At 35.4% G+C, this 288358-nt stretch overlaps 1 long non-coding RNA gene and 2 pseudogenes across 2 annotated transcripts; 2 read left to right on the top strand and 1 right to left on the bottom strand.

Moving 5' to 3' along the window:
• Positions 1-64483: 64483 nt before the first annotated feature.
• Positions 64484-218110, bottom strand: LOC137223095 (uncharacterized). Of its 2 annotated transcripts, none has more exons than XR_010942716.1 (7): positions 217885-218110; positions 85814-85942; positions 77141-77237; positions 76069-76184; positions 74903-75022; positions 73486-73618; positions 64484-65499 (listed from the first exon to the last, which is right to left on the bottom strand). It is a non-coding gene; the product is annotated as an uncharacterized lncRNA (long non-coding RNA). The 2 variants fall into 2 exon arrangements; XR_010942717.1 differs by lacking the exon at positions 217885-218110 and adding an exon at positions 140139-140201.
• Positions 105593-108512, top strand: LOC137224116 (hepatitis A virus cellular receptor 1 homolog; annotated as a pseudogene).
• On the top strand, positions 145649-146947 carry LOC137224115 (cofilin-2 pseudogene; annotated as a pseudogene).
• Positions 218111-288358: the final 70248 nt, after the last annotated feature.

Below are 288358 nucleotides of genomic sequence, written 5' to 3'. Positions count from 1 at the left end.
TATAAATGTTTAAAGAAGAATTAACACAAACCTCTCACAAAACTTTCCAAAAAGTAGAATAGGAAGAAACATTTTTCAGTGAATTCTGTGAAGCCAGTATTATATTATGCTGATACCAAAACCAAAGACACCACAAGAAAAAAATGTATGTCTGTGTGTGTGTGTGTGTGTGTGTAGAGAGCATCCATCAACAAGGTGATGAATACTTCATAAATGTTTTGTTCCTACAAGAATCTTACCTACTCCAGTCTATCTATCTGTTAGCATTTATTTCACCTACCTTATAACCCTTTGATACTGTTTATGTATTTATTATTTTATGCTATTTTCCCAGCCTTTCCTGAAGTTGGAGTACAGTAGAAGCTTTCAAGAAATAAAACATATTTAAATTCAGATACCACTAAGTTTATCCTAGTGATTTCTTCTAATTTCAGTGTCTGTTTATCATACAATTTAGATATCAATTTCTGAATATCTATACACAGTGATAACATTTATAGTAGCTTTCATTTACTGAATTTGGTTGCTGTAGTCAGCTTAAGACCTGAGGAATCAAAGTAAAATGTTAGGGTATTTAGATGAGAAATTATTATTATCTCCTTTGAAGTCAGACAGACCTGAGTTGTATCCTGGCTTTATTCCTTAATATTTATGTGACTTTGGCTAATTATTTAATACTTTTACACCACAGTTTCTACACTTGGAGCATAGGTATGAGAATATCTACATCATATGCTTGTTTTGAGCAGTAAAATAAATGAGATTGAGAGACATCTGCATACAATGCATGTCAAAGGTGGATACTTACTAAGCAGTAGATGGTATATCAACATAAAAATATTCATTAGTAAGTGCTCTATTTTAAGAATTACTTTAAGAAGCACTTATTCAATCAACTTCTGGGCTTGATTCCTTGGGCTTTGATTTCTAAAATTCTGATTCATATGGGAAGGAGTAGAATAGGATTTTGTGTTTTGAACAAATATCTTTGAGACTATTTTATATTTATGGTAACCCAGTTCTTATCATTTCTTTAAGACTAAAAAAGATAGACATAGAAAAAAATGTTATTTCAAAGTGTTTCATTTTTCTGTTATATGGGAAAGGATCACTGGTATGTTTTCTTATACTATCTAATATATTCACTTAGGTGATTCTATTATCAATGAATTCCTTTAGAATTACGGTTCACAAATCCTGGAGCTCCTAGCTTTTATTAGCAATACAACATTACCACCATGATTCTTTGGCCATCTGAATGTTTTTTTTTTTTAAGAAATACAGTTATTTATTTATTTATTTTTGTCTGCGCGTTGGGTCTTCGTTGCTGCACACGGGCCTTCTCTAGTTGCGGTAAGCAGGGGACCACTTCGTTGCGGTGCGCTGGCGTCTCATTGCTGTGGCTTCTCCTCCTGCGGCACGGGTTCTAGGTGCACAGGCTTCAGTAGTTGTGGCTCGCAGGCTCTAGAGCACAGGCTCAGTAGCTGTGGCACACGGATTTAGTTGCTCTGTGGCATGTGGGATCTTCCCGGACCAGGGCTCGAACACATGTCCTCTGCATTGGCAGGTGGATTCTTAACCACTGCGCCACCAGGGAATTCCCGCCATCTGAATTTTAATAAATTGCCCACTGATTTTTTTAACCCATCAATATTTACAAACAACATGCTTAGGTATGACACCACCTAGGCAATATTTATAAATGTGGTCGTATTCACCTCCTACAATTATAGGGTATCTATACTTGAATAGATATCTATATTTGAATAGAATCTAAACATTCTACCAAACTTATTCTTCACAAATTAAACAAAAGAATTAGCAAATTTTCAAATCAAGAATAATCAGATTAAAGTTATTTTGTTGCCAAGAAATTGATGAACACAGAACCTGGCATTGATATTTTAAGGTCCTAAGATAGAAAAGATATTATCTGTTTAGAAGTAGTATAAGAAACTCAGCAATATATTACCGTTCTTTATAAGCAATTTCAAGGAGATTACTATCAAAATTCAATTTTAAAATGATTCTGTTAACATATTAATGAAAGGATTTCAACTTATTTCCCCTAACTGGGTCAGAAACTGACTCACCCAACATGTAGTGTTGAGAGACGGGTTACTTACACTGGACACGTCTTTTCCCATAAGAGCAGCTGCTCCTTAGCATTCTGAAATCCAGCTCTCTGGTGACAGAGAATGTACCTTCATTATACCTAGATTTTGCGCCCTGGAAGTGGCTCCTCTGTCATTCTTCCTCTGATACTCTCTGGGAATTCCTCCCCCATTCAACGTTCTTTGAGTCTCTTGGCTCTGCCCTCCGATTTATTTACTCTTTTTCCCAAGACTTCCTTTATTTTTCTTAAGAAATGGTTCATGTTTGCAGCTTAATAGTTCTGCCCATGTGCTTTCTGTTTGTAGACAGTTGGGGGCCCAGAGGCCCCTTCACAGTTTAAGTAACTCATACCCCTTTAGTCCAAGTTGTTGGTCCTTTTGCTAGTTTGAATTTCATTCAAATCAGTGAATCAGTACTGCCTGTTCCTTTTTTTAAATTTTTATTTTATATTGGAGTACAGTTGATTAACAATGTTGTGTTAGTTTCAGGTGTACAGCAAAGTGATTCAGTTATACATATACATGTATCTATTCTTTTTCAAATTCTTTTCCCATTTAGGTTATTACAGAGTATTGAGCAGAGTTCCCTGTGCTATACAGTAGGTCCTTCTTGGTTATCTATTTTAAATACAGCAGTGTGTACATGTCAATCCCAAACTCCCAATTGTTCAGCAGTCCTTCAGTTTTGGGTGTCAAAAGTTTTTTAATGTTACCTTTCCTCTGTGCTAAACCACTACAAAACTAAGTGTTTTAAAACAAAACCCATCAATCCCATCACAAACTGCTAGCCTGTACCACGGTTGGGCTCAGCTGAGTGAGTCTCCTGCTCATCTCAGCTGGGCTCACTCCCGTGTCTTTAATCTGTTAACCAGTTGGCTACTGTTTGGTTGGTTCAGTGGAGCCTCCGCTAGAATAGCTCATCTATTCTCTGCATGTTATCTCTTCTTCTAGCAGACTAATCCAGGCTTCTTTACATGGTGATGGAGTTCTGTCTCAGGACGGATTTTTCAGGATCAAATTTGGAGATGGACTGTGGGATGCATGATGTTTATTTGTGACCAACATCTATAAAAAGAAACAAAAACAAGCATATTTAGGGAGAGAGAGAAGTCAAACTGTGCAATAGCTCCAGTGAATCCTCACTCCAGCCCATCTGGGAGCTCTAGATTGAGTAGTGACTGTCAGAAAGGCTTCACCTCCAGCAACATGAATCTTTGAGGTAGACTCTGAGGGAGCTGATAACTGTAGGTAGTCTGCTAACCGCACTCCCTGAAGCTGGAAAATACATCCTCCCATAAAGGAGGATCTGAGAGATGCTTCTCCAAGTCCATTACATTTCCTGAAGGAACCAGTAAACAAGCCCCACTATGTCAAATTCGCTAATATCCCATTGGTCAAAGGAAATCGTATGGCAAAGTGATGCACTAACAAAGGATATGGGCACAAAGAAAGGATGGATTTGTGGCAAATTTTGCAATCTACCATATTATGATTCCAATATAGTGATGACTCTGCAAGTTGCAACGTAAGTACAAAACAACAAACAAGCAAGCATATATTTCTACCTCTTCATGATGACAATTAACTTTATCCTCCCTTCAACATCAATTTAAAAGAAGTCTAGAAATAAGGAAACCAGGTGAAAAAAGTAGAAGAGTAAACCGTAAAGAACAAAAAAACAGCCAGGTTACTCATAACACTGCTTTGGCAAAGCAGGAAAGTAATATACTTTCTCACAGACTTTACAGAGCTCAGAATATGCCTCACTAATATATAATTTAGATATTCAAATATTTTGGATTAGAAATTACAATTTCTTATGATGTTAAGACCATTTGGAGTTGACTATGACCTAAATGTTATTTTCTTGGTAAGGATTGACATTTTCAATTTGGCTTCGATTTAATTTTGTCTTTCCAACAAGAGAGCTTCTAAATTCTTGACAGAAGGCTCTGAAGACAGAAGCAGCTTAGACTCCCGTCTGTTTATGGAACTTTTTGAAAAATATATTCATGAGTTGGCAGAGACAGAGCCCACACAGCCTGGCATAGCTTATTATCATGTCATAGCACATGAAGAGAGCTCTAAAGCATTAGGAATTCTCGAACATTAGTAGTGGTTTTCCCACAAGGTAGTTATATAAGCTGACAGTTTGGCAAAGGTAACACAGCTTGCTTATCCTTCCACTGATTGACTGAAATCTCATTACAAGCACAAAGTATTCTCACTTCCTCACTGTTAGAGTTAAAGTTACAGGCTTTCACTTTATATATAAAAATATAAATAATTTGAATTGATGATAACATGTTTTTCATTACACCTCACATCACAAAATTGTGTTCTTTGGTTTCTAGTTGTGAAAATATTGTGAAATGTGTGATTTTATTTCTTGAAACTATCAGCTATTCCAATGACTGTAATTTCACTTGTAAGCACATCCTGTAACTAACACAAAGGACATTTTAACATTCATCGGTTTTATAAGACAGTTACTCCAAATTGTCTACAACCTCGTAGTGTAGTGACTGCAGATATTTTTGAGTGATTGTATTTGTGATTTTCACAGAAAATGAAACCATTGCATGAGAATGACTATGATGACTGATAGAGGAACTGGGATTTGAGTAGTAGTCAGTGTAGGGAAACTCCATTACAGGGTTTTGGTGACATATCCTCTTTCAGTTATTTGACTCAGAAGCATTTTAGACAGACCTAATATTCTTACAAATTGTCTCAGACATGTGAACATATCCCAACACATTTATCCATCATGTTTTTTTTATAAGTTCAAACTTTTTTACAATGGCTTTGGACATACAAACCACAGACATATTGATCAAATCATTCCCAGAGTAGGTTGGGTAGGTTGGATAACAGAATCGTTTCAAATCAATGTCTCTTGGTTAGGATAAAGACTGGTACAGGGGCTTCCCTGGTGGCGCAGTGGTTGAGATTCCGCCTGCTGATGCAGGGGACACGGGTTCATGCCCCAGTCTGGGAAGATCCCACATGCTGCGGAGCGGCTGGGCCCGTGAGCCATGGCCGCTGAGCCTGCGCGTCCGGAGCCTGTGCTCCGCAACGGGAGAGGCCACAACAGTGAGAGGCCCGCGTACCGCAAAAAAAAAAAAAAAAAAAAAAAGACTGGCACAAAACATAATATACCTGTGTACAAGATGGGAGAAGCAGTGCATATGATAGCAGATATAAAATAGGTACACTTGGTGTATTGAAATAGTCTATGTATTAACTGAAATGTAGAAGAAAACAATAAGGTGGAAACAAGAAAACTTTCTTTGCTTTCATTTTCCATTTAAATTATTCCTGTAGATCCTTTAATCCTAGGTGAAAACATAAGAAATTTCCTTAGGATTCTATCCAGGTAATATGGTGTCCACATATGCCACCCTGACTCTCCTGTGGAATGCAACAATGAGATCTAGACAGAACGCGTGGGGAAAGTATTTGAGGATTGAAAAGTAAACAGAAACTGCCTGACCAGATTCAAAGCACCATTGAACCTACGTGATCTTACTTTTTATTTTCCTCTCTGATGCCTCTAGCCCCCTCATGTGAACTTAGCTTAGCTGGAAACCTGGGTAGAATGTGATGGTGCAGACAGAGAGCTCCAGGAGAAGCTTTCTACTTCTGGCTTAAGGAGCAGGAAACTCAACTTCTAAAGCTCAGAGTGAGTCAAGAAAAACCCCTGTAACTTTTTTTTCTTCTACCTTTTTCTGTTTCCTCATGCCCCGGATCATAGACAGTGCCATGGCATTGGTAACTGCCCTGGCAGCAGAGAGAGAAACAAAGTATTACCTTTAGGGTAACGATAATTCAGATAATTAGACATTTCTCATCAGAAACCGTGGAGTTGCACAACATATTTAAAGTATTGAGAGAAAAGAACTGTCAATGCTAAATTCTATAGCCAGTGAAAATACATTCTCAGATGATGAAAAACTAAAAAATTCATAGCCAGCAAATAAGCTCTAAAATTGTTACTAAAGAAAGTTCTTCAGAAAGAAAGGAAATGATACCAGAAGGAAACCTAGAAGACTGGAATATCAGGAAGGAAGGATGAGCAGCAGAAATGATAAATATTTAAGTCAGTATTTGCAAATGTTTGGCAATTGCATAATATATATATACACACACATATATGTATGTTATTTATATACATACACACGCTTCAATTGCTAAACATGCTTTAAGAACTCTAGAGGAGAATATATTCATAGTATATATGTATAGTTTATATATATGTGTGTGTGTGTATATATATATGTATATAATTTCACTTGAAGTAGAAAAATGTTGATTTTAAATCGTCTGTATGCATTTGAAGCCCTAGGATAACAACTAAAAAAATTATACAAAGAGATATGCGCAGAATTACAAATGATAAATTAAGCTGGAACATAATATTCAAATAACCCAAAATAAAACAGAAAAGGGGAAACAAAGGAACAGAAAAGAAAGAACATCAATAACAAAAAATAGTAGTCCAGGGACTTCCCTGGCAGTCCAGTGGTTAAAATTGCATGCTTCCAATGCAGGGAGTGCGGTTTCAACCCCTGGTTGGGGAACTAGGATCCCACGTAGCGTGTGGTGCAGCCAAAAAAAAAAAAAAAAAAAAAGTCCAAATCAATCAATAATTACATTTGTGTAAATTATTTTAAAACATCTATTAAAAGACATAGATTGTCAAAGCGTATTAAGAAAATATGACCCAACTATATGCTGTCTATAAGAAACTCACTTCAAAAATAATGATATAGATAGTTTAAGGTCAAACAGATAGAAAAAAATTATACTCTGCAAAAGCTAATCAAGGAAGGCTTGAGTAGCTATATTACTATCAGAAGTAAATCTCAAAGCAGAGAAAATTACCAGGGAAAAAAGAAGATATTATATATTGATAAAAGGGTCTGTTCACCAAGGAGAAATAACAATCTTAAATGTTTATACACTAAAAATAGAACCTCAAATTAGCCAAAGCAGAAACTGAAAGAACTGAAAGTACCCTGGAAGCCCATCCATTCTTAATTGCATCTGCCACCTCTCTCTCTTGCAGTGTCACATCTTGCTTTAAAATTTCACTTTCTACTGGATCATTCCCATTGTTACCCACATATGCTATATTATCCCCATCTCAATTAAAACAATATTTTCTTGACCTCACATCACTGTAGAAACTATGGGGTTTTTTTTCGTTTACACTAAAAACCTGGAAAGGATTGTCTATGTTCCCTCTCTTCATTTGCACTCCTCTAATTGCACATTGAACGCACTTTAATCAGGCTAATATACCCATAATTCCACAAAAAAAGGCCGTTCTCAAGGTCATCAAAGCCTTTATATTGCCTAATCCAATATTCACTCTTTCTTCCTCATCTTCCTGAACTTTTGGCAGCATTTGACAGCGTTGATCATTCCCTCCTTGAAATATTTTCTAACTCCATCCTCCAGCCTCACTGGATGTTTCTTTTTCCCCTTTTCTGTATTTTCTCCATTTTATTTTCAAGATTTTGGATCATCTTTATGATTATTCTGAATTCTTTTTCAGGTAGACTGCCTGTTTCCTCTTCATTTGTTAGGTCTGGTGGGTTTTTATCTTGCTCCTTCATCTGCTGTGTGTTTCTCTGTCTTCTCATTTTGCTTAACTTACTGTGTTTGGGGTCTCCTTTTCTCAGGCTGCAGGTTCGTAGTTCCCATTGTTTTTGGTGTCTGTCTGTCTCCAGTGGCTAAGGTTGGTTCAGTGGGTTGTGTAGGCTTCCTGGTGGAGGGGACAAGTGCCTGTGTTCTAGTGGATGAGGCTAGATCTTGTCTTTCTGGTGGGCAGGTCCACGTCTGGTGGTGTGTTTTGGGGTGTCTGTGGCCTTATTATGATTTTAGGCAGCCTCTCTGCTAATGGGTGGGGTTGTGTTCCTGTCTTGCTAGTTGTTTGGCGTAGGGTGTCCTGTACCGTAGCTTGCTGGTTGTTGAGTGGAGCTGGGTCTTGGCGTTGAGATGGAGATCTCTAGGAGATTTTCACTGTTTGATATTACGTGGAGCTGGGAGGTCTCTTGTGGACCAATGTCCTGAACTTGGCTCTCCCACCTCAGAGGCACAGCCCTGACGCCTGGCTGGAGCACCAAGAGCCTGCCGCAGGCCCAGCGCGGGCAGAGACAAGGGGCGCCAGCCCTTTTTCCCCTTTTCTGGATCCACCTTAGTTAACTGACCTGTGAACAGGGCAAGACTCCACCCCCCAGTAGCTGCTTTTTCTAAAATTGGTCAGTTTGCTGCATCTTCTAATTGCTTAAGCTAAAAACAAGCAACAACAAAAAATGCACAGTTCCATCCTGGATGCCTCTATTTCATCTTTCACATGAAATTCTTTAGCAAATCTAGTTTGAAATACATTCTGAATCAGATAACTTTTGAATAACTCCACTGTTTAGCCTGTGTTCAGGGCACCATCACCTTTACTTAGATTTTTGCATTGGCCTCCAAAAAGTCTCCCTCTTTTTATCCTTGTTTCCATATCCACCCGCTGTATTTCCACATTACCCTGAGAGTGATCTTTCCAAAACTGAAGTTAGATCGTGTCATATTTCTGTGGTTCTACTCTCACAATGAAAGCCAAAGAACTTTCATATCAAACAAGGCTCTACATAATCTTACCCTCCTGATAAACTATCCTCAATTCCTTCTCCTTGCTCACTCACCTATACCGTTCCAGCCACATTGGTCACATTCTTCTTTCAATGCACAGAAAATATTCCTGCTTCAGGTCCTTTGTAAATGCTCCTCTTTCTTCCTACTGTTCTGTTCCTCAGTTATAGCTATGGCTTTTACTAGCAACCCTATTGTAAATACTGCATCTCTCATCACTTTATGACCCTTAACCTTAACCTGTTTATTTTTTCCTCATTCTTAGTACTTTCTACCACTGCCATATTATGTATTTATTTGTGTTTTATTTCCTGTTTTCCTCTGAAAATAATTAAGCATTATAAAAACAGGGATTTTTCCATTTAAAAAAGTTTCTAATTGAGATATAATTGACATAATGTTATATTAGTCTCAGGTGTACAACATAATGATTCATTATTTGTATATATTATGAAATGATCAGCACAGTCTAGCTACATTCATTACCATACATAGTTACAATTGTTTGCTTCATTGTGATGAGAACTTTTAAGATCTACTCTCATAGCAACTTTCAAATACACAATATGCTATTGTTAACTATAGTCACAGGCTGTACATTACATCCTCATGACTTATTTATTTATAGCCAGAAGTTTGTACCTTTTGACGACCTCCCATTTTTTATCAGCAGTGTTCCTGTCAGTGAAGGTAAAGACTGGCACATAATAGTTGTTCAATAAATATTTGACAAAAGAATCATAGAATGTAAAGGTGACCATTGTGCCTGACAGAGAATGATGATCAGGAAGAAGAATGGATGACATAAGAAAGGAAAGCAAGAACAGTGAGCAGCCACTCCATGGCTTGAAGAAGAGAAGTGACAGTACCTGCATTAGCATGGTAAGTGATCACTGTGTCTGCTGTGGGAAGAATGGATTTTCAGGGGAACAAGACTCAAGAAAAGTTAGGAGCCTAGTGAATATTATAGCTAAGAGAGAATTTTGGCCTAGACATGCATATTAGTAATGCATTCCAGCATTTGCAACAGAGTGGGTAGTGGTGGTGTGATGCACTTAAAACTGGGATGTTTTCAGGCATCCAGGAAGGCAGTTTAACATAAACATCTAAAGATCAGTGCTGAAGGTATGTCTGTGGGAAGGCACAGCATGGTAAGTGTAAACAAAGGACCAGATGAGATTATTTAGATAAGTATAGATGAGTCCATGAGGCACTCCAACAAATACATTTAGGTATTTGAACAAGGCCCAGAGAACAACAGCAAAAAAATGAAAAAGAGAAGCCAGTAGCATAAGAGGTTAAGCCAACAGTATAAAGGTATAAGCTAGGAGAGAGCGGTAAGCCAAAAGAAGCCAATAGTATAAAATGTTTCAAAATGGAAAGAACAGTTAATGATGCCAAGTGTTCCAGAGAGAGAGTATGTAGCTTAAGGATATATAGGCAGCTCTTAGATAAGCAACCTGTCATTTCATAATGTCCATAGAATTCATTCATTCAATAACAGCAACAAGGACACAATGCAAAACAGTGTTATTACACTTTGGAGTGGCACTAAATTTTATCAGAGACAGAGTTACAGAGCTAATATTCTAGTGGTTGTCACAGACATTAAGTAATTAATAGCAAAGAAATCACTTTAAAACTATATTTTTCAAAGATGCCATTCTACAGTCATTTTCCCTGGTAATTTTCATTCAAGTAGTTGATTCTACAGATATATTTGCACATACAAAAAATAATATATGCAGGGTTATTTATTGCACTATTGCTGATTGCACCATTATATCTGATGGCAAAATAATGTTGAAACAAGATGCTCATCCATTTATTGCTGGGTAAATAAGTTATGTCAGTCAAGTTTCTTTGTAGCTGAAATGTGAATGAGGAATGGGTATATGCACTGGTATGAATTGACCACTAAGAACACAGACATAAATATATAAATAGATGTAAATATAAGAAAGTGAATTACTGAATATTGTTAATACTGTAATGCCATTAGTGTAAAAAATGCAGCAAAACAGAATATATGTGTTGTTTTGAATATGCATACAGTATTTTCAGAATTTTTTTCAAGACACTATTTTTTTTTATCTGCGTTTAGATTCAGGACTACTTATTTGGGGCACAAGGATGGAGACTAGACTTTTACAGTGTATTGTTTTGAGAATTTTAAGTTTGGAAACAAGAAATGTATTACTATTTATTACTATACAAAATAAACATTTAAAAAATACACTTTTGAGAAGGGGTTCAGAGTGCTCGGCTTTCACTTCTTTTTGTTGTTGTTGATTTTGTTTTTATTTGTTTTATCAGTGTTCTAAAACGTTGGTGACAGTATATGGCAGGACACCCTAGTGGGAGGTGGAAGAGAACCCCTTGTCATGAATCCTTCTAATTATATCCTTTTCCCCTGCCTCATCATTACAGATTATTTATAGTGAATCTCTGGTCACTGATATTGATGCAAGTGCATCATACCCTTAGGAGAAAAAACAATTGCAATAGATAGGCTCAGAAACATCTTTAGAATAAAATACAGATCACTTCATAAAGAGAGGTCAGTATCAGTAATTGTTTCATAAATTGTATATTCTGGAGATCATTACTTTTGTATTGAACTCTATCCATGGGCAACATAAGTATTAGATTTTGTTTCTCCTGTGAGTAATACCTAACATCACTCAGTTCTTATTAAATATGAGATAATAAATTCAAATGTATTTAGTGAAGCACAAACCTAGTAGCAATACACATTTAGCAAATCTTAAATGTCATTGGCAGAATTCAGTAAAACATGTCTTATATTTAAAGCATGTAATTTTCTGCATGAGTATCAGATTTTCTCTTTGATATATTGGGATTAATAGTTGATCAACTGTCTTCACAGAGTGGTTGGGAGAAACATAAGATTAAGTTTTGAACTGCTGGGTGTCGAAGTGGTCAGTTAGGACAAGGAGCCAAACTGAAAATGAGAATCAAGCCTTTATTCATTTACCGCAACAGAGTAGGCAGGAAGCCAAAAAGAGAGGCAGGAATGTTCTATTTTTCCCCTGGACTGGTATTGGGAAGTGTCAGTCTGATGACACATAGCACAAGCGGGGGTAATACTCTCACTGCTGAGAAGACTTGAATAAAAGACTCCTGACATTTTGTGGACCCAGGGAACTTGGGGGTGGGAGAGAGGGAAGGGCTAGGAGTAGAAAAGTACTGAGTTAGAGTGGAGAAGTATCTTAGTCAAGGCTCCCCTACCCCAAAAGGAGGTCTAAGCAGGAGCTCCTGAACAGTGCTTCAGCCTAAACTTCCATCCCCTCCACCAGGAGGCCTCTGAATGAAGGCACCTGGGCTAAGAATAGAAACAGCCTTCAGAGCATGGCTGGCCAGGGAGGGACTCGGAGGAGGCCAGTGGATCTGGGTTTACATCTCTCTCCAGAAAACTGTAATGCCTTAGATGTGCACTCAGTCTGGTGCACAGAGGGCTACTTTCCCCTTTGAGACTTGCCAGATGAAGCCTTGTGATGGCCTACAGTCAGAATTGAAAGATCACACGTAGGATCTGGGCCTGGAGCTAGACTTTTTAATATATTCCTTGGCAGTCCAGTGGTTAAGATTCCACACTTCCACTGCATCGGGCGCGGGTTTGATCCCTGGTCAGGGAACTTAAGATCCTGCATGCCCTGTGGAAAAACCAAAAAAAAAAAAGTTATGTAAACATGTTTCTAAAACTATAAAGCATTATTTATGTTTAAGTCATACATATTATTAATGCAAATAAAAGCATGAGTATACAAGCAATATTTCCTTATACAGAGAAAATGATTCTATATAATATTTAAATTTAAGAAAAATGTCATGTTACTTTACCCTTGCTTTAACCTCCTGTTATAGATGACTATTGGGAAGATGTTAATATTAACCAGAAAAGAAACTGTTAGTATGATAATGTAAAATAGTTTGAGAAGTAACAATCATACTGATTAAAATGCAAAGGAAACTTTTCTTCGTTGGGAACAATGGGTATTGGATTATGAAAGTATGATTTAATGTCCAAATATCCTATGAAATTTAAAGTGACTTCATGCACATAATGATATTGTATGAATGTATTACCATTTTAAATATTTCTAATAGAATTTGGTTTTATCTTTGATTTTATCTTTCCTGTATTATGAATTTCTGAGTCTAGTTGGAGAAAGTATTTGGCCTCCTTATACAACAACAGATGCACTATTTGCATAAGTAGGATGTTATATGGGCGCTTGTATTTTTGGCTAGATTTATGACACCAAATTATGTTTTATGCATATGGAAGAAAACCTGATGATGTAATGGATGTCAATATAAAGAAAAGTTAATTTAGTTCCTTTTACAAATAGTAAATGTTTTTACAGTACTCTGGTATAATTTTGGATATATGAATTAATTGCTTCATTCATGGATCTATACATTTTACATAGAAAATTTTTGAAGTAAAAAAATATCTTTCATATTTAGAAATCAGCTTCTTTATTTCTAATTGTATTCAATTTTAATAATATGTTTGAACTCGTTCACTAAGATTATGGATATTATCTGCCAACTCCATAATTGTATATCAGTTTAAATAATTTAAATTAAGCATAATGACATATTTAATAATTTTTGGAATGTATAATAATTATGTATTTTGGGTATTAAAATACTTTCAGAGGAAAAAAAATTGAAAAACAAATTTCTTGTTTAAAATATGATACTGAGCCATTTATCTTATGATGATTCACTTCATTTAATTCTGATACATCAATTAGAAACATGTAGCATTGTGAAATAAGCACTAGCTTATTTAGCTCAGGTATTCTTGGGTTCAAATCTATCCTCTCTATTATATAGCTAAACAGAGACAGTGTGGCCTCAGTGGCATTTAAATGGGTAATAGAACCACCACACATTAATATTGAAACATTTTAAATTATATATTCATGTAGATATGTTTATACATTTATGTGCAGTTATATATACACATACATATGTGCATATATGTTTATAATATTGTATATATGTACATATGTATGTGAATATATTTGTATATTGTTATTTGTATATTTAATAACTGGTATATATATAAATTATCTACCCTTCGGAGATAGTGACAAGTATATAGAAATGTAGGGTATTACAGAGAACAGATGAGAGGCAATCTGAGCTGAGTGAAGGATGTATTTGGAAAAAAAATACACGGATTGGATATGGCTAGGCTTTTTAGAAACAGGTGAGAACTTAAGAAAAAAATGAAAAATAAAAACTGTGGTAGAAAGGAATATGGTCATTCATGTAGGAAGCATAAAGAAAGACACAGAAGAGTGAAATTAGATTGTGTAAATGAGAAAGCACTTTTTCTTTATTGTTGATGATGATTAAGCAAGAAGGGAACAGGTTAGTTGAGGGTGTTAAATGAGTGGCAGATTTTGTGTGTTATGGAAGAGACTTCGGACTTTATCTATTGGGACAATGTATTTATCAAATAATTAAACTATTCTTTAAAAGATACTTGTTATAGATAGGTAGATAATGGATTTGCTGAGTTATGTTTAGAAATAGGAAGATGAATTAGGTGATTATTGCCGTTTTTTACCACATATGGTGGAATTCTGAACAAAATATATAATATAGATAGAAAAAATAGAAAGCATAAGAAATATTTATAAATTATCTTAAAATTTTAGAAAATGCATCTCTTAGTACATTTTAAAATCTCACATTCTTTTAATTTTATTAGATATTTCAAAGTAGATAGGACCGAACAAATTGAAACAATGCTAATTTTAGAAGTGTGACATGCAGATAGGTAGGTAGGTGGGAAGATAGATAGATATAGATGCACATGCACACATGAAGCATTCATTTGTATTATAGATGTGGGTATCAATTTCCATCTGGACTAGATTGAATGTGCATGCTAGAATAAAAATTTACTTTCAAAGTTGAGCCTGAAGTGCAGAAAAATAATGAAAATGGGGAAATTTACATCAGAGTTACTCAGATGTTTGATGTTAAAGAGACATTTTATTCAAAGTTATCGTTGGAGCATAAGTATAGCTTCAGGTTTTAATTTATGTTTTGAAAAGTTCCAAGGCACCTTTAATTCTAAGCTGCATAAGCTGCTTTCAGGAGAAAACAGACAGAGCTACTGTTACATAAGATAGAAAGCACATTAACATTTTGATCTTGGTGTAGGGAGCAAAGCTTTAGCTCTAGGTGAAAAACGCATGCAGTTAATCGTGACTTCAGAGACATTTGAACAATAAGTACAATTTATGAGCTGGCACTCTCCCCATAGTAACTATGTTTCCCTGACTCCTGTGACCATTTAAAAATATTTGTCATTCCATGATGTCTATATAAACTTAAAGGTGTGTAATTCTGAAGCATAAAAATTTTCTGTATTTAAAACATTTTAGTGGAGAAAAAGTCCTTACATCGTTTGATTGAATGACAGAAAAATTCAGCAGAAATGTTTATGATTTATGATAGAGAGCTAAGCCAAATATACATTTTTATTCATCTAATAATTTATTATAAAACATTTCAAAGACACACAAGGAAAAATATTAAGGGAATTCTATGGTGGTACAGTGGTTAGGACTCTGTGTTTCCACCGTAGGGGGGGATGGGTTTGATCCCTGGTCGGAACTAAGATCCTGCATGCCGCGCCACATGGCCAAAAAACCCAAAAAACAAAAAAAATATATATTAAAAAAATAAAAATAAAAAAACATTTAAAAACTATTAAAAAGGGCATCTATAAATCCACTCCTTAGATATAGCCAGTTTCAATACTACATCATATTTGCTTCATGTATTTTAATTACTAAAAAAAACCATAAACAGAGAAATAAGTGACAGAGATTAAGAGGTACAAACTTCCAGTTACAAAATAAATGAGTCATGGGTATGAAATGTACAGTGTGGGGAATATAATCAAAATAATGTAATATCTTTGTATGGTGACAGATGGTAACTAGATTTATCCTGTTGATCATTTTATAATATATAAAATATTAAATCACTTTGTTGTGCACCAGGAACTAACATAGTGTTTTAGGTCAATTATACATCAAAAACAAACAGATTCATAGAGAGCAGATTTGTGGCTATCAGAGGCTGGGGGTGGAGGGAGAGAGAATAAGGTACAGAAGGTACTTTATTCTTTGTACCTTCTGTGGTCAGAAGGTACAAACTTACAGTTATAAGGCAAATAAGTACGAGGGATGCAATGTACAACCTGATAAAGATAACTAACACTGCTCTACATTATCTATGCACATTGTTAAGAGAGTAAATCCTGAGAGTTCTCATCACAAGGAAGAGTTTTTCCTTAATTTTGCATCTACATGAGATGATGAATATTCACTGAACCTATTGTTCATTGTGGTAATCATTCCGTGATGTAAGTAAGTCAAACCATTATGCTGTACACCTTAAACTTATACAGTGCTGTATGTCAATCATATCTCAAGAAAACTGGAAGGAAAAAATAAATGTTAAAAAAAAACACCACATACACAGAGAAAGTGGAAGCACTCTTGTCCCTGTTTACTATTTCCTTGCTATTTTCTATTTTCTTCAGGCTTATTTTGTTATTACTTTTTTTTTCACTTCTTGATTTGAAAACAATATGTTTTTGCAATATTGTTTTCTTTTTAATTACTCAAAGCTATAAGATTTCATCTCAGCACTCAGAGGCCTTGACACAGCTTTTTACTGTTGTTATTAATACTTTTCATGTTTCACTTAAAGCCCTGTATAGAGTATAATAATGGAGTTGTATATTTATTAACAGCCAGTAGACATTTGTATTATCTTTTAAGCAAAGTTTTATCAGTATATTAGTGTACCAGGAGAAAATTTTAAAAAACAAAATTATGCATCTCAATTTTTATATACTAAATAAACCCATAAAACCAGCACACAGATAAAGAGATAGAACTTAAGCACACCCTCAAAGGCCCCGTTTGTTTCTCCTTCTGGTTGCTGTTCACTCCAGTATAACTACTATCCTGATTCTTAATAATTTTCCTTGTTATTTAATTTTTGATAAAAGGAATTATATAATCTATACTCTTTTATGACTGGCTTCTTGTAATGCTGTGTTTTTCATACCTATCCACTTTGTTGTGTATTGATATAATTTGCTCATTTTAATTGCTGTATAAAGTATGAATATATCTCAGTTACATTTATTGAAATACTTATCAATGGACACGTGATTTTACTTCTACATTTTTTGGCTATTAGGATTAGTGCTACTATGAATAGCTTCAACATGTGTTTTAGTGTGCTCATGAATATATTGCCACCTTAAGGTGGAGATACTGTACCATTTTGTTTGCAGATGTTTGGTCTGGGTTAATTATTGCTAAATGGTTTTGTAAAGGATGTATGTCAAGTTACCCTTCCATCAGCTGTGTATAAGAATTCTATTTTTACCATATTCTATCAACGTGTAATATTGTCTGTATTTCTCACTTTAACCACTCAAATGGGCTGTAGTGATGCTGAATTGAGGTTTTAATTTATATTTCCATAATTATTAGTGAATTTAAACACATCTTCACATATTTACCTGCTATTTGGGGATATTTCAGGTAGAGCCTACCCAATTCTTACTTTTTTTTTTTTTTTAAGAAGATGTTGGGGGTAGGAGTTTATTAATTTATTTATTTATTTTCGCTGTGTTGGGTCTTCGTTTCTGTGCGAGGGCTTTCTCTAGTTGTGGCAAGCAGGGGCCACTCTTCATCGTGGTGCGCGGGCCTCTCACTATCGTGGCCTCTCTTACTGCGGAACACAGGCTCCAGACGCACAGGCTCAGTAGTTGTGGCTCACGGGCCCAGTTGCTCCGCGGCATGTGGGATCCTCCCAGACCAGGGCTCGAACCCGTGTCCCCTGCATTGGCAGGTGGATTCTCAACCACTGCACCACCAGGGAAGCCCCTTACTTGTTTTCTTACTTTTAATTTTAAAAGTATACAGGCCTTTTTTTGATATATATTATAATATTGTCTCTCACTCTATCGTTTGCCTTTTCATTCTCTTATAGTTTCTTTTTGAATAAAAAACTTGTAATCTTGTCAAATTTATCAATATATTTTCTTTATGATTAGCACTTTTGTGTCCTGTTTAAAAAATCTTTGCTTACAAGTTAATAGAAATATTTTATTATTTTTAAGTAATTTGTTAACTTTCATAGTTTAATATACAGTTCATTAAGAATTAATATTTGTGTGTCAGGTAAAATAATATTTAATTTTTCCATATTCACAATTAGTTAACCCAACAGAATTTATTGCAGAGACCATCTTCTCCTCGCTACACTGAAATGTTATCAGTTAACTGTACATGTAGGTTGGTTTTGAGACTGTCTATTCTGTTCCAATCTGCTACCCTAGCATCTATACCACCCTCTCTTGGTTTCTGTAGATTTTTTGACGGCTTTTCTTTTAGTAGCTCTTCATAACTGGTAGATGAAATCATGCATCTTTATGCTCTTTCAAAGTTGATTTTGCTATTTTAATCAGAGCGAGTGCGCACTATTGGTATTTTGGCAGAGAATGTGTTAACAGGATTGACATCTTTAAAATGTGAAATGTTCCAAACAAAGAATATCCCTCCACTTATTTAGTTTTCTGTTAACTGTTCTCAAAAATGTTTTGTAGTTTTGGTGTGTTGGTTTTGTATGTGACCCTTAGTTTTATCCTGGGTATTTCTTACAGCAGGGTCTAATTTAGTCTGACATAAGAATATTGATTCAATCTGACTAGAATTAACTCATATCAGTCCTTAGTATACTGTAGGATAAATTCTGCTATCTTACTTTTCAGTGCTTTATCAAATAACACTTCAGTAAGCTGGTGGGCAATAGGTACCATAGCTTTCCTTTATTTCATTCTTAAAAGTCATCTAGTATTTCCAGCGTTTTTTGTGTGGGGGGGCGGTGGTAACTTCTATGTTATTTTTTGACACATGGGGCTTATTTATTTTGTTGAGATTTCCACTTTTGTTTTTGGCCAATGGCTACTAAAGTTAAGTTGAGTTTGGAAAATATTTTTTTTTAAGTAAAATTTGCCAACACGAGCTAGAAAATATTTATATAAGTTTACAAATCCATTTTGTTAGTTAACACTTCAAGACAATAACATGCTAATTCATCCTTAGTACATACAGATCACAAAAGTACACATAGATACATAATTTATATTTAGTCAATTTTATTATTTTATGGAAACATTTGAGATTATACATTATAAAATAATCGACAGGTTATATTGTAACTCTTTCATTGTCTAATTCTACATTCAAGCATATCATATAAAGGGAAATACAAGATAGTTATTATTGCAAAATGTAGCATTTTTTTCCAAATGTACACCTTCACATGCATAAAAAACTTCAATTCTACTTAAGTTTGCTAGGTTCTGAAACACAGTATATCTTCATAACAACTTGATATAGTTTTATCACAGGAAGACTGTTTTAATTTCAAGGAAGAATAATGAAGCTAGTCAAAGTTGCATTTTTGCTGTATAAACGAAATAGTTTGCTTCTAAGTAATACATGACATACCAATGAAATATGAATTTTTAAACTTTCAGAAAGGAAATGAAAAGAATGTTAACCCTTATTTTATTATAGACTACCTTTAAGCCACACTGCATAATCATGTTACTTCAGTCCATGAAATGCCAATTATAATATCCAAATAAACTTATAGATTTTAAGCTGCAGTCACATTTGCTGTTGGGATTTTCACATTCCATTGGTGGCAAGTTTACAACTGTTAAAATTACTTCAGTTTCAATATAATATTATGCACTTAAATATTCATACTTTTTTAAATTAATTAATTAATTAATTTATTTATTTATTTATTTATTTTGCGGTACATGGGCCTCGCACTACTGTGGCCTCTCCCGTTGCGGAGCACAGGCTCCAGATGCGCAGGCTCAGCGGCCATGGCTCACGGGGCCCAGCCGCTCCACGGCGTGCGGGATCCTCCTGGACCGGGGCACGAACCCGTGTCCCCTGCATCGGCAGGTGGACTCTCAACCACTGCACCACCAGGGAAGCCCTTCATACATTTTTAATCAAACATGAATACTTGCTTTCATAAAATGGCTTGAGACCTACTTGAAATACCTGCATATAAAAGATCTGAAGTTTTGAGAAAATAATTGAAACATCCCAGGCAAATGACATTTATTTTCAAAGCATGAATATTTAAAGTCTTTATAGTCTACAACTAAATGACTTTATATTCAAGAATAAACATAATTGTATATAATCAATAGAAAATTTAAATTTTGATACATTTATGTGTTCTGTTTTGAAGATTTTTCTCTGATTCAGTAGACACTTGGACTGGAATTGTAAGGGACTATTGAATCTCCACTTCTGTCTTCTGCATTAAGTACTTCTTAGCTAGTACTAGTCTTTTTCATGCGTGATTCAAAGTCAGAAATTGATTGTATACCTTTTAGGTTGCCTGATGGAGAGACCAAAATAATCAGTCACTCATAACCCAATTAACCCTGGATAATCACCCAATATGGCTGTAGAAGCTAAAAATATTAACAAAGCGCACCTATTTTTTAAAAAAATTGGAAAGTAGTTTCAGGATTAAAGGAATAAACCTTTCAAAGCAAAAGAATCAAATTTATCTCATGTTCCTTTAGTGTGATACACTGATGCTGATGTATTTTAAAACTCTCAGCATGACTGTGAGGCCAGTACCAGTGACAACTTTTGTTTGTAGTGTAACCTCTATTTCTCCTACAATTTTGGAGTTTTAATACCTATAATATTACTCCTGACTCTATCCATCTAGTGGTAAATTAAATGACAAATGAAAGAAATTTAATAACATCACCAAATATTCTCAGTAGTGAACTGTTTGCTTTCCTAAAACATGACATTCTGCATTCAAATAAAATGTAAGTTACATAGTTGTTTTTACTAAATTAAAAGTTGAAATGATAAATATTATGAAATACTATTAAAACATTCTCATGCGTCTGAGAAAAATTTTTAGGAGTTTTAAAATTTACTGTATCCCTTCCAAACACAAGATGCAAGTGGTAAATTTTCAGAGTAGAACATTTACTCTAACCATCTACAGTTAGTAAACTAGAATGTCTGAAAAGACAAGAAAGTGTATTCTAAATACAGCATTACCATATTCACATACGATACCTAATCAGAGTAAGAAACCATAGTTTCTGTTTCAACTTTGATATGGCTTAATAATTCAAGTCTCAAGTTTCATGCTGAGCATGGGACAGGGTTATATTATCTGCATCTGGAAGAGAAGTTGATAGTTATTGAAGCCTACCTCAGCAAACAAACAAAAATCTCAAAAATCTCATCTTACACATAAAGAAACTAGAAAAGAAAACAAAGCTCATGGTTAGTAGAAGCAAGGAAATAACAAAGATCATAGTGCAAGTAAATGAAATACAGACTAAAAAAGCAATAGAAAAGATCAGTGAAACTGGGAGCTGGTTCTTTGAAAAGATAAACAAAATTGATAAACCTTAGCCAGACTCATGAAGAAAAAGAGAGAGTACCCAACTCAATAAAAACAGAAATGAAAGAGGAAAAGTTACAACTGACGCCACAGAAATACAAAGGATCATATGAGATTACTACAAACTATTATATGCAAACAAATTGCACAACCTAGAGGAAATAGATAAATTCCTAGAAACATAATTTTCCAACACTGAATCAGGAAGAGATAGCAAATCTGACCAGACTGGTCATTAGTAATGAAATTGAATCAGTAATCAAAATTCTCCCAACAGACAAAAGCCCAGGACAAGACAGCTTTATAGGGAAGTTTTGTCCTTTTCTTCAGGACAAAACGGACCACTAACTGTAAACATGTATTGTCAGAAGTTACACCTGCATTTATCTCAGACCTAGACTTTGCAAGGAATATAATTTCTTGAGGCCTTTTTGAAAGTTTTAATGGACTTTAGTAGGAATGGTAAAGAATAAATATTTCTTGCTAGGATACAAACAGTCTGCCTGGGTTTGAATGAAATATAAACATAGAAGCTGAGTCTTACTACTTAAAAAAATTCACTCAAAAACTATAACCCTAAATTAAGTTATTAATCTATACATTGGGTATTAAGCTGTACCCAACTACTGTATGGCTGAAGGTCTGTAACAGTGACCCATGATGGGCCCATATGTGACGAGCATTTCCACAGTCTCCATTAGCTCAGAGGGATACGTTGCAAAGCCTGCCTGCATTTGGCCCACTTTTTTAGCAGTAACTTGATTTTTTGTTGGAAAAGTGCATCTCCATATGTACCATCTCCTCCCTCTCAGGAAGAAGATGGCATCGTTTTTAGATAAGTACATGGTTATGGATATTGGTGATTGAAGGGAAGAAGGAAGCAATGATGATCACCCATGATGTTAAGGTAGGTATCTATTACCTCAAAATTTCAAATTTTATTTTATTTTCTGCCTCAGATAAAAGAAGTATATTATATACTTCTCTCTGAATTATGAAAAATGAAGGCAGTACCAAAGCATACAGTCATTAACATTTTTCTCTATGTGGATTCACAATTACAAATTGACACCATGTTTTAAAATGCCTTTGAAGAAACTATCTTCTATTAAAGCATGTTACTCATCTACTCAGCTTAGCTATGAAATCAAGATATCAACATATCTTAATAACTTAAATCAATTTTTATCAAGTAAAATTCATATATATGGCAATTCAGATATTTTTGGAAAGCCAAGTATGCTATTTATTTTTGTTACATTATTTTAGAACTCTGAAAATCAGCTTAAGTAAGGAGAGATAGGCACACAAAAACATTTGTACAACTATAAACATGAAGGTTTAAATTGACTTTCCAAATTTATGAAACACTCTCCATGTACCCATATGAAGACCATTGTACTGTGTTTAAATTACACTGTATTTCTCATCATGTAAAACTACTGCATGTAAATACACGAAGACAATTATTTGAAGATTTTTAATTTTTGAATTGATTGCATAATGACTCATAGTTTATTATTAGTAAATATAAATAAAAGTGACCTACAATTATTTTACTTTTAAATCAAATTCCCGGATGATCTTATCTCTTTTACATTATATACTGATTACTCTCAAATGAAAACAGATATTTGATTCCTAATCTTTATTGTGTATAGCTTTGTCAGTTTTGAAGAATATCTAGGATCAAACTGTAGAGCAAAATTATATCTTGCTAAAGATGCATATTTTTGCTCTAGGTAATATCTCCCAAATATTAGTGATATGAATTCTCTTGTCAAATAAGTTAAGAATACATTAAATACTATGAATTTCATGTACAAAGACTGAAAAAGAAAAACCACTCCATGTACTCTGCAATACTTTAGTCTCTCCCCTTTAACATAATAGAAAATAATTAATGAAGTTATATTCAAGTTTCTGTTTAGTTACTTTTGAAATCCATTATTACATATGCAGGTAAGTTAAAGGTGCAGATGCATTACATGTTGGGAAAAACTGAATATACATAATTATTCTGTCTAATATTTCCATTTCAAAATGTTATGTTGAAAACTTAAAAAATTTTTATTCAAATGCTATTATTTGCTGAAATTTTAGAATATGGTATTTTGGTCATTAATGAGTTTTTATCCAAATGCAGTTTTATTCAAAGTAGGCAGTGCTTTTGTGATCTTGAAGTGAAGCCCTTTCCTAAGAGCGTGCAGTGGGAAAAGCCACCAAACACATTAAGGAGAAATTGAAGAAGTGTAACTTACTTTATCACCTGCTCATCATTAGCTAGAAATATATTTTCTAAATTACATAAAGACTGAAAATGTGTTTTGAATTATTTGAGCTTTGATCTCATTCTTAATTAAAATAATTCTAATTATTTAATGTAATTCTAAATCTCAGATTGTATCAAAGAAATGTAATTCCATGGATAGGGAGCCTTCAATGATGATTGGGTCTGTGGTCCTGAGCCCCAAATGTTCACATGTTCAGCAGTTGTTATTATCATTCCCTCTGCCAGACACAGAGGTGATTAACATGATACAGTAACTAGTAGACATGGCTCCCATTTAAAGAACTTATTGAAGGAGGTAGATTGATGGATGACAGATAAAAGATAGAAGAAAAATAAACAAATAGATCAATCAAATTGCATGTACAATGGTAAAGATGTCCTTTAGTTTTGTTTAAGGACAAAAGGTTTTTGGAGGAGGTAATGCTTTGGGGAAAAAGGTATAATTCTTGCTGTATTCTAGAAACTCTATGTGTGAAGGATAGAATTTGAATACAAAATTACAGTAATCTGATGAGTCAGAAATATATCACATATATTTGGAAAAGAGGATAACTTAAAACTAAAATAAGATAGTAAGAGAGGAAAGAAAACTTTAAGAAAAATTTGTGTAGTAACATTGGAAGAACATGTTGGTGATTATGTGGATGAGGTTTGTAATAAAGCGTTAAACTCTATTTTGATACTTGACTGCAAATAGCTTTTAAGCCTCACACTGCCTCTTCCTGTGCCTCTCACCTGGGCACTAGGATAAGGAAGCCCAGGTGTTCCTCCTTTAGCACGTGTAGGAGATTCAAACCGCCCAATCCCTGCCTTCTGTTGGGAATCCCCACCCAGGCCCGCCCCTTGACCACAATAAAAGCCTCAACTCAGTCTGCTTTCCTTCTTCTCTCATGCCGTTTTGGATTTCCTCGTTACAGCTCTGCTTGTCCTGGAGAGCTCAGTTATGTAAGTCATAAATCTTTTCATACCTTGTTGGTGTATGTGTGTCATCATCTGTCGCCACATTCAAACCAAGTTTTGGGTGGAGTTTCCTCCTGTTTTTACAAAGTGGCCTGGGTACAACAATGTTGAAAGGAGTTTAATGGAGAAGGACTTCCAGATTTTTACTGTAGGTAGGTTACTAGGCATTGATTCTTTTTTTTTTTTTATTCTCCAAAAAACCCCACAAAAAATCAAAAACCAGAAGGGCTGGGTCATAATGAAGTTCATTAGGGGTCATGATTTTTCACTTTTATGTTTATTGAATTTAAGGTGCCTGTTGAGATGTTTAGTTGTCTAGCACATTTTTGGCTTAGGAAATCAAAAGAGAATATAGAAATCAGAGTCATTTTAATATAAGGAATAGTTGAAAGCATGCGAAATGAAAATGCAATTTAGTGATAGTTTAAAAGAAATTGTAGGGGAGACGCAAGGGGGAAGAGATATGGGAACATATGTATATGTATAACTGATTCACTTTGTTATAAAGCAGAAACTAACACACCATTGTAAAGCAATTATACTCCAATAAAGATGTAAAAAAAAGAAATTGTAGCAACAGATGAATTCTCTCATATATATAGCACTTTTCATGCCTTTTAAGTTTTAAGACTTCAGAACTAAATTAGCAGCTTCTAGTAGTTTCAGAAGCTGACTTCTACCACATATGTGCTAATTATAAGTACTCTTTTTCATTTAAAATGTCTTAATAGCATGGATTTATGCACAGCTAGATATTAGTTTCCTCACAAATTCGTGTAAAGATGCACCCATTGTTGACATACACTAAGAAAAAAAGAAAAATCATTGGGGACTGTTTCCTGATTCATGCCTTCTGGGCTCTTATTTCACCAAACCATATTAAATGGTAGAAAAAACACAAAATCTTAAAAATCTCAGGTAAAACTTTTTTTCCAGACATTGCTTTGCTGTGTAAGACTAAATACATTTAGAATAGATAGCCTTCCTCAATGTTTAGTAAACCTCTGCTCAGCTGATTTGATTCTCCTTTAATTCTGTTGGTCACTGATTTCAGTTACCATTATTTCAGCTGTTCTATATCAGCACATCATCCTTTAGACATTATTATAGTCTATCTGAGTAACCCAAAATTCTGTGCTCTAAGTAAGTTATTCAGATGGATAGGTAATTAAATTTCTTTGGGCAATAAGGTCATTTCTGTCAACCAGTGAAGCACAACCAGCAATCAAAAGTTAACTTTTAATTTTGTTACTTAGTATGAATGTTTCTAAAGAGCACAAAAGTGTAAAATTAGTTTTCTCTGGGGGAGAAACATAAAACTTTTTAAACTTAATTCCTGTCAATTATCATAAAACATTTAGATTTATTAAACTTCTTTTATGATTAAATGACTGTCACTTTTCCTGTACTTAACATGTTAACATTAATATTTCTCTACTTCTTGTATGAAATTGTCTTGAAGTTCAGAAATTATACTCCCTATTCTTTCTTGCTCCTTAAACTCACTTTCTTAATTTTTATAAACCCACCACCACTATTTTTTTTAATCTGAAATATTTAGGATCAAAGTTTTACAAATTGTGTATAAAAGTTAAGCCAGCTGACAAGAACACAATCCTTCACTATTTTTCACCTGGAGTTGCATAATCTCTGTGACACAAAAACAGTCCATACTTTAGCCATTACTCACTTTGGTATATGAAATTAAAGGTACTTGAGTTCAGTTACTAAGACCATGTTATCTGTTAACTCAGAAGAAATGAACAGAGTTAGTGTATCGGTTGCTGTCCCAGGGAAGCTGGCACATGTATTCTGTCTGAATTGGATTTTAAAAAACAACAACTTTAGGAAACGTATAATATTTTAACTAAAATCATCTGCCAATATATTCAGGAAAAAACATCATAATAAAAACATAGCTTAAATATATTTGCTTTCTTCTAGTTAATTAGATTCTCCTCAATTCAGACTTGCTGAGAGTGTTGTTCTCCTGTATTTCAAAAGGGTTCCTTTCCCCCTCTCCCTGCTGGAGGCATGAGGTGATTTTAATCTAACATTTACTGTGAGAACATGGTGGCAGGCACTCCTGGAGATAAACCTCAGAAACTAGTGCAGGCTCCCCTGTGACTGGGTGCCCTTGGGGTTTTAAACTGAATTGTCCACACTGAGCTACCAGCAGTTTGTCAGTTATAGTTCAGGTTTTCCTACCCTGGCACTGGTTACCTCCATGAGCACCACCAGGCTCTCAGGAAATAACAGAAAATAACCCCTCATGCTTCCAGCAGGGGGTGAAAAAAGAAACCCTTTTGGAAATATACCAGAACACTCTGTTCTCTTTAACAAGGCCTGACCTCAGGAGAAACTAACCAGAGCTTAACTTTTTGAGTTTTATCAGAGTCTAATGGAACTGGGGGAAGGAATATCCGTAACCCCAGCCCACTCTAGCTATGTCATCCCACCTGAGGGAGGAGGGAAAAAAATGAGAAACACTTGTGGAGCTTTCAGACCAGAGGCATAGACTTGCTGACAGACTGAGACCTAGTCATAGAACTATAGTGTGCTTCCCCTCCCCCAACACCTCACCACCCCATTACTAAAGACCTATTTACCTCAGTTCCTTTTACCTAGTAGATCATGTCTGGCTATCAAGAAGTAATTATAAGGCATACTGAAAGCCAAAAAAAAAAATACCCCCCCCAAAACAAAGTTTGAAAAAGTTTGAAGAGATAGGGCATCAGAACCAGACCTGGCAGGGATGTTAAGATTATCAATATAGGGCATTTAAAACTACTATCATTAATTTGCTCTATGATAGAGGGCTCTAATGGATAAAGTACATAGCATGCAAAAACAAAAGGGCAGTATAAACAGAGATGGAAATCCTTAAAAAAAATTACTAGAAGCAAAACACAGTAACAGCAATGAAGAATTACTTTGGTTTTAATAACACACTAGACATAACTGATGAAAGAAGCTCTGAATTTGAAGATACATCATTAGAGACCTCCTATACTGAGAAGCAAAGAAAACAAATCCCAAAAATAAGGAACAGAATATCCCAGGACTATGGGTAAATTGTAACATGTATGTAATGGAAATACCAGAAGGAAAAGAGAAACAGAAGAAATATTTGAAACAATAACTGAGAATTTTCCCTAATTTAATGTCAGATACCAAACTACAGGTCCAGGAGGATCAAAGAAAACCAAGCCATATAAATGCCAACAAATCTACACCTAGGCATATCACTTTTTAACTACTGAAAATGAAAAATAAAATACTGGAGAACATAAAAAGCCAGGATTTGGTGTGGGGGGAATACTTTACCTATACAGAAACAGATGAGAATTAAAGTCTGACTTCTCTTTGGAAACCATAAAAGCAAGAGAGTGGAGTGAACTATTTTAAATGGTCAAAGACCATCAACCTATCTGTACCCTGGAAATTATCCTTCAAAAATGAGGGGAAGGAGAGTCTTTCAGACAAACAAAAATTGAGGGAATTTGTCGTCAATAGACCTGCCTTGCAAGAAATGTTAAAAGCAGTCCTTTAAAGAGAAGGGAAATAATATAGGTCAGAAACTTAGATCTCTATAGTAAGGGAAGAACATCAGAGAAGGAATAAGTGAAAGTAAAATGCACTTATTTTTCTTATTGATCAAACACGTAAGTTCAAAATAATAGCAATGTACTTGATTATGTATGCTTACGTATACATCTTATATGTGTATATATGCTTGGGTATGAATATGTAAGTGAATTGAATGACAGCAATGCTACAAGGGATGGGAGGAAGGAATTAAGGGGTTTTTTTGGTGGTGTTACTTTAAGGTACTCCTCACTACTCCTGAAGTAGTGTAGTGTTTTCTGAAAGTGGACTAGGATTGGCTGTAAATGTGTACTTTCAAACTCTAGGGCAACCATTTAAAAAGTAAATATATGTGTATGTGTGCATATGTGTGTGTATGTATATACAATATACTTAAAAAAGAATATGGGATCATATATATCCCTTTAAAAAACACTAAAGGTAGGGGCTTCCCTGGTGTTGCAGTGGTTGAGAGTCTGCCTGCCAATGCAGGGGACACAGGTTCGTGCCCCGGTCCAGGAAGATCCCACGTGCCGCGGAGCGGCTGGGCCCGTGAGCTATGGCCGCTGAGCCTGCGCGTCCGGAGCCTGTGCTCCACAATGGGAGAGGCCCGCGTACCGCAAAAAAAAAAACAAAAAACACTAAAGGTAAAAAGAGTGGAAGAAAAAAATAGAAACAAAGATAGAAAACAGTAATGGATATGTGACATAGTATTCTAGCTGTACCAATAATGATTTTGAACATCAGTGTTCTAAATGTACCAATTAAAAGCAGGGATTGTCAGAGTGAGTAAGCAAGACCAAAGTATATGCTGCTTACAAGAAACCCATTTTATACACACACAGGATGCAGAGACAGACACACGCAGAGAGACAGAGACACGCAGAGACACAGAGACAGACACATGCAGAGACACTGACAGACACGCAGAGACAGTCACAGAGAGATAGATACAGACAGAGACGCACACAGACAGAGACAGACACAGAAACACAAAGAGACAGAGACACAGAGACAGAGAGAGACACGCAGAGACACAGAGACACACACAGAGGCATGCACGCACACAGGCACACCCCCACACCCCCAGGGACATGCCCAGGGACACAGAGGCACCCCCCCAGACACCCCCAGAGACACACATCTTCCCAGACACCCCCAGAGACACATTCCCTCCCAGACATCCCCACAGACACCCCCAGTGACACAGACACACTCTCCCAGGCACCCCCAGGGGCTCAGAGACACACACCCCCAGGTACCCCCCAGAGGCACTGAGGCACACCCACAGACACCCACACAGATTACAGTTAAATGGATTGTGACATATACCATGCTAAGTGTAATTATAAATTGCAAGAGTAGCTATATTAATTTCAGACAGAGCCAATTTACAATAAGGAAACTTGTCAGCAATAAAGAAGGGTGTTACATAATGATTAATGGGCCAGTTCTCCAAGAAGACATCACAATCCTTAATATGTATGCACCAAATAACAGTGTCAAACTATGTGAGGGAAAAACTAATAGAGCTGCAAGAAGAAATAGATGAATCCACTATCCTTTTGGATATTTCAACACCTTCTATCCAAAATGAACATACCTGGCAGGCAGAAAGTCAGTGGGACTTGACTTTTATTATCCAAAATATACAAAGAACTCTTAACAGCAATAGGAAAACAAGCAACCTAACAAAAAAATAGGCCAAAGACTTCACTAAAGAGACATACAGATGTACCACTGTGGTGTGGGATGTTGATAATGAGGGAGGCTCTGTTTGTGTGGGGTTAGGGTCTATATGGAAAAATCTCTGTACCTTCCTCTCCACTTTGCTGTGAACATAAAACTGGCCTAAAAAGTCTTAATATTTAGAAGAAAGATTTTTTTAATGCCTACTCGTATTTTAAACCAACTTAATTTTTTGTGGAATCAAAGTAAACACACCAAAGTAGGATATGCCACTCAAGAAATAGCTGATAAAATTATGGCTTAGACAAAAACTGCCATTTCAGAGTAGCGAGAATTCTTTTCCCCCAAATATTGTTCCTTGATGTTATTTGAAGAAACTTTGAGACAGGCTGTTCCTATGTTTTGGGGGGGAAAGTCATGAGAATTTATCCCTTTTGTTAAGCATCGTAAGCCTGATACCTTTGATAGTTGGGCTGCCAAGAGCTACATTGCACAGTGGGACAGTGAGAAAGGTCATTCAAGACAGAGAAGCATCTTGCCAGACAATGTCACCATGAAGGGACTGTTTCATTGCTGAGTGGGAACTACTGCTTCCTTGTTGAGTGGTACAAGAGGGGTTAACTTTTTTTCCTCAAGGTATATAAGTTCAGTTTTAGTGCTGCCTTAATAGCACAAACACCAAGATTCAGAGTTGGCAGTGGAAATGTCTTATATTAAATAATATAATATATATCCAGTAGAAGTCTCTACTGGATAAGGGTCAGAAGTAAATACTGATCTTACTCAGGGTATGAAGAAGTTGTTGCAGATACGTGGGCCAACCCAGTGAACTGTGTGGCTGGTGAGCAGCCTTGAACTTTATGAGTAAAGGGAATTAAAAGTTCAGAATCAAACTTACTGAAAGAGAATATTTGAGGGCCAGGAATTTATATTGTGAGACAACCCATATTTTGAGTTAGTAGAGAGAGAATTTTCTTCTGTCTTCTGGAACTTCTATGTGTGGGGGACAAAAGAAAGGCTAACTCTGGTGTGCAGCTGAGTACATAGTTGATTAGAATATTTACTAGGAATTTTACTACATTTGTATATGTATTTAGATAATTGTTGTGCTGTAATCAGACATTTGCATAGGTTTTAATGATCCCTAATCCTATTTTCATACATGTATAATTTTATAGAAACATATATCTATGATTAAAATGCTGACTTGCAAAAAAAGAATTTATTGAACAAATATGGCAACTTTTAAATGGACTTTCTTGTGTAGGAAAGATAATTTGTGTATTAATCTTTAAACCCGATACTTCATTAACATTTGAAGCTGAAAATACGTTTATTTTGCATAAATTAATGGACATATAATAAAGCTAAAATAGGTTTTTAAAAATCACACATTAAGTACAAAAGGGAATTTAGAAAATAAAGTGTTAACTGGATACCTTCTTGCTTTTTTGTAGCAATTGTACAGAGTTAATACATTATGTTCTATACATCAAGGAATGAAATTTTATTCAAGATTTATTTATTTATTTATTTATTTTTGTGGTACGCGGGCCTCTCACTGCTGTGGCCTCTCCCGTTGCGGAGCACAGGCTCCGGACGCGCAGGCTCAGCGGCCATGGCTCACAGGCCCAGCTGCTCCGTGGCATGTGGGATCTTCCCGGACCGGGTCACGAACCCGTGTCCCCTGCATCGGCAGGTGGACTCTCAACCGCTCCGCCACCAGGGAAGCCCCAAGATTTATTTATTTTTAAAAGCTATGTGATTGGGTGATATTTTAAGTCATGAAAGACAGAGTTTTGAAATAATAGGTGAGATGAGAATACAGAACACTGTTGCCATGTCGGTGGAGGCTCATAATCCTAATAGTTCCTCAAATATTAAAAAAAAATGGAGGTGTGGTGAAAACTAACATAGAAGTCATGAGTAGTAAAAGTAAAAGGAGAAAGTCATTGTTTTTCAGTAAAGCTTTAACAAATGAATGTAACAACAAAAGAGAAAATGCTGCGGCTTAGAAAGTAACTTGCCATAGTACCTTTTCATTTCTAGTTGATAATAGGTTTTGTGTCCTTTCTTCTACAGTAATATGTTCATTACACACACAACTTAGAGCAAAGTTAGCCAAAGAGTCTCTTAAAAATATAAAACGGTTATTTTTATATGACCTTTTGAGCTACATAAGCCTGGCATTAGGTTACCTAGAGCTGCGGTCCCCAAACTTTGCAGCACCAGGGACCGGTTTCACAGAAGACAGTTTTTCCACAGACCGGGGTGGGGGGATGGTTTTAGGATGACTCAAGTGCATTACATTTATTGTGCACTTTATTTCTATTATTATTACATTGTAATATATAATAAAATAATTATACAACTCACCATAATGCAGAATCAGTGGGAGCCCTGAGCTTGTTTTCACTTGTCACTCACTGATAGGGTTCTGATATGAGTCTGCAAGCAACTGATTTATTATGGTCTCTGTGCAGTCAAACCTCTCTGCTAATGATAATCTGTATTTGCAGCTGCTCCCCAGCGCTAGCATCACTTCAGCTCCACCTCGGATCATCAGACATTAGATTCTCATAAGGAGCACGCAACTTAGATCCCTCGCATGTGCAGAGCATAGTAGGGTTCACGCTCCTATGAGAATCTAATGCCGCTGCTGATCGGACAGGAGGCAGAGCTCAGGCGATAATGTGAGCGTTGGGGAGTGGCTGTAAATACGGATGAAGCTTCGCTCGCTCACCCGCCGCTCACCTCCTGCTGTGTGGCCTGGTTCCTAACAGGCCATGGACCGGTACCGGTTGGTCCATGGCCCAGGGATTTAGGACCCTGGACCTAGAGGATCATAATTCAATATTAAGATAAAATGTGAGTAAGAATTTTTAGTTCCCTGTTGAAGAAAAATTATTTTACCAACACTCAGTTTATTTCCCAACATTTAAGGAGGGCATGCTTTTTTCTGTGTATATCACTCATTTGTCTAAACTGGAGAGTGATAGTACCACTCCAGCAGATCAGCACTCCGTAAGCCTCATCTCATGTTGGCATACACTCCATCACATACCTGTTCATGAGGAAGCAAGACAAGCCCATCCGTCAATTAATCAACTAATCCATCAAATCTGAAGTATAATTGTAAAAAGTGTTCTTGTAAAATGTGTTCAGAAAAATAATTTTTCCTTTAGCCAAGCAAGGGCTAAATTGGATAACACAGATGTGGTATTTTATTAATTGAAGGACCTTGGTTTAATTAATGATGGTACACATAGGCCTATTTAATATTCATGGCTAGGAAGTAGAAAGCCAGCATGCGTCTTAGTCCTGTGCGTCTGGCTTATAAAGTCTATTTTATTTTTTTTGTCTGTGTCAAAATTCGGATTTGCTTTTCATCAGATTAACAGCGCTTTTTTAGAAGATGTAGACTTTTTAAATCTCTTTATCTACAGCACTTTGCAAATGCAAACTAAGCAGCACAAAGGGCACTGAATATTCATAGGATGAATTAATGGATAAAAGTACAAAATGAACACTCTAATGATAAGTAGATTGGAATGAAGAAGAACAAACAGGATTAAATAATCAAAACTATTTTATTTGGAATGCACATATGTTTATGAGCTTTGGCTGAAAGAGGCAACAAAAATAGTTTTAATTATAACAGGTAAGAATGTAAAATAATGGAGGGATAGCATAAGAATGGGCTCTTTTTTTCCTTTGAACACTTTTTTTGAAATTTAAAATTAACATGTTTTTATTTGAATCATCGATGAAAAAAGTCAACAGTTGCTGCCCTTTCTAATCTCTTTTTCTAACTGCTTTGTATTAAAAATAAGTTTTCCCTACTGCTAGTTTCCATGTGGACAGTTGATCCCTGAGGATGTTCTTAGGCTGTCTTTTTCCTTCGCCCATTTTTTTCCCCCCAGGTGGGGATAAGGGGCTGTGTCTTGCCTGATTGTTAATCTCAGAAGAGATTATTGACTCACACAGGATTGGCTCACACCCTCCTCTGCAGAGCCAGCCTGCCCCACCCCTCCAGGCAGTCATTTGTGCAGAAGCTCTACCCTGTTGGGCTGGGCTTCACTGGTCCAGCCTGGTCTGTACCTTGCTGAGTAGGTCTGCCTGATTCTGGGTTCAAGCAACCCTGAAGGCCTATTCTTTAGTCTGTCCTCTATCAGGGATAAAGTTGAAGGTTTGGATCCATTTGCCCCTGTTTTGACTTAACGTCTCAACTTGTTCAGAATCCAACAGGGATGGAACGTGTATTTGTTTTCATCAAGCTATGTTTTTCCTTTCTATATCCAAGTACTTATCTGAGGCTTATTATCTTCCTTTAATTAATTATGCTGTTACAATGCCAAGACTTCTCTCCTTTTTCTAATCTGAGTTTTAACATGATTACTGAGTTCTAATTCCAATGTAGTAGTTTCTGATTTCTTACGATAAAACCCTACACTTAATTTACTGATGTTTTCTTTCTAGTTGAACAAGTGAAACGTGTTCTCTTTCTTTCTTTTAAATTACATATTTCACACCTCTAACCCTGGGATTCTGAATACAAGTGGCATTAAACACTGAGCCTCTACCAAGGGCCCCACAGATTATCTATAAAAAACAAAGAGTCCAAGTCACATTCCTTTCAGGTAGGATGAGTCCGCATAATTACTAGACAGTAAATATCCACCAGAGGTGCAGCCCAACAAGCCAGTGTTGACTGTCTGTGACATGTGCTCCAAACTACCTGGCTACTGTTTTAACTAATAATCTAGAAGATGCTGTGACCAGTTAAAACCACCCAGTTTTCTATTCCGATTATCTGTGACTCCCCAAAACAGCTCCTCTCTGGTTGTGTATCATCTCCCACACTATCATCACAGAATGGTCTGTCATTACTTTCCTCTCACCCAAAACCCCCTCTTTTATTACCAGATCATTTCACCACGTCCTCTGGAACCTCTGCATATTTTGGAAAACAAATTCTCATCCTAACTTCTCCCTTCAACATTCCCTTTGTTGACTTGTACCGAAACTGGAAACTTTCTCTTACCCTCTTAGGTATATAGTGTTTATTCTTGCATACCCAGGGCCCTCAAAACAAGAAAGTGCGGACAGAAACTTACATGGTATTGTGTGCTGCTGCTTCTACACACACCATCTGCACCTTTTGTAAAATAGCCTTCTTGCACTCAGGTTAAAAACAATAAGCTATAGCACTCTGACTCTCATTTTTCCCCAAGTAAATTTATGTTCATTTTCTGCTGATTTCCTAGATCAAACTCTTCTATCCTTTTGAAGATTTTTGCTGACTTCTGGTTTTATCTGGAATACCCAACAGCAACTAGTCTTAGTTACAGGATACCCTTGTATCTGTTGGACTTCTTGCACTACTTTAAGGATACATTCTTTTAAATAATACTGACTTCCTACATAGTTGAAATCAAGTTCAAATCCCAAATCTTAGGTCAGTTTTTCTTATTCAATTATTCCCACTATATTTCTTCTCTGGCTTGATTGAAAAACCCAATCCTATAATATCTAAGGTTTTTTTTTTTAGATTTTTTAAATCAGCTTTCTTTTTGGCCTGTCAGCTTTCTAGTAAGGCATATTATTTCAACTCAGTTTTGCCAGTGTTCTTTATTTACACTTAACCTGGTAAAACTACAGTCTGAGAAACTCAAATTATAATACTGTTCATTCGCTATGCCAAATCTGAGGCAGCTGAAAATTCGTCTATGAAATCATATAACCTTGAAGGCTTCCCGCTACTAATTTTAGTGTTCACCTCAATTGTGCCTTCTGTGTTGCAGAACAAACTTTTGTTTCTCTCATTTTTCACATCAGCTACTTCAATAATTGTCCAATCTCCTTAAATATTTGACCATCTCTCTCTCAGCATAATTACAATTTCTTCACAGAAAAAATGAAAGTCAACATCTTGCCTTACATTGATGCTTTGAATGTAATTGATATTGTCATGGTAATGATCTGAGTTTTAGAAAAATTGCAAATTTCCAAATGTGCTTAAGATTACTTTCTAACTTAGCAATACATAAGAGAAACACATCACATTAAAGTAAAAGGATTTTGATATGTAAAGTGTTTCAGATAGTTATAAGAGTTTAACTTTGATGCCAGTCCTCCATTTTAAAGAAGTAATAATCTTAATTGCAGATAAAATTACCAAATCATTTATTTCTTTTTCTAATCCTTATTGTTAACAAAGAATTTACTTTGCACATAGAATTCTGCTGACTCCATCAAGATACTTAGATAACCCACACTCTAATCTATATAAACTTAATAGTTAAAGAGAAATTTTAGTTTCAGTAACTGCCTCTGAGTTTAATATTTATTTCTATAGGGGTGGTAGTTATCTTATTTGTATTTTCTGTGTGCATCTAACTAGAATGAGAAGAAAGTACTGGCTTTTAGTTAAATTGGAATATGAAATTACTTTAAATGACCTTGCTTATAGATTTAATGTCTAACTTGATTTTGTGGGAAAATACCACTTTTTTAAAACCTCTAGCTTCACTATTAATATCCTTTTAATTATTTTAAGTTCATGTCTTAAACTTGAAATGACTTTAAGATCTGGTAAAACCTGAAATGATTTGTGTAATTTGTAAGAGCACTTAACAGATCTATTTTAGGAAACATTATAGGCATCTATGACACTCAAGGGGAATTTTTTAAAGACTGTTATTGCTTTACACAGCTGAAAGTGATGAAATACCCTTAAAGTTGTTAGCCAAATCAATCAAAAGACCAATGGATCATTTCCAACTAGGTTGCTCAAGTTAGTGTCTAATTTGCAAGTATGGTTCTCCGTCATTTGATCATGCTGTAAATTTATTGATTGATTGATATTTAACCCAAACATGTGACACAACAGTATAGTTTATTTTAGTGTTTTATGAATGTGTTTTTTTCCTAGAGAATTTATATTCAAAATATTTAAACATACACACTTGGTGTTCCCTTGTAAGTAGTTCAAATCTTTTTGCTCTGGATTTGATCATTGGGCCAGTGATAGAAAAATCATAGGCTTGGTTATTCTTGCTCTATTTGCCCGTTGCCCATTGGACCTGAGGTGGGGGAAAGGTTGGCCCTACACACAGAAGCTCTCCCAGGGAAGTCCAGGAAACTCTTCCCTGTCTTTGGGACACATGATGAGCTACCGGAATTATCACCTTCCTTTAGGTCTATATATATTTGCCACAGATCTCTTAGGTAATGGGCTACAACTTTTCTGTTTAGCTGTGTTCCACATCGCCTGACCTCTACTTCATTTCACTCTTTTAATAAAAAAGGAGAAAGGAATTTTTAACTCGGGAGGAATCATTATTGTGAAGGGAAGGGAATTTATCAAAATACTATGGCCATTTCTGAAGGAGAGAGTCTCTTACCCAGGGCATTTTATTGGATTTTAGTTGACAAAGAGGCTAATATTGACCCTTACAAAGTATTGTTTTAGTTAGGATTTTAGACATTAACTTTCTATAGAATAAAATATCAAAAAGTATGGATTCATAATTTTAAAATTTGAGTTCTGCTAAAGAGATCAGTATGTGATCTGGTTTAGCACAATGGCAGATTTCCTCCTCTTAAAATTCTTTATTTCTGCCTCCAGTATGGTACCATTTTTTAAATAATCAGCCTTGCAGTTGGCTGTTACTTAATAAATATCCATATTATGAAATAAGTACCTTCTTTCTCTAATATTTTTAATTTAGATAGATCTTAGCAAATTATTGCCAACTATACTTTCAGGTATCAACTAACCTTAATGAGCCCCTGTCATTAAGAATATTAAGTTTTGCCTCCTACTGGACTTAATTCATTTATCAAATATATGTTGATCACCAGTTATAACTAGGTATCTACTATGGTATCTACTAGACGTTAAATTTTATAAAATATCCACAGGAGAAAGTGGGAAGGAGTAATTTTCAAGTACATGTCTCCCGCATTTTTTTCCTCCAATTCTTTTTTTTTACATCTTTATTGGAGTATAATTGCTTTACAATGGTGTGTTAGTTTCTGCTTTATAACAAAGTGAATCAGTTATACATATACATATGTTCCCATATCTCTTCCCACTTGCGTCTCCCTCCCTCCCACCCTCCCTATCCCACCCCTCTAGGTGGTCACAAAGCACAGAGCTGATCTCCCTGTGCTATGTGGCTGCTTCCCACTAGCTATCTATTTTACGTTTGGTAGTGCCTCCAATTCTTTTTTAACTTAAAGGAAACTTTTTACTGATAGTTCCTAGTGCATTTAAAGTACAGTTTCATAAGGATACATTCCAAAATGAATTACATTCAATAATTTTAGAATAAGGTACTCATTCAACTAGTTCTAGGTCCAGAGCCTCTTTGCTAGGTATTAGTTAACAATAGTGAAAACATCTCTAAATTGAACCTAATAATTACCTTTTAATCTTAGTACTAATTGAATGATTGTTTACTGACAATGTGATGTGTATGTTTACTATTCTTGCATGCAAGAAATTGAAAACTTTTTCTAGGATGTTTGAGCTTCTCCATGAGTAGTTAAACAGGCATTACAATTTGTAATTGAAATGTTGCTTTCACTGAAAGTGTCATTATTTTTAATCGCCATGTAAAAGAACTATCAAAAAAAGAAAATTGAGAATTCATCATGGCCAATGCCCTCACAGATCTCTCAGTCTTTGGAGAATGGGTGTGTGTACATGCATGTGTGTATTAGTGACCAAGGGTTTATATTCTCTGTACTGAACAATCTCATGTACGTGTATTATTGCCCTACATGTACATGATGAAACATGACAAAACCACTATTGTAATTACTTAATTATGAAGAAAAAGAATGTTTTTCTGTTTGCAGTTTGTACTAGTGGAAGAGGCAAGAAAATAGGAAAATGTGATTTTGTCATCAGAGATTCTTAAGGAATTCGGCTTGGTTCTTTGTTTCCTCATAGAAAATGTTTTTCCATCTCTTGGGAACACAGTGAGCGTGCTTTCTCTAAACACCTTCAGCTGTTCTTCTCACCTCTGGTTCCACCAACTGGTACCAAAAAAAAGATGATCTTCTTTAAAGCCTACACAATCTTGCTGTGGTTGCTGCATCGTTGGATGTAGTTGTAAGGAGAGGAGATGATATTCCACCAGGAAGACGTGTCTATAGGCAGTGAGTGTGTAACATAAACAAGAAATTAAATTGAGAAAGGTACTCCAAGAACCTGAAAAAATATATCATTATGTTAGAAACTAAAGTCATTCTCGAGGACCTAAATGCTCTTCATCTCTTATGTGGGAGTATTAATTTTTTAGTGATATTTTTCCTCAGCATACCTTAGTTGAATCACCTATCAGTCTGTCCTGAGCAGGCCTTTAATTATTCAAAAAATATTTTAACTTCCCAACTGAGTTTCAGAAAGAAAATGAGATTAGGAAAAATTAATGCATGAAAATACCAGAGATGAGCAAAGGAAGGAATATTATCAAAAGTAAAAGAATGCTTCCGAATATTTCATTTATATTGTATAATGAATCTCTCCATTTGTAAAGGTATTTTAAAAAGATAATGGACAAGCATTCTTTTATGTTCATTTTATAGTTTCTGCTTCAAGATGATAGTTTTATATATATATATATATAATCAAAACACCAAATAAACTAAGTGGAGAGTAAATCAAAACTAGTTGTTTGGCATCAATCAACCTATTTTTGTGGCTAAATTTTACACTTCTCAATATTTTATTTGAGTACTAAGTACAAAACTCTCTCTGCTGGATTCACACACATGTTGAATTTTCTTTCCTCTGCAAAAGTCAAACTAGGAACTTCCTTTTCTCCTGAAGTAACATGAAAATGGAGAACTCATCGAGGACCATTAGAGAACTAGGCATCATTATGAAATCTATCCATGCCAAATGAAATTTTAAGGTATAAAAACATTAATATCGCTATCTAATTTGGAAGTCAATTTTCCTTGTATTTTCAAAATTTTCTTAAAAGTCAATTGCAATATATTTAAATGTCTTGTCTGTTGAGTTGGAGTTTATTCCCCACATTCCTTTTTTTTGTGTGGTGGTAAATGTCAATTGTATCTTATACTCTGATTCATACAGGGAAGTACTCCCTTACCAAGTTGACTTAAACCTGTCATAGGAATCTGGTATTTTATGTCACTTGTCCAGACTCAAACTGTGTATCATGGGCTCAAATTCTAAACACCTTGAATAACCAGTGTCCTGCGTTTTCACATCCTGAGTTTCCTCAGGGCTCACCTTGGGGAGTGGCTGCAGTTTGATGGCTGCTAGATGGCAGGTATTCTTTCCTTCTTGAGTTCCCTCAGGGTTCACCAGCTCACCTTGGAGGGCTTCAAGCGCTGATGACTGTGACATCCTTTGTTTACTGATATGGCAGGAAATATTTCGTTTTTCATTATCTAAAGTTCATCCTTCAGAGATAACGTCACTGTTTTACTGTGGGGAAAAAAATATATTGATGAAATAGGAAGAGATGATATCATGCATGTATATTTTTTCAAAAGGGCAAGTTTCCTCCATGCTGCCAAATGAGACCTGAGGAAGGCAAGATCAGAACATTAAACTATATCATCAGATAGAATTTTGAACCTATGTGGCCTAGGCTGTCTTTGAGGGATAATCTGAATAATCAGTTCACCCCAAATATATCTAGCAGGAGAAAGCATTTTTATTTGCATAACAAATAAAAAATCCAGAAGGAATATATTGCCTTGATTCATCTCAATTTGCTTATTACCATAAAGGCAAATGCATTTCATTTCCTGGAAACTGAAAGTGTATATCAGTTACACATACAGTTAAATGAAGAATATCTCTTAAGAAAAATATTTGTGATCCTAATTAAAAAAACAGGTGATTTAGTTGCATCAGCTAAAATACTGTGAGGCAGGGTTTACCTCAAACACTTCTATTGCTATTTTCAGTGTGTTTTCCTCCCTGTTTCTCAGAGGTCATTTTCCCTCTTGGACACCAATGCATATACATATTCCAAGAATACTATCATTTAGGTGCTATATTTTTTAAAGAACACAGCAAAAGAGAACCTAGTAAAAATTCCTAATAATCGATTAAATTTATATAATATCTTGAAAGAAATGCACACAGAATATGGAAATATGGTATATCTTTCTCTTTGTTCAGATCTTGTTTTATATATTTCAGTATCATTTTATACTCTTCATAGGTCCTGATACTTTTCATTTACACACATTTCTAAATATTATTTTTTAGTCTGAAATTCTCATTTTCATTTCTATGTACTATTTGCTCAAGTAGACAAAATCTGTTTTTGTAGCTTGTTTTCATATCTAGCCACTTTACCAAATTTTACAAGTTATCCCAACTTATAAAAAAATCTGTTGGATTTGTCAGGTCTAAAAACAGATGAAGACTTTGTTTATTATGCTAGTTATTTTGTGTGCTTGCATAAATTTGTCAGAAATGTAGGCAATGTTAAATAATGATGGCCATATGTGGTACCTATCCCTTGTAGAATAGTTTTTAACTTTCTGTTGGTCTTTGGTAACCATTTAAATGTCATTATATATGATTATACTTATTTTTTTGAGTGTTTACTAGAGACTTAGAATATTAAAAATGCTGCCAGATATTATATAACTTTTCAGTATATATTGATGTTATTAAAAGTCCCGTAAGTTTTAGAATGCTTTTATTTCACTTAATCCATTGCTAGATATTTTTCAGCTATTAAAACATTTTTGCTTATATTATTATTAGTATTATTCCAATTAAAATTTTCACTGTAATCAGAAGGTTAAGAAAACCTTATGCCCTGAAATAAGGTTGACCTTGTCTTGCCTTCCTAAGTTCTTGATGGTCTGCAGGGTCCAAGTACCTGAACACCTGAGGAGCAGCAGCAGTCTTTTTTTCACACCAGCTATCCTCATCCAGGCCATATGGTGGCCTTTACCATGGATAACTGATTAGCTCTCCATTTTCCTAACTGAAAATTAGGTTCAGTCCTGAATCTCAATCTGCTTCTCTGGGTCCTCAGGACTTTCAGGACTTGACTTTGCCTGTGTCCTCTCCCAGGAGGCTGCAGTGTAAGTCCTCAATCCATCAACTACCACTCTAGATCTGATGATGGATTCAATATAAATTAAGTCTTCAATAAGCCTCTTATCCTACCTCACTAACCTGATGAAAAGACCATTATCTGCTCTGTCTTCATCATGCCTTTCAGATCACATGACTTTTAACTGCCACTTGAACAGCAAATTACCATCTTAGAGTTTCTGCCTACTTGACCCAATTCATCCAAAAAGTCTTTAACTTTTTCAGTAACAATGTTTCTGAGGCTTCCAAATGTTAGATCTATGTTGAAAAGGAGTTTCTATGAAAAGCAAAAATGAAGAATTTCTCAGATTGAAAAAAATGCACAGGTTTGTTTACTTTACCTAAACGGAATGTTAAAGAATTCCATTCCAAACACATAAAAAAAAAAAATCTAATTCATGATTTGCATATGTGAGCTTTTTATTAAGCACCTGCCATGTATTTTGTACTGTTACATCTTAGGCACTGATATTACAGTAGTGAATATCTGCCTTCATGATACTTAAATTTGGGAGTGGAAGACACAGACATGTAAATAGATAAATTGACATGATTTCAGATAGTGAGAGATGCCATGAGGACAGGAAAGTGACAGAGTGATGACGGAGATTACTTAGTTGGTACAATCAAGGTTGATCTCCTCAAAGAAGTGACATAAGAGCTGGTACTTGACTGACAAAACAGAGCCAAACACATGTAAATATTAGAACAAAGAATTCTACCAAGAATATCCAAGTTGAGAAAAAAAATCAATAAGCATAAGCATATTGCATATGAGAAACAAAATGAAGGCCAGGGGCTGGAATTTAGAAGTGGGGGAAAGAGGTAGGCCCACCCCTTTCAGAACACTTAAGTCAGGATAGGGAGTTAGAATGTTTTTGTAAGTCTAACGGGTATTCTTTAGCTGATAGGTATATGAGTCTTTTACTTTTATATCTAAATACTAAACAACTTTAATGGAGGAAATACAATGCAGAGGAATATCACATGAATTTCTCCGTATTATGCTGAAGATGCTATTTTTAAACAAAGAACATTTTTATTATAAACATCAATTGTGTATTAAAAGTAAAATACAGTATTGGGGAAGGAGACTTTTACAGCATTGTTAAATCAAAGTAATATCTCCTGTTGTAACTAGCAGGTTATTGTAAAAAGTCAGAGCAAAATTTGCTACTTAATATGATTTCTAGAACATTTAAAAGTTGACACATCTCAAAAATACTCAGATAGTGTATCATAAATCTATCAGTATACTGTAAAATTAGTCAAAATGCACTCACTATATGGAAATTTGTTCCTTCTTTACATGCCAGCTAGAAAAAGCTGACAAGTCTGTTTTGTGACAAATCTTCTGCCAGAAATGATTTCCTGTTCCCTGTGAATAGGAATGAATCTCCTGTATAATTTAAGTTGGAGAATATACTTCACAATATTAATATCTACTTGGAAATATTTAATGCATTTAGTTTCATCTATATCAACATATATATTTAATCTTTATGATTTTAGACAGTCTGTTGTATACAATGCAACATATCATATCACTGAAACAAGTAGCCATAATATAGATTTGGAAAAAATATGTATACTTACCTGTAATCTTCAAAGACTAAAAAGGACATGTCCCAATAACAATTTATAGGTTAATTTATAATTTGATAACAGGACCTATGATCAATATTCATCCTGAAAAGTTTAGTTTCTTGCACAGATGCGTGATTCATAAGCCATATGTAGCTAGCTATGTGGTTGAAAACTTTCTTGTATTAATAAATTAAAAATAGAGGCAGAGATAGTACTTTTATTATACTAAATATAATATTACAATTAGGGAGTGTATATCAATGAGTTAAAATAATTGTTTTGATTCCAGTTGAGAATTAAAGAATAACCATAAACCTTTAAATGAAGAAGTCTATAATAGCAAGATAATTCATAATTTAAAGCTTATGAAAAGGAAGAATCAATCATTGGGGAAAAAAACTAAGTATCTTTGTAAGGAAAGAGGCTATACACTGTTAATTAATTGTGCAGGTTTCCCTTGCTATCCAAAAGTAGACCGTTCTATGAAATCTTTCATAAGCCAAAATGGAGTAAAGGGAATAAGCAATTATCTTAGGACACATCTTGCTAATGGATGCACAAAATAAACTGGGATAAAGTACAGATGCTCCCAGGAAAAGTTCAGAGCTGTGATGGCCTGATGCTGAGATGCTGAGTGTATTTTCCAGGGAAGGAGCTTGGTGGAGCCACTCTAGCTGTTTGAGATGTGTGCTGCCTCTGTAACCGCTCACTGCAAAGCAAGTGCTGAATGCTATTTTTACTTCTTGGAAAAGTGAAAATCCTCTTTGGATTTTTTTCGGTTAGCAAAAACCTGTGTAAAGTGAACTTTTGAAAAGCAGGGGATACCTGTATAAATACAGAGCTCTTACTCCTTTATTTTTGCTGGGCTGCAGCCTCAGTGGCATGAGTAGAAGGATGATACTCCTTTATTGTGCATGTATGTACCCATCTATATAAGGATGCACGCACACTGAAATGAACATATCTGAATGAATATGTAGGTGGGAATATATGTCCACTCCAAGTTTTCAAGCCTGAACATCAGTATCTGTAAGGTTTACCCAGCTTCTACCACTCCTCATGCCATACATCTAAAGAAGGTAAAGAACACAGCTAAGGGAGGAAATGGAAGAAAATTTTCTTGGATGAGTCTAATCAGGTTCTCCAAACTCTTGTGTTTGTAGCAGGTACTGGAAAATTTAGAAACCATGCCTCTATTTTCAATGACAGGAGAAATAAATAAAAGATTAAGCTTGCAGTTTAAAATGGGATTAACCATCTTCTGATTAAAAACAAATAATTCTACCAACCCCTATTTTTGACATTATAGTGGATGCTGCAGACAGACAAGACAGGCTTTGCCCTCAAGAAACCCGTATTCCCTAATCAGGTTTAAAAACAATGAAGTTTCCTGGAATAATAGTCTACCTTTTTACTTTTAGAAGATGAAGTCTAAAATCTTCGTCAGGAAACTGCTCTTATTATTAGTATCACACATTTCATTTGAGTAAGAATGACCTCCCCCTTTTACATTTCTAAGTATAGCTCTTACTTCCTGAAACAACGAATGTATTGGAGTCACTGAGCCACAGTGGGTGATTAAATGATGCTTGGGTGAACGAAGTTGGTCCAATTTGAGTGAAGAAGATCTTTCATTATAAGGGAGGTATAAATTCCATTTTCCCTTCTGGGCTTGTTGGCATAAGGCTGTGGAATTCAAACTGTCTTGGCTGTGAAAAGAGGGTTTGGACTTCCTGAGAAGTCAGAAGGAAGCCAGCTTCAAGGCTATAGAGCTGATAATGGCTTTGGTTGAAAGTGAGTCCTACTATTGTTTTCTGCTAAAGATATCAACCTTCCCTTGAAGTATTCATTTCTTAAACAAACGAATTTTCAATAGATGTGTTTCTATCATGCATGTCTAAAAGAATACTGACAAAATGTTATCAGCTCTAATAAGACAAGAAGTTAAACATGCATAAATAAGCAATTGAGTCACCCCATAAATATTAAGAGTGGGGACTTGCATCAGTGAGTGAGTAGAAAAATATATGCTATTATATAATAAACTGAAATCTGCACAGCAAACACTCTACAAGTCAATGTCTAATGATAATTTTTAGGTTCCTGATCTAAGAACACCAATATATAACTAGATAGCTAGTGATCACAACAACAAAAGACTTTCTACCACTGGTGCTACAAAAAAAAAAAAAAAAAAGAAGAAAAGAAGTAATAATGGTAGGTTAAAAAAAAAAATAGACCACCTACAAGAAGATCTACTAGAGAGCAAAATACATTATTGCAAGATACTTTAACATCATTGATACAAGAGAAATTCAAAAAAGGTTATAGAATTTCAAATTTGGAAACAAGATTATGGAAAACATTATTGAAATAAGTAACATAGGTAGGAGAGGAAAATAATTTGGCCCTCCAGCCTTCTAGGTTCTGGCTGAGATTCCCCCCTCAATGAAAGACAGATAAACAGGAGAAAAATATAAGTTTAATAACATATGTACCTCCAGTATACATGGGAGATACCCAATAAAACTGAGTAACTCTTCAAATGGCCCAAGCCACCACCTTAAATACCATTTACAACTAAAGACAAAAGAAAGCTGTTGGGGATGGGGCAAAGGCCGGTTAAGGGAGGTTATCAGGAAAAGCATAGTAACAGGAATATGGCTGTTATGCAGATTTAAGTCAGGTGCTTTATCCAGTGATAAGAGTTTCTAGAGTTTTAGTCGTCCTTCTCTGCCTGGTATGGAGAGGGAGAAACCATTAAAAATGGAGATTTTCTTTATAAATATAAATGGCCCTTGAAAGAATAACTTCCATTCTGTTTTCAGAGCTTTTCCTGTGTCTGCTGTTTTGGTTTTTTGTTTTTCTTTTTTGTTTTTTATTGTTAAACCCTCAAATAATTCTTATGCTAAAAAGGTGCTTCAGGGATGGTATATTGTGCTCCCCTTCAATAATGCCTCTGAAACTTCCAAAAAATTCCACAATTCAGAAGTTGAGTTGGCAGATTGCTCCATTATTTCATTTTCATTGAATAAGTCTCTTAGTCCTGAGAATAGGTCATTTCAGTTAAATAGTTGAGTCTCGTTTCAGAAGGTGGTGATGCAGGTTGGATCCCAAAGTTAGGCCTATACGGTGCAGGCAATCAGGTACTTAATAAGAGGTATTTCTTTGGAAACAAAAGAAGAACAAAGTTGAATCATTGGTGCAAATTATAAACCCAGTTTTTAAGTTCTTAGGGCAGGCATATGTCAGGCTCGAAGCATCTTCAGATGGAGTGAGGGGCAATCAGACAGATTTTTTTCTGGTTTGAAATTTGAATGTCTCTGGTGATCTTTCTGAGTGGCCCACGCAGCAACAGGAATAAAGACTGTCCATAAAGCTGTTGTGGTGATTTCTCTGAAGTTCATATGAAGTTGTTCACATTTAGTTTGCAGAACTTCAGGAAAAGGGAAATTTCGTTCTTAATGATTCTAGGTCAGAAGGGTGGAAGTAAATTGGAAACATTAGTGTGGAGAGTTGTAGCAAGATATTGGAGGACACTAGAAGAATTCAGGATCCAGTCCATTTTGCAGGTAGATTAAAAAACTTGAAAGACAATAGGACTAGAATCTGATATCCACAAAGGTGTGCTACTGAAACATAACTTTTTCTCTCTATGATCACTTCCATTTTTACCAAAGATAATTATAGTAAAACTAATTTGTTTGCTTTAAGCTTGGCCTGATTATTTGCATAAGTGCAGCAAGGATAGTGATTGGCCATATAGGCTCTTTTAAGTTTGCTTTGCTAGAACTTTTTATAAACCATCTCAGATTGGATTTTTAAAAGCCTCTTGAGGCTAGGAAGCCGAGCCAAAACACACTATTAGACTTCACTTGCAATACCTATATCTTTGGTTTAATTTTACGTTTCTCAGGATCCCTCAAATATCCTGCCAGAAAGTGATCTTCCTTACCTTGTAAGGCAGTTGGCAACCCTGTGAGCAAGGTACTAGACTGCACTTTTATTTCCCCAAGGGGCTTTATTGGCTCCATAAAGTCAACGTTAGTTTCTTAAAACTGTCTTGTCATATCTGAATCTAGGTACATCATTCTCAAATAAGACATTCCAGTCAAAAATTTGGTAGTATAATCAATATTTCCCATTGTGTCTTGTTACAAGGAGAACAGATTCTTACTGAACTTCAGTAAATAATTACATTGCCATGAAAATGAGAATACTTACTAAATTTCTGAATTCTGGAAGGATGAAGTAGGAAAGAAAAGTAATTGTTTCATCTTTGTTAACAAAAAATATACTTTACCAAGTTGCTATAAGTCATAGATAGCTTAAGAGAAAAGATTTTCTTAAATCTGGAAAAACAAGATATCGAAGAACCAGCAATGTTTTAAACAATGTCATAAAAATTATAATCATCATCATTTCATTCAGTCCCATGTAATCAATTCTTATTAATCTTGATATTTTGTTAGCAGTTTTATGAAGCCATCAGTTTCTCTATTAGAGTTCTGTAAATTCTTACCCAGTTCAGTGATATGATCCAAAAGTTATCAGGAACCTATACTTGTCAGACTCTTTTCTATCAATTTCTTTGAAAATGAAACACTTTTTTTTTTTTTTTTTTTGCGGTACGCGGGCCTCTCACTGTTGTGACCTCTCCCGTTGCGGAGCACAGGCTCCGGATGCGCAGGCCCAGCGGCCATGGCTCACGGGCCCAGTCACTCCGCGGCATGTGGCATCTTCCCGGACCGGGGCACGAACCCGTGTCCCCTGCATCAGCAGGCGGACTCTTAACCACTGCGCCACCAGGGAAGCCGAAAATGAAACACTTTTGCAAAAGCATCAGAGTAAAACAATAACTGTCTGTAAATGATGAAAGACTTAAAAATGGCCATGGTTAAAGATCTGATGAGAGCTCATTATAATGCAATTGAAAAGGTAATTTGGTTCTTTCTGTGACATATATTTTAAGATAACTAGAATTACACCTGAATTTTGTAAAATTTCTGGATTAATAACATATGCATACAAATATAACCTAAAAAAGTTTAGCATCACTTCCTATTTGACAGTGTTTCTCATGTAATTTATCACATGAAATAAACCTAATTTAATGTCTCTTTTTAAGAGAAGAGAGAAGCATTTCTTTTGAGATGTTACAGCAGAGCTCTGAAATATCTCAAAGTTAGTTCTAGGTCAAAAAGGTTTCATGTAGAATTTGTTTTGGGAAAGTTTGTCAAATATCAAAATACTTGGACATGACTAAGTAGTATCACAAATCATTCTGAATAATATCTATTTACTCAAAGTTACAATAAGATTACCAAAGCAAATACAAAAGGTTACATAGTTGTGAGCAAAACTTGGCTTTTTAATATTGAGAACATATGATTTTCTTAAGTGTTAAAAAACAAGACAATAGGCTCAAAATGAAGTTACTTATGCTAAGACCCATGTCAGCAATCCAAGACTCAGTTACAGTTTTGTTTCTCCCTGAAATGGAATATTAAACAATTCAATTAGGAATTTCCTGATCAGCACTAGTTAGGTAATCTGCATGATAGACTCCTGCCATCTCCTACAGGAAAGTAACTTTGAAATAACCAACACACTTTTTTGTCTAGTATAACTTCCTTTTTCCTGCTCCCTTCTGCCTATAAAAGTCTTTTATTTTGTATAGCTCCTTGGAGCTCCTTTCTGTCTTCTATATTGGTTGCTGCCTATTTGAATCAAGTTTTGCTCAAATAAACTCTTAAAATGTTTAATAAACCTCAGCTTATATTTTAACATATGTAATCAAAGATCTAATAAACACAATATGAAGCAGAGGAAATTATTTTTTTAATTAAAAAAATTTTTTTAATTGAAGTATAGTTGATTTACAATGTGTTAGTTTCTGATGTATAGTAAAGTGATTAAGTTATATATATATATATATTCTTTTTCATGTTCTTTTCCATTATGGTTTATCACAAGATATTAAATATAGTTCCCTGTGCTACATAGTAGGACCTTGTTTATCTATTTTATATATAGCAGTTTGTATCTGCTAATCCCAAACTCCTAATTTATCCCTCCCCCACCCCCTTCCCCCTTTAGTAGCCATAAGTTTGTTTTCTATGTCTGTGACATTGTTTCTGTTTTGTAAATAAGTTCATTTGTATCATATTTTAGATTTCACATATAAGTAATATCATATGCTCTTTTTCTTTCTCTGACTTACTTCACTTAGTATAATCATCTCTAGGTCCATCCATGTTGCTGCAAATGGCATTATTTCATTCTTTTTTATGGCTGAGTAGTATTCCATTGTGTGTGTGTGTGTATACATATATATATACACATACATATATATATATACACACACACACACACACACACACACCACATCTTCTTTATCCATTCATCCATTGATGGACATTTAGATTACTTCTATGTCTTGGCTATTGTAAATAGTGCTGCTATGAACATTGGGGTGAATCTGTCTTTTCAAATTATAGTTTTATCCAGATATATGCCCATGATTGGGATTGCTGGGTCATATGGCAACTCTTTTTTTAAATTTTCTATTCATTTTTACTGGAGTACAGTTGCTTTACAATGTTGTATTTCTGTACAGCAATACAGTTTCTTCTGTACAGCAAAGTGAATCAGTTATACATATACATATATCCACTCTCTTAGATTCCCTTCCCATATAGGTCACCACAGAGCACTGAGTAGAGTTCCCTGTTCCACACGGTAGGTTCTTATTAGCTATCCATTTTATATAAGGTAGTATATATATGTCAACCCCAATCTCCCAATTCATCCCACCCCCCCATTCCCCCCTTGGTAACCATAAGTTTGTTTTCTACATCTGTGACTCTATTTCTGCTTTGCAAATATGTTCATCTGTACCATTTTTCTAGATTCTGCATATAGGTGATATTATATGATATTTGTCTTTCTGACTGACTTCACTCTGTATGACAATCTCTAGGTCCATCCATTTCACTGCAAATGGCATTATTTCATTCTTTTTTATGGCTGAGTAATATTCCATTGTATATATATGTACATCTTCTTTATCCATTCATTTGTCATGGACATTTAGGTTGCTTCCATGTCCTGGCTATTGTAAATAGTGCTGCAATGAACACTGGGGTGCATGCATCCGTTTGAATTATGGTTTTTCCTGGATATATGCCCAGGAGTGAGGTTACTGGATCATACAGTAGCTCTATTTTTAGTTTTTTAAGGAACCTCCATACTGCTTTCCATAGTGGGTGTACCAGTCTACATTCCCATCAACAGTGTAGGAGGGTTCCCCTTTCTCCACACCCTTTCCAGCATTTACTGTTTGTAGATTTTTTGATGATGCCCATACTGACTGGTGTGAGGTGATACCTCATCGTAGTTTTGATTTGCATTTCTCTAATAATCAGTGATGTTGAGCATCTTTTCATGTGCTTTTTGTCCATCTGTATGTCTTCTTTGGAGAAATGTCTATTTAGATCTTCTGCCCATTATTTGATTGGGTTTTTTTTAAAATATTGAGCTGCATGAGCTATTTGTATATTTTGTTGATTAATACCTTGTCAGTTGCTTTGTTTGCAAATATTTTCTCCCATTCTGAGGGTTGTCTTTTCATTTTGTTTACGTTTCCTTTGCTGTGCAAAAGCTTTTAAGTTTAATTAGGTCCCATTTTTTTGTTTTTGTTTTTATTTTCATCACTAGGCCGTGGATTGAAAAAGATCTTGCTGCAATTTATGTTAAAGAGTCTTTTTCCTATGTTTTCCCCTAAGAGTTTTATAGTGTCTGGTCTTACATTTAGGTCTTTAATCCATTTTGAGTTTATTTTTGTGTATGGTGTTAGAGAGTGTTCTAATTTCATTCTTTTACGTGTAGCTGTCTAGTTTTCCCAGCAACATGTATTGAAGAGACTGACTTTTCTCCATTATATATTCTTGCTTCCTTTGTCATAGATTAGGTGACCATAGGTGTGTGGGTTTATCTCTGGACTTTCTATCCTGTTCCACTGATCTATATTTCTATTTTTGTGCCAGTACCATACTGTTTTGATTACTGTGCCTTTGTAGTATGATCTGAAGTCAGGGAGCTTTGTGGTGTAGTCTGAAGGCAGGGAGCCTGATTCCTCCAGCTCTGTGTACCTGGACCCACTGTGGGGGCTATGGAGGCAGCTCAGACTCTGGCCTGGCCCCATGCCCATGTTTACGTGCCCACAGAGCCCACAGCTGCTAAAGCCAGACCTGTCTCAGCTGTGGGAGCACTTGTCCATTTGGTTGTTCCACAGGTGTTTTGGCTAGGGCAGTGCTCCAGCTCTCCAGTGCTGCCGGAGTGGGGGTGGGGGGGGTGTTTGTCTTGAGGGGCAGGTGAGCCTGCTCAGGTGGGTGCCCCTCCACATGCCAGTGGAGGCAGGGGCTGGTAGGTAGAGGAAGGGGGCTGCTTGCATGCCACTCAACAATGGCACCTTGCATGCCACTCAACAATGGCACCTTGCTTCTATGGTGACCCTGGCTTCTTCTGCAAACTTTCTGGGTTGTGGAGCTCCTTACTCCTGTCCCTTCAGGCTGTCTTTTTACAGCCAATAGCTGTCCCCTCACTGGGTCTGCACTCCAAACCCCATGTTCCAGCACCCAGACCCCCTCCACACCAGGAGACACATGACCCAGGCTGGGGTGCACAGGGCTGCAGCACAGACCATGTGCATAGGTCTTACTCTGCCCTGTCTTCCACAGACTTTTTGCTGCTCTCCCCTCCAATCCCCTGAAGCTCCTTCTCTGTCCCAGCTGGTCTCCCTGCTGTGAGGGGGCTTTCCTTAGTGTGGGAACCTCTCCTCTTCTTCAGCTCCCCACCCTGGTGTGCTGGTCCCAACCCATTTCCTCTTTTCTTTTTCTTCTCTTTCATCCTACCCAGTTGCATGGGGATTTTTCTTGTCCTTTTAGGTGTCCGAGGTCCTCCACTAGTGTTCAGCAGGTGCTCTGTGTCAATCGTTCCACTTGTAGATGTATTCTTGATGTAGTGGTTTGGCCAAAAATTTTGTTTGGGTTTTTGCGTAACATTGTACAGAAAAGCCCGAACGAACTTTTTGGCCAAACTAGTACTTGTGAAGAGAGGTGAACTCCATGTCCTCCTATTCCACCATCTTGACTCCTCCTCTGGAGACTCTATTTTTAGTTTTTTAAGGAACCTCCATACTGTTTTCCATAGTGGCTGCACCAATTTACAGATAAAATTATTTTGATAAAATGCAAAGTCTTTGTTTTCTGGGAGGATTATTCAAAAGGTAAAGAAAAACCTTTTACAATGTCTTATCAAGAGCAGAAAAACAGTCCAAGCATAATTTGTCCTTTTAGCAGATCTAAGAAAATTAAGTTTTAGTTCATTATTGATGTTAAACTTACTTTAAAAGAGCTTAAATTCATTACATTTTAGCCAGCTTGACTACATAAGTTAAATTTCTCTCTGTCTTGCCCCCAAATTTCTATAGCTATTTAGTTTGTCCTTTATTCTCCTCATTTTCATTCTGAATAAACCAGGACAAAAATTACTCTTTGCTTTACCAAAAATATGTCCAATATATTTTCTTAGCCAAAAACATATCCTACTCTCCTTGCATACAAAGTTGTTTCACTTGTTATTTCTAGTAGTTTTAGTTACATATATTAATTACAATTCTTAACCATTAGAAACCTTACTTTCCAGTGATAACTAAAAAGAAAGCAATTGTGAACCATTAAATCAGCATTCTTTAGGTTGGCAAATACATTTCATAATTTCTAAAAGCATATACTTCTTCATAGTACAATCTTTAAATGTAACATAGAACATGTTTAGTAATAGATCCAAATATCTTTAGTTTCTCTGTAATAAGAATCCAAAAGTAGATAAAACTATGTTCAGCAATTAATGTTTCAGTATTTTATTTGGAAATTATCTAGATATTCAATGAATTTTTATCATTTAACTTAGTAAAACTCTACAGTGGAAATCACCAAAGGGTTTTGGATAACTATTTTAAGTAGCATTGACAAATTCATCAGTCGATCTAAGAATGAATTGGAAAATTTTATTTGAGCCAAATTTGAGGATTATAACAGAGGAAGAGAGTCTCAGAAACCTCTGAGAATTGTCCCGCCCATTAGAAGTCAAGACACAGGTTATATAAGTTTTTTGAGACAGAAGGCTGTACATCAAAACATGTATTATTGACAGTTTACATAATCCAGATCTAAGTGCTATCATGGTGGGATCAAAAAGGAATGCTTGGGCTTCCCTGGTGGCGCAGTGGTTGAGAGTCCGCCTGCCGATGCAGGGGACACGGGTTCATGCCCCGGTCCAGGAAGATCCCACATGCTGCGGAGCGGCTGGGCCCGTGAGCCATGGCCGCTGAGCCAGCGCGTCTGGTGCCTGTGCTCCGCAACGGGAGAGGCCACAGCAGTGAGAGGCCCACGTACCACAAAAAAAAAAAAAAAAAAAAAAAAAGAAAACAATGACCATCTCTGTGAGGAAAGGGATCGATAGAAAACAAGAGTTATCCTGAGAAAATCTTTACCAGAGTTGCTATACCCAAGAAATTAGTTTGCACAAATATTTTCTCCAAGGAACTTCAGTTTAGAAAGGAAGAGACAAGAAATTTTTACCTTCCTCTCTTGACTGGGCACTACGGAGAAAGATCTAGGAGAGCTAACTCTGATAAGAAGTCTTACCCTTTGCTGGCTTCCGCCAGTTTTCCAGTATCCCTTCTGCAGGCCCCAAATTAGTATGGTGCCTCCAGTGGTCCCATTGTGGGTTGCCAAACTGTTGGAGAAGAAAAATAATTTTTACTACCCTTCTAGGTTCTTGTAAGACCCCCTGTAATAAAAAGATAGATCAACAGGAGAAAAATAAATAAAAGTTTAATAAATTCTGTACCTCCTGTATACATGGAAGATACACAGGGAAAGTGTGAATAACCCCCTGAAATGGTCCAAGCCATTACCTAAATACCACCTCAAGCTAAAGACAAGAGAAAGATGTTGAAAAAAACAAAATTCTGTAACTATGTATGGTAATAGATGTTAACTAGACTTCTTGTGGTGGTAATTTTACAATACATACAAATACTGAATCATGTACACCTGAAACTAATGTAATGTTGTATGTCAATTATACCTCAATTTAAAAAAATTTGAGTTTGCTGGGGGAAGGCCAGTTATGAGAGGTACCAGGAAAAGCACAGTAAACAGTATATGGTTGTCATGATGATTTACATCCATGCCTTCTCCATAGATAAGAATGTCTAGAGTTTTTAGTCATTCTTCTCTTTCTGATACAGAGAGGGAGACACCTTTATATTCATAAACGAAATCTACAAATGGTGATTTCCTTTATAAATGTAGATGTTCCTTACACAGAGTAACATCTACTCTCTTTTCAGAGCTCTTCTTGTGTCTACTCTTTCTTAAACATAACCAGCTCAAAATACTTCTTATGCCAAAGAGACATATTTTGGGGTAGCAAATCTTGCTCCCCTTCATATATTTAGAATCTCCAATTGGAATAAAAAGGCATTTAATGATTATATTTAATAAAAGTCCATGTTATATACAGATTTGGGTTGAACATTAAAATGATTATTTACAGCTTTATTTTGAGGTTACTAAATGTAGTTCATGTGTTTATATATAGTTTACATTTTCTTTTTAACAAAAGAGGGACATGATGGACTCTATTCCTTAAAGTATTAAATATGAGAGGTTTTGAGGTGCTTCCCAAGTCTTTAAGTGGAGGATATGGTTATTTGGAGCAACAACTCAAGAGACAGACATAGATTGTGTGTATTTGTGTTTATGGGAGTCATTATCCTTTAGAAGGATGAGATTTTTTTTTTTTTTTTTTTTTTTTTTTTTTTTTTTTTGGTGGTACCCGGGCCTCTCACTGTTGTGGCCTCTCCCGTTGCAGAGCACAGGCTCCGGATGCGCAGGCTCAGCAGCCATGGCTCACGGGCCCAGCCACTCCACGGCATGTGGGATCCTCCCGGACCGGGGCACGAACCTGCGTCCCCTGCATCGGCAGGCAGACTCTCAACCACTGCACCACCAGGGAAGCCCAGAAGGATGAGATTTTAATTGCTCATAGGTAAAATACAGAAAAAATGACAGATGAGGGTAAAATGCCACATCAGAGCACAATAGCACTGAAGAAATGAGTACAGGAAAGACCTGAAAATAAAATGGGAATATCAAAACTTAAAAGGAAATACAGGATTGAATGATGTTTCATGCAGGTGTTGGTTAGTATACATTCTTACTTAATTTTAAAATATGGGAACATTAATAAGTTCAAATAAGTGGCTATCACATATTGTCAATGTGCTGGTTTATGAACTAAGTCAAAATTAAAATACCTTTTCCTGCAACTCTGTAGGCAACTGTATATGCTCTATAGTGAGGATATGGTATATATTTCTGTTGACTGAGATAATAGAAATAATTGTGATAATTCAGATATAAAATCTCTTCTAGCATTTTTAAAAGATAAAACTGAAATTCTGATGGTCAGAAATTTATAAAAATAGTTATATTTGATGAAAAACATCACATGGGCATTGCATGATATGTAATGCAAGTAGTCTGGATTCTGATTATTCCAATAGAATGTTTCTCATTATCAACATTTTCTTCAAGAGTTAGTTGTGTTTCATTTTGAAAAAAATATGGTTTTGTACATATATGGTACTATGAATGCTTGTGGTAAATGAATGAATACTTTAAAAATAATTTGGGGGAGTTAAATACATTATTATTTTGTACTTTACCAATCTTTAACTTTACTACCATCCAGAGGACAAGTTTGATCTGACATTTTTTTTTTTTATTATTGTGGTAAAAATACTTAACATGAGATCATTTGACCATGTACACATGGGTTTATTTCTGAGCTCTTTTCCGTCCCATTGGTCTATATATGTTTTTAAGCAAATAACATACTCTTTTGATTATTGTAGCTATATGATATGTTTTAGAATTAGGAAGTTTGAGACCTTTAACTTTGTTCTTCTTTCTCAAAATTATTTTGGCTACTCAGGGTTTTCTAAGATTCCCTATGAATTTTATAATGGATTTTTCTATTGCTCCAAAAAATAAAAAATGCCTTTGGCATTTGGTAGGGATTTCTTTTATTTTGTAGATCACTTTGCATAGGATAGACACTTTAACATTATGAAGTCTTCCTACCCATGAACATTAGATGTCTTTCCATTTATTTGTGCCTTTTAAAGTCTGTATCAGCAATGTTTTATAGTTTTGAGTATGCATGTTTTTTGCATCCTTGATACAATTTTTCCCAATATTTTGTTATTTTTGATGTTATCGTAAATAGCATTGTTTCCTTAATTCCCTTTCAGATTGTTCATTGTATAGAAATTCAACAGATCTTTTTTGGTGTTTCTTTAATACCTTGCAACTGTGCTAAATTCATTTATTAGGTCTAATATTTTTGTGTGTGTGCAATCTTAAGGGTTTTCTATATAGAATATTATTTTATTTCTTCTTATTGCCTAATTTCTTTAGCTGGGACTTCTTATAATATATTGAATAGAAGTAGCAAGAGTGGTCATCCTTGCCTTGTTCCTGATCATAGAGAAAAAACTTTCAGTTTCTCACCAATGAGTATTGTGTTAGCTGTGAGATATTCATATGTGAGATATTTATTATGTTGAGGTAATTTTCTTCAATCATATTTTGTGATGTTTTTATTCTGAAAGAGTGTTGGGCTCTGTCAAATACGTTTTCTGCATCAGTTGAGATTCTCTTGTGATCTTTGTCTTTTGTTTTGTTAATGTGTTGTGTTACATTTATTGATTTTCACATGTTGAATCACCTTGCGTCCCAGGGATAAATCCTTCTTGTTCATGATGTATAATCCTTTTAATGTGCTGTTGAATTTGGCTTGCTAGTGTTTTACGGAGGATTTTTGCATCAATACTTATTAAGGATATTGGTCTGTAATCTTTTCTTGTGGTGTCTTTGTCTGGTTTTGGTATCAGGGTAATATTGGACTCATAAAAAAATTTGAGAAGTGTTCCCTCATTTACAATTTTTTGGAAGAGTTTGAGAAGGATTGGGTTTATTTTTTCTTTATGTTTCATAGAATTCTTCACTGATGTCATATCTCCGGTGCTGGGCTTTCCTTTATTGGGAGGTTTTCGATTATCGATTACAAGTCTCCCTATTTGTTGTGAGTCTGTTCAGATTTTCTTTATCATTCAATCTTGGTAGGTTGCATGTTTCTGGGAATGTATCCATTTCTTCTGTGTTATCCAATTTGATGGTATATAATTGTTCATAGTAGTCTCATAATTTTATTTCTGTGGCATCCATTGTAATGCCTCCTCTTTTCTGATGTCAGTTGGGTCTTTATTTTTATTAGTCATCAAGCTAAAGTCTGGTTAATTCTGTTTTTTTTTTTTCCTCAAAGAATCAATTCGTAGTTTCAGTGGTACTTTCTTCTCTGTTTTTCTATTCTCTATTTTATTTATATCTGCTCTAATCTGTATTATTTCCTTCCTTCTGCTAAATTCGGATTTAGTTTGTTCTTTTCTTAGTTTTTTGAGGTGTAAATTTTGGTTGTTGATTTGAGATACTTTCTTTTTAAAATGCAGACATTTACCACTATAAATTTCCCTCTTATTACTGCTTTTACTACATGCCATAAATTTTGGTATGCTATGTTTTTATTTTCATGTATCTCAAGATATTTTCTAATTCCCCTTTTGATTTCTCATTTGACCCAATGGTGTGCAGTTTGTGGTGTTTAATTTCCATATATTTTTGGATTTTTGTTTATGATTTGTTTTAATCCATCAGGAAGATAAAATGATGATTGGGGTTGTTTTAACAAACACTTTCCCATGTTCCAGTGGGCAGGAAGAAATAAAGAGCTCAATTTAAGAAAAGATTATAAAGAGAATCCATTTGCCACTGACTCTGAAGATGAAAAATGCAATATTTCAACGAGAGTAATAGGCTTGTTAATTTAGCTTCTAAGATGCTGAAAGTAATCTTCAATGAGAAACTTCTCCATAATTTCTGGATTTACATTCAATTTACATACATACAATTTATGAGTTTTCAAGTATTTGCTAGCATTCTTATGGCATACAATTATAAGTTAGCATATTCTAATTTAACAGAAATAATTATTGAGAAAAAAGTTAATGGTTGTAGAGACTTCCCTATGACTCTTGGGTTTTTTTAAAAATATCATAAACCAGATTTACTTGTCTACTGGAGGACTGCAAACAAATTTATTCCTCCTACTGATATAACAGGTTTTATTTAAAATTGATTTGAATCTTTATTAAATTTCATGAAACTATTAGTCTGTGGGGACATGAATTCCAGTTGAGTGCTCTATGGATGCCAAAAGCTAAGGAAACAATGCATACTTGTAAGCTACATTACCTGAGGATAACAGGGTTCACATTTTTTCATCTTTGCAAAATGGTGACAGTATATTTTTGGCATACAGTACTTTTTTAAATGTTGCTTGAAATAAATCTAACTGAAATGACTAGAAGTTAAATAAGGTAATGAAAGACTGAGGCATTTCTCCACAAGAGTAAATAAAAAAGAATACTTCAGTAAAATATGAATTTCCATAGATAAAAGTTTAGTCTGTGTCATGAAAAGGAAAAGAAGATCTTCAACTGGCTTTAGGGAAAGTTGCTAAATTTAAGTGTCAAACTGAAGCAGATATGGAAAGACAAATGATGGAATTATTTGTTGGAAACATAAGCTCATTTGGGCTAGCCTGAATGATGTTCTCAAAGGCTTATTTTTGTATAGGAAAAATGTCATAGTTGAAAAGTAAACATTTTAATTTTTAAAAATCAAATTCAGGCATTAAAATCCCACATTAAAAGACCTCATTGACAGAGATTCAGGCTCAGGTCAGTAAAGATTGCTGGCAGACAACTTTGGCATGCTCATACCCATGTTTGACCAAGGCATTAAGCCAGCACATACCTTTTGCTGGTGGAATTAGGTAAACTGCCAAGATGTGGATTCCTATCCATGTAGACCACCAGAAGGCACTGATTATACTCTGCATTCTCAGAAGGAATTTTGAGTGAATAATCCAAAAAGTTTATCTAACAATAGTTCATAACAATAAATATTTTCAATGGAGTACTTCAATAAGCAAGGGAATAATTTAGGTATACATCAATTTTTTAATTGAATAAATATGTATTTTATAAATACAATAAAAACATAAAAATATAGCAATATAAATTACTTATAAGATGCAAAAACTAGAAGTTTTAAAATTTCTTAAATTCTAATTCTAAAAGAATGATATGATCACTACAAAGCAAAATGAAATACAAAGGTGGATGAATAAGATGTGTAGTACCCTTGAACTTAAACAACTTGGGATTGAACTGTGTGGATCCATTTATATGTGGATGTTTTTCAGTAAATATGTACTACCGTACTACATGACCCATGGTTGGTTGAATCTGCAAATGTGAATACTGGGGGTCGACTGTAAAGTTATGCACAGATTTTTGACTGTGTGGAAAGTTGGTGTTCCTAGCCCCAGAGCTGTTCAAGGGTCAACTGTAATATCCAGTGATCCTCTATGCAATGTCATTCCACTTACCCCAGCCTACATATCAAACAAATTTTTAAAAAGGCAACCCAAACAAATGAAAAAACTGAGGCAAAAAGAAAAAGGAAATTTACCTAACACCGTGCAATTAGCAGAGCTGGGGTGTGAATCTGAGCAGTCTGTCTCCAGAATTCATGTTCATCATGTAAACCTAACCTGTCTGTTTAGCTGAACAATATTTCTGAGTCTGGTATGTACTTTATATTTTAACAGATGTTAGAAATGTGTAACTCCACCCAAAGCACCCACTTCTCCTCCTCCCTGCATCCCTTGATGTGGTCTATTCAGAATCTCAAACTAGAAGTCTTGTCCTTAATATACAGGATTTGAGCATTTAATTAATTTAATTTAATTGTTAATAAGTTAATTTAAGGCAAGAATTTAAGACAACTCCATAGAAAAACTGACAGAAAAAAGGTTAGGAATGGATAATCCTCTCACACAGAAATCTAAATGGCTGGAGCACATATGAAAAGATATTCTGATGAAAATTGATACCAAGATAGGACTTTCATTCAGTTGATTTAGTAAATATGAAAAGATTTGTTATGTTGTGTCTGGAACTACATACCCATATATCAAGCTGAGTACTTGAAATCTCTTCTAGAATGTGAAACACTTTCAAATGTGTCTAATTCCACACATAGTCCACCTTTCACCTTACTCATCTCAGTCAGGATTCATAATTTTCCAGTTGCACAGGCACCTCAAGCCTCCATGACTGCTCCTTTTCATACCACTCGCCCAATACTTCAGAAATTCCTGTTTTCCCTAACCTCAAAATGTATGAATTACCTAATACCTGTATACTACCTCTTTTGTTATCACCCCAAATGTATTCTGATCAAGGTTTCTGTTACAGCTTCCTAACAGATACTTCTGCTACTACACGTGACCTCTTACAGTATTTTCCTCAAAATGGTAGAGTGATTCTTTTAAAATACCAGTTTGAGTTTGTCACTCCTCTGCTTAAACTCTGTCATGATTCTCCTTTTCACTAAGACTAAAAGCCAACGTCCATACCTTGGCCTGCAGGTTTCATATTGTCCATTTAACCCCAAACTCTCTGACCTGCTCTGGTTTCTCTCCTTCACTCACTCACTGAGTTCCAGCCTCACTCTTACCCTTGCTCTTTTTGAACACTCTAGGCAAGCTCTTATTATTTTTTTCCTACAGTGCTTGTGGCTTTCCAAAAAAATATGTAATTTATCAGTTAATTATATCTCTGAAAGCCCCTGAAAATAAAAAGTATAGCCCCTTCTCTCCTAAGTAACATGTAAGATTTAAGTACTATTAGACTTTCTTAATGTCAGCTAATTTGATATAAGAAAAATAGTTGTTAAATATTGCAGCACTGATGAGACTGAATTGTCTTTTATAAATATATATATATATATATATATATATATATATATATATACACGAGAGAATAAACACCTCATCTCTGAATAGCTAACAACTTTTTTGTCCATCTTGCCAAAGAAATTCTTTTTGTAGGCCTAGTTTCTCTACAATTTTACCCACCTTATCACCCCTCCATACCTCGGCCCCTTTTCCAACTCTCACAAAGTGTCTACTTTGTGTTAGATAAGGATTTGTGGAGTTAAACGCCTTAAACAGGTAAAACCAGGGTGAAGGAGATAAAGGAACAGAATTTCAGAATTGAGAGGAAAGAGGGCTTAGCCCCAGTGCACAAGCAATTATACATTATCATACCAATAGAAAAGAGAAGATACAGTCCTAAAATTGCAGGATGAAAAGAAAATGTTCCTATATTTTGTTTGAGAGAGAGATACGGATGAAAATAATAAGCACAGGCAGAACCACCAAGTGTGTTTAAATGGATGAAAGGTACAATTTTTAAAAAAATGTTATTGACTAAGGATTTGGATCACTTTCAAGGGGTTCTCAAAATACAAGTAAAGGATTATAGTATTTTAGCATAATTTTGGATTGTCACATATTATATTTTAAATTTTCTTGGATTTAGAAAGATTAGCTCATTTCATGCTTAACTAATGAAACTATCATCAGTGGTCAGTATAGGACCCCATTCAAGTTTTATTTATTTACTATTTATTTTAATTATTTGTTTTATTCACAGTGCTGGAAATCCTTCCATTCTATCATATACGTGCTTAAAAGAAGGAACAGATTGTGTTATGTAAGTGTGCATTTGTATGGATACTACATGGCCACAAAGTAGAATGTGGTCGTATAATCTCTCTCTGTATATCATATACATTATACATATACCAATCTAATATATTTGATATGTAGCTTTGAATAGCATTATGAAACATATAGGGATGTTTTGTATATACATTTTAAGTAACGTAAACTATATAGCTTCTCAATCTCTTTAATGACTGTTTCCCCCAATGTAATGTAGACTGATATTTTGCAAGATAAAAAATAATTATTAGAAAAATTAAGGAAGACATAAAAATGCCAGCCTTTTATTATTAGATATTATAGACATGAAAATACATTTTAGTAAATCAATTAAAGCAAATCGTCTTAGCACAAGGAAGAGAGACTTAAGATCGTGCATGCTGTTTATTGAAAGTGAAATTATGACTGAATATTAACTCCCCATATTATATACCTACATAGATACTTTGGGTACCAAGTGTGTGTGTGTGTGTGTGTATATATATATATATATATATATATATATATGTATATATATATATATATATATGTATATATATATATATATATATATGTATATATATATATCACTTTCCTATTTGTTTTCTTCCATATCTATAATAAGTTAAATTCTTGTAATTTAAAAAAAAACTGATATGGGTTTTTTCCTTCAACTTTTTTCCCCTGAGTTTGATCAAAACTAGATCCACTTCTAGTTTGTTCCTTTTTGCACTTAGGTTTAAAATTTATTGTTCTAGACATTTTCATCAACTGAAATAATTTGCATTTCTGTTTTCTTCTTAAGGAGATTAGTCTGTAGTTTGCTTTTTTCTGTTCCTGTGCCTTTTGGAAACAGTCTCATGTTCAGGAGTGCCTTTTTTGGTCTCTATAGTGAAGTACAATTTCTTTATTGAACAGAGTTAGTGGTAGGTGGTGAGAGAATGGCTTAGCCTGTGTTGTTACTGTTTCCTTTTTATTTCTGCAGGATACTTACATTCCCTTCATCCTTCATTGTCATTCCTTTTCTATTTATGTGATTGTACCCCAGAATCAATGTTTCATTCCAGTGCACTTTCAAGTGCATTTCCTGTGCTACCAAGTCATAATATCTTCATTTGACATTTAGTCCTGGATGGTGTCTTTCTGGTGGTAGGTTTTCCTGTCCTTTTGAAATTATTCTTTACTCCAAACCCTCCCTTTTTAAAAAACTGAGCCTCCTCTGGCTCCCCTTCCCCATTTGTCTTACAGTGAGAGTAGGATCACAGATGGAATTTGGATTTATTTCTCCACATACTGTTAATTTGAAGTTTTTGGTATTCTGTCTCCTAGTAATGTTGAAGTCGTAAGTCATGTATGAACTTATATTACTCTCAAATTTAGATATTTTTGAGGTGTGGATGTATAGAGTTTGATTTAAGCAGCTACCATTAACCTCTAGAAATTATTTACAGTACCACGTATGTATTTAAAGATTTTAATGTTAACAAATGAGCTTTCTTCTTACTTGTTAGATTATCCAATCTAGGCTTGGTTGATGGCACCATGACTCAGAGATGATAATATATCTCTTTGTTAGAGATTGAATGTTTGTGTCCCTCCAAAATTCATACTTCCATAGTTTGTGTCCCTCCAAAATTCATACTTCCATACATTGAAGCCCACACCACCAGTGTGTCTGTATTTGGAGATGGGGCCTCTAAGGAAATAATTAAGGTTAAATGAGATTATTAGGGTGGAGGCCTGATCTGATAGGATTAATGTCCTTTTAAGAAGAGATACCAGAGCTTGCACACTCTCAATGTCTCTCTGTGTGCACAGGAACCAAGAAAGGGACATACGAGGGCACAGCAAGAAGGTGGCTACAAGTCAGGAAGCATTCACACCAGAAAGGTAATTGGCCAGAATATTGCTCTCGGACTTCTAGACTCTAGAACTTCAGTTGGTGTATTCTAACCAATGGACTTTTGTTACGAAACTCCTAGCAACTAATATCTAAATTACTTCTCTGTTTGATTTTAATAACACCTTTGAGAAAACATTTTCAAAGAGGCACACTGACATGAAGAAGATTTTAAAGAAAGTTGATCAGGATATTTATTTTAAAATTTATTATCCAAAATAAAACATGATGCCATATTTTCAACAATCATCTGCAATCATTCATTACTTGCTACTTCTAAAGATTTATTTTCTAAAAGTATAGCTAAAAGTAAATGACAATTCAATAAAGTAGATTCCAAATTCTACAATTTTTAATGCAAGAATCATCTTCAGATAGAAATTAAATTTTATTCACATCTATAAGTTGTCACAATACATTTTATAGGTAAGCAATATCATGATTTTCAACCTATCACATTGATAATTGTTGCTAAATTACAGAACATGTTATATTTCTTACAGGCTTTTTTTCCTGCAAAAATTTTCTGCCATTGTAAAACACATATTGCATTTACTTCTTTTCATATAGTGTTAAAAATGATTTCTACTACACTACGGCTGCCCATGTTATTATTCTTTTAAAAAGCTGGGACCAAACTGGTATCATATCTAATAGAAACACCTAAACTGATGTATGATTTATAATGCTGAGAAAAATAAAATCAATTATCTCTTGGCCTGTTAGTTTATAAAGTATAGCTACAACATTTATAAGCAGCCATCATTTGACACTTATAATTCATGCTGACCAATGTAAAGTGAAGGCTATGAAGTTAGGGGCACAGTAAATCAATGCTTAATTATATAATTTCTAAGTCAAATGTAAATTTCAACTATTGCAGGTTATCATTTGAAAAACAAAGTTTAAAATCTTCTACTCTTTACAATTTATGTATTCTTACTTGATGGCGTATACATATGCACCTTTGTACATACATGCTTGTCATTTGCATTTAATCCATTCCATAGCTTATATATTTTCACGTCATCTTTAATTTTATTTGAATTTATTATTTTGAATATGTTTTCAACAGTCAGAAATCCCTTAAAGTAAATAAGACAGGTATTCTTCTCATTTTCATTATTTGAGTAACAATGTTCCCTCCACTTTACTTCTTACTGAACAACTGTGTCACATTCTGAGTTGGATGTACGCATCTTTTTTTGGTCTTTGGAAGTACATTGAAAGAAGCCTATATGAGAAAATATTTGAAATAGTCACAATATTTATACCTGAAAATGAATCAAAAAATTGTTTTTAAAAACCCCAAATTTGTCATAATCAATGCCTTAAAGAAATTTTGTTATAGAAGTAACTGTATTTTAAAAGAAAGCTTTGAAATTAAACTTATTCAGTACTGTATGTCAACTATATTGCAGTCAATCTAGAAGAAGAAAAAAATCTTTGAATAATGACAAAAAAATCTTTGAATAATGACACCAAGGGAAGGTTTAGCTTTTCTACTTTACTATGCAGCTCTTCTCTGTGAGGTCAGCCTATCACAAACATACTAGAAAGCTTTCAATCTCTACATTTTCCTTAAAACATCTTTCCCCTCATATTTGTTTGCCCAAGTGACGTATTTGTGACTAGTTAATATTTCTTTCAACTCACCTTGTATAATTTATTTCTTAGGTAAGGGAATATAAGGTATAAGTAAGATTGAGCATTACTCTTTCAGCTCTTGTCCTCTTCAGAGTTGTTTATTGATCCAATTTCAAAGTCAATTCCCTATTATAATTGAATTTTCTTTTATATATAAGACTGTTTGTTACGTTGCATTGCTTTCTTTACACATTTCAAAATACCCCTCCCCTCATAAAGATCAATAGGAAACCCTGCCTAGAAAAAATACCCAGAAAAAAGTTATCCACTAGTGTGGTTTAATGTGTCAGGAGAAAGGGCTCTCTCTTTTTTTTTTTTTTATTTTGTATGATATTTTTACTAATTCTATGAAAATATAAGAAAACTTAAGTAAAATTAATCCATTATAAATTATTATTATTTTTTTTAACATCTTCATTGGGGTATAATTGCTCTACAATGGTGTGTCAGCCTCTGCCCCATAACAAAGCGAATCAGTCATACATAAACATATGTTCCCATATGTCTTCCCTCTTGCGTCTCCCTCCCTCCCACCCTCCCTATCCCACCCCTCCAGGCTGTCACAAAGCACCGAGCCAATATCCCTGTGCCATGCGGCTGCTTCCCACTAGCTATCTACCTTACTACGTTTGTTAGTGTGTATATGCCATGACTCTCTCTCGCCCTGTCACAGCTCACCCTTCCCCCTCCCCATAACCTCAAGTCTGTTCTCTAGGAGGTCTGCGTCTTTATTCCTGCTTTACCCCTAGGTTCTTCATGACATTTTTTTTCTTAAATTCCATGTATATGTGTTAGCATACGGTATTTGTCTTTTTCTTTCTGACTTACTTCACTCTGTATGACAGACTCTAGGTCTATCCACCTCATTACAAATAGCTCAATTTCGTGAGTAATATTCCATTGTATATATGTGCCACATCTTCTTTATCCATTCATCCGATGATGGGCACTTAGGTTGTTTCCATCTCCGGGCTATTGTAAAGAGCTGCAATGAACATTTTGGTACATGACTCTTTTTGAATTTTGGTTTTCTCAGGGTATATGCCCAGCAGTGGGATTGCTGGGTCATATGGTAGTTCTATTTGTAGTTTTTTAAGGAACCTCCATACTGTCCTCCATAGTGGCTGAACCAATTCACATTCCCACTAGCAGTGCAAGAGTGTTCCCTTTTCTCCACACCCTCTCCAGCATTTATTGTTTCTAGATTTTTTGATGATGGCCATTCTGACTGGTGTGAGATGATATCTCATTGTAGTTTTGATTTGCATTTCTCTAATGATTAATGATGTTGAGCATTCTTTCATGTGTTTGTTGGCAGTCTGTATATCTTCTTTGGAGAAATGTCTATTTAGGTCTTCTGCCCATTTTTGGATTGGGTTGTTTGTTTTCTTGTTATTGAGCTGCATGAGCTGCTTGTAAATTTTGGAGATTAATCCTTTGTCGGTTGCTTCATTTGCAAATATTTTCTCCCATTCTGAGGGTTGTCTTTTGGTCTTGTTTATGGTTTCCTTTGCTGTGCAAAAGCTTTGAAGTTTCATTAGGTCCCATTTGTTTATTTTTGTTTTTATTTCCATTCCTCTAGGAGGTGGGTCAGAAAGGATCTTGCTGTGATTTATGTCATAGAGTGTTCTGCCTATGTTTTCCTCTAAGAGTTTGATAGTTTCTGGCCTTACATTTAGGTCTTTAATCCATTTTGAGCTTATTTTTGTATATGGTGTTAGGGAGTGATCTAATCTCATACTTTTACATGTACCTGTCCAGTTTTCCCAGCACCACTTATTGAAGAGGCTGTCCTTTTTCCACTGTACATTCCTGCCACCTTTATCAAAGATAAGGTGCCCATATGTGCATGGGTTTATCTCTGGGCTTTCTATCCTGTTCCATTGATCTATCTTTCTATTTTTGTGCCAGTACCATACCGTCTTGATAACTGTAGCTTTGTAGTATAGTCTGAAGTCAGGGAGTCTGATTCCTCCAGTTCCTTCTTTCGTTCTCAAGATTGCTTTGGCTATTCGGGGTATTTTGTGTTTCCATACAAATTGCAAAATTTTTTGTTCTAGTTCTGTGAAAAATGCCAGTGGTAGTTTTATAGGGATTGCATTGAATCTATAGATTGCTTTGGGTAGTAGAGTCATTTTCACAATGTTGATTCTTCCAATCCAAGAACATGGTATATCTCTCCATCTATTTGTATCATCTTTAATTTCTTTCATCAGTGTCTTGTAATTTTCTGCATACAGGTCTTTTGTCTCCTTAGGTAGGTTTATTCCTAGATATTTTATTCTTTTTGTTGCAATGGTAAATGGGAGTGTTTTCTTGATTTCACTTTCAGATTTTTCATCATTAGTATATAGGAATGCCAGAGATTTCTGTGCATTAATTTTCTATCCTGCCACTTTACCAAATTCATTGATTAGCTCTAGTAGTTTTCTGGTAGCATCTTTAGGGTTCTCTATGTATAGGATCATGTCATCTGCAAACAGTGACAGCTTTACTTCTTCTTTTCCGATTTGGATTCCTTTTATTTCCTTTTCTTCTCTGATTGCTGTGGCTAAAACTTCCAAAACGATGTTGAATAACAGTGGTGAGAGTGGGAAACCTTGTCTTTTTCCTGATCTTAGTGGAAATGGTTTCAATTTCTCACCATTGAGGATGATGTTGGCTGTGGGTTTGTCATATATGGCCTTTATTATGTTGAGGAAAGTTCCCTCTATGCCTACTTTCTGCAGGGTTTTTATCATAAATGGGTGTTGAATTTTGTCAAAAGCTTTCTCTGCATCTATTGAGATGATCATATGGTTTTTCTCCTTCAATTTGTTAATATGGTTTATCACATTGATAGATTTGCGTATATTGAAGAATCCTTGCATTCCTGGAATAAACCCCACTTGATCATGGTGTATGATCCTTTTAATGTGCTGTTGGATTCTGTTTGCTAGTATTTTGTTGAGGATTTTTGCATCTATGTTCATCAGTGATATTGGCCTGTAGTTTTCTTTCTTTGTGACATCCTTGTCTGGTTTTGGTATCAAGGTGATGGTGGCCTCGTAGAAGGAGTTTGGGAGTGTTTCTCCCTCTGCTATATTTTGGAAGAGTTTGAGAAGGATAGGTGTTAGCTCTTCTCTAAATGTTTGATAGAATTCGCCTGTGAAGCCACCTGGTCCTGGGCTTTTGTTTGTTGGAAGATTTTTAATCACAGTTTCAATTTCAGTGCTTGTGATTGGTCTATTCGTATTTTCTATTTCTTCCTGATTCAGTCTTGGCAGGTTGTGCATTTCTAAGAATTTGTCCATTTCTTCCAGGTTGTCCATTTTATTGGCATAGAGTTGCTTGTAGTAATCTCTCATGATCTCTTTTATTTCTGCAGAGTCAGTTGTTAGCTCTCCTTTTTCATTTCTAATTCTATTGATTTTTCTCCCTTTTTTTCTTGATGAGTCTGGCTAGTGGTTTATCTATTTTGTTTATCTTCTCAAAGAACCAGCTTTTAGTTTTATTGATCTTTGCTATTGTTTCCTTCATTTCTTTTTCATTTATTTCTGATCTGATTTTTATGATTTCTTTCCTTCTGCTAGTTTTGGGGTTTTTTTGTTCTTCTTTCTCTAATTGCCTTAGGTGCAAGGTTAGGTTGTTTATTCGAGATGTTTCCTGCTTCTTAAGGTGGGCTTGTATTGCTATAAACTTCCCCCTTAGAACTGCTTTTGCTGCATCCCACAGGTTTTGGGTCGTTGTGTCTCCATTGTCATTTGTTTCTAGGTATTTTTTGATTTCCTCTTTGATTTCTTCAGTGATCACTTCATTATTAAGTAGTGTATTGTTTAGCCTCCATGTGTTTGTATTTTTTACAGATCTTTTCCTGTAATTGATATCTAGTCTCATAGCGTTGTGGTCAGAAAAGATACTTGATACAATTTCAATTTTCTTAAATTTACCGAGGCTTGATTTGTGACCTAAGATATGATCTATCCTGGAGAATGTTCCATGAGCACGTGAGAAAAATGTGTATTCTGTTGTTTTTGGATGGAGTGTCCTATAAATATCAATTAAGTCCATCTTGTTTAATGTGTCATTTAAAGCTTGTGTTTCCTTATTTCATTTTGGATGATCTGTCCATGGGTGAAAGTGGGGTGTTTAAGTCCCCTACTATGAATATGTTACTGTCGATTTCCCCTTTTATGGCTGTTAGTATTTGCCTTATGTATTGAGGTGCTCCTATGTTGGGTGCATAAATATTTACAATTGTTGTATCTTCTTCTTGGATCGATCCCTTGATCATTATGTAGTGTCCTTCTTTGTCTCTTTTAATAGTCCTTATTTTAAAGTCTATTTTGTCTGATATGAGAATTGCTACTCCAGCTTTCTTTTGGTTTCCATTTGCATGGAATATCTTTTTCCATCCCCTTACTTTCAGTCTGTATGTGTCTCTAGGTCTGAAGTGGGTCTCTTGTAGACAGCATATATAAGGGTCTTGTTTTTGTATCCATTCAGCTAATCTGTGTCTTTTGGTGGGAGCATTTAGTCCATTTACATTTAAGGTAATTATCGATATGTATGTTCCTATTCCCATTTTCTAAATTGTTTTGGGTTCGTTATTATGGGTCTTTTCCTTCTCTTGTGTTTCTTGCCTAGAGAAGATCCTTTAGCATTTGTTGTAAAGCTGGTTTGGTGGTGCTGAACTCTCTCAGCTTTTGCTTGTCTGTAAAGGTTTTAATTTCTCCATCAAATCTGAATGAGATCCTTGCTGGGTAGAGTAGTCTTGGCTGCAGGTTTTTCTCCTTCATCACTTTCAGTATGTCCTGCCACTCCCTTCTGGCTTGTAGGGTTTCTGCTGAGATCAGCTGTTAACCTTATGGGGACTCCCTTATGTGTTATTTGTTGTTTTTCCCTTGCTGCTTTTAATATGCTTTCTTTGTATTTAATTTTTGACAGTTTGATTAATATGTGTCTTGGCGTATTTCTCCTTGTATTTATCCTGTATGGGACTCTCTGTGCTTCCTGGACTTGATTAACTATTTCCTTTCCCATATTAGGGAAGTTTTCAACTATAATCTCTTCAAATATTTTCTCAGTCCCTTTCTTTTTCTCTTCTTCTTCTGGAACCCCTATAATTCGAATGTTGGTGCATTTAATGTTGTCCCAGAGGTCTCTGAGACTGTCCTCAGTTCTTTTCATTCTTTTTTCTTTATTCTGCTCTGCAGTAGTTATTTCCACTATTTTATCTTCCAGGTCACTTATCCGTTCTTCTCCCTCAGTTATTCTGCTATTGATCCCATCTAGAGTACTTTTAATTTCATTTATTGTGTTGTTCATCATTGTTTGTTTCATCTTTAGTTCTTCTAGGTCCTTGTTAACTGATTCTTGCATTTTGTCCATTCTATTGTCCATTCTATCTCCAAGATTTTGGATCATCCTTACTATCATTATTCTGAATTCTTTTTCAGGTAGACTGCCTATTTCCTCTTCATTTGTTAGGTCTGGTGCATTTTTATCTTGCTCCTTTATCTGCTGTGTGCTTTTCTGTCTTCTCATTTTGCTTATCTTACTGTGTTTGGGGTCTCCTTTTTGTAGGCTGCAGGTTCGTAGTTCCTCCTGTTTTTGATGTCTGTCTCCAGTGGCTAAGGTTGGTTCAGTGGGTTGTGTAGGCTTCCTGGTGGAGGGGACTAGTGCCTGTGTTGTGGTGGATGAGGCTGGATCTTGTCTCTCTAGTGGGCAGGTTCACGTCTGGTGGTGTGTTTTGGGGTGTCTGTGGCCTTATTATGATTTTAGGCAGCCTCTCTGCTAATGGGTGGGGTTGTGTTCCTGTTTTGCTAGTTGTTTGGCATAGGTTTTCCAGCACTGTGGCTTGCTGGTCGTTGAGTGAAGCTGGGTGCTGGTGTTAAGATGGAGGTCTCTGGGAGATTTTCGCCGTTTGATATTATGTGGAGCTGGGAGGTCTCTTGTTGACCAGTGTCCTGAAGTTGGCTCTCCTACCTCAGAGGCAGAGCCCTGCCTCCTGGCTGGAGCACCAAGAGCTTTTCATCCACACGGCTGATGCAGATTCCTGTAGTTTCTCTCTCTTCCTCTTCTTTTTCTTACCCCACTGAGACGAGGTGGCTGTAGTTCTCCAACATCACATCTCTGTACAGGGTCCTCTGAGCAGAGTCCATCTGCCACCACTCCTCCTGGGTGAACTCCACAGTCACATCCTTGAATGACACTGATGCCACAATATATAAAACAGATAATAAGGACCCACTGTATAGCACAGGGAGCTATACTCAACATCCTGTAATAACCTGAGGTATGTTCATTTTCTGCTCTTGGGAGAGTAGAGAACTGTGGTTCAGCTGTGAGAGGGCGAAGTGCACTGTTTTCCTGATTCTGTCACAAACAAACTGGGTTTCCCTGGACAAGTCACTGAACTTTTCAGGCCCGATGTCCTTCACTTTCCGAGCCGACTCCCAGCTTCCCAAACCTCTTCCCTGGAGTCAAGGGCTCTCTTTAAATTATTTTTCTCTCTCAGGTAATGTAAAATAAAAGAGACGTGAGACTAAAAATTACCTGATAAAATGGAAGTTCTGATGGATTCCTTAAGGCTTTCATGAGGAAAATGTTCTGAGTTCACTGTATTAAGCTAAACCTTCTCTTGATGTATTAGAGAAAGACAAGAGGTTTATCACTAAGGATGTATTAAAATTTTATATATTAAAATTATATATATATATTGAATATAATATTTGTATTGCTTTTAAAAGGAACATTATTAAGATAAACTTATAAAATAGAGGTGGGAAATTAGTTTTTCCTCTTTCACTGTGTGGGAAAAAATATGAAGCCCTCGCTATTTTAAGGTACAACTTTGGGCTTGATATCTAGTAATAAATTCAGTTCAAATATCATATCCTGAAAATGGCCTTCCTCAAGCCATGAGTTACTTAAAACACTACCTCACTTTAACTCCTCCTCAGTAACTCTCCAAGGCATTACCTTAATTTGGTTTCTTTATAGTCCTTAACAGGAGCACAAATTTCTGTGTTTATCCCTTTGTTAACTGTTTCTGTCTGCTAGATTTTAAGCTACAAATCGTAGCATCTTTGTTTATCTTGATGAAGACTCTCTCCTTAATGAAACTTGAGTGAAGCTTTCCTGAGCCCTCTTTCTGACTCGGCCTCATCTTTGGACTGTGTCTTCACCTCCAGTCGTAGCAAGAATTCAGAGTCGGTTAGCCAGTCCCCCTACCCTTGATATCTCCTCTTAGTAATTTTTCATTCAGTGACTTTCTCACTAGAGCTGGCTATAAATCCCCAACTGCCTTTGCTATATTTGGAGTTGAGCCTGATCTCTTAAATAAGGTCTTTCTTACCACTTTATAATAACTGTCAGAATAACTTTTTGCATTAGCAATCCTGTCCATCACTTTATACTTAGCATCTATAATAGCGCCTGGCATGTAGAAAAACAATGTGCATTTCCTGAAGGAATGAATAAATACCATGATTAATAATGATTAAGTATATAAGAAAGTTAAAGTTTATACATATCTGTGCATATGTAATATTAAGATTTAGTTTAATACATGTAAGATGGTATAACAGACCTCAGGATCTGGGGCCGGACTGCCAGAGTTTGATGACTCCTGTAGAATCTGATTAGTTGTATGACTTCGGGCGAGTTATCAATTCCTTGGAACTTCAGTTTCCTCATTTGTACAATGCAGTTAATAAAAGTACCTGAATTATGTGGTTATTAAGGCAACAATAAATGGGTTAATATATTTGAAGCTTTGAAAAGATCAAATATGCAGTCAATATACAGTAGTTACTCTCATTAATAAGTGTATTAGCATTAGTAATACCACTATGTATGTATTGTGTGCATTAAAGGGACTATTCTATCATACACATTTTAAGAGATTTATCCAGTCTGAAAAATATGCAGTCTATCCATTTGAAATGAAATGTTGGTACACTAATGGTTTCCATCTGCTTTCTTTTACTGTATCTTCTTGCTTACATTATAACCCAAATTTCTAGAAAACAAGCTGGGATGAACACAACAATCCATCCCCTTCTCCCTGCTGATGCTAAAACTAAAAGAAAGTATAAAATATATTCAACTGTTTATTTTGACTCTCACACATAACTATACAAAGGCAGGGATTTGGGTTGTTGTATTCAATTTTATCTCCCCAACGTTTAAGTGCAATCATAGAATTAAGTCATTTAGAAATGGTATTAAAATTATTACCAGATACTATTAATTGGAATGGAAAGTCACTTCATTAGTGATTTAGTTATATAGTATTACAAAATGAAGGACATCTTTTAGAAATGAAAATAGTTGCAGATTTAATTAAAATGTTAAATTACTGTAAAAATAAATCATAAAAAATTTAATTGAAGAAATGGAATCAGACTGTACTCTAATGTATTTTTTCATTTCCAATTTTATAGCACATATTTGATATTTAAAGGAAAAATAGATATCACTTCATTTGTAAACTGCATAAGAATCTTCATTCTAGTTAATGTAGCATTTTTTAGGAGGATTTTTGGGCCAATTCAGGTTCATGGCCAATGTGCTAACATTTTATATTATCAACTGTTCTTTTTATCATTAGTCTAAGATGGTTTTTCAGGATCTTATTAAATTTCTGATCATGTATTCAGCTTATTACAGGGCTATAGTTACTGCATCTTAGACGATGCACAACACTGCTTATTGTTACTGGGAATAGAGTTCTGTGTTAGAATATGCATTTGAGATCTAAGTCCAGGGTCTCTGATGCTACTCCTGTTATACCTCTGGGATAAGGAGGGAAATATAATACAGGGAAAAGAGTGTTTCTTTGGAAAACTCAACTATTCTGTTAGCAGTGTGTTTCTGGAAAGAAATCAGCAAACCTCTCTCAGCTATGATTTTCACATTGATAAAAGTCTAATGGTCTCTATGGATCATAATGAATCATAATATGGATCATAATGGATCATAAATTAGAAGAATTGTGAAAATACCTTTACTTCCTTTGTGTTCTGCCATTGAAGAAAATAATTTTTCCATAACTTTCTGCCATTAATGTATTTAATTTATACAGGAGAAAGTCCTGTATTTGAGACCAGATGCCTAAACATTTCCTAGAGAAAAATTAGGAGTACGTTTGAGAATGCATTGCATTTTAAAACTTAAAGATTTAGAATGGAAATTTTGAATTTGGAATAATAGAATTCATGATAATAGTGATAAAATTACTATATGAAATTTGAAAATTATTGATATATCCATGTCCATTTGGATATATCCACTGAGTGTATCCATTACAATTTTTAAAAATATTTTGACAACTTGTAATTGCTGTAGATACTGAGAGGGCTATTCATCCTAAACTGCTTTCTAAGTATCGTGCTGTGCAATAATTGAACTGCTGGTCCTTTCCTTATAACAAATCTATTTCTAGCTCTAAATATTCTTGAAATTCAAACATCTTCTGAGGACAATATTTTGTGCTGCTGTCTATTTCAGATGATAAATGGTGACTAATCTCAGTCATTAATTATGGAGATCAGAGAGAAAGGTGGGAGAATCTTTTAGTCACTTCAGTTCATTTTTGATGCTAAAACAACAAAAATGTATGTACCATATTCATGAATAGTCCACAGTATTGTCAACATTTTCTTCAATACTTTCCCCATGGAATTATTGTAAATAAGTGTAGTTGAGACATTTAGTTACAAAGCTTACTTACTGATCATAGTTTTCCTTATGCTAAAATAAATGGCATTTTAAATGCTCAATGTATTCCTTTCAAGCAGCATTTTTTGTATTTGTTAAAGAAACTCAGTTTCTGGGTTAATTATGCCTGTTATAGAAAGATCTTTAAATTATAAAGTATCAATCAGTCTCACACTTCACAGAAATAAGTCATGTTAAATAGCATCCTTTAGTACATTTTGAGACAGTAGCTGCTAAAATGGGCTGCACAAATCCCTGAATTGTATGTGACAATGAAAATACATCCCTATTTTACTCATTTGTTTTTTTTCAACTCGTAAGTGCCCAGGAATCCCATACCTTTTCAGAGACAATGCCTTAATTAATACTCATGGAGAATTCTCTCCTGGAGAAAATGCAATACAGGGCCAATTACTTTTTGAAATGCATGATTCTTCTTAACAGATTGTACCTGCATTCACAGTATAATGCTCTAAGACTACCTGGAGGTTACATTTCCTCAGTTCTGCATAGTAGTAATGAGCATTTAAATCACTTTAATTCTTTCATATTTGTATGTATTCAAACCTGGAAGGAGAAACAACACAAAAGGCATTAGAAATGTAAAATTAATGATTTTAATTAAAATTTTGCAATCTATATGTATAAGCATAATCCTAGTCTTATGATACTATTACTTCTACAGATGAATTCTTCCTATCTTTTAAAGAATTGGTACTACTTCAAAAACCACTTTCAAAGACTGGATTATATACCTTCACATTAGAAGAAGATAATGAAAATGTTTAAATAACACATAAAGAAAAAAACAAATAGATGGACATTGCATGTTTAAGGTGATAAAAAATTAGTAAAGCAGAAATACTAGAATATATTCCATATGACAAAGTCCATGAAAACAGTAACTGCCATTTGAATATAAAAACTGAAAGCTGGTGTAGGTTATGTAAGAAGAAAAAAGTCCTTGAAACTTTGGCTGTATGGCACCAGTCTTGACTGATAGCTGTTTAGTTCTACAAACAAAAGGAGTTGTTAACTGACATATGGTTGTGTTCTAAACGTCCAGTTATTTTCCCACAGAAACCACTGGTTGGCTAATAGCAAATTATATACATACATACATATATATATATATATATATATATATATATATATATATATATATATACACACACACACACACAGAAATACTTGTAAAAGAAAATTTGGATTATCTAATATTTGCAGTGCACATTACCTTCAGATCATTTGTTACATTGTATTTATAATTCTTGTCTAAAGCAACCAATCTTACTACTGTTCTCTTTCATTTTCTAAAGCTACGAGGCTTTGAAAAACTGGCTCAGAACATTCAGAAGAATGCAGAAATAAGAATAAGACTTCGTGAGTAACCAACATTATTATTCGCCTGGTTCTTTCAGTAAAGATTTAACTAAATTTGCAATATATGCATATCTTAATATTGTATGACAGTCATTTTTTTTAAATTTTGAAATTATGTTTGGGAGGTTTTACCAACGTACCTCAGTGGACCACCTTCCAAAGTCAATTAAATCATGGCATATTGCCTGAGAGGTGCATCTCATGAGCTGCTTATGCCCAGGTACCTTTTCTTCATTTCTGGAATAAATCTCAAATTAAAAGAGTGTTACTATTACTCAGTCTGCATTTCTAGTTGGCTCTCATTCCCATACCTGTAATGCTCAACCTACGTGTTTCTTCCTTTTCAAATATCACTCATCTGTCATGACTCCCCTAAAAGCTCCCTCCTTTTAAAAGACCTCTATCCCATTCTCTTCAGAAAGTGGAATTTCCTTCCGAGCCACCATGTCACTTTGTACGTCCACTGTTCATTCATCATAATCTTGACTATATCACAATTGGCTTTATATTTAACCATTACTACTCCTCAAATTGTATCTCTTAATAAAGAAGGCTCATTTACATCCCTTTTCACTGGGTAGGCAGGAATAAGGTCTAAGTTAATCTGTATGTACTCGATATACATCTTATTTAAAATGGTAAGAAATTGCAAACAATATAAACCAGTTAGTTTTCAGTTAGGCATAGCGTAATATTCTGAGACTATAAAAACTGTTTGTTACACAATAATATTTACTGTCACTGGTGAATTTATGTCCTATTGCTGCCACAAAGTTGGTGAAATGAAAAAAAATTAAGGAAGTACAAAAAGAGCAGGGTGCCTGAAGCGAGTTAAGCAAGGAGAAGAGATCATTTTAAATTTAAGATGTGTATTATATATGCAAATAAAGGTGTCAGATCAGAATCTGTTATAACAAGTCTGGGATTTGAGGGAGAATCAGAGAGCTGGAGACAGGTTCCAACAAAGGGTTGATAGTACAAGCCCTGAGATTTTGTGTGGAGGAGCCAATGAGGTACAGCAAGAAACAGGAGAGGGTCATGTCTGGAAAGCCAAGTGCAGAAGGGTTTTAAGGAGTGATCAACTGTATTTATATAGGCAATTAACCAAAAGGGATTATAAAATTGATATGAACATACTTTAAACTTAAATATTTATCTATTGGACCACTGTTTGATGAGGTAGATAAGAACCTTTTTCTATTTAGTTCATTAATAGAAGTAAAATGTAAGTGAAGAATAATTCATGATTTTTTAAGGCGCCTTTCTGACATTTACAGTTGTGTTCACACGTAATGCTAGAATGTATATTTTCAGGTAGCTTTTCCAAACCATTTGTCTCAATGCAAAAACTTTTCTTCTTTACAGTCATATTTTAACACTTTATGTAATACTTAATTAGGTACTATAGTCATAAGTATAACTGGCACAAATACGTTTGGAAATAAACATAACTTGGTACTTGATGGAAGCAGATATGTAAGGATAGTAGATATTAAAATATAGCCTAGTAATACTAAGTGCCCCGTGAGTTGTGATTGTCACTTTGTTTCACAGAAAAAATGGAGAGCATCAGTTAACGAAATGAGTACATAGGTGAAGGGTAAAAGGACTTCCAATACATACCAAAATGTTAAATGAATATGTTGGGCATTACAGGATACTTTAAAACAACTACAGCTAAGTCATCACCTAAAACTTGTAAGGTCAATCAAGTTGCAGTTTAAAAATGTGTTCTTAAAAGACAGTCTCTTCAGCAAGTGGTATTGGGAAAACTGGCCAGCCGCATGTAAATCAATGAAGTTAGAATACTCCCTTACACCATACACAAACTCAAAATGGGTTAAAGACAAATATGAGACATGACACCATAAAACTCCTAGAAGAGAACACAGAAAACATTCTCTGACATAAATCTTACCAATGTTTACTTAAGTCAGTCTCCCAAGGCAATTGAAATATCAATAAAAGAAAAAGAAAAAGAAGTGGGACCTAATTAAACTTAAAAGGTTTTGCACAGCAAAGGAAACCATAAGCAAATTGAAAAGACAACCTACAGACTGGGGGACAATATTTGCAAATGATGTGATTGACAAGGGATTATTTCCAAAATATACAAACAGTCCAATCAAAAATGGGCAGAAGAACTAAATAGATGTTTCTATGAAGAAGATGGCCAACTGGCGTATGAAAAGATGCTCAACATTGCTAATTATTAGAGAAATGCAAATCAAAACTACAGTGAGGTACCACCTCACACCGGTCAGAATGGCCATCATTAAAATGTCTACAAGTAACAAATGCTGGAGAGAGTGTTTAGAAAAGGGAATCCTCCTACACTGTTGGTGGGAATGTAAATTGGTGAAGCCACTATGAAAACCAGTGTGGAGACTCCTTAAAAAAGCTAAAAATAGAGTTACCATATGATCCAGTAGTCCTACTCCTGGACATATGTTTGGAGAAAACTCTAATTTGAAAAGATAGATGCACTCCAATGTTCACAGCAGCACTGTTTACAATAGCCAAGACATGGAAGCAACCTAAGTGTCCATCAACAGATGAATAAAGAAGATGTGGTACATATATACAATGGAATATTTCTCAGCCATAAAAAAGAATGAAATAATGCCATTTGAAACAACATGGATGGACCTAGAGATGATTACACTAAGTGAAGTCAGTCAGACAAGTTAAATACCATATATCACTTATATGTGGCATCTAAAATATGACACAAATGAACTTATGAAACAGATTCACAAACATAGAAAACAAACTTGTGGTTATCAAAGGGGAAAAGGGGGTGGGGAAGGAATAAATCAGGTTTGGGATTAGCAGATACAAACTAGTGTATATAAAATAAACAACAAGGTCCTACTGTATAGCACAGGGAACTCTATTCAATATCCTGTAATAAACCATAATGAAAAATAATATGAAAAAGAAATATATATAAACTGAGTCACTTTGCTGTACACCAGAAACTAACACAACACTGTAAATCATCTATATCTCAATAAAAATAAGTAAATAAAAATGTGTTCAATGAAGAATTAAGTAAATTGCCAATGTCAAATTTGGCATAGTAGTGACATAGCCTATATTTGAATACAAAGATGTGGAGCCCAAATTCCAACATTTTCCCTATGAAATATATAAAATACAAGACCTACCTTAACTTGAAACAGTCTTAAAGATAATTTTTATAGTTTGAAGATCTTATTTTGAATCAAGTTTAACAGATAGAAGTTTAACAAAGGAAGTAGAAAAAAGAACAAACAAAACCAAAAGTTAATATAAGGAAAGAAATCATAATGATCTAACTACAAAAGATTAGAAAGATAAACAATCCCATTTACAATAGCATCAAAAAGAGTAAAATACCTAGGAATAAATCTAACCAAGGAGGCAAAAGATCTCCACTCCAAAAACTATGACAATGATGTAAGAAATTGAAGATGACACAAAAAATGGAAAGATATATTGTGCTCACATATTGGAAGAATTAATTAAAATGACCCTACTACCCAAGGGAATCTACAGATTCAATGTAATCCATATCAAAATACCATTGACATTTTTCACAAAACTGAAACAAATAATTCTAAAATTTGTATACAGACACATAAGACCTCAAAGAGCCAAAACAATATAGACAAAGAACTAACTGGAGTATCATGATTCCTGATTTCAAATTATACTACAAAGCTACCGTAATCAAAATGCTATGGTACTGGCACAAAAACAGACACACAGATTAATGGAAGAAAATAAAGAGCATGGAAATGAACACACACTTGTAAGGTCAATCTAGATAAAGAGGCAAGATATACAATGGAGAAAAGATGGCCTCTTTAATAAATGATGTTGGGAAAACTGGACAGCTACATGTAAAATAATCAAACTAGACTACTTTCTCACACCATCTATAAAAATAAACCCAAACTGGATTAAAGAGAGGTAAATCTAAGACCTGAAGCCATAAAACTCCTAGAAATAAATATAGGCAGTATGCCCTTTGACATCAGTCTTAATATTTTTTTGGATAAGTCTCCTCAGGCAAGGGAAACAAAAAGCAAAAATGACCAAATTAGACTACATCATACTAAACAGCTTTTGAAAAGTAAAGGAAACCATCAATGAAATGAAAAAGCTGCCTACTGAAAGAGAGAAGATATGTGCAAATGATCTATCTGATAAGGGGTTAACATCCAAATTATATAAAGAATTCATATAACACAACATCCAAAAAAAATCCAATTAAAAATTGAGCAGAGGACCCAATACATCTTTCCAAAGAAGACATACAGATGGCCAACAGACACACACATGAAAGGAGGTCCAACGTCACTAATTATTAGCTAAACGCAAATCAAAAACCACATGAGATTTTACTTTCCACCTGTCAGAATGGATATTATCAAGAAGACAACAAATGACAAGTGTTGGTGAGGATGTGGAGAAAAGGTTACCCAAGTGCATTGTTGGTGTATGGAGGTTCCTCAAAAAATTACAAAGAACTACCGTATGATTCAGCAACTCCATTTCTGGTTATTTTTCCAAAGAAAACAAAAGCACTAATTCCAAAGATATATGCACCCTATGTTCACTACAGCATATTACTGTGCAGATTTAATGAAATTCCTGTCAAACTATCACTAAGAATTTTTGCATGGGCACAGGGCTTAAATAGCTAAATCCATCTTGACAATAAGAATAGAATGGAAAAAAAAAGTAATCAGGAATATGTGGTATTGGTAAAGAAATAGACAAGGATTAATGAAAAAACAAAAGTAAAACCACACACTATGCTCAACTGATTTTTGATAAAGCTGCACAGGCAATTCAGAAGAAGGATAGCCTTTTTAACTGGAGCAATAAGACATTCATAGGCAAAAAATTAACTTTTATCTAAATCTCAATTTTTGAAAAGTTAACTGAAAATGAATATACTTACATGTAAATAAAAAACTATAAAATGATACAAAAATAGAAAATCTTTTCAATCCCAGCCTATACACAGTGCTCTTAGAGTTGACATTAAAAGCACAGTCCATAGCAAGAAAAACTGATAAATTTGACTTCATTGAAATGAAAATATTTTTCTCTGTGGAAGTCCATATGTAAAGTCTAAAGAGACAACCTTCAGACTGGAGAAAATATATTTCCAAGCGACATATCTATAAAGGGCTAGTATCAAGAATATGTTAAGAGCTCTCAAAACCTAATAGGGGAAAAAAACAACAAACAATCCAATTAGAAAATGGGCTAAAGACATGAACAGGCTTTTCAGGGAAGAAAACATACGGATGGCAAATAAACCTATGAGAAGATATTCCACATCAGTAGCCTCAGAAAAATACAAGTGAAAACCACAATAAGATATCACTACATACCTATCATAATGGTTAAAATAAAGAATAGTGACAGCATCCAAAGTTGCCTAGACTGAAGAAACTAGATCACTCATATTGCTGGTCGGAGTGGAAAATAGGACAGCCACTCTGAAAAACAGCTTGGCAATTAAAAAAAAAAAAGCAAAAATAATAAAAATTTAAAACTAAATAATACCCAGCATAGACTTATAGACTAAATAAACTACTATAAGACTCAGCAATTGCTCTCCTGGGAATTTAGTCCAGAGAAATGAAAATGGAATATATTCACACAAACACCTATACACAAGTGTTTTTAGTAGCTTCGTTAGTGATATCAATAATCTTGAAACAACCCAGATGCTACTTATTATGTGAATGGTTAAGCAAACTGTGGTGCATACATATTTTGTAACACTACCCTGCAATAGAAAGAATGAACTATAGAAAGAGCGAACACACAACAACATGCATGAATATCCAGGGAAGTGTGATGATTAAAAAATCTATCTCAAAAGTTCACACACTATATGATTCCATTTTTAATGTCACTCTTGAAACAACCAAATTTCAATAGAAAACAGACTAGTGGCTTCCAGGAGTTTAGCAGGGGTTGGAGTAGGAAGGAAATGGATGTGACTATAAAAGGACAACAGGAGGGATCCTTGTGGTGATGGAATGTTCTGTATCATGACTATATTACAGTCAATATCCTGTAATATTGTACTGTAGTTTTACAATATGTGACCATTGGGAGAAACTGGATAAAAGGTAAGCGTGATCTTAGTATTATTTCTTACTTCATATGGATATATAATTATTTCAAAAGAATTTAATTAAAACTCAAAGTTCACTTCTTCAGTCACAGTATCTACATTTCAAGTGCTCACATGTGGCTACTAGTAGCTACCATAAAGAACAGTGTAGAATGTTTCTATCATCTTAAAATCTATTGGAAGGAAAGAGTTGTTTCAGAGACGTCAAGTGGGATATCCAAACCAACTGATTAAATAGTAAAGTGAAATACTTTCTTCAACTAAAACAAAGATAAGTCTAAATACTTCAAGTATTTTTAGAAATATTAGGAATTCTTAAAGAAAATTAAAATAGAAATGAGGAACATAGCAGTATCTCTAAAAATAAGTGATAAGTTAGTTAAAAGAAAAAAAGCAGTCTCAATCATTTTCAGATTTTAAAAATATAAATTTTTCAAATTGCTACATACACCCAGTTAACTTAGTTTGAATCTAGGCTGAGTAGTTTTTCTTCCTTAGTTGATTACATTTTGAAAGTTCATAGTGAAAAACTAAGGAGGTTTTAGGGGTTTATTTTAGAAAAGAAAATATCTTAAACATAATTCCGAGTTTGTCCATAGACATCATCTAAACATACTTTTTCTCTCAACTTATAAGTTCTGCTATTTAATTTTGATTTAAAATTGTCTTTCTGCCTTTAGGTCCAGCTCGTCAGTCATATAGCTAGTAAAGTCAATTTCATACTGCTATTCCTTTCACCTCTGCTTATGGGCACATAAGCAGGAGATGGGCATTAATGTTAAAATGAAGTAGGAGGAAATATTATGCTGTGAGATTTAGATTCACCACAGTGTTAGAATTGCTTCGAGGCAACATTTATAATCAGGAAAAAAACAATATCTTACTTTCATAAAAATGTCTTAAATATATAATGTCTAAAAATTATAGAAAGTTAGTGAAAAATATTAAACTAGATGAAATTAGACTGATTTAAAAAATGTCCAGCAATTTCTTGTTACAATTAAGAGACAATTAAATTACATGTTGGCTATAGTTACCCTACAACTAGAAAAAAATCTCAAGTGAATAATTTAGACATTTCCTTTTCCCCAGGAAATATTTAAAACAGATTTTAAATAATATGCTTAATTTTAATGTTTCTTACAGTCCAACAAAGAAAGTCAGAACATTTATGTATTTTGAAATATTTTTGTCCTTTAAAGACTGGGCCTCTGGCAATATATGGAGAATAATTTTCAAGAAAATGTAGACTTTAAAATATTTTCAATTTATTTTATCTTTTAATGAACATGCATTTACATTTAATCTAGTATGTTTTGGGTTGCATATAGCAGAAAACTACTCTGGCTCATACAATAAAGAGGGTAAACTGGCATATTTAACTGAAAAACTTTACATTTTAAATAGATGGCTGCCAATGTTCAGTCAGTCAGGGCTTCAGCTCCTTTTTCTGCCAATCTCTCAGCTCTGTCCCCCAACCTTTCCTTACAGTGTCAGTCTTAGTCTGGCAGTAAAATGGTTGCAGCTTTTCACATAAATATATGTCATTATTGAGAGAAAAACCTATCTCTTGCAGCAACAATCTCTTAATAGAAAAATAAATGAAGAATCCAAGCTCTCCCTAGAATACTTCTCATATCTCATTGACCTGAACTGGGCACATAATTATCTTGAAATAGTTCCTTGTTCAGTATGATGCTATGCTCCAATTCTCTTAATTCTGAATGAATCACTAGCAAAGGGATGGGCTTATCCTCAAGAATCAGGTCTCTCTCTGGATATGGGGGAGAAACCCACTTTTCTTTTGAAGGACGTGGGTTCTGGACCAGAGATTACATAACAGAATGAAAATTGGGGAGCCATTATTAAAGTGGGAAATGGATTTTTTTGAGGCAACCAAAATGTCTATTGTAATTGCAAAAATTAAAATCATTGATCAGAGATATCAGAATATTTCTTGAAAGATAAACTTTTGACTTTGAGTTATCCCCAGAGATTTAGTGATGGGTTACAATATCTCAATGTCTATTAATATAGGAAACTAAATGCATAACCACTTAATGAAGATAAGCAGAAAAAATAGATTATTTTAAACTTGGAAAGGATCACAGGTATTCAAGGCAGCAGAGTGCCACATTAGGAAATAATTGGATTTGAATGTGGAGCTAATAAATCTGAATTCTTGTCCATGATCTTAAACTAAGTAGCTTTTTCTCCTCCTCCTCTTTAAATTAGCATGTCAGAATTCCTATTCTGTAAATAAGGGTGCTAGACTCCACTTCCAAAGTAAGACAATAAAGTCTCAGTCTTTTGAACATTCTGAAACCAATTGCAAACAATAATGAGAAAATAAAATTCCATACCTAATAAAACTAATAACATGTACTATGTAAACTACAACATATATAAGGAAAGGCTGCTAACTGCATTGCAATTTGGCTAAATTAAGGAAAGGGAGTGAGTGCTGATTACTGTTGATCTTGGGCAAGTTAGCAGAGGCATTAATTTTACAGAATAGATTGCATACTCAGGGATAAAACCAAAGATTCCTTGTTTGGTATAATACAAACAGAATGTTTGAGCTGGCTACAGAAGTTTCCCTGAAACTATGTGCCACTGCAGAATGACAGTGAGTATGGTGATAAAGGAAGTTTTATGTACATACACGTGGCCAAGTGGCAGTTGATATGGTGCTCAGTGAAGCCATATGCATGCTCATTTTCTCTGCAGGTCCCATGTAGACTCATTTCTTTGCAAGTCATATGTACACTCATTTTCTTTGCTTTGGGTATGACTGGTAAAGAAAAAAGCATAGAAGACAATCAGCATTACAGTATACTTACTGTACAGTAACTTGATTGGTTAAAGTATAGTTACTTGATCAGTTAAAGATAAGTAAAGGCATATTATTAACACACTGGGAGATTTTGTGCCACCAGGAAAGAGATCTATACCTAAAGTCAGAATGGTGAGAGATTTTTCCACAGACAAATCAACTCTATTTTTGAAGCACACTAAATAATTTCAAGAAAATTAGATAATCAATTGCTGGGAAACAACCACAGGGGAAAAAGTTGAATTCTGAATTTTAAAAAGTAGGCACAATATAACAAGAGAGGAGCTTGTTTTACTGCTTCAGCATAGACTATTCTATGAAAAACTATATACCAAATAATAAAATATTAAATATATAAACTAAAAATTGTTCATAATGTATTAATTTATAGCAGTAACAAAATGAGAACACATAGTCACAGATTATATATGCAATGAGAAAATATGGTATATAATCAGAATCCAAATAAAATATTAATTAAATACCAATACTTTGTATCAGATACTACTCTATTACATATACAATTTAATTTCTAGACCCACTATCACTATTTTATTCATATATACATATATATGATATATACTATACATATAGTGTGATGTATATGCACATATATATGTATGCTAATACGTATGTTTGTACATGGTGAACATATGAGGCTACAATTGATGCATAAATGAATCCCCAAAATAAAAAAATTTTAAGGAGTTTTTTTTTTGGTCACACGGCTTGTGGGATCTTAGTTCCCTAACCAGGGATTGAACCCATGCTGTCAGCAGTGAGAGTGTGGAGTCCTATTGAGTCCTAACCACTGGACCACCAGGGAATTCCCTTAAGAAAATATTTTAATCTATGTTATAATAAAGTTAAAAATGAACAATAAACTAAAAATGTTAACCGTTTGAAACCAGTGAGATGTTTATGAATAACTAAGTCCATATCAAATCAAAATAGCACTGCTGTAATATTTAAAAAATAATGATAGTGAGAAATCAACCTATTGACATTTATGAGGCTTATAAAGAATAATAACTATTTCCAGTTTTTAAAATAAAACAAATAACATGCATATAATGCATGCAAATTGGAAAGAGAACAATAATTTTTTTTTGAAAACTGTAAGACAGATCTAATATATGCTAGTAAACAAAACTGAATTATAAAAAGAACATTATGGAGAATTATAATCTCAAGTAGTTTAAACATACTACAGTTTATAAATGTATCAAATGAAAGAAGAGACAATCACAAATCTAAGAAGGGTAAACACACCATGAAAAATATAAAATGAGTCAAGATGGCAGAACAGGAGGATGCAAAATTTGTCGCTCCTCACAAGTACATCAAGAATACATCTACAGGGCTTCCCTGGTGGCGCAGTGGTTGAGAGTCCGCCTGCCGATGCAGGGGACACGGGTCTGTGCCCTGGTCTGGGAAGATCCCACATGCCACGGAGCGGCTGGGCCCGTGAGCCATGGCCGCTGAGCCTGCGCATCCGGAGCCTGCGCTCCTCAATGGGAGAGGCCACAACAGTGAGAGGCCTGCGTACCGCAAAAAAAAAAAAAAAAAAAAGAGTAGAATACATCTACAAATGCAAGTTCTTTCAGAGCACCTGCTGAACATTCGTGGAAGACTTCAGACATCTAAAAGGACAAGAAAAATCCCCTCGCAACCAGGTAGGACAAAAGAAAGAAAAAAAGAAAGAGGAATCAAAAAAGGGATCAGCAACCCTGGCAGGAATCTGAAGGTGAGGGGAGGCCCCCACACTCAGAAAAACTCCCTCATGGTGGGGAAATCCACTGGGATAGAAAGGGACCTTCAGGGGATCAAAGGAGAATGCAGAAGATCAAAGGAGAACACAGTGGACGGCCTGTGGAAGGCAGGACAAAGAAAGAACCGTGTGCATGGTCTGCACTGCAGCTCTGCACATTCCAGCCTGAGTCATGAATCTCCTGTTGCAGAGGAGGGCTGGGTGCTGGAAAGAGGGGTTTGGAGTGCAGACCCAGGGAGGGGATAGCTGTTGGCTGTGAAAAGACAGCCTGAAGGAGGTGTCTTTTCAGCTTACAGCCTGAAGGAGTAAGGAGCTCAACAACAGGGAAAGTTTGCAGAAAAAGCCTGGGAATAGAAGGCATCATTGTTGAGTGGTGCATAAGGGGCAGGGCTGCTATTACAACCCCTTTCCCCACCCGCCAGCTTCTTTGGCCTTTGCAGGCACTGGGAGGGACTCCCATCAGAGTGAGCATGCCATGGTCTGTTGCAACTGCCTGCTGGTCCCCACCGCCATGGGCAATTAATGCACACCCCAGTTGTGGCTGCTGTAACACTCCCCAACCTGAGGGAGTAAGTGTGCCACAATCAGCTGCTTTCATTCCCTCTCACCTGGGCAGGGAGCAGTTGCCTGAGGGTGGCGCACTCGCAGAGGTGGGGCCAAAACCAAAGCTGAGCCCCAGGGGTGGTGCGACTACGGAAGAGGAATGGAAATCTTTCCATTCAGCTGCACAAGCCACAGATTAAATCCCTGTGATTGGCTTGGTAAATCCTGTGTCTGTGGAATACCTGAATAAACAAGGAGTGTTCCCACAACTGTTACCAGTCTAGCCTTAGCAGCAGTGCACTTTGGGAGCAAGTACACACAGGAGTTGGGCCAGGTCAGAGACTGAGCTGGCCCCACAGTGACCATAGCAGAGACCTGCCTAGAGGTATTGGAGGGCCTCCTTGGGAGGTGGGGATTGGCTGTGACTCACTGTGAGATCAAGGACACTAACAGAAGAGGCCCCAGGAAAATATTTTTATTACCATTATTCTTTTGTTTGTTTAGTTTTCTTCAGTTGATGGTGTTGTTTTTATTATTTTGTATTTTTATTTTTCATATTTTTATTTTTCTATTTTACTTTTTTTGTTTTTTTTGTTTTTCTGTTTTTTGTTTTGTTTTTATTTTTTGTTTCTATGTGTTTGTTTTCTTGCTTTTTTGTTTGCTTTCTGTTTTTGTTTTATTTTTCATTTTTTTGTTTTTGTTAGTTCATATTGTTTGTTCTCATTTTATTTTATTTTATTTTTTTTTAATTTTTTTGCAGTACAGAGGCCTCTCACTGTTGTGGCCTCTCCCGTTGCAGAGCACAGGCTCTGGACGCGCAGGCTCAGCGGCCATGGCTCACGGGCCCAGCCGCTCCGCGGCATGTGGGATCTTCCCGGACCGGGGCACGAACCCGTATCCCCTGCATCGGCAGGAGAACTCTTAACCACTACGCCACCAGGGAAGCCCTTAGAATTCTTTTGTTTGTGCTCTTTTTTCTTCTGTTTGCTTCATTGTTTCTGTTGGTTTGGTTTTGTTGTTATCATTTGTCTTGGATTTGGTGTGTCTGTTTTCTTTGTGTGTGTGTGTGTGTTGTGTCGTTGTTGCTGTTTGTTTTTGTTTTTGCTACTTGTCTTGGGGTTTGTTTGTCTGTTTCTTTTCTTTTCCTTTCTTTTTTCTCTGCCCATGCAGCACAGCTTGCATGCTTTTTGTTCCCCGCCTAGGGTCAGGCCTCGGCCTCTGGGATGGGAGCACTGAGTCCAGGATGCTGGACTGCCAGAGAATTCCTGAGCCCACAGAACATTTATTGCCATGTGTTCTCCCGGAAGTACCATCTTGACACCAAGACCTGTTTCCTCCCAACTGCCTGCATGCTTCGGTGCTGGACACCTCATGCCAAACAACCAGCAAGATAGGAACACAGCACCACCCATCATCAGACAGGCTGCCCAAGGGGGACTAAGCTCACAAACACCCCAAAACACACCACCTGATGAGCCGCTGCCCATCAGAGAGAAAAGACTCAGCTCCACCCACCAGACCATAGGCACAAGTGCCTCCCACCAGGGAGCATACACAAGCCTCTGGGCCAACCTCACCCACAAGGGGGCAGATAACAGAAGCAAGAGGAACTATGAGCCTGCAGCAAGGAGACCACAAACATGGTAAGTTAGACAAAATGAGATCACAGAGAAATATTTTGCAGACAAAGGAGCAAGGTAAAAACCAACAAAACCAAATAAATGAAGAGGAAATAGGCAATCTACCTGAAAAAGAATTCAGAATAATGATAGTAAAGATGATCCAAGATCTTAGAAATAGAATGGAGGCATGGATCAAGAAGATACAAGAAATCTTTAACAAGAACCTAGAAAAACTAAAGAACAAACAAACAGTGATGAATAATACAATAACTGAAATGAAAAATACACTAAAAGGAATAAATAGCAGAATAACTGAGGCAGAAGAATGGGTAAGTGAGCTGGAAGATAGAATGGTGGAAATAACTGCCGAGGAACAGAATAAAGAAAAATGAATGAAAAGAAATGAGGACAATCTCAGACATCTCTGGGATAACATTAAGTGCACAAACATTCGAATTATAGGGGTCCCAGAAGAAGAGAAAGAGAAAGTGCCTGAGAAAATATTTTAAGAGATTATAGTCAGAAACTTCCCTGACATGTGAAAGGAAATAGTCAAGTCCAGGAAGTGCAGAGTCCCATACAGGATAAACCCAAGGAGAAACACACCGAGACACATATTAATCAAACTAACAAATAAAAAAAAATATTAATAGCAGCAAAGGAAAAGCAACAAGTAACATACAAGGTAATCCCCATAAGGTTATCAGCTGATTTTTCAGCAGAAACTCTGCAGGCCAGAAGAGAGTGGCAGGACATATTTAAAGTGATGAAAAGGAAAAACCTACAACTAAGGTTACTCTACCCAGCCAGGATCTCATTTACATTCAACAAAGAAATCAAAAGCTTTACAGACAATCAAAAGCTAAGAGAATTCAGCACCACCAAACCAGCTTTACAACAAATGCTAAAGGAACTTCTCTAGGTGGGAAACACAAGAGAAGAAAAAGACATACAAAAGCAAACCCAAAACAATTAAGAAAATGGTAATAGGAACATACATATCAATAATTAAATGGATTAAATGCTCCAACCAAAAGACATAGACTGGCTAAATGGATACAAAAACAAGACCTGTGTATATGCTGTCTACAAGACACCCACTTCAGACCTAGGAACACATACAGACTGAAAGTGAGGGGATGGAAAAAGATATTCCATGCAAATGGAAATCAAAAGAAAGCTGGAATTGCAATACTCATATGAGACAAAACAGACATTAAAATAAAGTCTATTACAAGAGACAAAGAAGGACACTACATAATGATCAAGGGATCAATCCAAGAAGATATAACAATTGTAAATATTTATGCATCCAACATAGGAGCACCTCAATACATAAGGCAAATACTAACAGCCATAAAAGGGAAATTGACAGTAACACAATCATAGTAGGGGACTTTAACACCCCACTTTCACCAATGGACAGATCATCCAAAATGAAAATAAATAAGGAAACACAAGCTTTAAATGATACATTAAACAACTTGGACTTAATTGATATTTGTAGGACATTCCATCCAAAAACAACAGAATACATTTTCTTCTCAAGTGTTCATTGAACATTCTCCAGGATAGATCACATCTTGGGTCACAAATCAAGCCTTGGTAAGTTTAAGAAAATTGAAATCATATCAAGCATCTTTTCCAACCACAATGATATGAGATTAAAATCAATTACAGGAAAAAAAAAACTGTAAAAAACAGAAACACATGGAGGCTAAACAATATGCTGCTAAGAAACCGAGATCACTGAAGAAATCAAAGAGGAAATCAAAACATACCTAGAAAAATATTAAATATGTCAAATATTTGAAAATCTAAAAGAATACTTCTCTAAGAAAACATAAATGTTTATATGAACACGAAAAAATGTAAATTTTTGACTAAGAAATACCCAGAGTATCCTGATCGTATGAATCTTCTGGCATACCTGTTATAAATTTTCTCCTGGAGATTCTGACCTAGTAAGGAAGATGGGACCTTGGAATCAGTATTTTCAACAAGCACCCTGGTGAATATTCAGATCAAGAATGTTAGTAAATCTTGCCTAAACAAAGTTGCCAGATCTGGAGTTCATTACAGGTGAATTATAAATTTTCCATAATTGTATATTTCACAGGCTGAAAAAACAAAGTCGTCCACTGTTTTGTGAAACTATCATAATTCTGTTATCAAAATATGTCAGCACGCAAAGAAAATATAAAGCAACTAGAAAACACAAAGGTTTGCTGACTTTTTTTTTTTTTTTTTTTTTTTTTTGCGGCACACGGGCCTCTCACTGTTGTGGCCTCTCCCGTTGCAGAGCACAGGCTCCGGATGCGCAGGCTCAGCAGCCATGGCCCACGGGCCCAGCTGCTCCCCAGCATGTTGGATCTTCCCGGACCGGGGCACGAACCCGTGTCCCCTGCATCGGCAGGCGGACTCTCAACCTCTGCGCCACCAGGGAAGCCCCAGGTTTGCTGACTTTTACTGGTAGCTTGTGCCTGAGAAAAAAATCTTCTGAAACTAAGTTCATAAGTATTAGAATATATTGCTTAATATAAGATTGACCCCAAAAATGAAAACCAAAGAAAGAAGAGAAAGTGCTTAATGAAACCAGAAAGTAATATCTAGAAACTATTCTTTAAACAAGATGGTCCCTGCTGCAGTAGTTGGGGTTTGCATTTCCTAAGGAAATTTGGGGAAAGGATTACATACCACATTGGCATATAAATCCTGGTGGCTTCAATGCGATGCCTTAATATCAACAAAGGAAGATATTAAAGACAGATTAAGCCAGTTTTCATATTATTTTTGAAATATGTGTAATGCATGAAAGGTTCATATCTGGAGCATAGATAGCTCAGTCTAACTACATATTTTCTCTAATTAGAAACTACTTATTTTGGTTTTCAAAGTACAGAGAAAGAATTGTAATAGGAATAATTTTAAAAGAGTTAATCTATTGTGAATAAATATAAATCCTTTATGACTTTAGATAAATTGGTTTTGTTTTTTAAAAATTAGAGCAATATTAATGGCAAATGGATCATTATTGTACCACCATAGGCCCTCAAGATAGAAATGTTTTTCTGTATTGGTTACATAAACATACACAAATACAACGAGTAAATACCTTGACTTGTCTAACTGGTTACTACGACAGTTCTCTCAAGCTTTTAAAAAACTTAGCTGATTTCTCTCTGGCATAAGGACACATTTTCACCTCATCTTCCTTCCCTGAGAAGGACAGGTAGGCCTGAATATTTCTTTGTCCATTTTTTTCTCCATCATATCCTAATCACCTTCTTAGATTCAGATATCACTACATGTAGAGGACTCCATATGATATTTATTGTTTAGGTGTATATATCCTATAAATGGATGTAACATGTTAGTGCTCTTTGAGAAATAAGCCATAACTTGGTTAAAAAAAAATGTATTCAGACTTCATTGAAGAAGACTGTTACTGATTTGGTGTTTTCAAATATTGTACCATATAATAAGGATGAAGTTTTATGTTACATGCCTCCAAAAGTACATTATATAGAATATTTTTATGTAACACATGTGTGCACACACACATTTAGCATCATCTCTTTAAAAATAAGAGATGAAACAGAATATTAGAAATGACTTGGAAGTTTATAATTTCTTTAGAATAGAAAGCTTAATGTCTGTATTCATATTTTCATAGACTGGTTAGACAACTCAATGATTTTGTAGCCATCAAAAGAAATACTTGGGCAAAGTTTATGGGAATTCATCTGTTATCTAGCCACATGTTAGATATTTATCCATATATGTATACTCAGTAAACATATCTTTATCATTCATTACTTTTGCTTATTATATCCCTTGTCATATTCGAACTCTGGGTTGGCTGAAGAAATTGCTTAAAAGAGAACACTCGGGGGTAGTTGTAACATGCCACGAACCTAGAATTATGTAAAGCTCAGGATGTACATCTTTATGAAAGGACATTCTGCAGACATTCATTTTATCATTAAAATAAAGTAAACTAGTAGGACTCCTCCCTGGGCAGTAGCCCAGCTTTCTCCTTTCTTGCTGAAGATTACAATTCTATTTATGATATTCTGGCTCTCTTTACTGCAGAAAATGGTTCATACTCCAACATATGTCTATTTTATTGTACATAATTTTCTCATTATCTAATCTCTGATAAGTTAATTGGTATTTTACAAACGTGTTGAAGCAGTATGCAATGTGTATGAAACTTGAATACCTGAAAATTGCTTTCCTCAAAATTCTTTGCTCAGTCACCTTTTTGAAAGCCTTGTGTTATCCCTAGAGATGTGCATACCTCAGTTAGAAGTCTGATGGCTTATATTATTAATCATTATATCACTTCATGTACTATACAAGACCTAAGTACAAAGTCTGATATATAAAGCAGAGTGTTCTCTTACTTAATGATGGTACAAATTATGTTCCCAATCATGTATCTTTGTCTTTAATTGCCAAAAATACTAAAGCCAAAATTGAATCTCAATTTTAATTTTTAAAATATGTTGTATCCCATGGATTTTTATCCAATCGCCATGGTGAATGAATGAATGAATGCAAGGATAAAAGATCTAACAGTTCACATTTCTTTCTTGTATTTTGCTTTGTTTTGCATCAGAATTTCCAACTCCTAGAGGAAGATACCTATAAACTAGAGAAAATTAAAAATTATTTTTCCCAAATGTAATTGGGAAATGAAAAATGGTATATACACTATTTCTAAGAGAAAATGTCTGAGATATTAGTTACTTTAAGTATATATTAGTTACTGTCCCACATTCATCACAAAAACTCAATCCTTATTAAAATAATAAGACAAATAATCTGGTTAAAATTGATATATATATACAAATAAAATTCCAACAGACAATTGTGATTCCAGGTTTACAATATAGTGAATCATCAGTTCTTTATAAAACATTTTAATCATTGAAGAATTATTTTTGAAAATGTGGTATAATAGCAAGGTCAACTTATGAATGCAAGTTAATACTGGTGAACATTTAATGTGTGTAAACATATTGTTTTTCACCCGTGCAAAAATGGTTACAGTATATCAAAAATAATGACAATTTATAAGGTATATATTCTCCATAAAACTTCTAATAAAACCTCTCAACTGGACAAACTCTTGCATATAACTAAAAGAGGATATACCCAGAATAAAGGTAATACAATAAGTATAGTTCAAGAAGCACACTGATTGAATTCAAATTTTATCTCCACTTTTTTCTAGGTAACAGTGGACAATTTATATGAAATTCAATTTTCTTATCAACAAATAATAATAATACCTACACCATGTGGTTATTGTGAAGGTTAAATGAGTAGATCCATATATTAAAAACCTCATAAAATGTTAGCTATAGTTAGTGCTGTTGTTATTTTCAGTGGAAAAATTTTTAAAAATCACAATAAAGAAGAAGTGGTATAGAGAGGGGGATCAAGATGATAGAGTTGCACTCCCCCCACAAAACATCAACAATAAATCTATATTAAATTTCTCATGGAAAACTACCTGGAAGCTGGCAGATGAACACCTCTACAACCAAAGCTACAAGAAAAATCACTATGTAACCTGAAAGGACAGAAGAAAAAAAGGCATCGGTTTGGGACATGTGCCTCTGAGAAGGATCTGTAAGGAAGAGAGGGTCTGCATGGGTGGCCCTCACCCTAGGGAGTGAGCAGGTGGAATCACAATCTGGGCATCCCAGTCCTGGAGTGCTGCACAGAGGAGACAAGCACCCTTACCTGCTGGGAAAACCACTAGGACAGACAGAAGGGCTGTAGAAGCCCAGACTGTCCTCTCTAGGAGTGCACACATGCTAACAGGGTAGAGAGAGCCTCGCAGTGGTGGCTGTTGCCTCACCATACTTCCCAGTATGAAGGGTGAACACCCCAGCCCCACTGACTCCACACCACAGCCTGGTGTGAGATGCAGGCCAACTGAGCCCTGGGAAAAGACTTGGTAGAGCTATGCAAAGACAGACCAAGGGCCTGGGATGTGATCTGGCTGGAGCTAAGGCAGCCAGGGACAGCTCATACATGGGGCAACAGGTGGGGCACCAGTGCCAGCCATTGTCAGCACACACACAAGGCAGTACCACCCCTAAGCACTGAAACTCTGGCAGACAGGGCCTGGGAGAGAGCTCAGTCTAGCTATGCAGAGGAAACCTGGGAGGCTCAATAGTACAAAGAGGTTTGTCTCTCAGCAAGAGTGTCTCAGCTCCACCCACTCCACACTGTGGCTTAGCACTATATCTGGACCAGAAAGTAGGAAAAGAAGGCCACAGAGGCAGCCTCAGATCTCTGGCAGCAGCTTAGCCACCTAAATTCCTGTTGCCAAACACCCTGACCTCCAGCCCCAGCCTACTCCACGCCACAGCCTTGCAATAGATCTGGGACCTGGGATGAATACAACAGAGAAAGGGATACGACCTTGAGCTGCTTCTAATATGAACTGCAGATGCCTACACAGGTGGGGCGTAGGTCCTCTGTGAGTACACAGGCCTCACTTGCTTCAGCAATCTTCTCCTTTGGGGCAAGACATGAACTCAAGGGCAACCCAACCCTCAGCACTTCTATTCCAACAGAGGGAGAAGACCCTGCACCTGACAGGACAGCAACAGGCACAAAGCACAGAGGAAGCCCTGCCTCACACCCCACACAGGCTATGGATACTCCAGCACCAACCATATTCCCTAGCAAGGGTATAACAGCCAGCACACCTTGAGGAAAAACATGGCTGGTGTCCATATCAAAACCAGCCCTCACACCAAAAACACTGGATACACACAGTCTAAACAGGGATGCTCCCACATAAAAACATGCCTTTAAGACCACAGTAGGTAACTATTTCTCCTCAATTCATAGAGATAGCAAATGTTAATTAAAATGAAAAGGCAAAGGAACTACTCCCAATAAAAACAGGAGAAATCTGAAAGAATAATAAAACATAGTTCACCCATCTGCTATCCCCAAGTTTCAAACGGTGGTAATAAAATGCTAACAAATTAGATTATAGATAGAAATGCAGCTCACTGTTAACAAGTAACTAGAAACTATAAAGATGAACCAATCAAAAACAGACAATTCACTTGTCAAGATAAAAACTAATCTAGAAGCAATGAATAGCCAAGGATGAATAAGTCATCTGGAAGACAGAATAGTGAATATCATCCAATCAGAACAGCAGAAAGACAAATGAAAAAGAAATGAAAGCAATATACAAGATCTGTGGGGTGATATAAAACTTGACAACCTGCACGTAATATGAATTCCAGAAGGAGAAAAGAGAAAGAAGGGGATCAAAAATGTATTTGAAGAAATTATGGCTAAAAAATTCCCAAACCTAAAGAAGGAAACAGGTATCAGGGTACAGAAAGCACAGAGGGTCCCAAATAAGATGAACCCAAACAGATCCACACCAAGACTTACCATAATTAAAATGGCAAAAATGAAAGATAAAAAGAATTCTAAAGTCAGCAAGAGAAAAACAAAGAGTCAGTTACAAGGGAACACCCATAAGGCTATCAGCTGATTTCTCTCCAGAAAGTTTGCAAGCCAAAGGTAATGGCATGATACATTCAAAGTCCTGAACAATATTAAGCCTACCCTAAAACAAAATATTGAACAGTCTTCTCTGAATAGAAAATAAGCAAGGATATACAGGTAAGGGAAAATCACAAAAGGAAAGGCAAACATATAAGAGGATTGAGGATGACTTAAATAAGCAAGTATGTAGATTAAAAACAATAAAATTACTGCAGAAGTGATTATAACTACAATAAACAGTGAAAGGATAGGCATGAAGATATAAAATGTAACATTAAAGTCAAAATATGGGGGAGGGGAGTATTAAAATGTAAATATTTTAGAATGTGTTTCCACTTGAATGACTATCAGTTTAAATTAAGTAGATATAGTTATGGGTCAACATACTTGTACTCCATGGTAACTGCAAATCAAAACATACAATAGATTCACAAAAATAAAAATAAAGGAAATCAAGCATACTACAAAAGAAAATCATCAAAACACAAAAGGAAAAAGAAGAAATGAACAAAGAAAGGCTACAAAAACAACTGGAAAATGAGGAGTAAAATGGCAATAAGTACAAACCTATCAATGATAACTTTAAATGTCAGTGAACTAAATGTTCTGCTCAAAAGAGAAAGTGGCAGATTGGATATAAAAACAAGAACTTTCAATGTGCCGCCTACAAGAGACTCACTTCAGGGCAAAAGACACACCAAGACTCAAAGTGAGGGGATGGAAAAATATATTCCATGCAAATGGAAACAATAAGAAAGTGGGGATAGAAATACTCATACCAGACAAAATAGACTTTTTAAAAAAAGGCCATAAAGAAAATCAAAGAAGAACATTAGATAATGATAAAGGGATCAATACAAAAAGAGGATATTATACTCATTAACGTACACCCAATATAGGAGCACCTAAATATGTAAAACAAATACTAACAGACATAAAGAGAGAAATGGACAATAATAAAATAATAGTAGGGGACTTTAACACCTCACTAACATCAATGGACAGATCATCCAGACAGAAATCAATAAGGCAATGGAAGTCCTAAATGATACACTAAAGCAGTTGCACTTAATTGATACTACAGGACAAGAAAAAGAAAAGAAAAGGAAGGAAGGAAGGAAGGGAAAGGAAGAAAGGGAGAAGGAAGGAAGGAAGGAAGGGAGGGAAGGAGGGAGGGAGGGAAGAAGAGAGAGAGAAAGGGAGAAAGAAAGAGAAAACCAGAATGCACATTCTTTTCAAGCATGCATAGAACTTTTTCCAGGATAGACCACATACAAGATCACAATAAGACTCAACAAATTTAAGAGGATAGTAACTTTTTCAAGCATCTTTTCTGTCCACAATGGTATGAAACTAGCAGTCAACCACAGAGAGAAACAGGAACAGAATGAACACATGGAGACTAAACCACATGCTAATAAAAAACCAATGGGTCAACTTGAAATCAAAGAAGAAATACAAAAATACCTTGAGAAAAATGACAAAGACAAACTTACAACATCTATGAGATGCAGCAAAAGCAATTTTAAGAGGGAAGTTCATAGCAATACAGGCCTTCCTCAAAAAACAAGAAAAATCTCAAATAAACAACCTAAACTGACACCTAAAAGAATTAGAAAAGAAGAACAAACAAAATCCAAAGTCAGCAGAAGGAAGGAAATAATAAAGATCAGAGTGGAAATAATTAAAAGAGACCCCCCCCCAAAAAAGATCAATAAAACCAAGAGCTGGTTTTTTGAAAAGATAAAAATTTTGATAAAACTCTAGCCAGGTTCACCGAGGAGAAAAGAGAGAAGACCCAAATAAACAAAATAAGAAATGAAAGAGGGTAAATAACAACTGATACTGCAGAAATACAAAAAATCATAAGAAAATAATATGAACAGTGATATGCCGACAAATTCGACAACCTAGAAGAAATGGAAAAATTTCTAGAATCATACGGCCTCCCAAGACTGAGTCAAGAAGAAGCAGATAACTTGAAGAGACCAATCACTAGAAGTGAAATATTTAGAATCTGTAATAAAGAAGCTGCCTCCAAACAAAAGTCCAGGACCAGATGTCTTCAATAAGGCAATCTACCAAACATACAAAGAAGAACTTATACCTATTCTTAAACTTTTCCAAAAGATTGAAGAGGAAGGAAAACTCCCAAAATCGTTCTATGAAGCCACCATCACCCTGATACCAAAACCAGACAAAGTACAAAAAAATCAAATTACAGACTAATGTTTTCGATGAATATAGATGCAAAAATCCTCAACAAAATATCTGCAAACCAAATATAACAAAACATAAAAAGGATCATACACCATGATCAAGTTGGATTCATTCCAGGATCACAAGAATGGTTCAACATATGCAAATCAATCAATGTGATACACCACATTAACAAAAGGAAAGAAAAAAATCACATGACCATCTCAACAGATATAGAAAAACATTTGATAAAATTTAACATCCATTTATGATAAAAACTCTCACCAGAGTGTTTATACAGGATACATATTTCAACATAATAAAGGCCATTTATGACAAACCCATAGTCAACATTATACTCAAAGGTGGAAAGCCAAAATCCTCACTGCTAAATTCAGGAACAAGACAAGGAAGCCCACTCTCTCACCTGTTCACTTCAACATAGTATTGGAAGTACTAGCCACAGCAATAGGACAAGAAAAAGAAATATTATACAAATTGGAAGGAAAGAGGTAAAACAGTCACTGTTTGCAGATGACATGATACTCTATATATAGATGCTCAACATCACTAATTATTAGGAAATGAAAATCAAAACTACAATGAAGTATCACCTCACACCAGTCAGAATGTCTATCATAAAATAGTCTACAAATAATAAATGCTGAAGAGGCTGTGGAGAAAAGGGAACCCTTCTACACTGTTTGTGGAAATGTAAATTGGTGCAGCCACTATGGAAAACAGTATGGAGGTTCCTTACAAAACTAAAAGAAGAGCTACCATATGATCCAGGAATCCCACTCCTGGGCACATATCTGGAAAAGACAGAAACTCTATAGAAAAGATACATGCAGCCCAGTGTTCATAGCAGCATTATCTATAACATCCAAGACTTGGAGTGTCCATCAACAGATGACTGGCTTAAGAAGATGTGGTGTGTGTATATATATATATATATATATATATATATATATATATATATATATACATACACATACATACATACATACAATGGATTATTACTCAGCCATAAAAAAGAATGACTTTGCCATTTGCAGCAACATGGATGGACCTAGAAAATATTATGCTTAGGGGAATAAGTCAGACAAAGACAAATACTATAGGATGCCACTTATATATGGAATCTAAAAAATAATACAAGTGAATCTAGATACAATACAGAAATAGCCTCTAAATACAGAAAACAAATTTATAGTTACCCAAGGGCAGAAGCAGAGAAAAATTACCATTATAAGATTAACAGATACAAACTACTATACATAAAATAGATAAGCGAAAAGGATTTACTGTATAGTACAGGGAATCATATTAACTATCTTATAATAACTGAGAATGAAATATAATTTGAAAAAATATCTGAATCACTATGCTGTATACATAAAGCTAATGAATTATAAATAAGCTATACTTCAAAAAAATTTGAAACAGATGTGGCACACACACACACACACATATACACACAATAGAATATTACTCAGCCATAAAAAGGAATGAAATCTTGCCATTTGTGAGAACACGGATGGACCTAGAGGGTATAATACTTAATGAAATAAGTCAGAGAAAAGTACTGTATGATTTCACTTATATGTGGAATCTAAAAATCAAAATAAATGAACAAATATAAGAAAACAGAAACAGAGTCATAGATACTGAGAACATGGTGGTGGTTAACCTCACATGGTGAGGTTACAGTCAGCTCAGCAGTGGTCTTGTCTAAAGGGTACACAAGGGGAAGGAACTGGGAGGCAGGAGAGACACTATTCACCAGGGCCTTTGGGGGAGTCCTATCAGGAATTTACACTTTCTTGTGACTTTGCAGACTGTTGCCCAGGGCATGCTCTCACAGGAGGGGCTGGTGTCAGTTCAAGGACAAAATAGATGCCGGGGCAGCAATATTATGGAGTAGTTTAGCTAAATTCTCAACAGAATTTTGATAGGGATTGCATTGAATCTGCAGATTGCTTTAGACGGTGTTGACATCTTAACACCACTAAGTCTTCTAATCCATGGAAATGAGACGTCTTTCCATATATTTGTTTCATCTTTAATTTCTTTCAGCAATATTATGACATTTTCAGTGAACAAGTCTTTCAACTCCTTGGTTAAGTTTATTCCTAAGGATTTTATTCTTTTTGATGTTACTGTAAATGGAATTGTTTTCTTAGTTTCCTTTTAGGATTGTTCACTGTTAGTGTATAGAAATTGAATTTTTGTATGTTTTATATCTTTCAACTTTGCTGAACTCATTTATTTGTTCCAACCGTTTGGTTATCTTATTTTGTAGACTTGAGATTTTATACAAATAAGACCATGTCATCTGTGAATAGATATAAATTTATTTCTTCCTTTCCAATTTGGGGGACTTTTATTTCTTTTTCTTCCTTAATTGCTCTGGCCATAACTTTCAAAATTATCTTGAAGAGAAGTGGTAAAACCAGGCATACTTATCTTGTTCCTGATCTTAGAGGAAAAGAATTCAGTCTTTTACCATTGAGTATGATTTTAGCACTGGGTTTTTATTCTGTGGTGGACTCAAGTATGTTGTGGTATTCCTTCCTGGTTTGTTGAGTGTTTTTATCATGAAAGTATGTTAAACTAATATGATTGTTAAAGGAGTTAATAACTGCAAAATTGAACTTAAAGACAATAAAAAATGTAATTTAGGTGGTGTCATTTCTTTCTCCAGAAAACTTAAAACTTGCTAAATTTATTTAAGCTGTAAATATTAATAAATATTTTCTTAGACTATCTACAAGAAAAATTAGATATTTATAAATGGATATTTCAGAGCAAATTGAAAGTTGACTTAAGTTGGTAGGAATAAGAACCTCAATTTCCTTGGTACTGTATTAATAATTCAGATTTTATTACATGAGCAGATATTTAATTCTCTTAGTTTTATGCATATGTGTGTGTGTGTGTATATATGCTGTAGAGTTCATATGTTCTATTTAAATTTTAAAAGAGCATAATATCCATAATATGCCATAACAGCCATAGCATGAAACAAAAATAACTTATATTACATTTAGTATTTTCCTGTTTAATATGTTCAAATAATATTTTAAAATATAGTTCAGAAATTAATGCTATTATTAAGTACTTAGCAACTTTTGGTATCTTATTATTAAATTCACTTTATAAGTGAATTTAAGTGAATATTTATAGGATAAATATTTTATTTTATTGACTAACACCCATGTTATTAGAAAGGCACTGGAATTGTTTTTGCCCAGTGGCTGCTTCCTTAACGGTTGCAATAGGTTAACTGTTGCTGCTCCTGTCTCAGTTCCTTTGAAATATATACTGAGGTCCATTCTTTTTATTTTACTTAAAGTCCTCAGTCTCACAATTCTCCTGTTCCTTATCTACATCATTTATTTATTTCTTCACTAAATAATTTCTAAGCGTATATAAATACCTGTTGGCTCTACTATGTTAATAATATTTCTTCTTCTAGATACCACCCCTCTTTTCTCTGCTTCCCTCTCCTTGGAGCAAAAAGTCCTTGAAAGAATTGATGTCTTCAATGCTTCTTTTTCCATCCTCTCTTAACCCTTGTTTGATTCAGCTTTATCCACATGGTTGCACCAAAACTGTTTCCATCAAGCTCATCGAAGACTACTATAGGTTACAAGAATAACTGCACATTTTTTACACACTTTACCTCCAGCACACCACACTGTTCTGTCTTACCTTTTGTTTTACTCCAACCTGTTGTGATTAGAAAATTCCAGGTTTCCTCCTTATTCCTTCATCTTTTGCTTTATCCTCTCCCCTGGGGATTTCATCCTATCTCTTGGATTTAAATATCATTTATGTGCTGATTTCCTCAAACTTATATCTCCAAGCCCTAGCCGATCTGCCAACTTTTGAAGTTTTATGTCACAAAACATTCTCAGCATAGGAACTTGGAGGTACAATTAATCTCAAAAATAACATGTCTAAAGATGCATTTCTTATGTTATACCATTCTGACTTCAAACTCATTCCATCTGTAGTTCTCCTCTTCATAACTAGCAATACCTTCACCCTTCCAATTGCTCAGTGTAAAGTTTAGAATCATTCTGGACACCTCTCTCCCAACACATATATCTGAATTGCTTTCTTGGTTCACAATTAAGTCACCTTAACTGTAATATCTTAGTCTAAGCCATATGGATTTTCTGCAATAGTTTTTTAATTGATGTCCCAGATTCCACACTATTCTTCAACTCACAGTCAGAATTTTTTGGTATTTGATAAAATCAGTATATCATTAAGAAACATTAAGAAGTGTGTTAATATTTTAAAATCAAGTAAAGTGAGTTATACTAGTGTCTTAGACATTTAATACAGTGCAAGAAACTACATTTAATTATATCCCAATTTTATCGTATTATAAGATTTTATTATTAAGAATTAAAGTCTTTCTTGATTGAAGATTAGAGTGTAAATATTCTAGACTTCCAGCTAGACAGTGGAGGTTTTAAGTCCAATTCCACTACTAACTACATCAGAAAGAACAGGGTAAATATTTGCATTCTCCACTTGAGTTTCCTCAATTGTATAATTTGAGACTTGAATTACATACCATGTAAGTTTTTTTCCAGCTCTGAGAATCAATTACCTTCTCAAAAATTAATTATGAGTAATTTTGAGATGATTCTAAAGTTGCAAGCTTTATATATGATACAAAAATAAATATAATTGGACATACAAGTTTTCCATGTTTCTGCTTAACCTTTTAGATATAATGGTCAATGTATTGAGAAAAAAGACAAACTCTATTATTAAAATCACTACAAACTTGTGAAAAAAATTCAGAAACTTCTTTTCTATAAATTATTTAATCACATTTTTTATACCAAGGGATGCTATGTTAAAAAGAGAAAAGCATCTTAACTTTAATGATAGCAAAATTTTAGGTTCAGCTTTATTTAATTTTAGAAGTACTTTGGGACATTATTTTGCCTAAAATTATATTTCCCCTCATCTTCTTTGAAATTATTTTATATTTTATTCATGTAGCTTTGTGACTCATTAATACTTCAGTATTCAGGACCTGTCTCCTACAGGTAGTAGATTCTGTCTCATGGTATACTGTATTTTTATCTATCCTTAACAACACGGACCAGTTGTGATACTTCTGTATAAGCACATAAGAAGGGACTCAGTGTATACATGGAGACTGAATATACATGAATGCACTTCTTAAAACTTTATTAACATACACCTAGGAATGTCAAATTCCAAGTTGAAGAATAGAATTATGTGGCATATTTACGAGAGAAAGATTCCAGTTATGTTTAGTAAATAATGACAGACTACTGATAGTGTAGAGTAAACGTGGTCTGAATTTACACAAAGAAAATTCATATCTTGGGCAAAAAAAATAGGCAAGAGGCAAGAACTGTATTTCTTATGCCTAAAGTTTACCTAATCTTTTGGAGTTTTGTTTGTTTCCTTGTAATCTCTCTGTGAATAACATGGCCTAGGAACTCTCAGTAATAAATAATTATCAACTATTGCTTTTAATGTAGTATTGAGTCAAGTACATGAAGGGATATTTAATTGATCATTTTTAGTTTTCATTTTCACAAGCCCGTATATTTTTAGATGTTCCTAGTATTACTGATTTATAGGCCTTTTTCTCCCACCTCTGAAGACCAATGTCAAAACAATGAATAGAATATACTCACCAACTTTTAGAAATGCTACATTAGAAATACTAAAACTAGACATGTTTTAGTTCTTGTCTAGTTAAATACTCACTACAGTGCAAGGTAGCTCTTATTATTCTCATTTCACAGTGAAGAATCAGTGTTTTGAAATTAAATGAATTGCCTAAACTCTAACAGTTGTTGAATTTTTTCTACTATATACACTGTTTCCGACAGGCATGGTACAAAAATGTGGGCAGGTACGCATATACAGGACTGCTTCACTGAATATGTACTACATATGAGTTCTTAAATATTTCTTAGGAATTTGATACCAAGAGATGATTAGTAAAGGCCACGTCACTTTTGATTTTTTTCCTTGAATAATTTGCCTTTCTTATAGTGTTCTGGTCACTAGCATCATGTCATTAACTTAGAGAAATTGATTTTTTTAAAGAAAGGTATTTTTAGTGTCAACAAGCAACCTACAACCTGTTTCATATTCACTTTATATTACTTTCATTTTAGAAGTAAAAACATTTTTCCAACAGAATGTCTCACTTGCTATACTGTTTTATATTTTTGTGATTTTCTGAGATAGGAACAGAGGAATGATGATGTTAATACTTTCAATAGCTCTAAAAGTGTAGTGGGAATTATGATTTCATAAGAAGATGATTAGTTATGTTGGTAAAACTATTGGATAATTTCCCACAGGATTTCTATATCAGGGTTCATTTAATTATATCCTGGAACAAGTTGCCTACATTCACTTTAGCTGTAAAGTAATGCTGAATACAACAATATCATAAGGCAGCCCACAGTGTTAACAAAGACATCTGTTAATGGTACCATGAATAGATATGAACTGAAGTGCTCAAATGACTTTGCTAGCAAAGCATTGCCTCCTAATTTATTTTTCCAGCAAATGGAAGCCTCATTATTCATGGTTTGGTAGTTGCATTCAAATATACCAGTAATTTCAAATGCAATCGTTTCTATACAGCAAATTTTATTTTAAAACGTAAGAGGAAATTGCTAATGTTCTGCTGATAGGTAAACAACTCCTCCATCAGTTTTGTTTCAATCTTTTATGGCTGTTTTTAAATTAATTTTAACATATCAATTTTCAATAACACATAGGAAGCTTGATTTTATATAAGAATTTAATATGATTTCCAAATATATGACACTGAAAATTTTTAAATGTTCTCTCTTAGAGCTCTGGAACTATGTCATTTATCCTCCCATATTTTCAGTAGCTGAAATAATTTTTACATAAGAAAATGGAAATCTTAATTAAAATATTTTTGATTAAAATGTATCAAAATAAATTATGTATAAATAAAAGACATATGAAAATGACAATATCCTATATAGAACAGAATATAAATGCTGGAAAATTATTATGTTACCATGTGTGCAAATTTAACTTCATCACATAGGTTATTTCATCTATCACTTTCAAGTGTAACGATGGCAATTTAACATGTATGTATATATTTTTATTTATTCTTGAATCAGAAAATATGATATAAGATAACTTTAATCCTAAATATATAACTCATGGCTTCCCAGTCAAATATTAGTGTTTACCTAAAGAATTCTATATTGAATTTTGGTAAAGTTTTGTAGGAAAAAATCACTATTTTGCCTATGAAATTGTAACAACAACAGCATTATTTAATGAGTCATTTAAGCATACGTATAACGGAGTTTATTACTTTCAAAATGCTCCTAGGTATAAACAGCTGAAGTTTCATGAAAATTAAATAGAACTTGAACTAGCAGCATTGCAAGAATGTATAGCAATAATAAAGTAATGATAGAAAAAATAAAGTAACGACACATTTTGTTATGTAAGAAACAGCATGGCATGTTACATAACAGAAGATACAGGCTAAACTTGCAAGTCAAGAAGACAATGATACAATTACTAACAATAATATTGTTGTTGCTTTTGTTGTAAATGTTATTTTATAATTTACACATATTATGTGCCCCAAACATTGTGCACTTCTGTATACTGCATATAACAACATGTTCTCACATCACTGTCAAGAAAAATGCATTATCCACTGTAAAGTGAAGGAAAAACAAAGCCACGTAACTGATCTAGAATAAGGCCAGGACTTGAACACAACTTGACAGTCAGCAGACCAGAGACTAACATTTTAATTGTGAAATATAAAGAATCATGTATAATAAATTTTAAAAAATTGATTCTTTTACAAACAGTCCATGAGAAGGAAGGAAAGGCTATAAACAAGAAGCTGAGAAACTCCCTCCTAACACAGGGATACTGTGACTCAGGTAGTTATCTCATCTGCTCCTGACAGATGTTCTAGTTTCTTATTCACAAGGGAGAGGGTTGGTGGATCAGCCTGTTGTGCTACCCTGTGCCTACTCAGTGGCTAGTACAGTGGTCATATCTGTGCACTGGAGCCAAGGAACATGTCCTATGTCTTGATGCTCAGATACAGTTATTTTGGACTGATGGATCTCATGTGACTTTTCAGAAGCATAGGCATTATAAGGCAAAGCACTACCTTTTAAAAGGGAATGTGTCTTTTTTTAATATAAAACTTATTTATTTATTTATTGGCTGTGTTGGGTCTTCATTGCTGCACACCGGCTTTCTCTAGTTGCAGTGAGCAGGGGCTACTCTTCATTGCAGTGTGTGGGCTTCTCATTGCAGTGGCTTCTCTTGTTGCAGAGCAAGGGCTCTAGGCACGTGGGCTCAGTAGTTGCAGCTCACAGGCTCTAGAGTGCAGGCTCAGTAGTTGTGGTGCATGGGCTTAGTTGCTCTGCGGCATGTGGGATCTTCCTGAATCAGGGCTCGAACCTGCATCCCCTGCCTTTGCAGGCAGATTCTTAACCACTGCGCCACCAGGGAAGCCCTAAAAGGGAATGTCTTTGGCCACAGAGTATGCAGTCGAGGCCAACAGTGGCCTGTATTTTTGCCATATTAAGCGCAAGGGATAGTTTATGATAACACACCATATCACTGGAGGTTAAACCAGCTGGAAACACCATTGTTCCAATGTCATCTAGTCTCTGCGCCTCCAATGCCAACACCCACACAAAACCACGAACCAGTAACTACATCACATTCTCCAACACAGCCAACAGAAACCCAGGCTAAAACACTGCAGGAATCAAGGACCTAACCTACCAGCACCATTGCACCCTTGTGCAACAGATGGGAATGGCAGGGTGACAGTCTTCAAATGGCCTTAAGCGTAACAAACTCAAGCGTCTCTGGCACAAAATCCAGGGATGAGCTCCACGAAGGGACTCTGTGTTGGAATCAGTATTTCTGCTGTGGTACTGCTAACATTTTTGGTTCCTATGTATTTATAAATAAGAAACAAACTGCAACAACTAGATATGTGTGTCCAAGTACTTGATATCACATTATTGAGGATGATTTTTATGTCATGGATTAAGACCCAGTGGCTCTCTAGGACTTTGTTCCCATGACTGTGAAAGATAGTAACCAGATATCACTGTGTGAGACTCCTTGTAAGTTTCGGGATCATTTTCATGTGTCAGTTTCACCCAACATTCCAGCATGTCAGTGACATTGGTTAGAGTGACCCTCTAGTTAAAATGTATGTGGTGTTAATGGTGTTCATAATATAGTCCTATTTTTTATCCTAAAACTATTTCTGGTTGTTGCAGAGCTCTCTACCAAACATGAATGTTTTAGAAGTGTATATTGTCTATAGACCCCATGAATCTTACACCCTTCTAGGGAATACTCAGTGGGGAAACAGGAAATGAACTTTCTATCCTGGTCACCAAAGCTGTCAAGAAGCGAGAAATAGTAAAATCAACAAATCTGATTTGAGACCTAAAAGGCTTCTCTTGGAATTATTTTGTGATTATTTCTTTACTTGTTTTTATTTTTCTATTGTAACTGCAAATGTTATATTTCTTGGTTTTCATCTATTAGAGATAATCATTTCCATACCTATCTTGGTGTATAGTGGTAATTGCAATGAGATGGTACTGGTGAGAAGTCTTTGAAAAGTAAAAAAACAATACAGAAATCCAAGGGTCTTTTAAAATTTAGTTTTCAGTAATATCTAGTACCAGTGTTCAATAAATTTCAATGATTTTGTATTTGTAAGTCTCTTGCTATATGGTACCGCTCATTTTTTTCTTTAGATAACATTTCTTTTTTGAAAAAAGACGATGTTAGATAATTTGGCTATCATCTTACACTGTAGATAAAACATAAATAGCTGAGAGGTAGAATGGATAAGAGGGAAGTATTTAGTTAATAAGAAACTCTTCTGTAAATATACCATTCTTATAGGACAGACTGAATTTTGTTTTGTTTTTGATCTTTCAAGACACAATTGAGATTCCATTATCTACAGTCTGTCTTGAGACATTAGGACAGTGATGAAATTCAGACTGTATATTTAAACAAAAAACCTTGCATATCTTGGAGAAGTATCAGAAACAGTCTTTCACTGATGGCTGTAAAGATGATTGGACTAATTTTCTGAGTAAATGAATGTGAAGGACTTTTAGTAACTGTCTAGTTTCATTTATATGTAGATTCGTAATTAATGCTTTTAAAAATTTTTAATTTATATTTTTTACTTGTTATATTTTTCATACCCACAGTTATAAATATTTATCTTTAGTCTGTTTCCTTCAGTGTTTCTAACCCGTCAAAGAAGTCTTTTGCCTGAATTATATATGGGAAGTAACTGGCATTAAAAAAAAACAAACAGAAAACAACAGATGTTAAGCACTGTGAAAACTTATGTTTATTCAGTGAAATGGTTGGATCGCAGCTTGGCCATCACCGAGGATAATAGAAATCCTTTCCTCTCTGAGCAACATAACATTGAAGTGTGTAGTACAAATATTTTGAAAATATTTTATTTGATTCTAAATTATTCACAACAAAAGCTTGACTAACTTATGTCTGACCAAATTTTGAATAACTGTTTTGATCAGGTGACAATATTAATTACTTCAAATCACTGATTCTACTTGATTGTTTTATATTGATTGATTTTTATACACACACTAGCCTGTGATGCACACACACCCAACCTGAGAGCTAAATTGTCAAATCTATAGTAAAAAGGATTATTTTATTAACATTTTTCCTAAAAGTAGATAATGTTTGTAATCCAAAAAGTGCATTTGCTTTACTTTAAAAAAATGAACATTCACAGTTCACCCTAACTGGTATCTAAGGAGTGCTTTTAAACTTCGGCATTAAAGTTTCAAATGTCTAGAAGACAAAAGCTGATGACAGCATGGGAAATAGAGCATAAGCTAAAGTCTGAGATCTCTTCTGTTGAAATGGCTCCTAAAAGCATCCTTGATGATTTACATGTTACTAAAGCCAATGCACATATCGTGTGTTTTCATTCATCATGGTAGACTAAACCCTGCTTTTGAATTATTCCCTTACTTGGAAAACACGGATGCTTGAGGAAGATTCTTTCTCTAAAATATTATAGTGTTCTTCTGAAAAACATGAAAATCCTCAGAAATCATGCAAGAGTTTCAATTTAGTTTAAATATGCTAATAACACCAAATAAAGACCTCTAGTTTGTAGCTGACCTCTAGCCTTTTTACATTTCTGCTGACATTTCCAAAAGCAAGGCTTCTACAATAAAATGTATTTAAAATAAATTAAGGGAGAATTTGAAAATTGTCCTATTGTCCCTATGAAACTTACTTCGGTGTTTCAGTTATAAAGTACTAACAACATAATAATGCTCACCTAGTCAAATATGCATATGTTTTTGAGAATATTTTTAAAATGCCATCTCAAGTCCTTTTAAAATATTTTGTAATACACATATTATAGTCCTACTATGTCAAGTAAAACAAAATTTAAAGTTAATTAAATTTTTAAAAGATAGATAGATAGACAGAGTTGATTTTGCCCATCCTGGGAGGGATCTTAGGCACAGATACAGATCTTGGTATCTTTAAGAAATATCAATGAATAACCATACCCACAGGATGATATGATGTCACTGCATGTGTCATATCGAAAAACCTGAACATGGATATGTTGCTCTTTTTTCAAAGATGAGAAAAATTGAAAAATACCCAGCCCTGACTATGGCAGATAATCTGTGTCCCTGCTTAGGGCACTGCCTGTCAGAGATGTGGTCAATTCACCAAATGTAGTGACGAGATATAAAACACACTGAACTTTCAGTGTTTTGCCTTCCTGAAGATTATATAGAAAAGCTTGAATTATCTGACATGGTTGAAAAGACACTTTTAGTGTTATAATTTTGAGGGTACAGCAATGCTACTGAGTATAATCTCTTTACCTTTCTATTCTTTTATATTCCTAAAATATAGTGCAGGATCTCCAAAATATAAAAAGTCATAGTATTAAGAATGTAACAGATTTTTCTTTTTTTATATATAAATATTCATTGTAACAAACTTATCTCGTCATATGTGTGCCATATGGTAGCATTATCCCTATATATGATGATAAATACAATTAACTTATAATGGCACTGTGATATAAATAGGTAACTTCACAATACTAAGACCATCTTTTCTAATAATAAGTAACATACATGCTTCAATCATCATCTTTAAAACTTGTTTAAAATTAAATGTTAAATTTATAGATTTTAAGTTTTAAAATGAAATGGAATGTGGAATATGGTGTAAGTGTCTAGGAGGATTGACTCTTCAAATTGAAAGTGGTTTAGACACTTTTTTTTGTCTTTACAGGACACATAACTCACACTTAATCAGACATGGGGATGCCTTCTGTTTTTTCAAATGAAAAAAATGCTTAACTAGAAAGAAAAGGGAAAGGCCTTTGCATATTTTAAGACCGTGATTTGGTCCCTTCCTTACTACTTCTTGTACTTTTGTTCTTTTTTTCCTGACTCACCTTTCAACTTCCCAACCTCTCCTCATGGTAATGATACTCAGTGCCTGCAAGAATCCTTGAAGTGTCGAATTCTTTCAGTGTGTCTCAGTGATTAGAGATGGTGCAATTATATCTGCATCTTCTGCAAAAGGGTAGGAAGCTTGGTGGTTTTTGAATTTAGGCCAACATCATACTTCTGGAGAGAGTTTTTATCTAGATGAAAACTGAATTTTAATCATACTTACCAAAAACCCAATAAATATAGTGTTAAAATGCCTACAAGTAGTAAAATGGAGGTGTTTTAAGGAAGCTATGATTTGGGATCTAGATTTATTCATAGTGTTTGTTGCAGATTTTCCTAAGGTATGGCCATAATTCTACTGTCATCATAGACTTTAGTAACATTGATAAAGCCACTTATTCTAATGGTGCTTACCTTAATATTTCCTACTATTCCTGAACAAAGCTTGGGCTCCACTGGTCTTTTTAAATAAAGTCTTTATTCTGTTTCATCAAGGCCTGAGTTACTTTTTTTTTTTTTCTTATGAGAATAGATACTACTTCAGCAGGGGAAAAGGGAACAAGGGAATTTGTTGTTGTTCTTTAATGACTTGGAAAATATTAATGAGGAAGAGCAAATATTAGAACAACAGCCAATACATTATTTATCATTTCTGGTTCTCTGAAGGCAAAAATTTGGTAAATTCTGGCTGGCAATTGCAATATAGATCGAGATTAGTACAGATTTTAAATTCTGAGACTACTGTGTTTCTTTTCTTCACCTGTTTAAGGAGGTATATTCCACGTACAATAAAAGTCACTCTTCCAAAGGCTTTAGTGTACTCAAAAAGTTGTACAAATATCACTACTGATCTAGAAAAAATTTTATCACGCCCCCCCAAAATCCTGTACCCATTAGTACTTACTCTCCATTTTTGCCTCCAAGAAACATTCTTGCCCCGGCTCCTGAAAACTACTAATTTACTTTCTGTCTCTGACTTTACTTGGGAATTTTAAAATGCATATTATTAGATATTGGTGCTTAGATTATAGTCTAAAGTAGTGGTCATATTGGCATCTGTTTATCACTTTGAAATTTATTCAACAGTATTTTTATGATCATTTGACTCATGGAAACATTTAAAAATTAGATTCTAAAAAATATTAGGATTAGATTCATCTAAGTTTATAGGAGCTGAATGATTTCAGTGATGGAGTTATTAAACATTCCGTTGGAAATTGAATAAAAGATGGTCAGAATCTAATCCTTTCACTACAGTCCCATGAAGGAAAAGCATGTGTACTTTGACTAATGGGACACCTTAGGAATGTAGAACGATGAGTCTGTGGTCTTGTGCCAACCAAACATGATTTTTATTTGAACATTGGACAGTCTTGCTGATAGGGCAACAAAATAAGTACAGTGAAGGATTTGAATTGGTCAAAGGTTAATAGTTATGACACTGAGTTTCATGGGTGAGTTTTACACTCTCAATTTTTATACATCAAAGAAATAAAAGCAGATAAGACCACAAAATGTTCCAGGATATGCAAAAGTTAAGTATTTGAAGGAGTTGAAGATAAAGATACAACAGAGATTGAAGTGTTGAACCATGGTTCTAGGTTGGGTACGGAGAAAGTATAAAGTTAGGTCCTTGTTGATAATTAGTTGAAAATAATAAGATCAGAGGTCTGACTCTCTTTATAGTGTATAAATTTAGATGTAATGGAAATAAGGGAAAGATCATTTTTATAGTTAATATAGTTAGCCCATAGTGATATACTAGATTTTAAAGATGTATCAAGTTGGGTTTAAGGCTTGGATATTTCTGAGCTGAAGCGGTGTTCAAGTGAGATCCTTAAAAATTCAAGGCAAGCTCAGTTTGATGTAAAGAATAATTATTCAAATCTTGGAAATAAAGAAAAAGATTATTGAGGGTTTCTTCATGACATGCTGAGCTTAACTTTTTATTGTCTGAACCATGTAAAAACAGAGGTTAACTTGGAGATTTTAGATAGCTGGAGAGATAGATAAATTCTGTCCAGTGGAATAAGTAACCTCAAAGACTGACACCTATGGACTTTTTAGACATTAATCAATTGTGTATCTAATCTAGAAATGTTAACTTAATATTTCTTTTTAAAAATTGCCTATATATGCATAACTTCTCCAATGCCATTTGGAACAAATTTAACATATTACTTTTTTAGTCATTAGTTAACCAGTAAAATAAAATATCTGATGTGATAATATATTTTCCTTAATATCATTATTTTACTTTCTAAAAATTATACTATTGGAGCTTCCAGTATGATGTCCTTGTGGGAGCACCTGGTGGAGCCAAGTAAACTATGTTGTTAGAGAAGTATACCTGATAGGCTGTTTAAGTCCTGCCCTTACTTGGCTACCAGAGTGATATAAGCATTAACAGAACTTTAAATTTGCTGCCTCTGCAGTTTATTTTTTCTACTGATTTTGTGTTGTTTTACTTCTGGTTTGCATACAGCAGAAACGTTCTTCTTCATTGATGGCAACAATGATTGAGAAACTGCTTTTGTGGCCTGATTTTGGTGATTTTTGTAAGATGGTTCTATTCTCTATTGAGTGAGAAATGACAGATAAATGGATTTATTAGAGTTTTTTTTTTTTTGCTTACCTATTAGTGTCAATTATATTACAAAGTGACAGTAATCAAAACAGTACAGTACTGGCACAAAAACAGACACATAGAGCAATAGAATAGAGAACCCAGAAATAAATCTTCAACAAAGGAACAAGAGTTTACAATGGGGAAAAGACAATCTCTTAAATAAGTGGTGTTGGGAGAACTGGACAGCTACATGTAAAAGAATTAAATTAGAACATTCCCTAACATCATATACAAAAATAAACTCAAAATGGATTAAAGACCTAAATGTAATACCAGAAACCATAAAACTAGAGGAAAACATAGGCAGAACACTCTTTGACATAAATCGTACCAATATTTTTTTGGATCTGTCTAATAAAGCAAAGAAAATAAAAGCCAAAATAAATGAATGGAAACTAATTAAACTTAAAAGCTATTGCACAGCAAAGGAAACCATCCACAAAATGAAAAGACAACCTACTGAATGGGAGAAAATACCTACAAATGATAGGAGAGATAAGGGGTTAATATCCAAAATATATAAACAGCTCATACAGCTCAACATCAAGAAACAAACAACCCAATAAAAAATTGGGCAGAAGACCGGAGTAGACATTTTTCCAAAGAGGGCATGCAGATGGCCAACAGGCACATGAAAAGATGCTCAACATCACTAATCATCAGGGAAGTGCAAGTCAAACCACAATGAGATATCACCTCATATCTGTCAGAATGGCTATCATCAAAAATAACACAAACAACAAATGTTGGCAAGGATGTAGAGAAAAGGGAACCCTCATACACTGTTGGTGGGAATGTAAATTGGTGTAGCCACTGTGGAAAACAGTATGGAAGTTTCTCACAAAACTAAAATTAGAACTACCATATGACCCAGCAAATTTTACTTTTGGGTACATATCTGAAAAAAGAAAAAAAAAACACTATTTTGAAAAGATACACACATCCCCAGTATTCATAGCAGCATTATTTATAATTGCCAAGATATGGAAGCAACCTAAGTATCCATCAACAGAACAATGGATAAAGAAGATGGGGTATATGTATACAATGGAATATTAGCCAAAAAATGAATAAAATTTTGCCATTTGCAACAACACGGATGGACTTGGAGGGTATTATGCTAAATGAAATAAGTCAGACAGAAAAAGACAATTACTGTATGATATCACATATATGTGGAATCTAAAAAATCAAACAAACTCATGAATATAACAAAAATAAAGCAGATTCACAGATATAGAGAATGAACTAGTGGTTACCAATGGGGAGAAGGAAGGAGGGAGGGACATGATAGGAGTAGGGGATTATGAGGTACAGACTAAGGGGCTGTAAGCTACAAGGGGCTTCCCTGGTGGTGCAGTGGTTAAGAATCTGCCTGCCAGTGCAGGGGACACGGGTTCGAGCCCTGGTCCGGGAAGATCCCACATGCTGCAGAGCAGTTGGGCCCATGTGCCACAACTACTGAGCCTGCACTCTAGAGCCCACATGCTACAGCTACTGAAGCCCGTGCACCTAGAGCCTGTGCTCCGCAACAAGAGAAGGCCCTGCTCACCACAACTAGAGAAAGCATGCGTGCAGCAACGAAGACCCGACACAGCCAAAGATTAACAAATCAAAAAATAAAAAATAAGCTACAAGTATATACTGTACAACACAGGGAATATAGCCAATATTTTATAATAACTATAAATGGAATATAACCTTTATTATGAATCACTACGTGTATACTTGTAACTTACATAAAATTGTACATAAACTATATTTCAATTAAAAAATAAAAGGAAAAAATTTCCATCCACATTGGAAGAACAGCTCTTTAATATCTGACCCTATAGAATTTGTTTTTGATTATGGCTAGAATTGTAGAAGTGAAGCTCCAAGTGCTCCAAGTGTCTGTGTGTCTATAACTCAGAAAAGCCTTGACCTCTCATGTTGCTAGAGTGAAATGCTTTCCTGCCCCTGTAAGACATTAACAAATTAGAATATAAAGTTTCTTAAATTAAGGGAACTCAGTTCTAAGTGGGATATACTGATGACTCAGTGCTTGTATAATGTAACATCTCACAAATTTAAGGAACATAAGAAAACCAAACTTTTGATACTTTAAAATTACTAAAAGTTTCTTCTAGGGACTTCTAACTTAGAAATATTTTAAGAATCTAAGTTTATATATTTCAAGTAAATCTTTGAATAAGATTGGTTTAATAGTTTTGATTCAGGAAAGAAAAGCTATGTGAAAATGAATACTGAAGTATTTATAATTAAGCATGATTTTAAATATACATACTATTCCTTCTTATTTTTAAATGCTGTGGTTTGGCAGTATCTTTTGGTCACCTTATGCATGTATCTACTTTTACTACTTTATACCTTTAAGGTATAAGGAGGATGTGTGCTGTTGCTGAAAATTGTGTTATATGATTTTATGAGATTTGTTCATCTGCTAAATGCCTATGTATGAAAGTTGAATTGTTTATTTTCTTGTCCTTTCTATGAAATTAAAGTTAGCCACTTTAGTAAAAAAGTTAAAATTAATATGGTTGGAGCAAGACTGACGGAAAATACAAACTGTGTGTGCAAGGTAACAGAATGGGTTTTGTTTCTCAAAATAGGTTGCTAAGTATTGTTTCTCAGGCACCCACAATCTTAAATGCCCAGCTTTCCTTTGATGAGTCTTGATTCTGCCTTCCCATAATCAAGTCCTAAATTTTTAAAAAATGAAATAAAAATCTCAGGACATTTATCATACTTAAGATGTCTTAAAATTTCCCAGAGGGCACTGGAAAAGTTACAGAGATTTTATATTTCATTTATAAAAATAGAGATGTAGAAATAATTGGTAACTATTTCTTAATTTTCAACATGATAGATAAAATATTAATGTAACATAAATGTTTCAGAAATTGCTCATTTTAAGAAAAAAACCTGAAAATTTTCCAGTGTCCTTGATGTTCATTATGTTTTAACCTCAAGAAAAACACTGATCAATCTCTTGTCAAATGGTTATGCACCATATTCCAATAGAGAATATTACCCTTTCTATTATTGGTTACTGTAATAAATAATCCAGTCAATATTGCCAGCTATGAGAGAGGGTTCTACAGTCATGGGCAAGTTTTTAAAATCTGATCTTTCCATTATCTGTTTTTCTGGACAGAAAATAATTACAGGATTTGTAGAATTTTACAAACTTCATTTACGTAAACTTATTTCAGTTAATTAACATTACATTCACTTCATAAATGCTAGTTTAGAGAAGTCATCATTAACATGTAAGTTAGATTTGGAAAACAGCATTCTCTCTGAATATATTGTATGTTATATATAATATTATATGTTGTTATATATATTATACATGAAAAATTCAAAATTCTTAGATTGTTGGTTTGGCTAAAAAAGCTAAAGACTGAAAATACTTTAGAGCTAGACGTAAATACGGGTTCTTAATTTTCATTACATACCATTGCTCCCTCAATTAAATTTTAAAGTAACATTTAGTTTACTTTTAAAAACATGTTCTCTAAAAAGTCAAGATTCTTCCAATTCAGAAAGGTAAGTTTTTAATAATTTAGGTTTATAATAGCATTAAACTTGTCTTCTGCTTGACTTCTTTTAGCAACCTCAACAGCTAAAGCTTTGATAAACTCTGTATGCCTTTAGAGAGTAATTTTGCTCTCTCTGGGATTGTAAATAATGAATTAGTAATGTAAAATGTCTTCCAAAAAGTACTGCCTTGTTTAACACTATCTGTCAGTTATAACGATAATGAAATAGGACTTAGTATAAAAGGAACATTGGGGAGCATGCTGCTTTGCAATGTGAATATGAATAAATTTGCATCAATTGCACAATTGCTTCTTTTAATACAATTCTATGCTGACTACATATATCTCAAAAAGACAGCCAAGCATATGACATTTTGGTTTTTCAGATATACAAGGACAATTTTCTCCTAAATACCCATAGTTACTTACTGTTCTGTTTTCCCACAAAGAATTTTGAATACAGGAGGATCCATTAGGGCCTTGAAATGAGTCTCTTGCACATTTTATAGAGATAGTAGCAGTAATAACAATAGCTATAATAATACTAATAATAGTATCTCATAACTTTTGACATCCTTAAGTACAGATGGATATTATACAGTTAACTTTGATAACATCAAAGTACCATTTTTAAAAAATAAACACTAACATATATACTTGATATACTTGCCAACATCCTAAATTAATATTCAGACAATGCATTTGGTGTGTAATGTCAACTCACCAATTGAGAAATCATAATTCAAGTGCCTTACAAATTAGCTAGGCTCTCAGAACACAATTCCTATCATAGATTATCTTTTACACTGTCAGAGAAAAGAAAAGGGAGGCACCTTGTGAGGTCTTGTCAGTTGATTTGATTACAATAAAAAGTGAATCTTGATATATTCAAGGATAGATTTTAGAATGATTGTTACCTCATATTTATTTACATCTGTGTCTGTACCAAATACCACAAAAACGCTGGAGGTAATTTTTTTTCTTCTTTTATTCCCTCATAGAATTAGGTTTCATTGTTTAATTTAGTTCAATAATTTTTTTAAACATGACACTTTTGTGCTAAAGATGCCTCATTATTATTACCATACAAAATTTACTATATGAAATTGACAGCTTTAAAAGCAAACACATTTTAAGATTATTTTCATTAAACATGACAGACCTTAGGTATTTAATGCCTAAATATATGCACTAGTATATATATGTAAATATTTTGGATTTAACAGCATTCATTTGGGTTGAACATATTCACAGCAATTTATATACCAAAGTTTTTCAGATATACAAGGACAATTTTCTCCTAAATACCCATAGTTACTTATTGTTCTATTTTCCCACAAAGAATTTTGAATACAGGAGGATCCATTAGGGCCTTGAAATGAGTCTATTGCACATTTTATAGAGATAGTAGCAGTAATAACAATAACTATAATAATACTAATAATAGTATCTAATAGCTACTATTGTTTTCAGTGTGTCAGATTATTATGCAAACTGTTTTACATGAGCCAACTCATTATTTACATAATAATTCATTTAAATAATTCATGCATATACTACAGTATACAACATACATAATACATACACTACAGTTAATGATCCCATTTTTACATATGAGAAACAGTGGTGTATTGAAATAATAAAATGTGCCAGTGTTGCTGGCAGGAAAGGATTGACTCAGCAGGCCCTGGTTGCTCAAATCCTGCACATTCTCAAGTATGGCATGTCTTGGTTGATTCCTAGGAGATAACCTCCAAGACACTGGAGCATTCTGCCTGATAGTTTTTTTTTGGTGTGTCTGAGACCTTGGACCATGTTGTCCCAATTGACAGGTTAAGTTTATTCTAAGAATGTAAGTGATAGTGCCTGTCCTAAGTAGCTGAGGTCAGTCATGTGGGCACTACATGCCTATGTGACTGACTCTCAATAAAAACCCTGGACACCAAGGCACAGACAAGCTTCTTTGGTTGAGAATAATTACATGTGTTGTCATACACCACTTATGGGAATATTAAGCATGTCTCCATGCAAATTCACTAGGAGGGGACACCTGGAATCTTGTACCTAGTTTTTCCAACACTTCACCTCATGCACTATTCCTCTTTGTTTATTGCCACTATAATAAACCATATCCAAGAATAGAACAAGTTTTATGAGTAGTGTGAGTCATAATCAAGTGAATATTCAAGCTTAAGAGTAATCTTGGGGATCACAAATACAGTTGTATAAATAGAAAATGTCAAAGCCAGAATTTTAAGTCAGACTCCGATGTCTCTGCTGTTAATAATTACAACATTCCATCCCTAGACTACACTATATATAAAACTATAATTTAACAAGAATGAGTAATTGACAGAATACTTACATCTCTCAGTACTACATGTTATCAAAGAAATTATGCTAAAGTCAGAATTCTTATAACTAAGACTTTTTAAGAAAACTTTTTAATAATGGCCAAATCATTTAATCTTCTTTTTCTTGTTTTCCTATACAAATAATAAATATTTGTAGATGACATGATGTTATATAGAGGTAATCCTAAAGAGTCTATCCACATAAAAACTGTTAGATCTAATCAATGAATTCTGTAAAGTTGCAAGATATAAAATCAACAAACAAAAATCCATAGCATTTCTATGTTCCCAAAACAAATTATCTGAAAAACAAATTTAAAATGTTTCATTTACAGTGGCATTAAAAACAATAAAATACTCAGGAATAAATTTAACCAAGGAGGTAAACAATCTCTACACTGAAAACTGTAAGACATCAATGAAAGAAATTGAAGAAGACACAAAAATGGAAAGGTACTTCTGTTCATGGATTAAAAGAGTTAGTATTGTTAAAATTCACATAATATCCAAATCCATCTATAGATTCAGTGCAATCCCTATCAAGCTTCCAATGGCACTTTATATTTTACAGAAGTAGAAAAAAATTCTAAAATTTATATAGAACCACAAAAGACCCTGGATAGTCAAAGCAGTCCTGAGGAAGAGCAAAGTGGGAGGCATCACACTTTTTGATTTCAAGCTATTTTATAAAGCTGTAGTAATCAAAGTGAGTGTAGTGTTTTACTATAGCTGTAGTATAGTGTGATACTGGCATAAAAACAGACATATACGTAAATGGAACAGAATAGAAAGCCTAGAAATAAGCTCACAATTTTTAACAAAGGAGACAAGAATATACAATGGGGAAAGGACAGTCTCTTCAATAAATGGAGTTCAGAAAACTGAATAGTCACATGCAAAAGAATAAAACTGGACAACTATCTTACTCCATGCACAAAAATTAACTCAAAATGGGTCAATGTAAGACCTAAAACAATAAAACTTCTAGAAGAAAATATAGGCATTAAGTTACTTGACATCAATCTTGGCAATAATTTTTTGGATTTGACACCAAAAACAAAGGCAACAAAAACAAGTGGGAATGCCTGGAAGTAAAAAGCTTCTGCAAAGCAAAAGAAACCACCAACAAAATGAAGAAACAAACTGCTGAATAGCAGAAAATACTTGCAAATCATAAACGTGGTTAAGAGGTTAATTTTGAAAACACAGAAAGAACACTACAACTCAGTAGACAAAAAAAAAACAAACAATTAAAAATGTGCAAAGTACCTGAATACACATTTTTTTCAAGGAAGATATATGAATGGTCAACAGATACCTGAAAAACGTGTTCAGCTTCACTAATCATAAGGGAAATGCAAATCAAAACCACTATGAGATATCATCTCACACCTGTTAGAATGTCTATCATCAAAAAGCCACTATGGAGAACAGTATGGAGGTTCCTTAAAAAACTAAAAATAGAACTACCATATGATCCAGCAATCCCACTACTGGGCATATACCCTGAGAAAACAATAATTCAAAAAGAGTCATGTACCAAAATATTCATTGCAGCTCTATTTAAAATAGCCAGGACATGGAAGCAACCTAAGTGTCCATCAACAGCTGAATGGATAAAGAAGATGTGGCACATATATACAATGGAATATTACTCAGCCATAAAAAGAAACAAAATTGAATTATTTGTAGTGAGGTGGTTGGACCTAGAGTCTGTCATACAGAGTGAAGTCAGAAAGAGAAAAACAAATATGGTATGCTAACACATATATATGGAATCTAAGAAAAAAAAAGGTCATGAAGAACCTAGGGGCAAGATGGGAATGAAGACACAGACCTACTAGAGAATGGACTTGAGGATATGGGGAGGGGGAAGGGTAAGCTGTGACAAAGTGAGAGAGTGGCATGGACATATATACACTACCAAACATAAAATAGATAGCTAGTGGGACACAGCCGCATAGCACAGGGAGATCAGCTCAGTGCTTTGTGACCACCTAGAGGGGTGGGATAGGGAGGGTGCGAGGGAGGGAGACACAAGAGGGAAGAGATATGGGAACATATGTATATGTATAACTGATTCACTTTGTTATGAAGCAGAAACTAACACACCATTGTAAAGCAATTATACTCCAATAAAGATGTTTTAAAAAAAAAAGTCAAGAGAACATAAATGTTGGTGAGACTGTGGAGCAAAGGGGACACCTGTACACTCTTGGTGGGAATGTGAATTGGTACAGCCAGTATGAAGGGCCCTCAGAAAATTAAAAATAGAACTACCATATGATCCAGCAATTCCACTTCTGGGTATTTATCTGAGAAAATGAAAACACTAACTTGAAAAGATATATGCATTCCCATGTTCATTACAGCATTATTTACAATAGAAAAGAAATGGAGTCAACCTAAATATCCATGGATGGATGAATGGATAAAGCAGGTTCTACACACACACACACACACACACACACACACACACACACACACACAGAAATATTATTGTCATAAAAAGAAGGAAATCTTGCCATTTACAACAGCATGGATGGACCTTCCTTGAGGGCATTATGCTAAGTGAAATAAGTCAGACAAAGACAAATACTGTATAATCTCAATTATATGTAGAATCTTAAAAAGAAAAAAAACAACTAATGGCAAAAGAGATCAGATTTCTGGTTACCAGAGGTTGGGGGGCAGAGAGGGAATTGGATGAAGGTGGTCAAAAGTTACAAACTTCCAGTAATAAATAAGTACTAGAGATGTAATGTATAACATAACTACGGTTAACACTTCTGTATGATATATATATAAAACTTAAGAGAGTAAATCATAAGAGTGTTCATCCCAGGGAGAAAAAAAATTTTTTTCTTTACTCTATCTATGTGAGATGAGGGATGTTAAATAAACTTATTGCAGTATTCATTTCACAATATATGTGTCAAATCATTATGCTGTACACCTTAAACTATACATGCTCTGTGTCCATTATATCTCAATAAAACTGGGAAAAAAGCCCATTAATTTTATAGAGCAGTTTATGTTCATAGTAAAATAAGTATCAAATGTACATAGTCCCAGTAATATTAACCTATATATGGAAATCAGAATATGATCTTCTTTAGTGATATTGGCAAGAGCATAAAGAACCAAGTCTAATGGGTTGAGAAGTGTGAGAATGGGGGATAGACAGGTAGATAGAATCTACACAAGTCTCAAGATATTTAGCAGTGGAAAAAAAAACATGGTAAATAGAGGGCCATCAATAGTTAAAATATTAGTCATTCTTATAACTTTATTTTGGCATATGTGTTAGATTATTTTCATATTGGAAATACTTAATTATGTTTATATTTTGATGGGAGGATATCCAAACATGGTAGAATTGAAGGTAATGATAAAGTGACAATAATCATTACATATAATTTAATGATACAGGGTTATGAGCTAATGATTTAAAGAAAATTATAATTGAAGAGAAGATAAATATCTGAAAAGTAGCATCCACTGGTAAGCATTCCTTAATTCATCAAATGATAATCTTTTTTACCTTCAATATACTCTCATATGTTGTTTATTATCATATGCATCATAAGTGGATTTAATATATGCTTATAATAAGAACAAAACAAATACCTCCTAATAAATGTCTAAAATCATTACTGCGTAAGTTCAAGTAGAACAGCAAATAATATAAATGACTGCTTGAACTAAAATTATATATGCCTAGAGGAAGTTAACAGAATTAAGAATACCTACAACATATCACCACAATGTTCAGTACCTAATGTTTTTAAAATGCAAGAAATGTGAAGAAACAAAAAACGTGACCCAAAGACAATTTAAAAATGGGCAATGGTTATGACTAGGTATTTTACATCAAGAGATAGCAACTATATTAAAATATACCCAAACTCGTTAGTAATAAGAGAAAGGCAAATGAAGTCACAATTTGATTTAAAACCATAATATTATAATAAATGAATAGCCTCATGTGGACCAGTAATTTTAAAACGTGTATCATAAACTGAGAAGCACATTAAACTTGACACTCTGCATATGAGGTCTAAAGCAAGCAAACAACCCAAACAAACAAAAAGCTGTGGATGCTCACTCTTGGATCCCAACCACCATGCTGAAGGTCAAGATAGCAAATGTGGAGAATGACATCAGCACCATGGCATCATGAATCATTCAATGAAGATACAAAACAAACAGAAGGCAAATAATAAGATGGCATTCATAAGACCTTACATATCAACAGTGACTTTAAATGTAAATGAATTGAATTCACCAATTTAAAGACACAGAGCGGACAGGTAAAAAATAAGACTCAACTATGCTGCCTATATGAGACTAATTTTAGCTCTAAAGACACATATAGGCTCAAATTGAAGTGACGGAAAAAGGTATTCCATGCAAGCAGAAGCCAGAACAAAGCAGAGGTAGCCATGCTTATATCAGAAAAAATAGACTTCAAGCCAAAAACAGTAACAAGAAACAAAGAAGGTTATTATATTATGATAAAGGGGGCAAGACATCGAGAAGATACAACTATAAATATATATATATGTATACACCCAACATCAAAATGCCAAATTATATTAAGCAAATACTAACAGATCTAAGGGGAGGAATAGACAGCAATACAATAGTAGTAGGGAGGTTCAATACTCTACTATCAGCAATGGGTAGATCATCCAGACAGAAAATCAACAAGGAAACAATGGAACTGACCCACACTTTAGAATAAATAGACTTAACCTATTTTGAACATTTTACTCAACAGTAGCAGAATACCCATTCTTCCCAAGTGCACACAGACCATTCTCTAGGATAGAACATACAATGGGACAAAACACACGTCTTAGCAAATTTAACAAGACTGAAATCATACCAACTTTCTTTTCTGATCACAACAGTATGAAGCTATAAATCAATGACAAAAGGCAAGGTGGAAAATCTACAAATATGTGGCAAATAAACACACATTTTTGAACAACAAATGAGTCAAAGAAGAAATCAAAAGGGAAAGTAAAAAAATCTCAAATTAAAGTAGAAATACAACATATTAAAAACTTATGTAATGCAACAGAAGCAGTTCTGAGATGAAAGTTTATAGCAATAAATTAATATATTAAGAATTAGATCTCAAACACCTCAAGAAACTAGAAAAAGAAAAAAATATTAAGCCCAAAATTAGTAAAAGGAAGGAAATAATATAATCCAGATTCCTATTCTTAATTTAGCTCATATATTTAAGCAATCCTGGGTACTTTATGGAATCCCCGTATTCCATATGACACTACAGTGGTATATACTCATATACCATTCATACAGAGGTATAGCCCATATTAATGAATTGTCAAAACCTATTGAGCCGTACAACGCAGAGTGAATCTTAATGTAAACTACAGACTTTAGTTAATGAAAATGCATCAGTATTGGTTGATTAATTGTAATAAGTGTACCACACAAAAGCAAGATATTATTAATAATAGGGAAACTGTGTGTGTGCATGAATTCTGTACAATATGCTCAAAATTTCTGTAAGCCTAAAATTCTCCTAAAAATAAGTTTGTTGACTGAAAAATAATGCTGCAATCATTACTTAGGCACAACTTGTAAATATTAATGATACTATCTTAACACCAATTTTTTTCTAACAAAGACAAAAGAAAACTTTGTATAGGACATCAGAAATATTAATAAAGCATGCTCTATAAAAAAGAAAAACATTTGTGAAAGAAATTACATTTTAAAAAGGCTTTTTTAAATGCAAGAAATCTTTTTCATATACTATTAAATGTAATTTCATTTAATATATTTTTAAGTGTATTCTTCTATTCACATCTGCTACATGCTCTAAAAATTACATATATAAAATAAGAAAATATATTTTGTTTTCTATCATATGACAGAAGTTTTCTTATTTAGCTAGCTAAATACCCCCATAAGTACTTTAAACACTGCAATCAATATAGAGTGCAGCTAACTAAATAGAAAAACCTCAATTGGTAGAATAGAAACTTCATATATGCCATCCCTTAATTAGTTTCCAAATTATTTAAGTATCAGACAATATATGCTTATTCATAACATGTATGCAAAAAGAGACATGCTTTCTAGAATAAGAAATAAGATGCTAATTAAGAAGATAGAATTTCTATACTGTTTTGCAATTATTTGTTGGTCTCACTTAAATTCATTAGAAAAAAAAGGCAAAGAAAATTTATATAAATGCATCCACAATATACAAGTGTAATAATCAAAATCTACTTCTCCCAAAAAATAAAATGTTTCTCAAAAGAAATTTATTTTCTAGTACTTAAAATTACATTTTTAAAGTGGCAGTTTTGTTACCACTATCTTAAATAACTATGCTGTTATTTTAATATTTTCTCAAGGTACTAATTTTTGATAAAAATCCTTGTCCTGACCCTCCATTATTGCAAATAATTCTATATTAAAAATAATAGGAGGGCTTCCCTGGTGGCGCAGTGGTTGAGAGTCCGCCTGCCGATGCAGGGGACACGGATTCATGCCCCGGTCTGGGAAGATCCCACATGCCGTGGAGTGGCTGGGCCTGTGAGCCATGGCCACTGAGCCTGCACATCTGGAGCCTGTGCTCCACAATGGGAGAGGCCACAACATTGAGAGGCCCACATACCGCAAAAAAAAAAAAAAAAAAAAAAAAGTAGGAGAACACAGTATATCTTTCCATCTGTTTGTGTTGTCTTCAATTTCTTTCATCGGTGGCTTATACTTTTCCAAGAATAGGTATTTTACCTCCTTAGGTGAGTTTATTCCTAGGTATTTCATTCTTTTTCATGTGATGGTAAATGGAATTATTGCCTTAATTTCTCTTTCTGATAGTTCATCATCAGTGTGTCAAAATGCAACAGATTTCTCTATATTAATTCTATATCCTGCAACTTTACAGAATTCACTGATGAGGCCTAGCAGTTTTCTGGTGGTATCTTTAGGATTTTCTATGTATAGTATAATGTCATCTACAAACTGATAATTTTACTTCTTCCTTTCCAATTTGGATTCCTTTTATATCTTTTTCTTGTCTAATTGCTGTGGCTAGGACTTCCAATACTATGTTGAAGAAAAGTAGCAAGAATGGGCATCTTTGTCCTGTTCCTGATCTTAGAGGAAATGCCTTCAGTTTGTCACTGTTGAGTATGATGTTAGCTGTGGGTTTGTCATATATGTCCTTTTTTTTTATGTTGAGTTATGTTCTCTGTATGATCACTTTCTGGAGTAATTATTATTATTGTTAAAATGACTATAACACCCATGGCAATATATAGATTCAATGCAATCCCTATCAAAACGTCAATGGAATTTTCCACAGAACTAGTACAAATAATTTTAAAATCAGTATGGAAACACAGAAGGCCCTGAATAGCCAAAACAATCTTGAGAGAGAAGAATGGAGCTGGAGGAATCATGCTCCCTGACTTCAGACTATACTACAAAGCTACAGTAATCAAGACAGTATGGTACTGGCACAAAAACAGAAATATAGATCAATGGAACAGAATAAAGAGTCTAGAAATAAACCCACGAACTTATGGTCCATTAATCTATGACAAAGAAGGCAAGAATATACTGTCTTTCCTCCATAGTATGTAAAATAAGTGGTGTTGGGAAAACTGGGCCACTTTATGTAAAATAATGAAATTAGAACATTCTCTAGCACCATGCACAAAAATAAACTCAAAATGTATTAAAGACCTAAAAGTAAGACTGGAAAGCAAAAAGCTCCTAGAGGAAAACATAGGCAGGACACTCTTTGACATAATCTGTACCAATATGTTTTTGGATCTGTCTCCAAAAGGAAAGGACATAAAAGTAAAAATAAAGAAATGGGACCTAATTAAACTTAAAATCTTTTGCACAGCAAAGGAAACGACCCACAGAACAAAAGGACAACGTACTGAATGGGAGAAAATATTTGCAAATGATATGACCTATAAGGGATTAATATCCAACATATATAAGCAGCTCATATAACTAAACATCAAAAAAAGAAATGAAACAACCCAATTAAAAAATGGGCAGAAGACCTGAATAGACATTTTTCCAAAGAAGACATGCAGATGGCCGAAAGGCACATGAAAAGATGCTCAACGTCACAAATCATTAGGGAAATGCAAATCAAAACCACAATGAGCTATCATCTCACACCTGTCAGAAAGGCTATCATGAAAAATAACACAAATAACAAATATTGGTGAGGATGTGGAGAAAAAGGAACTCTTGTACACTGTTGGTGGGAAGGTAAACTGGTGAAGCCACTGTAGAAAACAGTATGGAGGTTTCTCACAAAAGTAAAAATAGAACTACCCAATGACCCAGCAATTCCACTCCTGGGTATATATCTGAGAAAAAACAAAAACACTAATTCAAAAAGACACATGCACCCCAGTGTTCATAGCAGCATTATTTATAACTGCCAAGATATGAAAGCAACCTAAGTGTCCAACAATAGATGAATGGATAAAGGAGATGTGGTATATATATGCAACAGAATACTACTCAGCAATGAAAAAGAATGAAATTTTGCCATTTGCAACAACATGGATGGACTTGGAGGGAATTATGCTGAGTGAAGTTAAGTCAGACAGAGACAAATATGTATGATATCACTTACATGTGGAATTTTTAAAATACAACAAACTGGTGAAGAAGAATGAAGCAGACTCACAGATGTAGAGAACAAACTAGTGGTTGCCAGTGGAGAGAGGGAATGAGGGGGTGGCAATATAGGGCAAGGCGATTAAGAGCTCAAACTATTATGTATAGAATAAGCTACAACAATATATGGTACAACATGGGGAATATAGCCAGTATTTTATAATAACTATAAATGGAATATAACCTTTAAAATTGTTATTCAGTATATTGTACACCTGTAACTTATATAATATTATACATCAACTATACTTCAATTAAAACATTTTTTAAAATAGGAGAATATGAAATCAATTTCATTCTTCTCTTACTCCATAGTAAATATTTTATTGAAATGTTAAACTAAAGTACTTTATATACTGCTATGGTTTTCTTATTTTCCTTTTGAATTGAATTATCAGTACTGATGATTTGGTGTAACTATAATTTGTGAGAAGTTGAGAAAAGCCAATTAGTAAGCAAGTTTCCTTGTTGAAATTGCTCCAGGTTTTCCAAGCTTCTAATCATAATTAAACATAAGAGAAAGAAACATTAACTGCTCTACTTAAAAGTTCTATATCGGGGCTTATAAAAGTTGGATATGTTTCTATATGTAGTACCCAATCTCTCAATAAGCAAGAATAGTTAGTTTGATGTGTTGCCCCAAATCCATGTTCCTTTTTCTCTGAATGTGAGATACATTTTGACCACCAAGTAATGTTGGTAAATTGCCTGTGTTACCCATTGTTTTCATATTTCTAATTTTCAGATTTTCTCTTGATATGTATGTATGTTCACTTTCCTCTGTTGGGTATATATCTGCCTGACAATGTAGCTAGTTATTTTTCTGTAAACATGTGGAAGGAGACTGTTTATTTTTCCATTAAGCTGCTATATATCTATAAATTACAGATATGGATTTTGCCATATTCTAGCCTGAAGGGAGGCATACATACTTTGAGTAACCCATGCAAATCTAGAAAAGGTAAAAACAGCAAAAGAGGAATCAGTACTAGTAGTCACATACTATGTTCAGGAAAAAATTTGGTCCAAACGTATGTGGCAAGATAGTGAATTTCCCAAGAATCTTGAAAGGATAGCTTACTTGTTTTGAAGCCACATCTCCTGGGGGATGAAACTGAGATACAAATGAGGTATAAGCAAAATGCCACTAGAGTACCTCAGTGACAAAATATGGAAACAGAGGGGGAAATGAGGAGAGGAACTAGAAAAGGGAAGGGGAAGGGTCAGGACAAAAATGGCAGAAGAGTAGGAAGCAGAGTTCACCTCCCTCCACAGAAACACTGAAAATACATCTACAAGTGGAACAATTCAAACAGAACAGCTACTGAGTGCCAACAGAAGACCTCAGACATCCAAAAAGACAAGGAAGCATCCACGTAACTGGGTAGGACAAAAGGAAAAAGAAAAAGAAGGAATGAGGTTGGGGCCTGCACCCCAGAGACGGAGCTGTGAAGGAGGAAAGGTTCCCACACCTTGGGATGGCTCCCCACCATGGGAGAGATTAGACTGCATGGAGGGGGAGTTTCAGAGCCCAAAAGGAGAGAGGAGTAACCAGTTCGTGGAAAGCAAACCGAAAAGCAACCTGCCCAGAGGGTCAGCACCGCCACCCTACATTCCCCATCTTGAGATACTCCTCTGTCACTGAGGGTGGTGTTCAGGTGCTGAAGCTCAGACCCTGAAGCTGAGTCCCAGGGAGAGGACCAGGGTTAAGTGCAGAAATAGCCTGAAGAGGTTGGGCCATGGCAACTGAGTGTGTACTAGGAAGAAGCCTGGGCCAACCAGAGAGGCAAATTACCATTGTTTGAAGGCACATGAGGACAGGGGCAGGACCACCATAGGAACTTCTTTCCCTGTGAGTGCTCCCAAAAAACAAAACATCGCCTGCAGGAGCTCCAGTGGTGGGTGTGAGTCACTGCCGCCATCTTGGGGTCCAGAGGCTGGCACTGGCTGCCTCTTCCAGACCTGCAGGCAGACACCAGGCCTCACCCCTGCTGACCCAGAAGGGCACAGACAGCTTTCGCACTAGGAATTCCTCCAGCGGGCCCCAGGACCCACTCCCACTGACGTGGAAGGGCACAGACAACTTCTGCCACTAGGAATTACACCAGCACTTCCCAGGAGCTACACATGCTGTCCTGGGAGCATGCAGAAACCTCTTGCTACTAGGAAATCCATCAGTGGGTGCCAGAACCTGCCGTCAGCAGGGGCCAATGTGGGGGTTGGGCGAGACCAGAGCCCGAGCTGCCTCCATAGCTCCCACAGCAGGTCCAGGAGCATGACTACCGCAGTCCTGGAACCTGACCTCAGTAGATCTGTGCTGGTGGCTGGGTGAAAATGATGTCTTAGAGTCACCAGGGCCAATTGCTGGCATACCCACAGTTAAGGCAGGACTGAGAGCAGTGCCAACAACAGTATACTTTGTGAGCCCACACAATAGGCAAAAGGGGACACAACAGAGCACATCTACAGGTGAACAGCTCCAGAGGAGTAATACTCAGTGGCTTCTCTCCCAGTGGTAGTTCTCCAATCCCACCTACCTTGCACTGCAGATCAGAAGCACAGCTAAGAAACAGAGCTGAGGGCCTCTGCTCCAACAACAAGGGAGCAGATCCCACCCCTAACAGGACAGTGACAACCATAGAGCAAAGGGGAGACTCCTCTCAATATCTAGGGCAGGCACTGGTCACCACAACACCAATCAAACCCCCTATCAAAGGGCTAATGGTACAAGCCTCTGGACAAACCTCACCCACCAGAGGACAGACACCAGAAGAAAGAACTATGATGCTACAGCCTGCAGAAAGGAGAGCACAAACACAGTTTGACAAAATGAGATGACAAAGAAATACGTTGCAGAGGAAGGAGCAAGATAAAAACCTACAAGAACAACTAAATGAAGAGGAGATAAGCAATCTATCTGAAAAAGAATTCAGAGTAGTGATAGTAAAGATGATCCAAGATCTTGGAAAAAGAATGGAGACACAGATCAAGAAGATACAAGAAAAGTTTAACAAAGACCTACAAGAACTATAGAACAAACAGAGATGAACAAGACAGTAACTGAAAGGAAAAATATACTAGAAGGAAGCAATAGAATATCTGAGGCAGAAGAACAGATAAGTGACCTGGAAGACAGAATGATGGAAATCTCTTCCATGAACAGAATTTTTTAAAAAAAGAATGAAAAGAACTGAGGGCACTCTCATAGACCTGTGGGACAACAGTAAATGGACCAACATTCAAATTATAGGGGTCCCTGAAAAAGGAGAAAAAGAAAAAGGCTTGAGAAAATATTTGAAGAGATTACAGTCAAAAACTTTCCTAGTATGGGAAAGGAAAGAGTCACCCAAGTCCAGGAAACACAGAGTCCCATACAGGATCAAGCTAAGGAGGAACAGGTCAAGACATATTAATCAAACTAACAAAATTAACTACAAAGAAAAAAAAATTAAAAGCAGAAAGAGAAAAGCAACAAATAATATACAAGGGAATCCCTGTAAGGCTATCAGCTGATATTTCAGAAGAAACTCTGCAGGCCAGAAGGAAGTGGCAGGATATGAAAGGGAAAATCCTAAAACCAAGATTACTCTACCCAGCAAGGATCTCATTCAGATATGACAGAAAAACCAATATCTTTACAGACAAGCAAAAACTAAGAGAATTCAGCACCACCAAACCAGCTTTACAACAAATGCTAAAGGAACTTCTCTAGGCAAGAAACACAAGGGAAAAGAATAAAAGAGGAAGGGGAAAAAAACAAAACCTACAAATACAAACTGAAAACAATTAAGAAAATGGCAACAGGAAGATACATATCAATAATTACCTTAAATGGAAATGGATTAAATGCTCCAACCAAAAGACACAGACTGGCTGAGTGGACACAAAAACAAAACCCATATATATGCTGTCTGAAAGAGACCCATTTCAGACCTAGGGACACACACAGACTGAAAGTGAGGAGATGGAAAAAGGTATTCCATGCAAATGAAAATCAAAAGAAAGCTGGGGTTGCAATACTCATATCAGACAAAATAGACTTTAAAATACTGTTACAAGAGACAAGGAAGGACACTACATAATGATCAAGGGATCAATCCAAGAAGAAGATATAACAATTGTAAATATTTATGCACCCAAAACATAGGAGCACCTCAAGATATAAGGCAAATGCTAACAGCCATAAAAGGGGAAATCAACAATAACCCAATGATAGTGGGGGAATTTAAAACCCCACTTACACCAATGGACAGATCATCAAGACAGAAAATTAATAAGGAAACACAAGCCTTAAATGACACACTAGATCAGATAGACTTAATCAATATTCATAGGACATTCCATCAAAAAGCAGCAGAATACACTTTCTTCTCAAGTGCACATGGAAAATTCTCCAGGATAGATCATATCTTGGATCACAAATCATGCCTCAGTAAATTTAAGAATTTTGAGATCATATCAAGCATCTTTTCTGACCACAATATTATGAGATTAGAAATCAATACAGGAAAAAAAGGTAAACAATATGTTACTAAACAATATGTTACTAAATAAACAATGGATCACTGAAGAAATCAAAGAGGAAATCAAAAAATACCTCCAAATAAATGACAATGAAAACACAATGACCCAAAACAAAAGGGATGGGATGCAGCAAAAGCAGTTCTAAGAGGGAAATTTATGGGATGCAGCAAAGGCAGTTCTAAGAGGGAAATTTACAGCAATACAATCTTACCTCAAGAAACAAGTAAAATCTCAAATAAATAACCTAACCTTACACCTAACACAACTAGAGAAAGGAGAACAAACAAAACCCAAAGTAAGTAGAAGAAAAGAAATCATAAAGATCAGAGCAGAAATAAATAAAGATTAATAAAACAATAGCAAAGATCAATGAAACTAAAAGCTGGTTCTTTGAGAAGATAAGCAAAATTACTAAACCTTTAGCCAGACTCATCAAGAAGGAGAGAGGACTCAAATCAACAGAATTATTAATGAAAAAGAAGAAGTAACAACTGACACTGCAGAAATAAAAAGGATCATAACAGACTACTATAGGTAATTGTATGCCAATAAAATGGACCATCTGGAAGAAATGGACAAATTCTTAGAAAGATACAAGCTTCCAAGACTGAACCAGGAAGAAACAGAAAATATGAACAGACCAATCACAAGTAATGAAATGGAAACTGGGATTAAAAATCTTCCAACAAACAAAAATCCAGGACCAGATGGCTTCACAGGCAAATTCTAAAACACAACACCTATACTTCACAAACTCTTCCAAAAAATTGCAGAGGAAGGAATACTCCAAAGCTCATTCTATGAGGCCCCAGGTCACCCTGATTACCTAAACCAGACAAAGATATCAAACACACACAAAAAAACCAAAACTTACAGGCCAATATCACTAGTGAACATAGTTACAAAAATCCTCAACAAAATACTAACAAACAGAATCCAACAACACATTAAAATGATTATACAGCATGATCAAATGGAATTTACCCGAGGGATGCAAGGATTCTTCAATATATGTAAATCAAACAATGTGATACACCATATTAACAAATTGAAGAATAAAAACCATACGATCATCTCAGTAGATGCAGAAAAAGCTTCTGACAAAATTCAACAACGCTTTATCATAAAAACTCTCCAGAAACTGGGCACAGAGGGAACCTACCTGAACATAATAAAGGCCATATACAACAAACTCACAGCACACATCACTGTCAATGGTGAAAACCTGAAAGCATTTCCTCTAAGATCAGGAACAAGACAATGATGTTTATTCTTGCCACTACTATTCAACATAATTTTGGAAGTCTTAGCCACAGCAATCAGAGAAGAAAAAGAAATAAAAGGGATCCAAATTGGAAAAGAAGAAGTAAAAATATCACTGTTTGTAGATGAGATGATACTATACATAGAAAATCCAAAAGCTACTACTGGAAAACTACTGGAGCTCATCAGTGAATGTGGTAAAGTGGTGGGATACAAAATTAATACATGGAAATCACTTGCATTTCTATACACTAACAATGAAAGATCAGAAAGAGAGATTAAAGAAACAATCCTATTTACCATTGAAACAGAAAGAGTAAAATACCTAGGAATAAACCTACCTAAGGAGGCAAAAGACTTGTATGCAGAAAACTAGAAGATACTGATGAAAGAAATCAAAGATGACACAAACAGATGGAGAGATACACCACATTCTTGGATTGGAAGAATCAATATTGTCAAAATGACTATACTACCCAAAGCAATCTACAGATATAATGCAATCCCTATCAAATTACCAGTGGCATTTTTCACAGAATTAGAACAAAAATTTTTTACAATTTATGTGGAAACACAAAACACCCTAAATAGCCAAAGGAATCTTGCAAAAGAAAAATGGAGCTGGAGGAATTAGGCTCCCTGACTTCAGACTATACTACAAAGCTACAGTCATCAAAACAGTATGGTATTGTCACAAAAGCAGAAATATAGATCAATGGAACAGGATAGAAAGCCAAGAGATAAACCTACACACCTATTGCCACCTAATCTATGACAAAGGAGGCAAGAATATACAATGGAGAAAAGACAGCCTCTTCAATAGGTGGTGCTGGGAAAACTGGACAGATACGTGTAAAAGAATGAAATTAGGACACTCTCTAACACCATACACAAAAATAAACTCAAAATGGATTAAACACCTAAATGTAAGGCTGGACACTATAAAACTCTTGGAAGAAAACATCAGCAGAACACTGTTTGACACAAATCTCAGCAAGATCTTTTTTGATCCACCTCCTAGAGTAATGAAAATAAAAACAAAAATAAACAATTGTGATGTAATGAAGCTTAAAAGCTTTTGCACAGCAAAGGAAACCATAAACAAGATGAAAAGACACCCTCAGAAAGGGCAAAAATATTTGCAAACGAAGCAACCAACAAGGGATTATTATCCAAAATATACAAGCAGCTCATGCAGCTCAATATCAAAAAAACAAACAACCTAATCCAAAAATGGGTGGAAGACCTAAATAGACATTTCTCCAAAGAAGATATACAGATTGCCAACAAGTACATGAAAGAATGCTCAACATCACTAATTATTAGAGAAATGGAAATCAAAACTACAATGAGGTATTGCCTCACACAAGCCAGAATGGCTATCATCAAAAAATCTAGAAACAATAAATGCTGGAGAGGGTGTGGAGAAAAGGGAACACTCTTGCACTGTTGGTGGGAATGTAAACTGGTACACCTACTATGGAGGACAGCATGGAGATTCCTTAACAAACTAAAAATAGAATTATCATATGACCCAGCAATACCACTCCTGAGCTTACACCCAGAGAAAACCATAATTGAAAAAGACACATGCACCCCAATGTTCATTGCAGCACTATTTACAAGAGCCAGGATAAGGAAACAACCTAAATGTCCATCAGCAGAGGAGTGGATAAAGAAGATGTGGTATATATAAACAATAGATTACTCGGCCGTTAAAAAAACCAAAATGATGCCATTTGTAGTGACATGGATGGACCTAGAGATTGTCATACTGAGTGAAGTAAGTCAGACACAGAAAGACAAATATTAGGGACTTCCCTGGTGGCACAGTGGTTAAGAATCCGCCTGCCAGTGCAGGGACATGGGTTTGATCCCTGGTCCGGGAAGATCTCATATGCCACAGAGCAACTTAGCCCGTGTGCCACAACTACTTAGCCTGCGCTCTAGAGCCTGCAAGTCACAACTACTGAGCCCACGCACTGCAACTACTGAGCCTGCATGCTGCGACTACTGAAGGCCACACACTTAGAGCCCGTGCTCTAAGAGAAGCCACAGCAATGAGAAGGCTGTGCATCACAATGAAGAGTAGCCCCTGCTCGCCACAACTAGAGAAAGCCTGTGCGCAGCAACTAGGGCCCATTGCAGCCAAATAAATAAATAAAGCAGTGTGTACATGTCAATCCCAAACTCCCTAACTATCCCTTCCCTCCACAACAAGGGAACATTTAAAAAAAAAAAGAAGAAGAAGAAGAAAAGACAAATACCATGTGATATTGCTTATATGTGGAATCTGGAAAAAAAAAAGGCTACAAATGAACTTAACTTACAAAACACAAGTAGAGTCACAGATGTAGAAAACAAACTTATTGTTACCAGGAGATAAGGGGAGAGGGTAGGGATAAATTAGGAGATTGGGACTGACATATACACATCTCTATAAATAAAATAGATAACTAATATGAACCTGCTGTATAGCACAGGGAACTCTACTCAATACTCTGTAATGGCCTATATGGGAAAAGAATCTGATTCACTCTGCTATACACCTGAAACTAACACAACATTGTAAATCAAGTGTACTCCAACAAAAATTTTTTTAAAAAAAGGAAGGGGAACAAGAGATAACTATGCTTGCTATATTCTCTAGAAGCAAATATCCCCCAACTGATTCTCTGAGTTTTATCTAAGCTGTATCCGACTAAGAATTTCCGATAAAATTATTACCTAAAGTTAACTTCCAGAAATTAGTTTTATGATTATATGAAAAACATAACTCAATCTCTAATGCTTCTTTTGTGACCACTATCAATTCTTTGAAACGCTAAAAAAAAAAGAGGATATATATGAAATTTAAAAGGACAATAATTTTCTACAAAGATTAAAGAGAAGGAATTGGATATGCTACCACTTTTCACTTGGCACAGTCCTACTGAATGTAATCATCTCATCTCAAGAAGTACCTCACTCTTCTGTAATACTGCAGCACTGATTACCTTTTACATATTTACTATTTGTCAGATACAATGCTTAAGGATTTATGTGCTTTCTTTTGTTCCTTGAAATAACTATATAAGGCAAGGACTACTAATGCAGCCCCTTTTTTAATGTTCTGTAATATTTGTAATGTTTCCCTTTTACATATAAGAACACTAGGTCTTACGTAAAATACACATATTATCCAACATTGCACATAGGTCTTACAGATTTTCAGGATTGCATTTTTGTGAAAACATTTTCCTTCCATTTTCCATTCATATATAGTTTTATTTCAGATCTTTGTTTGACCCAATTAAAAAAAACCTTTTATTCCTTCATAAAGAATATTATTACTAAATACATAAATACAATATGAGTACAAATATTAACTTAAGCATGTTAAAAATATTGACCACATTCTTTTGAGCATGGGTATAAGTGAAAGAAAAAAATAAAATAAAAGCAGAATCCTGTGCATTTCAATTATAGTGAGGCTAGATTTTGGAGGTTTTGACCCTTGATTTAACTTTGTTTCTTGAAAGTAATTACCTGTTTTGATTGCACTGGACTTTTGAAAAGTGACCAATATGTGACATAAAACTTTTTCAACAAACTAGTTTATTTTTGTTATGTATTTGAACATGTTCTATGAAATAAGCATTGCAAAAGTATCAACAGTATATTCATATCCATGTTCCATATCACAATAATATAAAAATGATAAAATTATTTGATATGATGGTAGAAACAAGGAATAATACCCACATGTATTTATTTTATTAGATGACCAGGTAGCCAGAAACTAACCAATAATATAAATTATTGCCATAGTGAAAACAGTCCTGGAGTCTTTTTCACTACTGTAAGAGTCAGACACAGCCTCTCTTTCTCACCCTTGCCCCTTCTCTCTTTGAACAGTATAAGTTTGTTGTCCTGTAGTCCGGCATAATTTCTAGACATAAAATTATTTGTCCCTTTCTCAAATCAGAGTATATACTTCATTAGTTTATAAACTTGCATTTGATTACTTCGGGTGCTAGTTTGAATAACATATCTTTAATAGGTAATAGAATCAGTCAGGATAAATTACATTTCTGCTCAGCTTGAAGTACCCTTGTCTTTTCTAGTTTGATTAACTGCCCAACATTTTGCAACTACTAAACAAACTCTAATTAACTTGAATGTTATAGTCAGAATCAGTTAGACCTTTTTGAATCTAGATTTAGAGTGCTACGACATTAAGGTGTAATTTAATTCTCTTGATCAGCAACAAGATATAGTAAAGAACTGAAAGCCTTAGCAAAACTAAGATCTTAAAATACAGTCATAGAATTACTTTTTCATTGAAATATCTGAAATCAAATGAAGCAATACATTAATGGCTTGGTGATTTTTTTTAAAGCAATCAGTTTGTGATAAAAAGTAAATCTTGAGCGTGAGCGTGAATTAAATTTCCTTTTATGTTTGCTCATAGTATACTTCAATATCATTGAAAAATAGTTAATTTTAATGTTATTATATACTTTCCTACTATGTTTGCTCATAGTATACTTCAATATCATTGAAAAATAGTTAATTTTAATGTTATTATATAGTTTTTTTCCTTGCCTCTGTTTCTATTCTTAGTTGTTATTTCTTGGTTTATAATTTCAAAATACTTATCTTTTTATTGTAATATGTATACTGAATCTGTATCTACATCTTGATTCTGTCTTCTACATTCTTTTCATGTTTCTTAATAGTCCTTTCAGAGACAACTAAGATTTCTTGAAGGAGGGAAGCACTGCTGTTGATTTTAATTTTGTCTCAGTGTGATTGTGATAAAGATCAGAGTGTACATGCAGTGACTGCCACACCATTCACTAAGAAATAAATAAGTATACTTACATAGGTAAGAACGCTGTTACTTGTAGTACAATAATAAGTAATAATAGTGTTGGACTTCTCACCTGCATTGAAAAAAATGAGTTATTTTCACCCATGTGCCCAAAGTAAAGACATCAAGGGTTATTCTCTATTTATATCCCAAAGTAAAACTCAAATAGACATGCATAGAAATTCAATGAATTATAACCAATCAAACATACTTGGAATTAATGGCAACAAGAGCTGTTTTTAATCAATGATAATACACTTTATTCATAGGTAAGGGGAACTATAAAAACCGCATCATTATATCCAGAAGGCATTATACTGTTCCACAATAATTAATTTAAAAAGGGAAAGACTATTACCTCAGTATCACTGATTTCTATTCCTAGCAGTCTACTTGTTAGCCCCCCAACTATTTGTTTTTTTTTTTAGCTCCCCAACTTCTATTCCACTTTCCCAATAAACCAATCACAAGAAACTAAGCTTATCAGGTTGGTGATAATTAAAAGCCAGTATCCCTGAAGAACATACATGCAAAAATCCTCAACAAAATATTTGCAAACTGAATTCAACAATGTAGTAAAAATATCATACATCATCATCAAGTGAGATTTATTCCAAGGATACAAGGTTGGTTCAACATCTGCAAATCTATCAATGTGATATCCCACATTAAGAAAATGAAGAATAAAAATCATCCCAATAGATGCCGAAAAAACATTAGACAAATTCAGTATCTATTTATGATAAAATAGCACTCAACAAAGTGGATATCCAGCTTACACACCTCTACATAATAAAGGCCATTTATGACAAGCCCACAGCTATCATCACACTAAATGGAGAAAAGCTAAAACCTTTTCTTCAAAATTAGGAACAAGACAAGGACACCCACTCTCACCACTTTTATTCAAATTATTGAAGTCCTAGCCAGAGCAAATAGGCAACAAAAAGAAATAAAAGCCATCCCAGGTGCAAAGGAAGAGCATTTTCTGATTACATGTTATAATATATAGAAAACACTGGAGACTCCACCACAAACTGTCAGAAATAATAAAATCAGTCAAGTTGCAGGGTACAAAATCAATGTATAGAAATTTGTTGCATTTCTATACACAAATCAATGAACTATCAGAAAGACAAATTAAGAAAACAATCCCACTTATAACTACATCAAAGAAGAATAAAATACCTAGGAATAAATTTAACCAAGGAGGTGAAAGACTTGTACACAGATTATTGTAAGACATTCATGAAAGAAACTGAAGACACAAATAAATGGAAAGACACCCTATGCTCAAGGATTGGAATAATTAATATTGTTAAAATATTCATATCACCCAAGCAATCTACAGATTTAATGCAATCCATAATAAAATTTCAGTGGAATTTTTTTAATAGAAATAGAACAAACAATTCTGAAATTTGTATGAATTCACAAAGACTGTGAATAGGTAAAACAATCTTAAGAACAAAGCTGGAAGTATCATACTCCCTGACTTCAGACTATGCTACAAAGCTACAGTAATCAAAACGGTATGGTATTGGCATAAAAACAGATACTTAGATTAATGGACAGAATAGAGTCCAGAAATAAACCCCCACATTTATGGTCAGTTCATTTATGACAAAGGCACAAGGGGAGGAAATAAATATAATGGAAAAAGACAGACTCTTCAACACATGGTTTTCAGAAACTGGACAGCCAAATCCAAAAAAAAATAGGAAACTGGACCATCTTACATTAAACACAAAAATTAACTCAAAATGGAATAAAGACTTGAATGTAAGACCTGAAATCATAAAACTCCTACAAGAAAACTAGGTGGTATTACTCTTGACATTGGTCTTGGCAATGATTTTTTGAATCTCACACCAAAAGCAAAAATAAAGGAGTGGGACTACATCAAACTAAAAACCTTCTGCACAGCAAAGGAATCATCAACAAAATGAAAAGGTAATCTACTGAATGGGAAAAACTAGTTGGAAATCATACGTGATAAGGGGTTAACATCCAAAATATATAAAGAACTCATACAACTCAACAGCAAAAAAACCAATTAAAAAAAATCTAATTAAAAATGGGCAGAGGATCTGAACTTTTTTTTTCAAAGAAAACATGCTCAACTTTGCTAAACATCAGGGAAATGCAAATCAAAACCAGAATGATATATCACCTCACACCTGTTAAAATGGCTATTATCAAAAAGACTAGAAGTAAGGAGTGTTGGTGAGGATACAGAGAAAAGGAAACACTTGTGCATGGTTGATGGCAATGTAAACTGGTGCAGCCACTATGAAAAAAAACATACATGGTGGTTCCTTAAAAAATTAAAAATAGAACTACTATATGATACAGCAATCCCCTGGGTATTTATTCAAAGAAAACAAAAACACTAACTCAAAAAGGTATATGAACCCCATGTTCATTGCAGCGTTACAACAGTCAAGATGTGGAAACAATCTAAGTGTCCGTAGATGGATGAATGGACAAAGATGTGGTGTGTGTGTTTACATACACACACATATACAATGGAATATTATTCAGCCATAAAAAAGAAGGAAATATAACTATATTGATATCACAGATGGACTTTGAGGGCATGATGTTAAATGAAATAAATCAGACAGAGAAAGAGAAATACTTTATGTATGATCTCACTTAAATGAGAAACAAACAAAAAAAGAGTTTAAAAAAACCTTAAGTAACTACACTCAGATACAGAGAACAGGTTTGTGGTTGCCAGTGGTGGAGGGTGGGGTGTGGGAGATGGGAAAAATGGTTGAATGGGATCAAAAGGTACAGACTTCCAGTTATAAAATAAATAAATTATGGAGATGTAATGTACAGCATGGGAACTATAATTAATAACACTCTTGCATATATGAAATTTGCTAAGAGAATCAATCTTAAAAGTTCTCATGACAAGAAGAAACAATTTTTTTTGAACCATGTATGGTGACAGATATATTAACCAGAGTTATTGTGTTGATCATTTCACAATGTATACAAGTATCAAATTATTATGTCGTACACATGAAACTAATATAACATTATATGTCAATTACACTACAATTTAAAAAAAGACCCTTTTTAGAGGTTGCATTATTATATTACATAATAGCTATATAGAGCAATAGAAAATATTTCTCTTTATTTCTATAAAGTTAGTTCTAGGATGTATTTAGCTAAGATTAATGTGTAAATCAGCATGTATGTATATTTCAGTGTACCTAATGAAGAAGGAATACAATGTAGAAATGCAATGATTTACAGTTTATAAAAATGAAACGAAATAGTAAAAACAATAGAATATCGCTCTATGCAATGAGGGAAGAAGCAGAATAGAGAGGACATAATAGTAATAAAACTTCCATGAGGTAACTCTTGTAAGTTTTTACTATAGAACCTGTAAGTAGTTTAACATGATCATAAAATTAAGTATAAAAATTAGCAATATTTTTAATGCAAAATTACTATTGGGTTATCAGCAACGCACATTTCAAGTGATTTGAAGTTACAGTAATTTGACTCTACAATCATAATTGGATGTATATAAAGATAAAATATTTATACATATATACATAAATATACTAATGTATGTACTATATTAGAATATTCTAATATATAATCTAAATTGTAAAATACTGATTCAGTAAGTCTATTCTTATTAACGATATTGGTATTCAAAAATTATATGTAGGGCTTCCCTTGTGGCACAGTGGTTGAGAGTCCACCTGCCGATGCAGGGGACGCAGGTTCGTGCCCTGGTCCGGGAAGATCCCACATGCCGCGGAGCGGCTGGGCCCGTGAGCCATGGCCGCTGAGCCTGCGTGTCCGGAGCCTGTGCTCTACAACGGGAGAGGCCACAACAGTGAGAGGCCCGCATACCGCCAAAAAAAAAAAAAAAAAATTATACGTAAAGTATAAAAACATTTTGCTGATGTTATTCGGAGCCAATATTTTCAACATTAGAACAAAGTAGTAGAAATTTTTTAATGAAAAGGAATAAAAATTCTGTGTTTCTAAATTTATTTTTGAAATACCAGTTAGAATTCATGTTTTTTTAATCTTAAAACCTTCATCTGTCCACCTAAAGGGCCTAGGAACAAGGACCTAGTAGCAATGAAGATGTTCACTAGCACCTAGATGATGGTAGCTGAATGTATTTAAACATTAAAATGTCTTAGGGATTCTTGGAGAGGTGGTTAAATTCAGGACGGGGTAGGAAAACACAAGAAACACCTGGAACATCTTGTCGTCCAAAAAGCAAATTCACTTCCTAAGACTTCTGGAGGCAGGGGAATGAGAGATATAGTTGAAACAAGAATGTCTAGGAATCAATAAATTACTCTGTGGTTAGTTATCATTTTCTCCATGTTTCATATAAATTAAAAAAAATTTTGATAGAAGATACATTCTAATTATTGAAGTTTAAAATCAATAAAACATCAAAAGAAAAACTAGGTATACAGGAGTTTAACAAGATTATATTTAAAAAGTAAATTGACTTTAGTTTACTTATTTGTCACTGCTTATAGTTGAATATTCTAAATAGTTTTATAGTTCATGTTCAGAGAATCCCATATTTATCTGAATGCATGACAATAGATACATTTCCATTTTGTGCAAGAATAGTGCCATTAACCATATAAACATTTATAAGACCCAACAAGCCTATTACGTACATTTTCAAGTTTAACTTTCTAATTCTTCATAAACAGAAAGAATTAAAAATTGTTCTTCTGAAACAGTGTACTGCATACATATGACCATCAACCACAGCATGAAAATGTTAATTTTCTACATCTTCTGAAATATTGAGGACTATTAGAAATGAAGAAATGTTAACCCATACTTTGTGTTGTGGTATCTCCTATCTAACTACAATATTTTCCTACTTCATTGATGATTTTAATAATCTAAATATTACAAAGAATATGAATAAAAAATAGCTTGAGTTTTCTTTTTTGTTAGAATATAGATAAAAACATGGAAAATATATCTATTTATTCTTGTTTGAATAACAAACAGCTCTTTGGTTGTTATTCTAATTTTTAAGGAATAACGTGTTTGAGTTGGACCCTTGCATATTTTAAGCACTAAATTTTTTATGCTTGGTACTGCTGTTACTGCCTCTAAGATATTTTAAAAAGCAAATTTTGTTCTTTCAATATACATTTAAGAGCCTGGGGTGGCCACAGACATAACTGCCTTCTTGGAGTTTTTTTTCAGTCAAATCAATAATTAAACACCAGAGTTTATTAAAAACGTGCGCTTTATCTTAAGTGTCCAGAGGTCCATGACGCTAATTTTCTTCACTGTAAACATTCTTCGAGGGCGTGCCCCGCGCTCACTGCAGCCCGCCCGCCCGCCCCTCCTTCTCCCCACGGCACCACCGAGGGGGAGCCTGAGCCGCCGCTGTAGCCTCAGCTGACAGCCTCCTGGTAAGGCAGGCGCGCAGCCTGCGGGCCCCCGGGGTGGGGAGCGCGGCCCCGGGCCAGAGACCGCCATTTTAACCGGAATGTGGCCTCCAAGGCGGGCGCTGCGGCCCCTCTGCTCTCCCCCTACCTGCCCGCCGGCCCTGCCGCGGGGGAGGGAGGGCGGGGGTCTGGTGTTGGGGTGTGGCCAGGGGTTCGAAAGGGACCTCGGAGCTCCTCCCATGGCCCGGCACGCCGCCTTTGCCCACTGCTTCCTGATTTTACTCCACGTGCGTGCTCTGAAACTGGCTTCTGGAGTTACAGTGAATGATGAGGTCATCAAAGTTGTTAATGATAGGAACGTAAGGTAATCTTCTACACAAGACAGCGAAAAAAGAAAGCTGTTCTCTTCTGTTTAGGCGATGACAGAAGACAAGTAATTGTAGAGGAGGCAAAACAGATCTTGGTGGGTGACACTGGTGATACTGTAGAGGACCCCTACGCACCTTTTGTGAAGTTGCTACCTAGGAATGATTGCTGATAATAAGATGCCACATAGAAAACAAAAGAGTCTAAGAAAGAAGACCTAGTATTTACATTCTGGGCTTCTGAAAGTGCACCTTTAAAAAGATGATTTATGCTAGCTCTATAGATGCCACTAAAAAGAAATTTAGAAGTAATAACATGAGTGGCAAGAAAATGGCTTAGATGATAATAAAGGACCGTTTGACACTTGGAGAGAAAGTGAGAGGCAATGTAGTAGTTTCACTTGAAGGAAAACCCTGTGAAATCAAAGTCAAGTGCCATCTGGATCTTGAGGAGCTTCCGTTACACCAGCTCAGGCAACTAGAATAGTATTAGGTTTTGGGTGGGTTTTTTTTTTTCCTTTCTCTTCCCACTGGGTCCTAACAACACAATGAACGAAGGAAATATCATTCATGTAAGCAGCCTATCAGAGATTGCCATTAAACTATTACTTTTATGTAGAACCCAAGGAATGCCTTCCCGTTATATTTTAGCCCAAACAACTAGTTATATGTCTCCCTTGTAGCAAGCACTACAATGAAGGTGATTGTCAATGTGAATAGCTTAGAATACTGAAAAGGCTTAGGCTAATTGAATGCCTTGAAAGTACTATTCACTGGTGAGATGGTAAACTTTATTCAGTATTATTTATAGTTGCACTTGATTGCAGTTTTGTGAGGCTGGAGCATTCGTACACTTCACTTGCCTTGGCAAGCCTACTTTTGGTGACATGGCAGCATGGATATAACACTATGCATGGAAAGCACTTTTTTTGTAATGAGTTTAATCCCCCAACCCAAAAGGAATACCAGTTGTGTTAACTGTGTCATCAATTTATCCTAGTACCCTGTGTTAATTCCTGTTACCTGTGTATCTTCTTAAAATAGCTGTTCTCCAAAAAACGGAACTGGAGGAATCAGACTCCCTGACTTCAGACTATACTACAAAGCTACAGTAATCAAGACAGTATAGTACTGGCACAAAAACAGAAATATAGATCTGTGGAACAGGATAGAAAGCCCAGAGATAAACCCATACACATATGGTCACCTTATCTTTGATAAAGGAGGCAGGAATGTACAGTGGAGAAAGGACAGCCTCTTCAAGAAGTGGTGCTGGGAAAACTGGACAGGTACATGTAAAAGTATGAAATTAGATCACTCCCTAACACCATACACAAAAATAAGCTCAAAATGGATTAAAGACCTAAATGTAAGGCCAGAAACTATCAAACTCTTAGAGGAAAACATAGGCAGAACACTCTATGACATAAATCACAGCAAGATCCTTTTTGACCCACCTTGTAGAGAAATGGAAATAAAAACAAAAATAAACAAATGCGATCTAATGAAACTTCAAAGCTTTTGCACAGCAATGGCAACCATAAACAAGACCAAAAGACAATCCTCAGAATGGGAGAAAATATTTGCAAATGAAGCAACTGTCAAAGGATTCGTCTCCAAAATTTATAAGCAGGTCATGCAGCTCAATAGCGAAAAAACAAACAACCCAATCCAAAAATGGGCAGAAGACATAAATAGACATTTCTCCAAAGAAGATATACAGATTGCCAACAAACACATGAAAGAATGCTCAACATCATTAATCATTAGAGAAATGCAAATCAAAACTACAATGAGATACCACCTCACACCAGTCAGAATGGCCATCATCAATAAATCTAGAAACAATAAATGCTGGAGAGGGTGTGGAGAAAAGGGAACACTCTTGCACTGCTGGTGGGAATGTGAATTGGTACAGCCACTATGGAGAACAGTATGGAGGTTCCTTAAAAAACTACAAATAGAACTACCACATGACCCAGCAATCCCACTACTGGGCATATACCCTGAGAAAACCATAATTCAAAAAGAGTCATGTACCAAAATGTTCATTGCAGCTCTATTTACAACAGCCAGGAGATGGAAACAACCTAAGTGTCCATCATTGGATGAATGGATAAAGAAGATGTGGCACATATATACAATGGAATATTACTCAGCCATAAAAAGAAACAAAATTGAGGTATTTGTCGTGAGGTGGATGGATGTAGAGTCTGTCATACAGAGCGAAGTAAGTCAGAAAGAGAAAGACAAATACTGTATGCTAACACATATATATGGAATCTAAGAAAAAAAAAGTCATGAAGAACCTATGGGTAAGACAGGAATAAAGACACAGACCTACTAGAGAATGGACTTGAGGATATGGAGAGGGGGAAGGGTAAGGTGTGACAAAGTGAGAGCGGCATGGACATATATACACTACCAAACGTAAAATAGATAGCTAGTGGGAAGCAGCCGCATAGCACAGGGAGATCAACTCGGTGCTTTGTGACCACCTAGAGGGGTGGGATAGAGAGGGTGGGAGGGAGGGAGAGGCAAGAGGGAAGAGATATGGGAACATATGTATATGTATAACTGATTCACTTTGTTATAAAGCAGAAACTAACACACCATTGTAAAGCAATTATACTCCAATAAAGATGTAAAAAAAAAAAAATAGCTGTTGTCGAGGCCTTTTCGTTTTCTATTGAGTGTACACCACTGAATAAGTGTAGGAGTTTTATGTTTACCATGTAAGTCTTGCAACACTGAAGATATTTTGAATATGTCATGATGGCAATTTCTGTATAAAAGAGCCTTGAATGGAACACTGATCTCGAAAACAAACTCCCCACCCTCGCAAAAATGGCCACGTTGCAATAAAAATTGTGGCATATTATAGAACGTTGACTTGTTTTCCTTGGATATTTTGCAAAATACCATGTGAAACAACTCCTAGAGTGAACAGCTAATATTAGTCTCTGCACTGGTCATTTAAGAAATTTTTTTACAACATTCATGCATGATATTTTCCAGTTTGTTGGGTTAATTTGGTTTAAAAAATATTCTATCCTGAAGCCAACTAATATAAAACATTATTGTTATAGAGGGTACTTTTACAAGCTTTAGTTTATTTCCTTATGTGTTAATATGATGATCAAGAATTATTTTTTTGCACTTTGACATAAATCCTCTTCAGTAACTGATTTGTTCTCTGGATAAATTAGGGTAGTTATTTTTAAATTCATGTTACATTTCTAAGTAGTTGAGTAGTAGAAGTAGTAGGAACCTCTTATTTTGTATTTGGTCGTAATGAAAATAATTTGTAAAATGTTGTCCTTAAAAAGTTTAATAATATTTCTCATGTTTAGGAACTTTCATTTCAGCTACTAGTTTTAAATATATTTCACAAATTGGAAAAAAATGATATAGTAGTCAAGCATTAGTAGTGGGATTTGGCTGTGGTCCTTATAGATAATTTGATCTGTTCAATATAAGCAGTTTGCTGTTAGCCAGAGCTGTTTATGGCAAACACATGCTCTTGTTTCTTGTCATAGTTAGCCACAAATGGCAAAACTGGACTTGATTCTACTGGTATACAAAACAGGCATGCTAATAAGCAGTGGATTGTAGCTTAGAACTTAACCCCTAGCTCTGAAGAATGCTCTTATTTGAAAACAGGAAATGAAAAATCCACCCTTTTTTTTTTAATGTATGGGGAAAATTGGGTTTAAATATTTTTCCATATTTTCAAAAGATTTTTCAGATGAAAACAAAAATAGGAGCTAAATGTCTAGGTTTCCATTTAAAATTATATGAATGGCTTGGAATCTTTTGCACTGAGAAATTTTATTTCAGGCTTCTAGCTGCCCCTGTGAATTACCTTGGACATTTTGATGGCTTTTTTTGTGTGTGTGTGGTACGTGGGCCTCTCACTGCTGTGGCCTCTCCCATTGCACAGCACAGGCTCCAGACGCGCAGGCTCAGCGGCCATGGCTCACGGGCCTAGCCGCTCCACGGCATGTGGGATCTTCCCGGACCCATGTCCCCTGCATCAGCAGGCGGACTCTCAGCCACTGAGCCACCAGGGAAGCCCCTTGAAGGCTTTTTGGTAAGGTCAAACTCATAAGTAAAGCATGAGAATACTGACATACACTAAACCATATGTGTACTGATACTTGTACCATGAAAATTTTCATTATTTTCCTCATTCTTCTAAAAAATAAGGGACTCTAAGTTATGCAGTATCTTGTTTTTATAGCTGATTTGTCAACTTTCTGATATGCCTCTTTATATAATAATTTCAGAGAGTAAAAACTGCTTTAAAATGTGGTACTTTGATGTGTTAGGTTGACAAAACATACTAATATTAAGGTCATCTTTGAAATACATCTTTGTGCATAAAGCCAAAGATAATAATGGTTCATATGTTACTTGAGACTAATTTGGCATTTGAAATGATCATTTTACTTTACAATCATTTACAATGAAACAATGTTCCAGTTAGCTTTAAAGGCATACAGTGCTAATCAGTAAAATACTGACAATATTTTACTGCTAGCTTGCAAAATTATAAGTGTTTTAAAAAATAAAATACATGAAAATATTTTAAAAATTCTATGAGACAGTTACAAGTATTTCAAAATAAAATCTTGTCACAAAATATTTGATTTATACATTGAATTTCAAATTCCTAACAACTTTTTTTCACAAAGGGGTTGATTTATAAAGGTGACCATACATAATTCTTGCCACAGAGTGTCTCAGATATGACAGAGACAGATTCATCATTCCTGGACACACAATAAACGTCAGTGTCCAGTTTCCTTACAGTCCAGTGGGGGCCATGTGGCTGAGTCTACACATGCCTTAAAATCCCTGCACAGACTGTTGTTTCAGGGCCTCTCAATACAGAGGACCATGTGCAGCGCCCTGTGCAGGACCCTGAGGAAGGCCCTGGGAGAGGACCCTGAGGAAGGCCTGAAGGATGGACAGTCACAAACTGGAATGATTTGGATGACCAAATTATGTAGAAGAAAGTCCTCAAGAGCAATCTGATGTACGTCAGACTGTTATGTGAGCAAGAAATAACCCTGCGTTGTGTGCACTGCAAGATGCGGGACTGTTGGCTATAAAAAAGCTGGTAGAGATACCCTAACATGCTGGATAAATAAAATTTTATAAAAATCAGGGATTTATTTTGTATATATGTATGATTGTATTGTCTTTTAAAAGCATGCTTTTGAAATATAATCTTAATACTTACAGAAAAAAAAGTTTGAAGGAAATATAGTGTACTCAGAAATCATTACTGTGTAGAATAAGCATGTTATCTTTGAGGTCACAACAATAGCATCAAAAATATGTGTATATAAATTAAAAAAAAACTTATTTCCTAGTTAGATGGATGGCTAAAATATCTAGATATGAGATACACTATGTTTTGTGAGAGCAGGTATGCAGACCATATTATTTATTATGTAATAGCCATATTATTTAATACAGTGCCAGCACATAATGTTTTAAACATCTGAACAAATAAATAAATTAGGTAATCTTTTACATTCTTGATATTTTGCCTGCTACACTGGACAACCAAAATTCAGCTTGATTTACTAAACAGAAGATAATTCATTACAATAGGTTAAAAACCCATTCACACTGAGGATATAAAATGGGAATAAAAAAGTAAAACAAAGCTTTCAGGGGACAAAAAACAAAGCAACCCCAAAAAATCCAAATTACTATTTCTCATTGTTATTATGTAAAAATTATTTTTCTGGATAAACCTAATGTTATATAACTGAACCTCTACTAAGCTGTGAATTTTTAGTGAAAATAATGCCCTGCTACAGAATTTTCATACTAGACATACTAATTTCCTTATGACTAACCAGCAAAGTAACGTTTTGTTTTCAGTTTAGGTTTTGTGATTAAAATCTGAGTTTCTTTTTGAAACTGTTATTCCATGTTATTTTATGCTTTGTACAAAAGGAAATCCTCTGATTTTGAAGTATGTGAATACTGATATTTCAGGACTTTCGTTATTATTGTGTTTTGGGGGGAGTTTTGATAATGTTGTATAAAAAAATAAAAGTGGTCTGCAGAAATTCCATGCCTTAACTCGAACTCCTGGTCTAGCCTGTATACGTCTATGGTCAACCTCATCTCCCCCTCAGCCACAAAGCTATTCATGTCCTCATTCTACCTTATACATAATTTTAAAAATATTGACCTTTTTAAGAATTTTCCATTTATTGTATAAACTCTTTGACTACTTTATCACCTATATTACATAGTTCAAATACTATAGGGAAAATGAGTTTAAGGGACATAAAAACAAATTTGAGGTGGCAATTTTATTTTTTCTGAAGTTTCAGGCATTGTTTTCTCTGTATAGTATTCAGCTGAGAAGCATTAGGCTCCTAAGTACTCAGAGCAGCATAAATGAAGGAAATTATTCAGGCTATTATCACAAAAGGATTAGCGGTAAAATTAGGAACAACTGTGTGCCTCTGTACTTGCTGATTACTCTGCACCCTCTACTGCCTGAAGAACAGAGATAAGGTGTCTATATTTACCATGTTGTACATTACATCCCTAGTAATATTTGACAAATGGTGCTGAAATAACTAGACATTCACATGTCAAAAAAAATCTAGATATAGAACTTATAACCCTTTAAAATTTTAACTCAGTATGGATCACAGACCTAAATATAAAACACAAAATTATAAACCTCCCAGAAGATAACATAGGAGAAACCCTAGATGACTTTGCATATGATGACTCTTTAGATACAACATGGAAGACATAATCCAATAGAGAATTGATGAGCTGGAATTCATTAAAATTAATAACTTCTCTATAAAATACAAACCATAGACTAGTGTAGAAATATCTGGAAAATACATACTTGATACAGGACTATTATCCAAAATATACAAAGAACACTTAAAACTCAACAATAAGAAAACAATTGATTAAAAAAAAGCAAAAGACCTGAACAGACATCTCACCAAAGATGATGTATAGATAGAAAATAAGCATATGAAAATAAGCACATGCTCAACATCATATACCATTGGGGAAATACAAGTTAACACAATGTTGATATACTCACTTATTAGAATGGTCAAAATCCAGAACAATGACAACACCAAATGCTGGTGAGGATGTGAAACAACAGAAACACTCATTCACTGTTGGTGGGGATGCAAAATGGTAGAGCTACTTTGGAAGACAATTTGACAATTTCTTACAAAACTAACTATAGGATGTGGCAATTTCACTTGGTATTTATTCAAATGAGTTGGAAAGTTATATTCACACAAAACTTGCACATGGATGTTTATAGTAGCTTTATTCATAACTGATAAATCTTGGGAGCAAGATGCCTTTCAGTAAGTGAGTGGACAAATAAAACTGTGGTACATCCAGACAATGGGATAGCATTCAGCACTAATAAGCAAGGAGCTATCAAGCCATGAAAAGACATGGAGAAATCTTAAATGCATATTACTAAGTGAAATAAATGAATCCGAAAGGCTACAAGCTGTATGATTCCAATTATATGACATTCTGGAAAAAGCAAAACTATGGAGATAGTAAAAGAATCAGTGTTTGCCAGGGGGAGGGGGGAAGAAAGGATAAATAGGTGGCATACAGAGGATTTTTAGGGCACTGAAACTACTCTGTATGATGCTTTAGTGATAGATGCATGTCATACATGTGTCAAAAACCACAGAATGTACAACACCAAGAGTGAACCCTAATGTAAACTATGGATGTTGGGTGATAATGATGTTATCTATGTACGTTCATTTATTTTAATAAATGTAAGACATTTCGATAGTGTGGGAGGCTTGGCATATGTGTGGAGAGGGAGTATATGGGAAATGTTTCTGCCTCCGCCCAGTTTCGCTGTTTACGTAAAACTTCTCTAAAGAATAAAGTATATATTTAAAAAAAAACCATACAGATGGCAGGCTAGATTTGACCAGCAGCAATAGTTTGCTATCTCTGGATCTAGAAAACAGCTTCTTTATTAAAGGAATAAATGAAACACCAGAGTGTGTTCCAGTTACTGCTGCTGCATAATAAGCAACCCCAAATAAAAAATACATCACAAATACAACAAAACACACAGAAGCAAAGCTGTTTTCATAAAAATGAAAGCTGAAATAACTTGGGGCCAGCAAAACTGCATTATATAAAATATAAAAGGAAATTTTAAAAAGAAGATGAACAATTTCAGAGGGAAGCAGGAAATACAGGAAGGTATGAATGAAATGGAAATATATAAATTAATATTGATTATAAACAAATGAAAACAAATTTGCTGGTAATATCCAGGGGAGAATTAAAATTCAAAGTCTGGAGGACTATGTGCATCTAAAGTGTTCTAAGTTTCTAGCATTACTGGGGAAATATATAAGTAATAATTGGTTTTAGACTACTTTATGGCAATAATGTACAGAGAGAACTGTAGAGTAACCACATAGTAGGAAGAATAATTCCCCCCACTCCCAAAGTTGTCCACATCCTAATACCTGGAAATTGTGAATATTTTACCTTAAGTTAAGAAAAACTTTGAAGATATCCGTAAGGTAAAAGATTTTGTGATGAGGAGATTATCCTTGATAATCTGGATAGGTCCAAGCTAATCAGAGTCCTTAAAAGTAGAGGACTTTCTCCAGGTGAGCCAGGTAAGGTCAGAGTCAAAAAGATGAAATCACATCTCTGTTGATCAGACATATGTGATGTGTAAAGGACTCTACCAGCTGATGCTGGCTCTAATGGGAGTGGTGGGAATAATGAATCAAGAAATGCAGAGGCCTCTAGAAGCTGGAAAAAGTAAAGAAACAGAATCTCTCCTAAAGTAAACAGAACACAGCCAAAACCTTGATTTTAGCCCAGTGAGACTTGTGTTGAACTTGACCTGCAGAACTATAAGATAATAAATTTATTTGTCTAGGTACTAAATTTAGGGTAATTTGTTATGGAAGCAATAAAAAACAAAAGGAAAACCAATAAAATAACAATCAATTCCAAGGAAGCCAATACATGAATGAGAAAGAAATCAAACACATCTGAGTTTAAAAAAAAAAAAAAGAGCTATGAGAATGGTTAATGTGAAAATACATAATTCATAAAATGAACAGAAAAAAGCAAAACCATGGTTTTCACAGCAGATACAGAAAAAGCATTTGGTAAAATGTCATCATTTGTTTATGGAATAAAATAAAAACACTTAGCAAAGTAAAAAGTAAAAAGAAAAAAGATAGTGGCCAAAAAAATACCTTCAAAAATACCTACATCTACCATTATCATTACTGATAAGTAATTGTGGATTACTAAAATTCTTCCCCTTAATGAAAAAAGAGAATGACCATTATTATCAGTTCTAGTCAATCTGCTCTGAATGTCCTAGTTATTGAAACAAGGTATAATGGAGAGAGAGTTTTATAAGAATTTAAATGTATAAAGTCATTATTAACAAAGAACACAATTTTTACATAGAAAGTGTAAAAGAATTTCAGAAAAGCCATTAATCATAAGTGAATCTGACAGATTGTTTCATACAAGATCAATATAAAAAATAAATTGTAACCCTGAATAGCAAAAGCAATTATGAGAAAAAAGAACAAAACTGGAGGTATCGCACTCCTTGATTGCAAACTGTATTACAAAGCTATAGTAATCAAAACAGTATGGAATGTCCTAAAAACAAGCACAGAGATCAACAGTATAGAGATCCCATAAATAAACTTATGCATATATCATATGCATATATCAATTAAAATTTATGACAAAGGAACCAAGAATAATAGGAAGAGGACAGTCTCTTCAATATTGTTGGGAAAACTGGACAGCCACATATGAAAGAATGAAACTGGACAACTATCTAACACCACAAACATTCACTCAAAATTGATTAAAGACTTGAATGTAAGGCCTGAAACCATGAAATCCCTAGGAGAAGAAACCCAGGTGGTAATCTCCTTGACATCAGTCTTAGCAAAGATTTTTTTCAGGTCTAACACCAAAACCAAAGGCGACAAAAGGAAAAACAAACATATGGGACTACACAAAACTAAAAAGCTTCTGCACAGCAAAGGAAACCATCAACAAAATGAAAAGGCAACCTACCAAATGGTAGAAAATAGTTGCAAATCATGTATCTCATAAGGGATTAACATCTAAACTATATAAAGAGCTCATACAATTCAATAGCAAAAAACCCCCAAACAATCCTATTTAAAAATGGGCAGAGGTTTGAATAGACATTTTTCTAAAGAAGACATATAGATGGCTAACAGGTACATGAAAATGTGCTCAAATCACCAATCAGAGAAAAGGAAATCAAAGCTGCAATGAGAAATCACTTCACACCTGTAAAAATGACTATCATCAAAAAGTCTACAAATAGACTAAGAAAGGTCCCCACCAAGGCTGGCACACACGTGCCTGCTGCCAGGCACTAAGAAAAGTCCCTCCCGGGGCTGGCCTTCTCATGCCTGCCAATAGCACTAAGTAAGGTCCCCACCAAGGCTGCCCTCTCACGTCTGCTGCCAGCACTAAGATAGGCTACTGCTAGGATTGATCCTCACACAATGGCTGCCGGGCACTATGAAAGGCTCCCACTGGGGCCAAGTCTCTCGTACCTGTGGCCACTGGCTTCCCCATGCACCTCCTCACCAGTGGGACTAGATCTCTCGCAGCTGCTGACCACCCCCACACACACCTGTCACCACTGGGGCTCCCAGGACCCTGCAGCTGTGCCACCTCCACACCCTGTCCTTACTGGGGCAGACCTGAGTACTCCAGGGCAGCTTCGGGAGCAGACCCCTGTAGGTGGCCCACATGCAGAGGTGGGGCTAAAACCACAGCTGAGCCCCAGGGGTGGGACAACTAAGGAAGAGGAACAAAAATCTTTCCATGAAGCTGCACAAGCTGCAGATTAAATCCCCATGATCGGCTTGGTAAACTCTGCATATATGGAATATCTGAATGGACAATGAGTGTTCCCACAACTGAAACTGGTTTGTGAGGGCAAGTACATGTGAGAGTTGGGCCAGGTCAGAATCTGAGCTTCCCCCACAGTGCCCACAGTGGGTCCAGAGATATACCTAGAGGTATTGGAGGGCCTCCTAGGGAAAACGGAGGTTAGCTGTGACTCACGATGGGGGCAAGGCCACTCAAAACTGAGACCCCAGAAAAATATTATTACTACTATTATTTTTTTATGTTTTGTTTTGTTGTTTATTATTTTTCTATTTTAATTTTTAAAAAAAATTTAATATTTATTCTTTTTATTTTTCTATTTTTACTTTACTTTTTCAGTGATTTCTGTTTTTTCTTGTTTTGTTTTTAATTTTTGATTGTTTTTGTGCATTTCTTTTAATTATTTATTTTTTTGCTTATTTTTTTAGTTCACATTCTGCTTTTGTTGTTTTTTGTTTTAGTTTTGTTTTTAATTGTTCAATTTCATTTTGGGGTTCTTCTATCTGGTTGTTCTCGTTTTTTGTTTTCCTTGTTTTTGTTTCTTTTTTTCGTATGTGTGTGTTTCTTTGTTAGTTTGTTTTTGTTTGGTTTTGCTTTTACCATTTCTCTTTGGTTTTATTTGTTCACTTTTTTTTTTAAGCTGTTGTTGTTACTGTTTGTGTCTTCACTATTTGTCTTGGGTTCTGTTCGTCTGTTTGTTCTCTTCCCCCCACCTTATTTTTTTTTTGTCTCACTGTGTGGCTTGCGGGGCCTTGGTTCCCCAGCTTGGGGTTGGGCCTGAGCCTCTGGGGTGGGAGCGCCAAGTGCAGGATGCTGGACTGCCAGAGAATTCCTGGGCCCAAAGAATACTAATCAGCGAGATCTCTCCAAGAAGCCTCCATCTAGACTCCAAGACTCAGCGCCACCTAACTACCTGCAAGCTCCAGTGCTAGATGCCTTACATCAAGCAACAAGCAAGACAGGAACACAAATGCACCCAACAGAGACAGGCTGCCTAAAGTCATACTAAGCTCAGAGACACCTTAAAACACACCACCTGATATGGCCTCGCCTATCAGAAGGACAAGATCCAGCTCCACCCACCAGAGCACAGGCACCAAGTACCTCCCACCAGGATGCCAACACAAGCCACTGGACCAATCTCACCCACCAGGGACAGACACCAAATGAAAGAGGAATAATGACCCTTCAGCCTGTGGGAAGGAGACCTCAAACACAGTAAGTGAGACAAAATGAGAAGACAGAATATGTTGCAGATGAAGGAGTAAGGTAAAACCCACAAGACCAAATAAATGAAGAGGAACTAGGCATTCTATGTGAAAAAGAATTAAGACCAAATAAATGAAGAGGAACTAGGCATTCTACATGAAAAAGAATTCACAGTAATGATAATAAAGATGATCCAATATCTTGGAAATAGAATGGAGGCATAGATCAAGAAGGTACAAGAAATGTTTAACAAGAACCTAGAAAAACTAAAGAACAATGATGGACAATACAATAACTGAAATTAAAAATACACTAAAAGGAATAAATAGCAGAATAACTGAGGCAGAAGAACAGATAAGTGAGGTGGAAGATAGAATGGTGGAAATAACTGCTGCAGAGCAGAATAAAGAAAAAAGAATGAAAAACATGAGGACAGTCTCAGAGACCTTGGGGAAAACAGTTAATGCACCAACATTCAAATTATATGGGTCCCAGAAGAAGAGAAAGGGTCTAAGAAAATATTTGAAGAGACTATAGTTGAAAACTTCCTTAACATGGTAAAGGATATAGCCACCCAAGTCCAGGGAGCACAAAGACTCCCATACAGGATCAACCCAAGGAGAAACATGCCGAGACACATATTAATCAAACTAACAAAAATTAAAAACAAGTAAAAAATATTAAAAGCAGCAAGAGAAAAGCAACAAATGACTTACAAGGGAATTCCCATAAGGTTATCAGCTGATTTTTCAGCAGAAACTCTGCAGGCCAGAAGAGAGTGGCAGGATATATTTAAAGTAATGAAAGGGAAAAACCTACAACAAAGATTACTTTAACCAGCAAGGATCTCATTCAGATTCGACAAAGAAATCAAAGACTTTTAAAAAATTATTTATTTATTTAATACAGCAGGCTCTTAGTAGTTATCTATTTTATACATAGTAGTGTATATATGTCAATCCCAATCCCCCAATTCATCCCACCACCACACACACACACCCCTGCCACTTTCCCTCCTGGTGTCCATACATTTGTTCACTACATCTGTGTCTTTTTCTGCCTTGCAAACCGGTTCATCTGCACCATTTTTCTAGAGAAGTCAAAAGCTTTACAGACAAGCAAAAGCTGAGAGAACTTCAGCATCACAAAACCAGCTTTACAATAAATGCTGAAGGAATTTCTCTAAGCGAGAAACACAAGAGAAGAAAAAAGACCTACAAAATAAAACCCAAAACAATTAAGAAAATGGTACTAGGAACATACATATATACAATTACTTTAAGTGTAAGGGGATTAAATGCTCCAACTAAAAGACACAGACTGGATACAAAACAAGACCCATATATATGGATACAAAAACAAGACCCATATATATGCTGTCTACAAGAGACCCACTTCAGACCTAGGGACACATACAGACTGAAAGTGAGGGGATGGAAAAAGGTATTCCATGCAAATGGAAATCAAAAGAAAGCTGGAGTAACAATACTCATATGAGACAAAACAGACTTAAATAAAGACTGTTACAAGATACAAGGAAGGACACTACATAATGATCAAGGGATCAATCCAAGAAGAAGATATAACAATTGTAAATATTTATGCATGCAGCGTAGGAGCACAATACATAAGGCAAATGCTAACAGCCATAAAAGGGGAGACTGACATAACACAATAATGGGGGGGACTTTAACACCCCACTTACACCAATGGATAGATCATCCAGATGGAAAATTAATAAGGAAACACAAACCTTAAATGAAACATTAGACCAGGTGGACTTAATTGATATTTATAGGACATTTCACCAGAAAGCAGAATACACTTTCTTCTCAAATGCACATGGATCATTCTCCAGGATAGATCACATCTTGGGTCACAAATCAAGCCTTGGTAAATTTATGAAACTTGAAATTGTATCAAGAATATTTTCTGTCCACAATGCTATGAGATTACAAATCAATTACAGGAAAAAATCTGAAAAAACCCACAAGCACATGGAAGCTAAACAAAATGCTTCTAAATAACCAAGAGATCACTGAAGAAATCAAACAGGAAATTAAAAAATACCTAGAAAAAACTGATGAAAACACAACTACCCAAAACCAATAGGTTGCAGCAAAATCAGTACTAAGAGGGAAATTTACAGCAATACAATCCTACCTCAAGAAACAAGAAATATTTCAAATAAACAACCTAATCTTACACCTAAAGGAACTAGAGAAAGAACAACAAGCAAAACCCAAAACTAGTAGGAGGAAAGAAATCATAAAGATCAAAGCAGAAATAAATGGAATAGAAATGAAGAAAATAGAAAAGATCAATAAAACTAAAGGCTGGTTCTTTGAAAAGATTTAAAAAATTGATAAACCTTTAGCCAGACTCATCAAGAAAAAATGGGAGAGGACTCAAATCAATAAAATTAGAAATGAAAACAGAGAAGTTACAATGGACACCGCAGAAATACAAATGATCATTAGAGCAACAATATGTCAATAAAATGGACCACCTAGAAGAAATGGACAAATTCTTAGAAAGGTACAACATTCCAAGACTGAACCAGGAAGAAATAGAAAATATGAACAGACCAATCACAAGTAAAGCAATTGAAAATGTGATTAAAAATCTTCCAACAAACAGAAGTCCAGGACCAGATGGCTTCACAGGTGAATTCTCTCAGACATTTAGAGAAGAGCTAACAGCCATCCTTCTCAAACTCCTCCAAAATATAGCAGAGGGAGGAACACTCCCAAACTCATTCTACGAGGCCACCATCACCCTGATACCAAAACCAGACAAAGATATTACAAGAGAAGAAAATTACAAGCCAATATTACTGATGAACATAGACACGAAAATCCTCAACAAAATACTAGCACACCAAATCCAACAACACATTAAAAGCATCATACACCATGATCAAGTGGGATTTATCCCAGGGATGCAAGGATTCTTCAATATACACAAAGCCATCAATGTCATAAACCATATTAACAAATTGAAGAATAAAAACTATATGATCGATCCCCTGTGCCCAAAATGGAGCCCACGTTTCCACAGAGCTAGAACTCCTGGCTCGGGGTCTCTTCCCTCCGCCGTCACTGAACTACCCCGGAGCCCGAGGGGAGGGTGGCCTCACTGAGGCTGCCGGCTCTGGAGGGGCTCCAGCAGCCAAAGCTGCAACAGTCCTGGGGACCGCGGGCTGGATCACTCATCCTGCAGTAAGCCAGCTGCCATGTCATAAGGACACTCAAGCAGCCCTAAGGAGAGATCCATGTGGTAAGGAACTGAGGCCTCCTACCTACAGCCACGTGAAAGCAAATGAGATTCAAGAATTATACACATTCATGTCAAAGTTGATAATACCTGTCATTTTCATTTGAAATTTCTGGTTGAATATGTAGTAAAGATTGGTGTGTTTCATGATGCAGTCCAGCTTCTTATAAGTTTTAGGCGGAATATCCCATTAGGAAGAAGTGCATGAAAGGAAGATACATACAAGTTGGAGAAGGCATCAAGCTGGCAGAAGAGTAAGACGTGGAGATAACCTTCCTCCCCACAAATACATCAGAAATACATCTACATGTGGAACAACTCCTACAGAACACCTACTGAATGCTGGCAGAATACCTCAGACCTCCCAAAAGGCAAGAAACTCCCCACATACCTGGGTAGGGCAAAAGAAAAAACACAGACAAAAGAATAGGGACGGGGCTTCCCTGGTGGTGCAGTGGTTGAGAGTCCGCCTGCCAATGCAGTAACACAGGTTCGTGCCCCGGTCTGGGAGGATCCCACATGCCGCGGAGTGGCTAGGCCCGTGATCCATGGCCGCTGAGCCTGCATGTCTGGAGCCTGTGCTCCACAACGGGAGAGGCCACAACAGTGAGAGGTCCATGTACCGCAAAAAAAAAAAAAAAAAAAAAGAATAGGGACAGGACCTGCACCAGTGGGAGAGAGCAGTGAAGGAGAAAAGGTTTCCACACACTAGGAAGCCCCTTCACAAGCGGAGACTGCGGGTGGTGGAGGTGGGGCGGGGGAAGCTTCAGGGCAGCGGAGGAGAGTGCAGCAACAGGGGTGTGGAGGGCAAAGCAGAGAGATTCCCGCAGAGAGGATTGGTGCCGACCAGCACTCACCAGCCTGAGAGGCTTGTTTGCTCAACTGCCGGTACAGGCAGGAGGTTGGAGCTGAGGCTCGGGCTTGGGAGTTCAGACCCCAGGGAGAGGACTGGGGCTGGCTGCGTGAACACAGCCTGAAGAGGGCTAGTGCGCCATGGCTAGTCGGGAGGGAGTCCAGGAAAAAGTCTGGAGCTGCCGAAGAGACAAGAGACTTTTTCTTGCCTCTTTGTTCTGTGGTACACAAGGAGAGGGGATCAAGAACGCGGCTTAAAGGAGCTCCAGAGACGGGCATGAGCCATGGCTATCAACGCAGACCCCAGAGATGTGCATGAGATGCTAAGGCTGCTGCTGTAGCCACCAAGAAGCCTGAGTGCAACCACAGGTCACTATCCACACCTCCCCTCCTGGGACACTGTGCAGCCCACCACGGCCAGGGTCCCAGGATCCAGGGACAACTTCCCCAGGAGAACACACGGTGCACCTCAGGCTGGTGCAATGTCATGCCATCCTCTGCTGCCACAGGCTCACTGCACATCCGTACCCCTCCCTCCCCATGGCCTGAGTGAAGCCCCATCCTGAGCAAAGAAGAGATGTCTTCAGGTGACCTACACGCAGAGGTGGGTCCAAATCCAAAGCTGAACCCCAGGAGCTGTGCGAACAAAGAAGAGAAAAGGAAATTTCTCCCAGCAGCCTCAGGAGCAGAGGATTAAATCTCCACAATCAACTTCATGTACCCTGCATCTGTGAAATACCTGAATAGACAATGAATCATCCCAAATTGAGGGGGTGGAATTTGGGAGCAACGAGATATATATATATATATATTTTTTTTTTTTTTTCCTTTTTTCTCTTTTTGTGAGTGTGTATGTGTATGCTTCTGTGTGTGATTTTGTCTGTATACCTTTGCTTTTACCATTTGTCCTACCATTCTGTCTGTTTTTGTTTTTTTAGCATAGTTTTTAACACTTGTTATCATTGGTGGATTTGTTTTTTGGTTTGGTTGCTCTCCTTTCTTCCTTTATTTTTTAATACTTAAAAAATAATTGTTAAACAATTTTTTAAATTTTAATAAATTTATTTTATTTTATCTTCTTTCTTTCTTTCTTTTTTTCCTCCCTTTTATTCTGAGCCATGTGGATGACAGGCTCTTGGTGCTCCATCCAGGTGTCAGGGCTGTGCCTCTGAGGTGGGAGAACCAAGTTCAGGACACGGGTCCACAAGAAACCTCCCAGCTCCATGTAATAGAAAATAGCAAAAATCTCCCAGAGATCTCCGTCTCAATGCCAAGACACAGCTCCACTCAACAACCAGCAAGCTACAGTGCAGGACACCCTATGCTAAACAACTAGCAAGACAGGAACACAACCCCATCCATTAGCAGAGACGCTGCCTAAAATCATAAGGACACAGGCACCCCAAAACACACCAAGAGACGTGGACCTGCCCACCAGAAAGACAAGATCCTGCCTCATCCACCAGAACACAGGCACTAGTCCTCTCCACCAAGAAGAGTACACAACCCACTGAACCAAGCTTAGCCACTGGGGACAGACACCAAAAACAATGGGGACTATGAACCAGCAGGATGTGAACAGGAGACACAAAGCACGGTAAGTTGAGAAAAAAGAGAAGACAGGGAAAAAGCAGATGAAGGAGCAAGGCAAAAACCCACCAGATCTAACAAATGAAGAGGAAATAAGCAGTCTACCTGAAAAAGAATTCAGAATAATGATAGTAAAGATGATCCAAAATCTTGGGAATAGAATGGAGAAAATACAAGAAACGTTTAACAAGGACCCAGAAGAACTAAAGACCAAACAAACAATGATGAACAACACAATAAATGAAATTAAAAATTCTCTAGAAGGGATCAATAGCAGGATAACTGAGACAGAAGAATGGATAAGTGACCTGGAAGATAAAATAGTGGAAATTACTGCAGAGCAGAATAAAGAAAAATAAATGAAAAGAATTGAGGACAGTCTCAGAGAACTCTGAGACAACATTAATTGGACCAACATTCGAATTATAGGGGCCCCAGAAGAAGAAGAGAAAAAGAAAGGGACTGAGAAAATATTTGAAGAGGTGATAGTTGAAAACTTCCCTAATATGGGAAAGGAAATAGTTAATCAAGTCCAGGAAGCACAGAGAGTCCCATATAGGATAAATCCAAGGAGTAACATGTCAATATACATATTAATAAAACTATCAAAAATTAAGTACAAAGAGAAAACATTAAAAGCAGCAAGGGAAAAACAACAAAAAACACACAAGGGAATCCCCGTAAGGTTAACAGCTCATCTTTCAGCAGATATTCTGCAAACCAGAAGGGAGTGGCAGGACATATTTAAAGTGATGAAGGAGAAAAAGCAACAAACACGATTACTCTACCTAGCAAGGATCTCATTCAGATTTGATGGAGAAATTATAACCTTTATAAACAAGCAAAAGCTAAGAGAATTTAGGACCCACAAACCAGCTTTACAACAAATGCTAAAGGAACTTCTCTAGGCAGGAAACACAAGAGAAGGAAAAGATCTACAATAACAAACCCAAAACAATTAAGAAAATGGTAATACGAACATACATATCGATAATTACCTTACATGTAAATGGATTAAATGTTCCCACCAAAAGACATAGACTGGCTGAATGGATACAAAAACAAGACCCATATATATGCTGTCTACAAGACACCCACTTCAGACCTAGGGACACATACAGACTGAAAGTGAGGGGATGGAAGAAGATAGTCCATGCAAATGGAAATCAACAGAAAGCTGGAGTAGCAAATCTCATATCAGACAAAATAGACATCAAAATAAAGACTATTAGAAGAGACAAAGAAGGACACTACATAATGATCAAGGGATCGATCCAAGAAGAAGATTTAACAATTGTAAATATTTATGCCCCCAACATAGGATCACCTCAATACATAAGGCAAATACTAACAGCCATAAAAGGGGAAATCGACCGTAACACAATCATAGTAGGGGACTTTAACACCCCACTTTCACCAGTGGACAGATCATCCAAAATGAAAATAAATAAGGCAACACAAACTTCAAATGATACATTAAACAAGATGGACTTCATTGATATTTATAGGACATTCCATCCAAAAACAACAGAATACACTTTCTTCTCAAGTGCTCATGGAACATTCTCCAGGATAGATCATATCTTGGGTCACAAATCAAGCCTTGGTAAATTTAAGAAAAGTGAAATTGTATCAAGTATCTTTTCCAACCACAAGCCTATGAGACTAGACATCAATTACAGGAAAAAATCTAAAAAATACAAACATATGGAGGCTTAACAATGCAGTATTAAATAACCAAGAGATCTCTGAAGATATCAAAGAGGAAATCAAAAAATACCTAGAAACAAATGACAATGAAAACACGATGACCCAAAACCTATGGGATGCAGCAAAAGCAGTTTTAAGAGGGAAGTTTATAGCAATACAATCCTAGCTTAAGAAACAAGAAACATCTCAAATAAACAACCCAACCTTACACCTAAAGCAATTAGAGAAAGAAGAACAAAAAAACCCCAAAGTTAGCAGAAGGAAGGAAATCATAAAGATCAGACCAGAAATAAATGAAAAAGAATTGAAGGAAACAATAGAAAAGATCAATAAAACTAAAAGCTGGTTCTTTGAGAAGATAAACAAAATTGATAAACCATTAGCCAGACTCATCAAGAAAAGAAGGGAGAAGACTCATATCAATAGAATTAGAAATGAAAAAGGAGAAGTAACAACTGACACTGCAGAAATACAAAGGATCATGAGAGATTGCTATAAGCAACTGTATGCCAATAAAATGGACAACCCGGAAGAAACGGACAAATCCTTAGAAATGCACAACCTTTGGAGCCTGAACCAGGAAGGAGACAATATGAACAAACCAATCACAAGCACTGAAATTGAAAGTATGATTAAAAATCTTCCAACAAACAAACGCCCAGGACCAGATGGCTTCACAGGTGAATTCTATCAAATATTTAGAGAAGAACAAACACCTGTCATTCTCAAACTCTTACAAAATATAGCTGAGGGAGAAACACTCCCAATCTCATTTTACGAGGCCACCATCACCCTGATACCAAAACCAGACAAAGGTGTCACAAAAAACACAATTACTGGCCAATATCACTGATGAACAAAGATGCGGAAATCCTCAACAAAATACTAGCAAACAGAATCCAATGGCACATTAAAAGGATCATACACCATGATCAAGTGGGGTTTGTCCAAGGAATGCCAGGTTTCTTCAATATATGTGAATCAGTCAATGTTAACAAAATGAAGGAGAAAAACCACATGATCATCTCAATAGATGCAGAGAAAGCTTTCAACAAAATTCAACACCAATTTATGATAAAAACCCTCCAGAAAGTAGGAATAGAGGGAAGTTTCCTCAATATAATAAAGGCCGTATATGACAAACCCACAGCCATCATCATCCTCAATGGTGAAAAACTGAAAAAATTTCAACTAAAATCAGGAACAAGACAAGGTTGCCCACTCTCATCACTATTATTCAACATAGTTTTGGAAGTTTTAGCCACAGCAATCAGAGAAGAAAAAGAAATAAAGGGAATCCAAATTGGAAAAGAAGAAGTAAAGCTGTCACTGTTTGTTGATGACATACTATACATAAAGAATCCTAAAGATGCTACCAGAAAACTACTAGAGCTAATCAATGAATTTAGTAAAGTAGCAGGATACAAAATTAATGCACAGAAATCTCTTGAATTCCTATACACTAATGATGAAAATCTGAAACTGAAATTAAGAAAACACTCCCATTTATCACTGCAACGAAAAGAATAAAACATCTAGGTATAAACCTACCTAAGGAAACAAAAGACCTGTATGCAGAAAATTATCCGACACTGATGGAAGAAACTGAAGATGATACAAAGAGATGGAGAGATATACCATGTTCTTGGATTGGAAGAATCAACATTGTGAAAATGACTCTACTACCCAAAGTAATCTACAGATTCAATGCAATTCCTATCAAACTACCACTGGCATTTTTCACAGAACTAGAACAAAAAGTTTCAAAATTTGTGTGGAAACACAAAAGACCCCCGAATAGCCAAAGCAATCTTGAGAAAGAAAAACGAAGCTGGAGGAATCAGGCTCCCAGACTTCAGACTAGACTAGAAAGCTACAGTAATCAAGACAGTATGGTACTGGTACAAAAAACAGAAATATAAGTCTGTGGAACAGGATAGAAAGCCCAGAGATAAACTCATGTACATATGGTCACCTTATCTTTGATAAAGGAGGCAGGAATGTACAGTGGAGAAAGGACAGCCTCTTCAAGAAGTGGTGCTGGGAAAACTGGACAGCTACATGTAAAAGAACGAAATTAGAACATTCCCTAACACCATACACAAAAATAAATTCAAAATGGATTAAAGACCTAAATGTAAGGCAAGACACTATCAAACTCTTAGAGGAAAATATAGGCAGAACACGCTATGACATAAATCACAGCAAGATTCTTTTTGACCCACCTCGTAGAGAAATGGAAATAAAAACAAAAATAAACAAATGGGACCTAATGAAACTTCAAAGCTTTTGCACAGCAATGGCAACCATAAACAAGACCAAAAGACAACCCTCAGAATGGGAGAAAATATTTGCAAATGAAGCAACTGACAAAGGATTAATCTCCAAAATTTACAAGCAGCTCATGCAGCTTAATATCAAAAAAAACAAACAACCCAATCAGAAAAATGGGCAGAAGACCTAAAGAGAAATTTCTCCATAGAATATACAGATTGCCAACAAACACATGAAAGAATGCTCAACATCATTAATCATCAGAGAAATGCAAATCAAAACTACATTGAGATATCATCTCACACCGGTCAGAATGGCCATCATCAAAAAATCTACAAATAATAAATGCTGGAGATGGTGTGGAGAAAAGGGAACCCTCTTGCACTGTTGGTGGGAATGTAAAATGATACAGCCACTATGGAGAACAGTATGGAGTTTCCTTAAAAAAACTAAAAATTGAACTACCATATGACCCAGCAATCCCACTACTGGGTATATACCCTGAGAAAACCATAATTCAAAAAGAGTCCTGTACCAAAATGTTCATTGCAGCTCTATGTACAATAGCCAGGTCATGGAAGCAACCTAAGTGTCCTTCAACAGCTGAATGCATAAAGAAGATGTGGCACATACATACACTGGAATATTACTCTTCCATATAAAGAAACAAAATTCAATTATTTGTAGTGAGCTGGAGGAACCTAGAGTCTGTCATACAGAGTGAAGTAAGTCAGAAAGAGAAAAACAAATACTGTATGCTAACACATATATATGGAACGTAAAAAAAAAAGTCATGAAGAACCTAGGGGCAAGATGGGAATAAAGACACAGACCTACTAGAGAATGGACTTGAGGATATGGGGAGGGCAAAGGATAGGGTGGGACAAAGTGAGAGAGTGGCATGGACATAGATACCCTACCAAACATAAAATACATATCTAGTGGGAAGCAGCCACATAGCACAGGGAGATCAGCTTGGTTCTTTGTGACCACCTAGAGGGGTAGGATAGGGAGGGTGGGAGGGAGGAAGACGCAAGAGGGAAGACATATGGGGACATATGTGTATGTAAAACTGATTCACTTTGTTATAAAGCAGAAACTAACAGACCACTGTAAAGCAATTATACTCCAATAAAGATGTTTGAAATATATATATGATTATCTCAAGGCAGAAAAGGCTTTTGACAAAATTCAACACCCATTTATGATAAAAACTCTCCAGAAAGTGGGCATAGAGGGAACCTAATAAAACATAATAACATAATAAAAGCCAAATACAACAAACCCATGGCAAACATCATTCTCAATGGTGAAAAACTGAAAACATTTCCTCGAAGATCAGGAACAAGACAAGGGTGTCCACTCTCACCACTATTATTCAACATCATTTTGGAAGTCCTAGCCATGGCAATCAGAGAAGAAAAAGAAAAGGAATGTAAATTGGAAAAGAAGTAAAACTGTCACTGTTTGCAGTTGACATGATACTATACACAGAAAATCCTAAAGATGCCACCAGACTACTAGAGCTAATCAACGAATTTAGTAGTCACAGGATACAAAATTAATGCACATAAATTTCTTGCATACCTATACACTAACAATGAAAGATCAGAAAGAGAAATTAAGGAAACAACCCGATTTACCATTTCAAAAAGAAGAATAAAATACCTAGGAATAAATCTACCTAAGGAGACAAAAGACCTATATGCAGAAAACTATAAGATGCTGATGAAAGAAATCAAAGATGACACAAACAGTTGGAGAGAAATACCATGTTCTTGGATTGGAAGAATCAATATCATGGAAATGACTATACTACCTAAAGCAATCTACGTATTCAATGCAATCCCTATCAAATTACCAATGGCTTTTTTCAGAGAACTAGAACAGAAAATTTTACTATTTTTATGGAAACACAATGACCCTCAATAGCTAAAGCAATCTTAAGAAAAATGCAGCTGGAGGAGTCAGGCTCCTTAATTTCAGACTATACTACAAAGCTACATTCAGCAAATCAGTATGGCTCTGGCACAAAATCAGAAACATAGACCAATGGAACAGGATAGAAAGTCCAGAGATGAACCCATGCACATATGGTCCCCTAGTCTATGACAAAGGGGGTAAAAATATACAATGGAGAAAAGGCAGCTTCTTCAACCAGTGGTGCTGGGAAAACTGGACAGCTACATGTAAAAGAATGAAATTAGAACACTCCCTAACACCATACACAGAAATAAACTCCAAATGGATTACAGACCTGAACATAAGACCAGGCACTATCAAACTCTTAGAGGAAAACATAGGCAGAACACTTTATGACATAAATCACAGCAAGATCCTTTTTGACCCACCTCCTAAAGAAATGGAAATAAAAACAAAAGTAAGCACATGGGACCTGATGAAACTTAAGCTTTTGCACAGCAAAGGAAACCATAAACAAGACAAAAAGACAACCCTCAGAATGGGAGAAAATATTTGCAAATGAAGCAACTGACAATGGATTAATCTCCAAAATATATAAACAGCTCATGAAGCTTAATATCAAAAAAACAAACAATCTAATCCAAAAATGGGCAGAAGACCTAAACAGACATTTCTCCAAAGACGACATACAGATGGGTAACAAACACATGAAAAGATGCTCAACATCACTAATTATTAGAGAAATTCTAATCAAAACTACAATGAGGTACCACCTCACATGGGTCAGAATGGCCATTATTTAAAAATCTACAAACAATAAATGCTGGAGAGGGTGTGGAGAAAAGGCAACCCTCTTGCACTGTTGGTGGGAATGTAAACTGATACAGCCACTATGGAGAACAGTATGGAGGTTCCTTAAAAAACTAAAAATAGAACTACCATATGACCCAGCAATCCCACTACTGGGCATATATCCTGAGAAAACCATAATTCTAAAACACATATGCACCCCAATGTTCATTGCAGCACTATTTACAATTACCAGGACATGGAAGCAACCTAAATTCCCATCAACAGAGGAATGGATAAAGACAATGTGCTACATATATACAATGGAATATTACTCAGCCCTAAAAAGGAATGAAATTGGGTCATTTGTAGAGACGTGGTTGGACCTAGAGACTGTTATACAGAGTGAATTAAGTCAAAAGAGAAAAACAAATATCATATATTAACACATATATATGGAATCTAGAAAAATGGTATAAATGATCTTATTTGCAAATAGAGACACAGACATAGAGAATAAAACATATGAACACCAAGCAGGGAAGGGTAAGGTGGGATGAATTGGGAGATTGGGATTGACATACATACACCATTGATACTATGTATAAAATAAATAACTAATGAGAACCTACTATACAGCACAGGGAACTCTACTCAGTGCTCTGTGGTGAACTAAATGGGAAGGAAATCCAAAAAAGAGGGGATATGTGAATAGTATAGCTGATTCAGTTTGTTGTACAGTACAAACTAACACAACATTGTAAAGCAACTATACTCCAATAAAAATTAATTATAAAAAAGAAGTCTAAAAATAACAAATGTTGGAGTGGATGTGGAGAAAATGGAACCCTAGCACACTGTTGGTGGGGTTGTAAATCGGTGCAGCCACTGTGGAAAACAGTATGAAGTTTCCTCAAAAAACTAAAACTAGAGCTACCACATGATCCAGTAATTCTTCTGCTGGGTATATGTGCAAAGAAAATGAAAACAGTAATTTGAAAAGTTTCATGCATCCCAATGTTCATAGCAGCATTATTTACAATAGCCAAGATGTGGCAGCAGTCTAAGAGCCCATTAACAGATGAATGGATAAAGATGTGATATATATACATAATGGAATACTCCTCAGCCATAAAAAGAATGAAATTCTGCCATCTGCAACAACGTGGATGGACCTAGAGAGTATCACGTTTAGTGCAGTAAGTCAGAGAAAGACAAATACTGTTATCACTTATATAACAGTGGACTCTGAAAAGTAAAAAACAAAAAAAACAAAAAAACAAAAACCACAAAAGAAAACCTAAAAAACCCAAAACAAAAAACAAACGTATTAACAAAACAAACAGATTCACAGATACAGAGAACTAGTGATTACCAGTAGGGAGCGGGTAGGGGAAAGGGGCAAGATAGGAGCATGAAATTGAGAATCTACTACATATAAAATTGATAAGCAACAAGGATATATTGTACAGCACAGAGAAATATAGCCATTATTTTGTAATAACTTTAAATGGAGTATCATCTATAAAAATATTGAATCACTATGTTGCACACCTGAAAGTAATATTGTAAATCAACTACACTTCAGTTAAAAAGAAACTAAACATAGCAAACCCTATAACTCAATCATTACACTCATAGATATTTAACCTACCTATTTGTTCATGTATCTGCCCCCCAAAATCCCAAGAGTATTTATAATAGAATCACTACCAACAGTTCAATGGATCAATAATTGTGATACACTCATACACTGGAACACTATAGAGTTATGCATAATTAAATTAGTACTATACACAACAGCATGAATGAATTCATGAATATTAAGTGAAATAAACCAGGCTTCGGAGAATGTGTTTGCACACACAAAATTATATACACATAATATACATAAAATCATAAATATTTTAAAACATATATGTATATGATTTTATCTAAGTAGATTTCAAAAAACAAGAAAATAATCTATGATATAAAACTCCAGTAAACACTTTCCAAAGAAAGTATTGACTTGGTGGAAAGGGAGGTACTTAAAAGAGGAAATCTTACACGTGGTACTGGCAAGGTTGTATTTCCAGATATATGGGCTTGAAACAAGAGTACGTCATGTTATGAAAAATACTTTGAACTGAAAGCATGATTTGTGAATTTTTCCATGCGTTTAATTATATTTACTGCCATTTTTTTTTAATTCAAGGTTAAGTGACTGTATTTTCAAAAAAATTTGTTAAGTAGTATTTTCATGGAAATACAAGTTAAAATAGAGCAAATATATATTGTTTGAACCATGCATTAAATATTTATTTCATGAGGAAAATGGCTTAGGTAAATAGTCAATAAATGCATGAAATATATCACTGCTTATAAATGCCATTATCAAAGCTGCACTTGAAGTGATTAGTAATTTCTCTAATAGATGGGTGACATGAGCATCAATAAAATTATCTAAGTTACATTAAAATGCCCGTAATAGGCACAGAATTTTAACTGTCAGCAACTTCATAAGAACCCTAATTAAAAGGTGTGGCATTGAAGATAATTTAAGGTAATGAAGCATATATATTAAACTATATTTAGCAGAATTTTTCCTAAGAAAATGAAGTTAATATTATAATTACTAAAATTGTGGTCTACATTAATAAACATTGTAAAATCAACCCAGCATATAAACTCTCCCAAATGAATGGGAAAGGGGAACTGTACTTTTCTTTTTTTTTTTTTTGGCCCCAGAAGAATATATTAAGAGATATTTTACCCTATTTCCTCAATACATTACTATTCTTGAATTTTCTTAAATTATGTGTTAGTTACAACCAAATGAAACACCTGGAAGAAAATTGAAAAATTAAGTCATTAGGAAATGTGTGTAGATGTCAAATGTAGACTTACACTGTTATTGGTATATATGAGAAAAAGGGTTTTCATTATATGAATGTCACTTGTGACATTATATGAATGTGCTGTATTATAATTATGGAAATCTATACAGGAATATATTATGAACCAAGGATCCTTTTCTGACTGAATTTGGCTTATGTGTGGTGTAATATTGCAAGGGCTTTGAAGTCTGGCCAACATCTGATATCAAACCATATCTCCACCTGTTGCTAAGTGGGTGATCTTAGAAATAGGTTGTTATTCTATACCTTATGTCTCACTTTCTTCATCTGTAAATGCAAAAAAATAGTAATACCTATCCCTACTGGACGAGTGTGAGGATGAGATAACATCACACACTTAAAACACTTCACAAATGGTGTAGAATGAGAACCTCACAAATATTATCTATTGTTACTTAACATACATGGACTACAGAACCAGGATTATTAATAAAAGCATGAAAGAAAATTTCTAATGGATATGCAAATATACTTCACAAAATCAATTGTATAAGCAAATTATTACATGAAATATAAACTGGAAAAGCATCTTCAATAATGGAAATAGAAAAAAGACACACAAAGAACTAGAAATCCTAAATAGAACTCTAAAGAAAAACTAAAAAAGGTTATTTGAAAACATTAAGGAAAAGAGCCATTAAAACATCTTTTGAATTGAAGCATAACCTGTGTCAGTAAAGTTCAATACCCATGATCGAGACAAAAAAAAGAGTAAGGAACATTTATCTATGTATGTCCAAGTCAGTTATAAGAAATCTGTGCAAAACTGAATTAGTACACCTAAGTTTATTTTTATGATATGAAATGTTTGCAATTATGTGGACAAAATAATCTACTTGATTCATCTTTTTTTCTATTTTTCTACTTTCAACGATTCCCGTAATATAGCATTTCACAAAGTGTAAGTACTGTTACATCTTTATTTCAAAACATCATTCAAAATATTAAAAAGTCCACATATTTGTCAAATTAAAATCATGAGACGCTTTCATATTTTTCAAACTTTCTAGAAAAATTTAGGAACTGTGATCTGGCATAAAAGCTTAACTTTTCTTTTTAAAAAAGATCCTAAACATTTTTAGAAATAGCTGTCATTCTCTATTCACAAGAAAAAATCTGAAGTGAAATCAAAAGCCTTTAACATCTACAAACTAGATTGGAAACTGATTCCCTGCAGGAGACTCTTTTGCTTTCATCTCTCACCACGTTGTTTGCATGGTGAAGACATTTGGCAGTCAAGTTCTCTGCACACAGTGTACTGCAGGTGCTTAATTGTCCGGTACGATCACTTGTCTATGAAATAAGACCCTTGATGATACTACAGCTTTGGCTGGTTTCCATAAGTGGAGAAATGGAACTACCATTAGGCCCCAAAGTAACTGAGAAGTATTTATCTCTTCCATAGAAAGCATAATTTGCTTCTGATTAACACCTCATAATTGGAGATCATCCCCAAGAACCTTAGGAGCATAACATTACACATTCCTAGCCACCAGTTGGCTGATATTTTCATTTCTACTCAGACTATAAGTTGATTCTGAGTTCCACTATAGCTAATGTATCTTTTGGGAAAGACATGAGATTACATATAGAATCACAGGGACCCCAGATCGAGTTAAGTCAAAGATTTTGCAAATAAATGACTGATCAAGGTGAGTCATGTTTAGGCTGCCTCCTTGATTACATGGTTTCTGAAAAGTGTGCTCTGAGTTTTATTCTTGTTCCTCTGTAGGCAATGCTTTCCCTAATCCCAGTTGCCCTCTGGATGAAGAGTACTTGCTTTTTCTCTTCAACTGTGTGTGTGCAGATGTGTTGCCTTTTATGTGCCAAATACACACACACACACACACACACACACACACACACACACACACACACACACATATGGACATATTCTGTGTGAAGGTACATTGTGGTACATTTTTGAAACCATTATTTAATAATAGGACATGGGCATCTCTTTCCTTCTGTTAGGTCTTTGGTATGGGGTTTTATATTCACCTAGAAAGAGTGTATTTAAAGTTTGTTTTTGGTCTGGTTACCCTCAGTGGTTGAGAAGCTACGAGTTTCTCTAGTGATACCTTTTCTCGTCTCCCTGTTTAGCTCTGGGTCTTCACTCAGTGCTGTTCTCCAGGAAACCTGTCCCTCATAGTCTCCCAGCTGAATTCCACTGTTACTTTGCTTAAGCTTGTCATCATGGGCATGTACTGGAGAAGGCAGTGCTGGTTGCTGTGACCAAAGCTCAGCCAGTCAGTATGACTGGGTCTTGGGTCTGTGGCCCTCACCAGGATTTCTGTGATGTAGTGCTTGGCCTGGCATGTATTGTGGCTCTTCCCCAGTAGAAGGGCTTCTTTTTTTCACTCCTCTGAAGCCTCTCCCTGCTGCAGTGTATTTCCACCTGTGCACTGAGGCTACACTTTTGATGTTCCTTCTCCCTATAGTTTGAGGCTTTTGTTCTGAAGGGGACATAAGGAAGATGTGTCTAATTTAGACAGTAGCCACCAATCTCTTCCCAGGCAGAGCCATGAGGGAGCTTTCTCAGGATTCCCCTGAATCCTTATTCTTGATACTTACTGAGTTCCTTGAGGAAAAGAAGGTGTGAGACCTCGTATCTGTGGCCCCAGAGGCTTCACTCTCCTACCCAGCCCACACACAGTCTTTAGCTGTTCATTAAGAGTTTAATATTTTCCCCAGCTTTGCATTTGACATCCACGGTTTGAATTAACGTAAACACTCAGCTCTATTTTCACCTTGCAGGTCCCTATCTCCCTTTGGATTTGGGGATAGTTATTTGCCCTGTGGCCTCAGTTCCGGAATGGGTACACAGAAGTCATTAATCTGTAGTTAATCCAGATTGTTTTTCTTTTTTGTAAAGATGGGAGTAATACTCTTTTCAGTTCTCTGCTTCTCTGAACTGAAACATGGTACTCCTAAAAGTCTAAGACAAGGATTTTGAAAACCTGTTAGTAGGTTGCTAACTCAGTTAATATCTTATTTCAGTTCTTAACTTTCAAATAAGGACACTAATAACTCAATTCAAAATTGTGTTGTAGGTGGAAAGTACTCAAGTCCACTTAAAAGACTTAAGAGTGGGGCAAGATGTCTAAATTAGGCTAAGTGGAATTAAATATAAATTAATATGAATTTATATAAATCTTTTCATGTTTACTGATCTTACTAACTTTGCAATAATTTACTTGATAAATATGGTTCCTTTGATCTTACTATAAATACCCAACTACCAGATAAGTATCACACTAGTCTTGATAGGTTATGTACATCATTTGAACAAATTTCTACATGCATATTTTGTAAGAAATAAATATACATACATAATTTCTCAACATATAATACATAGTGAAGTATCTCATGCTTCCCCATTCTTACCTTGGCTCTCAGGGCTTTCCTCAAACTTTCAATCTTTCCATCCATCTCTGCCATGTTATTTATCACCTTTATTCTAATAATATCTATTATGTTCCAGTGCTTTTCTAATTTCTACTCACAGTCACTCCACTAATATCTCTTCACTGTCATGTCCTCAAATGTAACTTTTCTGATTTCTGAACAGGGCATAGCTATAGCATCTCTCCTATAAAATGAAAATATACTTCAAGGAGATCACTTATCTGATTGGTCTATATACTGACAGTGAGAACAGTGAGTTAAACATAGTACATGAATAAATGAATGTCTGTGTGTATTGTATTACATACATACCCACACACAATTGAAATAAGCCAAATCTAAGGTTAACACATGTGAATCAAAATATGTCAGGCTGAAACCAAATCCTGTTTTCCCATTGTGAACCAATATGTTTATAATCACAAGGGCTGACTTTTGCCAAGATATTCAGATTTTTAAAAATTTAAGTCATTGCGAAAAGAATGAGTCCTGTTGATAAAAACTGACACTTAGTTTTTCTAGATACAGAGAAGTAAAAGAATATGTGGGACTGTCTCCTTGGCAAATTACCACAATGGAAATATAAGGCTAGTCACTATGATACCTGTATTGGTGCTCATTCACCTGTGAGAGGAATTTCTGAGCTGCTTGACTAGAACACATCCTAAATCTTCCTCTCCATCTACAGAAGACATGCCTAAAACAGAATGGTCAATGTCAATATTAGTTTACTAAGAAGAAACACTGTGACTAATGCCTTCCTCAAAGAAAAATGTAACTGTATTAATGTCATTTTAAAAAATTCATTCAGGTTTTATTCTCTAAATGCATTCCTAATTTTGCATGCAAAGTAAAGTCGTATTCAGTGCTTATTTTCTTAGCATATGTCTCAACAATTAACATAGGGCAATTAATCTTTGAAACAATACCAAATGTTAAGAATAGATGTATCAGCTTCTATGTTTATCTAAGTAATATGCGCTATGGCAAGAAAAAAGCTATATACATTTACAATGTACTATCTGTAAAACATAAATGTATACTATATATAGTATACACTATACCCTACTGCCGACATTTTATGTGAGACTTACTGTAAATTACTCTAAAGAGAGATGAAACACATCATGCTTAACAAATTTTGTTTATAAATTATTCATACATCTTTCACATTTAGTAAATTAAATGTCTTTAGGTAAAATTTTGAGAATCTCATGCAATACTGTGTATCTCTAGGTTGACTATTATTGATGTTACATATTTTTGTTTTTATTTTCATTTTCTCTTTTATTAATCAATTCTTCCTCAATTGAAAATCCCTGAAAAAATAAATATATGTAGAGTGTGTTGTGATATATGGTTTGGGGCAGAAGTAGTGCCTTGAAAAGAAAGACCTACATCTATGCAGGGTGATTTTCTCATGTCTGTCTTTAATTCCTCTAGGCTCTTTCCCTTCATTTCTTCCCTTAAATTTGCTCAGTTCTGAGTTTTCAGCAGATGTTCATTGAAGACACATGTTTACCATATGGCTTTTAAAATTCTTTTCTAGTAATTTACTTAAAGCTCTCACCAGTCACAGTTTTCGGTAAAATATGATCATATTAGCCTCATAGTTAAATTTCCTAAAAGAAACCAATGGCAATTTATTCATTAATATGATATGTGTTATCTGACAATTAGTTTTAAAAGTTAATGTTTTGGTTTATATAAGGCAAGCAAAAGTCTGTACTTTGAAAGTTTTAAGTGCAAATCATCATGGCTTGAAGAAAAGCAATCAGATATAAGAACTTCATAATGATATTTAATTCTTTGGATATCAGTATCTTGGGAAATAAATTCTGGTAAGCACATATTAAAATTGTTTGGAGATTTCAAATAAATTGAAACATGTGACATGTTGAAAGTATGATTAAGCTTTGTGATTTGACCCATAATATGTTTGGAATATGTTGCTGAAACTGTTTTCCTTAAATTTTTTTTTCTATCTTTCCTTTGCAAAGATTAGATCCATGATGTTCTATCTAGGGTAGCCCTAAAAACCTTTGATTTCAATGGAATTAATGTTTTAATATTTCCAGAAGGACTTGCTTTATTCATATAAATGCTTAATTAAATGGAGAAAAGATCAATCTCTCATGCTAAAGAATTCCAAATAATATGTGCAAATACTCCACCCTCAGAGAGTGGACTCATAACTCCCCAGTCCTTAAGTGCTGGCTGTGCATATAGACCTTCTATCAAATAACACACTATGGAAATGGGGAAAAAAGAGTAACTTTACAGTACAGAAACCTGACAAACACAGTCCAACCAGGTAATAAAGGTCAACATTGACATCAATAAATCATGTTGATATCAGGATTACTCTTAAGATAAAAATGGTACTTTACCCCATGATCTTCCTCCCCAAAGCTCATAGCACCTAATCATGACAAACACATTACACTAACTCTAATAGAAGGGAATCCTACAATATACCTGAACATTACTTCTCAAAATGCTTAATGTCATCAAAAACAAGGAAAATCTGAGAAACTGTCACACCCATAAGAAGCTTCGGAGACATGAGAACTAAATGTAAGGTGGTATCCTGGAACAGAAATTTGAATGCAGTGTGGACTTTAGTTGAAAATAGTGATCAATATTGATTCATTAATTATAACAAATATATCATTTATATGGTATGTTAATAGGGGAAACTGCATGCAGGGTATATGTGAATTCTCATCTTTTTAACTTATACTTTAAGTCCAAGACTGTTCCAAAAAAGATCTATTAAGAAAGTTAATGGGGGTGATCTGGTCGTTCTTGGGTATGAGTAACCTTCTCAAGCAGGAATAGAATGTCAGTTGATAAAACATAAGAGCATACTTAAAGAAAACATGGGATGAGGCTGTGAACTATCTAGTGAAAACAAAGATTACCTATCATAATATATTGGCAGGTTAAGTTTTAGAATTTTTGTCTATGGAGGCTTAAGTAAGATAATGTCTTTGGTTTTAACTGGAATCAGTTTGCTCTTGGACAGGAAAGGGGAAATGACTCAATCCATGTTTTAATGCAGCTCATTTTTCTTAAATGATATATATATGGATAGTTTTAATGAATTATGGGACTAAAATTTTCATTCAGCAGCTAGTGTGTCTTAGAATTCACTCTATTGGATCAATAAGACCATATGATCACACATGGATGATAATAGGATAAATTGCTGGTGGTCAACTTCAGAAAAATTCCACCACAGTTACCTGTCTACCATAATTTACAGGTATGCCAGAGGCAAAATTTACCCACTTTCTTCCAAGACCTCCAAAGTATCATCTAAATATGGTATCAGGATCTCATCATCTAAATCAGACACAGATATGGATAAACCTCTTCAGAAACTCTGGGGCTGGAGACCTGTGAATTAAGACTAAATTATCTCCCCACTTCCCACCCACCCTACATGCAATGATGAACTGAGGACATAAATTGGATGCTCTCATTCTAAAGAAGAAAGACAAGGAAGCTCATAGCGTCACTAGTTGCTAGCAGTTCTGAAATCCAGCCAGGCTCGTGTTGCCAGTTTTCCCAAATCTGTGCACAAAGATGTTCCTTTAGTAGGGCTGTATTCTGACTTCTGATTTTGAGAACCTAATTCATTTTTCTCCAAGTCTCTTGTTTTTGTTCTCTGCCTCTTTGAATAAGACCACTGTATCATCCTTTGTTAGAAATGTCCATATTTACATATGGACAATTTATAGGGTCTATTTCCAACTGTTTATATGCAAGATGACAGTATATTCCTAACAAACTCTGTGGGCTTTTAATGAATATTAGGGTTAAATCAAAAGTAGTGTGCAATAGCAAATCTTAGAAGCACTCTTCAATATCAGAAGTGAAAGAAGCATGCCAATATCACCACATTATTTCATAATGGACAAAAAGTGATAAATAATAAATAAGTGATTTCATTACTAAATTGATAAAAATTAAGCCTGTTGTCTACTAAGGAAGAAAGTAACCCAATCTCCAATATCTTTATAAGAACATTCTCAGACATCTTCATTGAGGCAAGAGTCCTTTATGGGCAGACGAATACGATTGCCATTGACAATTTATATTGAGAACGTTACATTTTTCTACTACAGACCGTATATGCTTAGCAACCCTATTTTCTCCAAACCCTGCTGTATTACTTTGCTAGAGATGCCATAACAAAGTATTACAAACCAGGTGGCTTAAACAGAGTTGTATTGTGGCACAGTTTTGGAGCTAGAAGTCCAACATGAAGGTGTTCACAGGGTTGGTTCCTTCTGAAGGCTCTGAGGGAGAATGTGTCCCATCTCTCTCTCCTGGCTTCTAAGAGTTTGCTAGCAGTCTATGGTGTTCCTTAGCTTCTGCTACATCAGCTCTATCTCTGCATTCACCTTCACATGACACGTGTGTGTGTGTGTGTGTGTGTGTGTGTATGCGTGTGTGTGTCCACATTTTCTTTTTATCAGGGCACCAATCATATTGGATTAGGGACTACCAAACTCTAGTATGACCTCATCTTAACTAATTACATCTGTGTGACCCTATTTCCAAATAAGATCACATTCTTAGGTACCGCAGGTTAGGACTTTAACATTTAAATTTGGAGGAACTCAATTCAACTCATAATAGAAGTTATCAAAAATTACAATGTTAGTAAACCACTGAATAAAACACATCTATCTTTCTAAATAAATTCATATATAGAGTTGATGCTCATTATTCACATATTCTATATTTGCAAATTTTCCTACTCCTAAATATTTGTAATATTAAAGTCAGTATTCTCAAGCATTGGTAGTAATTCGCAGAAATACCCTTGATTAAAGTGGCAAAAAAAAAAGTACTTCTCAACACAAGTTCCCAGTTGAGATCAAACAAGGTGGTGTTCTGCCCTCCTGTTTCAGCTGTCATACTGTAAACAAGCATCCTTCTGCAGTCTAGTGTGACATTTTCACATTTTTGTGCTATTTGTTGGTGCTGAAGTGCTAATTTTCCTAAGTGCAGGAAGGCTGTGACATGTCTTATAGAGGAAGTGTGTTAAGTTTCTTTCAGGCGCAGCTTAGTGCCATTGGCCATGAGTTCAATGATAAGAAATCAACATATATGGAAAATAAAATAGAAACACACAAAACCAGGTTATGTATGACTGGTTGATGAATATGTTATAACCAGAGGCTCATAAGGACTTAACCTTGAATTTCCTCTGGAATTAATGATTTAGTAGTCACTAATTCAGTGTTGTGGTTCATTGTGACTTTATAAAATGTAACTACTGAGAATAATGAGTACAACTGTTACATACAAAATGAATTTATGAAAAAGCCTTAATAATGAATGATCCTAAAGTTTTAGAACTAAATAACAGGATGAACAATGGTGTTATTAACTGAGATGGGAATGACTGCTGAAGAAGCATGCTGAGTAAGGCAGGTGTCAGAATTTGGGCTTTGAAAGTATAAAATAGGAGAATATAAGATTCTGCTCTCCCTCAAAGGTCATGGTTACAAGATGTTAGGATGCTAAACATTTCATTCTCTCCAGAATGTTCATGTCCTTCTGGAGGAACAGGCTCCTTGCAGCCTTAGCAGCAAGTTCTTTCCAACAGACCCTTTTGGGAAATCTAACCAATCTGTAATTAGATTAAAACACACTTGAGACTTTCCTGGAGTATGTACAGGGAAGCTAACGTAAATTCATCCTTTCCCCTACTCCCAAAACCAATATAACCTTTTCCATTTTTTTTTTTTAATCAAGAGACTGAATTTCCATACTGAGTTGTCATTTGCAGAAGCGAGAACTTGAGTCAATTCAGATTTTTGCTTTTCAGATTCAAGTGAAGCATGGTGTTCTTTCACGAGTTTTAAATACTTAATTATACATCCAAGAGAAGTATAATCTAATCAATTGGATATGAATCTAGTATATAGGGATAAAAATGTAAATTTATGTCATTAAAATTACTGCTGGTATTGAAAGCCAAGGGACTGGTTGAGTAAAATTACAGATTAAATTTAGATAGATAATAGATCAGGATGAAGGACTGAGTTCTGATCATTCCAGAAAGTACAAGTTGAGTCTGGAAAAGGAAATACAAAGGACACAAACATTAATCTATCAGTAAAAGAAGAACAGCATGGCATCCCTTCAGAGAAGAAAATACTTCAAGAAGGAAGAAGTGATCCACTGTGTTTATGCTGCTGAGATATCAGTTAAGATGTTTATTTGATGTGGAGTTCACTAGGGCCTTTGGAAATTGGAATCCAAAGTGCTAGTGAAGTGTTCATCATATAGAACAGGGACATTTAATTCAGTATAACAGAATGGAAGGCAAAGAATAAATGTTTAGATGGAGGTCAGTTAACAGGTTTTGTAACAAGATAATTAGATAATTTTCTCCTGATTATATTTATTTTATTGTGAAATAAGAAGCAAAGTCATCTGTTTAGAATGAGAAGTAGGGAGAGGGTATTGAGGATGTGGGCAGAGTGGTGAAAGTGTACTAGAGTTCTATGGCAGTAGGAAAATAAGTAGAATAAGAAATGCATCAGGCCATGCTAAAGGCCAATGTGAGATGCAACTTTCTAAACAGAAAGTAACAGAGGTGTAATAGGGAAGAACAAATCTGACTCCATATTAGATCTGTTTCTTATACTTTAACCTTTGTATTCTATTGCTTTCGCTTCTAGTTAAGAATGCTGCCTATAGCCTGAAATAGACAGGATAGCCTATTCTCAAGGCTCTGACCTTTAAGAGTATAACCTCCATTCACATAGAGATAATAAGTTGCAGAACAAAGGACAACATGTCTTGTTGGAGGTTTATGGGAACATTTTGACCTGACCTAGGTGGACGGCTGCAAGAACAAAGGATTCCTGCACCAAGAAGTTTGTAACAACCAACCACTCACCCTCCCCTTTCAATATAAAAGAAGCCTTAGTTCTGACTGGGTAAGATGGTCTAGGACATTAGCCTGCCATATTCACAGTCTGCTGGCTCTCTGAATAAAGTTATTCTTTGCTCCAATAATATGTTTCCAGATTCATTAGCCTGTGCTATGGCAAGTGAAGGAGTTTGGACAGGTAGTGAGGTTCCAGACTTTTCTCCAGCCACCTTCACTGTGTGGCTGAAGCCATAAAAAGGTGGAGACTGAGAATTTTTTTTTTCCAGTAAAGTAAGAAGGTAAGAGAGTGGTAAGAAGGGTTGATTCCAGCAATTGTGGAATGTATATTAGGTAAAATGGGAAAGGGAGATAAAGAGCAGAGTGAAAATTGGATTGAAAAATATTATGGCTTTGTAGACTTTGGGATTAAGGATGCTAGAATAAGTAATTGTAAAGATAGAAAGTGATATTCACAGAAATGAGGCCTGAAATCAATACTGTAAGGTGATGTGGTTATTGCTACTGATAACATCTTGGGTATCACTACAGTAGTCATGGATGGGGTGGGTTAGAGGAAAAGGTCACCAGAGAGCTGAAACTCAGGCAAGGGAGTCCAGGGTTTGGGGCTGAGTGTTTTTGTATTTGCTTACTTGTGGTATTTAATTTAGATTTACATTATCAAATGTTTCTTAAGATTGTGGTTTTTCAACTAAATGTATCATTAGGGTAACAAAGCAAGAGTAAATAGTTTATAATAGTCAACTTCCCTGGGGAGTTAATTTTTGAATGACCCCTTTGGTTAATCATCATTTCTTTCAGTATAGGTATGTTTTAGTTGACATGAATTTGGGGGTAATTAACTTTGTTGTTGAAAATTTTAACTGATTCAAAGTGGACATATGCTTTGTTATTGTGTGAGCATTTATGAATTTCACAATATTGCTAAGTTTCTTATTACCTGTTTAAATGTCAAACCTGGATTCTTTTTTGTAAAGCTTAAAGCAGAAAAATGTCTGAATTGTTGATGGATAATTAACATTTGTCACATCATGTGGGCAGGTGTTCTCTTGACACACAATTAATCTTAAAGGCCTTAACCTCCTCTGTCGATTAGCATATGGTCTACATTGTAACCAACACTTGATGGTCCAGATGTGTAAAGTTTATGGTTGAGGTTCCTCACACATGTCCACTAAATCTCTTGAATTCTCAAGGCTATATTTTCAAGCTGTAATTGATGCATGAATAAATAATTAATGAAGAAATTTAACTTACTAGAAAGAATTAACAAGTTTAGAAAAAACACATACTATGCTGTTAATATCTTCTTCTATGCACTTAAAGTTTGTTAAATTTTTAAAGATTTAGTCAATTTATTATACAAACCTCTTATTTTGATATAAGATTAGGAAATTCTATTTAGAATTTATGTTTAGTTTTGGGTAGAACAATTGAATATATGAGGATCACTGAGATGAAAAATTCAGGAGATATAGTTTTCTTTATATTATTTTGGTAGTTACTCCTTAAATGCTAATCCAGTTTCTGAATTTAAAATGTTTCATTTAAAAATTTGTGTATGATTCAGAAATCAATAAAAGTTAAAAACTGACGGTGATACTCAACAGTACAGCTGAGACATTTAACATCATTTTCTTAAGACTTTTAAAGTTATCTCCAATCATTCTAGCAATTTATTTTGAAGCTATTATTTTGACAGAATTTGTTTAGAAAAATAGCATATTCCTTCAAAGTTATTGAGCTTATATACGTGCCAGGCAGCAAGCCAGGATTGGGAGATACAAAATGTTACATAAGGCATTGCTCTCCAGGAGCTTAAGTGTTGATACAATGTTAGACTTCTATGGTTCTTCTTCTATAAATCTGGGGGGACACGTATGGGGATTTTTTTTTTAAGGCAATATTTTTTTTCTGGAACTCATGGTGGTTGCTGGAATTTAGGGCATGTATTAACTTTCAGGATGAGGCTCAGAAACAGTCTAGGTGGCTTGTTCTCTCAGGAAAATGATATCCATATGGTGAGAACAGAATATTTCTTAAAAGCTTTGGCAAGAAATCCAAGACAATGGTAAAGTTCATACGATTAATAGATTCAGTGATAGCAAAGTCTAGTCAATAGCAGAATCAGAGAACTTAGGGTGGGAGATGAAAACATTTTTAAATGATATATTAAATCTTAGCTTTGGTTGATCTCAGGATACTGGAGATGGATACTGGAAGTGAGCAGTGATAGATCCAATGACAGAGACTCTCCACAGAGAGCTCAGAACACATGCTCAGCTTGTGTAACCAAGGGCAGGGTTATAGTTGAAGGACATGTTACCTGACCAGCCTCGGTCACCCTTTTCTAAGACCTGTCTCCTCACTTGATCTGTTATATCAGATGGCCTTACTCTCTCAGCTAAAGGTCCTTATCATCCTTAGGGCAACTATCTCTAGTGGGGCAATCACAGCTCCTTTAAAAGACCGTAAAAGGGCTGATTGGTCCAGGAGTTGTACCTTGTCTCAGGTGAAGACAGGAAGCTCTGGGAACCTGGGACTGAATTGGTGTATATATTTGGAGGTTTAAGCTATATTATGTAAACCTTGGGTTTCTATAGAGCAATTGGACCAAAGAAATGGAAGAAGCTTTTTACAGAGAGAAGAATGAAGCAGGAATGCAGAAAAGAGCTAACACGAGATAAAAAAAAAAAAACACGAGATGGTTTTCCTTTCCATCCATAAGAAGCCTAAATAAAAGCAAAATGAAAAGTCTAGAAGAGCTAGCATATGCAGATATTCATAAATATTTCTTGAAATGAACAGAATTCCTAGGATTTGAGGCAACTGGAAAAATCATAAAGGTTTTTATAAAATCTATTTTATATAATTCAATCCAATTTGGGGGAGGTCATGGATAAATTATAGGAAAAATATCATTTGGCCTATTATCAATTTCATCTGATCTTCAGAGAATGTCACTTATTAAAACATAAATAAAAGGAAACTCTAATACAGAGAAGATAGAGTCCTGATGGATAATTCCATTAGCAGAGTAGAGCATCTGCCAGACTTCCTGCTAAGAGTTCACACAGGGTTAGAGGGAATAAACTTTACCTCACAAAAAGCTAAAAACAAATGAAAATAGATTTGTTTAAAGACCCTTATAATCGCAAACTTCCCCACTGACACCAGACATTGCAGAAATGATAGCCACAACATTCCCTATGAAACGCTGCATGGTGGCAGTTGATCAGGAATTGGAATTATAAGTTCCTCTGATGACATCTGATGTAGGGCAACCGGCTGCCCTAGCACTGGGTACTTTTATGTGTGTACAAAGAACAAGATTTACCTTACATTTTGGCCAAGAGGCTTACAAATGAGTATGTACTAGTCTGTCATAAAATGTGTGCTAGGGATTGAAGCGTGTCCTCCCAAAATTCATAGGTTGAAGTCTTACCCCTCAATGTGGTTATATTTGGAGATAGGACTTTTATGGAGGTAATTAAGGTTAAATGAAATCATAAGGGTATGACTGGTGTCCTTATAGGAAGAGGAAATGACATAACAGCTCTGTGTGCCTCTGTGTGTGTGTGTGTGTGTGTGTGTGTGTGTACACAGAGGAAATCCCAGGTAAGGACACACAGCAAGAAGGCTGCTGTTTGTCTGCAAGCCAGGAAGAAAGGTCTCGCCAAGCACCAACACTGGGCACGTTGACCTCCAGAATTGTGAGGAAACAAATTTCTGTTGTTAATGCCACCCAGTCTATGGTATTTTTTTTATGGCAGCTAAGTAGAATAAGTTGATGTGCTTCCCAAATTATAAGGGAAGTGTGTCATCCAAGGGAAGATTGGAAACACTAAGAAACAGGACACAGTTTATCAGCATTAAATGAACTTTGACAAACAACTGCTTAATTATTTGACAAAACTGTTACTTAGTCGTGATTTCCATGTTTGCTATGTATTGTGTATACAATTTTTCAGTGCACAATAAGTTTTACATGAAATATGACTATTTATATAGTTCAATTTAACATCTGTTAGGTGAGAATTCAGTCAAATCAGGATTTTCCCCATCCACATTTGTTGTTGTACTTATTTCCCACCCACCCCACCCCCCCCCCCGCCACTGGGTGGCTTTTGAGTTCTATGTGATGGCTTATATAGTGTCTTGGCATTTGATGGGGGAAATCAGTTATTTCATCTTGGAGGGTTTCCGGTCACACCATCATCTGCTGAAGTGTCCCCTATCCTATCTGAGAGTGGCCATACAGTCAAAGCTGATTTTAACACAGGTGTCCTTCTGTCAAAATTATTAGACTGCTTTTAGTTAGGTCCATTGGCTTTATTTAGCTAACATCCACATCTGACTCGCAGGTACAGAAAAATCAGGTGCTTCTCCCAGACAGGTGAGGCTGTGGGAAAGCTGATGGGATCACTCAGGCACTGCTGCACCAGCCCCACTCTACAGTCTTCTCCTTTCCCTGTTGAAAGACTTCTTTTTTCAAAAGAAGAGCCTTAAAAACCATGATCATTAATAATAGCTCATATAGACCAAAGATAAGGTGGTACAAATCTAAATCCTTGGTTATATAAATTAAGCATCCATCCTCTGATACTTGTTTTGATTTAAAGTATTTGAATTTAACTGGGGAGTAAATATCACACTATAATTTACTTAAAAAAATAGTTAAACTAAATACATGCTTATCATTTGATTTAGCAATCATGCTCCTTGGTATTTACCAAGAGGGGCTGAAAACTATGTGCAAAAGCCTGTACACAGATATTTATAGCAGCTTCACTCTTAATTGGCAAAACTTAGAAACAAGATGTCCCCTCAGGAGGTGAATGGATAAACAAACTGTGGTACATCCAGACAATTGAACATTCAGTGATAAAAAGCAATGAGCTATCAAGCCATGAAAAGACATGGAGGAATCTTAAATGCACATAACTAAGTGAAATTAGGCTATCTGAAAAGGCTACTTACTATATGATATCAACTGTATGATATTCTGGACAGGGTAAACTATGCAGCCAATAAAAATATTAGTGGTTGCCAGGGGTGGGGTGGGAGAATGAATTGGCAGAGCACAAAAGATTCTTAGGGCATGAAAATATTCTGTAAGAAACTGTAATAAATGATATATGTCATACAGAGAATGGACAAAACCAAGAGTGAACCATAATGTAAACTATGGACTCTGGGTGATTGTTATGTCAATGTATGTCCTTCCTTGGTAAAAAATGTACCATTCTGGTCAGTGATGCTGATAATGGGTTGTAAGGGGCTAATGAATGTGTAGAAGGGCATATGGAACATCTCTGTACCGTTTCTCAATTTTGTTGTAAACCTAAAACTGCTCTAAAAACAATAGTCTTAAAAAATTAGTTTAAGAAAACAACGATAATGTTGGCATGAAGCTTATTTTATTTTTTTTGGTTCTGTTTGGCCTTCATTGCAGTGCGTGGGCTTCTCACTGTGGTGGCTTCTCTTGTTGCAGTGCATGGGCTCTAGGTGTGTGGGCTTCGGTAGTTGCAGCACATGGGTCCGAAAGCGCGTGGGCTTCAGTAGTTGCGGCATGCAGGCTCTAGAGCACAGGCTCAGTAGTTGTGGTGCATGGGCTTAGTTGCTCTGTGGCATGTGGGATCTTCCCAGACCAGGGATCGAACCTGTGTCCCCTGCATTGGCAGGCAGATTCTTAACCACTGCACCACCAGGGAAGTCCTGAACCTTATTCTTGTTCTCTTTTTAATATAACTTTTTATGATATTTCCTAATAACTTATGATATTTCCTAATCCTTTACAATCTTCTATGACTGGATATGCTCATTATCAAGGCCTGGGATCCTGGCAATATAGGCAACAGGACATCTGGTGTATGTTTTCTCCCTTTTCAACTTATCCTCTCAATCTTTTTCCATGAACTTCTAAGTTCATTTGCATAGTGCAATTGCATTGCTTGAAATAAATTATCTAAATTACTTTACTATAGAGGGTAGCATATTAACATATTAAATCAGTTGTCATAAATTTAATCAAATGTGTCACATCTTCCAATTTAAAAGGTAAACCAGAGTAATGATTGTATAAATAAAAAGTTTTTTCCAGGGCTTCCCTGGTGGTGCAGTGGTTGAGAGTCCACCTGCCGATGCAGGGGACACGGGTTCGTGCACTGGTCCGGGAAGATCCCACATGCCGTGGAGCGGCTGGGCCCATGAGCCATGGCAGCTGAGCCTGTGCGTCCGGAGCCTGTGCTCCGCAACGGGAGAGGCCACAGCAGTGAGAGGCCCGCGTACCGCAAAAAAAAAAAAAAAAAAAGAAAAGAAAAAAAGGTTTTTCCAAAACCAAACTGAACTTCTTTGGCTATTCAAATTTGTAATACTCAAGATATGAAAACTAAAAAGAAAGGCTCATGGTATTTGTTTTTAAATGCATATAAATATTATGCCATATAAGACCCACTGTTTTGTTATTGACCATTCTTCTAATAAAATTAGAGGCACAGCTATGTTAAATTGGCCATGTATCGAGAGAGCCATGAAAAGAACACAAAAGAGATATCACTACATGATGTCACTACATGTCTTGACTGTGCACCTGAACAATAATAAAATCCAGTGACTTCACTTATCAAGAGGAAACCTTTTATAGATTGCACAGTGGCCAAATCTTTTCCACAGTATTTTAAAAATAAAGACAAAATACTTTAAATATCAAATTGTTATTTTTTGTTGCTGTTGTTTTGAGCCTTTACAAGGCTTTACAAGGACTTTATCTACAAAGGTTCTCTTAAATATTTAAGTGTCATATAAAAGTCGATTTATCCTTTTAGTTTCTCACTTTATGTATGTATTAGCCAAGAAAAAATTCATACAGTAGATAAGACAAATATAAGCTTCTGTCAAGTTATGACCATACCACGGGACCCTGCATTATGAGACAAGAACTGGTGAAGTTACACACGGCCTCCACATTGCCTCACTGTTTTTCTGAATACGAAAGCCTATCAGGATAGTTCCAGTTTCCACTTTTGCATCTAAGGAGCTTGGAAGTTCCTACTCCATCGTAACAGATGAAAAGCTGGACAAACTCAAAAAGAAGAATCAACTCCTATAGGATCCATAAGAGAGGGAAGAACACAGGGCAAACTACTGCCCTCATGACTGGAGAGACAGACAGACAAATATAGAGCCAAAACTCACCAGAGCAGACACTCAGGGGAGGAAGCTGTCTCTGGAACCAGTGCCCGGGGAAGAAACCTGAACTGGGATTGACAAATTACTAGAGGCTCAGTGCGACAATTCTGAGAACTAAAAATCCAGGGGGACCCAGTCATCAGGAAATCTTTGTTGTATTGTAAGATTTACTTCCAGGAACTCAGTCGGATTCCCACAGTAAATATCACAGAAGAATCCCCTCTGACTTCTCCCGTCCCACTTAAGGAGGGTGGAAAAAACTGAACTTCACAGGTGTTTCTCACAGACCAGAGGTATAGGCTCAATAAAAGACTGAGACCTAATCACAGGACCATAGATGATTCCCCTCCCCCCACACACCTGACCTCCTCATTACTAAAGGCCTATTTGTAGCACTTGCTTTTACCTGGTACATCACGTCTAACCAACAAGAAAACATTGCAAGGCATTTCAAAATGCAATACATAAAATTTGAAGAGGCAGAGCAAGCATCAGAACCAGACATGGCAGGAAAGTTGGGATTATTGGACCCAGGAATTTAAAACAACTATGATTAACATACTCTGTGATTAAAGGGCTCTAATGGATAAAGTGAACAGCATAGAAGAACAGAAAGGCATTGTAAGCAGATGAATGAAAATCCTAAGAAAGAACCAAAAAGAAATGCTACAAATAAAAAATACTATAACTTTGATGGGTTTAACAGTACACTTTGGACATGGCTGAGGAGAGAGTCTCTGAGTTTGAAGATATAACAATAGAAACCTCCAATAATGAAAAGCAAAGAGAACAGCAAATGGAAAAAAAAAAAAGAACCCAGAACAGAATTTCTAAGGACTAGGGGACAAGTGAGACAACTATAAAAGTTATAGCTTATGTGTAATGGGAATACCAGGAGAAAAGAAAGTAACAAAAGAAATATTTGGAACAATAATGACTGAGAATTTCCCCAATTTAATGTCAGACACAAAACTACAGTTGAAGGAGGATCAGAGAAAACCAAGCATCATAAATGTCCAAGAAGCAACACCTAGGCATATCACTTTCTAAATATAGAAAATCAAAGATAAAGAAAAAAATCCTGAAAAAGGCAGAGGAAAAAAGCACCTTTGTACTCTATAAGCATATAGAGAAACAAAAATGGGAATTACATCTGACTTCTCTTCAGAAACCATGCAAGAAAGTAGAGAGTGTAGTGAACTATTTAAAATGGTCAGAGAAAGACCACCAACCTAAAATGCTGTACCCTGTGAAATTATCCTTCAAAAGTGAAGGGAGAAAGACTCTTCAAACAAGAAATTGAATTTGTTGCCAGTAGATCTGCCATGCAAGAAATGTTAAAAGCAGTTCTTTAAATAGAAAAAACTATTAGGTATACAATAAGCTACAAGGATATATTGTACAACATCGGGAATACAGCCAATATTTTGTAATAAGTATAAATGGAGCACAACCTTTAAAACTTGTGAATCACTATATTGTACACCTGTAACATATAATAAAAAAAAGAAAAATATGTCGGAAACTTGGGTCTACATAAAGAAATGAAGAGCACTGAAGATGAAGTGAAGGTCACAAATTTCTTATTTAGTTGATCTCACATCAGCTTATTCAAAATAATAGCAACATGTATTTGATTATGTATATTTATGTATTTATGTATACCATATACATGCTTATGTATATGCTTATTTCACAAAAGTGAAATGAATAACAGAAGTAACCAAAGGGATGGGAGAGAGGAATGAGAATTATTTGGTTAGTATAAGGTACTCACTGTACCCTTCAAGTAGTAAGCTGTAATTCGAAAGTGAACTTGGATTAGTTGTTAAACTATTGCAAACTTGAGGGCAAGCTCTAAATTAAAAAAAAGCATAACTGATATGCAAATAAAGGGGATAAAATGGAATTACAAAATGCTCAATTAAAACCACAAAAGGAAGAAAAAGTTGAAGACAAAAATAGGAAGAACAATGGCAACAAGTATAGTGATGAACATGGTAGATATTAATCTATCTATATCAATAATCACTTTGAGCATCAATCATCTGAATACACCAACTAATAGACAAAGACTGTCAGAGTGGATCAAAAAACATGAGTCAACTATACATTGTCTATAAGAAACCTACTATAAATATAAAGCACATGTAGATTAAAAGGAAACAAATGGGGAAAAATATACCAAGCTAACACTAATTAAAAGAAAGTAGGACTAGCTGTATTAATTTCAGACAGAGCCGACTTCAAAGCAAGGAAAATTAATCAGGAATAGTGATGGATATTACAAAATGACAAAGGGGACATTTCTTCCAGAAGACATAATAGTTCTTAATGAGCACACACCTAACAGAGTATCTAACTACATGAGGCAAAAACTGATAGAACTACAGGGAGAAATAGGCGAGTCCACTATCATAGTTGGAGACTTCAACACCCCTCTCTCAAAAATAGATCCAGCAGGCAAAGAATCAGAACATATTGAACTCAACAATACTAGTCAACTGCATACAATTGTTATCCATAGACTACTTCATCCAACAAAAGAATACTTCTCAAGCTCACATGCAGCATTTACCAGACTACATTCTGGCTCATAAAACATAAAGAAATTTAAAATGGAAATCACACAATTTATCCTTTCAGACCAACATGGAATTAAACTAGAAATCAATAATAAAGAAAACTGGAATCCCAAAATACATGAAGATTAAGCAACACAATTCTAAGTAACACATGAGTCAAAAGAGAAATTTCAAAGGAAAGTTAAATATTTTGAAGTAATTGAAAATGAAAACACAACCTATCAAAATTTGTGGGATGCAGTTAAAGCAGTGCTTAGAGGGATTTATAGCATTGAATACATATAATAGAAAAGAAGAAAGACCTACAATCAATAATCTAAGCTTTCACCCAAGAAACTAGAAGAAGAGCAAGTTTTATACAATGTAAGTAGAAGGAAATAAATAAGAATTAGAGAAGAAATCAATGAAATAGGAAAGAAGAAAATAACAAAATCACTGAAACCAAACACTTGTTCTTTGAAAAGACCAATAAAATCAAAAAACCCCAGCCAGACTAACTCCAAAATAAAAAGAATTACCAATATCATAAATGAAACAGAACATTGCTGTAGATCCCGTGGAAATTAAAAGGCTGCTACAGGAATGCTATAAAGAACTCTATACCTACAAACTTGATAACCTAGACGAAATGGCCAATTTCTTTAAAGACATAAAACTCCAGAACTTGCACAGGAAAAAATAGGTAATCTTAATAGGCCTATATGTACCAATGAAATTGAATAATTAATAACCTTCCAAAACAGAAAGTACCTGGCCCAGTTGAATCCATTGGTAAATTCTATGAAGCACTTGACAAAGTAATTTTACCAGTTCTCTACAATCTCTTTCAGATGTTAGAAGCAAAGGGATTACTTCCTAACTCATTCTGTAAGGCCAGCATTACTCTAATACCAAAACTGGAAAAAGACATTAAGAAAGTAAAACTACAGAGCAATATCTTTCATGAACACAGATGCAAAACCCTCAAATTATCAAATTGAATCCAACAATGTACAAAATAAGTATATATTATGATGTGAGATTTATCCCAGGTATGCAAGGCTGATTCAAAATTTGAAAATTAATGTAATCCATCCTATCAACAGGCTAAAAAGAAGAAAAATCACATGAGTATATCATTAGACGTAGAAAAAGCATTTGACAAAAATCTAATGTTCATACATGATAAAAACTCAGTAAACTAGGAATAGAGAAGAATGTTCTTGATGAAGAATATCTACCAAAACACAAAACAAACAAAAAAACTACAGCTAACATTTTGGAATAGAGAAGAACATTCTTAACTTGATGAAGAATATCTACCAAAACACACAAACAAACAAAAAACTACAGCTAACGTTTTAGTTGATGATGAGAAACTTGAAGTTTTCTCAGTAAGTTCAGACACAAGGCAAGGATGTCCTTTCTCAATACGCCTTTTTCAATACCTTAGTGGAATTATTAGTAAGACAAAAAAGGGGTAAAATAAAAGGTATATAGATTGGGAAGGAAAACATAAAACTGCCTTTGTTCACAGGTGACTTGATTGTCTATGTAGAAAATTTGCATGAATCAACAAACTCCTGGAACTAATAAGTGATTATAGCAAGATTGCAAGATACAAGGTTAATATATAAAAGCCAATTGCTTTCCTATATGCCAGCAATGAGCAAGTGGAATTTGAAATTAAAAACATGGTATTATTTATAATACCACCCCCCAGAATGAAATACTTGAGTATAAATATAACAAAATATGTACAAAATCAACATGAGGAAAACTACAAAACTCTGATGAGTGAAATCAAAGAAGAACTAAATAAAGAGATATTCCATATTCATGGATAGAAAGCCTGAATATTGTCAAGATGTCTGGTCTTCCCAAATGGATCTATAGATTCAATGCAGTCCCATTCGAAATCCCAGCAAGTTATTTTCTGGATATCAAAAAACTGATTTTAAATTGTATAAGGAAACGCAAAAGACCCAGAATAGCCAACACAATAATTAAGGGAAGGAAGATTGTTGGAGATGACACTACCTGACTTGAAGATGATAAAGAAACAGTAATCATGACAGTGTGGTACTGGTGAAAGTACAGACTAAATAGAAAAATGGAACAGAATGGAGAGCTCAGTAATAAACTTCTATAAATTTAGTCAATTGATCTTTGATGAAGGCGCAAAGGCAAAACAATGGAGCAAGACGGTATTCAATGAATGTTGCTGGAACAACCAGATGACATCCACGTACCAAGAATGAAGCTAGACACAGACATTACTCCCTTCAAAAAATTAACATAAACCACAGGCCCAAATATAAAAGTCAACCATAAATCTCCTAAAATAAAAACTAGGAGACAATCTAGGTATGGCAATAACATTTTAAACACAGCATAAAAGGCAAAATTATAAAAGAAATAATTGATAAGCTGGACTTCATTAAAAACTTCTGGGCCACAAAAGTCAACGACAAGAGAATTAGAAGACATGACACAAACTGGGGGGAATATTTGCAAAAGACACCTCAGATAAAGAACTGTTAATCAAAATTACATTCTGGAAAAGACAAAACTATAGAGATAAGAAAAAGATCGGCGATTGCCAGGGTTTGTGAGGGCTCTGAAAAGGAGAACAGAGGATTTTTAGGGTGGTGAAACTGATCTATATGATACCAGAGTGGTGGACACAGTTCACATTATACATTATGTCCAAACACATAGAATGTCAAACACCAAGAGTGAACCCTAGGAAAATATAGATTTGGGGTGATTACAATATGCCAATGTAGGTTCAACTGTTCTAACAAACGTTCCGCGGTGAGGGGGGATGTTGACAATGAGGGAGGCTATCTATGCATGTTTGGGGATGGGTGCATATGGGAAAACTCTATCCCTTCTTCTCAATTTTGCTATGAACCTAAAGCTGATTTCAAAACAGAAAGTCGTAATGAAATACACTGACTTCGAGAAATGCTCCTTTTATTTCCTTTATTCTCTCTAGTTGAATGTATACATGTGACCACCCAATTCTTGACCCATAAAGGAAGGATATCTTACACCTGTATTAATTTGTTGCCTCTATTACCATTCAGAGGCAAAGGTTTTCATAGACTCATGGTTTTCTGTCCCTAAGAGGAGGAACTGTGCTAATTAAGTACATTTAAAATGGAAAAACATAATCCTATTTTGCCTCTGGCGTTGTTCAGCCTCTGTTTATTTACTGATGCTTGTTACAATTTATTAACCATGAATTATACCTGTGAGTAAATTAAACCTTCTTTCCTTTCTGCCATACCTGTACTCACCCAATTTACCAGATATTAAAGTTGCATAAATTTGCAAAGCTGCCAATTGGTTTTCTGAGCATACAATTAAATTATGGAACAGTTTCCTGCAGTGCTAAATCCCAGATGGATTTAACAGCTTCTGTGAATTCAGTGCTGAGGCTTATTTTCAAGCCAGGAGCAAAATACCTAAATCATGTTCAGCACCCTGTACCTGTCTTCTGAATACTGTTTACAGTTAATGTATACGTATTAGTTTTCCTTGATTTAAAGCAATATGCTTTTTTTTCCTCTTTCTCTCTCCTTTCTCCCTCTCTTACACACACCAATGACTATCAAAAGTCAACGTGGTATATCAAAAAGTGCCAGTTATAAAAATTATTAACTGTCCAACCTATATCCTTTTATCATTGTACCCTGAATTGTATCTTTTGCTCTCTTTGACTGTTTACAGATTCCTTTTTGCTATTGAAATGTTCTAAGGAATGTGTAACAATTTAATGTTTTTTAGTACATATGATTTTAAAAAAATTGACATGTTGCTAGGTACACACAACACCCTGAATTTCCTATTTAAACTGAAGACTTTCTTAAAACTTGCAATATATATATATATACATATATATACACACACACATATATACATATATATATATACACATACATATATATTTTTTTTGTGCCTCTGCTTTCCACCTGTAAAATGGAGGTTGTGAGCTGATTAAATGAGATGATATATGTGGAGTGCTTAGCATAACACTTGGCACACAGTAAAGTTTGTACCTGACACCAAGGTTACAGAACTGTTGACTGGAAGAGCCATGAGTCAAACCTGGGTCTGACTCAAATCCAATGACGTTGGTAATGATAACTGATTTAACAACTCACTGCTATTATTCTCCAACCATTTCTCTATCTCCCGAGACTGGCTATGCATTCAGGATTAAAAAAAATATTTTTACTCTGCACCCTCCATTGCTCTTAGAGACAATGTTTACAATGCAGCATCAGGTATTTATCTTACTTGGGAACAGAACATTAGGGATTTGCCTGTGTTTCCTATCAATGATGTCCACTATGGCCCAGGTTTGAGCAATGCCATATTCTTATTGGCAAATACAAAGGCTCTGTTGACAATTTTTATTCCTACATTGCTTATATGATTATGACTTGTGCTAAATTTCAAATCTCTCTCAAAAATATTTATGACAATGTGGTATCTCTGAGAAATCCAAGTGTGTCCTGTTCCATATTGTGTGGTGACATCTCAGGGACCATTAAATTACACTAAAATTGTGAAAGTTGTAAAAAGGCTGAAGATAATAAGTCATAAATTCAATTAAATCATAATCACTATTTTAAATTTGATATGTAGACTCTTAAAAAAGCTTAGGAAGAACTCATCCAAACAAGAAGTTGAAAAACATCTCCTCCTATGGTCATAGCTGCAATATTCACAATAGCCAAGACATGGAAACAACCTAAATGTCCATCGACAGATGAACGGATAAAAAGGATGTGATATATATGTGCAATGAAATACTATGCAGACATAAAAAAGAATGAAATAATTCCATTTCCAGCAACATGGATGGATCTAGAGTTTATCATACTAAGCAAAGTAAGTCAGAAAGACAAATACTATACAATATCACTTACATGTGGAATCTAAGTTATGACATGAACTTATCTACAACAAAGAAACAGACTCACAGACAGAGAGAACAGACTTGTGGTTGCCAACGGGGAGAGGGGATGGGGCAGGGATGGACTGGGAGTTTGGGATTAGCAGATGCTAACTATTATACATAGAATAGCTAAACAACAAGGTCCTACTGTATAGCACAGGAAACTATATTCAATATCTTGGGTTAAACCATAATGAAAAAGAATATAAAAAAGAATATATATAAATGTATAACTGAATCACTTGCTGCACAGCAGAAATACAACATTGTAAGTCAACTATACTTCAATAAAAATAAAATCAGAAAAACATCTCCTGTTACATAAGCACATGGCATTCTTTTTTCTTTTACCAGTTCTGTGTTGAAAGTTCCTAACAGCTTCTTTATGTTGATATAAAAATATCAGGGAGACAGACAGACTGACTTTGAAATAAAGTATATTTTAGATTTACAGCTTAATTAAGATGTTTTCTGCGAACTCTTCTTTGGCAGGAGTAGGCTATGGCAGTTTTTTGACAGTAACAGCAGTGTCAGACATTCACATCACGGCCCTGAGGTCCTGAATACGTCTATACAGTCTATTGTTTGTTTTTGACTAAAAGCATAGGAGAACATAAGAACTGCTAACATTATGACGGCTTCTTTCGCTACTAGGCTTTCAACTAGTAGACACACTAGATTCTTCCCTATTAAGTTAGTGAGGGTTGTGTCTCAAAGAAGGAAAGAGCATTTTTCTTTTCTTGTTTGGATCCTAGAATAAAGATTATTAGCTAAGACTGGGAGATTTTGACAGTTACTGGAGATAGTGGTTATCTATAAGGTTTATTAATGAAAGTGAAAAATTGTAGGATAATGACAGGATTTATAGTTGATATATATTTTTAATGTTTTTGAAAAGTATTTTTTTTTTTTTTTTTTTTTTTTACTATTTATTAAAGTGAGAAATTGGGTACTTATTCTTCAGAGCAGTGTCTTTGAACACCTATTTTTTCCTTAGATTTTTTTTTTTTTTTTTAGCTAGTACATCACAGTTGTTTCTATAGTATCCTTTCTGCTTAAAGTATCTACAAGTATTTTTATCATGTGTCTCCAGAATGAGGTCTTAAACTGTGAGACCATCAATTTATTCTGGGTCATAACATTTTGTTCTAGGGCATTTTCAAAATGTACACTAATGAGTTGGAGATCTGGCAGTGGGACTACTTTCCATTCTATTTCTTACTTTGATTTTGATGCTTCTATTAATAACTAATGTCATTCATAAAAGTGAGGGGAACATTGAACTTCCTTTAGGATCTCTTGCTGTGTACTGTATAAAGTGTTAACCTATTCCTGAAAACTCCAATGGGTTCATACGTTTTCTTTCCTCTCAGGACCAGAAAAATCTATTTTCGTAGTAAAGCCTTTGTAAATAACTCCCAAAGAGCTTGTCAACCATTCATAGCTTTTCTAAACCTTTCTAGCTTTTCATGAAATTAGCTCTTTCTTAGGCCACCCTCAGGGTCTTCCTACATTGCTTTATTTTTCCATAACTTGCCTCTCATAACATAGGAAATGATATAGATATGGAAGCTCTAGACTGTCTAATAAAATAATAAATTATTTAATAAATATTATTCTAAATTCCTTTGAAATTGTCTTCCTTGCCTAAGTTTTGAATAATCTGACAGTGTCTTTTAGCTCATAATGAGACTAGAGTTTAAAATTAAAATGTCTGTTCTTCAAAAAGTTTAACATGAAGAAGCAATTGAACTTTGGGCTTTCTAAACTGTAAAGAAAAATGAGGCTGATCAGAAAGAAGGCAGAGGGTAATGGAAAATAGTAGGGTAAGAGCCATTAGGCTCAGGTTGTGACTTGGAGGAAGCTGAAGTAGTATAGTTTTAGATGTTTTGCATCTTCACGGGACTTGGCAAACAATCTTTGAGGGAAGCAATTCTGGAATCTAATTTTTTGAAAGCTTCTAATAAGCTTTTTAAAAAAAATATAGCTCCTTTCTTGTTCCAAGTTGTTTTCTAAATGAATATTTTTCCTATCAAATGTTTCCCCCAAATAGTCATGGTAATTCTAAATCATCTTTGAACTGTTGCCATGAAGAGTAATACATAAAATAAAATTCTAGAGACAATATATGGAAAAGATGGAGGTCTAGCCTAGAGGAGGCAAAGTTTCAACTGAGTTAAAACCATGAGTCTGGATAAAGGTGTTCAAATGTGTGTACCTCCTATCTCGGCCCCCATCCTAGTACCCAGTCATCAGAGACTGAATATATTGAAGATGGGCAATTCCTGATTCAAAGAAGTTTTGCAGAGGAAATCTAGCTCTCACAGACAAAACAAGAAAGGAATAAAGTTCTCATTAGGTTTTGAAAGATGATTTAGGTAAATTTATTCCAATAAGTTACCACTGTGATGAGGCCTTCAGAATTTATCAGCTCTCAGGCTGGCTAAAGAGATAAATTCAACAGATCTATTCTTACCATCCTCTAAGTTTTGTTATGAACTCACAACAATAAGGAGGATTGATAGCATAATGAACAAATTTACGTCATTGTCAGAGTTGGACAGACTCCTGGGTACAAGGCTAGATCAGCACAGAGAAATTGCCTGGTTCAAGTCAAGGGTCTTGAGTCTAGAGTGGGCAGAAGGTCATGACTGGATCTCACTGGGGCCTCCAGGTTTGCTGACAGCCATGTCCACAAAATGAGCACTGGAATAATATGTTGATCAGGCAAGCCAAAATGTATAGAACCTATAGGACTCCACTCTGACATTCTTCATAGTGCCTCAGAAGGGAGAGGACACAGAATGATATTTATAGGGTTTTATGGTCTGGACACAAATTGTTTTAGGCAGGTGTTTTTTTCCTTTTGTAAATACCACATTCTATTTTTTGAATTATTGAGGAAGTAAATATTTCCTTATTTCCTACACATATCTTAAGTTATGCCTCAAGCCTCATATAAATATGTATGTGTAATGTTTTGACTTTGCATCATACCAATTTGCATACTGACCTAATTATGGGGTTGTTTTATTAATATCTGTACCTATGTAAATAAAACAGCAAAAAAATCTAAAATGGCATGAATAAATATGGATATTGTGTACTTGCATACATATAATCTCAAAGTTCTTTAAAATTCTCAAATATGATGGCTTGGTAAAGATAGTAACAACCTAGAATAGTTTTAAGGTTGAAATTATAAAGATCAAGAAGATAGCCCATTAAATTCTTTTTTTTTTTTTTTTTTTTTGCGCGGTATGCGGGCCTCTCACTGTTGTGGCCTCTCCTGTTGCAGAGCACAAGCTCCGGACGCACAGGCTCAGTGGCCATGGCTCACGGGCCCAGCCGCTCCGCGGCATGTGGGATCTTCCCGGACAGGGGCACGAACCCGTGTCCCCTGCATTGGCAGGCGGACTCCCAACCACTGTGCCACCAGGGAAGCCCACCCTTTAAATTCTGAAACATTAAATTCAGAAGATATAACTTTGATGGTGTTGATTATAAAGCAGTGGAAATAACCAGATAACATTGTTTGCTATATAAAGTCAATTGCTCCATGTCAAACAGTGATGCACAGAACTACACAGAGTAATGCACAGAACTATGTAATATTATTCTGTAGAAAAATCATCCCTGTAGTACTTTTATACATTCAAACCTTCAGTGCAACATCAATAACTATACTATTCACCCTTATGCAGTATTTTAAACAAGGGAAGTAGATAAAACATTTTCCATATCAGAATACTTTTCATATATTTTATTGAGAATTATCTTGTTTTTCTGAACTATACATGAAACTGTTGAACCAACGAAGAGCAGGTACAAGCTTCTAATGCAGCCATTTTTTTGTGTGCGATAGTTTAGCGATAATGAGGTATCTCCTGATGGCAAATACTGAATAATACTTTAAAAATCCATTAGCCCCATTAACCTGCTACTGTATTTGGTATAATGAATGATGTTTATTTGCACGACATCTTTGCTCTTCTTGGGATCACACTCTCAAGAGACTGGGTAACCAAGCAGCCATAAGCCCAGATTCTAAGTAAATCAAAACTGTATATTTATCTACACCAAGGGAGCCTGAAAGAGAATGCTATTTCATAGAGTGAAGAATAAAAGAACAAAGGCACACAGTTTTGCATAAATGATGTAGTAAATGCATATCTCCTCTAAGATTCTGAGATAAAAGTGTGGAAGAAGGGAAAAGAGCTTTTCTAAAACATTGCTGAAGCAAGTAAACTTCATTGATCCTGGCACTCACTTGGGTGCCCCAGGAGACAAAGTGTCTGGGATCCCCAGGATACTAACATTACTGCATGAGTCTCAATACAAAGTAGGAACTAAGGACTGGAGACAGTGGAAAAAAGTACATAATATTCTGAGTAGTTTATGTGGCATGCTCAAGTGTCCCAGCTAGAGGCATGGGTTCCCTAGACATTGTCTGCCATTTCTCAATCTCTGAACTGAACAACAATCTGGTATTTCTTTATTTGGTCAACATGGACCATCTCAGAAAAAGTGAAATACCAATAAAAGGAGAGTGGGAGAGGGAAAATTGAGACTTGTAGAGGAAATGAAAAGAGTAAGATATACATTTTTAAAACTATAAAACCTACTACATCTGTTGATTTTTCTACCAAGAAAATGAAATTATAAAGTGTAGTCACTAAAGGCAGAATAAAAAAATAGTTAACTCCCTATCCACTAATTTCCTTTCTGAGCCCCCCAAAACATGAGGTTTTATATGAATAACTTTAGCATTCTATAGAAATAGATATCCTGATAAGTTATGTATAAAAATTATTATTCATATTGAAATAAAATGGGATCTTTTTCTAGATATGAGTATATATAGCTTCATATGGATTTCACATGTAGTATTATGTGGCAATTAGATTATTACAAAATATGTAGGAATAATAGTAAATATATTATAGCCATAAAGAACCATTAAAATATAAGTTTAAGAAAATAATATTGACAATGTTTATTACAAATGTGAAGGGAAAGAATTTATGCATAGATAAAATATTCCTGATTTTATCAAGATATAATTAGATATGCATTTACCTGGCTAATAGGTACATAAACACAACTAGGATAAAGATGAATTTTATAATCAAAATGTACAATAAATATTGACTCAAATTATATTGGTATATTTCAAGTAATAGATAATTTCATTTAGAAATCTATAGATTTTTTGGAGTTTTAGTACGTTTCTGAAATATTTATAAATGTATTAATGTTTTATCAATATCAAGTTGAAAATTCTCATTGTTTCCTTCACAATTTAATTTTGTTTACATTATAGTACAATATATATGTTTAGTAGAGTTCCTAATATGAATTAATTGCTCAGTGAAGTTGGCTACTATTAACGTCTTCTATTATTATTCACATAGTCAATGAATGTTTACATGCCCACTACAGCTTTAGGTTGCAACAATGTGTAAACGACAAAAATTCTTATATTTATAAAGTTTATATTCTAATCAGAGGACAAAAACATAACAGGTATGTGGCATGTGTAGAAGTGAGAAATGCTATGGAGAAAACAAAAAATGAAGCTGCAATTGTAAATAGTAGTCTGGGAAGGGTCACTGGATGATATTTCAGTAAGGTTCTGATGAGGTAAGGGAAGCCACAGGGTATATGGTTGGATTGTTAGTAAAAGACATTAAAGTTTAGGAACAAGTGATGCTCACAAACCCCTGTGAAGTACAATAGTCACATATTCTCATTTTCTCAATTACACAAATTAAAAAAACTTTAGACTAATAGAATTTAAGTCTATTACAAATAACATGTAGGTTTTGAAATCAAGCTCAAGAATCCAATTCTTTTATTTATTTTATTCTCCCAGGGCAAGGGAGTATGATAAAGATCTGAATAGAAATGCCTGATAACTTTTTATCCCAGAACAAATCCACAAGAAATTATACAAAACACAACATTATGATAAGCATTTTAGTACCTCACTTTTGCATTTGAGAATAGGATTGGTCATTACCAGATAGTGAAGGAAGGAGCCACTAAAGAAAAAAGAGCCTAAAGGAATAAAACAAAATGGATGCCTATATGCCAGAAGGTGTTGGTCTATAGATGTTAATTATATCCAATTGATTGATGGTATTGAGTTCAACTATATCCTCACAGATTTTCTACTTCCTGGATCTATTTCTGAGAGAGGGGTGTTGAAATCTCCAGCTCTACTAATGGACTCATCTCTTTCTCTCTGCAGTTCTATCAGTTTTTGACTCATGTAGTTAGAGCTCTGTTAGGTGCAAACACATTAAGAATTGTTATGTGTTCTAAGGAGAAATGTACCCTTTGGCTAATGTGATATTATTCCTGATAAATTTTCTTGCTTTGAAGTCTGTTCTGTCTGAAATTAATATAGCTAGTCCTGCTTTCTTTTGATTAGTGTTAGCATTGTATATTTTTCTCCATCCATTTACTTTTAATCTACATGTGCCTTTATATTTACAGTGGGCTTATTGTAGACTACATAGTTGACTTGTGTTTTTTGATCCATGCTAAAAACCATTTTTTTTGGTGCATTAAAAGTGATTGGTATATATACACTACCAAATGTAAAACAGATAGCTAGTGGGAAGCAGCCGCATAGCACAGGGAGATCAGCTCAGTGCTTTGTGACCACCTAGAGGGGTGGGATAGGGAGGGTGGGAGGGAGGGAGACGCAAGGGGGAAGAGATATGGGGATATATGTATATGTATAGCTGATTCACTTTGTTATAAAGCAGAAACTAACACACCATTGTAAAGCAATTATACTCCAATAAAGATGTTTAAAAAAAGTGATTGGTATTAATCCAACTATATCTACTATATTCATGACTGTTTTCTACTTGTTGTCCTCATTCTTTGTATTTGCCTTTATTCTTGCTTTTGTGGTTTTGAGTATTTTATGATTCCATTCTCTATTTCTTAGCATACAAGTCATTAAAAAAAAAAAAGAAATGCTTTCAGCATTCACCCTTGATTTTGCAATATACATTTACAACTAATCCAAGTCCACTTTCAAATTACAGGATACTAATTCACAGGTAGTACAAGTATCTTTTAGTAACAAATAATCCCAATTATTTCCTCCCCTCGCTTAGATCGTTTATTTCACACATAAAAGTGTGATTAAATCTAGTCTTTTATTGAGCCTATGCCTCTGGACTGTGAGCTCTAAGTGGTTTTTGTTCCCCCCCACCCTTCCCTCCTTAGATGGGACAACATGGCTAGAGTGGGCTGGGGTTGGGTATATTCCTTTCCCCAGATCAGTTAGACTCTGATGGTACCCCAGCAGGTTAAGGTCTGGTAAATTCATTTCTGAGGGCAGGTCTTGCTAAGACCAGAGTGGTCTGGTGTATTTCAAAATGGTTTCTTTTACCCTTCTGCTGGAAGCACAAGGGGAATTTTCTCTAATGTTAATTGTGAGAACCTGGGGGAGCTCCTGGAGGTAACTATCACTAGGGTAGGAAAACCTGAATTGGAACTGACAAATTGCTGTTGGTCAGTGTGGGCGACCTAGTTAAAAATGCCAAGTGTACCCAATCATTTGAAATACACCAGAGCACTCTGTTCTCCTCAGTAAGGCCTCTCTCAGGAGAAACTAGCCAGAATAATGCTGATATATTGTATGTAAACCACATTTTCATTACCTGTATCCATTATGATGGAATACATTGCCAGGTGATTTTAAAGTATACAATGTTTTCTAAAGTTGTTTTCAGAATATTTTAAAATTCAGACAAGACACATGTGCTAGCTCCAAACCAGAGCAACTGGTACACTAACTCTGTTCATTTATTCTGAGTAACAGAAACATCGTCTTAGTAATTGAACTCAAGTTACCTATTTACCAAAGTGAGTATTGGCTTAGATATGGACTGCTTTAGTGGCAGAAATATTTTTCACCTGGAATCGCATAGTGAAAGATTGGAACACTGATCTAATCAAAAACAATCAACTGGCTTAATTTCTATATACATATTTGTAAAAAGTGATTGATATTTCAGATTTAAAAAATAGAGGCAATGGATTTATGAAAGTTAAACGGTAATTTTATGGGGAGAGGGAAGAATAGGTAGTCTAATTCTCTGAACTTCAAGACTTTCATGTAAGTAAAAAGAAATATGAGGGTTAACATTAACTATGGGAAAAGTGTTCTTGTCATTTAATTATAAAAGATTTTATTATCTAAATATTTTTATAATTGATGGGAATTAACTTTAAAAATACATTTTTTACCCAGGTATACCATTCAATTTTACATTTTCATAGTTTTTCAAAATATTCATCATGAGTAACTAAATAAACAAAATATGTTTTAGATTGCTTTGTGCTTCCCTGGTTTACTGAAATGACCTTACTTTCCAAAGAAATTTAATTACCCATCCATTTGAATAGGTTAATCAGAGCACAATATTGAGTTAATCAAATAAACAGCATATAATACTATCTAAAGATAATGTGCTCAGATATAGAAACGCTAAAAAAAAGGTAATTAAAACCAAACACTTATAAGTGACTGAAAGAATAAAGAAGAACCAAATAAGCTGAGCAGAGATTCACTCAACACGGAGAAGGGCTCTATATTTCAAATGTATTTAGTCTTACGCAGCAATGCAATGTCAGGTGAGAAAGTTTTACCCTCATTTTTGTGTTTTTTCCACCTTGTAATATGGTTTGGTGAAATAAGCACGCAGTCTGACCTAAATCAGGACACAGTCCTCAATGATTTTTTCTTACTGTAGTCAACAATGGATGCATCTTTTATATGGATTTGTGAGGAAACCAATATTTACTTCTGCATAATCCATAATATTAAGACTTTTAAGTGCCAAAGAATATTTATAATTACCAGATATGCTGTAGAAGTCAGCTTCTGAAACTATGAGAAGCTGCTGGTTTAGTTCTGGAGTTATCCTAAACTTAAAACATCTAACAAAAAAACCTTGAGAAGTGCTATACAGATACATAAAACGAGAGAACTCATCTGTTGCTAAGATTAGTTTTTAATGCTGAATAGCGTTTTCATTTCAACTTAATAGGTAAAAATGAGTGATTTGCTTTCACTGTTATTTCCATGAGGAAAAATTATTTAAAAGAAAAAGCTAAACTGTATGAATTATGAATAATTCTCTTCTTTTAGTACAAAAAAACCTTTTCCTGGCTGACTTTGAACTTTCTCATGTTTTCAACTATCCCTTATATTAAAATGATCTTGACTTCTATATTTTCTTGATTTCCTAAGCCAAAAAGACTAAGCAAGTAAACATCTAAACAGGAACCTTAAATTCAATAGGCATAAAAAGCGAAAAATTATGACCTCTAATGAGCTTCATTATGATCCAGTGCCTTCCACTATTCTTTTGTTTTTTGGAGAATCAAACAAAGCATCAATATCTAGTAACCTACAGTAAAAATCTGAAAGTTTCTCGCTTAAAGTCTCTGCAACAATTTTGTAGCCAGGCCACTTTATAAAAACTGGACAAACCTCCACCCAAAAGTTAGTTTGAATGTGGAGATAGATGACACACACACCCCAAGAAAGTATGAAAAGATTCATAACTTACATAAGTGAGGTCTTTGGGATGAGCAGAGCAGTAGCAAACAGGCCGAAAAACAGCTTGAGGGAGCAAAGGAAAGCAGCCTGGCTTGGGGCTTTTATTGTGGTTAGAGGGCGGGCCTGGGTGAGGACTCCCATAGGAAGGCAGGTGATTGGATAGTTTGAATCCTGTGCTAAAGGGGGAACACCTGGGCTTCCTTATCATCGTGCCCACGTGAGAGCAGAGGCAGAAGAAGAGTCAGGTGTGAGGCTTAAAAGCTGTTTGCAGTCAAACATCAAAATATGACAAATACTATTCACACAATCACCAACGTGGTCTTCCAATGTCACCACCCAAATTTTTCTTAGCTTTTCTTCACTCTCCACTCCTACTACCCCTCTTTTAGTTTTAAGAAGTTATCTTTGTCTGAATCTCTGTGATAGATTGCTGACTCATCATATTGCTGTAATCTTGTCTTCAAATTCTGTCCTTCATACATATGGTTTCTAGAACACAGAAAAAATTACACTAATCTTTCCACAGCATCCTCTGCTCCCAAAATCTTTTGTGCTTAAATAAAACTAAAGTATATCTTTATTATGACACATGCAATATATTGATCTTTTTATCTATTTTTTCATCTACCCATCAATCCATCTCCCTCAATAAGCTCTTTAAATAGGAGTAACATCTACTAATTATTTATCATGTTAATCGCCTCTGTGTCTGGCACATGGAATGGCAATAACAACTGCTGAAAATTTAAACTTTGGAGGGTCAGGACTGAAGATCCCAACCATCATTGGAGGCTCCCTGTCCATGGAATTAGTTTTCTGAGGTACAATCTCACATGCTATTTAGAATTAGATCAAATAATTAGAATTATTTCAATTAATAAAATTAGTTAAGAATTAGATCAAATCTCAAGTAATTCAAAACAGATCTTTTCAGTCTTCATATAATTTAGAAAATGTATTTCTACCTAATGATGAGCAGGTGATAAAGTTAAACTAGTTCAATTCCTCCTGCGTGTGTTTGGTAGGCTTTTCCCACTGCATACTCTTAGGAAAGGGCCTAACCTTAAAAGCAAAAAGGCACTGTCTACTTTGAATAAAATTCCATTTGCATAAAAACTCATTAATGGCCAAGATACCATATTCTAAGATTTCAGTAAATAATAGCATATGAATAAAAAGTTTTCAACACAATAGTTTGAAATGGAAATTTGGGGCCGAAAAGTTATGTATATTCTGTTCTTTCCAGCACGTAATGCATTTGAACCTTTTCTTCAGCTGCATATACAGTACTGGACTTCAAAAATAACTAAACAAAAATGAATATAACTTCATTATTAATTATTTTCTATTATGTTAAAGGACACAGACTAAATATTGCCGAGTATATGGAGTGTTTTTGTTTTTTTCAGTCTTCACACACTCAGGTGGTAATAGTTAGTGTATTCTCAACTTATTTAACAAAAGAATTCACATCACTGATATTTGGGAGATATTTCATACCTAGAGAAAATAATGCATCTTTAGCAAGACATAATTTTGCTCCCCAATTTGATCCTAGATATTCTCCAAAATTGACAAAGCTCTACAGAATGAAGATTAGGAATCAAATATCTCTGCCTGCATTTGTGAGTAATCAATGTATAATGTAAAAGAGATAAGATCATCCAGTGATTTGAATGAAAACTGAAATAACTGTAGCTTTATTTATAAATTTTTATTTATATTTTATTAATAATAAACCCTGAGTCCTTATGCAATATGCGTTCAAAATATTAAACATCTTTAAATAATCATTTATATAGATGCAGTTTACACAATGAGAAATAAAATATAATTCAAACACAGCACAATAGTCTTCATATGTGTACCTAAGAATGTTCCATAAATTTGGACAGTAAATTTAAATCTTCATGTTTATATGTGTATGAATGGTTTTTGTGTGCATACCTCTCCCTACTTAAGATAACTTTCAGAGTTCTAAAATAATATAACAGAAATAAATAGTATCATTGGCTTTCCAAAAAAATTCTGAATTTGCCATATGTACAAATTTTAATTCATAAAAACTATTTAAATAATTATTATCAAGATGTACTGATCTTGATTTCATAGTTAAGCTAATTAGACTAGTAACATGATTAATAGTCGTTTCTTCAAAGGCATTTTTAAAAAATGGTGTCCACTTCGTAATGGTGGATCCACACAGAGAACAGTTTTAAGATCATGGCACACATGCTTTGATACTTCCTTAATTTTTCATAATTCAGGAAGAGGTGTATATTAGTTTGATCTGAGGCAGAGAAGTGAAGTAAGATTCGAAATTTTGAGGTAACAGACACCTACCTTAACAAGACTGGCGATCATCATTGCTTCCTCTGTCCCTTCAGAGGGACATCATCAATATTCCCAACAGTGGACCTATCCAAAGATTGCCAGCTACTTCCCTGAAAGGGAGATGACATCTATGAAGATGCTCTTTTCCAACCAAAACTCAAGTCGTTGACAAAAAGAGACTCACTGAATTCCATTATAAAGCCCCATGTGTGTGATAGTAGCAAACAAGATAACTTTAGAGATGGGAGAGAAGGGTTTTCTGGGGTCTTTACTTTGGGAAATACTATTTATTGATTAGTTCATGATTGGATAATGATTCATCTAAGAAAAACTATTCAGGTAAGGTAACTATCATCAAGCATAGAAGATTTGGTCACAAGGAGCAACAGAGAATGAGAGTAAACAGCTATCTGCTACAGCAAGATCCCTGTAAGTGGAAAAAGGGAAAGCTTTCAACCGTAAGCTCTGTTATGGTCTTGTCATTGGTTTTGTGGAATCCAGTGACATCCACAAGTGTTCTACATGTAGTTATTTAAAATATCTTGGTCCCAAGGATCCAAATTTACATATACTCAGATGTTCTCATAAACACTGAAATATATATTTATGTAATTTAGCCTTTAATTTTTGGAAGCTCCCCCTTTCCTGAAGCCATTTTAATTGATACTGAAATCTAATTGATTTCAAAACCAAAGTTTTGACTTGGAAAAAAAGATGAACTCTGGCTGTCCACTTGCAGAAGTGGCGGACTCTCAGGAGATATACTGCTCTTGGTGAGTAGGAAAACCCTTTCCTTCTCCTTGATCTGGGTGTGGACACTGAAGAGGGTGGAAGGAAAAAACGTCTCTGGTGGGAAGGTCGTCTGAGAACACAACAATTGAACAGAGTGGAGACTGCCTCTTGTTAAGTGTCTCAATATCCGCACTATTGAAAAGACTTTGGATTGACCTACAAGGAGTTTCCTTCGTCTCAATAAGCTGAGCGCCAAATTCCGTAACTAATACAGAGATTGTATCTGCAAAATCCACCGCCATTTTATCATCCACATAGGCATCATGTAAAGCTTAGCTAAGCAATTTATATTTGATTTTGCCTGCCGAACTGTCCATAAAGTTTAGAAATATTTCGTTAAGTGCCTCTGAAAACTTTTATGTACAATGTCTTTCGTCAGTCAGTACATTTACATTTTGAATTCACTAGAGCAACAAACTTGTGGTCAGTTTGCAAATAGGGTTCCAGAATCTAATTTATTGTCTTAGAAATGTGAATATATGTGTTTATGTTTCTTTTATATCAAGATATTCTTGTGGCTGTGAAAAATTAAGCACTTCCTGAGACAAAATGAACTCTGGTTACAGACCACAAGGTTGGTATATATGCCTAATAAAATATTTATTAGTGTCATTGTCTATAATATTGCATTTATGTTTGGGGGGGAAGCATGATTTTGTGTGAAATGTATTTGAAATATTTTTACCTACCAGAAATAGTTAAAATAAGATGAGATATCCTGTTTTACTATAATTTAAAATCCCTTTCAAGTTTTAGTGACTTAAAAATTAAGGGAAGTTTCTAACAAGGAAGTAATTTGATGCTTCTTAAAGGAAAAGACACTAGAATCTTGTATGTTCATATTAGTGAATCTCTATGTTATCAAGTGTTTCTAGATCACCTACTGTGTTGGCCATGAGAATACATCTCTCCTATCTTCAACTGCATGGAGCATAATGACCTGATAGCCCCAGCCGCTGAGCTCTGCAAGACGTCATCGCGTTTGTTTGGGGGCCACACTTCCCACAGGCTGCTTCCAGCCAGTGACTATACACGGCGGGGATACTCACATTCCTGGGAGACTCAGGGGTCTTCTGGTGATGATTTTGGTTTAAGGGCTCCCTGAGGATTCCCCAAAGCTTTGCTGACCTTTTCTTAGTACTGCACCAAGGGTTCTTCCAACAAACTCTTTCCTTCTTTCTCTCTCCTTCACTCAGGATCACAGCTGCACGGAGGTTGGATGGCTCTCTCAACCTTTCTTATCCCCCTTCCCCAATTCTCACTGGTTCTTCCCCTAATGAATTTCCTGAACAGTTTAATCCCATTTTGATTTCTGCTTATCTAAGGACCCAGGTTAACGTACTTAATGCCACGCAGTTTGATAAGTGCTATGAAATGTAAAACTTTTTTTTTTTTTTTGTGGTACGCGGGTCTCTCACTGTTGTGGCCTCTCCCATTGCAGAGCACAGGATCCGGATGTGCAGCCCCAGCAGCCATGGCTCACGGGCCCAGCCGCTCCACGGCATAGTGGGATCTTCCCGGACTGGGGCACGAACTCATGTCCCCTGCATCGGCAGGCAGACTCTCAACCACTGCACCACCAGGGAAGCCCTGAAATGTAAAACTTTTAAACTAGGGTCATTTGACCCATCTCTGCCTCCTCAAACCTTTCTTCGGTACCCTCACTTGTAAATGGTGGGATTTGATTAAATCATTTCCAGGAAACGTTTGGCTCTAAAATTCTCTTGAGTTTCACCTATAGAATTATTAGTGAAGAATACTGTGGTGAATTAAAGATGGCCACAAATTCTTTGTCATTTCCCTAGTCAAGAAGTCCAGGAATCAAAGTTGGCCCTATACCTGTTTAAACCATAAGAGGTGGAGGAAGTGACACTGCCACTTCCTGGCTAAACCCTAAGAAGGGTGTGCAGCTTCCATGTTCCATATAAGCAGTTTAGCTGTCTTGCTGCAGAGAACACTCAGAGATCTCCTGTGGGGAGGAGAGGCCCTAAGATTACATGGAGAGGGGGAGCAGCCCAGCAATCCCACTGACCCAGCCCCAGGCCCACCTGACTGCCCAAGTGAGATCAGGAAGAGAACTACCCAGTGGATCCCAATTAATCAACAGAACCATGAGAGATAGTCAGATGATGTTGCCCAAGCCCCTAACTTTTAGAATTGTTTGTTATGCAGCAATAGGTAACTGAGACAAATGTAATGTCTCAATATCTCAATGAATATAATTATATTATTTACCTTTAAATGATATATTTCAGTTGACTTATTGAACAAATATTTAATGTATATATTAAATGTATTTAATACATGTTTCCACAGACACATACATATATACACATGTGTGTATATATGTGTGTACATATGTACACAATGTATATGTATAGGTATATGTGTATGAATATATGTACGTGTACGTGTGTGTGTGCATGTGTGTGCATGTAGCCATTTAATTCTATAAAGGATTTTCAGTTACAAAGCAAAGGTGATGATGGGAGAGATAAACAGCTGTCATGGGATAAGAGAAGAAAGAGAACACTGTAACCAGGGCAGTTAGTGTGATGTTCCAGGAAGAGGGAGGATTTAGACAGAGCCTTGAAGGAGGATAGGATTTAGATATGGAAACAGAGAATGTGGGGAAGGGATGGAATGGATATGAGGGACACTGCTATGTCATAGCTCTGTATCTACCCAGCTACGTGTAATTTAAGCAAATACAAATAACCTGAGGTAAGGGAAGATCTAACTGAACCTGAAGTTTCTTCCTATGAATGATAGTTAATGGTATTGCACTTTTAATATTACATAACTGACTAGAGTAAAATCATAGGTTATAACTGCAGGGTATATCTCACATCTTTCTATGCCTGTATTACAATTATAGCTTTTTAATGTCTTTGTGAAGTGTTTTTCACTAAATATAAAATGTATTGCAACACTTTACATTTCAGATGAAAGCATTTCAGAGTTTGTTTCTTAATGTCAGAAGTGAAAGGCATGTCACTGGTGGATTACCTGTGATTATGCAGAGATGTATTTGCTCTCAACATTTGCAAATGATATCAGGAAACCACTGAGGGCATTTTTTCCTTTTAGAAGATGTAAAATACTGAATCATATATTTTTTTAGTTAACACTCCATGTCTACTTCTGAAGCCAAAGGTAATGCAGTGGTACACTGAAGTTCAAGAGAAATGATTGTCAATATAATGTTGATGTCAATTATTTCAAGAAAGAGGAGAGAGAGAGAGAGAGAGAGAGAAACAATTCCCATCATTTCCCAAATCCACATTCAGTGACATTACATTGGCAGACTGGAATACCAAGGTGGGAATATTTACACAATAGAGATTGGTGAATGTTTCAAACTGGGTTTTTATTTTTGTTTTTTTCCCTGTTTTCTTGAGAGTAGCTGGTTAAACATATACCAGTATAACTGAAGGTAAGATTTGGTCCAATGTATTTAAATAGATACATTAAGATTTGCCTAAAATCAAGACTTTCTACAATTATTTTATTCAACTGTACTTTGCCGTGGCCCCGTTTAGTCTTTGATGTAGACTCCCCCAAAATACTGTCCCTACTGAGACCTGGTCGTGTGACAGCTACTCCTCATTTCTTCTCTGTCTTCTTAGCTCGGAAAACTTCAACACAGACTGATCAACTGCTGTCACTTCTTCTGTAAGCGATGGCGCTGTAGCAGCAGTTAGAGACAAAGGTCTTGGCCCCTCCAGCGCCCTTCACGCTCATTAAGAGAGCAGGTACATGTGAAAAATTATGCTCTTCCACACAACTCCTCTGTGAATCCTTCTCTGACCTTCCAAACTTGGTAAGATCCAGTCATAACATGTGGTCATTTCATATTTCCTTTGTATCTTTCCCACAATTATCATATTGTACTTGCTAACTGAATCCCTTACCCTGTCTTATAGGGCAATTTGCCCCCCTCCTCAATTTGTCTCAAGATGACTATGATTATTTGATGCACCCTCTACTAAGTTCCAGGCAAAGGGGTCCTTTTTCAGTTCTCCAAATAAGCCCATCTTTTCTGCCTCAGGGTGTTATTACAGCCACTTCCTTTGTCTAGACATGTTCTCCTACACTTTGTTTGGCTTCACCTTCTCAATCCTCTGGCTTTAAGTTTAAATGTTCCTACCTCAGAAAATATTCCCCGATTGCCCAGATCAGTCACTTCTCCCTGCTACATACTCTCCCATCAAGCATTACTTTCCCTCTGTAACATGTACTTCAGCTACTGAGTTAATTGTGTAGTTGTGTGATTATCTGTGTACTGTGGAAAGCTATAAACCAACAAGGACCTGTTGTATAGCACAGGGAACTCTGCTCAATACTCTGTAATAACCTAAATGGGAAAAGAATTTTAAAAAGACTAGATACATATATATGTATAACTGAATCACTTTGCTATAGACCTGAAACTAATGCAACATTGTTAATCAACTATACTCCAATATAAAATAAAAATTAAAAAAAAGAAGTCACGTTTACCTCTCTATGCTCTTAAATAGTAAATAACAGTGTGTCAGGACATGATATAACAGTTTTACAAGACAGCAGCACAGTGAACATCTGTTGCATAAGTGAATAAAGAGCCATCACTAAAATCCACAAATAGGAGTTCAGCCACTAGGGTAGTCTTTAAGTCGAACCACTTTCAATGAACGGACACTTCCATCAAATCCCATGCACTTCAAACTTGGGTGGCAATATCAACACTGTGAATGGTAGTGACTACTAGAACCATGTATCAGGCCTGTTCAGATGTAGGATGTACCTTTCACTGAATCTCACTTGAGTATCTAAATTTTCTATTCTGGAATTTCCAGAATTTTGTATATACATCTACTTACTGTATATCTATATCTATATTCATATATAGTCAATATATTATATTTAAATATATAGTTAGTATATATATTTACTTGCTTATTAAATATATACACATGCTTCTTTCTTCTCCATCCTCAGAACTTGACCAAGGAAAAATTTTCCGCTGTTTTAAAAAATGCTGTTTAAGAAAACCTAGAGGTACTAATTATTTTCTGGAATCACAAGCCAAATCACATAATCAGAGATAAAACCAAATTTATGTAACACAAAGCACACTCTGCAAAGTTTTGCAAAGTATTGATTGCAAGGTTCTGTAACATCAGCAAGGGGGCACACTTATTTGTCAATGTAATCTATCTTTTTGGTTCCTCCAATGCCTGAAACTATGCCTGGCATAGTTTATGAAAAAAAAAAAATCCTAAGTAAAACGAAATCATCGTGGAGTTAGTTGCATAAACAATGTGAAAGAAAAAAAGAATGTCATCTGGAATATGTTTATTAATAACTAAAGAACATCAGGTGCTTTCCAATAATTAAAATCTATTAATTAGTTCTTGACAAATACCTATCTTTCACAAAACTAACTATAAGAATGTAAAAATGTTTATTTGGAGGTCTCAAAATACTTTACATAAAATTGCTGAAAGTAATTTAGTAATATTATACTCCAGTACAGAACATGTTTTGCTTGGAGAAGAAATGTGTGAAATTGTGTTGTTTATTAACTCTGCTGTGGTAGGCAAGTCAGAAGCAAGTTTGCCTGCAGTATATCCAAGAAAATTCCCACCTCTAGAAATTTTTAAGACAGAGGATAAGAAAAATGTACTTTGAGACATTATCTAGGCTTGACACATTAAATGGAATATGCATTCCCATTTCAATGCACCCTACTTTTTATTTATTTGCATTTATAATTGTATTTGTTTTTATGTGCATTTATTTTGTATTGATTTGTATATAGAAACTAGGAAGAAATGAAAACTTTTCATACTATCTACCCAGCTAGTAAAGGAAAAGTTAACAATTACCAATTGATTGCAATCTTACACAATTTTAAGGGGGAGATCCTTTTATTACAAAGACAGGATTTAAAAATCAGAGTAAGAAGAAGCAGTTCCTTTTTCATAAAACCTACTTAAAAGTTTTTATTGCACCTAATAGAACAGAATTAGATGCCATCTCAACCCTGAATGTCTTTGACTGACTAACTTTAAGAGAAAATAGAGTTCAGTTTTCTAAGACTGAGGCATTATTAGTGAACGGTGCACACAAATAGTTACACTTACTGAATGAAGGCAAAAGAGCTCAAGAAAGTTTTAAGAAACAGGATACGCGAACCAAGCATTGCAGTATCCACTCCCATCAGCTTAGGAAAAAGGCTTCACAGGGGTAGAAGAACCAGCCCTGACAGGTACATTCCTGTTATTTGACACCTTACTAAAATTAGCCATCAAAAGGCCGTCAACCTGCTGAAGGTCCCCTAAGGAGAAGTGTCACATGCAAAAACCATTCCCAAAGGACCCATTGGGTACAACTATATGAAGACAGAAGTGGAAAATAACAGCACTCCCAAACGCAGCAGCCAAGTTGTAATGTGCCTTTAAGAACAGTTTAAATGCCAGCGTTCAGAGTAGCGAAACATCAACAGGCTAACAGGCAGGCACACGTAAACAACCACAGCAAGCAAAAACTTTCAGGATTATATTTGGAACCCAATCGTCACCAAAAGACTCCCGGGATTTTTGTTGCTTAAATAAACTTGTTTAAAACAGGAAAGGAAAAGCTGGTTAAATGAGTGTCAGTTTCAGGACTCCTTTTCGAACCGCGAGAAACTTGCCCTGACCGTGCGCGCCGCCTCTGGAGTCCACATTCCAAGTCGCCGAGGACCGCCCGGTCCCTGGTGGTTCCCTCGGGCTGCGGGCGTCCGGGGATCCTCCTTCCCGGGTCCTCAGCCTCCGCGGCTCCTCGCGGCGGCCCCGCCCTCCCGGAGGCGCTCGGGGGCTACGTGGTGCCGGGAGCCGGGCGGGGACGGCCCCTCCCCTCGTGCGCCCGGGTCCCAGCGGCCGCGGCCGGTGGGCGCCTCGCGGATCCAGGAGCGCGGGCGGCGCCGGGGACTCGCGCGCTCGCTCCGACGCGCTCCGCGGTCCCCGCTCGGCCAGCGCGCCGCTCCCCGCCCGCGCGCGCCTGCCCGGGGAAGCGGGCTGGAGGCACTTCCGTCTGCTGAGAGTCCCTGAAGCGGCGCCGAGAGGGCAGCTGTTCAAAGCTCCCCAAAGTTAGGGCGCAGTCACACACAGGATCGTTTACTCTACACTCCTAGGACCGTGGGTGGGAAGAGACCCATTATTCACTACATGAAAGAAACTCATTAGCGAAGTAGGATGACTGTCACTTAACCTGACAGTGAATTAGACCAGGTCACCTTTCTCCGATGGCTTTTGGTGCCGTCAGCATGAGTCCTTAGGGTCGCAGGTTCCTGACAATACAAACCACAGACTGAGAGCTCCCCCAAAGAAGAGGCTGAGCCGCTGCTTCTAAGTCCTCAGAATCCAGCAGTGTGCCTGAGCATGGAAGACACACGACAGCAGATGGGCTTGTTGAAGGAGTGGAATGAAATTATACAAGGAGGGAAGCTGAGCGTTTCCCTCTATTAGACAACTTTTTAAATGATCATTTGTCCTGGGCTCTAGCAGGCAAGGGCAGGCTAGAATTGACATAATTTGTTGTTTTGTTCTCCAACATCGGTGTTTGATTAGGGGGCTTAGTCATCACCCCCCTCCACCTCATTTTGGTTCCAGTAACACAAAGCACAGAAGGGCCAATCATCCTTCCCTCCTTCCATTCACTTTAGATGATCCAAACTCCTGCCCTGACAGCAGGTGACCTGATGTAGACTTGCCATTGATGTCATTATATCTGCCTAATGATAGGTGTCTTTCAGAGATAAGATTGTGGCATGTCATGTCCTCCAGAGACAGAAAGATAGCCATCCTTATCAACAGTTTTCATTCACTCAGAATGCACAAGAGTATACATTCACACTCTACATTTATGTTAACTCTCCCACTTTTTAAAAACGATCCTGTCACCTGTTACAGTAGAATCTGAGAAAGTCCAAACCAGCTGGACATCCAGCAAAATGTCACAGTGGTCCATATAATAAACAAACTGGATGTGGAAGAAGCAACTAGTGTCTTAGAGGCCTTGGTAAAACACACAGACTCTAAAAGGCAGTACATAAATCTTACAAAGATACATATCAGAAAACTTTTGGGGACCCTATGGTCTGGGACGTGCTAGTATATCCCTTCCAAAGTAAAGGATGAATTAATCCATCTCACACCTTCCAGAGCTAATAAGGAAGTTCAGTGCCTGGTATGCTTTTCTGAATCCTGAAAGCAGCATTTTCCATGCTTGGGAATACTACTTTGACCCATATACCAGTTAACATTAAAGGCCACTAGCTGTGTGGAGAAAAGAATAAGGAAAGAGTCTGAAGTGGGTCTGGGCAGCAGTGCAGGCAGGCTTGCTGTTTAATCACGGCAAATCCTGTGGAATTAGAGGTATCAGTGGTGGGAAGAGATGCCAGGAGTTATGTAAGTCCCAGGCTGTGGGTATTAATGTCAAAGTTTATTTTTAAGAACAAAAATTATTCTTTTTCCTCATGTGAAACTCAATCATTTGTCTTATTTTTTGCATAAAATAGCAACGATTTTATTAATATTTTAAGGTGCTGATAAAAATTATGGCAATGCAAATTTCCACTTTCTTAACTTAAGCTACTTAAAGTTGGAAAATTTGCTAAATCATACTTTGAGAGGTATCTTATTAAACTTCGTAGAAAATCTAAATGCCACCCTGTGTGCACAAGTTCATTCACCCCTCAGCTTCTGCAGGGACTGTTCCCTGGTTTAAAACAGAAGTCTGGGGCTTCCCTGGCGGCGCAGTGGTTGGGAGTCCGCCTGCCGATGCAGGGAACATGGGTTCGTGCCCTGGTCCGGGAGGATCCCACATGTTGCGGAGCGGCTGGGCCCGTGAGCCATGGCCACTGGGCTTGCACGTCCGGAGTCTGTGCTTCGCAACGGGAGAGGCCACAACAGTGAGAGGCCCACTTACCACACAAAAAAATAATAATAATAATTTTTTAAAAAAAAGAACTTTGGGATCACCATTCTTCTCTTTCTAGTCGTAGCATATTCTGGCTATACTAGTGATTCTCAAACTTTGCACCCTATTAGAATCACCTAAGGAGATTTTAAACAGCCTGCTGTTGAGGCCACACTCCACACCAATTTAATCAAAATCTCTCTGGTGGAATTTATAGACATCAGTAGTTTTTTTTAAACTCTGCTGGTGATTCCAGATAGAAGCCAAGTTTGATAACCATGGTATACACTTTTCAAAGGGAATTACAGGCTTCCCTGGTGGCGCAGTGGTTGAGAGTCCGCCTGCCGATGCAGGGGACACGGGTTCGTGCCCCGGTCCGGGAAGATCCCACATGCCGCGGAGCAGCTGGGCCCGTGAGCCATGGCCGCTGAGCCTGCGTGCCCGGAGCCTGTGCTCCGCAACGGAAGAGGCCACAACAGTGAGAGGCCCGCGTACCATAAAAAACAACAACAACAAAGGGCATTACACACTTGCTACTTTCTTACGTTCTTGACATCCCAACAAAATGAATTTCCATGAGTAAATGGGCTTTCCTGTCCTATCATTCATATCATTCATTTACTGATCTGCATATGTAGAGATTTATTATGTGTTTTGTTAGTTGATGAAAATAGGCTTTTTAACATCTTAAACTTTATTAATAAATGGCAATATTTTTCTTATTAAAATATGAGGAAGAGTTTTCAAAGTAAAATTTATGAATTTACTTTATACATAGGGAAAAGACTTAACAAGAATATATAAAAGAAGAATGTAAACATAAGTTTCAGAATTCTATAAAATATCTGATATACATTTTTTTAAAGAGGTATGGCTGATTGTCATAATCTTTTTTTTTTTTTTTTTTTTTTTGTGGTACGCGGGCCTCTCACTGTTGTGGCCTCTCCCGTTGCAGAGCACAGGCTCCGGACGCGCAGGCTCAGCGGCCATGGCTCACGGGCCCAGCCGCTCCGTGGCATGTGGCATCTTCCCGGACCGGGGCACGAACCCGTGTCCCCTGCATCGGCAGGCGGACTCTCAACCACTGCGCCACCACGGAAGCCCTGTCATTATCTTTAATATGCATTGTTCTGAATTGAAGCAATCCTGTCTGTATAATTGTACTATATACCTTCAGGAAATATAAAAAGTGAATGAAAATACATGAGCATTACAGAGTGGAACAAGAAAAAATATAACATTTTATGAAGGTTGCACTTCTATAAATCAGCACTCTCTAATTCAAGATGAAAATAATTATTCATACTCAAAGCTGTCATGTTTAAGAGGCACTTCATAAATGTTAAAAAAAATAACAGCAGTGTTCTTTTGGGGGAAAGTTTCATAAGATGTATACCTATTACGTGATACTGTAAGACTATAAAAACAAGGATCCAGAATGCACATATTTAGGGGATCTAATGAAATAGTTGCAAAATATTTTTGATAACTTATTAATAAAATTTTATTTGTAACCTCATTAATCAATTTTCTAATCAGCAAACTAAAAAACAAGATCAATGGGGTGACATCATAATTTACAAAATATTTAAGGATTGTCATCTCATTGAACACTGAGATTGTTTTATGCCTTATTAAACATCTTGATCATGATGTAGTCACGGCTTAGGAGATGTACTAACTTATTCAACCTGTAAGTCAGTGACAGAGAGAAGCCTCAACTCCACTCTTTCATCTCAGAGTCGTCATTCTTTTTTTGATTAAAAAACCCATAATACTTGGGGACTACTTTTACTGTGGTGGTAAGGTATTATAATAATACCATCCCATATATTTAAAAAATAAAAATTTACTCTGACCATTTAAATCTCTGAAAACAGATTATTGTTTTCAAACAACACAGCAGGGCTTTTGTAATACCTCAATTGTTTTCTTTCTCTGAAGAAAAAAGTATAAATAAACAGAATATTACCTGTAATTCGTACAATTTTAGATATAATTTCTTTTCTGCTTAAGAGAGATAGTGGGCTGACTTATCTGCCTACTTGTGGTAAAATAGAACGCTGGTGAAAATAGAAAATTTCTTATTGTTTTTTTTCTTTCATTGGCAGGTCATTTAGTACTTTTGGTATAGAAACTCTAGAATCCATTTGAATGAATTTTATACTCTGAGGTTTTTTTTTTTTTTTTTTTTTTTTTTGCGGTTCGCGGGCCTCTCACTGTTGTGGCCTCTCCCGTTGCGGAGCACAGGCTCCGGATGCACAGGCTCAGCGGCCATGGCTCACGGGCCCAGCCGCTCCGCGGTATGCGGAATCTTCCCAGACCAGGGTACGAACCCGTGTCCCCTGCATCGGCAGGCGGACTTTCAACCACTGCGCCACCAGGGAAGCCCTACTCTGAGGTTTTATATAAGGTCAAATATTTCAATGATTTGCCATTTCAAGAATAATTCCACATGTCAGAATTAAGGAGAATCAATGATTTTTTTAGTAATGTTTATTTAATGATAGCAAATCAATTGCTGCCACAAATGTCTTGCCAGAAATGTTCCCTGAAAATCTCTGTAAATTCATGACCCAAAGGTCATATCTGTTTCCCCAGCTATACCTTTGACTAGAATGCTCATATCAGATCTTAGTCAGCCTCCTCTGTAGCCGCAGCTACAATCATATGGAAAAAGCCAAAGTAACTACTGTGTCGCTAAATAGCTGGGTCTGAGTACTCTTCGGGAGAATGGATGACATCTCTAGTTAATAATATCAAGAATCTGTGATCAAGAATTCACTGCATACTCTGAGTCAATTTATAATTAATTTACCGTATATCATTTATCATATATACTCTAGGAGCTTGTGGTAAAGCGGAAAAGTATGGAACTTGGGAGTGAGGGGCCCCCTTCCATGTCCCTGATTCTCCAATGTGCTTCCTGGATAAGAGTCAGTTGGAATTCTCATTAGAAAGCATATTTTGGATTCCAGCACAAAACCATACTTTAGAATATCTGATAGAGATATGAGGATCTATATTTTTATGAACTACTCAAGATAAATCCTGAGAATCTCTGTTATTCCCACTTCTATCTAAGTTTTTCTTATCTATAAAACAGAGTTTCTCAAACTCAGTACTGTTGATATTTTGGCCCCGATTATTCATTGTCTGGAGGCGGTACTGCACATTGAAGATGTATGACAGCATCCCTGACTTCTACCAACTAGATGCCAGTAGAACCACCCCCCAGGTGGGAAAACCAACAATGTCTCCAGACATCACCAAAGCCTCTGGGTAACAAAGTACCCCAAATGGAACCTGATTTTTTTTTTAAACTTAGAAATTATTGTAAAACAAAAAACATTACGACCCAAGCAAAATGATGTCAGCCTGTTTGTGACTTTTGGTTGTAGTGCCAATCCTTTTACTTTAGAAAAGTTATACTTCTTATAAAAGAATGCTTTGTTACAGTTACTTTGTTACAGAGCTGGTAATAGCAATGAGAGGTCATAGATCATTCCTTAAACACACACAGGTACGAATGAAAATCTTCGTCATTACAAATATTTTAAAAAATCTATTTTTAACACAGGCATAAAAATAAAATCTCTATTAATATTTCTGACCATTTGGATCTACTAAATGTAGAGAATATTTTGTTACCTGAATATCTAATAATTCTAGAATATCTGAAAATTCTAAAGCTTCTCTTAAATGGATTCTCCTAAACCTTCACATTCCTAATAAGGACAAAATAATTCTGAGTGTGGAGAATCCCACTAGTACTATAAAAAATTATTTTCTGAAAGAAGAAATCACAAAAATGTGGAAATTTAGCCACTTTTTTACATCCCAAATGGCATTGGCATTTCAAGACAATTATTCACATGGATATGTTTGGCTGCTTAACTTGATAATGTCTATTCTCAGGAGTGGGATTTCAGAATGTTGACCTCTGTCTTTTCTTGCAGTTATCATTTACACCCTAAAATTCTTTATGTATAATTGGTCATCTCCTCTAGCCTAACTTTAAGCATTTGCTTGCGTTCTGCCTGCCTTCTCAATGTAGTCCTCCTTTTTATAACCACCTTTACTTTGCTAACTAAGCACTTCTAAACATGTCAGTTAACTCAATGGCATATTCATTTACAATAAATTACCACGTGCCAAACAATTATCATAAAAGGAAGACTCAGAAAAATAAACACCTTGGTTATGCCTCTTGACTGTCCACTGAGTTTGCCTTCCTTTTGCATTTCCCTCCTTCAATCTATGGCACATTCTAGCCTGGAATGATTCTTCCCAAAGCATCACTTTAATTAGGTCATTCCTCTGCTCAAAACTTAAGATGAAACTTGTTACCTAGAATTTTATATACAAATTTTCTTCAAATATTCTCAATTTTAATTTAGAACATTTCTATGTTTTCTCTATTAAAATTAGAATTATGGACAATTTATTTATTAATTGTATCTTTATTTGTCCTGCTAATCTTTCAGTCACTTGTTCCACTTCCTGGACTTCCCAGCAAATTCTTTTTCAAATATAGCAAAATCATATCTGGAGAGATTAATTTTTCTTTTTAAATATGGGTAGTCGCCTTCATTATTCTAAGCCAATAGACCTTTGTTTTTTCTTGGCCAAGAGGGAACTTATTTTCTGCAGAAAAGTTGTCCATAGACTTTCCATCTTCCTGACTTTTTTTCCCCAGAAGGCCAAAAAACTGGTGGGATTCATAATTTGGCTGAGGGGAGAGAAGGGAGAATACTGTCCTGTGGATGGAAAAAAAAAAGTGAAAGAGAGAGGGGTAGCCCTCGAGTGGGAGGAGAAAGAGACTGGCAGGTGGCCCACCACTGGAAACACTGTCAGGACAGGTATACAAATCTCACAAAATAATGGCTTGACTTCTACTACACCTGGGGAGGAGAGACTTTGGGTATCATGTTTCTAGTACAAGCAAAGATTCTCCTGTCCAACTTCGCATGGGAGTAGGAGTCAGCGGCATTCAAGGGACTGCAGTCTTAATCTGAATACAATAACTTTACATTTTTGCACATCCAAAAATGGAGAATAATATATTGTATCCACCTTCACAGACACCATCCATTCGCCGAGACTGAATATGCCTTTACTGTAAGAGTTTTCTTAAATATTTGCAGCTTAATTCATTCTTTTTTCTGTATATCGATCTCATTTGGTGATTATAGTTTTCCTTATTTTTTGATATTTAAGAAAACTTAAAAATACTTTCCTATAAGAGAATATTTTTTAAGAGAATGTTGAGCCTGCAAATAGTGTTCATGATTTCAACCAACCCATTCTAAGTTTTCTACATCTCTTGGCATTTAACATGCACCAGGATTGCTTCCTGAGCAGTGTTGCTAACCAACATTAATAAATTTTTAAATTTTGTAATTTAGCTTTTTTTAAAAAAATATGTGACAAGTTCAGAATAAGTATGAAAGACATTACCTACAATCTGATAAAGAAACAAATGCTCTGGCACTCAACTAATATTCTTTTGAAAATGCTCTGCTTTACTTGGTTAGTTTCCTTGGTTACATACATTTTAGATCATATTACAACTGAAAGTGATTCAGAAAAGAAAATATTAAGTCCCATTAAACTTTACAGTCATTTTTAAAACGCAAAACTCCATTTTACTTATATATTGCAAATACGAGTCAAATTCTGCATGTCATATTGATTTCTGTGATATAACAATCTCTCTTAATCCCTGCTCCTAGATGTCCAATCTATATAGCTGGGCGCTTTAAACCTCCACATCTAGGTTGAGCAGTGCCTGCAGTTCTGAGATAAATCATGCCCTTAGTTCAGGATGCAGATCTCTTTTATGGCAGGCTGGCTCCAGCCCAAAGCATATAATTAGATTTTTGCCTTGTTCCTAAGAACAGTCATTCTCTCGAGGACACTGGTAGTTTCCACCTGGTTTTTCAGTCTCTTTGCTTATCCAAACAATATGCTGGATGTTTCATACACAGTATTTCATTTAATACAGAGGAAAGCATTGAATTACTTTCAGAATAATTTATTTTAAAAACAACAGTAACATTATTAATTTCAAAAGAATAAATATTTGGCAAATTATCACAGCTTTTTCTTTAGTAAAGATTATAAAAGCAATAAGTGATAAATAAATATCATACAGTGGATATCTGATTGTTTTGCACATTACCCATTTCACCTTTCAAACAGCACCCTGATCTTATCTTTTCTCAGTCCAAGTCATGTGTTAAACTTTCTGCACCATATCCTATGGAAGAACAATAAGTTTATAGACACACACACAAACGAAACAAACAATGTTTCAAAATATATTTACGGTTCAGAAAACAATAGCAGAAAACTGTTACTGCCATCAAGTGTGATTCATTGTGATAATTTTCTTTTTATTCTATACTAGAATATTATTTTTAAATGGTGTAGAAAATTAATGTATTGATTTTCTGACCCACTAATAAGACATATCTGCGGTCTGAAAAATGCTCTTCAAGTCAGTAGGATCTGCCACTAGGGATGGTTCTCATACTGGCAGTAGTGATGAATCCAGGGATAAGCATCTACCCCAGCCGCTTCTCAGGAGATGAAAGGAAACTTTAACAGGGGTATTAGCATCCCGACTGGAGACTTTTTTTGTGTGAAACTTAAGGGTCACATTTTACTACAAAAAAAGAGTATTGACCTAGAAAGAAACTTGGGCTTTGGTGACATTATTTGTGGTACTGCATCAAGCTTTGTCTAAAATCAGTCATTTCCAGACTTTCAGTTATGAATATCAGTAAATTCCCTTTACTGCTTAAGTGACTTTGCCACTTTCAGTTTTTTGGGTTTTTTTTTTTTTTTGCTGTACGCGGGCCTCTCACTGTTGTGGCTTCTCCCGCTGCGGAGCATAGGCTCCGGACACGCAGGCTCAGCGGCCATGGCTCATGGGCCCAGCCGTTCCGCGGCATGTGGGATCTTCCTAGACACGAACCCGTGTCTCCTGCATCGGCAGGCGGACTCTCAACCGCTGCGCCACCAGGGAAGCCCACCACTTTCAGTTTTTAAGGAGTGTTTTTTTATGCACGTATCCACAAAAGTTGATCTTATCAAATGAAATATGAATTATACTTTTTAGTTTTATCAACTAGAAACTATTTAATTATAGAAAAGCTGAAGTGACTAAAAAAGGGACATCCTTTTTCAAGACTCTAAGACATGATCATGAGCTATTCACAGGTAATGGAATAGAATAGCCTATTTTCAATTTATCGCTTGCCTCGGTGAAATCTGAGTCAAAATACATTGCTTTGTTATTGACAACTTAAGTTCCTGAGGAGTAACTTATTCCCAAATGACTTATAACTGAAAGTCATGTGAGCTCTATTCCTGAGGACAGGGATCACAACTATTTGAAATGTAAATGGCATTTGTGTCATTTACATGTGAACCTTTCCAGGATATTATCTAGCCTGTTGGAAGCCTATTGGAAGAAATCTGGGGAATAACTGATATGATCTGTGGGGATAGAAGGAGAACAGCAATGCCAGGATAGGCTATTGAAACAATCCCTGGGCTGGGTGAGCACCCAAGTAACAAGGGAGTTAGTGTCCCTTTCAGGCTTAAGACACTAGGAAGTTCCAAAGGAGAAACTCAGGTCTGGTGTTTGGAGAACAATCAGAGAAAGAAAGGTTTTTAACCATTGTGGGATAAGTTATCATTTTAGAGATGATGACATAAAATATGCAGCCTACCCAGGGGTCATTGTGAGATACCAGACAGAACATATACAGTTTTGACTTCTGCCAAAAAGGAGATTTTAATAAGCCACCTAGATCTACCTGTTATAAGAATGCATGGCTTATCTTTTAGAGTTTTTCCAGTAGAAAAAGCAGGTAAAGATAAGGAATACATGTTGGATCCTGGTTTTACCACTTAGTGTGCTTGTGATTGTTAAGGAGTCTTTATATTTCCATCTGGAAGAAAGAAGAAAATACCTAAAACTATTCTCAATATTATAGGGGTTATCATGGTAATAATATGAAAAAATACAGCTGAAAAATATTTTAAGATCTGTAAAGCATTATGTGAATTTAAGTTATTATTTTTCTAGATTTATATGAAGAAAAGTAGTACTGCATTTGATGAATTCTGATACTATTAAGAAATAAAATAAAGTACAAGTTCAGAGGAACTGAGATTGAAGGTTAAATTCCTGAGTTCACTAAACATGAAAACATAAATGTTGTCTTCACTGTCAGTGAGAAGAATCCAAGGAAAATTGTGGAATGACCTTGGACGTACAGAGTTGGAGACTGTATGGAAAAGGAAGAATTAGATTAATAGAGAATTACTAATCAGAAATACACCTTCTACCTTCGGTCTCAGGAAAAGATCAATAGAAAAATTATGTCAATAATCTTAATTTTGCTTTAGTTCCAAAAGGCAGTCGTGATAATTTTAATGAAAGTTCCTGAAGGTAAATGGTGTACTGAAAAAAGGAATTGTTTCAAAGTTCAAAAGTACAGTTAGACCAGTTAGGCACCAGGGTCTCCCCACATATCTAATCCAGGTAGGCACTTGTCTGTCCCTAAATTTGGGGGGGATATTAAGGTTTGCCCTCTGAAGATAGTGAGCAAGAGATACTCCAGTCCAGGGAATATGTAACATAGCAAGATGTGAACTAGGTGACCATGCCAAAACATGATGACTATATGAATTTTCCATATTGAATAGTGAGATTCAATTGCCGGTGTCCTTCTGCCTGTGCCACTTGGCCCAAAGATTGCTGCTAGGTAAGAGTTTACTTTTCAGCATGAGATTAGAAGATTTTTTTCCCCTAAGGAACTTGAACAGCCCCAGAAGAAAGACACGTGGTTACTAATATTTAGGGATTGCTCAAAAAAGAGCTAGGGTTTCTGGTCAAATACACCAGTTTGCAAGATCCACCCATGCATAGAGAGCATCAGTCAGCTTATAATCACCTCATTATTAAAGATAAACAGACAAAAATGAGTATCAAACATTTTAGAAAACTCTTCACAATAAAATACTGTGACAAAATCAAACAAATAGAACAGAAACATAAAGTAAATTGAGATGATGCAGGCAACACAATAAAACGTCAAAAGGGAAAATACAGATACTTTTAATAATGTAATAATAAAACAGTTCTTAGAAATTAAAAATAAGATAGATGGATTTTTTTAAATGACATAATTTTAGGGTTGGAAGTTAAAATAATGGAGTTTTCTCAAAATAAATCTAAACTAGCATCAAAAAACTAAGAAAATTAGAATATTAATCCCAAAAGTTCAATATCAAACTGATAGTTGCACCAGAAAGAATACACAGAGTACAGGAAGGGAAGGGAACCATTAAAATATATAAAAATCACCTTATCACCAAGTAGGACTTATCCCAGTAATGGTTTAATATTCCAAAATAAATCAATGTAATTCACCATATTCATAAAGTTAATCATATTAATAAACTATATGATCATCTCAATAAACTCAGAAAAATTATTTAACGAAATCCAAAATCTTTTAAAAATAATTTCTGAAAGCTAGGAATGGGGGAACTTCTTGAACCATGTACAAAAACCAACATTTAACATCACTCAATGGTGAAAAATTGAATGCTTTCTCCTAAAATTAGGAACAAGTCAAAAATATCTCCTTTCAACACTTCTACTTAACATTGTACTGGTGGTTTTAGCCAGCACACTAAGGTAAGAATTAGGATCAAAATCTCAATAACATTTTTTTATGGAAATAGAAAAAAAATCCTAAAATTCACATGGCATCACAAAAGATCCCAAATAGCTAAAACAATCCTGAGAGAGAACAAAGCTGGAATTATCACACTTTTTGATTTCAAAATATATAACAAAGTTATAGTAACCAAAACAGTATGGTACTGGAATAAAGACAGACATATAGACCAATGAAACAGAAAGGAGAGCCCAGAAATAAACCTATGCATTTAAGGTCAACTTTTCTTTGACAAGAGAGCCAGGAATACAATGGGGTTTCTTGGCTATTAGCTAAGAAACAATGGAGAAAGTATTCAACAAATGGTGCTGGGAAAACTGGACAGTCACATGCAAAAGAGTGACTTTTGACCCTTATCTCACACCACACACAATTAACTCAAAATAGATTAAAGACTTAAATGTAAGACCTGAAACTACAAAACTCTTAGAAGAAAACGTAGTTGGTAAACCCTTTGACATTTGTCTTGGGAATGATTTCTTGGATATGACACTAAAAGGACAGGCAACAAAAACAAAAATTGACAAGTGGGACTATGTAAACTAAAAAGCTTCTGCACAGCAAGAAAAAAAATCAATAAAATGAAAAGGAAACATATGGAATAAGAGAAAATATTTACAAGCCCTAAATCTCTTAGGGATTAATATCTAAAATATGTAACAAACTTCTAAAACTCAATAGCAGAAAGCTAAGATTAAAAAGTGGTCAATAGACCTGAATAGACATTTTTCCAAAGAAAAGATACAATGACCAACATGTGTATGAAAAGGTGGTCAATATCACTAATCACCAGGGAAACACATATCAAAACCACACTAATGAGATATCACCTCACACTTGTTAGGATGTACATCACCAAAATGAAAGAAAAAAGAAAGATGGAAAGTACTGGCAAGGACATGGAGAAGTTGGATACTTGTACACTGTTGGCGGCAATGTAACATGGTACTGCCATTATGGAAAACAGTATGGAGGTTTCTCAAAAAATTAAAAACAGATTTTTAAGAAATATTTGTACTCCCATGTTCTTTCCAGCATTGTTTACATAGTCAAGATATATGGAAACAATCTAAATGCCCATCAGTGGATGAATGGATAAAGAAAATGTGGCATATACATACAATGGAATATTATTCAGCCTTAAAAAGAAAGAAGGAGGGGCTTCCCAGGTGGCGCAGTGGTTGAGAGTCCGCCTGCCGATGCAGGGGACACGGGTTTGTGCCCTGGTCGGGGAGGATCCCACGTGCCGCAGAGCGGCTGGGCCCGTGAGCCATGGCCGCTGAGCCTGCGCGTCCAGAGCCTGTGTTCCGCAATGGGAGAGGCCACAACAGTGAGAGGCCCGTGTACCGAAAAAAAAAAAAAAGAAAGAAGGAAATCCTACTGTATGCAACAATATGGATGAACCTGGGGGATATTATGCTAAATGAAATAGGCCAATCACAGGAGGACACATATTGCATGAATCCACTTACACAAGATATCTAAAATAGTCTAATTCATAGAAGCACAAAGTAGAACAATGGTTGTCAGGGGGATGGGGGAAAAATAAATCAGGAGTTGTTCAATAGGTATAAAGTTTTAGTTATGCAAAGTAAATAAATTCTGGAGCTGTGCTGTACAACATGGTGCCTGACTTAAGATTATTTTATTGTACACTTAAAGTTCATTATCAGGTTTGATCTCACATTGTGTTCTCACCGCAACAAAAAAGGAAAAAAAATAAACAATTTTAAAAATTGAAGTATAGTTGATTTATAATATTATATTAGTTTCAGGTGTACAACATAGTGATTCGATATTTTTATAGATTATACTTCATTTAGAGTTAGTATAAAATAATGGCTATATTTCCCTGTGCTGTACAATATATCCTTATTGCTTATTTATTTTATACAAAGAACTTTGTATCTCTTAATCCCATACCCCCATCTCACCCCTCCCCATTTCCCTCTCCCTACTGGCAACCACTAGTTTGTTTTCTGTATCTGTAAGGCTGTTTCTGTTTTGTTATATACATCCATTTGTTTTACTTTTTTTTGATTCCACATATTTGTCTTTCTCTGTCTTACTAAGTCTAATATTCTCTAGGTCCATCCAAGTTACTGCAAATGGCAATATTTCATTCTTTTTTTATGGCTAAGTGATATTGCCTTGTATAGATATACCACATCTTCTTTATCCATTCATCTGTCAATGGGCACTTGTTTGCTTCCATATCTTGGCTATTGTAAATAGTGCTGCTATGAACACTGGGGTGCATGTTTCTTTTCAAATTAGTGTTTTCATTTTCTTCACATATATACCCAGCAGTTGAATTGCTGGATCATATGATAGTCCTATTTTTAGTTTTTTGAGGTACCTTGATACTATTCTCCATAGTGGCTGCACCAATTTACATTCCCACCAACAGTATACAAGGGTTCCCCTTTTAAAAATTGTTAAAAAGGCACCCAGATTGGGAAGAAAGAAGTATATGCCTTTATTTGTAGACAATATAATTTTTTATGTAGAAAACTTTATGGAATCTACAAAAAAGCTACCTGAACTAACAAGTGAGTTTTACAAGGTTGTGGGATAGAATGTACAAAATGCCATTTATTTTATATATAGTAGCTACAAACAATAAGAAATTTGAAATCTAAAAACAGTACCAGTTTCTATAACATTAAAATGTGAAATACTAAATATAACAAAAGCTTTTCAAGAACTATACAGTAAAAACTACGAAACATTACTGGAAAAAATGTTTTGAAAAAAAAGAAACCTGAAGAGAGAGACATACCTTGTTTCTGGGTCTAAGGGCACACTATTGTTAAATGTCTCTTTCCCCCCGAATCGATCTATCAAATCAATGCATTCACAATCCAAGTTCTAGTAGACCCTGTGTAGAAATTTAAGTCTACAAAATGAAATGCCAAATATGTAGAATAGTCAGAAAGAAACAGCACTGGAGGAAGTCCTTCTTTTATTAAATCTTTCTTGTGATGGCCAGGGAATGGGGAATAGGGGTTGGAGCAGATCTCTTCGGAAAAGTTTCTGTCAAACCTTTCTCAAACAAGGTTTCCCTGCTTCCCTGATTATACTCTCCCAGGTGTCCTACACAGCAGTTTGAGCGTTGGCACCAGTTCCCCCAAAATAGCCAGGCACTGCACATCCCAAGGCAACAACGAGGAGAACTGAGAGCAACTTTTCAACTGCCTTACTTTTTTTTTTTTTTTTTACAGTACGCAGGCCTCTCACTGTTGTGGCCTCTCCCGTTGCGGAGCACAGGCTCCAGACGCGCAGGCTCAGTGGCCATGGCTCACGGGCCCAGCCGCTCCATGGCATGTGGGATCTTCCCGGACCTTTAATTTCTGGGCTAAGATCAACAATTCGCTGATCCACATTTTGACATTTCTTTACTTTTTTTTACTTCTTAATAAAGACATTGCTTTACTAACTCCTAGGTCGGGCCTTGTTTGTTTGTTTTGTTGTTGTTCTTCTTCTAGCTCTTTTCCTCCTGTTGGAGATATAATTCCTTAAGGAATCCTTGCATAAACACATTTTCTTCCTCACAGGAGGGAGGTCTTAAGCACTAAACAGTGTATCTGTACCACATTGAATTCACTAGTGTCAATCTTGTTTGCACTTACCATGTGGCGCCAGCCCAAACACCAAGAGCCCCAGGATTCTCCAAAGAGAGGATGGAAAGTGTTATCCCCTGACCCAGTGTTTGGACTGTGGCCGTCACCGTGAAGTGGATGCATTTTCTTTACACTTGAGAATTAGTAAATAAGATGTTCAGTGTATTATACTGCCCCCCAAAGTGTGGATATATATCCAAATTGTAAATTATAAAATAATATTATTTACAATATCTGGGAGGTAAAAATTGTTGTCCCAAGTGATATTACAATTCAAAAATGACCCATGTGATTTGATTGGTCTCATACGGATAATCAAGGATAATATCTCCATCTCAAAGTCCTTGATAACCAAGTCTGCAAAGTTCCTTTTGACATGTATGGAAACATATTCTCAGGTTCTAGGGATTAGGATGTAGATAATTGGGGGAGGGCATTATTCTGCCTACCACATGTAGATTCATTTTTTTCTTTTATACCTTCAGCTAGGTAAATTGGTAAGATCTTGTGAGTGTGTGTGTGCATGTATTTAATTATTCAAATAAGATTTAACATAATAGCAAGACTTGTGGAATTTCCCTCAGCACTTCACATCTGATAATGTCTGAGTTTTTATATATGTAAAGTAAGAAATATTAATATATCCTTTTTTGCTTCTGTTACATAACAATACTTAAAATACACAAAGATCTTAATAATAAGTTCTTACAAATTATTGTGTTTATACAGTATATTATGTCATTAAGTATCTATTTCTATGAAGAGGTCGATTGAAAGCAATGAGAAAATCGATACATATGAAACACATACTATACCCAAGCCCAGCATATGCAATATCTTATTTCAACCTTAATCAGAGTTTACATGAACTGTTGTTTTCTATATTTTATAGATGAAGTTACTGAGGCTCGGAGAAGTTAAGAGATGTGGCCTGAATTGTACAGGATGTAAGGGCTGGAGCCTGGAATCAAATCCAAATTCTCCTGGCTGAAAAACCACATTCTTGGGCTTCCCTGGTGGCGCAGTGGTTGAGAGTCCGCCTGCCGATGCAGGAGACACGGGTTCGTGTCCCGGTCCGGGAAGATCCCACATGCCGCGGAGCGGCTGGGCCCGTGAGCCATGGCCGCTGAGCCTGTGCGTCCGGAGCCTGCGCTCCGCAACGGGAGAGGCCACAACAGTGAGAGGCCCGCGTACCGCAAAAAAAAAACAAAACCACATTCTTTCCAGACTACAGCAATGAGAACTGTGAAAACTAGTAGCACCATTGAATAAATTAAATGTTCTTTGCCCAAATCAAGCAATTTTTAACACTGGAAATTCCAAAATGTTTCCAAAATAGGCATTTGAATGGATTCACCTAAAATATGATTAAGTCAATATCTTATGTGACCATTTTTTTTTTTTTCAGGCTAAGGATGGACAGATTTGCTAGTTATCACCTTGCTGAGGCTGCAAATTGAGTAGATACTTAGAAGCTGTTGAAATAACGGGTGGAAAAAATTTTCCTCGTGGTAGTTTTTTAACATATTGAGACAGCAGCGTAATACTTTTACATTCTGGTCTCTGGGGCTCACTGATATGAGGGATTCATTTTTTTCTCCCTGCTGGCAAATACTTCAATTATAAGCCACTGTCTCATTTTCACTTAGGGTAAAGATTTAAACAAAGATCCTATTTGATTCTGATGTGTGGATTTGTGGTTTTCCTGAACAGAATTATTGATCAATATAATGATTTAATTTTAGCTTAATGTAACTTAATTGAAAGTTTAAAAAATAATATGCTTTACATTCTATACATGTAAAAATTAAATGTTGCTCTTCAGATTATTTTTTCCTGATCAAATCGGATAGATCGATATTTAAATTTTTTTAATTCACAGTGGGCTTCATAGAAAATTCCTCTTTATCTGATCATTCCCTATCTTTATTTTTAGATAATTTTGAATGGGAAAGAGAGTGAAGGTCTTACAGTTACCAACAGAAGGAAGAAGAGAAAGAAAAACAAGATAAATAAGATAAGAAGTTAGAAGAAGGGGGAGGTAATTAAAAACTAGGGTAAAGAATGAGGAAGTCATTGCAGATTCATTTTTGTGAATAATCTGTGACAGCTGACCTCATGGAAGTGGACATGGACGCCCAGGGCTGGAGCTGATTGGCAGGTCTGACTTTGCTTTGGGAAAATCCCCTGGCAGCCTCTATTTTTACACAGTGGTTTGTTCCTAGAGGGGCCAGAGTTGTCTTAAAGATGATCTGGCAACCACCAGATATTTGGGAACTATCAGCTAGGAACCCAGAGGCTCCTTTCAAGAATTATAAGAAAACAAGAGCTAGGATGTTTAATACTACTGCTAGGGTTTGGCACCTACGATACAAAGTCAGCCAGCAGTCTCCTTACACTCCGAGATGCCAAGCCAACCTTAGAAAAGGCCTTATAGCATTTTATTCATTAACACTAAACAGATCTTCAGTGTTTCCTCCCTCTTCAACCCACTTCAGAGACTTATTGACATAAAGCAATATGATTTACAGATACCATGAACTTATTCATTTTTTTCTAAAAAATGGTGAAAAAGTGCGAAGAAAACAGTCAATGAGAGACAGTATCTGCCACAGGAATTAGAAGAATGTGGGGTGTATAAAGGAAAAATCATAAGTTTAAAAAATGGAGAGATCCATGTATAAATATTGGCTTGGTCATTTACTAGCTATGTGACCTTGAATAAATTATTTAACTCTCTGAGTCAAAGTTTCTTAATACAGAAAATTGAATAGTAGTATCTACTTATTTTGATCACTATGAGATTTAAGTGAGGTAGTATATCAAGTGTCTTTTATAATGAGCACATCTTAACTGTTAATACTTGGTAACTGTTAGTATAATTACTATTTTATAAATTCATAACAGATAAAAAGATAACTTCTACAGTGATTACTTGAATGCCTAATTTTCACATAATTCCACTCCTGTAAACACAATAATGTATCAAGATGAATCCCTTGGGAAATCCAAAGTTAAAGTCATTTTTCAATACTGAGAAAATCTCCCTCTTTTGTCCCATTTGTCAACTCTGTTGTCTCTACTGTTCCATCCTTACAGCATGAATAAGCATCAGAACACACACCCACTCATAACTTAATAGATAAACAACAAATTGTTGAATTACCATGATGATAATGAATTAGAAGTTGAGAAATTACACAGGATTAGATATAAACCATGGAAACCTTTTTGTCACCTACCCATTTTCAAATCAAAATATTTTACTTATGTTTCTCTAAAGTTTAGTAACTTTTGATATTATTATCAAAATGAATATCTGCTTTACTCAGTAGCAAAATTCTGACGAATTGCTTCAATAAACTCTGAAGAAGCATTTGCTTTTTTGTTTTCCTAACTTAACAGCAATCCTTTCCCACTAGAAGTACTTTTGTAGTGATACATAGGCTCAATATGTTCTATAGATAACACAAGACCAAAAAGTGCAGAAGTAAAATAAATGGCGTATGAGGATCATCCGTTGTCCGCAGGCAGTGCCTTGGCAGCAATTCCGTTTGCTTTACTGCAGTCTTGACAAGCATCCTGCTTCCTGACATTGACGTTAACATGCTTTGGCAGCAGCTGCAAAAGCAGCTTTGGGCGATTAAATCTTAATGTTTCTGTCAAGGAGAAACTGTCTGTGATGTCTTCTCACAACCACATTAAGTCTCATTACAAACCTCGTCATTTCTCTGTAGACTTAGGCATTAACAATTAAAAGTGTCCATAGACTATGTTTTATTGTTCAAGCCATTTGCCTTTATAATTTAGGTGGCAATAGGGTTTACATGCTCATTAAAAAGAAGCTAAAAATGTAGAATATATATTTCTGTAAACATCGAACCTTTGATATGCCCTTGAATTCTAAACTTGCAAGCATTTTTTAAATAATCAGAGAAATTAATTTTTATTCTTTCTTTGCTGGATATAAAATATCTTTCAGCTCTTTGAAGATGTATTCCCTTACCTTCTGCTTTCCATAGTTTCTGAGAAGTCAGCCAGAAATATTATCAAGTTCACTTGTACAAAATGAATTGATTGTCCCTAGCTGCTTTCAAAATTTTCTCTTTACCTTTATCTTTCAACATTTTTACTGTGATTTGTCTAGGTGTGGACCTCTTGGTGTTTTTCCTACTTGGAGTTTATTAAACTTCTTAATGTGTAGGTTAATGCTTTTATCAAGTTTGTAAAGTTTTCAGCCATTAATTCTTAAAATATTATTTTCTTTCTCTTTCTCCTCTCCTGGTAGTCTCATTATGTGTATGTTGAAACATGTAAAGTTGTCCCACATTTTCCTGAGGGCTTATCCATTTTTTCATGCTTTTTTTCCTTGTCCTTCTGATTGCCTAATCTTTTTTGACCTGTATTCAAATTCACTGATTCTTTCTTCTGCTAATTTAAATCTACTGCTGAGTATCTCTAGTAAATTTTCCATTTCAGTTACTTTACATTTCAACTACTGAATTTTAATTTGGTTCATTTATATGATTTATATCCTTATATCCTTATTGATATTCTCTATTTGATGAGACATCATTATACTTTACTTTTTAAAGCATAATTTATTTTATTCATTGAATATTTATAATGGCTTCTTTGAAGTCTTTGTCCATCAAGTCTGACATTTGGGCCCTCTCGCAAGTAGTTTTTGTTACTTGCCCTTTTTTTTCTGTATGTGGGTCACACGTTACTGCTTCTTTGAATGTCTAATAACATTTTGTTGAAAATAGAAAATTTGAGGTAACATATTGCAGCAATTCTGGATACCCCTACCCATTTGGAAATTATTCTTGGGTTCTTCACCCACTTGTTTAGTGGCTTAGCTGGACTATTTTTTAAAAGTCTATCTCCCATACAATATATGGGAAGCCTATGATGTCATTCCTCAGAGGGTGCAAATAGGGCTTGCACAGTCACCTGGAGATGAGAGTGGTTCTATTTGGGCTCTCTCCTTGATCTTTCTGTTAAGTTTCTGCCAGAGTTTGTGTTACACCTACTGTTAGACTTCACCAAATATGGCTTCTTTCTATTTTTGTGATAATGCCTAGGGCATAAATTGGTCCACGGTATGATTCAATTAAATTTAGGCTTCTTTTCAGGGGTGCTTTTGTGGCTAGACTTCAAAGTATGTTCTGACACTAGTAGGATTCTTTTTAACTGTATATTACCCAGATTCCCTTTGTGAAACTAACAGCCTATTATTTAGTTTGCTGCTCTCATGGACCTACGAGCCTCTTAATTGTTAGCCACTAAAATCTCCACTATTTTTGACAGTGCCCTTAGACTTGAACTTCCTCAGATTCTTTTTGACAAAGTCAGTTCTATGGGGAGAGGTCAAAGCTCTCCATTCTTATGGCATGTGTCCACCTTCAGTAAAATTTCTATGCAATCTCTCTGGAGCTGAGGTCAAGGACAATGGCCTACTTTTCTTACAGTAAAACCCCTGCTTTATGAGTAGTTAGGTAAATGAGGGCATTAGCCTCTGGTCTTGGCTTGGATCTACAAGCATAGAACCTCTACTCCAAGAGAACATTAAGGCAAGAGCAATTAGGGCCCCAGGATTCTCAGCTTATCATTCCTGAGGTAGAGCTTCATCCTATGAGTGGCAGGGTGGTGGTGGTGGTGAGGGAGGAAAGGAGCTCTAAATAGCACTCACTAGGATTCAGTCTCTATAATGCAGAGCTGGAATGGCATGAGAAATGCTGATGGGCTGCACCTCCAGGAAAGGACTATACCATAGCTGGAGAGAGGGAACACCATTATCTTGGCCATTGCCAAGAAGAGTGGAGATTCTTTCACAGTGTGCTGAGGGGCTCAGGGAGCAGGAAATGGCTCAAGTGACACAGACTCCTGCTGTTCATTTAGAAATATAGTAGGTTTTCTTGAAGAAATGTCTCTTCATTTCCTAAATGCCTCAAGGAGAATTTTCAAGGACTATATAAATTTTTGTATGTGTTGTTGCTGTTGTTTGTAATTTTCACCAGTTGTCGTAATGGCAAAACTTCAGAGCTTCTCACCTCACCATTACAGAATTCCACATGGTTCTTTTGAAATGAGTTAATGCAGGAAGATTAAGTGAGTCAAGTGGAAAGTTACATGGGGGCAAAAAGAAGCTAGAATGACTTTCTAGAGTTTATTATAAAATAAATGTGCATTTACATACCGAAATCCTCCAAAACCGTACCAATTTTAATCAGAAAAAATTGTAGCAACTTTCCACCTGTTTGTTTGTGTCAACTTTGTTTCTTTCATCAGCATCTTATAGTTTTTAGAGTACAAGTCTTTCACCTCCTTAGGTAGGTTTATTCCTAGGGTTTTTGTTTGTTTGTTTGTTTTTAATGCAATGGTAAATGGGATTGTTTCCTTAATTTCTCTTTTGGTTATTTTGTTGTTAGTGTATAGAGATGCAACAGATTTCTGTATATTAATTCTGTATCCTGAAATTTTACAGAATTCACTGATGAGGTCTAGCAGTTTTCTGATAGTGTCTTTAGGATTTTCTGTGTATAGTATCACGTCATCTGCAAACAGTGACAGTTTTACTTCTTCTTTTCTGATTTGGATTCCTTTAATTTCTTTTTCTTCTCTGATTGCTGTGGCTAGGACTTCCAAAACTATGTTGAATAAAAGTGGTGTGAGTGGGCATCCTTCTCTTGTTCCTGATCTTAGGGGAAATGTTTTCAGCTTTTCATCATTGAGAATGATATTATTTGTGAGTTTGTCATATATGGCCTTTATTATTTTGAGGTATGTTCCCTCTATGCCCACTTTCTGAAGAGATTTTATCATAAATGGATGTTGAATTTTATCAAAAGCATTTTCTGCATCTATTGAGGGGATCATATGGTTTTTATTCTTCAACTTGTTAATGTGGTGTATCACACTGATTGATTTGCAGATATTGAAAAATCTTGCATCCCTGGGATAATTTCCACTTGATCATGGTGTATGATGCTTTTAATGCATTGTTGCAGTTGGTTTACTAGTATTTTGTTAAGGGCTTTTGCATATATGTTCATCAGTGATACTGGCCTGTAATTTTCTTTTTTGCATGATATCCTTGTCTGCTTTTGGTATCAGGGTGATGGTGGCCATGTAGAATGAGTTTGGAAGTGTTTCTTCCTCTGCAATTTTTTTGGAATGGTTTTAGAAAGATAGATGTTAACTCTTCTCTAAATGTTTGGTAGAATGCTCCTGTAAAGACATCTGGTCCTGGACTTTTGTTTGTTGGGAGTTTCTAAATTACTGATTCAATTTCAGTACTGGTAATTGGTCTGTTCATATTTTATATTTCTTCCTGGTTCAGTCTTGGGAGATTATACCTTTCTAAGAAATATATAGTGTTCTTGGATTGGAAGAATCAATATTGTTAAAATGACTATACTACCCAAGGCAATCTACAGATTCAATGCAATCCCTATTAAATAACCATGGCATTTTTCACAGAACTAGAACAAAAAAAATTTTAATTTGTATGGACACACAAAAGAACCCAGATAGCCAAAGCAATCATGAGAAAGAAGAATGAAGAATCAGTCTCCCTGACTTCAGACTATACTACAAAGCTACAGTATTCAAGACAGTATGGTACTGGCACAGAAACAGACATACAGATCAATAGAACAGGATAGGGAGCCCAGAAATAAAACCATACGCTTATGGTCAATTAATCTAGGACAAAGGAGGCAAGAATATACACTGGAGAAAGACTCTCTTCAACAAGTTGTGCTGGGAACACTGAAGAGCTACATGTAAAAGAATGAAATTAGAACATTCTCTAACACCATATACAAAAATAAACTCAAAATGGATTAAAGACCTAAATGTAAGACTGGATACTATAAAACTCCTAGAGGAAAACATAGGCAGAACACTCTGACATAAATCTCAGCAATATTTTTTGGGTCTGTCTCCTAGAGTAATGGAAATAAAAACAAAATTTTAAAATGGGACCTAATTAAACTTAAAAGCTTTTTGCATAGCAAAGAAAACCATAAGCAAAATGAAAAGGCAACCTACAGAATAGGAGAGAATATTTGGAAATGATGTGACTGATAAAGGATTAATTTCTGAAATATACAAACAGTTCATACAGCTCAATATCAAAGAAACAAATATACCAATCAAAAAATGGGCAGGAGATCTAAATAGACATTTCTCCAAAGAAGAAATACAGATAGCCAAAAGGCATATGAACAGATGCTCAACATCACTAATTATTAGAGAAATGCAAATCAAAACTACAATGAGGTATCACCTCACACCAGTCAGTATGGCCATCATCAAAAAATCTACAAACAATAAATGCTGGAGAGGGTGTTGAGAATAGGGAATCCTCCTACACTGTTGGTGGGAATATAAATTGGTGCAGCTACTATGGAGAACAGTATGGAAGTTCCTTAAAAAAACTAAAAATAGTTACCATATGACCCTGCAATCCCACTCCTGAGCATATATCCAGAAAAGACAAAAACAGTAATTTGAAAAGATGCATGCATCCCAATGTTCATAGCAGCACTATTTACAATAGCCAAGACATGGAAGCAACCAAAGTGTCCATTGACAGATGAATGGATAAAGAAGATGGGGTACATATATACAGTGTAATATTAGCCATAAAAAAATGAAATAATGCTATTTGCAGCAATGTGGATGGACCTAGAGATTATCATACTAAGTGAAGTAACACAGAGAAAGACAAATATCACATGATACTGCTTATATGTGGAATCTAAAAAGATGATACGAATGAACTTATTTACAAAACAGAAACTGACTCAGAGACATAGAAAACAAACTTATGGTTACCAAAGGGGATGTATGTAGGACCTGGTTCTTCCCTTTGCACACTACTCATCTCGGTGTACTGAAGTAATAATTATAACTTGATTAACTGATTATTTTGCAAAAAATAAATGTAAATCTCGCAAAAATTTATATTAGGTCTACTTTTCTAGTATTTAACGCTTGATAATATTTTAGCAGATATAAACTACTAAGTAGATATTTATTTAATAAGTGAGGCGAGTGTTGAAGAATAATTGAGTTATCCAAGTGAAGAACAGGAGGGAGGGCTTCTCAAGTAGAACACAGTTAAGAAAACTATGGAGATAAGAAAGCATGGTGTGTGTTATAAACCACAAAGAGAAAGAGAGAAAATGATACATTAGATGAGTCAGTGAAGAAGTTATAGAGTGATTCCTGCAAATTTTCTGTTTGAAATTATTTTATAATAAAATTAATAAATTATTTGGAAATAAACATGAAATTGGAACTAAATACCAAAAAGTAAAGAAAAACACCTAGAACTTTGGCTTTATAGGAAGTTAGTTATGTAACATAAGCTTTTAAAAACTTATACTTTTCAAGGTCTTCATCAAGAGCTCATTTATACTCACTATTGTATCTTTCTTTATGATTTTGAAATTTTAGATCTTTATATTACATCACAAAGTCTTCTAAACAGATGGGAACATTATGGGTGTTTAATGTAGATTTTGTTATTGATTATTCTACTGAACATAGTTCGGCAACACAAAAACAAGCAATATTTACAAAATCACAGTTGTGTTATACCTTGGTTTTCTAATTAAAAAAAAGGTTATATTAGCGTTCTCATCCTGACCTCCCAACGAAAATAAATTTAAAAAACATCAATAGTACTAAACTCTGAGCTAATAGATGCATTCTTTAAAGTGCAATAGTTTTTATAGAAATTGATTTATCTTTTCCTTGCTATATCAGGTTCAAAAAGAACAATGTCAAAATGTGAAACTGAATGAACAGAAGATTTGATGGAGCTTTAGATGTGTTTTGTTTTTACTAATGACAGCAGCTGAAAAGATCCTAGTGAGAGAAACTTATACGTCTAAAATTAAGAAATTATTCAGATCTAGAACATTACACTTAATATCAGATATTCAAGAATATGCTAAGTCAACAGACTCTTTTCTCAAACTTCTGATAAGACTGGAGTATGATAAAATATGCTAGTAATATAAATAACACAACAGGCTATAACTAGACTATACTGACTCAAATACATTCATTTTGATTTCTTTAGAACTCTGGAGGAGAGTGAAAAATAGACCTTTGTGATTTGCCTAATAAAATGTCATCATTTTAGACAAGTAGATTTAATTAATTCTGTAGACCAGCACAGCGGAACTGTTTTGATTTTTAGTAGGGCATTCTGCTTTTAGACAACTTATTTTGTTTTGAAGAAAGAAAAATATTTTAAAGAAATTCCAAGGCTGTGATTTTCTTCTTTTCACTTATCAAGATAGTTTTCAATGTGTAATTCTTCATAGAAAAATACATTTAGTTACTCTTTATCTATGTTTACACACTTGCACTAATGGTTTATATACAACAATTATGATCTTCCTGAAGAAGCTTTGCAGATATTTGATATCAAGAACAGATTTGAGTTTGTATATTATTTTGTCTTAAGGTATTCAAATCTTTAAATGCTAGGAGAGACAATTTGAGCTTGCTGAGAGTGATCGTCATTCTTTAATTTATTAACAAGTTTTAATGTTTATATGTCTAATTTTGCTTTTTTTCCTGGGCAAAGTAAAAATTGATAGAACATATTCATTGACCCATTTTTTACCTATTTTAACTTGTATAAATAACAAGTCAACCACACTTGTTATTTATACATCAAAACACCACTTCACGCTATGGGAGGTAATACCTTTTTTATGACACTAAAGTTATCAATAATAGTTTATAAATATTTAAATTGTTTGTGAATGCAATGATAAAAAATTTCCTTGTAGCTCCTTTCTAAGAGAAACTGAGCCTTAAAGTAGGATAAGAATACCTCCTTTTCTTTGATAAATTTAGCCCACATCTAGTGATGGGTCTATTACCCATAGGGGCAGATAAACTGTTTTTTTACAGTAAAGACAGGATTGGTTGAGTAGTTCTTTCTGATATGGGTCCATCTTGCAGTTACCTCTTTGTAAGATGGAGCTAAAAATAATTCCTTATAAAAAAAGATGACCTGTAAAAAATGTTCCAGTCATCACAGAATTAATGTCTAAGATTTTTGGGATGGGAAGAATGTGTTATTCACACTACTGAATTGATTTTATAGATGACTCATTTAGCAGCTTCAAACATTTTAAGAACTGACCCCATGACTTTTGAAAAAGGTGGAAGATAGGCAAGCTTTATATATATAGAGAATCTTACAATGTAGCTTTTCTTAAAGTAGATCTTCTTAAAAATACTATAGAAGTCAACTCAATATGCTCCTTTAAAACAAAGTTTGCTTTATTTTATTGTGGGGGAAAAAAAGTTTTAGGTGTATTTGAGAGTATGACTGCAATGAGAAAGTTCTCACCAATTCTCATTGCACTACAATGCAATATCTTTAGCAGTATCAGAGGCTGCAGAGAGATTAAGGTGGAAAAGAAACTCATGGGATTAAACAATTAAAAGACTGAGTTTTGGATTGACAGTAGAGCTATTTTTTATCTTTTGTAAATTATTGAGAATGGGTTATTTGTAAAAACATCCAAAATGGGCAAATCCTGTCCTAATTTTCATAAAGGAGAAAAAAAACCTGTGTAATAAAAAATACAGATTACAAAATTTTCCAGTTTCTAGAATATATTACTTGACTTTGAGGCAATGTTAAAAACAGAAAATTCAAAATTTCTAAATTATAGTTATATTGCTCCAGCAAAAATTATTTTCATAATCTTCAGACACATGCAATGATTAATGAATTTTATGATATATCACTATTGATGTTAACGTTGATCACCTGGCTGAGGTAGTGATCGTCAAGTTTCTCCTCTGTAAAGTTATACTTTTTACTGATTTGCATAGTGTACTCATCAGAAAAAGTCGCTATGTGCAGTCTACAATGAAAGACTAGAGGGTTATATGTCACCTCTTTGAAGAGGCAGTATTTACACAAATTATTTGGAATTCTTCTGTTCTGGAAAAACGGGACATTTGTTCTCTCTCATTTATTTGGCTATTCAATTATTTATTATGTCAGTATAAATTGATGGATATTTATTTTATGCTGGGTTATAATTCAGTATTATTTAATTAATTAGTTTTGCTCAAATTATTCTGGCATTGGCCATTGGTAGCTCTTTGAGTTGGCTCATATGTCTTTTTGACATAACCCCATTGTGATATTTTGTTTTGATTTTTTAATTGTCTTTTTGTTGTGTACTTTCTTAATTTGGGGCACCAAAAGATGCCCAGGCTTATTATGTATAATTCCTGACCAGTCTTAGAATTAGCCACTTCTCCAAGGAGCCCTGGTTCCTTCCTTTATTGTAGAACGGTGTCAGGAACGAAGATCCAGGCACAAAGTATGCTTATTGCTACTGGGTACTTTTAATACTAGGTCCCCTCAACCAACAGAACAAGGAAATATATGTGTACATAAACATGTAATGTATACAACAATCTGTGTTATGTACACATACCTATAAATATGTTTATATGTAATCAGTTATATCTATATTAAGCTAAGTGTAAGTTCACACTGTTCTCTATCTCTAATCCATTATCACATGGATCACTCTAGAAATCTCCCGGCTTGTATGTAACCTCCCCATTTACTATAAGAAACTTGACTCTCATCATCCACCATCCATTTATTTAATTGTCCAATTCCTGTATACATACTTCAAAATTATTAACTTGTACACTCACAGGAGCCAACTTCATCAACCAGAGTACAGTGCTTATGTACGGTTTTTCTTGCTTTTAGTGTTACAGACTCTATTCATTTCTACAATGGTTACTCTTCCACTTACATCTGCCAGAGTCACAAGGAGATCTGTTTTTGGATATTCATTGGGAGAACTCACTGGGGTTCCTGGAGGTGATGTCCATAAAGATATGGAGACCCATACGACTGTGGCCCCCAAGATCTACTTTATTACCACACTAGTCTACACTCATTCCTTACACAGCAATTCCTTAATATATCCAGTTAAGTTTTCCTACCAATTAAATACTTCCAGTATCTTCTGCTCTAGATAAGCAGATCTCAATAATTATCTCTCTCTGGATGGGTCTGTCTCTCCAGATTCCAGGGTGGTCCGAGAAATAGAGTTGGTTTTCAAGTTTTTTCAGCTCTTTATTGTTGTAAGGACCAGAGTGGTGATGTCTAAGCCCTCCATGTTAGAGCTGAAAGTGGAAGTTGGGAATTCTTTTTATTATGAATGTCAGGCAGCTGAGGAAGGAACAATTACTTCCTCATAGATACACCACTCATGGATTAAATGTACTTATATTGTCATATTTATGCTAAAGAAACTTTAATAATGTATGACAGCTTTGATCACAGTGATTTGTTTCTTGAATACTCCAAGGTTTACTGGTTGGATTTTTTACCATTCTGGGACATTTCCACAGAGTCCATTTGATTTTTGCATTTATACATCTATTTGCACTGCTATTCTTGTGATCTCGTCCCAGTTGACTTCCTGCCTGATATGTTCATTTTCTTAACATATGTGCTGTGTTCAACTATTTCACTTTTTCTGTAGTTTCCTTTGGACTGTCCCTGGGAGAGAAGGTGGTAGATGAAACTTCTTACCTTCAAGGTCTCACTTCTTCAAGGGTAATGAATTGCTATCTTCTCAGGCAACAGTTTCACTGAAAGCACAGGTTTCTTCCTCTTTTTATTGTTTATGTCTTTTCAAATTCCCAGGAAGTATGATTTCTAAAGCATGGTCACTGACTGGGCCACTTACATTCTTAACATAGAAACTGCTTCAGAAGATCAGGGAATCAGCCTCTTTCTAATCTTCCATGCATCTCTTAATTCAGTGTGATTCAAAAGAGTTTTAGTAACTACAATCATGTGCCATATGTTGTTTCAGGTCCTGGTAATCAAGACATGAGCAAGATCATACCAATTTCAAGATTAGATCACTGGGTCATCAGAAGACCTAGCAGTTGGAGACTGACGGCAACTGTCTACCACAATGGAAGCATCTGCATAATGACTGACCATCATCTTCTTAGTAAATATTTTCTTCTTAGATAGCATATATTTTACTTAATAACATAGATTTGATTACATACCTATATTATCTAGAGAGAGAAGTTGAGGTCAAAGACTATTCGAAGTACCTAGGTCTTGTAGGGTAACAACTAGCTATCTACTTAACTTATATCTGAAATTCAATTTTAGAGTCTTGGTTTTGGTAGATAATTAATATCTTGTTCTCATTTGATGTACTAGGAATAACTTATATGAAAAATTAAAAGATGTGAACAAACCAGATTGAAATTTTTAAATTTAAAAATGTAATTTCATTTCTCATATACAAACAGAGACTAAAATCAGCATAAAAGAAGTTGAAAGGAGAAAGCACCATTAAAAATGGATGTTTCTTATATTCTATGAATTCACATCAGTTCAAATTAAAAGACCCACACTTTTCTGATGATACTCAAAAGCTGTCTGTTATTCACATGCTTCCTCACTTTCTCTTGCTTTCCTGCTTTCTTCTCTTCTTTCATCTCATTTTAAATCTACTTCACATATGTGTAAAGGGAAGGGAATATGATTACTGCCTTTAGAAATTTTCTTCTAAGCAGTTTAACCTGAGTATGGAGCCATAAACCTTAAATTCAAACCTTTACCACCCCCTATTTCTGTGTATTATACACTGAAATTACCCATATTTTTTATCTTCAAGATAGAGTCATAAAAGACTCTATCCTGGAGACTCTTTTATGACTCATAAAGTCATAAAAGTTACAAGAGTCATAAAAGTTCAAAGAAGTACAAAATCTACATGATGATTCCTGACCACTGCTCTGTGCGCCATAGCTTTATTTCCACTTCTTACTGAAACATCTGTTCTAGAGTTTATAATATCTAAACTTTTACCACTTTTTAAGGTTAAGAGTAAGAAAAAAACTTTATTAACATTATTGTAGGATACTGAGCTTTGGCATTGTGGGTCTTTGGATTTGTTGTTTTGGATTCAACATTTCACCCAGTTTCCCCCTCTGCATAATAAGAAAAATGATGTTGGACTTAGTGTGAAATGGTTGTTTTAACTAATGTATATAAATTTTTTTGTAAACTGAAATACATAATACAAGTAACACCTAGAATATACAACTGAAACATCACTCACAATCCATTCAAGGGGTAGAACATATGTTAGAAATTCTATAATTAATACTGATTTCCACTTTTAAAAATGATATTCAATTCTTTCATAATTGACTATAACAATAAATTAACTTGCTCAGCTATTAAAATATTTTAAATCTGAAATTCAAATTCCATTTAAAGTATAAATATTGCCTTTTCTTTTGTCTGTACTTTCATACCTGTTTAAAATATATTATAATCTATGCAAGCAGAAAACTGATTATGTATTAAAGAACAGTGTAGGCTTATATATATCTCTGCATCCTTTGCTTTCTGGGTCACTTATGTTTAAATTACTGACAAAACATATCTCTAGAGCTCTCAACCATATATATGAATTTAGCTGAGGAGATTTGAAACTGAATTAAAATCTGCTTCATGTAATGCTTAGAATGACAAAATTTCTAAGTCAGTTTAGTTTTGATTAGAGAATATTTATTTTTGGTGCCAAATGTTGAAAATACAAGAAACTAAGTTGAACTTTTAAAATGCTGAGAAGGAAATGCATATGGGAAGTCATTTTGACATTTTTAGCACTCCATTGTGTGGTGTAATAGAGTTTGGCTACATTTGTGTACAGGCAGTAATTTTGGGGTGGAAAGGTGGATACATATTTGCATAAAATCACAGGCTTAACAATGAAAAGAAAGTTTTTGATTCCCAGGAGAGGTTGATTGCTTCTCTGCAGAAGTTTGGTTGGACAAAACTGGACTGAGATCAGGCACAGTTAGCTATAATTTCTGTGTTTCTTAATGATGCTCTGTGGGTATGATAAATAAAAGGGACTTCACATATGCTGTGTTTATATCTATTCAAACACTATCTCACTGTATTGAAATAACTGCATTATTATGTTTTTCACCTAGTCAAGGTAAAATTTTAATGATTTAGAGAAAGCTAGGTAAGACATCTTTCTCCTACCTTCATTCCAAATATTCAGCTTTTACAGAAGAGGGAAGGAATCACTGTTACTTGCTTGGAATTCTTGTGCTCTGGGCATGACTAAGCTAACATGGATCTATTTATGCATGGAGATATTCACTGGCCAAACCTGAATCACTGGTGGGGATGTGTCAGAGTCATGTCTGGATGAGTCCACTGTGAGGGTTTGACAGTGATTTTCTTACTCTTCACTTGACATGAAAGTAGGAAAATGTGCTTGACCAAATGGATTTTCCACCCTTGCTTCCCTATAGTCAAACAAGAGGCAAAGGTGGAATTCTTTTGCTTAGAATAGGATTTTTAAAATTTTATTTCCTCATCAAAGAATTTCTATTTCTTAAGAATTCCCACGTTGGGCTTCCCTGGTGGCTCAGTGGTTGAGAGTCTGCCTGCCGGTGCGGGGGGCACAGGTTTGAGCCCTGGCTCAGGAGGATCCCACATGCCACGGAGCAGCTGGGCCCGTGTGTCACAACTGCTGAGCCTGTGCTCTAGAGCCCACGAGCCACAACTACTGAGCCCGCATTTTACGGCTGCTGAGGCCCCCGCGTCTAGAGCCCGTGCTCTGCAATGAGAGAGGCCACTGCAATGGGGGGGCCCTGTGCACCGCAACGAGAGGAATGGCTCTCACCAAAAAAAAAAAAAAAAAAAAAAAATTCCCATGTTGAATAAAGGGGAATTACTTTGAAAAAACAAATCAAAGTAGGAGAAAAGCAGTGAATAAGTCAGCTTTGTTCTTTTATCTGCACCCTGGTGTTTTACAGATTAAACAAATTCAGACCTAAACTTGTAATTACCCATATTAGACTATAAATAAAAATTGGTTCCTTATTTGCTAGGACATACTAGATAAGAGCAAGATTAGAAATTGCTAATAGTCTATAACTCATAAAAAACTTGCTTTTTAAATAGCTGCTCATACTTTCCTTATGATAGGTAGGCATTTCCAACGTTTTTTTTTTTTTTAAGTAGAGCATTTACCTCTTTTGTATCTGTAAATCCAAGGCACTGGATGAACAAAATACACAATGAGTTGGTACTCTTCCAAAGATTGTTTTTCTGCTTTGCATAGTGAATGGAACTCTTCTTTTGCAATTTTCGAAGTGAACTTTTACTATCACTTTTTGGAAGTGATAGTAAATGTACACACACAGAGAGAAATGTTGATGTGCAGATAATATTAGTAAGAAGGAAATATGACCTTTAGGACAATGATGGCTGATATGCTCCGATATACACATGATATAATTCATTTCAGGCAGGTAAAAATAACTGAATATGTATGATAGGTCCTGATAAATAAATGGGATAAATCTCAAATATATGACAGCCAGAATCTCCTCTCATTTTCTTCCAAGAGTGTGAGGGAAGAGGAATAATGTTACATTTTGTAAGGTGAATCTGACACAGCTGTCAGTTGTATTAGCTCAGCTTCCCTTCCATAGGAAGCATGATGATGTATTGGTTCTCACTTCTCCATGCATTTACTTTCTGTTTTGAAATAGACAAGTGACCTCAGCTTAGTAAGTGACCTTCAGCTGCACAGAAGAAGAGCAATCCAATACCCAAGCACAAATACTGCTGAACTAAGTGGTTTATACATATGTTCCTAGTTTTTGTGAGATGCCTAATCCCAACCCAAGAGCCACTGGCTGGGGTCTCAGAAACCACCAGGATCTGGGTTTCTAAATGATCCCAGCTTCAGACGCCTTTGGCTCCTAGGTACAAATTTTTAAGTGACAGGAGTCGCAGTGTAATGAAGAAACCAAAGTTATTTTCAAAAACTACAACTGACAGAATGCTGTTTAATGGAATAGAGCTGACAAGGCATTTGGAAAGAACTGTTCATAAATACTTAAATGCACTCTTAGGGCAAAAATTAGATTGAATTACATTAATGTGACTAATTTAGTTTGGTTTTTTTTTTTCAATTACAGAAGAATTCATTTAGTGAACAAAATAGCTTTGGCTTTGCCAGCTTTAATTTTTGCAGTCTAGTCGCTTTAATTTAGCATCCTGTGTCTAGTCATGTATTTGTAAATGTTGCTAATTCATCAATAGAAGGTGAATTCAATCTCCATACTAAATAAGTTAAAGTTGAAGTTGCTGATTACAGACATCAAGTAACTTATTAGTAATTTTTTGTGTCACTTTGTTCTCTAAGTGTAGGTTCATTCTTCATGACATTGACACCTTGACAGTTGAAAAGAAATTAAGGAGAAATAAATGGCAGTTAAGCACATATATTAAAATTCAAAGAGTAACAGTGTATGATTTCAGAGATATTGAAGAAGGTAGTCAGCTGGCTGCCACATGGTCAAAACACAGGCTTATATATTGTCTGTTTTCAATCACAGGTGCAGAGCTATGCTATTAGTCAACAATTGCATTTATTTTTTCTTTCTTTATTATTTTTTTTCTGTTCCAACATGTCATCCTGTTTAAGAGAATATATTTTACTTACAGTACCTGATTTCTCCTACTTGAAATTCAGATGAAATAGGAATGAATCCTTAACTATTGAAGGTTTCTTGAGTCTTTGATAACTGGCTTGTAGAAGTGGAAAACACTATACAATAGTCAAGAACCCAACAATCAAGAGCAACTTCAATGAATGTAGTTTTGTCTTTGTGGAGGGCACGGCAACCTACTGTGCCATTGATTTTTTTGTTACAGCTAGGCAAAGATGCATTAATATGCAGCAGTAATATTGTGGTTTTTCTTTTTTTACTTACCAGTGAATTTGATGTGTATTCCTACATGTTTTATTGCATAGCTGAGGTTTATACATATGCATAAATATACAAAGCATCTTAATTATTCATTTTAAGTAGACAGCATTTTAGGTTGGCAGTTAGGCTAATTTTTGGAACTCTATTTTCTCAACTCTAACTGGATTTATATAAAACTTTTAGTGCTCTTTGGCAAGTACGTGAAAACAGTTTTTATTGCTTCAATCAATAAAACTTTTTTATCTGAAAAATGTGCACGCTGTTCTTTTTTTAATTGAATAATAGGTTTTCTGATGTTTCTGGTATTATTTTTAAAGTAATTCATTGTATTGGCAATTATGTTTAGCCACTAAAAACAAGCATGTAAAGAGAATTTAGCTTCACAAAATAATATTCAAAAATTACTTCCTTTTATTCACTAATCTTATTCTTATTTGCTCATTGATAGCTATCATAGTAATGTTAATGATACCTAATGACATGTTTTACTTTTGGGCAGTTGCAATAATATGCCCTTTATGGACCTATTTCATTTTTGAAATAACCAGATTAGAGAGACACTACTGCCCACATTTTACACATGAAGAAACTGAGGCTCAGAATTCCAGCTCACAGCTCAAATCCCTCGTTTGAACATTGGTTCAAATCCCTGCCCTTTCATTTACTAACCATGTTATCTTGAGGAAGCTATTAACCCATTTAGGATTACTGATTGTAAAATAGGAATAATAATGCCTGTATGATATGATTATCGGGATGTTGAAATGAAGTCATCTGTGACTGGTATAAAATGAGCATTTAATAAACAGTAGTTACTATTATAGGGTCTAACTGCTCTACCTGTGATTTTGAGCCCACTTGGTGCCCAGAAATTTCTTCATAATTTATGTCTCCTTTCACTTCTCTCATCAATTTCTCCTTATCCACTAGAATCTAACCTTCAGACGACAAACATGTCCTCATTTCATCTATCCTAATGAAAGAAAACAAAACAAGCAAATAAAAATATCTAGACATTTAAAATAAATAATTAGCAAACCCTTTCCTCCAAAACTTTGCAACACACTGCAAATCATTGTTGTGCCCTTTCTTATCTGCTAAAGTTAACAAGTTAACCTATAATAATAGAAATCTGAATAGGAATCACTTTCTCACTACGCATCATTTTTTAAAAAATAATTGCAATGTGGTTTTTATGAAAGTAATATATGTTTTAAATTAAATAATTAAAATTATTTAATAACCAAAACAAAAAGGAGACAGAAATGGAGGAGGAGGAGGAAGAGGATGAGGAGGAGGACAAGGTTCAGTTGGAAGGAAGGAAGGAAGGAAGGAAGGAAGGAAGAAGGGAGGAAGAAGAAAGGAAGGAAGGAAAGAATGTAGGAAGGAAGAGAGGGAGGGAAGGAGAGAGGGAGGAAGGAAGGAAGGAAGGAAAAAGGGAGGAAGAAGAAAGGAAGGAAGGAAGGAATGTAGGAAGGAAAGGAGGGAGGAAGGAAGGAAGGGAGGGAAGGAGGGAGGGAGGAAGGAAGGAAGGGAGGGAAGGAGGGAGGGAGGAAGGAAGGAAGGAAGGGAGGGAAGGAGGGAGGGAGGGAGGGAGGAAGGAAGGAAGGAAGGAAGGGAGGGAAGGAGGGAGGGAGGAAGGAAGGAAGGAAGAAGGGAGGAAGACGAAAGGAAGGAATGTAGGAAGGAAGGGAGGGAGGAAGGGAGGAAGGAAGGAAGGAAGGAATATAGGAAGGAAGGGAGGGAGGGAAGGAGGGAGGGAGGAAGGAAGGGAGGAAGGAAGGAAGGAAGGATGGAAGGATTTTACATTATGGAAGATGAAAATTAACTTAGTATCCCCAAACTTCCAGCCCTTTTCCACCCGCAGGGTTCCCTTTTATTCATCCTAACAGTATATCCAAAGGAACTCTGAAACTTCTCCCTGCAGTTAAACACATCAAAGAATTTTTTATTCCATTTCCTTCTCCTGAAGCTGCTTCCATCCTGTGTGATCTCTCTCCAGCCACAGCCATGGTCTTAGGGTGTCCTTCCTCAACTGTGTATCTTCTGTCCTTGCCTTCTCTCTTGTGTCTAATCCCAAGTTCATGGATCCTGCATCTTCCTCTCTTTTAGCCTGCTCTCCTTTGGAGTCTGCTCATCCCACAATAGTTTCCTGGGAAGGGATGCATGGGAAATGTATCTTTAAGTACTTACATGTCTGAAAATAGCTTGATAGTGGCCTCAACCCTAATTGATATTTGGGTATGGAGTTTTGGATTGTAAATCAATTTGTCTCAGCCTTCTGAAGGTCTGCACCACTGTATTCAGACTCGTGGGATTACTCTTGAACAGTCTGATGACATTTTAATTTATGTTGCATTGTATAAGACTGGCTTATTATTTTCTCCTTAGGATTTTTTTCTATACCACTATATTCTGAATTACTGGATGATCGCCCCTGGGAAGATTATTTTTCCAATTGTGACAATGGGCAATTATTGTGATCCTTTAATATAAGATTAAATTTTCTTTGATTCCTTTGAATATCAAAATATTTGATAATTTCTTCCCACTTTTTGTTGGTTTAATCTTCCATTCCTGTTAGTAGTATATTAGACATTTTATATAATATTTTGTTCCTCTTTTTCATTTTCTATCTTTGTCTTTTGTACTCCTTTCTAAAAGATTTCTTCAACATTATCATAAGATTTCATCAATTGTTTATTGACCTTCGGCTGTTGAATGATAATTGAATTAAGTATTAAAAAGTTTATTGATGAAAATAAAAAGGACTCAAGTGTTGATACATAGTACAACACGGATGAACCAGGAAAACATATGCTAAGTGAAAGAAGCCAGTCACAAAATACCATATATTATGTGATTCAATATGAAATGTTGAGAATATGCAAATCCATAGAGACAGAAATTAGATTAGTGGTTGCCTAGGCCTTGAGGTGTCAGAGAGAAATGGGGTGTGACTGATAATGGGAACAAGATTTCTTTTTAGAGGAATAGAATGTTCTAAAATTGATTGTGGTGATGGATGTAAAACTGTGAATACATTAAAATCATTGAATTTTATACTTGAAGCAGGCGAATTGTTTGATATGTGAATCATATCTCAATAAAGCTGTTATGTATATTTTAAAAAGCTTATTTGTGAACCTTGAAAACAGTAAACTAACTTAAAGAAACAAGTCACAAAGGCCACATGATATATGACTTCGTTTCTATGAAATGCCAAGAATAGGCAAATCTAGAGAAACAGAAAGCAGATTAGTGGTTGCCAAGGGCTGGTGGAATTGGAGGAAATTGGGGAGTGAAAGCTAATGAGTATAGTTTCCTTTGGGGTAAAGAAAATATTCTAAAAGCTGACTGTGGTGATGGTTTCACAACTCTGTGAATACACTAGAAATCACTGAATTGTACACTGTAAGTGGGTGAATTTTATGGTATGTAAATTATATCTCAACAAGGCAGTTAAAACACAACAGAACAGCCTATTGACATTCTGTTTGTGCTTGTGTATGAAGGGGCTTGTTGAATGGCAGCTTTACTCTATAGTGAAGTTTTATTTGGATCTCTAATGGTCCATGTCTCTAGGTTTGCTTTGTTTTTTTCTCCTTCAGACTGTTCAGTTTCTTCAGAGATAAATTTTCTGATCTCTTGCTGGGTTTATAATCTGAGTGGCCACACAACAGTAGTTGGTTAGAGAACCAGGATCGGAATCACAGGTTAATTTTTAGAATTTCACTTAATTTTGTGGTGCAGGGCAGCTTTTCACCCTCACCCTTAGGTATCCTTGGCATTCCTGGATCTTGGTTTGTTCTCACTTAGTTTTTCCAGAAGATAAATCATTCATTTCTTGCCTACTCTTGAAGACATATTCACCTGTCTGTCTGGGGTGAGGTGAGGGCAAATCTGGACATTTAAATGCTTCCTTAACACCAACAGTTAATTAGGTCTACCCTTCACCCTGCCCACAGTGCCTCCACTTCAGGGATTTTTTCATAGGTTCTTTCTGCAGCACAGATAGCTTGTTTCATCTTGCCATCCTCCTCAACATGTACTTGGTTTTCAGCTTTCTCTGTGTTTTAAGTCATTTACTGCTTATCCATCTACTTTCCACATCTAAAATATTCTGACACCTCACCTCTCCCCTGATGGTCCCCTCTCTAGTTTTCTCTAATTCTCTGTCTCTAGATGGATGACAGATTAGATAGATGACAGATAGATAGATAGATATTGAATAGAGAAATGACAGATGGATGAATGGATCGATGGATAGGTTGATTGATAGATAGATGATACATAGATCTGATAGATAATTTCAGGCCCTAGGAAGAAGAGTAAAACATATGTGTTCCGTTCTTCATTCTTTACCCTTCACCTTAGTGAAATCTCCCTTTCTCCTTTGCTCTCCTACACAGGTGTTATCAACGACCAAACCTAACGACCAGTCCTATTTTTCCTCCAAGTCCTATTCAATTTCGGATTGAATTCTACTTGCTAAGTTTTCTTTTATTTACAGAGACTTAAAAAGAACAATTTTGCCCTTGAGTGCTATAACCCTACTATTAAAGTTTTCCTCACACTTCTGTTACTAATTTTTTAGTCTCATTTCACTACTCCATTTTGGTCTCTGACTGTTCCTTAACTTTCTGTTAACAGAGTAAGAATGGGGAGACCAGGGCACATGTTTTTGCCTAGTGTTACTATGTTTTCTTCTGTAAAACTCCATGAAGATTTGGCATCACTCCTTTTCCAGAGGAACTGGATGTTCTTAGGGCAGAGAGTTATTGCTCTGCAGGAATCCTTGCCTAGGCTTCACCAGATCAATATGCATGATAATTGTTTGATACATGATACTCTTGTTTCTTTGATTCCAAGAAACATGCTAACATGTAGTGTTGACAGAGAGAACATTGACTATTTCAGCAAGATCTAAACTTGGGAATGAAAAATAGACAGAATGAGTGCTTTCTAATTTTATTTCATGAGACAATAATTCCAAAATATTTGAGCTAGCAAGGGGTAAATGCAGGTTATTAAAATATCACGAGAATGACAATATAACTGAAAATATGCTTTGGGGAATAATGAAGAATTTTGCTTTCTAGTCAACTTTAAAATTCTCCATTGTGTCATAGAAAAAAAATTTTTTAAGCTATTTGCTTTAAAATGCACTTTTTTATTCGGTACGCGGGCCTCTCACTGTTGTGGCCTCTCCCGTTGCGGAGCACAGGCTCCGGACGCGCAGGCTGAGCAGCCATGGCTCTCAGGCCCAGCTGCTCCGCGGCGTGTGGGATCTTCCCGGACCGGGGCACGAACCCGCGTCCCCTGCATCGGCAGGCGGACAATCAACCACTGCGCCACCAGGGAAGCCCTAAAATGTACTTTTGAATGCTTTTATTTTCAGACACTTGAGAGAATGGGTAGGAAGAGGATATAAAATAAACCTAAATTCCTCTTAAATACCAAACACATCAAGGATATGAATCAAGATTACTCTGCAATGTGACATTAATTTTTTTGATTTTATAATTTTGGGTGCAAAATTAAAATATCAACTCTAATTTGTTAGTTTATTTATGTTCATAATGTATGACTGTTGATAGATAATAAATATAAAATACACTTACATTTTAACATTCGTAACTATATATGTCGAATTTCGCAGTCATAACCAAGTTAATCAGTACCTACAAGAAAATGAATTATTTCACAACAAATGAGTGGAGACTAAAAACGCAAGAGGCTGGTGATGGTGTCTGAATATTTTTACCAATTTATATCATAAGTGCCAGTGTTGAAACTCATTATTTTCTAAATAATGATCTCTGACTTATGGTCATTCTGAAATAATTTGAAGGCTAAGGACACTATTATAAAACCACTGATACTCTCTCAAATATCTATCTCTTTATATTGAAATAAGAACTGCAGCAACTAATCAGAAGCTTCTCTAGGTCACTTTCCTCCTTGGGTGGAGTTCTTTGGGTGTTGATTTATCTACTTGGAATATTTTTTTCCCAATAGGTAAATTCCTTTATCTTTCAAATCTCAACTTTAGTATTACCATTAATGTGAAGCTCTCTTTCTTTCCAAGATAGATTTAAGAGACTATTCATGTTATTTTCTACTGAACTACCTCTCTGTATTTCTGCAAATATAATGTTATGACAGCTTATTTGCATAAATATCTTTTTCCTGGATTCTAAATTCTTTGAGGACAGGAACTGTGTCTTTTTATTGTTTTATATCTGAAGTATTTAGGAAGATTTGTGTAATATCGTAAGTACTTTAAATATTATATGACCACATAGATTTGTTATTTATTCCAATAAATATTTTTGAGCAGTTGTATGGTGCTATGTATAAATTCCTGGGGACAGATAAATGAATAAGATCTGTTTTAAACCTTCTAGTATTTCATAGTGTATTGTGCTTATAATACACCTCGACTATATAACAGTGTGTTGAATATTTATATAAAGTGCTTTGGAAACAGAGAGTGGAAAATGTTGAATTTCCTTGAAGTGAAGGGGGAAATGTCAGGAATTATTTCCCAGAGGTGGGATTATTTGAATTTAAAGAACAAATGTAATAGCCATTTTACATATGGGGCAGAAGTTTCTAGGGGAGGGAATAGCTCATGCAAAAGTATAAAAATGTGAAAGAGCATTGGATATTTTTGAAATGACTCCATGGCTAGAATGAGGTTGAAAACTAAGCAGGAGCCAGAAAATTGCAACATTTTATGTCATGATAAGGAATTTCATCGTAATCTTTCTGTTAATGGGACTGCATGGCAGGGGGAAAAGCAGCATCACATACACATTCAAAAAATATAATTTTAGTTGCAGTATGGAGGATGAAACTCTGAAGGTGCATGAAGGCACTGTAAGTAAGATACCAGGTGGAAAATAATTAAACTCTAAGGCAGTGGGGATGGAGAAGAGAGGGTAGGATTAAAATATATTTACAAGGTTTTCAATAAAGATGCTTAGTCTTTTGCTCAGTTGGGGACATCTTCACAACTGGCATTTCAAATGATACCATGTTGTTCATTCATTCATTTATTTATACAATCGATCATTATCTAACAAGTACTATATGTAATCAGTCACTATTCTAGTTACTGGAGATTCAGCAGCGAAAAAAAATCAACAAAATTTCCTTCTGTCATACCGTTTATCTTCTAGTGGAATGTAAGGAAGTGGCTCGTTAAGGACTGGCATCTTGAAGATGGAACATATTAGGGCTGTATATTAATTCTAATCATGCCAAATTTAGGTAAAACGGATGGGCATACAACAGCTCCTGCTATAGTTTTCATTCCCTTGTCTCTTAATTTTATAAATTTCAACAGATACTTTCTTCTTTGCCTCAGGAAATTAAAGGAGGGTTTTCATGATGAAACGGACATAATTTATGTATTAATTAACTTTAGACCTATTGACAGTGGAGAATAAGGTCTCCTGGTATCTATATGCTGCTGAGATTTAGCATAGTTTTTCTTCCCCTTGGTTAACTTCAGCATGCCTCTCATCATGTTCGCTGCCAAATTCTGACAAATCAGTATATAAGAAATGGCACGAGACAATGCTAGCATATAAAAGAAAATTAAATTTCACACAGAGAAAGGTGCTAATATCATTTAAGCTGACAGTCAGCTGTACCTGTGCCAGCCACTTTCATTAGGGGTGATTTTTTTTTTTACTTTTATTTTTATTACATATCATTTAAATTTCTTCTGGCCTCAATGCAAAGTTATGCATAGCTGCTACTAGTTGTCTTTTTTGACAGTCACAGCCTGTAAGTGCTAAAGGTGACAAAGTAAAACAAAACAAAACTCTATCAGTTAATAGACTCCTAGATTTAAGCAATTTAGAACTACCAAAGTGATGTTATTTCACTGGAAATTCAAATGTAATGGCAGGGAGCACTTTTTAGGTCTTGAATAAAATAGTCATTTGACTAGAAGAAGCCAATCCAGCTGACTATTTCCTTTTCTTCTCTTTGAGTGAAATTTAAATCTCACTTTTCACAGAATCTAACAGTTTGTTACATAACAAGACTTCAGAATTTAATTTTGCATCTGCACACAGACACCAAGAAGGGTTCTTGGAAACTACTTACTACCTGAAGCTGGTCAATTACTGTACTGCAGTGAGATGATGTGTATTTTCTGCAAAAAAAAAAAAATGACTTGGAATGAAAAGTTCACTTCTTTATAGTCCGCTCAATTTAGTCAGATTATGCTCAGTCTAAATATCAGTTCTTTTCTTCCCCAGGAGTACCAATTAGTATTAAAATAGAACCTTACACCTTATTGTTCTTTGTACATTACCTTGTCAAAATAATACTGATTAGTACTAAGAGAAGGACCTATCTAAGTTACAGCTTTCTTTCAGTGAACAGTCTAGGCTGCTTGGGTTTGGAGTAGAAGTGAATCAGGGAAAGAGTGCCATGTTTTTACGATGTATTTTGCAGTCTTAAGAAATAACTTGGGCTTCCCTGGTGGCGCAGTGGTTGAGAGTCCGCCTGCTGATGCAGGTGACACGGGTTCGTGCCCCTGTCCGGGAAGATTCCACATGCCCTGGAGCAGCTGGGCCTGTGAGCCATGGCCACTGAGCCTGCGCGTCCGGAGTCTGTGCTCCGCAACCTGTGCTCCGCAACGGGAGAGGCCACAACAGTGAGAGGCCCGCGTATCGCAAATAAATAAATAAATAAATAACTTTTAGTGGTTCACAAAAATTACAAAAATAACAATCTTAGCATTAGGCAGGAAATGGTTTTTTTTGATAACATATATATAAATAATACTTTGCATTTCCATAACATTTAAAGGTTTCAAAACTATTTCATATATATGTTTCACTACATATTAGTTATAAAAGATGAAAAGCTTAATAATTCATTGATTGACATGGGTAATACATTATGATCTAATGGAAAAAAATGGGTTGAAATTTAGAAATCACTAACTAATTGGGTTCTCTTGTATGGGTTTTTCCATTTTATTATACTCTGGTCTGATTTCTATTAAAAATATATTTGTTTTCCTTCACATTTATTTCACATGAACAATATGAGTCATAACTGAAACCTTATGTAAAGTGTTTATATTTCCTTGTACAAAATATACAATGCAGGTATTTCCACTATGATCCCAACCAATTACCCTCACTGGTATGTACGCCTCCATTTTATCTGCTGAGGATGACAAGTATGTTCAACTTACAACAGATCTAAAATCATGTTAATCTGAGTCTTCTTCATGTGTTGCATTAGCAGAATTTCTAGACTTTTCCCAGTATCTTCTCCTAAAATATTTTAAGGAAATCCCAGAAGCATTTATATGTGTTACTCCCAAGACCCTAGTCTCTAACAGCTTTCAGGTCCTAGATAAAGTCACTTGTTTTTTAAGAGACTATAATAAGACAGGTTTGTCTCATACATGATTAGCCTGACTGCCTGAATGATCCAGGTTCTTTTCAATCATGACAATTCCGTTGCCCACTGCTCTCTGCAGTTGAGTCTTCTCATATCTCTTAAGTTAACAGAAGAGTACTTTTATTGTTATCAGATGGGCAAGTAGTCCAGACCACCCTCTTCTACTTGTGGCGTATGAATACAAATGGAGTATCTCACACATACACTTAAATATTTTACAGTTACAAATCAGCAAATGAACTTAAAGAAAATGTGCTCTATCCCACTAAATCGATATGCCTTCAGAGAGAATAAACAGTATGCAATGTTAGCAATGAACTTTGCTCCTCAGTCACTGTGTGCAGCTGTTGGAAATGTCTTGTTAATTTGTGAATTTCATTCAAATCATGTATTGGAGCTCAAAGGACTAGAAATGAGGCCCTTGACACTACTCAGAAAGGATGCTTCAGCATGCAAGAATTGTTTGCTGTAATGTGACCTAAGAGGAAGGGTGTGCCATGTCAATCATTTGCCACTTCTCCTTCTAAGCACCTCTCCTGCTCAAGTCCTCCCTGAACTCCAGTAAGTGTCTATTTGTGATGTTGACCAGGGCACAAGCCACAGAGTTCTCGGTATCTGACATAGTGGTGTTTTGTTTTAATGTCAAAACACGAGAGGTGGGGAGACTCAATTCCCTGAAGCTGGAATGCAAGCATTTGTAAAGTAGGTATCGATGGTTGCAGGTTTTGCTGTGCCACACCTGTGTGCCAGATCCTGAGTTACAGAAAAACCTGGAAGTGCTAGATTAAACGTATCTAGTGTGTGTGTGTGTATGTGTGTGCGCGTGGCCTGGGTGTGTGTTTGATACGAAGAAACTCTAAGGTACAGGTCCCGGGTTAGGGGCTCCTCTTGCCATTACAGCCTCACTTACAGGCTTCTTCCTTCAGATGCAGTCCTCCCTCCTCTCCTCAGTGTATCTCAATCTTGCACAGTCCATGGAAGCAATGCTGTGTTTTGCCTCCTGGTCTCTTGCTCAGTTAGGTCTTTCTCCAGCCACAGTTTCCCAGGGACTTCTCATTCCTCCTTCCAGCACAGCCTTCTTTGGAGCTCTTCCCCACCTCTCACCCCTCTGGCATTCAAACAAGGACAGGTTTAAACCAGACAGACAAAATTTAAATTTTTCTCTACAGACTTTCTGTATTCTATGCAAATTAAAATATGCCTAGATTAACATTTTAAGTGCTCCTGCACAATCTGTGGTTTGTGAGAAGTCTCAAATTTCCACAGCTGTAGCCCACTGGGAAAAAAACTCTAGTGAGACGTGATGACTAATTCTATAAACTGCTGCAGGTACTTTTGCTCTTGGAGTCTGAGGAAATGTTGCCACATACAACTCGAGCACCTTTCCTCAAATGGAAGAAGAGTAGTGTTATGTAAAATCAATTGCATATGGTGTCTTAAATCCCCACACTCAGTGTTACCATCTTATTCTCCTAAACCTTTCCACAGAAGTAAATTTCAAAAATACAATTTATTGTAAAACCTATATATTTATTTATTTTTGCTGTATGCGGGCCTCTCACTGCTGTGGCCTCTCCCGTTGCGGAGCACAGGCTCCGGACGCGTAGGCTCAGCGGTCATGGCTCATGGGCCCAGCCGCTCCACGGCATGTGGGATCTTCCCGGACCAGGGCACGAACCCGTGTCCCCTACATCGGCAGGCGGACTCTCAACCACTGCACCACCAGGGAAGCCCGTAAAACCTATATTAATATGGAACTCTTCACTGGCATTAAAATTCAGGGGACACACACACACACACACACAAAATTCAGGGGACACTGATTTGCATACAAATTAGGTTAGCCATACATTTAAGTGTGCTAACTTTCATCCCTAACTCACTACAAAAGTCAACTCAAATGGTTATGTTTCTAGATGAAACTTGTTCAAAATTTGGGATTTTTTTTTCCCCCTCCACCATCTAAAGAGAAATTTTACACCCAGGGAAAGGGAGAATGATATTAACTGAGCTAAGGTTTAAAAGGAAAAGAAAGGTAAGAAATGCTGTTTTATTAAGAGACTAAACTACGTATCAGAGACTGCTTTCCAAGCAATTTAACCTGCAACATTAACTTTATGCTGAGAAGACATAATGACTATTTTTAAATCATAGCTCATTAAAATGCAATGAAATGTCCAATTCCAGACAAGATAGTATAACCAGGATAAGATTTACACACCTAGTAAAAAAAAAAAGTCACAAAAAATACATGAAAGAATTGCACTCCTGCCAGGGCCATGAGGGACTCCTCACTGTGAGAACCTTGCAGGGTTCCTGGAGAGAAATCCCAAGAAACTTCTGTGGCCTCACTAAAGCCAAGGCTTCCTAGGAGTTTCTCACTCTCATGCTAGTCTGTACAATGTCCCCAGCAAGTCTTCAAAATTACTTTTTCTACCTATTCATGGCTCCAGCAGGAGCTTCTGTTCCAAGTAAACAGAGCTCAGTTCCTGCACATCTCTGGGTGTGCCTATCTCCCAAGATTTGGAAGTAATTTTTTGCCTGTGACCTCAATTTTCTGATGGGTCCAGGAAAGATCACTGATTTTCAGTTTGCCCAGCTTTTTCTTGTTGTAGGACAAGAGTGATGACTTCCAAGCTTTTTATATGTTGGAACTGAAACATGAATCACCACCACAGTCTTATTTTCTATTATTATTCTCTACTGAGAAAAGTTTCATTTACTGATTATTTTTTGTATTGAATTTCAATATTCCTTACAAGAGAAAAGATGTCTCTAAATTTATTGCTTCTAAGTAAATTATATTTTACCTATGAGCAAATCAATATTTAAAGCTTCAGAGTATCATATTTAACATATAATCTTTGCTGGTAAAGCCTAAATTTTGGGCAAAAAAAATGACTCAAAGGAAAGGTAAGGTAGAATGTGCATTTTTTTCTCTCTTCAGATGATAAAGGGGAAAATGAGGAGGAATATCCTAGATAAATGACATTAAACATCTGCAGCAAGGTCTGGCTGTTGATGGTATGAAATCTGGAGTCAGAGTGTCTATTTGATCACATTCCAGCTCCCTGTCACTCACTAGCTGTGTGACCTTGGACAAGTTATTAAATTATTAGTTCTCCAAGTTAAGTGGGATGATGTAATCTCTACATCGTTGGGAGTACCATCTGCTTGCCCTTCTATCTCTGCAGGTATCCCACTGACCTGGCTAACAGCCTCTCCTCTTTCCCTCATCTACCAGGCCTGCCATATTCTGCCTTCCGTGCAAGCCAGTTGCCCAATTTTGTCATATGTACCTACATATTTTCTGGGACATGGCTTACTTTAATCATGGACTGGTTGAATTTTGCAATTTCCAATTATTTTCTGTATCTTTTATGGATTTATGATATTTGCTTGATTATATTACACATTTTAACTAATTTAAGCACGTTCTTGATACTACCAGAGTTAATATGTTGTATTTTAGACACAATTTGGGTCTTAAATTCCGAAGGGTATCTGTCAGGCAGAAAGCCTGACGACAAAGAAATGGTATGATGCCTCTAGTCTGTGTAGAAGCTCATGTTTTCCAGGGCATTAACTGAACTGGTTGAGATGCAGACAGGAAATCTCATATCTGGGACTCGTCTCTGGGGGCAACAATATTTTTTTTTCTTTCCTGTGTTTCTGCTTCCTCAGGATGCATTTCTTAAATCTTCAGTGCATTTAAAGTCCAGCCTAAAAATTTTTTCCTTGTTAAAAATCAATCCTTTTTCTTCTAGAATCTAACCCAAAATATCTGAGCATTAGTAAATATTTTCAGGATTATTTTATGTTATTCTGCCTGGGTGACGAGGGTGAGTGTAGTGCAAAGGTAATTATATATATTGAAAATCCCGCATTCCAAAAATAAATATATGTATTTTCCTTCAAATTTAAATATATTTTTGTTTTAAAAAATCAAACTGGTTAAATCTTAAAGAAAGATAATTTTTTTTTTTTTTTTTTTTGCGGTACGCGGGCCTCTCACTGTTGTGGCCTCTCCCGTTGCGGAGCACAGGCTCCGGACGCGCAGGCTCAGTGGCCATGGCTCATGGGCCCAGCTGCTCCGCAGCATGTGGGATCTTCACGGACCGGGGCACGAACCCGTGTCCCCTGCATCGGCAGGCGTACTCTCAACCACTGCGCCACCAGGGAAGCCCGGAATTATTTATTTTTACGTAAATGTGAGGATCATGATTTTATTTACAGATGAAATGATATAATATTTGAGACTTACTTAAAAATAATCTAGTTGGGGCATAAGTGGATTGGGAATATAGATGAAACAAGAATGTCTGAGTGTTAGTAATTATGCTTGTATACGTTTATAAATTTCCATAATAATAAGTTAACGAAATAAAGATGGGACAAAGAAAAATACAGTATTATAATTAGTAGTGAAAGCCTATGAGAGGGGAGAACTTTAATTAATGTAAAGAATAAGGTCAGCTGAAGGCTTTTCCTGTGCTCTTAAAGGATGTTTTCATTCACCTATTGTGTACCCTTGGGCAAGTTACTGACCTTCTCTGTGCTTTAATTTTCTCATCTGTAAAACAGTACAGTCTGAGATTATTATGTGAAATTATTAAATGAGAAGAATACTTTCAAAGTGAGTAGAATATATATAAACCAACCAACATATATAAAGAACTTCATATGTATTAACTATTAATGTTACTTCCTGGAATGGTGGCTAAAATAAATATTAACTATAGCTATAGTTATAGTTTGTGAGAATCAAAGGGGATATTTGGCTAGGATTTGAATTTTTTTTCTAAGTTCAGTGTAATTGAAAGATTCTGTACTTGAACTCTTACTATTCCATGGATATTGAGCTTAGCCCAGGGTTAGACAAGAAAAACAAACAAAAACAGGACACAGTCCAGGTCTCTCCACTTCAAGTAGCTTAGGATCTGGGTGAGAGAACAAGAGAGGGCCAAGGGAGTGAGGAAGAGACACCTTAAAAACACATAAGGATACATTTAAGTAACTTTCTCATGTTTAATTCATCAGTGTCAGGGATAACAATACAAATTTCCAGTATCCAGATGTCCCAAATCAACGGTCCTTACTCCCTCTTATTATGCTAAACTGTCTGCCACAATTTTGTTTCAAAAATCAGTGTGTAATAGAGAGAAGGAATATCTGTTCAAACTGTCATGAATGTCTAAATCTAGATAATCTTCCAAATGAATTGGATCTGGGAGGGTGAGGCCACATTTTTTTGTTCCCTGCTTGTATCTGGTTAGTTTGCACAGTACTTGGCCTTGAGTGCGCACAAGAAATATTTCTTGAATGATTTTACAAGTGAATGAAACAGGTGTCTATATTTGACTACGTTTCGTGGGATAATTTGTTGTTCTGTATGTTAATACACAAAAATTACAATTCCTCTGTGATTTTATTGTTTTCTTGGTGAGAGAAAAATAATATTAATTGAAAATTTTAAATAATAAGTGTAAAAATAGGCCAATTTTTAATAGTTTGATAGAAGCTTATCTTTTCAAAATAAAATACTTAGGAATAAATCTAACCAAGGAAGTGAAAGACTTATATGCTGAGAACTCTAAAACACTGATAAAGGAAATTGAAGATGATCAAGGAAATGGAAATCCCATTCTCTTGAATTGGAAGAATTAATATAGTTAAAATGGCCATAATACCCAAAACAATCTACAGATTTAATGTGATCCCTGTCAAATTACCCAAGACATATTTCACAGAATTAGAACAAATAATCCTAAAATTTGTACAGAACCACAAAAAAACCCAGAATTGCCAAAACAATACTAAGGAAAAAGAACAAAACTGTAGGCATAACTCTCTCAAACTTCAGACAATACTACAAAGCTACAATAATCAAAACAGCATGGTACTGGCACAAAAACAGACATATAGATCAGTGAAACAGAATAAAGAGCCCAGAAATAAACCCATACAGCTATGGTCAATTTATCTCCATCAAAAGAGGCAAGAATAAACAATGGAGAAAAGACATTCTCTTCAGTATGTGGCATTGGGAAAGCTGGACAGCCACATATAAATCAACGAAGCTAGAACACTTCCTCACACCATTCACAAAAATAACTCAAAATGGCTTAGAGACTTAAATACAAGACATAACACCATAAAACTCTTAGAAGAGAACAAAGGCAAAACATTCTCTGACGTAAATTAATATTTTCTTAGGCCAGTCTCCCAAGGCAAAAGAAATAAACACAAAAATAAACAAATGGAACCTAATCAAACTTGTAAGCTTTTGCACAGTAAAGGAAACCATAAACAAAATGAAAAGACAGCCTACGGATTGGGAGAAAATATTTGCAAACAATGTGACTTACAAGGGATTGATTTCCAAACTATACAAATAGCTCATACAACTCAATATCAAGAAAAATGAACAACCCAATCAAAAACTGGGCAGAAGACTTAAATAGACATTTCTCCAAGGAAGACATACAGATAGCCAACAGACACATGGAAAGATGCTCCACATTGCTAATTATTAGAAAAATGCAAGTCAAAGCAAAAATGAGGTGTCACTTCACACGAGTCAGAATGGCCATCATCAAAAAGTCTACAAATAATAAATGCTGGAGAGGGTGTGGAGAAAAGGGAACCCTCGTACGCTGTTGGTGGGAATGTAAATTGGTGCTGCCACTAAGGAGGACAGTATGGAGGTTCCTTAAAAAACTAAAAATAGAACTACCATATTATCCAGCAGTCCCACTCCTGGGCATATATCCGGAAAAGACAAAAACTCTAATTTGAAAGATAAATGCACCCCAATGTTCACAGAAGCACTATTTACAATAGCCAAGACATGCAAGCAACCTAAGCACTCATCAAGAGATGAATGGATAAAGAAGATATGTATATATAAATATATATATATATATTTATACACACACAATGGAATATTACTGTCATAAAAATGAATGAAGTAATGCCATCTGCAGCAACGTGGATGGACCTAGAGATTATCATACTAAATGAAGTAAGTCAGACAAAGACAAATACTATATGATATCACTTACATGTGGAATCTAAGAATAGTACAAATTAACTTACTTAAAGAACAGAAACAAACTCAGAGACATAGAAAATGAACTTGCAGACATAGAAAATGAACTTGCCAAAGGGGAAGGGGGGAGGGATAAATTAGGAGTATGGGATTAACAGATACATGCTACCATATGTAAAAAAGATGAACAACAAGGATTTATTGTTACTATATTCAATATCTTATAATAACTTATAATGGAAAAGAATTTAAAAATATAATTATAAAACCACATCACTTTGCTGTATACCTGAAACTAACACAATATTGTAAATCAACTATACTTCAATTAAAAAAATTATCTATTCAAGTTTAAGGACAAGACACCACACTCATGGTGGCCTCAAATCTGAACTCTGCTTAGAATTTTAAATCATATATATGTAAAAATTAATATAGAAACATCAATTATATAGAATTTGGAGACCAGAATGGGGAACTCTCCTGCCCTAGGTTGGTAGCAGAGCCCAACAGGAAGTAGAAAGGCTCCCTTTCTTTCCTGGCAAGAGCTCAACCAATGAAAGATTTTCACAACTCAACCAATGAAAAGCCATGAACTCTTTGTTTACTATAGCCCTCCCGATTTCCTTTTTCTCTCTATGAAAGAGCTCTCCTTTCCATTTTTGCTGAGGAGTTGCACATGGCTTTCCATGGTTATAGATCCCAAATTGCAATCCTTTGCTGATCCCAAATAAACCCATTTTTGTTGGAGAAATAACCGGCATTCTCTTTGTTTTAGGTCGACATATATAAAAGAGATTATTTAGCTCTTCATATTCTGGAGTATTTTAATCCTTCTCACAGATAAGAAGGAAAACTATTACAATGGCTAGCATTTATGACAATAAAAGTCATTCTTAGCTCTCTTAATTGTAGAGGTGGGGGTATGAAAATGCAGTTTAGAAGCCTCAGTTTTGAACCAAGATGGGAGCTAATGTGTGAGGAGCTTTCCAGAAGGTGAATGCTATTTAGTTCAGAAATTAAAGATGCTAATCATACTGAAGCATGGATTTTGAATAATATTTCAAGCTTTTTCACTACAATGTATTTTTAACTTACATATATGTTTTACCCTTCTCATGCCCATAGTTTTGCTTCTTTAACTCTATTTCATTGAGTACTTGCTAATAAAGAGCTATTGTGAACCAACATTCTTGCTCTCATATGCACAAAGACTCCTTATAAAAGATCTCGTAGAAGACTATAGAAATATAAGGCATAATGTGTTTATGGTGAGGTGTGGGAAAAGGACAGATGTGGAGGACATTTCTGAGGATTCTACAACCCTACCTGATCAGGCTGACTACTCTGACCATCCATTTGTATAAGTCTGTTTGCAGACTACTTAACAATTACTTGGGCAGACCTTTTGCCGATCTGTATTTATTGGTGGCGTCAAAGATTGGGAAGACATGAGAGAACCGAAGTGACTCTATGAATAGATAAACCCCCAAACAGTGACTGTGAGTCTAGGAAGTTAGCAGATTGTGATTCTTCTGTAAATAAGTACCAAGTCTATTTTCTATGAAACTATTAAGAACACATGAATTTAGCACTTAGAAAGGGATTTGCTCTTCAATTATTACTATTAAATTTCTTCACTGTCTCATTTTCTATGTTGGAAAGTTTAAAAGTATTATATTTTGAATGAATCATCAATAACTTTTAGAACAATTTGCAAAGTAAATTATATAAACATACAAATCATAATAAACAAGGAAGTTTTGTGAAAGACATGTTTCAGAAAAACAGATTTACAGGTTTCAAAAAGTTAGAAACATTCTTACATTTTCAATCCTTACCTGTCATTGCACTTGCTGATTTCATCCCCTCCTTTTGGCTAAGGCATGAAAATTCAAGTAGGTCATATATAGGATGATGAAAAGTTTTCATTCATAACACTTTTCTACTGCATTGTTTTTTCATCCATAATGCAACCCTTTATGGGTCTCTGATCTATCCCAGTCGCTGTCAAAATGATTGATGAAGCTGTTGCTTGAAAAATATTTGGAAGCTTGGGTCCATAGATTTGTGGACAAGAGAGCAACAAAAAGCCTTATGAACATGGCTACACTATACCCCTGGTGGGTCAAAAAGACTAGAATTTGTATGAAGTATTTATTTAAAAAAAGAATTAGTCAAAAGTAATTTTTAACAAAAAACATTAAGTTTTGAATTGGTCTTGGGTTGACTGTTTTATGGTGAGTATAGCTGAATCATTTTCACGTGCTCAGTCCAAAGACTTTTAAAGATCACACATAGATTTCATCAAGGACCAATGTTATCCTTACAATCTAGGTGTTCTATACTTGTCACATACTTAGATTTAAATTATATAAACCTCAGTTTATCATGTACATGTAGTAGTATCATGTCAGTTATCTTTTTGCTTTGTCTTCCTTTTTTTTTCCTGGCATTTTTTTTTTTTTTTTTCCGTTACACGGGCCTCTCACTGTTGTGGCCTCTCCCATTGCGGAGCACAGGCTCCATACACGCAGGCTCAGCGGCCATGGCTCATGGGCCCAGCCGCTCTGCGGCATGTGGGATCTTCCCGGACCGGGGCACAAACCCGTGTCCCCTGCATCGGCAGGAGAACTCTCAACCTCTACACCACCAGGGAAGTCCTTTCCTGGCATTTATACATCCAAATAAGATATTGATTTTTCTAATTATCCTATCCATTACCAGACTGGAGGAAGAAAATTAATGGGGCTATGGAGCCAGAGAAAGAAAAGTTCAAAACTTCATTCCACCATATACCTGATGAGACTTCATTTTTTTATCTTCAAAGGGGGCTAATAAGATTTATGTCCCATGATTACTATAAGTATTTCAATGCAATAATTCATTAAGAAGATCATCGGGACTTAAAAATACTAGTTTATTTTTCCTTCATTTTTATTTTAGTCCAAGATATAATAAATGTGAAAAACACAAATGATACTTTGGTTGTCCAATATGTTTAAATAAATTTCCAGCTAATATAGATTGTCAAAACAATCTTTAAAGCAATAATCATTCTATAAATTGACACTGATTATGGCCAACTGTACTGAAAACAAATAAGAATAGGGAAGATAATAATCTAATGAAAAGAAGAAAAAACAAGTTCTAATAAGAGAATAATAAGTTGAAAAATAGATTCTGAATATTGAAAATAGAACATAAATAAATAAATAACAAGTAAGTCAAAGACCATCCACTCAAACTTCATGTCAATTACAATGAATTATTGATTTAGAAATCTAAAAAGTTGTCATGTATTGTGTGATATTGGTATATCAGCACCCTTTAAGTTTATAAATTTTGCTCTTTTTGCTTTTCTTGTAGTTCATTTAGAATAATTGCCTACACTGCTGTTATAATCATGTAACCATCAGGATATAAACTGTAGGACAGGGACTTTTGTTTCTTTGTTCACTACTGCATCCCAAGGACTTGGATCAGTGCTGATAAATAGGAGAGTTTCAGAAAATATCTCTTAAATGAATAATTGCAGAAATGAGTAATCAAACAAGTTAACAAGCAAATCAGATATTGTCTAACAATAATCTGTACTTCTCAGTCTTTTAAACCACAAATAGGTGTCAACTGTACAGAAGGAGAAATTATTATTAACCTTTCACAGATGAGGAAACCAAATCACAAATTTTAAAATTAAAAGCCAAAGCATTCTTGAGAAAGAAAAACAAATCTGGAGGTATCACACTTCCTGATTTCAAACTATATTAAAAAGCTATAGTAATAAAAACAGTATGGTTTTGACATAAAAACAGACACATAGATGAATGAAACCAAATGGAGACCCTAGAAGTAAATCCATGCATATATGGTTAATTAATTTTTGACAAAGGAGTCAAGAATATACAATGGGGACAGAACAGTCTCTTCAATAAATGGTGTTGGGAAGATTGTCACAAGCAAAAGAATGAAACTAGATCTCACACCATATGCAAAAAATCAACTCCAAATTAATTAAAAACTTGAGTGTAAGCCTTGAAACCATAACATTCCTAAGAGAGGACATAGGGGGGAAGTTCCTTGACATTGGTCTTGACAATGAGTTTTTGGATTTGACACCAAACGCAAAGGCAACAAACGCAAAATAAATAGTGCTTTATTTATTTTTAGTGGAAAAAGCTGCACAGCAAAGGAAACCATCAACAAAATTAAAAGGCAGCCTGTGGGATGGGAGAAAATATTTGCAAACTACATATCTCATAAGGGGCCAATATCCAACATATATAAGAAACTCATACAACTCAATAGCAAAAACCCAAATAACCCAATTAAATAAATTGGCAAAGGACCTGAATAGTAAATTTTCCAAATAAGAGTTACAAATGGCCATCAGGTACATGAAAAGGAGCTCAACATCAAAACCACAATGGTATATTACCTTACACTTGTTAGGATGGCTATTATCAAATATACAGGAGATAACAAATGCTATTGAGGATGTGGAGAAAAGGGAAATCTTGTATGCTGTTGATGGAAGTGTAAACTGGTACAGCCACTGTGGAAAACAGTATGGAAGTTCCTCAAGAATTTAAAAATAGAATTACTATATAATCTAGCAATCCCACTTTGGGATATAATATGCAAAAGAAACAAAATCAGTATCTCAAAGAGATAGCTCTATTCCCATGTTCACTGCAGCATTCTTTACAATAGCCAAGACATGGAAACAACCAAAGTGTCCATGAACAAATGAATGGATAAAGAAAATATGGTATACACATACACACACACACACACACACATACACAATGAAACACTATCCAGCCATAAAAAAGAGGGAAATCTTGCCATTTGTGATAACATCAGTGAACCTGAAAAGTATCATTTTCCTAACTGAAATAAGCCAGACAAAGAAAGATAAATACTGCATGGTATTATATCTATCTATCTATCTATCTAAAATATCAAATCAATCAATCAATCAAACTCATAGAAACAGAAAGAAAACTAGTTGCTAGGATCTGGTGGGTAGCAGAAATATGAAGAGGTTGGTAAAATGTACAAAATTTCAGTTATAAGATGAATAAGTCTGATGATCAAATGTATAAAATGGTGACTATATTTGATAACACTATGGGAGGGAGACGCAAGAGGGAGGAGATATGGGGATATATGTATAGGTATAGCTGATTTACTTGGTTATAAAGCAGAAACTAACACACCATTGTAAAGCAATTATATTCCAATAAAGATGTTAAAACAAACAAACAAACAAAAAACACTGTATTTTATAATTGAAATTTTCTGAGAGTAGAACATAAATGTTCTTACCCCCCCCCCAAAAAAGCTGTATTTTTGAGTGAAATGTGACACAGAATGGTTACATTATTGTTGGATTATTATATTTAGAGGAATGTGGGTGAGTTACTAATATAATAGGAAGTTATATAACAATGACAAGTTAGGTTAATTTTTCACTTGGTTGATGCCACTTAACAAACTTTAAATACTTACTTACATAGATGTACAGTTTCTCCTAAGTTATTTTTAGATTCCTGACTTAAAAATTTCCAATGTTATGAAAATTTATAGAAAATATTCCTGTATTTCTTTAAAAAAATTTACTATGAGTAATCAAATCTATATCTCACTCTCAGTTATTAACTTGCTTCATTTATGGATTCTCTGTCAACTAAAATTTCCTGTATGTTAACACGGGAAACATTGGGCGAACTCACTACAACTCTAATCACGTCATGCCCACATGCATCATAAGATAAAGATAAGAGAGATGAATGTGAATATGCAGTGGAATGAAAATTAAAGTAAATTTGACATTAACGTCTCACAAGTCTTTTTCTTTTACCTTAGATACATGTAACTTTGTTGGGAAATCAATAGCAAGTACATATGTTTAAACATGCCTCAAGGATAATGCAGAAACTTTCTATAGATGATTCAAAATTTGTGGCAAAGTGCAAAGAATTGTACTTTAGAATAGTTTTTACATTTTGTTGTTATTGAACTATTTGGCATCATATTTAAACATATCACTTTATTACAATATTAAATTCACTGGAACTTAGAAAAATATTTTTTATTTTCTCAGTCCACCTTTTATCAATGATTCAAGCCTGGGGTAGCATTTTATTTAAAGTTCATATTTTTATTGGTTGAGTTACTTAGATCAGCTGCAAAATAACAGTCAAATAGATCTATGTGAGAATTAAGTACCTTAAAATTTTGTGATTGTTTTCAGTCTTTTATGTACACTTAAATGAAAAATACCTAAAAAATAAACATCGGTGAATGTATAATTATTTAATATTTCTTTTGCATCTCAAATTAGTCACTAGTGAGTAGGATACTAATATTTCCATCTAGCATTGTGAATATATCCAACAATGAAATTAAGGTTTCAGTAGACCCTGATAATTCATCGTTTTCAACATCTCTAAGTTTTAAATATATGTCTGTGGTAGTATTTTAGACAGATTTCAAAGTTAGTCAATAGTTGGAGAATGATAAAAGATGTAAAGTTGTAGGGCTAATTGCAAAAATTTCAAATAGTAAACAAGAATTTATTAATCATATACTGGATGCCATGAAAGTTACAAAGACCTATATGGCCATCATTATAAAACACATTTTAGTTGAGTGATGAAACAAAAATAATTTAAGAAAATTTGCTATCAACGCCATTTATTTTAGGAACAGTACACATTAAGACGACTGTTCTTCTACACAAAAATATTTTATATGCCATTTTATTTAACTTATTTCTGACAACAACCCTATAGAAAAGATGACAGTGAGTCTCAGGAACATATGCAATTTACCTAGAGCCATCTGAATTTATGTCTAGTGATCAGCAGAGCTGAATTTTAGCCCAGGCCTGCTTGCATTTAAAGTTAATGGTGTTTCAGTGTCACCAGTTTGATCTTTTTAGATACCTTGAAGGGAATAAGTAATGAGGACTGAAATATTCAGAGAAAACTTTAAGGAATAAGTGGACTTTAGTCCTGTCTTTTTAAGAATAGGGATAATTCTAGCTGGGGAAGGGACTGGCTTGCTAGCTTTAGAAATCAGTCTAAGCAAAATTCCGAAGATGGACATGACACATTTTCTATTTGTCTCAGTATGTCTCTCTTGCCTGTCCTTCATTTAATGCTACTTCTACTTGCTTTTCATTTCATATCTGGACATTTGTCTTAGTCTCTTAAATCAAAGTCGTCAATAGTCTCTCCCCTTTTAACTTATGCTACACATCAGAATTTTTTCTCAAAACACACATGGTATGCATTCAATACACGCATCTAATACTATTTCCAGGAATTCTGCTGAATGCTGGAGGTACTAAGTGAGAACAGAATATTTCCTGTCTAAAGAGTCAATTTCTCAAGTGAGAGCGGTGGACATAAATGAAGAATTTTAATGCAGTAGTTGTTAGAGATAGGTCTAGAGAATAATGCTATTACAAAACTTTATTCACATTGCTATATTCCTCATTTGAATAAAAGATCCCATTATCTCCCTTGATCTAGAAAAAAAGGATAATCCTTTCTTCTCTGTAAGATGGGTTCCCTAAAACTTTGTCATAAATCAAATCATAATAAAGTATACATTTTTGGGGGGAATAATTTTGTAATTAGGTATTTGTTATAGAAAAGGGGCTTGACAAGTGATGGATATGTTTAACAGCATGTCATTAAAGCTAATTACAATGGCTAAAACCCTTAAAAATTTTGAAATTATAATCCCACTCATAGAACAGTATTCTGAAATGGTCCTTAAAGATTATCCTTTTGCATACTTCTCATAATCATTTTACTGTCTCAAGTTAAATATAAGAAAATATCTTTTTTAGTTTACAAAGGGGTTCCAGATGTTTAACTTCATTTTTTTTCTCTATTGATTCTGTTAGGTGGGCAGAGTAGATATTATTATAACTGCTTCAGCTGACTTTGGGGAAATTAAACAAAGCGGAAGAAAAAAACAGTTTTCTTAAATCCTGATCTAATATGTTTTATTTATACCATATTTGAAACTAAGGCCAGAAGCATTAAATTATTTCCCAAAGAAAAAAAGTTACTTGCTTTTGTAATAGAAAAGCATTAAATTGGGATATACATACTCTAATTTGTTTGTGTGTTGTACCATACCAAAAAACGTAATTTTTTTAAAAAGTAAAATTGGCTCATTTAAAATCAATATAAAAATTATAAGAAAACCCCCTGGAACAGTACCCATAACATTAGTAGAGAATCAGTGAATATGTACTGAATAAATTAATGAATTACCTGGCTTCAACTTTATCCTTGAAAGAGAACAGCATCCAGGAGCTGGTCTGGTGCTATTGGCTTGGGCTTCGTATTTGCAGGAGCTAGTCTTCCACTCATATGGTGTTCCCCTGTTGAACACAAACGATTTCACAAAAGATACCATCAGACCAGGCTGTACCATGATCATATTTTATTTCATTATATTTTACTCATTTTTATTATATTCTCACTTCTACTTTCTTTGATTTACTCTGCTGCTTATCTCTTGGCTGTTTTAAACACTTAGTTCATATATTGTCAATATTTACTGTTTCTGATATATATGTTTGTGTGTATACTATACAATTTTTAGCACTTAACTACAACACACAAAAATTTTGGCGTATAGTGCTTTCATTATGATTTGGATCAAATATTTTATAATTTCCATTGAAATTTCTCTCTTTTGTTTTTTGGGGTTTTTTTGAATTTTATTTTATTTATTTTTTTATAGAGCAGGTTCTTATTATTCATCAATTTTATACACATCAGTGTAGACATGTCAATCCCAATCGCCCAATTCATCTCACGACCATCCTCACCCCCCCATGGCTTTCCCCCCTTGGTGTCCATATGTTTGCTCTCTACATCTGTGTCTCAACTTCTGCCCTGCAAACCAGTTCATCTGTACCATTTTTCTAGGTTCCACATACATGTGTTAATATACGATATTTGTTTCTCTCTTTCTGACTTACTTCACTCTGTATGACAGTCTCTAGATCTATACACGTCTCAACAAATGACTCAATTTCATTCCTTTTTATGGCTGAATAATATTTCATTGTATATATGTACCACATCTTCTTTATCCATTCGTCTGCCGATGGGCATTTAGGTTGCTTCCATGACCTAGCTATTGTAAATAGTGTTGCAATGAACAATGGGGTGCATGTGTCTTTTTGAATTATGGTTTTCTCTGGGTATAGGCCCAGTAGTAGGATTGCTGGGTCATATGGTAATTCTATTTTTAGTTTTTTAAGGAACCTCCATACTGCTCTCCATAGTGGCTGTATCAATTTACATTCCCACCAACAGTGCAAGAGGGTTCCCTTTTCTCCACACCCTCTCCAGCATTTGTTGTTTGTAGATTGTCTGATGATGCCCATTCTAACTGGGGTGAGGTGATACCTCATTGTAGTTTTGATTTGCATTTCTCTAATAATTAGTGATGTTGAGCAGCTTTTCATGTGTCTCTTGGCCATCTGTATGTCTTCTTTGGAGAAGTGTCTATTTAGATCTTCTGCCCATTTTTGGATTGGGTTTTTTGTTTCTTTAATATTGAGCTGCATGAGCTGTTTATAAATTTTGGATATGAATTCTTTGTCCATCGATTTGTTTGCAAATATTTCCTCCCATTCTGAGGGTTGTCTTTTCGTCTTGTTTATAGTTTCCTTTGCTGTGCAAAAGCTTTGAAGTTTCATTAGGTCCCATTTGTTTATTTTTGCTTTTATTTCCATTACTGTAGGAGGTGGATCAAAAAAGATCTTGCTGTGATTTATGTCAAAGAGTGTTCTTCCTATGTTTTCCTCTAAGAGTTTGAGAGTGCCCGTTCTTACATTTAGGTCTTCAACCCATTTTGAGTTTATTTTTGTGTATGGTGTTAGGGAGTGTTCTAATTTCATTCTTTTACATGTAGCTGTCCAGTTTTCCCAGCACCACTTATTGAAGAGACTGTCTTTTCTCCATTGTATATCCTTGCCTCCTTTGTTATAGATTAGTTGACCATAGGTGCGTTGGTTTATCTCTGGGCTTTCTATCTTGTTCCATTGATCTATGTTTCTGTTTTTGTGCCAGTGCCATATTGTCTTGATTACTATAGCTTTGTAGTACAGTCTGAAGTCAGGGAGTCTGATTCCCCCAGCTCCATTTTTTTTGCCTCAAGACTGCTTTGGCTATTCGGGGTCTTTTGTGCCTCAATACAACTTTAAGATTTTTTTTTCTAGTTCTGTAAAAAATGCCATTGGTAATTTGATAGGGATTGCATTGAATCTGCAGATTGCTTTGGGTAGTAGAGTCATTTTCACAATGTTGATTCTTCCAATCCAAGAACATGGTATAACTCTCCATCTTCTGGTATCATCTTTAATTTCTTTCATCAGTGTCTTATAGTTTTCTGCATACAGGTCTTTTGTCTCCCTAGGTAGGTTTATTCCTAGGTATTTTATTCTTTTTGTTGCAATGGTAAATGGGAGTGTTTCCTTAATTTCTCTTTCAGATTTTTCATCATTAGTGTATAGGAATGCATGAGATTTCTGCGCACTAATTTTGTATCCTGCAACTTTACCAAATTCATTGATTAGCTCTAGTAGTTTTCTGGTGGCATTTTTAGGATTCTCTATATATAGTATCATGTCATCTGCAAACAGTGACAGTTTTATTTCTTCTTTTCCAATTTGGATTCTTTTATTTCTTTTTCTTCTCTGATTGCCATGGCTAGGACTTCCAAAACTATGTTGAATAATAGTGGTGAGAGTGGACATCCTTGTCTTGTTCCTGATCTTAGAGGAAGTGCTTTCAGTTTTTCACCATTGAGAATGATGTTTGCTGTGGGTTTGTCATATATGGCCTTTATTATGCTGAGGTAGGTTCTCTCTATGCCCACTTTCTGGAGAGTTTTTACCATAAATGGGTGTTGAATTTTGTCAAAAGCTTTCTCTGCATCTATTGAGATGATCATATGATTTTTCTTCTTCAATTTGTTAATATGGTGTATCACATTGATTGATTTGTGTATATTGAAGAATCCTTGCATACCTGGGATAAATCCCACTTGATCATGGTTTATGATCCTTCTAGTGTGTTGTTGGATTCTGTTTGCTAGTATTTTGTTGACGATTTTTGCATCTATATTCATCAGTGATATTGGTCTGTAATTTTCTTTTTTTGTAGTATCTTTGTCTGGTTTAGGTATCAAGGTGATGGTGGCCTCATAGAATGAGTTTGGGAGTGTTCCTTCCTCTGCAGTTTTTTGGAAGAGTTTTAGAAGAATTGGTGTTAGCTCTTCTCTAAATGTTTGATAGAATTCACCTGTGAAGCCGTCTGGTCCTGGACTTTTGTTTGTTGGAAGATTTTTAATCACAGTTTCAATTTCATTCCTTGTGTTTGGTATGTTAATATTTTCTAGTTCTTCCTGGTTCAGTCTTGGAAGGTTATACCTTTTGAAGAATTTGTCCACTTCTTCCAGGTTGTCCATTTTATTGGCATAGAGTTGCTTGTAGTAGTCTCTTAGGATGCTTTGTATATCTGCGGTGTCTGTTGTAACTTATCCTTTTTCATTTCTAATTTTATTGATTTGAGTTCTCTCCCTCTTTTTCTTGATGAGTCTGGCTAGTGGTTTATCAATTTTATTTATCTTCTCAAAGAACCAGCTTTTAGTTTTATTAATCTTTGCTATTGTTTTCTTTGTTTCTATTTCATTTATTTCTGCTCTGATCTTTATGATTACTTTCCTTCTGCTAACTTTGGGTTTTGTTTGTTCTTCTTTCTCTAGTTCCTTTAGGTGTAAGGTTAGACTGTTTATTTGAGATTTTTCTTGTTTCTTGAGGTTGGCTTGTATAGCTATAAACTTCCCTCTTAGAACCGCTTTTGCTATATCCCATAGGTTTTGGACCATCATGTTTTCATTGTCATTTGTCTCTAGGTATTTTTTGATTTCCTCTGATTTCTTCAGTGATCTCTTGGTTATTTAGTAACGTATTGTTTAGCCTCCATATGTTGTGTATTTTACGTTTTTTTCTCTGTAATTGATTTCTAATCTCATAGTGTTGTGGTCAGAAAAGATGCTTTGATATGATTTCAATTTTCTTAAATTTACTGAGGTTTGATTTGTGACCCAAGATGTGATCTATCCTGGAGGATGTTCCATGCGTACATGAGAAAAAAGTGTAATCTGCTGTTTTTGGATTGAATGTCCTATAAATACCAACTAAATCTATTTGGTCTATTGTGTCATTTAAAGCTTCTGTTTCCTTATTTATTTTCATTTTGGATGATCTGTCCATTCGTGTAAGTGAGGTGTTAAAGTTCCACACTATTTTTGTGTTGCTGTTGATTTCCTCTTTTATAGCTGTTAGCAGTTGCGTTATGTAGTGAGGTGCTCCTATGTTAGGTGCATATATATTTATAATTGTTATATCTTCTTCTTGGATTGATCCCTTGATCATTGTGTAGTGTCCTTCCTTGCCTCTTGTAACCTTCTTTATTTTACAGTCTATTTTATGTGATATGAGTATAGCTATTCCATCTTTCTTTTGACTTCCATTTGCATGGAATACCTTTTTCCATCCCCTCACTTCAGTCTGTATGTGTCCCTAGGTCTGAAGTGGATCTCTTGTAGACAACATATATATGGGTCTTATTTTTTTATCCATTCAGCAAGCCTGTGTTTTTTGGTTGGAGCATTTAATCCATTCACGTTTAAGGTAATTAGTGATATGTATGTTCTTATGGCCATTTTCTTAATTGTTTTGGGTTTGTTTTTGTAGGTCCTTTTCTTCTCTTGTGTTTCCCACTTAGAGCAGTTCCTTTACCGTTTGTTGTAGAGCTGGTTTGGTGGTGCTGAATTCTCTTAGCTTTTGCTTGTCTGTAAAGCTTTTGATTTCTCCATCAAATCTGAATGAGATCCTAGCTGGGTAGAGTAATCTTGGTTGTAGGTTCTTCCCTTTCATCACTTTAAGTATATCATGCCACTCCCTTCTGGCTTGTAGAGTTTCTGCTGAGAAATCAGCTGTTAACCTTATGGGAGTTCCCTTGTATGTTATTTGTCATTTTTCCCTTGCTGCTTTCAATACATTTTCTTTGTCTTTAATTTTTGCCAGTTTGATTACTATGTGTCTCGGCATGTTTCTCATTGAGTTTATCCTGTATGGGACTCACTGCGCTTCCTGAACTTGGGTGGCTACTTCCGTTCCCATGTTAGAGAAGTTTTCAACTATAATCTCTTCAAATATTTTCTCGGGTACTTTCTCTCTCTCTTCTCCTTCTGGGACCCCTATAATGCGAATGTTGTTGCGTTTAATGTTGTCCCAGAGTTCTCTTAGGCTGTCTTCATTTCTTTTCATTCTTTTTTCTTTATTCTGTTCCACAGCAGTGAATTCCACCATTCTGTCTTCCAGGTCACTTATCCGTTCTTCTGCCTCAGTTATTCTGCTATTGGCTCCTTCTAGTGTAGTTTTCATTTCAGTTATTGTATTGTTCATCTCTGTTTGTTTGTTCTTTAATTTTTCTAGGTCTTTGTTAAACATATCTTGCATCTTATTGATCTTTGCCTCTATTCTTTTCCGAGGTCCTGGATCATCTTCACTATCATTATTCTGAATTCTTTTTCTGGAAGGTTGCCTATCTCCACTTCATGTAGTTATTTTTCTGGGGTTTTATCTTGTCCCTTCTTCTGGTACATAGCCCTCTGCCTTATCATCTTGTCTATCTTTCTGTGAATGTGATTTTTGTTCCACAGGCTGCAGGATTGTAGTTCTTCTTGCTTCTGCTGTCTGCCCCCTGGTGGATGAGCTGTAATTTCTCTTTAACCAAAGATAAATTTTGTATTATGTTTTAATTTCCAAATCCTAGGAAGTATTTTAGGCAAGTGTATCAGTCTAAGTTCTACCAGAGGAGCAGAAGCAGAATGAATAAGAGATTATATGTAAAATGTAAATGCTGACTAAGCACAAAGTCCATGGGTCAGACGGTCAGGAAGAGAAGAGCTGGAGCAAGCTGGAACCACAAGGGCACAAGTGAATCATTTGTCCATGTGCAGTCAGGAAGGGAAGACGGGGAGAAAGCAGAGGAATTGTAGACTTATCTGCTGTGTGGACTCTCTGGGCTCAGAGAAGGCCTAAACCCTCTTTTAAAGGCCATCCAACTAATTAAGTTAGATTTACCCAGAGTAAACTCACTTTCGATGAATTTAACTTTAATTCATTAGAACTTTACTCACATCTGCAAAATTCCTTAACAGCAGATTAGTGTTTGACTGAAACATGGGATTATGATATAAATAAGCTATAAAATGGCCACCTCTTCCTTTTCATTCCCCAACTCTTGCAAAAGGCTAGCTCTTTCTAATTTGAAACATAGTAGAAAAAATGCTGGGGCTTTAGGCAAGTTGACATGTCAAAATACAATCAGAGCAATTGTTTACTTATTTATAATTGTATTCCATGTCAGGTTTGTTTCAAAAAGCAAATTAAATTCTCCAATATTTGTAAACATATTCATTTTTTCACTATTTTAAAATTATATTTACAAGTATTTTTGTGTATGTACAAAGATTTCATATATTCTGGGACAACTTGATTATTTAAGTACAGGTTGATATATTTTAATATATTCTTTCTTATTGAAGTATAGTTGCTGTACAATATTTCCAGTGTACAGAAATGTGATTCAGTTATATATTTATATACATATATATATATTCTTTTTCAGATTATTTTCCATTATAGGATATTACAAGGTATTGAATATAGTTCCCTGTGCTATACAGTAGGTTGTTGTTGTTTATTTTTTATATAGTAGTGTGTATCAGTTAATCCCAAATTCCTAAATTGTCCCTTTCCCCCCTTTCCCCTTTGGAAACCGTAAGCTTGTTTTCTATGTCTGTGAGTCTATTCCTGTTTTGTAAATAAATTCATTTGCATCATTTTTTTAGATTCTACATATAATTTATATCACATGATATTTGTCTTTGTCTGGCTTGCTTCATTTAGTATGATAATGTCTAGGTCCATCCATGTTGCTACAAATGGTATTATTTCATTCTTTTTTATGGCTGAGTAATATTCCATTATATATATATATATATATATATATATATATATATACGCGCCACATCTTCTTTATCCATTCATCTGTTGATGGATGCTTAGGTTGCTTCCATGTCTTGGCTACTGTAAATAATGCTGCTATGAACATTGGAGTGCATGTATCTTTTCAAATTAGAGTTTTCATCTTTTCTGGATACATGCCCAGGAATGGGATTGCTGAATCATATGGTAACTCTATTTTTAGTTTTTTAAGGAAACTCCATACTGTTCTCCATAGTGGCTGCACCAATTTACATTCCCACCAACAGTACAAGAGGGTTCCATTTTCTCCACACCCTCTCTAGCATTTATTATTTGTAGACTTTCTGATGATGGCCATTCTTACTGGTGTGAAGTGGCACCTCATTGTTGTTTTGATTTGCATTTCTCTAATAATTAGCGATGTTGAGTATTCTTCCATGTGCCTGTTGATCATCTGTATGTCTTCTTTGGAGAAATGTCTGTTTAGGTCTTCTGCCCATTTTTTGATTGAGTTGTTTGTTTTTTTAATATTGAGTTGTATGAGCTATTTGTGTATTTTGAAAATTAATCTTTTGTCAGTTGCATCATTTCCAAATATTTTCTCCCATTCTGTACGTTGTCTTTTTGTTTTGTTTAAGGTTTCCTTTGCTGTTCAAAAGCTTTTAAGTTTAATTAGGTCCCATTTGTTTATTTTTGCTTTTGTTTCCATTATTCTAGGAGACAGATCCAAAAAAAATATTGCTGTGATTTACATCAGAGTGTTCTGCTTATGTTTTCCTCTAGGAGTTTTTAAGGATATATTTTAATATATTCTTGTTGGTTTTAATTTTTTTGTATATTTGTTTCTTGATGTCTTACAATCTCAATATTGGTCCTCCTTCTACTCCCTATCTACTAGTACCAACCAACACTAGATTTTGTAACGTGGTTCTAGCTTCTTGCTCATTAGAGACATTGCAAGCACCACATATGTATTGGCTTGGCCAAAAAGTGCCTTCAGTTTTTAAGTAAAAATAAAAGATGCATTTTTCATTTTCACCAAGAACTTTATTGAGCAACGTATTCACCCTTTTGTTCTACTACCTTCTGCCATTTTTCAGGCAACTTCATAATTCATCTTCCCAAAACTTTTTATCTTTATGAGCAAAGAACTGTTCCAGGTGCCTTTTACAGTCTTCCAGAGAATTGAAATTTTTTCCATTATGAGAATTTTGTAAAGACCGACATAAACGGCAATCCAAAGGTGCAATGTCTGGTGAATATGGTGGATGAATCAGAACTTTCCAGCCAAGCTGTAACAGTTTTTGCCTGGTCATCAAAGAAACATGTAGTCTTGTATTATCTTGATGGAAGATTATGCATTTTCTGTTGACTAATTCTGGACGTTTTTCTTTGAGTGCTGCTTTCAGTTGGTCTAATTGGGAGCAGTACTTGGAATTAATCATTTGGTTTTCCGGAAGGAGCTCATAATAGAGAACTCCCTTCCAATCCCACCTTATACACAACATCACCTTCTTTGGATGAGGACTGGCCTTTGGTGTGGTTGGTGGTGTTCATTCCTCTTGCCCCACAATCTCTTCCATTCCACATTGTTGTACAGTATCCACTTTTAATTGCCTGTCACAATTTGTTTTAAAAATGCAATGTTTTCATTACATTTAAGTAGAGAATCACATGCAGAAATACAGTCAAGAAGGTTTTTTTCACTTAACTTATGTGAAACTCAAACATCAAAGGGATGAACATAACCAAGCTGGTGCAAATGATTTTCAACATTTGATTTGGATATTTTGAGTATGTCAGCTATCTCCCGTGTGGTATAACATTGATTGTTCTCAATTAATGTCTCAATTTGATTGCTATCAACTTCAGTTGGTCTACCCGACCGTGGAGCATCATCCAGCAAGAAATCTCTAGCACAAAACTTCACAAACCACTTTTGACAAGTTTGATCAGTCACAGCACTTTCTCCATACACTGCACAAATCTTTTTTTGCATTTCAGTTCCGTTTTTACCTTGCTTGAAATACTAAAGCATAGTATGCTGAAAATGTTGCTTTTATCCTTCCATCTTCAATATTAAAATGGCTACACAAAAATTCACCAATTTTGATGTCTTTTTTTAAATGCATGCTGATATGACAGCTATCACATACAATCTAATAAAATTGTTTCGAATGAAGTTAAAGACAACTAAGTGCTACTAGAGCCATCTTACAGAAAAAAATGAGCAAACCTTTGGCCAACCCAATAAAAACTGGACAATAGAGCAGCTGGGTCAGTTCCTGATTCAAGGAAGTGTGTTATTTTCTCTGGCTTTTATAGGTACCTGGCTTTGTATATCTGAAATTGCAGGTAATAATTGGTTCCATTAGATCATCTATCAAGAATAAGGAGAAGGGCAACCCACAGCCTTGATTTCAAGCAGTGATCTTAGCTTTGGTCCCCCATTTCATATGGAAAAGTTAGTCCACATCACCAACAGTCCGGTTTCTAGATAGTAGTCCCTGGCCACAATTGTTTTCCTCCTTTTGAATATGTGTCCAAAAAGGTATTTATTTTTGTTTTGGAGTACGGATATGTCTTTTTTTCAACATTGACATTTTATGTTTATTATTGCAGTGTGCTATGAGCACCAGTTCAGTGATAAAGTATGAATTTTCAATTACAGTCTTCAGTTGTATTGAACACATTTTGCATTACTGCCAATTTTTCTTCTATTGATTTCAATCAGATAAACTCTAAATCTATTTTTTAAGTGATAACTGACATATTTACAACATACATCCCTAGTTTATGTTTTCTTTTTCCAACAAATTCTCAAGCTACTCATTATCTTTATCCTGCTCAAAAACAGACCAGAATCATTTATCATTTAGCTATCCTCAAATCAGCTCTTATTGTTTTGTTTCATAGTTATAACTTATTTAGATTTACCCACATGTTTTTTTTTTCCTTATTTTCTTTTTCCCTGCACAGCATTCATTTGTGCATTTCTGAATTTCCACTTAGGTTCAATTTTCTTCTTGACTTAAATCAAATAAAAATACACTATTGAAAAAGCAGCTGAAAATTTTATGCGGAGATGTGGGTGCTAGGAATGTTGGATTCAGCACCTCAGACAAACTCCAGAATCTATTTTGCTCCATCTTTGCTCCTCACTGTAGACTCTCATTTTGTATTCAGGTACTCCGTTTGTGCTGTAAGACAGATTTCAGTAATATCAGGGTCATTTCTGCCCCATAGAAACCCCAGCCAGAAAGAGTCTTACAAATGTCTTAAGGCTACACTCTCATTGCACGAGTTTGTCTGTGTGCCTATTCCTGATCCAGTCACTGGGGTAGGGAAAATAATACATCAAAGTGAAACCAACACCATTAAAACCATATTTCTTGAGGATAGTTTATGCATTGTTGCTTTCTTTTTCCAAAAGGAGCCACGGATAGATGTTGGGAGGGCAAACACAGCAGCCATCAACTACATTTAGTCATATAACTAAAATCTATGAACAGCTTGAAAGTTATTCTATCCATATTAATACGTGTCTTCTGAGTATCAACAATTTATATACACATGTATACAAACGTCCAACTTTTACAGAACCCTGTCCAAAAATTTTTATATTGGAATTGAAGATTCTATAAGACATAGTTGGTGGTTACATTTGTTTATACATTTTTGGAAATGTAGAAACTGAGGGGCCTAGAGAAATTAATAAATTAAAAAATAAAACTAATTAGTGAGGAATCATGGTTTTGGATTCTGGTCTTCTGATTCTAAAACCATGTTATTCACAGATTAGTATTTTATTCATGTTCACCTGTTTCTCTCTCTCTCCCTCATAGATTATTCTCTGACATAGAATAAGGGAATAGATTTAGAATCTTTCAAATTATAATAAATTTAAATATGTATGACATATTTCATTTATTTATTTATGCAATATATCAAATACTAAACTATACTTTTAAATGTATATTTCATTAAAACATAGTCCATATAATTCTTCTTATGTGTACATTCACATAGTTAAACCAATCAAGATTTTGCAAGGATATACCTACATAAAATATGAGTGTGTGTGCATTTGTACACCCAATATGTTTTAACTCTCAGTTATAATTATTTCTTTAAAAAATTTTATTAACTAATAAGTCATAGGAAGACTAGAATAAACATTTCTAGGGAGTGGTAAACTTGGGGTCTGGGGCAGAAAGTTATAAGAAAAAAATGTAAAGGATAGAGCAGATCAGTAGCCATATGGGGAAGAACTCTTGCAACATATACTAAAATGGAAACTTTATCTGAGAGAAAGGTTATTTAAATTTATGAACAACAGCATCTCAGAGAGCCACGAT

The sequence above is a fragment of the Pseudorca crassidens genome, chromosome 4 (assembly GCF_039906515.1).
Source record: "Pseudorca crassidens isolate mPseCra1 chromosome 4, mPseCra1.hap1, whole genome shotgun sequence".
NCBI classification, from domain to species: domain Eukaryota; kingdom Metazoa; phylum Chordata; class Mammalia; order Artiodactyla; family Delphinidae; genus Pseudorca; species Pseudorca crassidens.
This window is presented reverse-complemented; position numbering and strand designations above follow the sequence as displayed.